Here is a 288,358-nt window from a genome sequence, read left to right as displayed (position 1 = left end):
TAATTAAGCATTTGTTCTTCCTCAGGAAGTGAAAGACATTAATGCTGTATCTTGTTTTTATCTTATCTTTTTTTTAAAAGGTTTCAGGCACAACAAACTGCACATGTGCACTCATTGGGATGCACCCAAATTGGCTGAATTGTACCTCTCAGTTACTGAGTCTCATTTTATCTTAAACTTCGGCCCCTGGCACATGTTACACTTAAGATGTGATTAACTGGCTAATCACATCTTTAGTGACCTGGCCACACATTCAGTCAATGGCATGATTAGACCAGGAATAAGTAAGAAAATGATTACACCAAATATATATAATAACTTTGTTGCTGGTTCCTATCACACCTTTAATTGAAGGTATGGCTAGTACTCCCAAACTCAGACTGGAAGTTAGGGGTGCGCAAAATGGGCCATATTTAATTCAGATTTGGCCTGAATCAGGGACAGTGATTCGATTCATTGATTCAGATCACTGTCCCCAATTTGATTTGGTGGAATCCAAATCTGAAGATTTGATGCCGATTTGGACAATCAGCGATTTGGCCATAGACACAGCTTTAAATGTTTTGTCTACATACCTCAAGGCACCAGGCACAACTTGTGAACGCTGCAATGCTGAAGTGGATGGAGCACCCTCCCCACCATGTGCTTAGCGGCGAACCCGGAAGTGGACTGGAAGTGCTTCCAGTCCACTTCCAGGTCTGCCACTGGGTGCACTTAGGGCCCCCCTCTGCCTTAGCAATTGGCCACAGGTGAACCCCGGGTGCTCCCCCAGACCCAGGAGGCACCAGTCGCCGAGTCAGGGGTGCGTGGGGGCCCCCTGCGCACTCCCCGGCTGACCCAGAAGTGCAAGTGCCTTCTGATCCTTGTCTGCTGCTGAGCACACTGGGGAGCCCCCCATGCTCCCATGGGACACTCCATCTAGCCAACCATCACAGCATTCATGAGCCACCTAGTACCTTGAGGTATGTAGAGAAAACATTTAAAGCTGTTTCTGTGTCCAAATTGTCGAATCTTTCCAAATCAATTTAGAGGGTTCCGATTCGATTTGGAGAAACTAAAGGGTCTTCTCATTCGATTCGGATTTGGAGATTCAACCACCAAATCGGGCCGAATCTCTGCTGAATCCAATCAGGGACCAAAGCTTCACACAGCCCTACTGGAAATACCAATCAACTGATGGAAGCGGAGGGAGGAGAGAGCACCATACGCCCCTGTGACTGGGAGCCTTGTCACGGATCAGAGCTCTCAGCCACAGTGGACACCATGTACCACTGTGGCTGGAAACTCCATCAGCTGGTTGGAGCTTTCAGCTACCAGAAGTGCATCCCTGGGGCTTGGAGCTCTGATCAACTGAGGGGTCTCCCAGCCACAGGAGCAAAGATCACTGGTGCAAGGAGAGCCTGGTATCATGTTCCTAGGCTCTCCCAGAATCAGCAATATGGTGTGATGAGATCTGATGCTCAGTCCAACTGTGCCTCCTGGCACGCATGTGTGGCATAGCAGGAAACACAGTTGTTGGGATGACACATTAGACCCCATCATGCCTTTTTTTTTAATGTCTGTCAGTGGCCTGGGTGTTATAACCCTCCGTGCTTGTCTCCAGTAAGCCTGTGTGTTTGTAACTTGCACAGTGTTTGGAGAAGGTTGAGGTTTTGCCAGCATTTTCCATGCAAAAGCAAATGAAGCTCTGGACTAGCTTTTCAAGAGTCTTTTCAGTCATTAAATGACCACCTCTACCTCTCATAGTCTTGGATGGGATTTTTTTAGAGTGATGACCCAATTCTCAGCCCATTGAAATCAATAGTAAAGGTCACCTTGACCTTAACAGGAGAAGTATGGCATCTACAATGCAAAGTTTTGAAAATACCCACCCTTAAACAGTAAGAACCACCCTTTTAACTTGCAGAAAATGGACCGTAGGCCTGGCACTTAACTGCACATCTGAGTCCTGTGACTATCATTAGCATAGGTCAATAAACTATAGCCTAAATGTATTAATCAGATTGAGGCTACTGTTGTTTGAATCCAAAGTTCTTCATGAGTAGACAGGTGTTGAGGAATGGGACATGGAAGACCCCTGTGGCTCAGTTCAAGGAGTTGAGAAGGGCCATGACATGAGCTGTTGTATCAATTCTATGCCATAGGAGGTTCATTGAAATGATTTTTAGGCCACATAAAATGTGTTAATGGCAAAGTATACCTGACGGCTTGTCCCACCGTATTTGTCTTGAGATGGTTGCAAACTTTTCACTTTGCTAATTCATAGGTTATGGTTACACTGACAACCTATGAGGCCCAGCAGTGGTACCCACAAGCACGTTATGATTCTCATGGACTGCCCCCAGAAATGGAAATTAGTGTAGCTGCACCCATTCAGCACTGAAGGCTGGCTCATTAGAAATGGCCAGGCTAGTTGGTATGGTCACTCAGCAGTAATATTTAGCCTACTCAAAATGCCATATGCTTTTGACGCAGCAGCTCAGTATGCTTGAGTGCACCACTACAGACTAACTAATACATTTTCTGTGTAGGCAGAACCAGAGATGGGTCACTGGTGTTGTTTCTGCTCCTTGAGAGAGTGACTGAAACTATAACAGGAAAGCAATGAATGCCAAATGCTGAATACATTTCCAGTGTGACCTCATGGATATTTCTATAAACACCCAACAGTCATCCAGATAGCCACAGCTCAGAGTTTAACTTCCCAAATTGAATTCAAGCTACTTATTTATAGGCATATTTGAAAACCAGCTTCTCTTCACTTTGTGCTTCACTTGCACACACATCTGGCTGCATCCTGTTCTGTTTAATCACTAATGAAAATGTAAGTGAAAGGCAGCATTCTTTTCCACAAAGCACATCTCTGGTTATGATCTTCATTTTCTGTTATCTATTAACTCTCTGTATTTACTCAACCTCGCTTTCTCACAGTCTCCTATGGCTCTCTGATCCTTCCATTTCTTTTGCCAGGCAAAAGTGTTGGGAGGGAAGGAGGGGTGCAGCAGTAAGTGTGATGGAAATAAATTGTTTCGAGGAGTGAAATATTGTACATGCTGTTATAAATAAGACAAAACATTCTGTAAAAATAGCTATATTGCTATAGACAGGAAAGAACATGAAGACGAAATTGGTGGGGCATCATCTTAACGGTGCGATGAAGAAACCAGGATGCACTTGTGTAATGTTAAATAACAGTCAGAGTTTGCAGTTTTCTCTTTAGGAGCTCAAGGCCTAAATACAATAGAAAAGGTGTTCAAGGGATGGATATAAAGTGAGGAGACACTATGTGCCACAGAACTATGCTCCACAATGACACTTTTTTCCTTTCTGCATAGGATCCAGAGGAAGGAAAAGCTGCATTAATGCTATTTGGTCCACATACAGCATGAAGTAGCTCCCTGATACAGTGACTTCTCCCTTGTAATGTGATAACATATTATCATATCCTTGGTTTTCCATTTCTTTGGAAAGATGGTCCTTCCAGTAACATGTTGCCCTAGAATGTCAAACCACAGCATGAGTCTACTAGAATGTGCACAACATATTGGCATTGTTTAAAAAAGGTTTTCATGGCTCCTAAAGAAGATACCATGCAAATCCTCCTTCAGTCCTAGACTGTTTACAGGACCCTAAGCTGACATGACCTTAGCTAATGAGATGCTGCCAGATCAAAGGCTGCTCACTGCGTCACAGTGCATTGCTTGTTGCCCTTCCTGTGCCTTTCCGTTGGAGTGCATGACTCGTTGCTCAGTGCTCCTCTCTCGCTTATGCTAACAGGTTGTCAGAATGATGAAAAACAACCTAGAGATTATCTAGAAATTCTACTTGATCAGCCATCCCCACTTCAAGAGCAAGTAAGAATGTTTTCAACCTCAGGCTGTTTTGCAGTCATTTTGGCGCAACGGAGAGAGTGGGAGTTTAGCTGTGGTCTAAGAATTAACAGCCAAAGAGCAGTCACTCCTACAGAGTGTCTGGACCGTAGGACCTCTCCCCTTGAGACATGTTATCCCCCAGAGCTGATTAATCACTCTGATCGCTCCTGATCACTTGACAGTTTCCACTGCCCATTGCAAAAGCATCTCATGTGAATGACCCTGGTATAAATGAGGAATAACTCCAGCCAAGATTGTGGAGTTACTCTTGATTTATATTAGTATTATTGAGCAGAATATGCCCCCATATGTCCAGCTTGATTTGAAACTAATCTTCATAAGAAAACCCCCCGTGACAGTGTTACATTTAAGCACTAGCAATCTAGGGAAAATGATGGTGTTCACCACAATGCTGCTCCTAGCAGACAGGCATCTGTATTGCTAAACTATTGCCACAACTTGCATTGACTTGGCACACAGTGGAGCTGCACAGGGAAGCCTGCGCTGCATGCTCTCCCTGCTTTGTGTCTATATAGAGATGTTTAGTTGTTAGACGTGTCAGTCTGGAATCATGCAACAGAAGAAAATTCCCTCAGCCTTTCAAATATGAATAGAGTTGTGTGAATTGTCCAAGCTTCCTTCTATGAACATTTTGTTAATTAATATCAGCTGGGGCTTTGTCAGTTTAAATCTCTTATTTTATAGCCAGAACTTCTGAAGTAGGTTTCCAAGTACTGTATGTCTAGATTCCCACCTTTTGGTTATCCCAACACCAGTTATTCCTGTTCAGCTACACACTGAAAAAAATAATGTGGGTCACCACGTTGTGGTGCTGGGCACTGACAGTGCTGCTTCTGGGAGATCCTGGGTCCTTAAGAGGTTTGAATCCTGAAAGTGTCCCTAGGCACACACCAAAATGTAACACTGTAACACTTTTTGGCAAGACATGAGTAGAGCAGGAATAAGAAGGGTTTGGTTCTCAGTGGTTATCTTGGGATCACTCCAGAGACTGTACAGATGTAGCCAGTGTTGTTTCCACAAAATGCACGTGTTCCTGTTGCAGACACAAAACCTGTTCTTGTGCATGACTGACACCTGTGTGCTATATTGTACAGTGTTACCTCTGACTACTTCTATTACAGTAGTCTTGAAGGGCCAACTGGGATGGTGACCCAGTGCTAGGCACTGTTCAGACTAAAAGCCTCTGCCCTGAAGAGCTTACAACTAGGCAAAGAGAGGGAGAACAGAGGGAAGGTTTGCACCATTTTAAACAATCTTCTTTGGGTGTGCTTAATTAAGGATAGGTTAACTAAATAGACAGACTAGGGAGGGGAGAGGGAATATTGAAAGAGGATGGTGATATGATGAGTGGGAAAAGGGAGGGTGGGGAGGCAAAGAGTTTGAGGGGATGTGGTTTGAGGCTGAGATGAAGAGGCTGTAAAGGAGGGGTTGAAAGGTTTTTGGAGCAAGAGAGCTGGCTGTCTGTAAAAACTGTAGGAAGCAGCCTCACGACATCATCAATGTCCACTGGTCCCTGCTGCAGAGCCTGCCAGAGCTACTTGCATTGGCTCCGACCAGTTGTGATCTTGTCTCACGCCTGGACCGGCTCCCTGGAATTTCTTTCCTTCTCCCGGTTACATGCCCGGAGGATGGGAGAACCCACTGGCCATGTCCACACAAGCATGGACATTTGGTTCCCCAGGGACAACTAGCAACGGGCCACCTTGTACCACCTCTAGTTGTCCCCGGGGCCACGTTTCCTCTGACACAGCTGGTTATCCTGGATGTGGACAGGGAGTCTGGGCACTGGGCTGGCCCCAGAAGCCTTACCTGGGTTTCTGGGGGCCTCCTGGGACATCAGCAGCAGAGATCCTGTCGCTTGGAGCCTGGCTGGCAGGCAGAGTATGGCTCCAACCAGCCAGGCTCCAGTTTTGAGCAGTGTGTGCTGCCCCCATGTGAGCTGCTCTGCCTTTTTTTATGCAGGCTTTTTTGACCCTTGGATATCCAGGGGTCAGCACTCCCACTCCCACCCCTCTTGCGGGGCGGAGAACAGCTGCATGTGCAGTCTGGGGCACCACAGATATGTTTGCAGTGCCACATACCACATGGCCATGCTTGTTTGGACACGGCCATTGACTCAGATTCTGTCCCACCTATTTGGCATCCAAATGGATTTAGGCACTGAAGTATGATTCTGTTCCATCGTGTTCACTTTCTGAAAATCCATTAAAACATCTGCTTGGGTAACAAACCATCCTCTTACACTGAAGACAGGAGCCACAGAAAATCAATGAGGATGACAACAACCCACCCACATTTTGCATGAACTGACTTTCTCAGACTCAGGTGAGGTGGACTAGAACCACACTTAGGCAAATAAATCTGGTTATGTACCTAATAGGTGGAATAGACCCTTGCCCGTGGTGTGGAGAAGAGGTTATGCACTCACAGCATGAGTGAAAAGGAGGTGCCTGTGTTCCCAACTGACTACTCAATTTTAGTACTGCCTTTATATTCTCTGGACTATGTTTAGTTACCTGGGTCTGTTGGTGTATGTCTGAGTGCATGTGTGTGGGTACATATTTCTTTGTCCCCTGCTTTCAGTCTTCCTTGCTTGAAATCTATGGCAATATCTTTCCTTATGTCTTCATCAGTCACTTTCTTTCTAGGCCTCCTCCTATTTTCATTTTTCTTTTATAATATATATCTTTTATTCCCCTCTAACAGATTGGACTATGATCCATGAGTCCCCTGGGGAAATAAACACTTGTGGATTTGGGATTATCATTTATCATAGAGGTCATCTGCCTTTATTTGGGAAAAGACTCAAATTTGCCAGAGCAAATTAGCTAGATAGCAGGGGTGATCCTTTTGTGTCTTTTCCTGGCATGGGAGCATGGGGCAGGTGTGAAGGTGTTTTGGCAGGTCACTCACGACTTGTGAGGATGTGCTGAAGGATAGTGTTGGGATGGGTCCCCCCAAGTGTTGTATATTTGGTGGCTGACAGCATCTGTCCAGCAGAGCAGGATGGTGGTAGCTGCTCTGTGGTCTGTGGGTTTGATTGTCATTTCATTGCAGTAACTAGTTTTCTTCTAATTCCAGTCTTACCTGAGATCCCATCCTGGGCCCATGGCTCTGCCCTGCACACAGACACGTGCATTAGCACCGTCTCTCTATAGCATGGGGCTGGCACCTGCTGCCTCTGCTGCTTACACAGGCAGGTGGGTCCTACAGGGCTGGTTTATGGACAGGCTTTCATGCATTTTCATTCACTGTGTAGGTCTCTGGCACAGTAATACCATGCTATGTCTGCAGGTTGGAGCCCGTTCACGCTCAGGTGCACTTGGTTGCTGGAGGGGTCTCTGCTAATACTGAGGAGGCTTTGGAGATCACTGTTATAGTCAGTGCCTCCACCTCCACCTCTCCACATAGCCCCAACCTACTCCAGCCCTTTCCCTGCTGCCTGGCGAGCCCAGTGCATATCATAGCTAGTGAGAGAGAAGTCAGACACGGTGCAGGTCAGGCTGAGAGTCTCTCCAGGCTTCACTACCTCTGGGCCAGACTCCTTCAGTGTGACCTGGGACAGGACCTAAGAGAGAAATGAACACAGTGTTAGCTAATGGACCCTCTCTCCCTGCCTCTGCATCCCCTTGCCCCACACAGAAGTAGACACTCACCAAGAGGGGGCTGCCAGCAGGGTCAGCAAAGCCAGTGCTGGCATCATGGTTGTTCTGTCTGATGCCAGGTGCTCAGCAGGTTGGAAGGGGCAGGTCTTGGGAGACACTGAAGCACCTGGAGCAGGGCTGGTGCTTAATGAGGAGGAACCTTCTAGGAAATAAGCAGGAAATGGAGCCTCACCATTTGCATGTGCTTATTTTATAAGGGCCCTTTTCAGATCCCAGGGGATGGCCCTGGAGGTCTGGCCAGTTGTGTGGGGGTAAGTGGGAGACAGGAAGGGGAGGAGGAGGTGGTCCCATAGGGGTAGGTGGGGGACCGAACAGGTGGTTGGGGCACTGGGGGTGTCGCATGCAGCATCCCAGCTCCAGGGCAGGCTGGAGGTGCTGGGAGCAGTGGTGTTGGCAGATAAGGGAGTTCCTCCTTCAAAGGGGCTGTTGGGATTTAATTCAGTTCATGATCCATCTCTAACCAGTTGCTTCTTGTATTATCAGGAGCAGATGCCCCTTCCAGGGGATGAAGGGAGGGACCCAGGCCAGCATGCTCCTTGCCATCATGGCCAGCACCCAGGCAGAGGGCCCCCAGGCATGAAGACACCTGCACCCAGACCAGGGCCCCCTGCCTGGCTGCAGTGGGGTGCCAGGGTGCACCCCTACCAAAGTTGGAGGCAAGCACCCAGACCAAGGTTCATCATGGTCTAAAAAGTGTGCCCTGACTCTGCCCCTTCTCCCACAGGTTGCAGCTGGCCTGGATCTTTCCCTGCTGTTTTTCCCCCAAAACTTAAACAGCCGAACTCCAGCCCTTTCCTTCCACCCCTGTCATTCCCTCCCTCCATCCTCCCTTGCCTGATCCTGGATGGACCCGCAGGATGCCAGCAATGGTGCCGGTGCCTCTCTTAGCATGTAAGTGGTTTCTCCTTACTTTAGGTTTCTTCAGCTGCTTTTTATGTCTCCTTGTCTTAGGTCTGCACACTCCAGCTAAGGGGACATCACAACCTGTCCCTTAGTGCTACAAGGAGCCATGCCCTATTAATGTGCCCATAAGCCAGGAAGGCTGAAAACACCCCTGAGCTATAAGGCAAGACAGGATGCACAGGTGTGAACAGCAAAGCAAGGGGCATGGTATGAGCCACTGCTGCATTACTCCAATTTTATATCTGTTCAGCTTTTTGGCTTTTAAGACTTCAGACTGATGGCAAGATTTTCTAAAGGGCTTAAGTGATTATGAGCTTGACATATCCTGCTTTGATCCTTCTGAGTAAAGCATTTCAATACTCAGTTTGGAATGACTCTTCAAGATCTGTAGTTTGAATTATTGTTTTCATTGAAACCTGGGAGGGTTTTTTCCTCCCAATTCCTCCTGAGGCTGTTTAAAGCCATTTGGAATGGGTCAGAAGTGTCCCTGGAAAAGCAGGCACTCTTTTGAACTGGTTTATAGTGGCACCAGTGTTACATGTGGCCTTGCTGTATGATGAACTTCCTCCAGAGTGTCCAGTTGGAAACTCCGCGTTCCCTGAAAATACTGTCTCTCTGCTTGTCCTCAGAGCACAAATGTAAATAGGGGCCTATACATTTTTGTGGATGGCTCCAGCTTTTATGAAGAAGTAAAAGGCACATGTCCATAGCTCATTAGTCAGACAGCCCTGGGCAAGATTAATTAACCAGGCTATATGCAGGCTGGTCCATCCCTTACCATTCCTCTGACGCCCAGCTGCTCTTAGCCCCATTTGACTGTAACATTCAACATTCAACTGTAAGCCCTAGGAATTCGTAATGTTGAGATTGCCCCCCTCACTGTCATGTAACCTTTTAACAGGCCCCTGCCCACCGCACCTTGACACTGTATCTCAGGTGGCCCGGCTGTACTCAAAGCAGACAGTGCCACGCCAAACAGAGGAGCCCCACCAATTGACCCTGGGGCTTGGGTGCAATGGCCTAAGAGTGGGCCTGGAGAAAGAGGCACTGGGAGCTTGCACTGGACACTTTAAACAGGATTGGATACGCTCCCAGCTTCCAGAAGTGATCTGGCAATTTTCCCCAGGGCCAGCACACCTGGGGAAGCACTGTCCTGCTTCTGTAGCATCCAGGAAAAACTCAGATGCTCAACTTGCCACTGGAAAAAGTCCAGCAGGTTTTCCCCAAAAGCCAAAACACCCAGGGAAGCACTGCACGCTATCCCAACTGCCAGAGCATCAGGGACACAAGTGGATTCTCTCCCTCCCAACACAGTCAGTGAGCGCCTGAGCTAAGATGCAGCAGGACCCCAAAACACACAGAGAAGCCTGTACAGAAGCACCCAGGTCAGATGGGGCTGGGAGAGGGCTGCCCAGGGTGAGCTGAAGGGGGAAACAGATGAAGAACTCCAGCAAGGAGGCTTCCCAACACCACATACCCAGCCAGTATGCCTGTGGGCTTGGAGCACCCCAGCAGGAGGCCGGTGGGAAAGCAGGTCTCACTTAGGTGCGGTGGTGGCCCCCATGAGACGGTGCTATACCTGGTCTAATGCTAGGTAGGAAGAACTTGTGTGAATAGGGCAACACGCCAGGAGGCATAGGGGCTGATGGTGGTGCATCAGACACTGGACCAACTCATGCTCAGGAAAGGGATCGCTTGGTGCAGAGGCATTGTGGCCCTGCCTGACTGCCCAGTATGAGCCATTTAACTTACACTACCTGTTTTGTTGTGATTTTGGACATAAAAGGCAGAAGCAGAATCCTTGAGGTCTCAATTCTTGCCAGACAACTAATACAGAAGAAAAGGCAACATTGTCACACCAAGACATCACCACGGCTCAAGTACAAAGGGGTGGGCTGCAGGGGGGGAGGAGCCCCAAAGAAGTCATGCCAATGCTGTTATACCTAGACCCTCAGGGAGCCACTGATCACTACCCCCAGGCAAGTGAAGGTTCACTCAGTGGAAACAACTAAGTCGTGGCATGATGTGACCCAAGGGGGCAGGACGTGCCTGCGGCCCATCAGCAACTGCATTGGGTGTGAGCCTGTCACAAAGCCTTTCTCCCCTGCAGTAGAAATCTCTTCAATCAATTTGTCCTTTCCCCTTACTGACACCAAGTCAAATCCAGGATGATCGCAGTTGGGCCTGGTGTTGGCAATGGTATCCTAGTAGAGAACTACAGAGGGGTGAGGATGCTGCAGCACTACAGACTCCCCGTGCAGTTGGCCTAGGCATAGCAGGATGCCTGATGATCCAGTCCATTGCCTGACTTCCCAGTGGATCCAGAGCTGCCCTGTTTCCCAGGGCCAACAATCAAGCTGTCACAGTAAGTTCTCTGTTACCCCTTTCCATGTTCTTTGAGAATGTCTTGAGGACTGCCTGACATAGTCTTTTTCTGGTGTCCCAATGCGGCAGATAAAGCTTTTCAAAAAATACTCTTCATTTGTGTTTTTACTGGTCTTTTCATTTTGAAAGGCTCACTTACAGAACGAATGACATTCAAGTAAGGCAGTGATGGTACATGTAAAAGGTGCATGTCATAGTTCCTCACATGTCCCACAATATAATACACACCTTGTTCTTGAAAGTCAGAATGAAGAGAAAAAGATCATTACTTGTAGTACCTACCTGGGGAGCAGCAGCAAGGAACATGAGCCTGCTCATTGCTCTGCACCCTGTCGATCACATGAAGATTTGATTTTTGTTTTTGCCCAGTAACTGGGAGAAAGTGCGCTTACCCTATGTCTTGCATGTAATGATCACTGAAATTTCCGGCAGTGTTTTTTTTGCTAAGAAGGGAATATGTTGTATGTTGAGAAATACAGTACTTCCTAGGCTGACATATTAACAAGCCCCTGATCCCAGAGGAGGGGATCTGCTGGGAGAGAGAGAATGTTGCCCAATGTGTCAGCTGATCCTCTTTCAGTTTTGCTCTCTCCTAATATACACTTTGCTGCATCAGGAGTTTGAGGAAATCCAAATCTTAGTGGGGCACTGCAACTCGAGCCCCAAAGCTTTGGCCGGCTCAGTTAGCCCTGCAGCTTCCATTCCCTCTCTGCAGACAGACAGGCCTTCATCCTGCTAGTGGGCTGGGCAGGGATGCTGGGATGACTAGACTGGGAGAGGAGCTTGTGTTTTTCTCTTTTTCTCTTTTGGAGTATCCTGCTCCAGTTCTGGCCTCTTCTATTCTACAAGCCCCAACCTCATGAGATCTTTTCCCAAAGCTCAGAGCAATGGGCAAAATGCCCGTGTCCCTGTCTGCAATACGCTGGCTACTAATGCTGGCTACCAGAGAGAACATGCACAGTACTAGCCCACCCAAGTGTCTTTCAGAAGGGTCTTCATTGTCCTGATGTGGAAATCACAGAGGATTTTACTCATACAGGCTTTCTACTTTATTTTTCTCTCTCACAGGCAAGGGCCTGTCCCCCCCAAACCATCCTTACAAGGATCGCAACTGTGACATGATGGAAAGAGGCTTGTCTGCTGTCACTGACATTGAGAGTGATGCCATCTGGGGTTTTGTACTTCTGCTAGGGTCATCCATGCTGGCAAAGTCAAGAGCAAACTTGTCCAACTAAAGTGATTCAAAAATAAAAATAAAACTCCTTGATGGTGGAGCATACAGGTGAAGAAACAATATTTCTCAAAGGCAGCAGAGGCAGATGTAACTGCAGGGGAATAGAAACCTTTAGTCCTTTCAGTTTTCCTTGCCATAAGATTCAGGTTTCTGTCCTGTCAAGTAGTGCGTGGTTGCTGATGTGTAATATCATCCTCACATGAAAAGAAGACACAAGAGAGCAGGTTGACAGTGACTTCCAAAAGGGCTTTGATCTAGTATCCCATGACGGCCTCGTGAGAAAATTGGAGGATTGCGGACTTAACTCCTAGACAGTCGCGTGGGAGAGCAACTGGCTGCAGCACTGAACCCAGAGAGTCGTAGCGAATGGATCTGTGTCAGCCTGCAGTGTCCCGCCGGGGTCGGTGCTCGGTCCAGAACCCAGCTGGGCCACTTGGGACTTTTGGGGCCCAGCGGTCCTGAAACAGCCTCAGGGATGTCTGTGTCTGTGTTCTTGCTTGGTGCTCTGGGCAGGGGCTGGCCAAGGTTGGGGCCATGGACCTGGTGAGAAAAGGGGCAGGTAGGGTCAGGGCCCTGGCAAACACACCTCTTGCTGCAGGGAAGAAGGGGTGTGTGTGTGTGCTGGGGCTGGGGATCAGGGCTTGCCTCTGGGGAGGTGACACATGGGTGGGGCAGGTGCTGCCCCCTGGTGGAGGAATCTGTCTGGCTCAACCTGAGCATCTCCAGGGCCAGGGGAGGGAGAAAGAGCCTCCCTGCTACTGTCACTTCCCCTGGGGAAGCCAGGCACAGTAGGAAGCTCTGAGCTGGCAGGACACTGAGTCTCTCTGGACCTCCCTGCCTCAGCACAGACCATGCTGAGCTTCTGGATGCTGTGTCCTTGCAGGGCTGCACAAAGTTGGGGTGGAGTCTCCAGCTGTTGGGAGCTCAGCTGTAGGGACCTGGCCCTGGGAATGCCTGAAGATGGGGGATATGACCCTTGAGAGATGACGGGGACAACTTCCATGCTCTGAATGGGACTAGAGACAACTGGAAGGGGAGCAGGTTTTAAAGTGTTAATTGGGACCTAATTAATTATCTCCTAGAGCTGCAATCACTTGTCATCAGCCTCAGCTGCTCCAGTAGTCTCAGCCTGGGGGCAGTTGTTGGCCACTCCCTGCAGTCTGCTGCCCTGTAGTGGGAGAAGCTGTGGGAGAGACAGTATGCAGAGGAAGGTACCCAGGTGAGCGGTGTCTCTACTCCCTGCCTTGAGCTCCAGGTTGGGCCCCAGAGCTGAAGCCCTAAAGTGAAATCTTGCCCTGGGAGCTAGACACCCCTTGGCAAGACTCTGGGGGTTTTCTCTGCATGTCCCTCCATGGCCTGTGGGGGTTTGTTCTCCTGACTGGGGCTGCCATGGTGTATTTAGGCCAGTGCAGCCAGGGGTTTTTGTCTGAGCTCGTCCCTGCACATGTCGCACCAGAACTACACTCATGGTGACAGCACCAGTAGCTGGTGCTGCCACCATCAGTTCAGTTCTGGTCTGACATGTGCGGGGTTGTATAGGGAACATCCCTGGTGTGGGTCATAGCGTCTGGAGAGTTGGTGACTATAGGAGTGCTATAGAGAGACCGTGCTAGAAGGCAGTAGCAGCTGAACCTATGCTGGAAGTCAGCAGGTGGGTGAGGGCAGGGGAGGAGCACAGATGATGCCAGTGCTCTCTCCATCATGTAGTTCCAGTGTGGCCTGGGCAGAGGTGTATAGGGAACAACCTTGCAGGGGTGCTCTGCAAGGTTGGGAGTACAGTTTTCTCCAGCTCCTTCTCCCAGTGGCACATGTAGAGTTGGCACTCTGGAGACAGCTTAGTGCCCAGAGCTGTGTCTGTGGTTTAGAGGCAGTCATGGTTGTGGAAAGCAAAGTTGTTGTGCATTAAGATGATGCAATGTGTCCTGGGGTGGTTAGGGACTCATCTTGCTGCTCAGGTGGAGCTGAAGGAACAAGTGATGGTGCATCAGGATGAAGCTGTTTAGGGGTGTGTAGGGGCTGTCCCAGGTGAGGGTGGTGGGGCCTAGATTGTTGGTGCATGGTGCTGTGGGGCTGGTGTCTCCAAGCTCCTGGGTGCAGGCTTTAGAGGACTCTCCCCTCCCAGCCCTTTCTCAGAGGGTTAAAGTGACAGGGCCTGAACTCAGAAAACTCTCCCAAATGTCAAAGAGGGCTTTGGGGGGGCAGGGCCTGGGGTAGGCTCAGCTCTTGCCCTTGGTTGGGTCAGGGTCTCTCCAGACTTCATAGCTCTTGGGCCAAACTGGACCAGCTGCACCTGAGAGCTGACCCCTAAAGGAAAGAGAAAACAGGTGAGGAGCAGGCTCCCACAGAGGAAGTCCTAGAGTCCTGGACTCCCTGGAGCACCCCACCCACAACACCTACATGGGGGAAAAGAGAGAAACAGTTGGAGTGGGAATATATTAGTAGTCTTCTGCATGCATTATGAACAGTATTATAGTAATACTGGCCTGCCAAAAATCTGGCTCTACTTATTGTATCTTTAATAGTGTTGAGCAAATATTTGGGAATGTTAAGTTCTAAACCTCTGAAGTAGCCTTCCAGACTCCAAACTGAAATCAAGTATTAGCAGCCTTATTGTAATGTATCATAAGCATTACAGCTGATCTAAGTGTACTGCTTGGGGTTTATATGAATTTCAGTTCAACTTATTTGTACTTTTTTTTGTTATGTTTTCCACAAAAACCCAGTATAGTGAAAGCAATATTCAGCATAAATCTAGTGAGTTTCGTTATACTCTTGGCCTATGGGCTTAAGAGAATACATTTGACCCACATCAACAGTTGTTTCATTATAAAAACCAAAGCAAAATCCTGAAACATTTTTCAAAGCTGTCTAGAGACAGCAAAAATGTTTGCTCAGTTTCAATAAAAGGGTAATGGGTCACAGAAAACCTTCACTTATAACTCAGCTAGTTACACTGGTGTGTTTGAACCTGAAAGTCGTTGAGTTTTGCATGGTTTCTGGTTTCCTTGGGACATGTTGTATAATTCCAGTGGTTATATCGTTTTTGTCACGTTGCTTTCAGGGTGATATGTTGAGACAAAGTTTGCATTGCAATATCATATTGAGGCTTCTCCATAGATTTGTGCTGCTCTTAGTATAGGTCAGAGTTCCCACTGGGACAGGCCTCCAAAAGATAAAGTGGTTTATAGAGCTGAAATCAAAACCTCTGATGGATCTAATGTTACAGAACACTAAATTTTTTGGTTTGGTACCAGTTTTCTAGTGTCATTTGATTCAGACTGGCATAAATCACACTGATCCCTCCAAAGTATTAAGTTATACAAAGTTTGTAACTATTGCAGGAACTTCACTGAAAATGGTACGAAATGACGTATACAAAAATATTTTAAATGTCTCTGTCGGGTTTCAGTTTGTGACTTTTTTTTTTATTTAAAAAATGTTAAAGATATCATGGGTTTTGATTTTTTTTCTGGTAAAATGTTGCCTCCTGCTGGATGAAAAGTAACATAACAGACTCCTATTTCACTGGTATTCTTGAAAATAGCCTACCACTATAATCATTGTTATTTAGAATCACAGAAAATTAGGGCTGGAAGGGACCTCAGAAGGTCATATCTAGTCCAACTCCCTGCTCAGAGCAGGACCAGCCCCACCTGTATCATCCCAGCCACAGCTGTCAGCCTGGTTAAAAACCTCCAGGGAAGGAGATTCCATAACATCTCTGGGTAACCTGTTCCAGTGCTTTACTACTCTCCTAGTAAGAGTTTTTCCTAATATCTAACCTAAACTTCCCTTGCTGCAATTTCAGATCCTTGCTCCTGTTTTATCATCTGCCACCACTGAGAACAATCTAGCTTAGTGGTTTTCAACCTTTTTTCACTTGCAGACCCCTAAATAATTTTGAATGGAGGTACAGACTCCTTTGAATTGTAAGTAGGTATTCACATACTTTTGATTATAGTCTTTCATCTTTTCTGGACCACTTAAACCCCAGAGGTTTGTAAGCCACAGGTTGAAAATAACTAATTTGGCTCCATCCTCTTCGTAACCGCCCTTCAGGTAGTTGAAAACTGCTATTAAATGCCCCCTCTCTTCTCTTCTCCAGACAAAATAAGCCCAGTTCCCTCAGTCTCTCCTCAGAAGCATAGGTGGCTGAAGGCCGGGTCTAACAGGGCTTAGCACCTACAAACACAGCACCAGTCGTGCCACTGCCATGCCCTGCCACTGTGGCACTGTACTCGGTGCCTCTGCTGCACGCTCCTCCGCTGCATACAACAGCAGTCCACACTGGCACCACTACAGCCACGCGGGAGGGAGGGGCGGAGGTCAGGCAGCATGCTCTGCACTGTCCCAGCCCCCCCAAATAATATTTTATCCTCATACATATGCTCAGAAGTCATGTGCCCCAGTCCTCCAACCATTTGCATTGCCCTTTGCTGGACTCTCTCCAATTTGTCCACATGCTTTCTGTAGTGGAGGGCCCAAAGCTGTACACAGTACTCCAGATGTGGCCTCACCAGTGCTGAACAGAGGGGAATAATCACTTCCCTCGATCTGTTGACAACACTCCTACTAATGCAGCCCAGTATACTGTTAGGCTTCTTTGCAACAAGGGCACACTGCTGGCTCATATTCAGCAGAGTTGCTGCTTAGCTAGTCAGTCCCCAGCCTGTACTGGTGTCTGGGATTGTTCCATCCTAAGTGTAGGACTTTGAACTTCTTATTGAACCCCATGAGATTGCTTTTGGCCCAGTCCTCCAATTTGTCAAGGTCTCTTGAATCCTAGTTCTATTCTCCAACATGTCTACTACTTCCCCCCCGTTATGTGTCCTCTGCAAACTTGCTGCAGGTACACTCCATCCCATCTTCCAGATTGTTGATGAAGATACTTTTCATAGATTTCATAGACATTAAAGCTGGAAGGGACCTCAAAAGATCAGCAAGTTCATCCGCCTGCCCCAGGGACAGGAAGTCAGCTGGGGTCATAGGATCCCAGCAAGATAAATGTCCAATTGACTCTTAAAGGAGTCCAGAGTAGGTGCTTGCACCACCTCTGGCGGCAGTCTGTTCCAGGCGTTGGGGCTCGGACAGTTCTTCCTCATGTCCAGCCTGAAATGGCCTTGGAGAATTTGTGACCATTTGACCTTGCTGAACAAACTGGTCTCAGAACCGACCTCTGGGGTACTCCATTTGATACCAACTGTCAGCTAATCACTGAGCCATTGATTACTACCCTTTAAGCTTGATGATCCAGCTAGCTTGGTATCCACTTTATAGTCCATTCATCCAATCCATATTGTCTTCGCCTCCTTACAAGAATGTTAAGGGAGGCGGTATCAAAAGCCTTGATAAACTCAAGGTGCATCATGTCCACGGCTCTCCTCAAATCCACAGAGCCAGTCATCTCATCATAAAAGACATTCAGGTTGGTGAGGCATAATTTGCCCTTGATGAATCCATGCTGACTGTTCCTAATCACAGTCTTGTCCTCCAAGTGCTTATATATGGTGTCACGGATGGCCCCGCGAGCGGCCGTGAGCTCGCGAGCGCCCCTTTGCCGTGCCAATTAGGGTGATCTGACACCCTCTACTCGCCTGCCACGTCTTAGATCTTATTGGTTCAGTATGGGAGGCTGCCTACTCGCACCTAACGGCGCCGCAATGGTATCACTACCGCTCCAAAGTGGGGTCCTCTCCCCCAGCCTTATGGGCAAATGCGTGCCTCCAAAACCTCCCCTTTAGCACGCCCCAAGCCTCGCAGCTGTCCCGGGGGACGTTGTCTGGTCCCCTTCCTGTTCTGCGCCCTCTCCGGGCCTCGCCCTCTCTGGGGCCCGTACCGCGCTTTCTTGGCGCTACCCCCCTCTCTGGGGCCTCGCCCTCTCTGGGGCCTGTATCGCGCTCTCCGCGCCGCGCCCTCTGCGGGCCTCGCCCTCTCTGGGGCCTGTGTACCGCGCTCTCCGCGCCGCGCCCTCTGCGGGCCTCGCCCTCTCTGGGGCCTGTGTACCGCGCTCTCCGCGCCGCGCCCTCTGCGGGCCTCGCCCTCTCTGGGGCCTGTGTACCGCGCTCTCCGCGCCGCGCCCTCTGCGGGCCTCACCCTCTCTGGGGCCTGTGTACCGCGCTCTCCGCACCGCGCCCTCTGCGGGCCTCGCCCTCTCTGGGGCCTGTGTACCGCGCTCTCCGCGCTGTGCGCCTCCCGCGCTTGGGGCTCAGGTGGCCGTAGCCGTGCCTGGCCCCCTTGACCTTTTCCTGGGTCTTTTCTCGCCACCCACCTGGGCAAAGTGCCGCCCTTCCGGGCCGGGGTCCAACCCCGTGCTCCGTGCCACGCCGGCACAAACCGTTGTGCCCCCCTGGCACTGTGCCCCTACTGGGCGCCCGGAGCCCCCCCAACTGCTGGGGAGCCCCGCTGAGGCCTCCTCGCTCCCCTACAGCCTCACCCGGTCCTCCGGTGTAAACTGTAACTCAAAGTCAAGCCCTCTGGCTCCAACCTAAACCGAGGCTCCACACGCCTATCCGTAACTCCAAGCCCTACCGGGCTCTCAGTCCTACCTGCAGTCAGGGTGATCTTGTTCCCTGCATCATCGCAGCCTGTTAGTGGGGTAAGGCTGCCCCACTTGCCTCAGGCTGCTCAGCTCAGCCGCAGAGCTCCTGCTCCTGCGGCAGCCAGAAGGGAACTGTTCCCTAGGCTTTGGCCTAGCTGTTTATAAGGGCCTGGCCCTGCCCCTCTCTGGGCCACATGACCTGCCTGGTTGCCCTAGCAACCCCCATCTGTGTTGCTTCAGGCCTCTCCTCTTCCTGGTCTCTCCTTAGGAGCGGGGCGCGGGAGTGCCCCGCGACATATGGATTCCTTGAGGATCTGCTCCATGATTTTTTCAGGGACTGAGGTGAGGTTGACCGATCCCCAGATCCTCCTTTCCTTTCTTAAAGATGGGCACTATATTTGCCCTTTTCCAGTCATCCTGGCCCTCTCCTGACTGCCATGAATTTTCAAAGATATTGGCGAATGACTCTGCAATCACATTGCCCAACTCCCCTTGGGTGTATTGTGTCGAGCCCCATGCACTTGCACACATCAAGCTTTTCTAAATAGTCTGTAACCTTGTCTTTTGCCACTGTCGTCTGCTCCGTTGATCCCCAAACTGTTCTGCCAGGTGCGGTAGTTTGAGAGCTAACCTTGCCTGTGAAAACAGAGGTAAAAAAGACATTGAGTACTTCAGCCTTTACTGTATCATCTGTCACTCCCCCATTCAGTAAGGGACCCGCACTTTCCTTGATCTTCCTCTTGTTGCTGACATACTTGTAAAAATCCTTCTTGTTACCCTTCATGCATTGCACTTTGGCCTTCCTGATTTCATCCCTTCATGCCTGAACAATACTCCTATATTCCTCCCAAGTCCTTTGTCCAAGTTTCCACTTGTAAGCTTCCATTTTGTGTTTTAGCTTACTGATGCTTAACTACATCTGTAACTTCATTCTCCTGAGGAATCTCATTGTCTTCAATAGGATCACTCATGCAACCAGAGTTAAGGAGGTGCTTAAGTATTTGTAGAATTAGAAACTTAGTCCATTCCCTTTGTTTCTTTTTTCGTTAATAGCAAAAACTAATATATATATAGTTTTTTGTTTTTTAATTTAAGGTACCTAAGTATGACAGCCCCAAATCTGGTTGAGCAACTTTGAAACAGCTCTTGAAACAAACTTCCCTTTTGAAATGAGCTAGTACTTAATGATGTCCCTTCCAAAAATGGAAAAGTGAATTTCAATATCTGGTTCATTTTCACAAGTTGTTGTGTAGTTCTCAGAAGCCCACTTTTGCAAAGTGCATTAATGCTTATGAAAGCTGTAGATTGCCAGCTTGTTTTTACTGAAACCTTTTTTTATGAAAAATGTTTTTCGCCCTGAACAAATTTTCACACTAGGGGCCTATTATTTCCATTAGAACTTGTATATGGAACAATAGTGCTCATGGTGGAGATGACATACAAAGCATGTAAAACCATCCAAAATTGCACGTTAGTCACTGGTTCAGTTAACTTACATTTCTTTTTTGCATGTGTCTGTTACAAAAGAGCATTACAGCCTTGTGTAGCATATTTTGGTAAAGTAGCTCCATAAGATTCACACTTGAGAGTGTAAGTTGTTTTCCCCAAGTCAGTTTGCCCACCTATTTTGGCAATTGAGTTGATTAATCACATGTTGAAACAAGCAGACATACATGATGAGGTTTTGAAAGTTGATAAGAATCCTGTTTCTTTAAGGCACATTTAAAAATCCCATGCACAAAAACTCCTGCTATCTAGCTTTATTTTGAGTTTTCCAAATCTAGTCTCAAATCTAGACTAGTCTCAAATCTAGACAGGCAGGTGATCCAGGGTGACCTGGACAGGCTCACCAAATGGGCGGATGAGAACTTGATGGTGTTTAACACTGAAAAATGCAAGGTTCTCCACCTTGGGAAGAAAAACCTGCAGCATCCTTACAGGCTCGGCAGTGCTACACTGGCTAGCACTACGGAAGAAAGAGACTTGGGGGTCATCATTGACCACAAGATGAACATGAGCCTGCAGTGCGATGCTGCAGCTAATAAAGTGACCAAACGCTGGCTTGCATCCATAGATGCTTCTCAAGCAAATCCTGGGATGTCATTCTCCCCTTGTACTCGGCCTTGGTGAGGCCACAGCTGGAGTACCACGTCCAGTTTTGGGCTCCATAATTCAAAAAGGATGTGGAGAAGCTTGAGAGAGTCCAGAGAAGAGCCACGCGCATGATCAGCGGTCAGGAAAACAGACCTTATGACGACAGGCTGAGAGCCATGGGACTCTTTAGCCTGGAAAAGCGCAGGCTCAGAGGTGATCTGATGGCCACCTATAAGTTTATCAGGGGTGACCACCAGGATCTGGGGGAACGTTTGTTCACCAGAGCGCCCCAAGGGATGGCGAGGTCGAATGGTCACAAACTCCTGCAAGACCGTTTCAGGCTGGACATAAGGAAGAATTTCTTTACTGTCCGAGTCCCCAAGGTCGGGAATGGCCTGCCATTGGAGGTGGTTCAAGCACCTACAGTGAACACCTTCAAAAGTAAATTGGATGCTTATCTTGCTGGGATCCTATGACCCCAGCTGACTTCCTGCCCTTTGGGCGGGGGCTGGGCTCGATGATCTTCCGAGGTCTCTTCCAGCCCTAGTGTCTATGAAATCTATGAAATATTTTGCTATCACTCAGCAAGTTGGATGAGAAAAAGTAAACAAGTCAAACAACTTTTTACTTATTTTGAATTTCTGGTAAACCTTTGAGAAAAGGACTGAGAAACATCACTCTGATCAAACAAATTACATGGTTATTGTTTATAGACAATTAAAGAATTACTTTTCTTTGTGGCTCTTGGCTCCATGATTCATTTTCTTCTCAACGTTTTGATTTTTGTATCACATCAATAATAAATCAATGACATTTGTTAGGACGATTGTGCAAAATCAAATAATCCCAGTAGATGGCACATGATCACTTATAGAAAGTTCAGGAGTACAGTTTCCTTAGAAAGAACATACACATAGCTATTTTTCAACAATAAAGTTAATGCTTATCTTCAATTTAGGGATCATAATGGAATAAATCTAAGACTGTAACAATTATGTTGTTACTAAGCAGCGTCCATGTGCTAGCACACAGGGAATGTTCTCATTTTGTGTCTACAGAATATTTCAACAGAGTTTAAAGCATGTTCCCATGTAATTACCTGATGCCCTCATCAAATAGTTAACATCAGTGAAGTGGCATAGTTGAAGTGGCATACAATCCTAGCTACACAGGATGAAATCCTAGCCTTTCTGAAGTGAATGAGAATTTTGCTATTGGTGTAATAGGACCTAGCCTTCACCATAAGCGTTAGTAGGGATATATAGAGGAAAATATCCATGTAATATCTGTAACGGAAAAAAAAAGTGTATTCCTTTGTCCCCTTCAACAAACGAAACTAGAAATTAATAAAACATATCTCTTTTTTCCCCCAGCAGTTCTGAGACAGCTTTTTGTCAGGAAAATTGATCAGCTCATGCCTAAACTCACCACCATTATTGATAATTTTTTAATTGTAGGAATTGTAATGATTAACTTGCTCTTTCAATATATCTAATACTTTAACTTCTAAACAATAGTTCCTCATCTATGCTGTGCCCCTTTTTTTCTTTCACCATTTCTTTTAATACTTAAGAACATAACTGGTACTGTCATTGGTTCTGTTTTCTCCTTAATATAATGTAACACATGGGTACTATCCCTGGGCTAGTAGTAAATTGTGCAAGCTCAGGCCCTTGTCTACCAGAAAAAACAGGAACAAAGGCCAATGCACTCAAGAATGTTCACCCTCAACTGACTTAGTTAAATCACAGCAGTTCCCTTTTGTGAACACTTAAATTGGCCTAAGAATATCTTGTATCAATTCAGTTTAGAGCCATTCCACCCCTATTTCACTGGTGCAACTTGTGTATGTACACAAGGCCTGAGATATAGCCAGTCTTGTTACTGCCGAATTTACCCTCACTTATTTGGTACTGATCAGTGAGTACAATAAACACTACTCTGCAAATAGATTAAATGAAACATTTACTTGCTATCTGCAGCAGATGAAAGACTTCTGTAGTGACTGCTCATGTAGGGGAAACACCTGGTAAAATTATTCGTTGGGCTCTATTTGCACTGTTTTCCAAATCTTGCAGCTGTTGTTAGCAATAGATATATCAGATAATACTCCACATAAGGGCCATCAGGCTTATCCTCAATAGTGGCAAGTGGTTCTGTGTCTTCAGTACACTTGTTGGCTGTAGCAAGGGAGCCTAAGTTCAAATGCAAGATACAAGAGTCCATCACTTTATTCTGGCTATAAAACAGACAGTCAAAAAACCCTAGGCTGAATCAATTCAGTCATTGCAAGTTAGTCTAAACTGTGTAGATTGAACTGATAAGCAAGTGAACAGACATTCACTTTTGATTCTAGAAATGTAGACACGTGCTAGTAGCGGCCCAAACCAGAAGCTGGGGGGATGCTAGTGCACTCAGCTGGCTCTGACAGCTGGGACAGCTTGGGCCAAAGCTAGCCCTCCTGCCCCGGGGGGGGGGGAGGGAGAGGCAGGGTTCTGCGTGAGAAGTGCAAAGCATCCTGAGATACTGGAGGGCTGTGAGTTAACTTGAATCTGGAATAGATCTGGGACAAAAGTTTAATACACTGATCTAACCTAAATCAGTTAAGTCTAATACTACATCCATTCAGGTTTGTCTTAAACCAGTTTTGGCCATTTTGAAAGCAGTTTTTGTGCACTGAACTTTTGTTGTGTTACAGATTTGAACCGGTTTCTGATCACTTATACTGGTTTATGTGTAACTTCTCTTTGTAGCCCAGAAGGGGTGAGGCTGGAACTTCAAACATTTTCTCTTAGGGAGATGTGTTATAAATATCACAGAGAGACTTAGAAAAATACCTTTAAGCTTGCTGGAAAGAAAGATCACTTTAAAATGTTGAAACTTCTTAAAGAAGCTGGATCAGATGTGTTTAATAAAGTAAAGCAAAGTGAAATAGCTATTTACTTACTTTTACAGAAAACAAAGAGAGGCTTTCAGTACTGTAGGCATATATGACATGTTTGTTAGACTTTGTTTTCAGGCATGTCCCAGTTTCCATGGAGCAATATGGTACAGCCTCATTATAACAAACCCTGCTTGTATCAATCCCTCCTATTTAGTAGCAATCCCAACAGTTGGAATGGATTTTTTTAATTATGATTAGAGACCTACCAAATTTCATGGTGGCTGCCTGCCAATTTTACAAGCAGATTGCTAGGCCTGGCAGACAGTTCAAGGGTGGAGCACAGTGCCCCCCTCTCCCCTATGCCTCTGATTGGCTGAGGTGTTCTGGTGATCCTGCCCCTCTCTGCTGATTGGCTGCAAGAGCTGTTCACCATGTGGCCTTCCCCTTCGCTGTGGCTTGGTGGAGGGGTGGGCCACATGACAGGTAGCTCCTACAGCCAATTTGTGGTGAAGAGTGAGCAGCCAGTATTTTATTTTCAGTGAGTTTTATTTTTTCTTCCCTCACAGGTAATGCCAGATGTACCGAAATCACGACTACGTGGATTTTGTGATGTCCCTAACTATGATGCGGCAAATTGACTAGCCTTCTTATAGCAACGCATCCCTCTAATGAACTTTTCTTCTCACCCCCCAGGGATTAGTAATAATGAATCTATATTGTATTTCAAGCTTCAAAAGTTTTTTGCTAGAAAGTGTTCAGTTCTAGGCAAGGGTATCATTTGTACAGATAAGTATATTGACATGAAGAGAGAGACTTCTACGAGCAAGGCCTGCAATAATGACATAGCCAGTAATAATGAAACCAGACATAGTGTACTCAGAGTAGTGTAACAGCACAAGATATCTTTTGTACATTGGCCTGCACTCCTGGACCTTTCAGATACTCTATATATGTCTATCCATACTCCAAAGATGGAAAATTACACTAATATACAGTGGATGTTTGACTGAAGGATCAGACAGATGTTAGGCAAGTTTACAAAATTTTGAATGATTTACTCTTGGAAAATGCAATGCAGGGAGCATGATTCTGTGGTTTAACCAAAGGATTTGGGGCTTTGAGATCTAGGACCTATTGCATGCTATGCTAAGTGGCTGCTCTCAGACTCTTGGGAAGCCTATACACAGGCGCCGAAGCTGCTCCGATGGGCTGGAATTCTAGCATGTCAGAGCAGACTCAATTAATCTGGAATAGATATAACTGTCCTCCCCAGTAGGATAACAAGGGTGGGGCAAGGAAGACACCTATCTCAGATGCTGGCAATGAAGGGGTGCTGGGTTACTCCCCCCTCCCCCCACTTCCACTGGGAGCTACTGCAGAGGAAGCTCTGTGCTTCATCACAGGAGCTGGTTAGAGCAAAACCATGCCTAATAGTGCAGCTTGGGAGCAGAGGGCAGGTAGGTTAAGTAGAATGGTGCTCCTCTTGCCTTAATGAGTACCCTATGCCAGTAGTTCTCAACCAGGGCTCTATGGTCCCCTGGGGGGCCACAAGCAGGTTTCAGGGGAGGAACTAGCTTCCTCCCTCCCCCACTAGGGCTGAGGTGAGTTGGAAGGAAGCGGTGGGGGCAGGCTTGCCCCGCTTGGCCACGCAGCCTCCAGTGCTGTGGGTGGGTGGATGAGGCTCTGTGATGCTGCTGCTCAGCTGAATCAAGGTATGGCAGAAGAATCAGGGCAGACTGCCTTAGACAGGTGGACGAGCCAATACTGTGACTGGCTCTGGGATGGCCCCAGTTAAAAGGTCTAGATATTCTCGTACTAATAGCATCAAAAGCCAGAAAAACTGCAAAACTATTATGATCTTCCTTTCTACTGGGGCAAATAGGGACAGGACTGATTGCACCTGTTCTGCCTAGGCTGAGCTTAGCTATATCAACTCAATAGAATGATAGAGGAATCTGGCCCTGACCGTACATTGGTGTGAGTACAGAGTAGCTCTACTGGAATTCATTGCATGTAATGAAAGTTTTAGGGAATTAAGCAATAAACATGGGTTAGCTAAAAAGACATAGTATCAGTTGACACCAACCAGAGGCCCATTTATGCAAAAGGTTATATCCATAATTATATTTATGGTTTTGTACAAAAGAAGTCAAATAGGGGTGCACTGATAGGATTTAGGGCCAATACTGACAGCTGATTTTTAATGAGGTATATCAGCCAATGCTGATCCAATTTCTGATACTAGCCCAGCAGCTTGGAGAGCTGCGTGCAGCTGGTAAGTCTGGTGTGGTGGAAGAGGGTGGGAAGGGTCATGGGGGGGCAGATCAAGGCGTCCGTGGTGAGGGAGGAGTGGGGCTGGGACAGGGGCTAATGCAAGTGCTGCCCAGGTGAGGCAGGCACAGGACAGAGCTGCGGCTCATCCGGGAGGTGCAGCAATGGGGGCGTAGATCCCACCACTGCATGCTGATCATCTCAAAGTCACTGCTCACCTGGCGGCTCCTGCTGCTGCTCCCACCAGTCATCCGGGAGGGCATGGGAGGGTTTTGTGCCTCTGGATCTGGGTGGGGCGGAGCAGGCTGAGCCAGGGAGAGCCCTGCGCAGCCCCAGCCCCACCATGCCCCACCCTGTGAAGATCCAAGGGCACACGCCCTCCCCCCATTCCCTCCTGGATGAGTGATGGGAGCAGCAGTGGGAGCTGCCAGACGAACGAGCAGTGTGCAGTGGTGGGTGTTGCCCCCCATCCCTGGACTCCCCAGATGAACTGTGGCTCTGTCCCGCCCCGCCCTGCCCCAGCTGGGCAGCACTTGCCCCAGCCCCACTCCTCCCTCACCATGGGGGCCTTGATCTTCCCCACCATGCCCCTTCCCTCCCCCATCCCTTTCCACCACACCAGACTTACGAGCTGCATGCAGCTCTCCAAGCTGCCAGGCTGTGGTCCTTGCTGCCTACATACTGCACTGCGGCTGCATACATACACAGGCATTTATCAGCCAAATTATCGGCCACATCAGGCTGATTTCCAATACAATCAATTTTCTTTATATTTGGTGCAGATCCTATGTTGGACTGATGTATTGGTGCACCTCTACAAAATAAAATATAATAATCGTGACCTCATGGGCTTTAAATGGGACTTTTCTCTTTCCAAATGGGATGTTCTTCTCTCTGAAGTCCTAAAAGTTTTTAGATAAATTATCCTCTAAAAATGTTTCTAGTTTTTCATCTGATCTCAAGCGTATCTAATTTAGAACTCAGAATTAACTGTCACTTCAATTTTAAAAAATATAATTAATCCCTCTTACTAAAACCTAAATTGGCTGGACAGGAAACAGTAGCTGCCACTCTAACAGGGGTAAATTCAATTTTTGTATTTATTTATTTTTTTTAGTCTTTGAAGCCAAGTTCTGCTGTCAGTTTACACCAGTATAACTCCAGTCTGGAAGTGCAGTTTCCTGTCATACTGAATTCAAGGAGGGATTAGGCACATGTTTTATGACTGAGATGACAGTTAATTTTAGATTCTAAATTAACTTCTCTTTGGGGACAAGATGAAAAATTTAAATCAATCTCAGATGATAATTTAATTAAAAGTTCTTCCTCCTTCAAAAGTCTAGGGAAAATAAAATTTATTTTAATATTGTAAGTAATAATTTCCATTCTTTTAGTCAGCTATTTCATACAACAACTGAAAATTATTTATGGATATCACCTCTTGTACCTCTTGCTTTACTATTATTACTTTGCTAGATTTTCCCTATCTCCAGATTTTTGCCATACCACTCTTTAAGTAGCAAATTATATTTGCAGAATGCCTGGCACTATAGTTCAAGCAAGCACTATAGATTAATGTGGCTGTGTTTGGTGAGCTCTAAGATCTGGTGGGCCCCAGTATGCATATGCTTTCACACATTCTTTCCAAGATCCCACGCATTGTGCATTGAGCTTAGCTGACTCATCTCTGTTTGTTTCGCTTATTCATTATGGGTATGTCCGCACATGCAGGCATATGTGCTTGCAGCAGCTCAAATAAGAGTGGCACAAATTTGAGTCAGGGGTTTTTGCCTTGGTGCATGTGCCTGGACATGCACTTTGGTGTGGGGGCACGTTGTGCCACTTGGGGCAAAATAACCTTGCCCAACTCTCCTGGATCTGCAGCCAGGGGGAGCTAGAGCCTGAGGACAGCACCTGTGCTGTGCCCAGCAGTATAAAAAACCTTCCCTGGCAAGCAGCGCAGGGCTATTTGCTCTCAAGAGCTTCTGGGGCCTGGCAAATTGGTATCTGGGGACACTACCACTTGTGCGAACTGGACTGCTGAAGCAGCCCTAACTGAGAGTTCCCTACACCTTCTACCTACTGCAGCAGCCTGGCAGTGGGGGCTGCTGCCTGGCTATGACCTGCTGCCACCTGCAACAGCATGTGGCTCCAAGGCAGTGTGACTGCCAGACCCGGACAGGGACTTCACAGCCGCAGCAAAGGCATTTGCACCTCTGGGCCAGCTGCCAGTGAGCTGTGGCTGCACTGTTGGCCTTTGTGCGGGCCATGTGTGCCACTGCCCCGCCATCTGGGCAGCTATCGTCCAGAAGATGTTTTCAGTGTGGTGGCCTGCTTTGAACTGTCAAAGCATGTCCTCCTGGCCCCTAGTGGCCAGGAAGTAAGCCACCTCCAGCTGGGTCCCAGGTGCCAGCCCTGAGCAGGCTCTTCTCCCTGGGTCCTGCCACCTGCCTCACTAGCAGGAATTCTGGTGTTCCCTGTATAAAAACTGCAAAATCTCTGATCGAAAAATCCCCAAATCACTCTTTAAAATACCCCAAAATCCATGGTCTTCCACAATTAAAACAAAAGACCACTTTATATATATATAGAGAGAGACTGATCAGTTGGGCAATGTTTTATTGCTATATGCACAATGTTAAAGCAGCTTGGAAGCCTACCAGTGTCTCTATCATCATAATAAAATAAATTCTAAATATCTATATGTTTTGATGTTTGCTTTTGGTGTTCTTATCACATGATGGGTGTGTGATGGGGGGATGTGGGGTTTGCAGGAGTGGGTGGGGAGGCGCGTGGAGGGATTCAGGTGGGTTTGTACGGAGGACTGTGGCAGGATGCGGGTTGGATTGTGGGGGGACTGTGTAGAGGTCGCTGCTCAGGAGGGGTGGGTCCCCTTCCCCCCCATAGGGCGCAGCCCTCCCACACAGCATATGGACTGCCACAGCCCCAACTACAGGACCCACAGCTCCCGTCTGCAGGGCCCACAGCTCACTCCCGCTGCAGCAGCAGCTATCAGGCACTCACGACCTGCTGCTGTTGAAGCTCCCTCGCAGTGTGGCCCCAATTGCCTCAGAGCCAGCACTACCTGTGCTGCTCATCACAGGTGTGGCCTGGCTCAGCGTGGTGCCATGTAGGGTTGTGAGCCTTTCTGCGGCCCTGGGCTGCTCACGCTGTCACCCAGAGCCAGCACGGAACCGGCCCAGCCTGGCATCGTGGGGAGCACGTGCATGCAGGACCTCGTCCAGCACGACACGCTGTCCCACAAGCAGCGCCAGCGCCAGCCCCCGGGTGACAGCATGAGTAGCACAGGGCTGCAGAAAGGTGCATGGCCCCACGTTGAGCCGGGCCATACCCATGACAAGCAGCACAGGCGGTGTCGGCTTGGAGGTGATTGGGGCCATGCTGCACCACAGGGAGGCTCCAGAAGTGGCGGGCCCTGAGCACTCTGTAACCGGTGCTGCTGCGGTGGGGGTGACTGTGGGCCTTGTGGGGGACCTTCGCCCCTCAACTAGCCCTCCCACCCACACACAAAATGCTACAGTCCCCCCCAAAGAAGCACAGCCCTCCCCCACACCCACACTTCCACCCTGCCACAGTCCCTGCTTACCTCTGACAGTGCCTGGGTCCCGATCCTTGCCACGCTTCTACTTGCCCCAGCATGCTAAGGGTCCGTGCCCTGTGTGGCGAGGCAGCAGGAGCACACAGAGACACTTTGGCCAGAAACTAGAGCATCAGAGAACCAGCTTCCTGGTTACCTCAGGGGACGGTCCCAGACCACCTTTTAGCCCCGGTATATCCAGGTATCAAACTGTGAGCTGCACTGCAAATATGCAGTGCTGGGAACATTTTTTCATTTGCAACATGCCTCTTGTAGTGTCTCAAACTGGTTTGGGACACTGCAAGAGGCAGGTGTATGCTCATCTGGACATGCCCTACATGTTCAAAATGTGGTTGTGCAGCGTCCCGCTGGACTCCTTCAGCTTAGTTACCCCTTCCTTGTGTTCAGGTTACTCGTGGACAAGGGTCAGTTAAGGCAAAGACCTGTGGTGCCTGTGTTCAAAAGTAATATGATAACATCAGGATCTAAGCTCACACTTTGAAGTTAATGAAAATATACCTGGTAACCAATGCAGAATAGTTATGGCCACTGGGAACTGCACTTCCGTCTGCACCCTGCAGCTGTAACAAGCCTTATAGAACAGGTGAAAACTAACATTTACCGTTAGAAAAGTTGTTATTCTCCTCTAGGGCCTGGGGAGGGAGACTCCTTCAGGCCAGACAGAGGCTGGGTATGCTCTAGAGCAGTGTTTCTCAACCCATAGTACGTGTGGTACCCCTGGGGGTATGCGAGACATGGGCGGGGTATGCAGGTGCTGCATTTTGAGTTTGCCTCACCCGCCTGCCAGCAGGTTGGAGGTGTCTTTTCCTATTCGGGCCGGAAGTTCCGGCCGCCACCAGTCCCACCGTGGCCGGTGTGCCGGGGCTTTCGCTCCTGGCGTCAGTGTACCGGGGGACGGAGAGGGGGACCCCTGCAGACTGCTTTGCCCCAGGCTGTGGTCCACGAGGAAAAAGTAACTACGAGAGACAGGTCTCCCAGCCCTTGTATTTTTATTTTAGCCTCCTGCCCCCACCTGGTACATTCTTCTGTCTCTCTGTCAAGATGTTCATCTGTACTTGTTTCTTCTGCAAAGTTTGCACCCTATACTTTAGTTCTTGATATCTCTACCTCATAAGTGAATTCTTATTTGTTACATTCGCCCTTGAGTTTTGCTGCTGGTTTTTTTCTTCCTGCTTTAAATCGGTCCCTTTTCACTCATTAGTGTTTTTATTTTTTCCTGTCTTATCAGGTTATTCAGTGGTCAGTCATATTGCCTGTTTCTCCCAAGCTGCCTTTTGTCACCTGAGCTTTCTAGAACTTAGCATAACTACAGCTTAACATAACTAAAACTCCTACAGACTTGTGCACATCCTTAGACAGAAGAAGCCAGCTACTATGAATATTTGTGTGGCACCCATTGTTATATCTAAGCATCGTACAATGTTTAATGTATTTATCTTTATAGCACCTCAGTAATATTGAGATGCTTACTTATCCCCGTGTAACAGATGGGAAACTAAAGTACAGAAAGATTTAGGACCAGCTTTTTAAAGGTATTTAGGTGCCTAAAGAGGTATATGGGCACCTAGTGGGATTTGCAAAAGTACACACAGTCTAGATCCCTCCTGTTTCTGAACGTCATGGGGGCTGAAGGGAGTGTCGCAGCATTTGTATCTGCACCCCTTCCCCAGCATGTCCAGAGACAAGATGGACACTTCTGAGCACATCCTACCCATGCCTATTCTCACTTGCATGGGCCAAATCTGGAAACCCAGTGAAAAAGCCATTCCTGAGTTGTCTCCAGCAGCCACACACAAACATGCTAGAGACAGAGACCTCCATTGCAGGGGGATTTCCACAGAGTGGCTTCACAGCACAGGTCTGGTGCCTGTGAGCAGGAACAGGTGGGCAGGGCACACTCAGTAGTGACCTTCTCTGGACATATATGGTGAATGCTAGGTAAAAATACTGTCAGTGTCTCAAATAGATTTCTGGCCCCTGCACTGGAACCTACGGGTCTGAATTCGGCATCTATGCTCCCCATGCAATGCATAGATAATGGCAGGCACTGAATGAGGAAATAATTAAGCTAGACCAGTGATCCTTAGCCAGGGTGTGGTGGCACCTAAGGTGCTTTGAGATCCTTTCAAGGGTGTCAGACAATGTTAGTAGCACTGTTAGGTAAGCAAACAAGATTCACAAGACAAGCCTACATAAGTCAAACAGGAATCCAATGTTAAAACCATTGGGTGCGTATACATGAGTGCGGAGGCTACTCTGACACGCTGGAAGTTCAATGCATCAAAGCAGACTTGAGTAATCGCAATTGCCACACTCCAGCAGCCTCTGGTGTCTCACGTATCAGCGTCCCCGTACTTAAAAATGGCAGTGGGGTGGTTGAACTAAAGCTCGACAAACAAGCTTTAGTTCAAGTGCCCCCACTGCCATTTTCAAATGCAGGGATGCTGATACAGGAGATGCATCTGTGCTTTAATTAGAGCAGAGCTGCTCTAATGAAATGTGCCACCCCCCACCCCCAGAGCATATGTAAAAGTGCCCCTTCTACCCTATTGTGGTTTAAGTTTTTTTTTGCAGCAGAATTGTTCTGCTATCTTTCTGTAGTCAAAAATTGAGTGAAAACTAAGAGCTGGCGTTTTCCAAGGGAGTATGTAAAGATCAAATTGGCATCTTTGCCACACGTGTCATTATGAGCATGGTCAAGCCTGAGACCACCACCCCCCCGCCCCGATCATGTGCTGTGATGTAATCAAACATGCGCTGATCACGCGCTGGTCATGCGAACGATGCGTGATTGCCTGGAAAGTTCCTTGAACGACGGCCTCTAATTGGCTCAGGAGAAATCCTGGCGGAATGGCGTGGTCTTTAAGCCCCACCCAGCAGCTGCTCGGAGACACCACCCTTCCACCGCAACCTGAGCTGGCCTCGTGGTTCTTTAGGGCTGATCACCCCGACTGTCTCCCGCCGCCGTTCCCTCAGGCGTACCCCCACTTGTCGGACCATCTCCTTTCCAATTCACAACGCGTAATGCAAGTGAATTCTGGTGTCCTCACCTCCGTTGTCTGCCAATTACTGTTATAGGGGCATGAGTAAATAAACGTTATTTAAAACCATTATGCATCCGAGCCTTCCTCATCCCGTAAATCCAGATCTGCCACGAACCGGAGGGTGCCACAAGGCCCCTCTCGCGGTGTGGGACAGGGACCTGGAGTGTAGAGGGGTGTCTCAAGTCTAAAAAAGTTTGAGAACCTCTGAGCTAGACAATAGCCAACACTGAGGAGGACAGCAATGTGACTTAAAATGACTTGGTCTTCAGGGTTTTAGCATTGTACTCAGCACTACCAGGCAGTACCTCCCATCTGTGCAAACTCCTCAGCCACGCATCCTTTGCTGAAATGCGAGTGCCTACACCCAAGAGACTGCTGGAAGAGGTGGAGATGCCCCCTCTTTCATCTGGGAGCAGGAAGGCAGTAACCCACTTCTGTCTACAGTGAAATACTTATTCATAGATTATTAGGAGCTGGAAGGGACCTTGTAGATCACCGGGTCCAGTCCCCCTGCACTAGGCAGGAAAAGATAACCGGTGTCAAGTAACCCCAGTGAGGTGATTGTTTAGTCTCCTTTTGAAGATTTCCAGGGTAGGTGACTGCACCACCACTGGAGGGAGTTTATTCCACAGTCTGGACGCTCTGAGTGTGAAGGAGTTTTTCCTGGAACTGAGCCTGAAGCGGCCTTCCAGGAGTTTGTGTCCATTGCTCCTGGTCTTCTCCAGGGGTGCCCTGATGAACAGCTGTTCCCCGAGTTCTTGATGTACTCCCCTGCTTCCTGAACCGAGGGGACAGGGCTGGGGCAGCCCCAGGCCCCTCCCGCCTGTAAAATCCCAGCAGGTACCGGTCAGACTGGGATTCACCGATTCCTCCCGCCCCGGCTTGTAATTGCGAGCATTTCCCTCTCAGCAAATGCTCTCTCTCCTGTCACGGGCTTCCTCAGTGTGTCAGTCTCCTGACTCCCGTATGAGATATGGTGGATTCATCTCGTCTTCCTGTCAATCCAAGATTATCCTGTCATTTGGCCTCGGGGCCGGCACAATCTGGTTTAGGACGCCTGGGGCTTCAGGGAGCTTTGTGATCTGACTCGCCTGTAACTTAGCCCTGGGCCGTGCCTCCCTGCAATCCTGAAACCAAAGTGTGGGGAAACCTCTTCCCCACAACCACCTCCTCCCTGGCAGTGGGGCAGAGCGGCCACCCTGTCCTTTTCAAGGCTGCTGGGAGCAGAGGAGCTCTCCAGGGCATAGAGCAGGCCCCTCCCCGCCCCCTCCTGCAGGCCGGCACCCGGCGTGGGCGCCCCAGCGCAGCACCGGGCCGGGGGGAAGGGCAGCCGGCCTGGAACGTGGTAAACAGCACCTACGACTCCCAGCCGGATAAACACAACGCCAATCAAACTGAAACCAGCCAATCAGATCGCGATATGGCCCCTAGGGGCGGGATTCGCCACTCGTCTCATAATCGGGCTTCCAAGAACGCAAGTGGGAGCTAGTTCCGGCTGGTGGCGGCGAAGGGATACGGGCCGAGGCGGAAGAGCGGCGATTGTGAGAAGTGACGCAGCTGGCGGGACTTTCCCGCTCGCGCTGTCAGGACTGGTTGCGAAAGGCCGGCATGAGTCACCGCGGGCGGGCACTGGGCTCCCGGTTTCCTCCGCGCCGCCTCGCCCGGGCGGCTAGCGCCTGCCTCCAGGGACTAGCTGGGGGGCGCGATGGCGGCGCGGCCGGCAGACCTGGGTTGTATGTGTACGCGTCAGCCCCAGTCCCCTTCCCCTCTCTCTGCCCCCTTAGTGTCGCTGGGACCTGCTGCAGGTTGCTTACCGTAGTCAGTGCACTGGTGAATTGGCCTTCAGCAATCGGCTCCTTGATTAACGACTAGTAAATTTGGGGCGGGGGAACACAGATGCAAAGTAATCACCGCACAACTAGCCATGAAGAAAATCAACCAGCTAGTCAGAGCTTGAAAACGTGCGGGGGCTTCCACCCAGCTGTCATGCGTGTATAGCAGGGCCCCGCAGGAACCTAAGGCAGCCCTTCCTGCCTTGGAGCAGCAAGGGCTGTTCGCAGGCATCCACCACACGTGAAACAAGCTGCTCCAAGGGATCTTCCCGGTTGTGGGCCTGAAGAGATTACGGATGGGTGCTGGAAATGTGTCCTGAAAAGAATGGGGTCTTTTTTTGCTTTTCAATCCAATCTGTATCCCGATGATCTTGTGAGGTCCCTTCCAGCCCTAATGTCTATGAAATCTATTGGGAATAAAGGCCATGTGGATTAATTCAGGGTAGGGGGGAAACAAAAGAGCAAGCTGTCTGCAGGGAGAAGAGGGTAAGTTCGGTCATTGCTCAGCTTTTCCAAAGAAGAGATTCTGGAGTGCCAGCTGTGCCCCAAATACATGGTTGCGCAGCAATCAGGGTGGCCCACAGAGATTTAACTGCTTGCCTTAGTACATGTTTTATTGAGAACGTATTTCTCCGTTCTGGAACAACTGCTTAAAGAGAAGCATGATCCTTTCTGCTCTTTGGGGCAACCCTGGCCATTCCTAAAGAACATTTATATTAGAAAGATGAGGTTCATTACAGCTCCTCCTCAGTTGTCAGAAGTAGGGAAGTCAGCAGTATAAGTGATTGCACTCATTTCCACTGTATAATTCAGTCAGAGAGACTGCTGGAGCCTGGGAGATCAGATTCCTGTTTTTAAAGAAGCATTAACCATAAAGTGATATAACTAGTTAAAAAGAAGATTTACATTCTAGATTAGAGTTGGTGTCCTAATGACTTGTGCACTTGAATTGCTGTGGTTACTTAGGTACCTGGTAGACTTTAAAACACGACTAACCAGTTAATTACATTTTAAGTAGTAACCCAGCCACAGGTTAATGCAATTAAGGCACAATAAAACAAGGAATAAACCACAAAGCTGTTATACAAATATGTTGCTGTTTCCCATGTGCTTTAAATTTAAGACAGTCCAGGTGTGAGATAATCAATAGGCCCCTGAGGCCCGAAGTGGCAGTCAGCTGGATGGCTTGCTACGTGCCAATGTAGGGGGGGACCTGGGGTATGACACTGTCGGGATATGACCCCTGATCCCACAATCATGCCTCCTGCTATGCACATACAGCAAGACAGGAGGCATGGATGTTGGGATTGTGCATCAGATCTCCTCATACCTTTGCTTGAACATTTGCCAGAAGCCTTGACATACCAATAATTAGAATCTGTACCGATCCATCATATTACTGGATTAAGTCTTTATGGGACTTAAACTGACCAAAGGCCAATTAGATCATAAAAATGTAATATTTTTAAACGGTTTGTGAGTAATCTAGCACCTGACTGGCTGCACCAAACAAAATGCGTTCAAACCAGCCAGAATGCTGCAGGTGACTATTGGGGTACTGAACAACATAAAGTACATTACTTGCTTGGTAAAAAAAAAAATCGTAAGATGACAATGGTATGTGATTGATGTTTTCTTGCCTTAAAAATAAATTTAATAGTTGTAGCTCTATGTATATGTAGGAGAAAGTGAACATTTATTATAAGAACATTCCAGTCTTCTCAAACAATTATGCCAAAAATACTTGTTTAATTAGTTGACTAACAGTAATTTAGATGTTTAAATGTGTATTTGGTTTACTGTGTTTCCTAGAACTAAATAAAGATGGCTAGAACAGTCAATTCAGTCTCTGGTATAAAAATATATTTTACAGTTTTCTGTAAAGTTTGGGGTTTTACAAGCTAGTGATATTTGAAAATAAGGAAATAACAACAAACACAAGGTAGAATTATTTAGACTGTGCCAAACCACCATAACCCAAATATACTCCTTCAGTTGTAATACAAGTTCAGGATACAAATTGCCTTATGTTTTGAGTACATGGTGATGACACTGTTAAAGACTGAAGGATTATAAGGAAACCTTTTGATCACACTTTTAGTATCTGACCATATACAAATAAATCATTTTACACACACGGTTTCATGTTCCATCTTTGGCCACAGTAGAGTTCATGATACTGTTGGATGACACTGTTATTTTAAGAAATTATTCTAAGAAAAATTTGTTGGTTAGACGTATTGACATCAACATATACTAGAGTTAGTCCTTACTTTGCTTGTACGTTCCCATGCTTCTGTTAAAAGTTATACTGTGAATTTAGTGTTTTTAATTGCAAGTTTTCTAAGCAATTTTTATGTATTCTAAATTTTTGTATTCTAATTGTTATGTATTTTCTAATGTACAGGCATACCTCGTTTTATTGTGCTTTGCAGACATTGCGTTTTTTACAAATTGAAGGTTTGTGGCAACCCTGCGTCGAGCAAGTCTATCGGTGCCACTTTTCCATCGGCGCCATTTTTCCAACAGCATTTGCTCACTTTGTGTCTTTGTGTCACATTTTGGTAATTCTTGCAATATTTCAAACTTTTTCATTATTATTATATTTGTTATGGTGATCTGTGATCTTTGTTACTATTATAATTGTTTTGGGGCGCCATGAACCGCGCCCATATAAGACGGCAAAGTTAATCAATAAATGTTGTGTGTGTTCCAACTGCTCCACCGACTGGCTGTTCCCCTGTCTCTGTCCCTCTCCTTGGGCCTCCCTATTCCCTGAGACACAACAATATTGAAATTAAGCCAATTAATAACCCTACAGTGGCCTCTAAGTGTTCAAGTGAAAGGAAGAGTCGCACGTCTCTCACTTTAAATCAAAAGCTAGAAATGATTAAGCTTAGTGAGGAAGGCATGTCGAAAGCCGAGATAGGTTGAAAGCTAGGCCTCTTGTGCCAAACAGTTAGCTAAGTTGTGAATGCAAAGGAAAAGTTCTTGAAGGAAATTAAAAGTGCTACTCCAGTGAACACACGAATGATAAGAAAGTGAAACAGCCTTATTGCTGATAGGGAGAAACTTTTAGTGGTCTGGATAGATCAAACCAGCCACAACATTCCCTTAAGCCAAAACCTAATCCAGAGCAAGGCCCTAACTCTCTTCAATTCTATGAAGGCTGAGAGAGGTGAGGAAGCTGCAGAAGAAAAGTTTGAAGCTAGCAAAGGTTGTTTCATGAGGTTTAAGGAAAGAAGCTGTCTCCATAACGTAAAAGTGCAAGGTGAAGCAGCAAGTGCTGATGTAGAAGCTGCAGCAAGTTATCCAGAAGATCTAGCTAAGATAACTGATGAAGGTGGCTACACTAAACAACAGATTTTCAATGTAGACGAAACAGCCTTATATTGGAAGAAGATGCCATCTAGGACTTCCATAGCTAGAGAGGAGAAGTCAATGCCTGGCTTCAAAGCTTCAAAGGATAGGCTGACTCTCTTGTTAGGGGCCAATGCAGCTGGTGACTTTAAGTTGAAGCCAATGCTCATTTACCATTCTGAAAATCCTAGGGCCCTTAGGAATTATGCTAAATCTCCTCTGCCTGTGCTCTTTAAATGGAACAACAAAGCCTGGATGACAGCACATCTGTTTACAACATGGTTTACTGAATATTTTAAGCCCACTGTTGAGACCTACTGCTCAGAAAAAAAGATTCCTTTCGAAATATTACTGCTCATTGACAATGTACCTGGTCACCCAAGAGCGCTGATGGAGATGTACAACAAGATTAATGTTGTTTTCATGCCTGCTAACACAACATCCATTCTGCAGCCCATGGATCAAGGAGTAATTTCGACTTTCAGGTCTTATTATTTAAGAAATACATTTCGTAAGGCTATAGCTGCCATAGATAGTGATTCCTCTGATGGATCTGGGCAAAGTAAATTGAAAACCTTCTGGAAAGGATTCACCATTCTAGATGCCATTAAGAACATTCGTGATTCATGGGAGGAGGTCAAAATATCAACATTAACAGGAGTTTGGAAGAAGTTGATTCCAACTCTCATGGATGACTTTGAGGGGTTTAAGACTTCAGTGGAGGAAGTAACTGCAGATGTGGTGGAAATAGCAAGAGAACTAGAATTAGAAGTGGAGCCTGAAGATGTGACTGAATTGCTGCAATCTCATGATAAAACTTCAACGGATGAGGAGTTGCTTCTTACGGGTGAGCAAAGAAAGTGGTTTCTTGAGATGGAATCTACTCCTGGTGAAGATGCTATGAACATTGTTGAAATGACAACAAAGGATTTAGAATAGTACATAAACTTAGTTGATGAAGCAGCGGCAGGGTTTGAGAGGATTGACTCCAATTTTGAAAGAAGTTCTACTGTAGGTAAAATGCTATCAAACAGCATCGCACGCTACAGAGAAATCTTTCGTGAAAGGAAGAGTCAATCGATGCGGCAAACTTCATTGTTGTCTTATTTTAAGAAATTGCCACAGCCACCCCAACGTTCAGCAACCACCACCCTGATCAGTCAGCAGCCATCAACATCGAGGCAAGACCCTCCACCAGCAAAAAGATTACTACTCGCTGAAGGCTCAGATGATGGTTAGCATTTTTTAGCAATAAAGTATTTTTTAATTAAGGTATGTACATTGTTTTTTTAGACATAATGCTATTGCACACTTAATAGACTACAATATAGTGTAAACATAACTTTTATATGCACTGGGAAACCAAAATATTCGTGTGACTCGCTTTATTGCGGTGGTCTGGAACCGAACCCGCAATATCTCCGAGGTATGCCTGTATTCTAATTTTTATATATTCTAGCAATTATTATATATTCTATTTTGTACTCTCTTAATAAAGTCAAAGAGCAAAGAACTTCACTTGAGGACCCAATATAAAATACCTACTGGTATATCAAACAGTAACTACCTCTCCATTTAAAATAAATTGCAGTGCTATAATCTAAAATGTGAAGTTAGGCCAGTGCAAACTCCTGTGTGGATACTCATTTCACTTTGAGTGTAGTTTTCAGTTTCAAATGGCAACTGGGAACAGCTTTAGTTTAAACTAGATGAAGTGACTCAAACTGAAATGAGTGTCTACACAGTGAGATTTTGCAACAGTTCAAGTAAATCATTTTCAACCAATGCAACCTCTTCAGATGAATATGGTCGACTCTAACTACTTCCTTTCCTTTGTTGTTATACAGAGTACAATGCCCTGGTTAGCTGCCATTTTTCCCCAAAGCTTGGCTACTTCAATAGTGTAGTGGCCTAGGAGAGTTTATAAATAATTTTGCGATGAAAAGCACCATAACGAATTCAAGTTATTGCTCTGAGTTCCCTCCCAACCATGAAAGCCATCAGACAATCTGTGTGCAGCTGTGGATGTAATGATTTCCTTTGCTTCCACAGAAGAGAGAGCAGACACAACTATAGATGGTTGTGGCTATAAACATTTCCTTCCCCTTTCTTGCACAATGACCCAGCAGGTCTTTACATACTTGTATGTTCTCTTCCAGCCGAAGTGGGAACTTGGGGTTCTCGCTCCTCACTTTAAAGTGCCTCCAACCCAATCTGGTTGGGTTGGAAGCAGCTTTGTGTCTGGCTCCCCATGCCCTGAGGTGGGGCCGCCTAATTTTCATGCTAAAGTAACAGGGCTTGTGCTGGAGCCTGGACAACTTGATTGTCTCATGACTGATCATCCTGGGCTTTGACTCATCAAACAATATGAGGCTGAAGTAGATTCCTTATTCCCATGTCCTTTTTCAAAGCTAATCCGTACGCAATTAAAGGTTCATAATGATGAATTACACAAACTGAAGAGTTAGGGTTTCACCAAAAATGTATATTTACTAAGAAAAATGCAAGATAGTATCACCTACGTAGCCCTAAATGGCTTTGCCCCCTAATCCCGGGTCACCCTTAAACACATCCGTACACCACTGGGGGGACATGTCTACATTTCCGAATAAACCTGAGCAGGGTGGTGCCCAACCCCAAGTATGGCGAGTGCCAGTCTGCCCACTGATGGCCCTCCTGGCCTGTGTGCCATGTATGTGGCACCAAATATGGAGCTGGATTTGTATGCGATGGGAAAAAATCCTTTGTGGGTCACCCCAAAGCCCAGGAAGGCTGGGCAGAGTCCAAGGCTTCGTTTCTGCATACCATGCTCCCAACTTGCAGGCCCCCAGGCCTGAATAAAAAGCTAGGTTTCGGCTGGGATTGTGGGCGGAAATCCTTTCTACCTCTTAGCATTCAATCCTTCTCCCCGCCCCCCCGGGAAGCCTGCTCAGAGGCCACAGCTGCTGTCGCACAGCCTCAGCGCAGCGAGCAGAAACACCCGCGGCGGTACTAGGCGGAGGCTGTCAGCGCTGCCTGCGTCACACTGGCTGAGCCGCCAGCGCATGCGCAGAGCCAGGCCGCGAGGCCAGAAGGGCAGGGGGAGGGGGACTCTTTTTTCCCAGCGCGCCCTGCGCGGAAGCGCCGCGGAGTGCTGCGTCACGGGCCCTGCCGGGCCGGGTCATTCCCTGCGTGGCCGCCGCGCGTGAGGGTCGTATCCACGTCCGCTGACCATGGCCGCCACCGTCGCGCCCGCAGCCCCGGCCCCGGCCCCCGCCCCGGCCCCGGCCCCGCCGCCGGCTCCTGCCCCGGGTATCCTCATCGGTGACCGGCTGTACTCGGAGGTGTCGCTCACCATCGACCACTCGCTGATCCCCGAGGAGCGCTTGTCGCCCACGCCCTCCATGCAGGACGGGCTGGACCTGCAGTGCGAGACCGATCTGCGCATCCTGGGCTGCGAGCTCATCCAGGCGGCCGGCATCCTGCTCCGCCTGCCGCAGGTCGGTGGCGCCTGGGCCTGGGCCGGGGCGGCCATTGTGGCGGGCGGGGGGAGGGGAGCGAGCGAGCGGGCCGGTGCCTGACACAAAATGGCGGCGGCGGTTGCGGCCTGGTGGCGGGGGAGGCGTGCGCGCCCGCCCGCCCGCGGCTGACCCGGCCCCGCTCCCCCCCGGGGCTTGTGTTGGCAGGTGGCGATGGCGACGGGACAGGTGCTGTTCCACCGCTTCTTCTACTCCAAGTCCTTCGTCAAGCACAGCTTCGAGGTAAGCAGCTGGGCTGGGCCAGGCCTGGGGGTGGCTGTGGGGCGGGGTTGGTGGCCTTGCCCATGGCCCCACGTCTCTCATGGAAATGGGCTTCTTTGCAGATCGTGGCCATGGCCTGCATCAACCTGGCATCCAAGATCGAGGAGGCACCGCGCCGCATCCGCGACGTGATCAATGTCTTCCACTACCTGCGCCAGCTCAGAGCCAAGAGGTAAGGTCCGCTCTGTCTCCTGCGTGCCCCCCCTGCTGCCCCCCCCCTGCAGCCACGGAGGTTTTCAAGCCTGCCAGGCAAGGCGCAAAAGCGGAGAAGGGGGTGACCATAGGCAGTGACATTCCCAAAGCTGGCTTCCGTTTGTGCCATTGCAGGGCTTGGGCAGGAGCAGCCTAGGCAAACCTTGTAACTACGTGCTGGATACTTGCAGGAGGAGCCCTGACTGTTGGGTGTAGAGTAAAAGTCTGTTTGTGGCTAATTGAGGGGCTGTAAGTCTTAAAAGAAACCCTGGATGTGAGTAGTGGTTACCCGGCTGGGTTGCACGTTCTTCTCTTGCCTGCCAAATCTTTCATGCAGGTCTGGTGTCACTCTCCTTTGAATTAGGGTCTTGCTAAAATGCTTATAATTCCTATGTGGCTGCAGTAGACCATATATCAGGTCTTAAAAGACTGAAGCCTGATAAGCTACAAGCCCATCAAAAAATATCATAGTGTGTAACTAGGTGGTGTAATTTGGCCTGTAGCACACACAGCTTGAAAATTTATATGTTCGCTGTCAAGTATCTAATTGGCTGGAGGCTGAGTGTACCTTTAATTACTGGAAGAGAGACTGGTATTTTTATGGTATAGTGTCATTACATAAATTAGAGAAGTTAAAGTTGAAATGTAGTTTGTGGCGTTCTGGGTGATACTTCTTGTTTTAGGGTTAAGTCTGTTTATAGCTGAGTGCTTATTTTTTGGCTTTTCTTGTAAAGCCATGTGTGTTTCTGTGTATAAGGCCAGTTAACATGACATTAAAAGAGCAAGGAATGTGTTTTGAAGAGAAGATATTCTTTTAATAGATTAAGGCAACACTTTTTCTTAATCTGGCATTTAAGCTATGTTGCAAACTTTCTTGCAGTGCTGTCTTTGAATAGGTAATTAAACATCAATATTTTTGTCTGAGAAGTTCTGTCTAACTGTAAAAGAGAATTTTTCTTTGTCTTGTCTTACTAGGTGAAGGGGGAATTCAAAGAGAGAGAGAGATTCCAAAACTTATGTTTTTGAAAGATTGAAATAATTGAGGGAAAGTTGTTGCATTTATTGGTGCACATATTTAAGTACTTAATCTGGCTATAGTTGTGCCTTGAATTTAAACCTTTCTCTTTGCCACACATTCTCTTCAAGTCAGTTTTACTAAAAGGAAAATTGACTATTGTTCTTCTTTCATATTTGAATGGAACCTGGCTTTTAGAACAGTAAGTTCTTCTACTGGGAGGATTCTGCAAAGTTTATTGAGCTAGTACGTTGTTATACCATGGTATATTCTTACCATAATTACAACAGAATATTCTACTTGACTGCTAAAATTAGTTTTAGTTCTCCTTAATATCTCGGGCTTAATGATAAAAGTTAATTGATCATGTAATAATGTCTTATGGTGAGAATGAAATTTAGTTGCTTCTGTAAGCTGCTAAAGGATCAAAGAAATGGAAACTTAGGTATTAATTTGACACTTTGAAGATAGATTGTTCCAGATAAGAATGTCACTGCATGCCACATGGTGTCAAGCGCGCATCATGTCTAAAGAGGATCTTGTTCTCTTATTGACCCATTTGTTATCCCACTTCTGGAGAAATGGGTATCGTCTCTTAGATTCTGAGAAGTGAATCTACACAAAACTATTCTTAAAAAAAACCTTAAGTCTGAAATTCAGACTTGCTTTTTTTTTTTTTTTAACCCAAGCAGGATAAACATTTTTCTGTACTTTTTACAAGCTTATTACATAAGCTGTACATGTTATTAACTTCAACTCTTTTTTCCCTTGCAACCGACTATACAGCGACCAGCTACATTTACCAAACCCTGGGTGATGTGGAGTGGTACATAGAGATGAAGCTGTCGTCATGGCAACAGTGAGTGAAGTATCGAAAATCCCCAAGGAGAAGCCAGTGCTCTGAGAATAGGTCACTGGAATCGGGGGACTAACAGGTTGGCCGCTGGTGAACCATTTGGAAGAACTCCTGTATCTTGTTCTAAGCCTTTTTCTTTGCTGTCCAGGTTTTTAGAACATTTGACACTAACATTTAGGTTGTAGTCTTTTTACACAGACACAGGAATTATTAAAACAGTTAGTTTGCACTTAATTCTCATATTGCCTTTCATATTTTTTGCAAGTCATAACATCTAGGTTAAGAGCAAGATGAAACAACAGGATTGCTTTTTTTTTGTCTCTGTTTAGATAGTTTTGGTTCCTAGTTCCAACTCCTGCCTCTTAATTGAAGCTTCCCCAAGAGAGCCTGTTCAAGGATAGAAAGTCCTGACACTGTAAACCTGCTTTTGTGCCTAGGTTACATCTCTTGTACACAAGTGCTAGTATGATTGGGGCTCAATCCCAGAATTCCAGAGTTGCTTTCTAGATAATGGATGCAGGTGTGTGAGGTAACATCTCCCCAAGAGCGTGCAGTATAGAACATTACACAATATCTTTCATTAATGAACCATCATGTTCACGATCTTTTTAAGAATGCTGGTATGTTGAACAAGGTGGGGGGCAAGGGGGTATTTGAAAATATGCTTTCATTATTTAGCATGTGGGACATAAGTTAAAAGTAGGTAGGAATTATATCCTTTGGATCTCGTATTTTGGTTGTTTTATATCCTTAAGTGTACTGTGTGCTGACAGTCCCTACTGAATGTCAGCCAAATATGACTTCTCTTTAAAGCAACATATGCTTCATAAACCAGAGCAGTGTTTTTAATAAACTTACTGTAGTTTGACTATGAATGAAGTAATGTCACACAATTTTCAAGAGTGACTTTAAAGTAACTTCTATTCAAATAACTTATATTGACATTCATAAAAAATACTCTTGAAGTTTGTTTTACTCATTTAGACTATTAGGCAGAACTCTTCCTTACATTGCACTGAGTAGGATGACATAATTCAGGCACTTGTAGTTTTAGCAAGATGCAGGTGTTAGGCAGTGTCTGTAGTCTGAAGTATTTTCTTATAATGTAAAATAAGTATAGATTTTTTTTCTTTGTCCTCTTCTATACACTGCATCATTTTAGTGGAAGCAAGATGTTCTAATGTGTTGTGTTCCAGAGAAATGAGGGTTCCAGTTAGGAGTACATAGCTTTTCATTATTCCTTTCAGTTTATTAAATCCATTTACCAAAAATATCTTCCACGTCTTAATGATCTGTTGAGTGTTATGGCTACATCAAACATCAGCCTGACCTGATAATGCCACGAGGTGTATACTTTTTTCATTTTTTTAGTGGAACTTAACCTACACCATTGATACAGTTAAACTGTTACACTGTGAAGAAGGGTGTTCAAGAAGAAAATGTGAAAGCTCATTTGGCTGCATTGGGTTGGAGGTCTGTATGGTTAGAATAGATGTCTCTCATTCTAGCATCACTAATTTATTTTTTCCAGTTTGAAACCCACAAAAAAAAAGTGGTGGCCCCATGTGGTAAGCAGTCTGAAAGCCTTTAGGGCATCACATTTTGGGTATGGGGGGGAACTGAAAAAAATAGCAAGCCATTTCTCTTTCCATTGGCTGCCAAACTAAGCAGTTTATAGCCCTCTATAGCATTTTTAACCCCTAAACTTAAAATCTGCCATTTTGATTTGTCATGGTATAAGCTTCTAAAGGTCCTTTCCATTAGCTTTTTAATACTTTGAAATTTGCATTTCTACAAGCCACATGGAATGATGGTCCCTTTTATATAGAAGCTCAGTTTTACTGCCTTGTAGATAAAATATTCCACATTGCAGCCCATGAGGTTTTTTTTATATCTGTTTATAGCTACAAGGGAAAAGTGCTTTCTGTAGTGGCACTATAAAATTGGTGTCTCAGATGAGCATAACGTCTTATCTCTGCAATTGAGTAAAACAAATGTTCTCTGTTGGTCTGATCTTCCCTCCCCTATCACCTTGGTGCTGATTGTGTACCTCTGGAGTAAGATTTAGGAGCGCATAATGCCTAGATATCAAAGGAGTATTTAAAGATGCGGAAGTAACCACAAACCTCTAATCTTATGCTACTGTCTAAAAATATAATAGAAGGTTTCTGTAATGTTGGTTTTATGTATAACAAATGGATAAGAAAGGTAGGCTTCCTTTGTGTAGGTGGATGTACAAGATATAACTGGGGGACATTAGTAATAAACCTTTAGAGTAGGCCTAACTTCTAGTCCACATGTACTTCTGGGAGAAGTCCCAAGTTCTGTGGACTAAACTGCTTTTAGGGAGATTATTTTTTTCTTCTTCTCACAACATGGTATAGTAACAAGATAATGAGAAGCTGACCCTACACCACGAAAATTATTTTTGCTTTGGAAATATACTGGCTTTGTTAGTATTCCATTAGACCTGTACCGATTCTAAAATAGGATTTTTAACTTGCACTGAAATCTATTTAGAGAATGTTAAGATAACATTCAAGTCAAACTTCAGCACTCTTTAACTGTAAACTGACCAAGTGGCAGTAGGGCTACCCCAAGCCATTATGTTTAAATTTCAGGATATTCCATCCTGAATATCTGCTTAATCAAGGGGCTTTTAGTTATTCTAGTTGTTCTTTAAGAAGAAGGATTCATTCTTTTGCAGACTCCAAAAGGTGAAAGAATACACTTCAACAGGATTGTAACATTTGTACCATCTAGAATAAGTTGTATAGTTTCTAAAATGTGACAAGAAAGCATTATTTGCATAGTGGCAAATAGCTGCATAGTTTCTGGTTCTGTGGGTGAGGAGCAGAAAAGCTAGTTAGCATGTAACCATTCGTGCTACCCTTTGGCAGCCCTTTTGTCTCAAAGATTTATATGAGTTAATTTCTAGATGCCTTGGAGTTTTATTGTATTGCATACATATATATGTATTTTAAACATCATTGTATGGATTGATGTGTCCAGTTCAGCTTTAGTTTAAAAAAAATAATAATTACTGGGTTTTTCCCTCTTCCCCCCTGGCCTAACATAGTCTGTAAACTCAGACTTAGTTATGGGTGGCCAGACACAATCCAATATGTTGAAACAGCTTGTCAGATTTCAAAAGATACAAGCATTTGTAGATAATGATAAAAATCTTAAGTAAGAGTCTTAATGATAACTTTTGAGCTGTAATGGTACTTGTAATTCAGAGCTTCTGAGTACTAAGTTGGTTGTAGTTTGTTTGGTCACTCCACCCAGGGGAGGAAACTGGACTGTGAACAGCTTTGTGTTGTTTGAGTACCTGAAAGAGAAAGGTAGTCGGCTCCTAACTGCAGAACTTCCACAATTTCCTAAGAGTTTAATAAGGAACTGCGCTGCTTGTTTAACTGTAGCATTGGATCTGAAACTGTTCTGTGTTGCCCTTTTCTAGTCAAACTAGTGATATAGAAAACAGGTTTTGTTGTGACTAGTGCAGGTATGTTATTCTATTACTTGGGTAGATGAACAGTTTGCATTTTAATTGATTACTTAGTTATCAGATTTATAAAATATAAATATCTCTATCTTGTAGACTCCAAATTTATAAAATATAAATATCTCTATCTTGTTGACATTCTGTAGATATGGAGAAAGTCCCTGCCGTTACAAGTTTTGTAAAACGAATGACTATATATGCAGCTGTATGAATAACCAAGCAAAAACAAAGGCAAGAGGAAGGTGTTGTTAGTACATCGGTTTTATTGGAGAATTTTAAAAATGGAATTAAGGATGTATGAAATCTTGAAAAGAATTGGAAATTTGACAGTTGTGGGTTTTAATATCTCTATATTAGAAATGATATATCGAGTTCTTAATTTTCAAGCATCTTAATGGAAAAACAAATACCTGATGTTCATAACTTAATACTTCAGGATTCAGGATGTGTTGTATTTTTCTTTATAGTACTTTTGCCCATGGATGCATTAGTATTTATTATTATTATGAAAATAAATCCTTGTTCTATATAAGTCTCTTTTAAAGCGCAAGAAATTTTTGTGTCGAAGTTTTTGTGAGCCTTGTTTTCTTTTGACAGGCAAGATTCTTTGGGTAAATCTGGTATCTTTTAGTAGACCAACTAAAATAGTTGGAAAAATTCTTCTTTGCAAGCTTTCAGGTGCAGACACCCTTTGTCAGATTTCTTTTGATGCACTCTTCATTTTCCTCCCATTTAATGGGAAACGTAGTAAAATAAAACATGAAATTTCTGTGTAAATTAAACTTGGAAGTAAGTGCTGTCAAGTGCTTAAAGTATGGTTTGAGCTAATGGGTGTGCAGTCAGATTTTAGTCACTTGGCATTTGAAAATATTAGTACCTGATCCTAGAGGGGCAGTTTGCACACAGAAGCAAAGGATTATTGTTCAGCTTTAGGTCTTTAATCACAGTTAAGTCACAGGAATTTCAGGCAGAAACAAAACTAGCTCATCTAAACATGGACAGCACAAGATTAATGCTTAAACTTGCTTGCAGGAGTTTAAAACCGGTTTCTGTTGCCATTAGTTGGTTGGAAGGGAAAACAGAGAAGCCACTATTTTGGATATGCAAAACAGTTTTGATTTTATTTCTTACAAACTATAGGACTCCAAGCCCCCTGATACTTGATCAGAACTACATAAACACCAAAAATCAAGTAATCAAAGCAGAAAGAAGGGTACTGAAGGAGTTGGGATTTTGTGTTCATGTCAAGCATCCACATAAGGTGAGTTGTCAAAGATTATTCTACTTGTAAATATTGTGCTGCTGTCATGGCATCATTGTGAGCTGTGGTACAAGAAACACAGGTTTGGAAGTGGCCTCAGGTTTTTCTGCTACATCCTTTTGAATTTAGCTGGAGTTGATCAAGTCCAAGCTACCAAAATGTTTGGGTGACTGGCAGATTAACTTTAATAAGCCACTTCGTTGTGAAATGGCAGAAGCGACTTCTGAAAAATCACGTGTGAAGTTAGCGGAATAGGTTGGTGTTCTGTCCAGACATCTCTGATTCAAATAATTATGTATGGGCGTACAGCCTATACTCTGGTGGGGTGGGAATAGAATACAAATATACTCTAAAGCATACAAAATTTTTTGTATTAGAAATCATTTATCTGTCACTTGTCTCGCGTATTAAAGTTGGGTTTCTTTTTCTCTTCTTCCTTAGATCATTGTTATGTATTTACAAGTCTTAGAATGTGAACGTAATCAAACCCTCGTTCAGACTGCCTGGTAAGTTTATTCTTTTCCATTTTGTCCTAACCAGGAAAATAGTAGCAGAAATGAGCTTGATGTCCTATATGCAAAACAATGAGCTGTAAGTTGTTTTTTAGATCGAATATATATTATACAACATGTTGCAGTGCTTGTTTCTGCTTACTATTTTCATGGTTTGATTAACTTATTTTAATGGAGAACTCAATTTAACTTTGTTCTTTTTTCTACTCTTTAATTAAAGGGTAGTCCATGATGGTAAGTCATAGAACTCTGCCCTCTGAACCACAGCTCATGACCTGGGGATGGCCTGATAGGCTGCCCTTCTCTCCAGCCAATCCAGTGCAAGCTCTCATCCGAGATTCACTGAAGTGGTCCATATCCATCTGGCAGCATCTTCTAGTTCTGTCTGGGTGTCAAAAGGATTTGTATATTTGCTTTTAGAAGTAAATTCAACATGTTTCTAATGTGTATTTATTGCCTACCTACTGTATACTATAGTGTATTTAAAGGACACATGGACACATTTTGGGTATACTATTTCCTGCCAACATGAATCCTATCAACTTTTATTTTTGACTGAATTTGGATTACAAAATTAAAGTGCATGCAGCATGCTCACTTACTGATGCTGGTGTTTTGGATCTGTTTATTGGGCACCGTTTTATTTGTAGGAAGTACTCACTAGTGATTATTGGTTGTGCTGTGAACTTCTGTAGTACTTCAGGTATTAAATACTTAGAGCTGTATCTGCAGTTCAAAAGTAGTTATTAACATGTACTGCTTGGCAATAGCAGCTTTTGTAGAAGGAAAACTGCTTTTAACTTGGTGCTTGAGAAATTGATTGTGCAACTTCCTAGCTTTCCCCCCTCCCAACACAAAAGGTTACATGATAGTAGCTGGGTTACCTATTGCTGGATAAAAATAAACACAGCTAAATATGAAGCATATCTAGTGTGTTAACACTTGAACATTTGCTCAATCTTAGCCATAATGTCCTTCGCTACCTGAAAATGGTGGCTGCAAGTGTATTGGAGTTTCTAATAGATGAAAAACACTCTTGAATGAAGGGGTTTTGGTGCTTAAAACAGAACCAAACACTTGACTGACATAGCTAGACAGAAACTGTTTTTGTTGTTTTTTGCCTAAATTTTTCCCCCCTATTTTAAGCTTAGATTGGACTTTTCATTGCACAGCTGAGCATATTGAATTAATTAATCAGAACTGGTGCTTGCAAAAATTCCTCACGTTTTGAAAGAAGTTTCAGAAACAGTTCTAAAGTGAAAGGTAGCTCTTGCACTGACATGTCAGAGCAAAGTCAGTAGGCCATGTTTTGACATTATACAACTAAAGTAACAATTTGAATTCTTAAAAATGACAACTGTAGAATTACTGCAGTCTGGAACAACAAAATATTGGATATATCTGACTTAAAGAAAAAATAATAAAGTAGATTGAGTCTCCAATTTTGTGCCTTATTTTATAAAGTGCTATGTAAATGTGAGACCCAGCTTATAACTCTAAATTTTGTTCCCCCCTGCCAGGAATTACATGAATGACAGCCTTAGAACCAATGTCTTTGTTCGCTTTCAACCTGAGACAATAGCATGTGCTTGTATTTATCTTGCTGCGAGAGCTCTGCAGGTAAGGGTTATTTCTTGTTAATACTTTAGCATGGCATTAATTAACAAGTAACTAATTGTTACAGGATGAGATAAATGAAGATATTAAATGTCAGAATGTTTTTAACTGTCATGCATTAAGACTTGGTTTCACTTTTTAGATTCCACTACCTACCCGTCCTCACTGGTTTCTGCTCTTTGGTTCCACGGAAGAGGAGATTCAGGAGATATGTCTAACAACTCTTAAGCTGTACACTAGGAAAAAGGTAACCAATATTACAGAACTAAGTAAATGGTGAGAGAACCATCTTCACTAAAGCAGCTTTATATACAGCGCCTTGTGATGATCTGAAGTGTAACTCAGCCAAAACAAAATGGTGTGTAAAGTCTCTTTGGGTTGAAAATCAAAAAGGAAAAAGCGGTCATTTTAGTGGAATTGCTTCATTGGCGGTTGGCATTTTGGTGCTGTTACAGTGATTGTAGTATAAGAACTAAGGCAGAATAGAAATAATCTTGGTCCAAATTCCTGACTGGCTGTTTTGTTTTCATTTGTTTGTTTTACAGCCAAATTATGAATTGTTGGATAAAGAAGTAGAAAAGAGGAAAATGGCACTACAGGAAGCTAAATTAAAAGCAAAAGGGTTAAATCCTGATGGGACTCCAGCACTTTCAACTTTGGGTGGCTTTTCTCCTGCTTCCAAACCATGTAAGTTGTTGTCAGTCATGTGCCAAGCCTACACGGTAGTCATCTCTTCTGTACTGCTATACAAATGTCTTGATTTTAGACTTTAATGCAGTTGGATAGATTATGAGAGAAAATAGAGCAATAAGATTTATTTATAACTTAAGATTTTAGTAGTCGAATACTATACATTTATTGCTTCTGTTATTGGATTTTTATGAAAAATAATTATTGACAACCTTATGGTAGAGCAATATTGAAAGAAAACTCCAGTCTGTACTCCATGTGTCATTTTGGGATATGTTTTTTGTTATTGCCATTAATGGAAGTACATCAATGATATTCATCATTCAGTAATGTGTTTTGACGATAGACATATGTGGGAAATGTAAAGGTTTTTTTTGTTTTGTGTTTAATAATGATGAGTTCAAATAATTGGCAAGAGCTTAAAATAAGCTGTATTTTCATATGCCAGTCTCTCAAGAAGACTGTGTGGTACAGTATTTTTTTTTGTCAGATCAGCACTTGTGAGGAGCCATTGGGCCCCCAGGATGTGTGAGCGTGGGTGGACATTCCCCCCTCCTAGCACATGTGGCCACCTTGCCTTTAATTCCCTGTGAGCTCCCCTGTGGTGCCACACTGCATGAGTGTCCTCAGCTCCTAGTGTCTAGGCAGTGGGGGCTGCATTGCATTGTGCCACAGTAAAGGACAATAAGAAGTCCTTCTTCAAATACATAGGGGGTAAAAAGAGGGTCCTGGGTAATGTGGGGCCCCTGCAGGACACGATGGGCAACTTAGTCATCACGCCAGATGACAAAGCTAACATATTTAACGATTTCTTTGCCTCTGTCTTCCTAAGTAGGGACCAGTTCAGCCACCTCCCTGCTGGGCCCCCCTCGGGCCCCGAGAGAGACACGCCTGGGCCAAGGGTTAGCGAGGAGTTAGTTAGGGTACTTCTGGAGAAGCTGGACGTGTTCAAGTCCGCTGGTCCGGACGATCTTCACCCTAGGGTTCTACAGGAACTGGCTGAGGTCATTGCGGGACCCCTGGCACGGCTCTATGAGCACTCGTGGTGCTCTGGCGAGGTGCCGGAGGACTGGAAGAGGGCCAATGTGGTCCCTATCTTCAAAAAGGGAAAAAAAGAGGACCCGGGAAATTACAGGCCAGTTAGTCTGACCTCAATCCCGGGTAAGCTCTTTGAAAAAATTATCCTGGCACACATCCAGGAGGGCCTTGCGGGGGAATGCATGCTCAGGGGCAACCAACATGGGTTTATCAGTGGCAGGTCTTGTCAGACCAACCTGGTGGCCTTTTACGATCAGGTCACCAAATCATTAGACGCAGGGGTTGCTGTGGATGTAGTCTTTTTGGACTTCCGGAAGGCTTTCGACACTGTCTCTCACCCTGTCCTCATCAAAAAGCTGGGAGACTGTGGTGTCGATGCCCACACGGTCAAATGGGTCGCCAACTGGTTGGAGGGCCGCACCCAGAGGGTGGTAGTGGATGGGTTCTTCTCGACCTGGAAGGATGTGGGCAGTGGGGTTCCGCAGGGCTCGGTCCTCGGGCCTGCACTGTTCAACATCTTCATCAGTGACTTGGATGAGGGGGTAGAAAGCACCCTGTTCAAGTTTGCTGATGACACTAAGATGTGGGGGGATGTGGGTGCACTAGAAGGGTGCAATAGGCTACAAGCTGACCTTGACAGGTTGCAACGGTGGGCGGATGAGAATAGGATGGGGTTTAACACTGATAAGTGCAAGGTGTTGCACATGGGGAGGAAGAACCGGCACCACACTTACAGGTTGGGGAACTCTCCTCTTGCCAGCACGGAGACGGAAAAGGATCTTGGAGTCGTCATTGACTCCACGATGAACATGGGCCGGCAGTGTGGGGAGGCAGTCAAGAAGGCCAATCGTACCCTATCATGCATCCACAGATGCATCTCGAGCAGGTCCAGGGAGGTGATCCTCCCCCTCTATGCGGCACTGGTCAGGCCGCAGCTGGAGTACTGCGTCCAGTTCTGGGCGCCACACTTCAAGAGGGACGTGGACAATATGGAAAGAGTTCAGAGGAGGGCCACTCGTATGATCAGGGGTCAGCAGGGCAGGCCTTATGAGGATAGGCTACGGGACCTGAACCTGTTTAGCCTCCACAAGAGAAGGCTAAGGGGGGACCTTGTGGCCTGCTACAAACTGGTCAGGGGGGATCAGCAGGTATTGGGGGAGTCCCTGTTCCCCCATGCGCTGCCAGGAGTGACCAGGAATAACGGTCACAAACTGGCGGAGGGTAAGTTTAGATTAGATATTAGGAGGCGCTACTTCACAGTCAGGGTGGCTAGGGCCTGGAACCAGCTTCCAGGGGAAGTGGTGCAGGCTCCTAGCCTGGGGATTTTTAAAAGGAAGTTAGATGAGCACCTTGCCGGGGTCATCTGACCCCGGTGCTCTTTCCTGCTAAGGCAGGGGGTCGGACTAGATGATCTACCTAGGTCCCTTCCGACTCTAGCTACTATGAAACTATGAAGTACCCCACTCCCTGGGGCAGGGATATGCAGCAGAAGCTGGGAGAAGGAGGGGAGCCCTGAGAGCTCAGCTGCTATCATAGCTGGGTTAATAAGAGCTGCAGCAGCTTCATGTGTAACCCCTTATGGACCACATGCAGCCTACAGGCTGCCAGTAGACTATTTTAAGTGACATATCTAATTCAAGTAATTTACTTACCTACCTGTTACATCTTGCTAAACAGCTGTTCCTAAAATCTCACTCCATAATAGTTTCAAAATTTTGTTTCAGTGCATTTACGTAGCACTCCTGTGAGTGTGAACAGCCAGCAAATGCAGAAATTTGTTTAGGCTTTCTGCATTAATGTTCTGTTGTGCAATATGGCTATGTTTAAACATAAGTCAGTAACTAACTCTATCCATGCTGCAAGGAACATTTCGAAGCAACGCTGTTGGCAAAGTAGCCTGATTGCCCATGTTATTGCAAAGAATGTTGAAAATCCAAAGGTCTGAATCTTAAAAAACAAAAACAAGCCATAGAATCTTTTGGCATTCAGAATAAGTCAATGGCAATTCTACCCCATTTGGTAAAGTGGAAGGTGTTAGCTTATTAGTTAAGTTATAGGGTCCTCTGGAGCCCTTTTGACTCTTTAAAAAAGATGTAGATCAGGGAAACTGTAAGCAGCATTTCTTGTCATCTTAAACACCAGTCTTCCAGGTCAGCAAGGCTAACATGAACCAACTCTCCTATGGAATTCCCTTTGCTGAGAGGAAAAAATCCACTTTGTAACTACACCAATCCTTTTTCTCATGCCTGGATGCTTAGGTGTCTTGGACTGATTGTAGGTGGAGCATTTCACAGAGTATAGCTGTAGGTTAGTTTGGATTTTGAATTGTGTTCAGCACATGGGGCCAGAATGAACAAAGGCTTGCTTCAGTTTTCACCCAATCTTTTGTCTAGCATGGCTCAGTTGTTATCTTTGGCATGAGCTACAAAGTCCACCTCTTCCCATTATTTTAAAGAAATGGAGTGGGGTTAGGAAGGCTCCAAAGCTTGTAGGTAGGTTTGAGAGAGGTAGTATTTCTGATGTGATGAGTGTTTAGGCTTTTGCCTTATTTCATGAGGTGTTTTATATATGCTTGAGCCAAAGGAATACAGTTCTTTGTTTTTGTTTAGGAAATATGTTAGAAAATGTCACATATTTCTAAAAAGGACTTTGCTTGCATCTCTTAAATGTAGCTGTTTTCAGACTGTTGAAAAAAATCTTTTGTAGCTATACGCTCTTTACACAAACTTTATTTTTAGGAAAGAATTAAAAATAGGAAGGAATGAAGGAATAGTCGGTTTCCAAGTATCACATCCAGTGAGCATTCATATAAAAGGGTTAGGACTTGCATAAACTATATTAAGGAAAATTACTTCTTGATAGCCAATTCCTACCACTAGACTACATCTTAACCTTGAATCTCCTTTAGGTTCCCCAAGAGAGATGAAAACGGAAGAGAAGACTCCAGTATCTCTGAATGCCAAAGCTGTCAAAAAAGAGCCAGAAGAAAGGCAACTAGCTTCAAAGAGCCCTTACAATGGGTAGGTAAAAATCCAAGCAAAAGCAAGACTTTGCTTTTTAAGTGAATTGAATAACACTAAACTGATTTCAAGTTTAGTCTTTTTTTTTTTTATTTTATTTTATTTCATGATAATAGTGCAGACTGTTCAAGACTTTCCTTAACTTTTTTTTTCATTTTTATTCTAAGCATGAGGAAAGAAAGCAAGCGAAGCAGAAGCAGTAGAAGTGCTAGTAGATCAAGGTCAAGAACAAAGTCCCGATCTCGATCACATACTCCTAGGAGACAGTAAGTATAAAATTCTTGCATGCCTCATTTTCTTCCAGAAGATTATTCAAAATGTAGTTTCTTCTAGTGGATAATTTTGCAGTAGTTTGAGGTATGTTTTGACACATACTTATAAACTTTGCTGTTCAACAGATATACTACTGTTAATGCAGTTCGGTGGCTTAAGAATATTCTTATTGTAAGTGAAATAAATTGTTTTATGCTAAGATTTTAACTGTGGTAGAATAACTTGGTCTTATGATTTTCAAACAAGCCAGTACTTACATAAAATGTAGTGGTTCAAGATCTGTAAGAATTTTCTTTGCTTTTCATTTAAAACCATAATAATGGTTCACGAAAGCTTGCGCTCATAATATATCTTCGTCTATAAAAGTATATATTTATCATGCTCTCTCTGACTAAAAACCATTAAACGGTTAAGAAATTGAAATGTCTTGCATAGCAGCAAACTTCTGGCATTTCAGATGCCTGTTGCAACTTGCTTCCCAACTTGTGGTGTGAAGCCATATAACAATAGTAGCAGTATTAATAAAAGCACTCATGTACTATTGGAAATCCAAATCCTGACTTCATTTGCACCATTTAGGAATTGAGGCATGTTTTAGATGTGATTACCGAGGAAGCATTTATGTATATCTGATTGATGCAGTCATTCCTGCTTATCTTAAAAACAAATACCAAAAAAAAGGGCATCTAAAATGTAGATGAGAACTGCCCTGCAAGTTGAGTCTAATCCCTATGATAATAGCTGAAATGCAAATGTGAGCATTGTTTCTAAAATGTGAAAAGCAGTAGCTGCTTAAGTTCCGCATTTCAGTGTGGAGGCTTATGGTGAGGTTGAGAGGGAAAGGATTCCTAAAGAGCAGCTCTGTTTTGAAAAACTTAGGAAAACATTATTGAAGTACTCATTTGATAGGGGAAGCCTCTTGCCTTGGGCTCAGTGAATGTTTGTTTTTTTTTCTGGGGTTTCTTCCTAAATTCTCTAGTTGTAACAACTGACTTGAAATTTCATATTTTATTTACACAACATATTGAAAGTTAGGATGTTTACCTTTTTACTTTTTCTCTAAGTTACAACAATAGGAGGAGTCTCTCTGGAACATACAGCTCAAGGTCAAGAAGTAGGTCCCGCAGTCACAGTGGCAGTCCTCGCAGACATCATAATCATGCTTCTCCACACCTAAAAGCCAAGCACAGCAGGGATGAGTTGAAGAGTGCAAATAGACATGGTCACAAACGGAAAAAGTCTCGCTCACGTTCTCAGAGCAAATCCAGGGATCATTCTGATGCTGCTAAGAAGCATAGACATGAACGTGGACATCATAGGGACAGACGTGAAAGATCCCGCTCCTTTGAGAGATCTCATAAAGGCAAGCACCATAGTAGCAGTCGTTCAGGACATGGCAGACACAGGCGCTGAGGCTGGGTCTGCCCCCAAACTAGTTGAACATGTATATAATACAGTACATGGACTCTTATTTCAGGAAAAAAAAAAGATTAGGATTTGATTTATTTAAAGCCCAATGTCTAATTTTCTAAAACATGTAGAACTTTTTTCGTTTTAAAGAACTATGTTGTTTTTCTTTTTCTTTTGTTTTTATTTGCACATAATACCTTAGCAGTATCACATTGATGGAAAACAATGATCAGGATAAATTGTATGTATTAGAGTTGTGTATTGTATGTCTATAAAAACTGGAAAACAGATTTCTGTAAAAAGAAAAAAAACAACTTATTTTTATACAAGCCAATTGCAGACACTTATATTTAAGTATAGTTATTTGTTTAAACAATGGTGAATACTTTCTTACACTGGTTTTAGTCTGCATGTGTAAAGATTTTTACAGAAAATAAAGTATAAAGCTGTTTTGTTTTGTTTTTATTACTTTTCTGTTGAATGTGTTTATTGAGTTATTGCCAGAGCTAATGCTAAGAAAGCAGTTTTCTCTTATTTGAAGTATCTCCACTGTTGCTGCTTTATATGAGACTTGGAATATTGAACCATTGGAATATTCTTCTCTGCAGTATCAAATTTGTTTACTGGGTGTCTATTGGTGCCATGGGGGAGGACTGGCAGGTGTTTTTCTGGATTTCTGTTTCTAGGCTTCAGAAGTGCGGCACTAGAATTGGGTTTAAGTTATGAGGCAACTAGGAACCACCAATGCGCCAGTTATGTTGTGGATAACTTGGACACTTACTTCCTTAAATATTGGTTTGGCAAATGGCTGGTACAATGGAAGAATGTATTGTAGGAGGGAATACATTTTACAACACAAATAGTAGGGCTGGATGGGGATGGATAGTGCTGTGGCTTATTTCCTTCATATCATTTTGTGTCCAAATCAAGCTGTTAGATGGAGTCCGGGTACAGGAAAGAATCATTCCCCTTCCTCACTTTCAGCAAGAGTTGCATGGCTGCTGTAAGTCTTATTCTGCTTGTCTGTCTTCTGCTTTTAAAAAGCTCAAACACTGTTATACCCAGACGTGTCCATTTTACTAAATGTCAGGAGCAGATTTGCTCTTAGCACAGTTGGTCTATGCTGGCACTGTCTCTAGCAGTTGGAGATGGAGGAAGAGGGCACTCATCTTAGGGTGTGTGGTTTGGGTTTTTTTGTTTGTGGTGGTTCTTTTTTTTGAGCTGTTTGATCTCTTGGGAAGGGTCTGGATGTGAATAAGCTTCACTGAGGAGCAGTCTGCAATAGAAGCCTCAAGATTTAAAAAAAATAACATGGCTCATACAAGTTCTCTAGAACTCAAAAGTAACTTAGTTGCATGGGGGGGTTGGGTAAAAGGACAAACTAATTTTGTTTCAGGAAAAGGTATTAGAACCCACTACAGGTTAATTTTCCAATATCTTTAGTTCAGAATTTATGAGAGTTGTGCTTCTAATGAAGGAAGCAAGACTGATGCAATTATATACATGATGTGCAGTGTCATAATAACATTAACTCTCAAGCTTACATATGTAGTATCTGACAAGAGCTATAGTAGTAGTGCGAAAGTATTGAGGAATTATGGGGCTTGAGTCTAGATTTGTACTGGTATGTGAGCATGTGGCTATAAGTTAAAAACCTTTTTTGAAAAGTTCACATCTGGTGATGCTATTTATTAGTCTAGATGCTATCTCCTATGCTGCTGCAGATAGTGACTCCAATCAACTGGCTTCATGTATGCACCTTCTACTCTTACGTGGAAGGAAATGGATATCTTACAGGGAGCGTTGTGGGTTTTACTTATCAATAAAATCTGATTTGGATTACAGGATAAAGTAAACTTAACCAAAGTACTGTAAAGGAGAGCGGGATAGGTCTTTTCTCAGCTTCATGTAACGTAAGTGTTAAAATACCTGTATATAAATCAGGTGAAATGCACCTGTTTTTTTTTTAAAGAAGAAACAACCCAGGACTGGATTAGCAACATTTGTCCAGGTTCAAAGAGTAAGACTGAGTATTGATTTACTTATAGCAGATCCTATTGATGTAAATAGAAAAATTCACTTAAGGATTCTTGTCTTCAGTGTCTGCAAACTGTTTTGTATTAAGACAAACCATCTTCTGAAACATGAACCTCTCGACTACAGCTTGTAATATAGAGCAGGGGTGTTAAGCAAGGCCACCCACAGCATGGTTCTAGCCTGCAAAACTTCCATCTATCCTAGAAGTAGTCTGGTGGGCTGTAGGCGACCAAAGTGCAGCAGAGATGATTGGTGGCAGCTTCTCCCCACCCTCAGCTCTTTGCCACGGCCTGACTGGCTCTGTGTACCTGCACACCCCCAGCTCTGCTGCCCTTTGGCAGGGCAGTGTCAGATCCAGCAGTATGTGTGTGTAGAGCTGAGTTTGGGCAATAGCATTGAACTCAGGACTGTTACAGTGCCAGGGTGTGCAGACTGGAGGATGCACAGTGGCATGGAGCTGTGTTTGGGCAGTGCAGAGCAGGGGCCATGCATCAATGTGAACCATGGATTTGCAGCTGGGTGGAGTTCTGCCTGGGCAGCAGCACAGCTGGGGAGCATGTGACTACTAAGCCATATTTGTGTGGGAGCATGGAGCCAGGGTACTGCTGCTCCTAGTCATGTCTGTGTGCTGCTGCATGTGCCTAGCTGCAGCTCCATGCCTGGCTAGGGGTCTCTCCTGCCCCATGCCTCAGCTCTGCACTGCCTGAATGCAGCTCTGTGCAGCTGTCCAAATGGAGCCCTGCAAGATCTAGCACTGGAGGGGAGCCTCTAACCTGGTTCTGATCCAGGGCTCCAAGTGAGTTTGACACCCCTGATACAGAGCTTTAAAATACCTGGTAGATGACTGTTCTAGCTGATGTGGCATGTATAGCCACCTTTGCTTGTACAAGTGGCACAGGAAGCCTGTGTGTGGCATGTGATAGGTTGGGGATGGAGCAGAGAAACAGCCTGGAGGGGAAGGGTCAGAGTTGCTCTTAGGGCTGGATTTGTGGTGCACACAACAAAAAGGTTAGAACCCACAGGTCCAAAGCAATGTTTTTTTTTTTTTAATGCAACTCAGTGATGATGCATGTGAAATAAGTTATGCTGATCCCCTAAAAATAACATGTTTCTAGGGTGTATAAGATTGGGTATATTTAGTAGCCACACCCAAGGTCTAGTTGTGTACTGTAGCGTGTTGGCAAGACCCTGTTCGGAATACTATGTGCAGTTTTGGTTATTGACGTCTAAAACGCATTAACTTAAATTCGAGACAGTTCAAAGAAGGGCCGCTATGATGGTAAAGGAAATCAAAACCTTTTCTTATGAAAGAAGATTAAAGTAGGTCTGTTTGTTTAGCTTGGTGATCCTCAACCAGGGTGACATACTATGATTAGTGCATAAGTATCTACACAAGATTCACAAGATAAATCTAGAGATTTCAAATAGAAATCCACAGCATGAAAAACACGCCGACTTGTTACGGTCTGAGTTCTTTGCAGTAAATGAATTACTGTGCTTTTTTGCCACCATTAAAAGCAAGTGAAAGTGAAGATTTTCTGAAGGGTACCCTGAGTCTAAAAAGTTTCAGAACTGCTGTTCTAGCTTAAAACAGATTGGTAGGGGATACGAGTAGTTTTTACAGAGGCATTTGTGAGATGAATATTAGGGATGGAGAAGAGTTTTGTTTGGAAAGCACAGAATGAAATGGCTTGTTATGAACAAATTGGGATGGGAAATAGAGTTCCAACTATAGGAGTAAAAATTTCAGTCACTTCTGGGCAGTGTTGTGGGGGAAAACAATCTCTGTTTCTTTAAGATATAATTCAGTGCATTTATGGAAGGGGTGGTGTGGTAAGATGTATAGTTTCTGATAATCAGTGTCTCAACATGGATTCAGATATTTACAATCCTACTGCGGGAGCAGAGGTAACTCTTACAGTATGGTAGGTATCTGATAATCCCAGGTTTTGGTGCTTTTGCTGGTTGTGGGGTGGGGGATAATGTGTGGCAACCAGGAGTGTGTGGTCATTGGGGGTTGTCTCTGTATTGTAGTGTTGTGTACAAGATATACAGGTAGTTCATTCAAAGAATCACTCTGTTTATCTGGTAAAGTGTCCCATGTTTGGTAAAGGCAGTTTTTTGATTGAGAAGGGTGTCATAACCATAGTTGCTCCAAAGAGAATTCTTATCTTGGGGGCTGGACATAATTTACAGCCGTTTTGGTATGCTTAGGATAGTTCTTGATTTTGTGGAGATGTGTGTGGTATATTAAATGAAGTGTTGTGGTAAGTATGTGACCATGGGTTTCTTTGATGTGGTTGACTGTAGGGTGCCATTCTTGCTGTGGAGTGTGGCATGTAGAAATGTGATGTTAGGGCAAGAATATTCCACAGAGAAGTTGATGGAACAGTGGTGGATGTTGAACATGTTGGAAATCAGTAAGAAACTCCAGTACTGAAGATGATAATGTAATTTATGTATCATAGGTATTGTAGTTGGTGGTACATACTCTAAAAACTCTTCTTCAAGGTAGGACCTAAAGGAAGCCCCCTAATATGCCAACATCCTTGTGTTCATGGCTTAGAACAGTAGCTTTCAAATAATTTTGGCAGCATCCCTCCTTTTTGCACAAAATATTGCTGCTTAGACCCACGACGCTCAGCTCATCTTATATGTTCATTCCTTAGGAAGAGTGCTGATGCTGACAACAATGCATAGCAGTGCCACTACTCGCTGCACATTGACCAGTGAGTAGCTCCACCACTGTTATTACAGTTTAGGCACTTGCTGCTTGGCAAAGCACTGTGTATGCCCAGGGGTATGCCTACCCCAGTTTGAAAACCACTGGTTTAATGACACATCAGTTGTTGAAGGAAAAATTGCAAGTAAGGATAAAATGGATGAGTTGTGCAAAATCTGAGATTCTGAGTGTTTCTTGTGTTCTTGTAGACATTTCGGGCAGGCTGTGATATGTTCATGGTGTGGATGTTAGTGCAGAGGTAGATGACTTTTCTAGGACAGCGTTCTCATAGAGTGGTTTATGCTACGGATTCTGCTGAGGAAATCTATTGTCCTGTAGAAAGCTTGCTCTTTGAGTGACAAGTGGTATGAGGGTAGTTTCTATGAACTCTGATAATTCTTCAGTAAGGGAACTGGAGTTAGGTATGGTGTGTCTAATTGAGTTCAATTATCCATGCATCTTGGGGAGCTTATAAAATGTGTAATTTTTCTTGGAGCAGACAAGGAAAGGACTTGATGTCTTTGAGTTCAAGGGTGAATATTAGGGTGGGTTCTCAAGTTTCTGATACTAGCTGATATAACAGACAGCCTAGTTCATGTAGTTCTCACAATCTAGGATAGCTGGCTCCTTTTTAGACTGTATCTGATTCTTCCCCAGACTTGAGGAAAGGCATTTTGCATCTGAAAACTTATTTAACATCTGTCACAACTCTAAAGTTGGCTCAGTAAAAGAGATTACCTAAACACAAAAATTGCTTCTTGTATGTTCCCTGGACCATCGTGGCTAGAACCCCACTGCTATGAGCATCTTCTGAGCATTACTTTGCCAGTCCCTCTGCACAGCAGAAGCAGCTATGTCATCACCTGCTTTTACCTATAGCATGTTGTAGGGTGTTTTGGTATCTCTTGTTTGGCAATTCATAGCTGTGTGTGAAGTGGTAATCTGGAGCTGTCCTTGGGCAAATGCTTGCCTGTGAATGATTGCTCCTTCCAGTCCTGTGCTCCCATTATATCTAGGTATTTTAATTCCTTACAAAAAGAAAAATTCATTTGTAAAAGGTCTTTGTTTATGAAAGACATTGCTGCCAAAGCTGCTAGAATAGATTGCTGTCCAGACTTGAGCAAGAAAAATTGTGTGGAATGTATAGGAATAACTCACTGCAACCTCTGCAGTAGACTTTGCAAGAGCTAGGTTATTTATCAGAAGTGCACCAATATATTGATCCATATTGGACTGGCACCAACAAAAGGAATATTGACATTATTGGCAATCGGCTTTTTTTGGCTGGCATAGCTATTTAATGTCACCTGATAAATGCTGCGTGCATGAATGCAGCCAGGCAGCTTGGAGAGCAGTGTTCAGCCTTTAAGTCTGTGCGGGAAAAGTGAACATGGTGGGGAGGGCAGCTGAGGTGCCCACAGTGAGGGAGGGAATGAGGCTGGGGCAGGGGCTCATCCAGGGGGCATGGCGGGGTGGGAAGGGGGGGCAGCTTGTCTCCAATAACTGCCCCTCAGCTGCTTCAAAATAGTTTCAGGCTCCTTCCAGTAGGTGACTAGCGATTAGAAACAGATATACGAGTAAATCCTCCAGCAGCATGGTCTTATGCTGACACTAATGGCTATGTTTGTGGAGTGGGTGGCTTTCTCAAACTTAACATTTGCCAAATCCTTGTTTACAGTATGCAGGGGCTGTCAGGATTTTTTTTTGGCAGTTTCTGCAGCATTACTACTTGTCATCTTTACACTTTCTATTTGATTGTACTTATTCATTCATCAGCAATGATCTACCTACATGTCTGATTTATGAATGTTAATGTAAATGTAATGATCTGCCATGGACCTAAGGAAATCTGTGGAGAGCTGGGCACACTCAGTTATCAGAGTGCAGTGTAGGATGTAATGTGTCTCCCCTTTTGTATGGCAGGTATTTTTAGTAATCATTAACTTTATCACATGGACTTCTGCCACTGCTGAAGTCACAGCAGGAAGGTTATCCAATCTGCTCTATTAAAACCAGATGGTCAGCAGTATAATATTTATTTTCCACTGAAGAAGCAAAAATGCAATAACTGCAGAGCAGCAGATGGCAGCCAAAATGAAACTGAAATGTCAACTGCATGGCATATTGGATGGAGCCTAAATTTTTCAGCCTGTAAACTTGTTTCAAGAAATCGTTTTAGCACCAAACTCAGCTACAGAAGCATACCAGCTACTTGGATTCAGTTACCACACAACTCATGAGCCTTGATTAGAAAAAATTGCCATGACACTAGACAAAGTGTTTGGAAACCAGCTCGTATGGCAGAAATAGATTTAAAAAACATTTGTTCATTCCTTTTATGAAACTAAAGTAAAGGTGATTGTGACTTAAGTAAATTTTGTGCGATTTAATCTGTTTTCTAAATAGATGGCATATCTTAGTACAGTGATAGTAATGCACAGGATAAATGGGTAGCAGAGAAGGGCCTGAGTTTGCAATGTGAAAGCATGCGCTTCTAATTCATTTTCTCCAGCTTTTTGAAGTGCTCCAAATCTTAACCTAAAGAAACAGAAGAACTTTTTGTTAGGTGTATAAGTGGGGGGATTTCTTTCCCCAGTTCCAAAGCGTGGAATCTCCTTCAGAGGCTGAGCTCAAACGTTGCTTAAATGTTGGTCAGTTGGGTATTGGGAAATCTCTAGACCTTTCTTCTTCCCACTTTGCTCTTCCACCAGTTTCTGTTCAAAAGAATGGGTTCCTTTAGACCATGAATGGCATGGGGGCATGGCAGTAGTGGGAGCACGGAGGCAAGCAGGAGCTCCCGCAGAAGCTGCCAGCACGGTCGGTGGTGGTGGGGAGGGTGGTGAGTGGTGACCAGGGGTTGGTGACCACCTGCAGATGTCACCGGCAGTAGCGGCCAGCGGGAATCACTGACCTCCTACAGATGCTGACAGCAGTTTCAGCGACAGTGAGAGCAGCAGCTTTTTGCAGGGGGTGCACCGCCATGCTCAGGGGGTGCATGTGCACCCCTTGTGTGTTGCCCCTGCCTTAGACTTTGCAGAGAGCAAGCTCTATCCTTTCTTCCCTACTCCCTCTTCCCAAATGTTGCGATCCATATTCCCTGCTACTCTGCTGCTTCTCAGAGCACCTTTCCTTTGTCAAGTACCTTTTCTCAGAGCACAGTAAGGGAAATTGAGCAGCAATGTTCTCACTCTCTATAGCAGCTGCCAAGTAAAGAAGGACCTTGCAGGATGCAGACAGGACTTTCTCCATGTATGGGCCAAAAGTCCCTCACTTTTCATCACTTCCTTAGTTTGCTATATAAGATAGCAGATGGGCCCAGTTCACTTCCTACATATGCGAGCAAGGCAGAGAAGTTTTTAAACAGATTGTCATTAGAGCTGGCAAACCACTAGGGTTTCTATTCTGTAGGAAAGGTCAGGTTTTAGAAATTTTGGTTTGGCCTGAAACTACATACGAACTGCTGTTTACTGAGTCAAAAACCTTCCTATCTTATCCTGTGCAACACTGGCAGAGAGCAGATGGTGAAAGGGAGAGTGAACAGGGTATGGCCAGAGCTTTTTCCACTGTTCCTCTTTCACTTCCTCCAGCATTTAAGGTCTGGGAAGTTCTGATTTAGAGACTATACCCACTAACTTGAACTTATACTTATACTCCATGAACTTGTTCAATGCCTTTTTGAATCTGGCTAAACTGTCAGCTTCCATAATATCTTGTGGCAATGAATCCCACACTTGGATTACATGCTCTGTGAAGAGTAACTTCTTTGTTAGTTTTAAATTTACTACCAATTGCATTTTGTGAAAGTGAGAGAGAGTAAATAATAAATCTCCATTTACTTTCTCTTCACCATTTAGTATTTTGTCAACCCGTATCATGCCCACCCACCAGCTAATACAGTACAACTTTCTAGTGACCCAGTAGCTGTCCAAACCCTGAGGCTGCTCAGTGAAACCTCACAGTATCACTTTTACTGATGGCTGCAAGGGTCTCCTGGGCTAGGGGCAGACATTCAAAAAGCCTGAGCCTAAACTGATTCAATATTTGTAGGCTAAACCAGTTTGTAACTGTACAGACATCTGCTCTGGACTAAAAAAAATGCAGGCACATGCTTGCAGTGGTTCAGGCTAAAAGCTGAGGGGTGTTAGAGCAGCCCTCCCTTCCCTTCCACACTGCTGAGCTGAGGTGGGTGTGGCCAGGCCCTGGAAGGATGCTCTGATTAGGGAGCCCACTCCCCCTTACAGCCCAGCAGAGAATTGAAAACAATGTTTATCATGCCATTAAGAAAACAACATAGGGGCATTACGAGCTATCTGTTGCTTCTGTCTTTGTGCTGTCTGCCACAGCACAGACTGTAGCCAGTGTGTGGACTGCCAGCTAATGCTGTGTAAGGCAGAGGGGACAGCAGAATCCCTGCTTGGGGAGTGGGGAGCAGAAGCCAGGCAAATGGCTGCAGTCTCTGCTAAAGCTGCAGCCAGGGAGCAAAGGGGCGGGGCCAGCTCTGCTGTGGAACAAGAGACTCACCCAGTCCAGAGAGCATGCTGGGATGCTGGAGGAGTCTGATTTAACTTAAACCTGCAAGGAGTCTGGGACAGACATTGCATACACCAGTTTGACCCAAATCAGTTAAGCCTGATACTACATTCAACCAGGTTTATCTTAGTTTCGGCCATTTTCAATCTGGTTTATGTGTACTGACCATCTGTTCTCTGACAGATTTAAACCAGTTTCTGATCACTTAAACCGGTTTATGTGTAATGTCTGTCCCTAGCCCTAAGGTCCCCAGCTCTGGGACAGACTTCTACCAATGGACCATGCTGGACCTCAGCAGTCTCCAATGTCCCCAGCTTGAAGGAAGGCCTCCCAGGAACCCTGTTCTGGGATGGATGAAACTCAGTCATACCCAAACAAGAGCCACTGGCCTGATAACATTTTGTTTCACTGGAAAATATCTTAGTTAAGATTTTCAGCCTGTCTGACACGATTTCATTTAGCACAGTGGTAGTTCTCTTGATTAAAAGGTGTAACCAGCTGGCAAGCCTTGTGTGAAATACCCTGCCCTATCGTCTAGGTTCAGCCCTATACAGAAGAATTCCCCTGGTTCACAGGAATACACGTCTCTATCCCACCTGGATATAAGGGAGGTGGACATGGATTGTGGACTGAGGCAGAACCCGATGAGTGGCCAGGCCCAGAAGGGATGGCTTGAGCTGAACTTCCCATTCTTAGGAGCTTCTGATTTAAGAAAGCCAGAGCCCAGGGGAAGGCAAGATCTTAACTCTTCTGATGTGAGTTTTGTTTTAGAAAACAGTGGGAAGGGTGCCTAATCTGGGAAAGATTGTTTATAATCACTACCCTCTGCAACTATAGCTTTAAATTGACAAATGTCAACTTCCATTCAGAACATGAACTATCCCTTACAAAGCAGAATTGGGAATTTACTATCGAGCATCTGCCAACTTCCACAAAACCAATGCAGAACAGACATGACTTCCCTCAGTTAGTATGGTGAGTGCTTACACCCTGGAAACAACACACTGCAGTGGGGCCATTTTTCCAGAGGCTGTCACAATGAGGCTATATACCTGGGATTAACATAATCAGATGCTCTAAGCAGTGCTATAAATAATGTAATTGAGATTCAGAGTCGTACATAACCAGAATCTGTGAATGTGAAGTAGATTCAAACTAGAGCTAATATAGCTGTTCTGTTGGGGAAAAAATTGCATTAGAAAATGCTGATTTGGCACAATTGGAGTGTTTAGCAGGAATATGCCAACTTCATTAACATTATCAACAGGAAATTAGCAAAACCTTTCACTCTAAAACGTTAAAAATACTCTGTTTCAATTGTTACTGTCATTAATATTGTAAATGCTAACATTATATATGGGACAAAATGATTTTTGACCATGCCTAAAAGTTGTGGTAAGGTTGAAAAAAAGCAACATTTTGGGATATTTAGTTTTGCAAAAAAATTCTGAGATTTCATTTTTCTTCCTGACTTGGAGCCAAAATAAATTTTAGAATTTCCCAAGGGATGGAAATATGCTGCACACTATGTGCCTCCAGACAGAGATTGTGGAGGAAAATGGCTTGAAAATACTGGAAATAAAAGCCAGTCAATTCTAGTGGGCCATTGCTGTACCTTCTACTTACCATTTGTCATTAGCATGGTTTCCCTGGAGGAGAGTCTATGGCCTGTGTCATGGGGTGGATCAGACTACTTGATTGTAGGGTGTTCTCTTCTGGTTTTAATATCCAGAGGCTCCAAGCATAGCTGTGGCTCAGGACCATGAAGCACCCTGAAACCTGTCTTGAACCGTTGCCTAGGTTCACTTACTCCCAATGAATCCCCAAGAAGCGCAGAGATGGAAGAGGCTAAAGTTTAGTTACTGAAATCTGGGTAGGCTTTGGAGCAGCCTACAGATGCCCTTAGTTAAGTCAGGAGCCCTGTTGTCACCTGACAATTTAGGATCAAAGAAGGAGGAAAGGGAAGCAGAGCTCACGTCCTCTCCTGAGCTGTAGTTGAGATCAATTCAATACACCTGAGGTCTGAGCCCAGGAATCTTAAGTGGTCTGGGCAGTAAAAAGGTCAATGACTTCTTAGCCATTAACCACTAAGCTGCCTTTTTTCCCTCTGTTTCACAGGAACTATTTCTAATAGGCTAGTGACACCAATTAGAACAGCATACACCTCGTGCAGCCATGTCAATTATGCTTGTACAAACCACGCTGAGCAGTAAAAGCTGAGCAGTAAATGTGACTGACAAGAACACAGCAAGCAATTCTGTTTCTATGCGTTCTGCCAGTTAACAGTATGTATCCTGTAAGGGAATGACATGCCAATGCCAAGCAACACAGGCTGTTCCAGGACTTTAATTCGATGAATTTGTTTTAGGCTTCTGAAATTCTTGGCTAATACAAGACAGGTCTGAAACTGATGGACAAAATTGTATCTGAATATTTAGTTCAAAACATTTTGGTACATCTTTGCTGCCACTAGATGACAGTATTTAGCAAATTAATCTATACGAGAAATTTCTGGCCTGGATAACACTGAAACTAAATGTTTGGCTGATGTGAAGCCAAAAAGCACTTGTAGCAGCACTCTGGTTTAGCAAAGAGAGAGTCCTAAGACTCTATACTCTAATGCTTTTAATTTTATTGGCATTTATGCTTTGATGGATGGATGAGTGAGAAGGTGAGAAGTCTCAAGAAATGAAAACCATCTATTTAAGTCATGAGTTACCAGTCACCGTAAGTTCAGCCATAGGGTAGGTTGCAGTTTATGAACACTGCGCTCCTGAAAAGGTATTTTTAGCACTGTCAAATAACTGCTGAACCTTTCCAAGATCACACTGTATTTCATCCTGATATTAGACTCATTTCAAGCACACAGATGCTCTGAAAGTGCTTAGTTCTGATTCCCCTTGCCTGTTTTTTCAGAGAAAAAAATAGCAATGAATATTTTAAAGGATTAAAGAAGTAATTTGACCATGCTAGTCCCAATAACACGGGAGGAGCAGGGGTGGGGAGGAGCAGGGAACTGAAATTGTTTGGCCTTATTATACATGAGTTAAAACCAAATTACAGCTGTGCAACCCTATCAGTTTGCTGTCTAATTTTATTTTTTTAAATTGACATTTAGCATAGGGTTGTTCATCTCTAGACATGAAAATGTTTTCTAAAAGGGCTGTCCCCTGCAGCTAGGGAAAGAGGCATGTGTTAGCATAGAGTTACTCCCAACTGGCATAAAATTGTTACTTACGCACATGCAGTCATACACTAACTTTCTCCCCAACTCTTACCATTGTGTGGCAGGGCAGGGCAGACCTCCATTTATCACTCATTAGTGTAACTTAAAGCAGTTCCTTACTGTTCTTAGGATATCACCCACTTGGGATGGATACAGACCAACCTTACAGGTCAGGGAGCCATGATAAGTACGATGATTTTTGTCTCCTCCCACTCCTGCATTAAGCAGAACTTGGTAATAAAAAAGAATCCAGCTATGAGTGTAATATCTGTGCATAACACTCAACTTTTGCTGAAGGGAAGATATGTTGTTCAATGCAGATGAAGAAATCTCACATGAAGAAATACTCCTGGGCAAAGAGAAATTGCTGTTTGCTTTTCAGTGACTGCCAGACACATATTTTTAATGGTATTTAAACACCCAATCTCATTAATTGCAATAAGAGTTGGGCACTCAATATGTTTAAAATGTGACTGTATATGACCTGCATGCTATTAATGTGATGACAAGGTTCCTATGCAGCAGATGCGTTTGTTTTGTAGGCAAAACCAGTATTGTACTAAACAAATGATGCACAAATGGCATGCTTCAACAGTTGGCGCGTGGAAGGATGAGATCTGCTAACACTTTGATGCCTGCGAGGGTTTCCTAGGCCAAAATATGGAGAAGAATTGAGCCTAGGGGTGAAAACACATGGTCTTTGTTGTCAGCTACTGTCCAGAACACAAAGAAAAAGTCATCAATAAAGGGACTGAAGGGGTGAAAATTCTACTAACAATTCTAGTATCATTAGTAATAACAATACTAGAATTATTGTCTTCCAGTATTGAAGACCCTAGATACAGATTAAAACAATCATATAAAAGATGTGGGGAATGGGATGAAATGAGTGTGAAAATACAGATAATGATAACACGAAGCAGAGAAGACAGATGTGAAGGGTAGTCTTTCAAGTCAGTGATGTTTAATTTTGAAGATGTTTTTCTGTCCTGTTTCTAGACTACCACTGTTTCTTTTCTGAGTGGGAGACACCACAGGAAAGAGACAGTACATTAATTCCTTACACTACTTCTCCCTTTCCACTGCACCAGGTTCCTGTTCTTAATCCTTGTCTTCAAGGCCCTGTGGGTGCCCTGCCCCTTCCCTACTTACCTGCTGTTACGTTTTCTTTGCGCCGCCACTCTACAACTCATGGTCATTGTTCTCTGCCTTCAGAGCTCATGTCACACCTTCACTGCACAAGGATTACCTTCTTAAAATGATCTATGAGGCTACTTACACTCCCCTCAAAACCCACTCCTGCTGGGAAAGGAATTAACCATCTAATCACAATTTAGTAGAGGAAGTATCAGTGATAGACTACAGCCAAAAATACAGTATATTATTCACTGCTAAGGCAGATTGTAAACTCTTTGAGACAGGACTTGTAGCTTCAAGTATCAGTGAAACATACCTAGCATTTAGTGACTGCAACCAGAATACAAATAACAGGTATCCATAGAGCTTGAAATTTCAGGCAGAATTAGTCAGATTTCTAACTCAGTCACTGCAAACCAAGGCTCAGAGTTTGTAAAGGTGGAGTTCATTTAACTGAGCTGTATTTTGGGAGAGAAAAGCAAAAGGCAATAGCACTGTCTGTTGACTGAGGGGCTATGTCTGGTGAAGTTCCCTAGAGACCATTGTGCTGTAGCTTCCCCCTGCTTTTTTGTGAGCCTGGCAAGGTTTCCATTTTTGCAGACAATGCCTGATTTGAAAGAACTACAAAAAGAAGAGTAATAACCCAGCCATGTACAGAAAGGCCCAGATCATTCACTAAAGGCTAAACAAACAGCAAATGCAGATAATTGTAAACTAATGAACCTTAGAGAAGAGAATACATAGAAAGGAAAAGTCTGTCACATGGAAATACAGCACAACATACAGACCAGGAAGAAATCAGGGAGCTCTTGTGGGTAAAAAAAATCCCCAAATCCTACCCCCTCCTTGTTGTATAGCTGCAGCTAAGGAAGCAAATCATTCTAGATGTATCAGCAGAAACACGCTATTAACTAGTGTGATCATTGCTATGTAAGGCCCTTACTAGCAATATGTGGTGCCTCTATAACCGGGTACATAGTGTAATTTTAAAAAGGTACAGAGGAGTCCTGAGCTGAAACATCAAAACATCACTACCTTTGCAAGATTTGAAGAGACACTGCCTACACTTGGTGGAACCAGAACACAGTCTCCTTTTTGATAGTAACTTCCAACGTCCATGTAATTCTGAGTGTTGTGGGGAAATAGAGGGGTTGTTTGCAAAAGCAAGATCTCCTCCCTCAGTTATCCGAAGTTCAGCTCTGCCTTCTCCCTTTGCCCAGAGAGCATTTTCCAACTGACAGACACCCTTTTTCTCCTCCGAGCTGTACTTGGACCTCCTGGCTGTTTGAAAAGCTGAAACAGCCTGCTGCCACTGCTGTGCTCCAGCTGGCAGCAAGGCAATTCTAGTCACTCAAATGTCCTGCTGATTCTTTTATTACCCTCTTGGATTCAGCAGGGTTGCCAGTGTTTTGGTTTCCACACCTCTCATCAAGCAAGATGCTGGCAGTTGTCAGAAGCTCAAGAAAACACTAAAAGGTTCCTGAGGAAACTGGAGCATTTTCCTGCTGGATGGGGGACAGCCCAGTGCCTTTGCTCTCAATTGAACAATGATGCTGTTTTTAAAAGGCAACACTTGGAGTTGATGTGGTATATGTGACTCCAGTGAGGTGACTGTGGGGCTTATACAGCCCCAGCCCCTGAAAGATGTCATTTATGGGGGTGTGAAGCACACTGCTAGGAAAGCAAGCAGCCTTACCCTCCTTATCACGAAAATGGGGGTTAGCAGCTTAACCAAAGTCTCACAGAGAGCTGGGAACTAGTACACTGGTTTCTTCACTGGTCCAGTGCCTTAACCACAACTTCCCATGACTAACTGTCTCCTGGTATACAGCTAAACAACAAGCGCATCGTGGTCTTTTAAGAAACACATGGGCCCTACCAAAGCAAGCACATTTTCCCACTGTTTATTTCTCACTCATCCTGCCTGACCTCCCCCGCCAGTTCACCACCTTCTATGTTCAGTGAGTAACTGCCAAGCACGGTGGGCCCTGGCCTTGAACAGGGTCTTGCGAAATTGCTGTTGTAAACACCACCTCTGATGTTAGACGTGAAGGTTGGTGTCAATGATATCAATGGAAGCTACTGAGAGAAAGCACTTTCCCTATTTAAAACATTGCACAAACCATGGCAAACTGTCTCCCAGCACACACGGGGAGGAGAGGCGATGTGTTCCTGTCCGTATGTCACAGAGAAGGCAGCCAGGATGGCTGAAGTGATGTGTTTGAAGGTCAGTGGAAGAGCTGTAGCTGGACCACAGAAGGCCCAGCTGCAAGTCAGGTGTCTGATGATGGGCCTCAAGCTTACTGTGAGGGTTCCTGCGTCATGCTTGTCACACCTGCTTCCACCGGCTGCAAAGGAGCATATAATAACAACTGAAAGCCTTACAAGAACTGCTACTTAGTTTGTAAAGAAAAAGGTCTTTACAATGGATAAACTATTTACACATCCTTTTAATTTCCAGAGCTATTAGAAAACAGAGCAATGGACTGCATGAGACAGACCCCTGAGAGGAGGGGGTGTCTGGGGTGCGGGCATGAAGCAGTGTTCCTCCAGGAGGGTAGAGCCGAGGCAGGTGCTGCGATATGAGGATTTTGGCTGCAAAACATTATTGGTTATTTCCATGAATGCTGTGGTACAGTGTATCAGTGGATCCATGCCAGCATCCCAGCACTTCCTGCCAAGCTCACAGAGGAGACAGCTTGTCACTGGGGTTAAGGTACAAGACTGGAAATCTAGCACGTTTGGCTCTCTCCTTTGCGCTGCCAGAGCCTTCTCGTTTGTCCTGGACACACCGCTCTGCCTTGGTTTCCCTCTTTCTAAAATGGAAAAGGAGCTTTTCCTACTGCACAGTGGTGCTGAGGGGAACTAAATGCTTTGACCTGCAAAGTGTAACATATTAATATGATTGCAGCAGCAAACTGACATTCACATGCAGTAGAGGGAAAACACGTGTGTCCTACAAACAGCTTTTCTGGCACATAGCCAACTGTCGGTTTAAAAAAAATCCAACCTTTAACAAATTAAGAAACCTGTCCTGAAAAATGTCTTTCTGCCTTCCTTCCCATTTTCTTTTAAAAGTGAGTGACTGATGCGATATTTCTGTGCCAAGAAACCCCCTTTGTGATTTTATTGCAAGCGCTGGAGAGTTCACGAACACTCATAAAGAGATGCTTTGGTTTGTTTTAAAAGTGACTGACAATAAAAAAAAGAATATGAGTTTTTATGACTGGCATAGGTTGTCATTCTGGGTTTCATTCTGTAGGTGGAAGTATTGCAAAGCAGACACACACGTGCATGCAAGCACGCACACACAGTTGTTTTTTACCGTGTTGGAAGAATAACGTTCTGTATTGCTTCACTTTTCTGGGTGCGACGTGCAATACAATAAAGGCTTTTCAGTGCAGGACAGAGGACTTGCTCAGACTGAGCTGTTCTTGCTGGCTCTCTCCATTTGTTTTGCTGATATAGAAACCCTCCATTTGGGAAAGGAGCTGAGGGAAGGGAGGGTGGTGGAAAGGCAAACAAAGCAACTAATGAACCTTCCCACTCTTAGTGAAAAGGCCAATTAGAATGTACAGCCCCGTGGCTTAATGCTTATAGCCATGGAGCTTAGAAAAACTGGAAAGCATTACATCCAGCTTTTATGGTCTTCCTAGCACCAGCTCTGCTGCTGCAGGGGTTTTTTGCCGAGTAAAAAATGTAAGCCTCAGTCCTCATCTGTGACCAGGCCATTGAAGCATCCATAGGCTTGTTGTACTGATGTAGAGCCTTCAGGTGATTGCAGAGCCTGCTGGGTTGTCTGTAAGTCCACCAGCTGTCATGAGAAATCATAGGGAACGTTCTTTGGCTTTCTGGTACAATGGGGCTAGGGCGAGGGAGTGCACAGGCAGGGCTCCACAATGCTGACAAGTGAGCAAAAGCTCTGTTACCGAAGTGGCCAGCCCCTGGCTGCCTGGGGTTTTGTGCAATCGCACAGCACAGGAGTTGTCAACCGGGGTACGCACACTCCTGGGGTACTTGAGAAGGCCCTAAGGGATATACACAGGTGGGCGGGGAATCTAGCACTGCCATGCACCGGCTGGACGTGGGGGCCAGGGGAGCTTGTATGCAGAGGCTACTGCCGCTCCGCATCTAGCTGCACCCCCCCACCCCCACAAGCATCCAGCCGTGTGGCATCTCCCCACCCCCACATACACTGCCCCACGTCCAGCTGCCGGAGATACTGTAATCCAAAAGGGTTGAAAACCCCTGACATAGCAGATGGGGAGCCCTTGAATACACTAAATCTTGGACTAGTGCGGCCACTTCCCCAGGAATGAGATCATAGCCATGACTATAAAATAAATATCCTGCCTCAGCGCTGGTTCAGTGGGTTGGCTGATTCTAAAATAGATCAGGCTTCTCACAGACTTAAAAAATCAGACATGAGTTTTGGAACCAGATTGGAGTTAGCACTTTAATGCTGGATATACGCTCTGGGGTTCTGACCTCAGTGGGTGTTCCCGACATCCTGTAGGGAGGAGAACAGGACTCAGAGGTCTTGGTGTAAAAGCTGATGTCACTGCTCAGAAAGGGGCATAACTAATGGTGACTGCAGCTCAGATTCCCACTTCTGCTCTGGGCTATTTAGACCTCAGTCTGAGAACTTAGCTGCTGTCACCAGACTGAGCATTTGTACTGAGTTACTTAGGGACATGGGCAGCTTCCCAGCATGCAGGACCCTTCCCGGATGTAGCGGCCTTTCATAATATTTGTTCTAAATAAATGTCACCATTTGCTGCTTTCTGCATCAAGGCCAGAGACGGATCGGCTTCATTGCTAGGACTAAATGTACCTCCACGCAATCACGACAGAACCTGTTCCATGTTGGAGACTCCCGGGGAAGTACAGACTGCTATCCACTGCGGAGGGAGCATGACAAAGAACGCTTGAGCTGTGCCAGGCAGTCAAGCTGGCGGCCTGGCAGTTAGTGTAATGTTACTCACCATTCTTGGCAACAGGATCCCAGCTGAGCATGCTCTTTAGGTGCACCACGGCCTGATTGCAACTACACTGGTGCTTCCCCCAGCAAGGCAGAACTTTTGATTTGTTGCTACTAAACAAATAAAACCTAATCCAAACACAATCAAGCTAGCTAACAGAGCATGAGGGGAGGAAACGGTCTTCCTCCATGCAGTTCGGCTGCACGCACACCCACAGGCACCGGGGAAGTTGGGAATTAAGGCTGAGTGTGAATGCCAGGATGTAGGAATCACTGCTGCAGTAAGCATGAGATCAGCTTCATCTCTGGCAATAATCTAACAGTTGACTGGAAGGAGGGAAACTTCTCAGCAGATTCCAGAGCTGACATTTTCAGGACTCCAGGTGTCTCTGTGGGCCTGATCAGACATGTGTGACTAGAAAGGGATAGGTTTTGATACCCCGCTACTCCCATTGGGTTTGATTCTCAACTCCAGCCACATCCCACATAGAGTGGGAGAAATGGGGCGTAAGAGGCTAGTTGCAGCTCTGTGATTGTCAGCAGCGGTGCAAGGTAGAAGCAGGGCTTCTATGGAGTCCTGTGGGTATGCGTCAGCAGAAAGTTATCACAACGGAGCTGCAGAGCTCTTAGCTGGGTGAAGAAAGGGGTTTTTTCAAGGGATTTGTGAGGACAAAATCTGATCCTTACTCACTGACTTCATCATGGGGGGCTCCCTGGCTCCCATGAACTTTGGTTATTTGATTTGGAAATGTTAAGGCCTAATTTCTTTTACCCACTAAACCTGCAGTGTGCAGAGGCAGAAAAAAGTCCTGCTATTCATGACGAGAGACCGGAAGGTATCCTGCTTCACCTGTGGAGTTGTGTAGTTCTCCTATACTTTAAATAGGGAGCTAGTCCATAGACCATGTATGACGTGAGGTGTCTCAGGAGAAATGTGAGTTCAGGAAACACTTGACAGGGGTGAGCCAGCTGGTGTCCCACAGTGCAGTGGGGAAGGGGCCAGCGAGCAAGGTCTACAGACTACTCAGTGTTGTATACACGTGAGCCATGAGGCCGTGTGCCCTGGAGGCTGGGGGGGCATGGCGAGTTCCTGTAGGCAGTGGCAGTGCTGTCGGTGGCAGGAGTGTGGCAGCTGCGAGCGGCGAGCTCCCGCAGGCAGCCGCAGCGCTGTTGGCAGTGTTGGGGGGGTGGCAAGCGGCGACAACCCACAGGTGCCAGCAACAGTGTCGGCAGCACTTTTTGCAGGGGGTGCACTGCCAATCTGAGGGGGTGCACGTGTCAATGATGTGAGCTGCCTTTTTCTGAAAGGCACATAACAGACTACGAGGTCTGCTACTACCAACCTCTCAGGCTTTCTTCTCCTCTCTCCGAAGGCAGGCAGACACTCCTTCATATTAAGGATTCTGTGTAATGTCTTCAAGAGGCTTTCCCTGTATGAAGTACTGTGATGAAGCTTATCACAAAGGCTTTTTCAATAGTGCTTTCTGGGTATGTATTCAAGCCCCATGGGAAGGGAGTTTCAAGCAGGTGGAACACAATGTAAGAAGGCCTGTTCTCCTGCCCCAGTGCTGTTGATACAGCTGCTCCAATGACTCTGTAATGCAGAATGCACAAACAACATTGGAAGCAACGACTCACCGATCCCCCACCAAGACAGCATTCACCTCCCAGAGGCATGGAGGCATGGTCTTTTTTGCTTGTTCATTTTCTGTCCTCCTCATGCCTTTTCTCTTGGTTGCCTGGTGGCCCAGATTCAATCAGAAAGCACTCCCAGTCTTGCCTAGCCAGCAGTTTAGAGAGTAGGATGCTCCTAATAGAGATCAGGCTTCCTCTTAGGAAAAAGGTGGCCACAGAACTTGGGCCACCCAGGTGTTCTTTGTGTTTAGCAGGTCCCTAGGCTACTGTGCAGAAGGTGGTAGCATCCCTGCTATACTGGCCTCAGTTCAGTGTCAGACAGTTTGTAGTTGTGATTTTTGGTCATTTGCAATTTCCATGGTTTAGTACTCTGTGGGCACGTCTAGACTTGCACTTTAATGAGCATTAGCCTATTTTAATGTGCATTAAAACATCATAAAAAACCCATGCTCTTTAGCTAATGCTCATTAAGACAAACTAATGCACATTTTCCTAGTACTTCATAATGGAGGTATCAGATTTATTGCACATTACCTAAAGTGCATTAATGAACATGTAGACACCCTGTGTGTCAGTGGTGAAGATGAATCCCAACAGAGCTTAACTGTAGCCAAATGTCTCCTGGCGAGCACTGCATCACTTTTGAGTGGGCACAGTTGGGATAACCTTAGGCATAGAATCACAGAGATGGAGGGCTGGAAGGGACCTCCATGGGTTATCTAGTCCAACTGCCTGCCTGGGGCAGGATCATCCCAATCCAAACCATCCTGTACAAATCCACTGTCTACTCTCTTTGTAAAACCACTCAGTCAGAACATAAGACATAACACCCTAACCTAACCTAAAGCAGGGGGACCAGGGCAACCACCATCTTGCTTCTGTAAAAGTAAATATACACTCAAGACTTTTTAGTAAGAGGGCTACATCCCCTCACTACAGAGGAAGGCAAAAACCTCCACAGTCCATACCAATCTGACCATGGGGTAAAGTTCCTTCCTGATATAGCAATCAGCGGCCATATCTACACGAAATGCTGATTGTGCAGTCATTACTCTGCCATCATTTAGTACTAGTGTAAACAAGTATTAAATGACTGTGCAGTAACTAGAGTTACCGTGCAGTAGCCCGGATGAACAGCTTTTTTGCGATGCTACTGTGTAGTAGCCCCAGCACTACTGTGCAGTAGTCTTGGGCTACTGTGCAGTCAGCATCTCATGTAGACGTGGCCAATCTGACCCTGAGCAGAGGGGCAAGGCCCCCCTAGCCAGGAACGTCCAGTTTTAAGTTTCAGCATGAGCATTGCCACCTACAGCATTGGATGCAGCTAACACCCAGTGCCTCTGAGGAAGGTTTAAACAAAGCCCTGACACATGTAGCAGAAGGACCGGGGGGACATGGAGGGGCAGGTGGAGGAATTCCTTCACTGCCCCATGTGGCAACCACCAAAGCCCAGAAGCAACCCCATAGTAGAACACAGGCATAGCTATGCCTAGAATAAATCATCCCCAACCAGTGGCTGTTCAACTTCTTGAATACCTCCAGTGTCACGTAGAGTGAAAATGCTGTTGCATAAGGCAGTGGTTTTTAAACTTCCTGAAGTAATGGGACCCTTGCATATCACTTCTTGTGCTAGGAAAACCTACTCCTGGCTTCACAGGCCATGTGAGCTGACATGGAGAAAAGCATCCGAGCCCAGCAATGACAGTGCACTGCCTCCCAGCCTGCTCCACCATTATTCCCAATCTCTTTGTGGAACCCCTGATGCCCGACTGCAGAACGCCAGGGTTCCATGGAAAATGGTGTGAAAACCATTGCCTAAGGCATTTAAACTTAAGCATGGTTCAGTTGTTACACAAGGCAATGCAGAACATTGTGGGTGATGCTAAATGTTGCATAAATGTCATTTGTGTGTCTTAGCAGAGAAATAGAATCCACCAGCTGGGAACATGCAGCAAAAGCTCTGGGTCTATAGTGCCCCGGATCCAATCAGGAAAAGAGGAAACCCTCTGAAGAAACCAGGAATGGAGAGGACAAACTGGCTAGCTCCCTGTCTGCAGGAATTACTCCGTATTGCTGACTTTTTCTACCCTTTATTCTTCTTGCACCCGTTGGAGCTTGTTTTAGATTATTGAATGTGGCATGCTCAGGTGTGCACCTAAATTCATAGCTGAGGCTCAGCTGATACAAACAAAAAGTACGATTACCAGAGAGAGACATTTGGGAAAGCTACCCCGGTAAACCAGGATGAAAAAGGTGTGTGCGCAAATTATTAAAGGGTAAACCATGGCTTCTAGATGAACTGAATGGGATTCACACACACCACTAGAGAACAGACAAACTCTGATCAGATTAACAAATTCAACAATAAGGATCATGCTGGCTACCAACAGAATATGCTGGCATTAACCCACATAACATGCTAAAAAATATCCTAAAGATTTGGACACATGGCCCACAGAATAGATCAGCTACTGACCCGATGAACCAATGAAAGAGAACAAAGAGAAGAGCAGATTCTGCTTGTAGGTCTTCATTCAGCAAGTTAAAGTCTGTGCTGCATTCCAGCTGTCATGGCTGGGATCAATCTTTTGTTCCTTATCTGAACTGAAGTGTTGAGAGGGAGAGAGAGAGTTTGTGGTTTGCGTGTTTTGTTTATACAAAATTCAGTTCAAGGTTTTTCATTCCTCTCCCAAGTCAGTTTGAACTCTATTGCATTTCCAAACACATCCTGGCCAACCGCCCTGTCTGCTATTAAAACAAAATACTGCTGTAATAGCGTTCATTTGTTGGCATTAGAACAGGTGACTACAGGATTTAGCTGACGGCATGTTGGTTGGGATCAAGTGAATAATCCCAGAAAGAGGATGCCAATTACAGGATGTAAACCTGTGAATTACAGGTGCAAACTGTACCCAATATCAGACACATTCAGTCACACACTTATAGTGCTTTGAGTAAACAGTTTATAATCACATTTGTAATGAAACCTGGGCAATTTCATAGGCAGAGGTAGACTCCCTTAGGCCTAGTGTATATTTAGAAAACTTGCACTGGGATCATTAACACAGTTAATATCATTATAGCAGGGGACCTTTCTAATGTAAACATACTTAAATTGGTTTAGATCTGTTTATATTGTAATAAGTTAAACCAGTTTACCCATAATCATAGGAGTGACTGAAATGAGAAACTGAAAGGGCTTTTCAAGGTGATTTCCATCATCCATGACAGATTGTTCAGGATGGAGTGTTTTCTATTGTATTCAGCTTTCTACATCCCAAACAATGGGATTTCTACTATGTCCTGGAGGAAGCTTTTATTAGTAAGACACTTCTCTTTCAGTCTATTTTGTTTCTTTATTACTTCTAATTTTACACCTCCTTGTTCCACTTGCAGGGGTTCTGCTCCGTGTTTGGTGTTTATATCCTTGTTGTATTTGGAGCTGGCTATCTCAGCCAGCACTTAGCCTATCTTAACAACTAGTTCTCACTCTTTTCTCATTAGTGCCCTTACTGTCACTTATTTCAAATATCTTACACTTTGTCTGTGTCTTTCTGGTGCTCAGGGCTGCACCCCATACTCCAGATGAGGACACAAGAGGAGAAATGTCAATTTCCTTCCACCTCCATTTCCCCAAAACAAATGTGTTATCAGTTAGAGTTCTGAGGATCACCAAATATTCTCATTTTCTCTCTGACCCTGGACCAGCAAGTCAAACACCAGGGATTCTTGGGATTCTGTAAAACAGTGCACCACAAGTGGCATGGGCAGCTTCTGGGTATGGCATGCATCAGATGGGGAGTGCAGGCAGCACAGTGGCAGATAGGGCAGGGTGCAGAAAGCAGAGCACCACATCAGGCAGGGAGCACAGGGCAGGGAGCAGAAAGCTGAGCAGGAGCTCTGGTACGGGAAAGGGTTCAGAGTGGCACTTAGGGCATGTGCAAGGCTAATTCAAGGAATGCCTGCCACTGCTATAGAGGAGTCTAGAGGAACTTCAAGGCTGGTGAATGCTAAAGCGTGTATTATTGCTGAGGACAGTCAGCCTATACTCCAGATGATGATATAGGAAGTCCATGGATTCAAGTCATGTAAGATCACACCACAATAGTGGATTTACTGAAAACCTCTTTATGGAGTATTGACCACAGCACTGAGTTGATTTGACCAGGAGAAGAACATGAACTAATGAGGAATGCACTACCTCAATTGGTACGAACAGACAAAAGTGATAGTGTTTTCAAAAGTAGTTTGAGCTCTGTGATAATTACAGAGTGTAGCAGGAAGTGGATGCTAGCCAGACCCCATCATTCAAAGGCATTTGCTTCTCAGCTCAGATATGAAGAGAGCTGTTTCTTACCCCTCCCCTCCCCGGCAAAATCCTAAGAAGATTCGTGTCTCCCATTCAGTCACCTTTGCCTGGGAATGTGTTACTACTGGTAAGGCCGGATTAACACATAGGCAAATTAGGCACATGCCTACAGTCCTAAGTGAAGAAGGGGCCAAGTTGTGCTTATTTTACGTTATAATTATTGAATGAAAAAAGTAGGGATCCATGAGTTTGTTTGCCTAGGGCCCACTAAAGGGTTAATCTGGCCCTGACTATTGGGAAACTTTTTAACCATTCTCAAGTGTCCTGAGGGGAAGAAGCCACCCTGGGCTACCAAATACATCCCTGAAACATGGAAGATGCCAAATTTTTGCCGATTTTGGATTTAAACTTCATTGCTGATACCTCCCTGCCTGTCTGCCATCTGACACCACCAGGGAAGGGAATCCTGCCTTATCAAAGAGCAACTCACAATGACACTGTCATGGACCCAGAGGAAGAGACATCCACCTTCAGCTTCCTCTGTGCAAACATGATGTTTACTTTCTACTTATGGTGACTTGCTACCATCTTTAATCTTCTCTGAGCCTGAGGAAGGGTATGTATGCCTGAAAGCTTGCAGAAAATAAATATATTTTTTTGCAATTTATTAATTGGTCTAATAAAAAGTATAATCTCTGAACCAAGAGTTCTAGAGTTTTGCATTTCTGAGAGGAAGAAGACATGGCAGGAACCTGTTGTACATTGTCCCCATACTCTGGAAGTGAAACCAGTGGCATATGCTCAGCGCCCCACACCCTGGTAAGTGAAGGGGGCAGGGCCAGCTCTGATTTATCTATGATAAAAGAATGAAAAGTGAATGCCAAAGTATATAGATATTTAGAATTTGTTTTGTTATTGATAGAGGCACTGGTAGTCTTCCAAATTGCTTTAAAATTGTAAATATAGCAATAAAATATTGCCCAAACCGATCTCTCTCTATATAGCAGCATTTCATTTTAATCACAGAAAAACACGGATTTGGGGTATTTGAATGAGAGAATTTAGGGGGTTTTAATCAGAGAATTTGCAGTTTTTAAACAGGGGACACCAGGATCTCTGCTGGTGAGGCAAGTGGTAAGACCGGGGCAGAGGAGCCTGCCCAGGGCCAGCACTGGGGACCCACCTAGAGGGCAGACAAGGTGGTGGACCTGACCATTTGGGGCCAAGAGGACACACTCTGACAATCAAAGTGAGTCACCTCAATGAGCACATCTGGATGATACCTGGTCAGATGGTGAGCGGGGGTACCCGAAGACATGACAGCAGTGCCGCATGAAGGCCAACAGTGCAGATATGGCCCACTAGCAGCTGGCCCAGAAGTGCAGGAGGCTCTGCTGCAGTGCCTAAACCACAGCCCAGGCAGCTGTGCGGTCCCCTTCTAGGTCTGGTAGGCGTGCAGCCATGGGGCCGTAGGTCAAAGGGGGTGGATGCTGTCGCAGGTGGCAGTGGGTCACAGCCAGGCAGGAGCCCCCACTGCCAGACTACTGCAGTTGGTAGAGGGTGTAGGGGCCACTCTAGGTTAGGGCTGCTTCAGTAATCCAGTTGGCACAAGGGGCTAGTGTCCCCAGATACCAACTGGCTGGGACTCAGAAGCTCCTAAATGCAAACAGTCCTGAGCTGCTTGCCAGAGCAGTTTTTTACGTGCTGGCCACAGCTTCCAGCTCTTCCTTGTGGAAGATCTGGGAGGAGCTGGGCAGAGTCAGTTTGCCCCAAGTGGCACAACTTGCCCCATACTAAACTGTATGTTCAGCCATGAATGCTAAGGCACAAATCCGCACAAATTTGTGCTGCTGCTATTGAATGCTGCAATCACATGTGCCTTTATGTATGAATGCACCCATAGACTCCATGGAGTTTGGAGCTGAGCCAGTTTTCACCATACCTCTGGCAGCAATGTAAACTAGCAAATACCAGAAAATTTACAGCTGGAGCTGACCTTATCATCAACTATTGGACAGACTTTACAAAAGGACACTGGCATGATGATTATGGACTGCACCAGTACTGACTGCACATTCCCTGAATTTTTGTACTCTTTGTCATAGTCATTCTGCTGTCATAGGGTGCATCCCCACATGCAGGGGTGTATGCTTGCAGCAGCAAAAATAGTAACAGCACAAATTTGCAGTGCTATGTTTTGCCGCAATTCATGCCGTTGCAAGAGGGTGTAGGGCAAATTGCTGTGCTTCAGGAAAACTGCCCTTTCTATACTCCTCCTAGATCCCAGCACGCTGGAGGAGCTGGAGAACAACTAAAGGAGTGGAGATGCTGTGGGCGGCAGCCAGAGTGTCTCCCAGGAGGACCAAGCCTCTGTGTTTGCTGGTGCATGCTCCTCTCACATGTGCTGTGTTGCTTTTCTTCATGCTGTTTTTTTTTGCCTCTGGGATTTCCTGGTAGCCAAATCTGCCCCTTCACTGCAGTGCAGAGCATGTTTTAACATCCAGGCATGTGGACTGTGGTTCTGCAAAAGAGGTTTACGGCACCAAGAACCACAAGTGCCTGCATGTCTGGATGCGGCCATAGAGGCACAGAAAAATAGAACTGGAAGAGACCTCAAGGGGTCATGTAGTCCAGCCCTCTACTCAAGGGCTTTCTTTTTTTGCCAGGAAAAAAAGACAGGCTCAATGGCTGATTACAGGTGTGAAAAAACCCTACTTTAAGCTCAGCACCAACTGCAGTGCATACCCAGAAGAGGCATCACAGTAGTTGGACCTGGCTCACCCAAAATCTGCATAGATTGGGTACTTCAGCAGGGCTTTTTGGTGCTTTTATCTAATAGTTGATTTAATCAGCTTTAGATAAAAGTGCCAAAAAGCCCCGCTGAATTGCCCAGTCTATACAGACACTGCGGACCTGGGTTGAACTAACGTGCTGCCTCTTCTGGTAAAGCGCTGTATTGTTTTGTTTTGCTTTGTTTTGTTTTGTGTCCATGACCAACTTGTTCAATTTGTGAACAGGAACATCACAGACTCAAATGATACTAGCTTGAGGCTCAATCCAGAAAGTTTGGAAAACTGAGTTACATATCAGGCACTCATGACAAGCAGTATTTCCCTCTTCAGAAGCAGGGAGCAGGGGTGGTAATCAAACAGCACTGTTAAAAGGCAGGGGAAAACACAGCGACGCAAGAAACCTAAGACGACCACCCCAAGATCTCTCACGTGACCTGGGGTGAGAACCAGCTACAACCCTCCACCTTTCATTAGGCACCACTCAGAGTCTGTTGTCGTACCGAACAAAAGTCCAAGTTTTGGGCAGATCAGTCTCTTGTCCCTGCATGATATGAAGCTCAAAGGGATTAGTACCCGTCTCAGCTGAAGCAACTACTGCTCTGCTCCGGCGTAGGGAAGCCCTCACCACTAGTTGCAGCTCTGTGACTCTCAGCAGCACTGCAAGGTAGAAGCAGGGCTTCAGTGGAGTCCTGGCACGTGCCCGCAGAATGATATTACAACCAAGTTGCAGAGCTCTTAGCTGGGGGAAGAAAGGACTTTTCCAAGGGGACTCACCACAATGAAAGCTTTGTTCTCAGGGGTTCTAGCTGATGTAGTCCTGGTCATCACCACTCTTCAACACGTCTTAGTTTTCCAGGTTGCCTCAAATTAGACACTGCAATATAAATAGCATCATGCAGTTCTCCATGGCCTTCTCACAGAGGGCTTAGATATCTTTCTCAGAGCTCCACTGTCTGACCATTACAGGCTATAATAAGGCTTGGGTGACCTTTGCCCTCAGGCACACTTGATATAGTTCATGCGCTAAACCAAACCCGACACACAGTGTTTTGTCCATATCCCAACTCCAAAACTCAATGGCTTTTTAACAAAATTCTCCCAAACTGTCACATTACATGTGCAAAGAAGGCATGCAAACAAGACATACATCCTCTAACCGATTCCGCTGGCTCATACACAGATACCAGCAGAGGCCTCCCTCCTTGGTAAGATCTCTGTACATCTAGGCTAGGTACAGATATTACACTTATCATGCGTTAAGCATGCAAAAAGCGCTCTACAGCCATAACCAAGCAGACATTAATAGAACATAGAGCATTTTAAAAATGGTGGATCCTGCTCTAAGTTAACCCTGGATAGATGTGGCATCACACTAAAGCACTTTACTTTAGAGCAACGTCTGTACCAAAGACCATCATGACTCAAGTCAGCTTGCAGTCCCCTGGCATCCCAGGGGCTCCTCACGGGGCAGCATGTTAGCTTTGGCCAGCACTCTTGCCTGCTCTGGGTGAGCACTGATCCAGCCCCTCCACTCAAGGCTTTCTTAGAAAGCAGACAGAAAAGGCTCTATCTCCTCCCTGTGCAGCCGGGTGGTGGGGGAAGGGCAGTGTAGGAAAGGAGCCCCATTGCTGCGCGGGTCGTCCCCCCACCAGCTTGCTGACTTGAGTTTGGGGGTGGCCAGACCAGGTCCACATGGCAGAGAGGCTCCATTCCCTCAGCTATAGCCAGGAGCTGCAGTTTGGCACTGTACCACTTTCACCATACTGGGAACTGGGGGTTAGGGGCAGGGAACAGAGCCTGCTCTGCTACGTGGACCCAGACTGGCCCCTTCCAAGACCCAAGCCAGCGGAAGCCCACATAGCCAGCTGGTGGGGGAGGGGGGTGAGGTTGGGGAGAAGGGCTGCTCTGGCAGCCTCCTTGGAGGTGTGCAGGAGCACCCCAGCCTGATGGCCTTGGCCAGTGCAGGCCACTTCCATTCTCCTTCCCTCTCCTCAAGGTGAACAGCAGTTCTGTTCACTCCCACAGTAATCTAGGGCACTTTGAATAAAGCATGGTAATTAGAGTGCTTCCACCTTGGGCTTCTTGAACATCTGTACTTAGTCCTAGAGTTCTGATAGGTGTCTGCAGCAAGCTCCCCATTCTCTTAAGACTTCAGGCCACAGAGTTATGCAAAATATTGGGAAGGATTTGGGTACAGCCAATTCCAATGCCTTGGTGAGTGAAGAAGAACAGCAAAGCCTTGCAAAGGAATAAAGTCAAGTACTATATTTTAGCTGGGTTTTACTGTAGGCTGAGTGATGGTGAGGCATGTCTGGCTGGTCTGTAGAAAGCAAGACAATGAAACTGGATGCAGTCTGAATACTGGCATGGGGAAAATGATCTGGTACTGGGAATGCAATCTGATGCTACGGGCATGGGCAATGAACATTGTCCATATTTGTCATTGATATCTATCCCAAATGTTCCTATGCTCCTCAGTCTGGCTCTAACAATGGAGTCAGAAACTTCCAGTGGAATCCACTGCTAGGTGCCAATTGCTTCTGAATAATCCAACAGGTATATTTAAATTGATGTCACCTCTTACTAGTAACTGAAACAACGTGGCCTGTGGGCAGAGCAGAATAAGCCCATCTTCTTGTTGGTTCTGTGGCTTGTCTGTGTGAAGATATTTACCTGTGGGAATGGCTGAGCCTTGATTTTCTGAAGCAGCACTGACCAAATCTTGAGTCCATCTGCATTTGTAGTAAAACTGTTCTTAGTACTGGTTTTGCTACAAATAGGTCCTCAATACCACTGTCAACCACGGGTAAAATACCTAATCTGGTCAAATTGTAGAGACTTTGGCCAGTGAAGAATTTCTACACTTAAGCATTGAGATAAAAATTTAGGTTTCAAGCCCACGCCCCTTGAAGTCAATGGGATTTTTATCAAAGTCTTTCTACAGGCTCTAGCTCAGATCCTTAACTTTAGCAGAATACAATGTGACGTATCTGTCCCGCACAGCCTTACTCCAATGCGTATATTTTAATTGACATACCATTCTAGGGAGGAAGTAAGCATTATTTTCTCCATTTCCCAATGGGGAAAGCAAAGCAAAGAGGTGTCATGACGGGAGACTGTGGAGTCAAAATTAGAATTCAGGTGTTTCTTTCTGCTCTGCCACTCTCTCAGTTCAGTAGCGTGACATGTGGGTGAAGGGAGGGATCCAACACAGTGGGCCTGAAGTGTGGTAAGCTGAATTCAGCTGACTGATGCTGCTTGCTGTTTGTATAAGCCCTGTTTAAGCCAATACAAAGAGAGATCACAAAATGCCTTTGGTAGGACAGGAATGCAGGAACTTTTTGTTCTACTCACCACCTGCTTACCTCCAAAACTATTTATCCCCGTGTTGATCTATATTATTAACTGAACATTGACAGAGAGGTGAAGGGCACTCATGGACTTGGCTGTTTTATTTGATAAAGTCACAAAACTGTCAGAGCAGAACCTTCCTTGCTCTGTGCATGAACTGTCCTCTTTTGAAGGAGCACAGTGGGTACTCTACACATTGTTTTACTTAACATTTTGCACTAAGTGGATGGTGTTGACAAGCAAGAGACAATGGGCATCCTTTGACTCAATCTCTATTGCTTTAGCAATCAGAAAGTTGTCCAGAAAGGGGTTCTGTGGGTGTAATGGAATTCTCTCACTTGGTATAAAGCTAGCGTAGAAAGCATGGGCAACTAGTGACCCCTTAGTCGGTGGGGCATGCCCCCGTGCGACCAGTCCTGCCGATGGGGGTCCCCGGCAGTCGATCTCTGCCTGGGGGTATTCCTGCGCCCAATCCCGCAACAGCTGATCACTGTGGCCGATTGCTGCAGCCACTTCTGGGGGTGGTCGCAGCAATCAGCTGGCGCTTGCAGGCGGGGCACCGGCACTCCTGCCTGCCCCACCCCGCCCATGGCCTAAGTGGTGAGCGCAGCCAGTCAGAGGGTGCACCAGCGCTCTCAGGGGGTGCATGTGCATGCTCGTGCACCCCCTATACATCACCACTGGTAGAAAGCTCCCTACTACCCACCCCCTCATCTCCAGATCAAACATATCCAGGCCAGGAAAACAAACAGATTCTTTCAAAATAATCTGGGTGATAGAGTAGTCATTTTTTGAACTTGTCTCCACCTGTTTTAATACTAGGGATGTTCATATGAAAACAGCATCTTTTCCCCATGGAAGTTTAGCCGTTTTTGTATTTTCTGTCTCATTTCATGTTCCCTGTTTGTGACATTGCTGCTTCATGGTGATTATAATGCCATAAAGAAGGAGGATGCCTCCACTGAGGAATAAGGAGCAGGAACAGATGGAAAGCTTAAGGAAAACAATAAAATCTTGTTTTTCTTTTAAGTCTTACACAAAGGAAGGAAGAAAGCAAGCTGAGTCAGCAGAATTGTTTTAAATAGCAGATTTTCCAAGAGTGTCAGCATCTCTTTAGGCTGAATTTAAAGAATGGAAAATAGTTTACATCTAATAAGAAATTGTCTTTAATTTTCTAGCTATTGTAGCTAGAATTGACATATTTGAGTTTTAAGTTTGCAAACTCCCTGACGTTGGCCATTCAGTGCAACACAGCAGGGATTCCTGAGTTGGGATGACTTCAAGTCCTACTAGAATCAGTCAGGTGATATCATGAACGACTTGTGTCTCCTGTGGGGGGCACAGCAACCACCCATAGGCAGTGGCACCAGTGGCGGTGGGGGGGGGTGTGGCAGTGGGCCAAACGGGGACCACCTGTAGGTGGCCATAGTGATGTCAGCGGCAAGGGCGGGCTGTGTGGGGACCGCCCACAGGCAGCCATGGTAATGTCAGCAGCAAAGTCAGGCTGACCAGGGACTGCCTGCAGGAGGCTGCAGCAGTGTCGTTAGTGAGGAGGGGGGTGGTTAGCAGCAACTGTCTACATATGTAGGTAGCAGCACTGGCAACGGCTAATCTTGCGGGGGGGACACATGCCCCCTTCTACTCCACCCCCACACATCGCTTATGGGTGATATAATAACAATTATATGATTCATTTTTATTTAAAAAAGAAAGACCTTCATAAAGTTATAATATGTGTTTAGCTTTTGATGTTAGTTCTTAAATATATTATCTGTACAAAGTGGCAAATATCATAGCATGCATCATTATAGTGCCTAACTGTCTCCTTCTATCCCACACAAGTGCATGCTGTGCTGCTTTTATTTATTACCTGTCTTTTAGCATGGACATCTACATAGCCTATCCATTTTTTTTATATCAGCTGTAGGCTGAAATTTTGACTTGTTTTATGCCAGTAAAATCCCCCTGAAACCTGGTTTGACTCTAAGACTTCTTGTAGTGAATTCCACAAGGAAAATCTTCCATGCTTATCTGCCATTTCTTTTGCTAGACAGAGGCATGATCTAAAGACTACTGTACTGATGTCAATAGGGAGACTCCCATTCACTTCAATAAAATCTGAATCCTGCCATGAGTGCTTTACTAACCATCTAATGCACAAAAAATGGTGTCATAAACCCGTTTGTGGGGATACCTCCAGGCCATATCTACACAAGACTTTGACTGCACAGTAGGAGACTGGAGGACAGGGGCTCCCGGACACGTGAGCTGGGCCAATTGCAGAAGGGGCAGGGCAGGCAAGAGTTCCAGGAGGTGTTTGAGGATGCGACTGTGTACTTCATCAGGAAGGAGTGGGAGCTGCTGGAAGATGAAGACAAGGTGCTTTACCAGAACCAGATGTTGAAGAATTACAACACCGTCATTTCCCTGGGTAAATTGCTGGTTCTTGCTTCTCCCTGGAATAGTTTAAAGAAGTCTTACTGAGAATACAGGAACAAACCATCCTGATGTGCAGGAAGACTAGTGAGTATGGCAGAAGAGCAGTTGTCTTAGTGGGGGGGGGGGGGTGACTGGCAGGACAGCAGCTCTGCAGAAAAGCACCTAGGTGTGACAGTGGAAAATAAGGTGGATATAAGCCGGCAGTGTGCCCTTGTTGCCAATAAGGCTAACAGCATCCTGGGCTGCATTGGTAGGTGTGTTGCCAGTAGGTCCAGGGAAGTGATTAGTCCCCTCTATTCAGCACTGGTGAGGCCACATCTGGAGTCTTCTGTTCAATTTTAGACCCTTCAATGTGGACAAGCTGGAGAGAGTCCACTGGAGGGCAACAAAAATGTTGAGGGGGCCTAGGGGACATGACTTGTGAGGAGAAGCTGAGGGAACTGGACTTATTTAGTCTAGAGATGAGGAGACTGTCTGGCAACCATTGATCTTTCCAGATCATGGTGTATGCATGAGAGGTCACCCAGACCTTCAGTGCACATGCCAAGGCAGGAGGTTTTTTGAAGGAGTGGAGGCTTCCCAGACCTCGCATTTCCCCTTTAGGCCATTGAGACAGATTCCAAGGCCAGACTGGGTCCAGACACTTGATGCTTCCATGGCTGCATTCCTATAAGTGTCTGGGAATTCAACCCAGGTCTTTTGTGTGGGAAACAAGCAAGAGGAACTTACCATCCTGCTAGCCGACATCAACCCAAACATAGTGGGGCTCACTGAAACGTGGTGGGACCCAACGCATAACTGAGCGGTGAATATCAAGGGCTATAGACTGTACAAGAGGGACAGGACAGGGAGAAAAGGTGGAGGTGTGGCGCTCTATGTCAAGGAGGAATACACATCCTCAACGAGTAGCACGGCGTCAAAGGAAGGGCGCACTGAAGTACTCTGGATTAGAATACAAGGAAGTTGAGGGGAAAGGGACTTAATGGTGGGGTCTACTACAGACCTCCCAACCAAGGGGAATAGCCAGACTGGGAATTCTTAAGTCAGCTCACGGAGGTAGTTAGGTCAAAGGACGCGGTTATCATGGGTGACCTGAACTTTCCAGACATCTGCTGGGAAGAGCAGTCAGATAGGTCTGACTGCTCATGTAGGTTCCTAGCCAAAATGCAGGACCTCCATCTAACCCAGGAGGTACACAGCTCCACCAGGGGAGACGTCTTGTTGGACCTCGTGCTGGCCACGGGTGATGACCTGGTGAGGGGGCTGTGGGTGCTCGACCACCTGGGCGACAGCAATCATCGCCTGCTGGAATTCACCACCCAGCACAAGGTGGCAAAGGCCTGCAGCAAGGCAGCAGCCCTAGATTTCAGGAGGGCAAACTTCAGCGAGCTAAGGAGGATAGTTGGAGAAGCACTGAGGTCCCGGAGGGGAGGGGAGCCAGGTGTCCAAGAAGAGTGGTTGCTCCTTAAGAAGACGATCCTCCAAGCCCAAAGGGAGGTAATCCCAGCATGGATCAAAGGGAGCAGGAGGGCACAAAAGCCCCCATGGCTCACCAAAAGCATCTGGGAACATCTCCTAGCTAAAAGGGAGGTGTACACCCAATGGAAGGGAGAGGCCATCACCAGGGAGGACTATACTGTGGTTGCTTGGGGCTGCAGGGGGGAAGTCAGGGAAGTCAAGGTGGAGATGGAGCTGGGACTAGCGACCCAGATCAAGGGCAACAAGAAGTCCTTTTTTAAATGCATAGGGGGCAAAAAGAAGGTACCAGGTAACGTGGGGCCCCTGCAAGACACGCTAGAGAATTTGGTCGTCATACCAGATGACAAAGCTAACCTATTTAACGACTTCTTTGCCTCCATTTTCCTAAGCAGGGACCGGATCAGCCCCCTTACTGGGCCCCCTTCAGGCCCCAGAGGAGGTGCACCTAGGCCAAGGGTTCAGTGAGGATCTAGTCAGGGAATTTCTGGAGGGACTGAGCGTATTTAAATCAGCTTGTCCTGACAATCTCCACCCCAGGGTGCTGAGGGAATTAGCTGAGGTCATTAGCTGAGGTCATTGCAGGACCCCTGGCACGGCTTTATGAGCACTCATGGCTCTCTGGTGTGGTGCCAGAGGACTGGAAGAGGGCCAACGTGGTTCCCATCTTCAAAAAAGGAAGGAAGGAGGACCCAGGAAACTATAGGCCAGTTAGTCTTACCTCGATCCTGGGTAAGCTTTTTGAGAGAGTTATCCTGGCACATGTCGACGAGGGGCCAGAGGGGGAGGTTATGCTTAGAGGCAACCAACATGGGTTCATTAGAGGCAGGTCCTGTCAGACCAACCTGGCCTTCTACGACCAGGTCACTAAATCCTTAGATGTACGGGTAGCAGTTGGCATAGTCTTTCTGGACCTTAGGAAGGTCTTTGACACTGTCTCTCACCCTGTTCTCATTAAAAAACTGGGGGACTGTGGTGTCGAGACCTACACAGTCAGATAGGTCACCAACTGGCTGGAGGGCCGCACCCAGAGAGTGGTGGTGGACAGGTCATTTTGAACCTGGAGGGATGTGGGCAGTGGGGTCTCCCAGGGCTCAGTCCTCAGGTCCGCACTGTTCAACATCTTCATCAGTGACTTGAACAAGGGGGTAAAAAGCACCCTGTTCAAATTTGCAGATGACACTAAGATGTGGGGAGAAGTGGGCACAGTAGAAGGGAGGAATAGACAGCAATCAGACCTAGACAGGTTACAAGGGTGGGCGGATGAGAACAGGATGGGTTTCAACACTGTCAAGTGCAAGGTGATGCACCTGGGGGGGGAAGAACCAACACCATACGTACAGGCTGGGGAACTTCCTTTTCATCAGTGCAGAGGCAGAAAAGGATCTTGATGCATCTCAAGCAGGTCCAAGGAGGTGATCCTCCCCCTCTATGCAGCACTGGTCAGGCCACAGCTGGAGTACTGCATCCAGTTCTGGGAGCCGTACTTCAAGAGGGATGTGGACAACATGGAGAGGGTCCAGAGGAGGGCCACCCGCATGATGAGGGGGCAGCAGGGCAGGCCCTATGAGGAGAGGCTAAGGGACCTGAACCTGTTCAGCCTCCACAAGAGAAGATTGAGGGGGGATCTAGCGGTCTGTTACAAACTAGTCAGGGGGGACCAGCAGGCAATGGGGGATTCCCTGTTCCCCCAAGCACTACCAGGAGTGACAAGCAATAACGGTCACAAACTGGCAGAGGGTAAATTCAGATTAGACATCAGGAGGCGCTACTTCACTGTCAGGGCAGCTAGGATCTGGAACCAACTTCCAAGAGAAGTGGTGCTGGCTCCTACCAGGAGGAGGCTAGAAAATTACCTTGCTGGGGTCGTTTGACCCCAGTACTCTTTCCTGCCATGGCAGGGGGTTGGACTTGATGATCTGCTCAGGTCCCTTCCGACCCTGCTAACTATGAAACTATGAAACTATTACTATTGCACAGTAGCATTGCGTGGCACGAAGCATGGTATGACACTAGTACACAGTAGTAATGAGCTGATGTGCAGTCAGTGTTACCAAAGAGCCATATGAGGACGCTACTGTGCAGTAATACTGGTTACTGTGCAATCATTTAGCATTTGTGCATGCAAGTACTAAATGACTGTGCAGTAACAACTTCACAGCCAGTGTCTCGTGTAGATGCAGACCCAGAGTCTTAAATTTCTCCCTGCTGTTCTGCTGCTGTAGTGCCAAGGAACAGACCAAGGTTTGCCCCGGGATAATTCCTTACCCCTCCAAGTCATGGCTGTGCTCTTATACCCTACAGCAGGGTTTTCAACCTTTTTTAATAACCGTACCCCTGGCAGCTGGACATGAAGCAGGGTGGGGGTGGCACGCAGCCAGACATGGAGCAGGGGGGGAGGGTTGTGGCAAGTGGCTGGACATGAGGGAGAGGTGTTGGGGGGTGTTGCACAGCCAAGCATGGAGCAGTGGCTGCACATCCCACCCAGGCGGCCCCAGGGGGTGTTGCCACCATGGAGGGAAGGACCAGGCCCTCTGCAGCTCAGGGGCTGCACAGCACACTGGCAGCTCGGGCAGGTAGGCTCCACTGGGGAAAAAATGTTGCCAGGGGCCTGATCCTTTTTTTTTCTCAGAGCCTGAATGCCTCTCCTGCAGCTGGGGGGCGAGCTGCCGGGAGGCCCTGAGCTGCAGGGTGCTCTGGTCCTTCCCTCCACGGTGGTGGCACCCCCAGGGGCTGCCTGGGTGGGTGGGTAGTGGGAGGGTGCTGCTCCAGGTAGGAATCAACACGCAGCCTGATTCAACTCTTCTCTGAGCCCGAGCTGGGGCAGCACCCACACAGCTAGTAGCCTGCCCAGGCAGCCCTGGGGGGGGGTGCTGCTGCTGTGGAGGGAAGGACCGGGGCCTCCTGCAGCTCAGGGGATGCTTGGCCCACTGGCAGCTCAGCTCCCAGCCGCGGGGGATGGCAGTCTTTGCGGAAAAAAACCAGGATTGGGCCCCTCATGTTAACAGTGATGGAAGCCCCTAAATTGAAATGGTGGGTTTTTAATCATCACAACTAAAAAACTACCATTTCAGTTTAGGGAACTAAACTCCCATCATGTGTACAAGCATCCTTAGATAGCCACCTAAATACTTTCAAACAATCCCCGCCCCCCATCACCATTTTCCAGTTTGTTCCTGAATCTCAGAAGCCACTCACATTTTTTTCTTTGGCTCTCTGGAATTCCTCTAGCTAATAGCTCAGTACACTGAGATATCCTGACTATTAAGAGTTTGATTTTCCCATTACAAGCAGACTACTTTGGGTGCACATCCCAATAATAGCTTCTCTGCCTGTTTTTGTGGGGTGGCAATTGTTCTTCCCATGTAACACAATGGCAAGAGATACTTAGAAGTTTGGCCTACTCCCTTTGCCTTAAGTATGCATCCCTCAGTTGCATTGCCTAACCATGTCCAAAACCATAAAAGTATAAACAGGCACCATAACGTAATCCATATAGAGATAAAAGTGACATAAATGAATATAGCATACCATTGGCTTTTCAACAATACCACATATGCCATATCAGTAAAACAAACAAAAGCCAATCTGCAGGACATCCCCAGAGTCACCTCAAAATATGATGAGGCTTATGAAAAATAGACCTGATTTCATGCAGACCTTCCATATTCTACTTGCCCATTCCATGTCTAGGTGGATGTCTGTTCTCTTGCAAATCAGTTCAATCTCTGCAGGTTAGACTAACCTGCAAAGATTGAATCAATTTAGACTTAGACATTTTAGAATGTCTGTCCCTAGTTTTAGGCTCCTACATTACTGAGACACTTCTGAAAATTTTTCCCAAATCTTTGCCTAGTGCCCACAGCCTGGAAGTGTATGGTTTCACTAAGCGTGACACGTAAAAGGTGCAGGCACACCCCCTGACAATGCCGGTGCACCCCCTGTCAGGATGCGCTCCCTGTATAGCCAGCGGGCAGGGGGGCAGGCAGGAGCACCAATGCCCCTCCTGCGAGTGCTGGCCAGGGAGTGGGGCCACCAGCAAAAGCGGTCACATTGCTTCCGGAAATGGCAGTGGAGCTCCAGAAGTGGTGTGGCCGCTTTTACGGTGAGTGAGATTGGAGGCCTGTGGCCAGCAGGATTGGTCTCCAGGCCCTCCCCACGCACTGGCCAGCAGGATCGGTTGCTGTGAGACCCCCCCGGTCACTGACTAGTGTCAGGGGGGACACATGCCCCACCCTGACTCAAGAGGCACCAGACACCCATGGCTCTCACAGGTGTCTCTTGTAGTATTGGAAGTGAAACATGTACAGAGGGCAGTGTGGGCCACACATGGACAGTATCCCTTTCCCTTGATTCCTTCTGCTTCTCACCCAAGCACACAAGACAATCTGTCAGGAGGTCTTTGCTCAGGATGAGCCTGAACCCACAAGAGCATTCCTTAGTATTTTATCTTTTTATTTATTACTATTTCATAAACTGCTTGGATAATAAAGGATTATAGCACAGTAGTTTGCCATCAAGGAAACCACAAGCAACAAACAAAAGATGTTATCTGTAACATATGGTTCTTATTTGAGGAAATGTCTCTGGTTACATTAATTGACACAGTAAGACTCTAGGCTGTTTTGTTTTATAATCCCTTGTAGTTGCCTCAGCAACAGAAAAACTAATGACACTGATATCAGAGTTCAAAACAAATATGAACATCCCCCTCACATACACACGCATTCAAGGCGGGAAGAGATGTTTGCCTCATGAAATAAAAAGGCATCAATTTTACAACTGCACTTCAACACAGAAAAGAGAACTGTGGCAGGGAAGCCAACGCTCTGGCTCTGCAAAATTTGCCCATCTCTTGTAGGTTTTATAACCTTTGTTAGAAAAGAAAAGCGTGAGACTAATCTAGGGTTACCATATTCCCAGTATCATGATTTCCAATGGTTTCCAATCACTGATACTGGTATTTATGTAATTTCTATCCCTAGCCTAAAAGATCTACAGAATTACGGTCCAAACTCATGGATTAAACATAGTCATTGGACTTATGACACATTACAACCTGCTTGACATCTGATAACCCCAGGTAACCTGTCTGCATTTTACCACCTACTATCACCAGACCAACATTCCCCCTTTCCCCTCCCTGCTCCACCAACTGTCTCATGCCTATTGTCTCCTATTCCCTCTGATCCTTATTGCCATGCATTTGCATTTTCACAGACCTGCATTTTGCATATTGGCTTCCATGCCCCACAGGACAGCACACAAAACACCATCAGACTCTCCCTATGCCTGGAGAAGGATGTTTGTGCTGAAAGCTTGCAAAGAACACCTTTTCCAACTGCTTAGTTGATCTAATAAAAGATACCACACATTTACCCAAATAACATTGTCTGAACTTTTGTTGCGTTACAGATTTGAATCTGTTTCCATTCACTGATACCGATTTATATGTAATTTCTGTCAGAATAATGATTCACATGGCTACCTTCAGTTCTGTTTCTAAAGGTACCCAGAGATTTTAGTATTTAAAGAGAAGGTATCACTTTAAATAAGCTGGGCAAATTGTCAAACTTAGGCACTTAACTTGAGGTTCATAACCAGTATTTCGATAAGTGAAGTGATAGTCAGTAGTATCTACTGACTTCACTGGGAAGTGTAGCAGCTCTCTACTTCTACAAATCAGTTTACTGTGATTTAGGTCCCTAAGTAAGTGTTACGGAGGTAAATGTTAGAGGTTTGATAATATGGGTCTGTGTGCTGTAAATAATGAAATGGATACAAATGTCTGGTCAGCTTGCCTTATAACAAAAGGAAGGCCAGTGTACAATCGCTCCCTAGGGGTCTTCTTCTTGGTTGCATTTCTCTAAGCTTGGAAAATGAAAATTAGTCAAGTCACTTTCACTTCTCTTTATCATTTTCAGTTATTCAGTACTGCAATATTTGAAATGTGGACACTGTAAGGGAATGCTTTTTCCTTCCTTTACTGGTAGTCTCAGTGGGGAAATCAGGAAGCAGAACGGCCTGAGCTCCCCCCGGTACAGCACTTTCAGTTCAGGGTTGGAACAGCATGGCAAAGTTCATACTGTTGCTGCCTGTCCCGGATCTGTCCTGTGGGTAAAGAACTTTGGCCTCTAGTTTCCTTCGCGCTTTACAGGAACAGTGTATTTTCTTCTATATTGTTATCTGGTGCTTTAAATAGTACTACTTCAGCAAAGGGGAAGGCTGCCCCTGTGGTTAATCCGAGAGTCGATGTACTCATGTTCTTAGCTCAGTCCTGCCCTAAGCTTTTTGTGTGACCCTGAGGAAGTCTTGTGTGACCCCTAGGAAGTCAAGTGCTTTACTCCATTTTAGGCACATACCTGAAGGCATATCAACAATCATCAACGTACCAGCTGACCTTAGCAGTCTTTTTTGCCTAGTGTAGGGGGGCAGGAGGTCCCTTCCAGCCCCTAACATCTATGAATCTATGACTATGAAAAACAGGGTACAGTGCAGGGTCACGGAGAGATGCTCAACCTTGGTGAGGTACCAAAGCATTATGGTGGTGCTCATCCCACACTAATGTGGCTACTTGGCTTCTGGTATCAGAGCTAACTCATTCAGAATTAGCCTGCATATCTCTTTGCAGCATTGTATTGTGCTGTTTAAATGAACCTCAAGCGGTCTCATTTTTCACACATGATGACTATCCAGGAGTTCTCACAGACAAAGACCTCATAGATTCAGAGATGCTAGGGTCGGAAGGGACCTCAATAGATCATCGAGTCCGACCCCCTGCCTAGGCAGGAAAGAGAGCTGGGGTCAGATGACCTGAGTCAGACGCCTATCCAGTCTTCTCCTAAAGACCCCCAAGGTAGGGGTACGCCTCAGCACCTCTGAACCCTTTCCTCAGAGGAAGCTGACTCAAGAGCATCTGATCCTTTGATAACTGACGATGAAATCCAGCCTGGCTTGCAGTGGTAACATTTAAGCCTCATAAAGCACTGAGCCTAGAGGCTGCTACAGTTACACAGGATTTGTAGGTCACTCCTGCTTGCAGAAGTGATGACTTTGTGCTTGCCTGCTTGGGTGCAGTGTGTAAAGTAAGTTTGAGGGAGAGGCCTAGGATATGTATAGGCCCCAATATCCTATGAGAGCTGAAGTACTGTTTTGCTGTACAGTGGGCTGCACTGTAGATACACATCATTGTCTTGGGGTGCAGGATTTCACTCCTTGAACTCCAGTTGATTACCCAGACTTTAATGGGAGGAATGATTCTCCACCTGAGTGAAGGGCAAAGCAGTTTGGGACCCAGTCCCCAAAGTAAGGAAGTAAAAAAGCTGGCTGGGAGGAGAGCTGAGCAAATTTAGGGTAAACCAGACATATTTATGGGATGTGTGAGACATGGGGTAGAAATGCCATCCTCAGAGTAGAAAAAAGTATGGTATACATGGCTGCTAACTGGAAGTGAAATGCCCACTTCCATGACTATAAAATGTAAGCAGCAGTAAATAGTGAGAAACAGTTTGTCAGCTTCCTTTCCTGAACAGGAGTCAAGTTCAGAGAGCCTTGACACATGATGACTCACCAGATCTGCAGATGGAAGTTGCATGCAAAAGTTGCTTTTTCTGGAGCAGTGTCAAAAATCCCAAGCTCATCACTTGGGATTTTCATTGTGCACACAGTGTCCTGTCAACAAAGGACAACATTCACCACGCTCTCACCTAATCTGTGAAATAGAAATAAAAATCAGTGTCAAATGTACTTACTCCTCTTTGGGAAAAGGTTCAGAAAGAGAAGACAGCACCCAATTCCTGAGGATATCACTGAACTACATAGGACATACACACTGTGCCAGACAGGGTGTATACGACCTATTGCATGCAGAACTGCAAATATTTGAGGGACAATTAATTTTTCTTGCAAGGTACAGGCCTGATCAAAAGCTCAGAGATGTTCATTGATTTTGACAGGCCTTGGAACAAGACCTATATGAACAAATTACAGTATCCAGCTTAACATTTATGCAATTCCAGAGGCTTTCAGCTCTACCAATGCCTTGTTGTGTGCACTTGTCAGGTGACTTTCCAAGGAATTTGCATTCTTCACAAGGCTTGGATAGCCAGTTTGGGGTCTTCAGAAAACCAGAGGATTCTTCAAAGCAGAACACCCATGCTTTGAAAATTTGCTTTTGGCTGTATGTTAGCCCGTGCAGATTAACACTTTACATTTGTCAATCAGGTATGGGTATGGTATGTTGAGAATGGCCACACAAACCAGATTTGGGCTACAGTCAGGTGGGAGGACAGGCGTTATGGATTTTCTTTTCAAACTGTTCCTCCTAAAATCACTCTACTGAACCCTTGAAGAAGAGCAACTGATACTGCTCTCAGCTAGGCAAATGTCAATTAGGAGCAATGGGTTTACACCCAGTGTAAAACCAGTGTACCTACAAGGAAAACCAGACCTTCCCCTTCATATCCCAGAGCTGAATGGTGTGTGCCCCTTTTTGAGTCTTAAGAGTTTGCACTGAAAAGGCTAAGTGCCTTACTCTATGCCCTGACTACTCAGGCTGCAATGTATTATCTCATCTTGTGTGGCACACCAAGTACCTCACCTGACAGCAATCTCCACTTTTCCACAATGACAGCTGCAATGACTGAGTTTGTTAAACCCATGGAGGGAAGAAAAAATCTCAAGTTAATCTTTGTCTCTTGAAACGTCCCCAAATCCATGATATCAGCAAAGCTCAGGAGCCCAGCATAGCAGTGTGACCGAGCTTGGTGGGGTGCTTTGCTGCCTTAGAGCTGCATTTGAGTTCCTGCCAAAGGGCTGCACTCCAGCTGCCAACACCTACTTGGCTTTATGTCAGCCCTGAAGTCAACAATTACAGTGAAGGCCTCAGTTGCTAGGGTGGATGAGTTGATTGTAAAGGAGCTGAAAGGGGTGGGGGGTGGCATCTCACTATATACAGAAACCACCCAGGTCTCTGAAAACTGCTTTTTACACCAGGTGTTCTGCTCCTTACCTATGTGTCCCAGATACTAACATACCAGTGCTATGAAAGATTGTGGTCTAAGCATGTTTCAAAAGTGTCCCAATGGAAAACAAATCTTCAGAACAGCCCCATTCCTTCTAGATGGTTCCAGCCCCTCTGGAAAATGCTTGGAAAACATAATCTTACTCATATAATTCATTTTCAAGTCTTTTGTTCTCACCCTCAGTGATGATACTAGGGTTATTCCTAGAAAATAAATTACTCAGAGTCCAATCCTGCAAGGTACTGGGTGGGTTCAACCTCCTATGGAAGAGAAAAGGAGGTTGGGGGCTCCCAGGACCTTCGCAAATCAGAATTAGTCATGGGTATGCGAGAATACTCAAACCCTCATTCAGTATAAGGACGTCTGACCTATCCAAACAATATATACATGCCAGCTCTTCAATCCAGAACAATCTCTTCTCTTTCAAGCCCGAAGTCAGAACACATTCCTTCTGTGCGGCTCTTCACAAATGACATTGTGAGATTCCCGTCATGTCAGTCCTATCTGTACAGTACTAGATATCTGCATTTTAGTGGGGTTTGATGCAGGCCAGATCTCTCTGATGTGTTTGCACATCACTTGCTCTAAGCTGTGAGTGAGGCAAGTATTAAGAGCACTAAACATTTATGTGGGAAGGAAACTTTGCCTCTAGCACATCTGTAATTTGATGCATCATGTATGATGCAGGACTATTTCTATCAAGAAGTGGTCAAGGTATCACAAACTTGCAAGGCAAGTGAAGTCATACTGTCCCTTGAGGGATGAACAGCAGGAAGGGAAAGGCAGAAGAAAAACACAGAAGGAAATTCTTGATAGGTAGCAAGCAAAAGTTGTTACTCCCTGAAAGCTGAATGTGCTCCAGCTCAAATAAGCTGCCCTTGTTCCAGTTCTTATGGGCAAGTATCCTGATCCTATATAGCATGAGCTTTGAATCAACAGTTAATTATATCAGACCACATATATTGCAAACTTTGTGCTGATGAAGAACAGCACTAAATCCATTCATTCCTCAAGTGGAGACTATTCAGCCTCAGTGTGACATGTCTGGCCCACACATCAAAGGGGTTTTAAAGAGTTCCTCTTTGTAAATGCAGGGCAACTGGATGCGGGTTGAGCCTATGGGAATAGGTGGGTGCATACAATATGATTTCTGAAGATCTAATGTTAGAAACTTTCATCTCTTCCTCCCTCTTGTCCCAGTCATGATTCTTCAGTGACAAATAATTCACTTCTTTCACTAACTAATCATCTGTAGCATAGCCCACTATCTGCAGCATCTTCTAGCACCAGCGCCAGCTCAATAGTAACTCTGGGGTAATGACTGGATTTTTAGTTATGTATTAACCTTGTTCTTGAACTGGCCCCTGACTAATGAGCAGGAGCGCTGGGCCTTAACTTGTAATTGCACTGGAGAGATTCTGAAAGGAAGGCTCGCCCTGAGGAACTGCTCTATCTACAACAAAAGTAGTAATTGTATACTTGGTGCTGGGGCTAGTTACATAGTAAATGAAATCTGCTATATGAATAGTTTTGTGTGTGATGCAGATTGTTATGAGTCATAGGGTGGGCGATACTCTCTGTGAATGACTGCTGGGTATTCACGTAAATGCTGGTGAATCCCAGCAGCTTTCTGAATTCTAGAACTTATCATTACCTGACTGAATCATTACCTGCCCGTGCCCCAGGACACAGACACGAGAAGCACATCCAAATGAGTGCACGTGTGGTATGCAGTACTGCAGATGGGTCCGCAGTGCCAAACACTGCACATGCCACGCATGCTAATTTGTAGACACCAGGAGATTCTGATGTAAAAAAACCCCACTCTAGAAACAAGTGGGGTGGTGCCTATGGCAGCAGTGTGCGCTGCCCAAATTTGGAGCTTGGCAGATCTCTGATGCCAGATCACTGCTGCTGGGACCCCGGAAGGCCTCCTGGACCCCAGATAAGGCTCCTGGGACCAGTCCAGGTATTGGCACCAGCTTCCCCTACCCCACCTGGAGCAACTTGCCACATGCCAGAGCATGAATGCATGGGCATTCCCCAGGGCTAAGTAGCAGTGGCACAACTATGTGCCGCTGCTATTTGTCCCTGGGGAAATATACATGCATGCTAGTCTGGCCGCGCCCGAGCTGTGTAAAAAAAATCTATGCCAAAGAACTTCCATGATAAACTACATGGCAGAAATAACACATAGCAAAGGATTTCAGCTAAAGGCCTGCAAACAACATGCATCTTGAAAAGAGTCAGTTAAGCGTTTGGCAACTGCTCGTGGAAAAAGGATATGTCCATGGAAAACTAGGATCAGTTCATAAACAATTCCCTTGTTGAAAAGTGGAGTTTACTCACACTAACTAGTACTGGCAACAAACAACTGCGTTTGTTGTGCTGCCTCGGTGTCACAAGCACAGCTCTGACACCAAGGCAGATCACACATAGATATGTGCTTCTTGTGTTTCCGCAGCTAGCGCACAAACGGTCACAAGAAGATCCCACACGTGCAAAGCCACATGCACATGGGCAGAGGCCCCTGAAAGAGCCCTGGGGCTCTACAACGCAGCATAACTTACTGGGCAGTCAAACCGTGAGCGGCGGCTGTCTCTGTCTGCTGGGACCTGGGTGTGAAACTGTCACCCAAACAAGTAATAATATTGGCTCACGGATCTCCAGAAACAGCCTTTCCTTTTTTCTTGCCGGCAGAAGACACCAAGATGCCCTTTGTTTCCAGTTTTAGCACATTAATTACAGTCATCTTCTAGCTGCGGTAACTGATTCTAGGGTTCCCTGAGGAGAAGACGTGGTGGTTATTTTTAGAGGCAAGTACAAAAAACAACAGACACCAACAAACAAGATTAAGTTGGCAACTGGCAGCATGTGAAAGCAGTAAGGCAGTTTTGCTACCTAGTTACACCCAGGGCTTCCATAAATCACGTTTGACATCTAACCTCTCTGGAAATTATTTAGCTGTTGCTGATTATCTTGTTTGGGCGACTTTCTCAAAACACACATGTGGTTCTTTGTTCGAATCTTTATGGTGATGAGAATGACCATTCAGACCTAGTAACTTACAACAAATATTACAGGGAACACAATGCTTTACACACACAGGAAACAGCTGGATAATAAACCAGGTTTAAACGGGTTCCTATAAAAGCCAATGATTCATGCAAACTAGCATTTGTATAAGCAGGATCAGCCTTAAAGTTCCTTTAGGGCTTCCAGTGCCCCAAGCCAGACTTAATTATAACAACACCCCATGTGTGGTCATTCGTAGGAGACGTGCACCTGAGAATTCCCCTTCTGGCTCAGGGCTCTCTGCAAATACCCAAAGGTCAGCCCTGTTTATTACATTCAGCCTCAGCAAGGGCATGCAGAGTTTACAAAACACAGGGTGGGGGGCATATTTCATCTCAGTTTTCTGCTGCCAATTAAACGCTTCTTAGCTGACCCGGACATGGAACAACAGTGATCTCATATGTCAGGAGAGGGTAATCCGCATGTTATTAATGGTTTTCCTTGCTTTATCTCCCTGGAGAGTTTGAAAGCTGATGCAGAAAATATCACTAACAAGAACATTTGAGCAGGACAGAAAACACGACCTCCCCCTTCCACCTCCCTCTCCAAGCCAAACACAATGACAAAGGAAAATCTGCCGCTTGATTCCAGTCCCAGCCCCTCGGAGTTAATAAACATTCTTAAAGGAATCTGCACCCAAGCTTCAGAGCATGCAGGTTGCCAACTGGTTATTTTTCAATACAATAAAATAATGGGGAATACATATAAATTAATTTCCGTGTGGCAGAAACTGGGAGGTGGAAAAATGTCCTGCTTGGATTCACCAGTGCAGGAGTGTTCCTGAGAGTCCAGTTTCCATAGCTTTTTCATGTCCACTTTGAAATGACTCAAACAACAGGGCTTCCCCACTCCACCCTTCTCCTGGGAAACTATTCCACCATTAATCAAGCTTATAATCAGGACATTTTCCTTTCTAAATTGGCAAAACTTTTCTTTGTTAAATGTCATCCCATTGCTCCTAGCTCTGCCTTGGACCAGCTTAGATGATTCCACTTTCCTTTCTTCTGTTTACCTCTAGGTTTTTCTACTGTGCCCATCACCATGGTATTGGAGTTGTTGCGACCTTCAAACATTTTGGACAATAGGCGAAGGGAGGCTGCATGTCTAGTGGTTAGAGAACTGGCCAGGGCCTTATTCCATGGGCTGCCCTTGAGAAATGTTGAGTAAACCATGTCACCTTTCTGTGTTTAAAGCCATCCAAAGGCATAAGGGGATGTATCTGAGCTTGCTTTACAGGAGAAAGATACAAATAGCATACTAAGTAGTGGCACCAGGGTCTTCCACTGCACACCATGTACCTGGGGTCACAGGCTTGTGTAGCCCATGCTGAAGCCTGTGCTGCTACAGCTAGCTTGCTACTGGGAGATTAGTTTAAAGTAGGCTGGGCTGTGTCTACACTTGTTGCAATCACACTTGTGCACTGCACAGTACATGCCCCCTCAGCTTCCTGGGTTGTAAAAGGGAGGTAATGCTTGCCCACCCTTGTAGAGTGCCCTGAGATCCTGGGATATAAGGCACCTGAAGTGCAAAGCAGGAGCCGTGTTGCATGCTGTGCTGTGGGCTGTGGTTTCACTTGCTCCATGGTGGACACACCTAGAAGCTTCACTTGCTCTTGAGCTGGTGCTTGCAGCTCCCGCACAGTAGCTGAAAATGAACAACTGAAGAATCTTTCTTTTTCCTTGGTGAACCTGGAATAAGCTATTTGAGGCTAGCTACACACATTAAAAAAGCCAGAAGTGAAATCAATCCAAGTGCGGTTTAGATCGACAGTGAACACACATTTGCCCTGGGGGATCGGGGGGGAGAGGGAGAACAAACCTTAGACAGTCGACCATTTTTAAAATAGTCTACATGTGCTGAACTGCTGGCCTGTTACAGATATAGACTGATTTCCAATCACTTATGCTAATAAAAGAGTAATGTCTGTACTTGGCCTGCCTGAAGTATGCAGGGCTAGCCCCTATCCTCTGTCTCAGCTTTCATTCATTCTGAGTCAGGGGGTCACTCACCAAACAGACTGGCCAAGGACTGCAGGATCCCGCTCCTCCCCCTTAGGTCTTCCTAAACCCACTTCTGTTTTGTGTTCAAATGCAAACAAGTCCCTTGCCCCTCTCACTGACCCCTGCTGCTAGAGAGGGGCAGATCTTTATATTGTTGTTTGTATTATTCCTTCAATGAGCAAACCCCAGCCACCCACAGAGCTGTTGAAAAAGCAGCTTAACTTCAGTTCCCAAACACTTGCCTCTGCACAGCTCTTCTTTGTACTCATGTCCCCTCCTACTCAGTCTCCCAGCACAGGCCTCTGTTAATGCCGTATCCCATCTCCTCCTGGAGGAGTGGGAAGAAGGGGCTCTATGCACTGTGGAGGCAGATGGAAGGGGAGCGGAGGAGGGAAGACCTGGGCCTGCAAAGCCCTGATTGTTTGCTCCCAAATGCTGAAGTAGCTTAATCTATAGATAGGACAGTGCACTGACAGAGGAGTTTTAAAACACCAGCCTCCCCACCCTGACATGATGGCATTTCTCCCTGAACCAATTAACTGCCTTCATGGCCCCCTCTCCTAATTAGCAAATCCCTGCTTCTGAGGAGGCACAAACCATCAAACTGCCCCTGTAAGTAGCATGCTAGAAGCTCAATTGCTGTCAGAAACCACACTTTATCTCCAGGTCTCATTCAGGAGACATGATCATGCCACATCTGGGCCAAAACCCGCTAGATAAGAACACAGTCAGGCTTTTAGAAAGTGGCAACCCAAGGCCTAACCATATAGCTCAAGTCCCTCTCGGGGTCCTTCTCAACAAATGACACTCTCAGGTACACATTTGCAAGTTTCTTTACTATAATGTCAGTCTTTGCACTTGGGGAAAAGGTGGCTGTTGGTGGATGCCAGCAGGGTAAGGTGTATTAGCAGTTGCCAGCAGACAATGCTTGCCTTCAGCAAGACTCAGGGCTTCCTGAATTTGCTAAGCAGCGAAGGCAAGGGACTGCCTGCCTTAAACTGTTGTACACAAGCGTAGCCTCAATTTAACACATGCTGGACAACGTAACTGCAGTAACAGCAGAGCAGGAAGCACATAGTAGCCACCACAGCCTCTTTGTCCCTGCCTAGCATAGATGGACTGTGCCAGGTGTCATGCTGGGAGTGAACTCCAGGGCTTGGCACTAGATATTTATTTTCCCATTTGTGACTTTTCCTCTTCCCTCATGATTCAGCTCTTTGTATTCCACTGCACAAATGGCTGCTTGCCAAGGAGCTACAATCCAAGCTCTGAAACTGGGCTGGCCAATTCTTTACGCCTATGACTGGTACCAGAACCTCGTTGCTTTGTGCATTTGCTTGTTTAGCTGCACGAACTGAGCTGTCAGTCACTGGACTACTGCATGCACTTGCCAAAGCACACTGAAGGGCACATGAATCCAAGCTTTTGCATGTTTAAAAGACTGTCTGACTATAAGCAGATTCAGAAACTTGGACACAGGCCATTTCAGATGAGATTTTATGAGCTTCTTTAGAAAATCTGGCCTCAGTAATGTAAGGATGTGGGCTGAGGTGCCAGCAAATTGTCCTAACCAAATCATTGGCTCTGAAGGTGGTAATTCTGTGACTCCTGTGATTCCTGCAGGGAAGGTGCTTTTAAAACATTCATGAATTTAGCCTCACAATACTGCTATCTATGGGCAGATCTGGGATTCTGAAAAAAGGGGGTGCAGATGGTGTGGCACATCATCATATATACCATAATACATATTGTTCTTAAGTTAAAGAGAAACTAGATGTTTTACTAATATGCCAGGGGCTAGCACTATACTGTTGGATATAACTGTTGGAATGTGTACCAATTTGCCAGATTACATATATATAGCTTAAAGAAACACAACAAACTAGGCAAAAAAAGGTAAAAAAAAATCAAAAGATATTGTTTCATTAGTCCTGTAGTAATTAGAGTTACATGCACATCTCTTACTCAAACATGTAAAACAAAATCTAGCCCTCTTGAACATCCTGCCTGTGCCTCCAATATACTACACTGTTAGTCATTTCTACACCTGAGTTAGTATTACCACACCTGAGTTAAGGTTTTTAGCTACAGCTAAATCATCCTGCAGGGCCATGGAATAGAAGGGAGACATTACCAGAAATGGCTTACAGACAGCAAAATTGCAAAAAAAAAAAAAAAAAGGGTCGTTTGAATAGTGCAACATCAAGACCATTAAATAGGAAAGAGGTGGTTAACATCCATGGAGTGGGGACAGATTAACAGGAAATCAGGGAGGTGACAATGACCCATGAAGTCAGTAGTCTCTCAGCACTGCCTGACAAGAAATGTGGCTGCCCTTCCTAGAGTGCTGGTTGTATATTGGGTGCAGATAGAAGTGACAATTTTCACCCAGTCTGGCCACAGAAAGCAGTTTGTAGCCATGACCAAACACCGTACATGGCTGCAGGCTGCTTAAAAATGACCAAGTGGATGAAAATCTGAACCCTCGTTGCATGAGAGGTCAGATGAAGACATTTTAAAACAGAGTATCTTCTGTAACTTCTGTCTGTGCTGCCTGCCAGCCTGTCACTGTTTTCAGAATAGGAGGGGGGAAAGCTAGAGGAGGGAGTTCAGTCTGGGGTTTTTTCAGCCCTTGCTGGAAGGTGGGGCGGGTGTATTGAGGTCCCCCATGGGGGAGGACTCCAATTCACCCACCCCACCCTCCAGTGCTGGCTGGGGGAAGCCCTAGAACGGGCTCCCTCTTGGTCCCTTTCCCTACTCCCATTCTGAAAACAAGAACAGGTTGGGAGAAAGGGGAAACCAGCTGTAGGCTGGCACCCAGCAGCTAGAAATCCCCTCTCCACTGGAACCAACAGTGAATTTCCATTTGGTCTGGGGATCATTGTAACTCAGAACACTTCCTGCAAAGCCCTCTCACTTACAGCAGGGAGCTGCACTTACCTTTGTGCCCAAAGTTTGGGTGGAGCAAGAATCAAAGTGGTGTGCAACTGTAGTACTGCATCCACCCTGGATCCACCCCTGTTGCCATCTCATAGAAGTCATTCCCATTTCATAGATAAGACAACTAAGGCACTCTTCAGCCTGATCCAAAGCCTACTAAAGTCAGTGGTATCTGTCTACTGATTTCAGTCAATGTGGAACAGTGAGCCTGAAGCAGTACTGAAAACAAATCCTAGACCACCAGAACACAAACCTGTTTTAAGACACAAAATCATCCTCATACCTATGCTTGAAGAAGTGGAAAGACAATTAGATCCATACTATCATAGATAATCCAGAGACTGACTTTGCTGCAGACAAGGAGAAACAAAAACAGAAGCACATGGTACAAACCCCTGCTGCCCTGCATCAGCACCTGTTATCTTCTCATACAAACTGTTGCTGATATCAAGAATAACCTTAGGAAGTGGTCTGACTAAGGCGTTCCCCCTGCCTGGGAACGAAGCAACAACATATTAAAAATTTACCATGCTTTCTGAGATAAAGCAAACTTCAGATGTATGTGGTTCCCTGCTCGCCACTAGAAAAACAAAGATGCAGTGGATTGTGCAGGAGGGAGGAGCTGCAGTTGTTAAGAGACAAAGCTATCAGAGTCCACCAGCACAAACTCCATTTTCCAAGAGCTCTTTTTAACCACTCCCAATACATTGTGGGGCTTCGATATTAAAAATATGCCCTTGAAGTCAGAGGAGACAGAGGGTGCTAGAAGAGGAAAAAACTTGCTCAGAAAATCCAGAAAGAACAATCTGATGTGTGACAGGCTGAAGTCTTGACTCTGTTTTTATTAGGGCCAAATACTCATTCACCTATTTTATCTAGGGTAAAATTTGGTGGGGATTTTAACCCAGGAAGAATTAAGTCTGAGTCAGCAATTGAGGATAAGCTGGGGTCATACTAAGGATAAGCTTCTGGTCATGCTACTGAACCTTTGCCTAGGGAGCCCCATGTCTCACTGCCAGACAGCTAACATAGTACTCACAGAATCATAGTATCATAGCAAATTAGGGTTGGAAGGGACGTAAGGAGGTCATCTAGTTCAACTCCCTGCTCAAAGCAAGACCATCCCCAACTAGATCATTATCAAGCTAGACCTTAAAAACCTCCAAAGATATCTCTGTAGGTCACCCATTCCAGTACTTCACCACCCTTCTAGTGAGAAAGTTTTTCCTAATATCTAACCTAACCCTCCCTTGCTACAACTTGACACTATTGCTCCTTGTTCTGTCATCCGCCACCACTGAGAACAGTCCAGCTCCAGCCTCTTTGGAGCCCCTTCAGGTAGCTGAAGGCTGCTGTTAAATCCCCTCTGTCTTTTCTTCTCCAGACTAAATAAGCCCAGTTCCTTCAGCCTCGCCTTAGAAATCATGTGTCCCAGCACCCTAACCCTTTTTGTTGCCCCCCACTGGACTCTCTTCAATTTGTCTACATCCTTTCTATAGTATGGGACCCAAAACTCAACACAATACAACAGACGGGGCTTCACCAGTGCCAAACAGAAGGGAATAATCACTTCTCTTCATCTGCTGGTAACACTCATACTAATGCAGCCCAGTATGCTGTCAGCTTTCTTCACAACAAAAGCACACTGTTGGCTCATATTCAGTTCATTGTCCACTGTAACCCCCCGGTCCTTTTCTGCTGCTTAGCCAGTCAGTAGGGCTGTGCAAAATTTTGCCCAGAGTTTCATTTTGAAGTTGTTTCAATGTGTTTCAAGCTTGAAACAGCAAACTTGAAATGAAACAAAACTCTTCAAAACAGCTTCGAAATAAAACAAGGGGACTCGAAACATTTTGAAAGTTTCAAAATGTTTTGAGTTTTGAAGCCAGGCTTATTGGCTTCAGTGCTGGTCCCAGCCAGCAGCACCTGCCTCCTGTCATCCGGCAGGCAGATCAGGGGCCTGCCTGCAACCCTGGGAGGGCTGCAGGGGCTGTGCCGGAGTCCTATCGGGGGTGCAGGCCCCCAATCTGCCTGCCAGGTGACAGATCAGTGCTGGGTGTACCAGGAAGACTGCTGCTGCCACTGGCCCCAGGCAGCAGCACGTGGCTCCTGTCATCCCATGTGCAGGTTGAGGGCACACAGCCCCAGGAGGACTCCAGCATAGCCCCTGCAGCCCTACTGAGGGTGCCGGCAGGTCCCTGATCTGCACGCGGGATGACAGGAGCCAGGTGCTGTTACCTGGGACCGGTGGCAGCAGCAATCTTCCCAGTGCTGGTCTCAGCCAGCAGCACCCAGCTCCTGTCATCCGGCAGGCAGATTGGGGGCTCACCCGCACCTCGGGGAGGGCTGTGGGGGCTGTGCTGGAGCCCTCCTGGGGCTATGGGCCCCTGATCCGCCTACCAGATGACAGACCAACGCTGGGTGCAGCCCGCGTCCAGCGCCGGGAAGATTGCTGCTGCTGCTGGCCCCAGGCAGCAGCACCCAGCTCCTGTCACCTGGTAGGCAGGTCTGGGGCCTGCACTGCCAGGAGGACTCTGGTACAGCCCTTGCAGCCCTCCCAGGGGTGCCCGCGGGCCCCCGATCTGCCTGCCAGCTGACAGGAGCCAGGTGCTGCCACCTGGGGCCAGCGGCAGCCAGGGCTGTCCCTGAGGGAGCGAATCAGGGTGACTGCCCCAGGCCCCAGGCCCCATGCTTTGGGAGGCCCTGCGGAGCCAGGCAAAGTGACTATGGAGACTCTGCACTGCCACCGGCTTCGTGTCGGGCCACTCACTACCCCCGCCCCCCGCTGCTGCTGGCGGCAGCTTCTTTGCATCCAGGGTCCACAGGATTGGGGGCAGGTCCCCACATGAACTGATTTGCTCTGGTCCCCACACTTCCAACTCGGTGCGGGGGGGGGGAGCAAGCAGCCAGACACAAAAAAGCAGAGCCAAACCAGAGTCAGGCGCCGGGAAACAGAACCACAGTGAAATCCAAAGTCAAAGTCCAGAAACACCAAAAATCAGGGTCAGGAACCAGGTGAACCAGAGCAGGAACCAGGAGCCCTGCCACAGCAGAACTGTTGACTGGCCTGCAGACCGAGGGCCCTAATGGGTGCTACATGGACAGTGGTGCTTCCAGCAGCCCAACGTTGGTAGAGTTAATTAGCTGGGGCTTGCTACAGGTATAGCTGCTGCGGTACTTGGCCCAGGCTGGTCTACCTGATCAGCACCCCTGACAGACTGGAAGAGAGAAGAAGAAATAAATAATAATGATCTAGCAGCTCCTTCTGTCTGAGGGTCTCAGGGCAGCTGGCAAAAGCAAGCAGGTATAATTTTTACCAGGCATAGAGGTTATGTGACTGCCTTAATCTCTATTATTTATAATTATCTTTAGTGTGCTGGGTAAAAATAACAACATTAAAAGAATCATGCTTCATGATATAAAACTTTCAATCCTAGTACCCAGCTACACAGAATCTGTAATTGTAACCTTTCTCTCAAGCACCTTCTCATTCTACTCTGGTTGTATATGTGTACACATACACATGCACAGTGAGGCCTGCTGTGACAATTTAAGCACTTTTTTTGTCCAGTGCCACAGATGCCCTTGTGCAAAATATTTATCAGTAGCTATAGCTACAGTACGCTACATAACAAGGAGCTCTTTGGTGTCAGCAGAGCTTGTCATTCTTCAGCTCTGAAAGCCTCCACCCTCTCTTATGCACCATGTCCTGACCGTTTGCCTGGGACAAGCTTAGTTTCCTACCTGCCAGTGAAACAGCTATCAAACAGGGTGGGCAGGACAGAGAAAAGGTAGTGACATCTGCCAAGTTCCAGTCACAAAAAAGCTCCTCCCACACGAAAATTCAAAATGAGATGTCATTCCTAATGATTCATGCAAATGTTAAGAATACAGCTGGGCCTGCCATGTGAGCTTGATTTCTTCTTCAGTGGGGAAAAAATAGATGGTGGTAACTCCTAAGCTCACAGAGTTAACCCCTCACTGAGATTAATGATACTGTTCACATGTTGGCAGGGGTGGGGGCATGGTTTCAGCCATACTGCAAATTCAAGAAGGCATCAATGAATGATGATACTTGGTTCTGATTTTGAGGGATTTCCTCACAACTAACAACCAAAGACTGCAGCGCTGGTGTCATCGGGAAGGCGTTGGCTTCCATGACCACAGCCCACTCTTTGGCGAGAGAGGCAGCGAGCTGCTGGGAAGGAATGGCCTCTACCTCTCCCCTGAGGAGGAGGCTCTTCTCAGCCAGACTGGCTGACCTGCTCCACCGGGCTTTAAATTAAGCCCGCTGGGGGACAGCGGGGACTACCGCCACTCCTGGCCCGCTGAGCAACCCTTGCAAAGCCAGTGGGCCAAGGCACTTAAAAGAGCCCACCCCTGCCCCAGCCCTGATACAATCTGTGGGCACAAATGTCAGGAGCTTGGGGAATAAGCAGGAGGAGCTCGTCCTCTTGCTCAATGCAAATAATTATGATGTTATAGGGATAACAGACACCTGGTGGGACTCCACCCATGACTGGACCTCAGGTATAGATGGCTATACCCTGTACAGGAGGGATCATGTAGATTAAAGGGGCGGGGGTGTAGCTCCCTATGTTAAGGAAAGCTACATGTCCCTGCAAGCTGATATTGGTGACCAGGGTGGGTGAGTGGAGACCCTCTGGGTTCAAATCCATGGGGAACACGGCACAGGGGACACAACGGTGGGAGTCTACTACAGACCTCCCACCCAAAGTCCTGAGCTTGACCAGGAGTTCTCCTGGGAACTGGCTGAGGCCGCTTGCTCCAAGACCTTGGTTGTGGCTTTAACAGAAATAGATATTGGAGGTGGTGTTCTGATTTAAATACCTTGGAATCTATTTTAATAAAAACCTGTGCTGGAATAACACATTGAAAACTTAATAATTAAAGCAAAACAAGCTATGGCTGGAGTTTTATCTTTATATTAAGACTGGTAGAAGGGTGGTACTGGTAGCACTAAAGGTCTATAGATCTAAGGTAGAGTACATTTTATTGCATGGAGAAGAGCTACAGGATGCTGACCCTATGATTTCTTCAAAAATAGAAAAAAAACTTAACTTTTTAAGGTGGCCTTTATTTCTACCCAATTCAGGTGATCTGAAAAAGGGCTGGTTAACGGGAGTGCTTCAGTTAAGAACTTTACATTATTGGATAAAATATTGAGCCTTTATCCCTAGCAGATGCACAAAGAAGTGGACCTGATGATCTCCCAAAGTCCCTTCCAGCCCTAATGTCTATGAAATCTAAGTGTACTTTAGAAGCCTTTCCCCTTCCAAACAAACCCTTACATGACTGGTTAAATAACATTCATATTGTTCTCTAAATGGCATGGGAAATGTGCTGACAGTCATTGACCCAATATTTTCCCCACATTTAAAACAAGACATAAAAAAAGTATTAAAGATACCAGCATACAGACAGATATGCAGGATGTGAGATATTCTCAAATTTCTTCTATTTTAAGATTAACAAAGCACTCCTTTGGCCTAGAAACCTACCTATCTGAATTATAAAACCACAAATGAGAGGCTATTACTAGACTGAGATTCACTCAAATGAGGTGTGCAGTCATTATGGGTAGGTAATGCCAGACCCCACATACTGACATGGTATATTCTTGCAGAAAGAATGAAACAGACCATTTTAAACAATATTTATACTCTTATTTATTCTTTGATGAAATTAGAAGAAAATGGATCTCTCATTAAGCTGAAAATATTAAACTCTGAGTCAATGAGGAAAAACAATCCGTGTCCTTTCTAATAACTCACAGCCCTGGATGTATTTGTCTATATGCCCTGGGTGCATTTGCATTGCTTGCACCAAGAATAAGGGCCAAACTCATATTTTTATTCTATTACTACAGTATATTGTTTAATTAGTCTATTTCTGTACCATTGTATTAGATTCATAGATTCATAGAGTGAGAAGGGACCTCAATGGTCCACCTAGTCTGACCCCCTGCCCCTGGCAGGCAAGAAAAGATTCACCAACCCTGGGGTCATATGATCCCAGCCATGTGCCTGTCTAGTCTCTTTTTGAAGACCCCCAAGGATGGAGCAAGCACGACCTCCCTTGGGAGCCCATTATGGCTCCCAAGATTCTGGCAGCCCTGACCATAAAGAACTTCTCTCTAGTACCTTATAGCCACTGTTTCTTGTCTTTCCAGGGGTTGCTCTGGTGAACAGATTGTCACCTACTTCATGTTGCTTTCCCCTTATGAATTTGTATGCCGCCACTTGGAGAGGCTGAAGAGGTTAAGGTCCCTTAGCCTTCCCTCATAGGGCCTTCCCTGCAGGCCTCTAATCAGGTGAGCGGCTCTTCTTTGGACCCTCTCCAGGTTGTCCACATCCCACTTGAACTGCAGCATCCAGAACTGGACACAGTACTCCAGCTGTGGTCTGACCAGTGCAGCGTAGAGGGGGAGAATCACTTCCCTGGACCTGTTTGTGAAGCACCTATGGATGCATGACAAGGTGTAATTGGCTCTGCCAGCTGCTTCGTCATGTTGGTGACTCATGTTCATCCTGGCGTCAACAGTGACTCCAAGATCTTTTTCTGCCTCAGTGGAGCTGAGAAGGTTGCCACCAGCCTGTAGGTATGATGGTCATTCTTCCTCCCAAGACGCAGCACCTTGCACTTGTCCTTATTGAATTGCATCCTGTTGTTCTCTGCTTACTTCCCCAGCCTGTCTAAATTAGACTGGACCTGGTTCCTCCTCTCCAGGGTGTTAGCTGCACCCCATAATTTTGTGTTGTCTGTGAATTTGGACAGGATGCTTCCCACCCTCTCATCCAGATCACTGATTAAGAAGTTGAAAAGCGCCAGCCGCAGAACTGAGCCCTGAGGGACTCCACTGCACACATTTTTCCACCAACCCATCCACTACCACCCTCTGAGTACAACCCTTGAGCCAATTTGCTACCCAGTCTACCATGTAATCATCCAAGGCAAATCCCCTCAGTTTATTTATAAGGACGGTATGGGATACCTTGTCAAAGGCCTTCTTGAAGTCCAGATAGATAACATCCACTTCAACTCCTGCATCTAAATAATTGGTGGCCTTGTCATAAAAGGAAACTAAGTTAGTCAGGCAGGACCTGCCTGCTAAAAACCCATGTGGGTTACCCCTCCATGTCACATTAGCCAGTGGGCTTCCACAGATATGCTCGATAATTTTTTCTAGGATTTTCCCAGAGATAGAAGTAAGGCTGACTGGTCTATAGTTCCCTGGGTCCTCCTTCCTCCCCTTCCTAAAGATTGGGACAACGTTAGCCCTCTTCCAATCTTCCGGAACCAGACCTGAGCACCATGAGTGCTCATGTATCCTTGCCAGTGGATCAGCTATGACCCCTGCTAATTCCTTCATTACCTGTGGGTGGAGTCCCTCCGGTCCCCGTGATTTGAATATGTCCAGTCCCTCCAAGTGTCTTTTTACTGTGTCGGCACTGACCATTGGTCAGCTGATGTTCCCTTTATTGGTGTCCATGATGTATGTTGAGGGTTCATCCAGATTCCCATTTAAGAAGACAGAGGCAAAAAACCCATTGAAGAGCTCTGCCTTGTCCCTGCTATCCATCACTAAGCCCCTCTGCCCATCCTGTATGGGTCCTATACTACCCCGCACACTCTTTTTGCTCCCAAAGTACCTAAAGAAGGACTTTTTATTGTCCTTAATCCCTGACGCTAGCCTGAGTTCTAGAGTTGCCTTGGCCTTCCTGACTGACTCCATGCAGGTGCGGGCCAAAGAAGTATACTCCTCTTTGCTAGCTACCTCCTGCTTCCACTTCCTGTACGCCTCTTTTTTTGCCCTTAAGGTATCTTGGATGCCCCTGGTTAGCCAAAGGGGCTTCCTGGCCCCCTTGCCTCCTTTCCTCTGCCATGGGATTGACTCACTCTGAGCCCAAAGAATGGTTTCCTTAAGGAATATCCACCCATCCTGGACCCTCAACGCATCTAAGTTCTTAGTTTCTAGCACCCTGCCAACCAATCCCCTGAGTCTATTAAAGTCAGCTTTTTTAAAGTTTAGCACCCGTGCCCTGCTGGGTATAATGCCCGCCCTTCGCTGGATAGTGAATTTAATCATTTAGTGATCTCTGTCCCCTAAATTGCCTTGAATCCACAGGTCCCCACCAGGTCATCCCCTGTGGCCAACACCAAGTCGAGCAAGCCATTGTCCCAGTGGGACACCTTACCTCCTGTGTTAGGTGGAGGTCCTGAATACAGGTTAAGAACCTGCGAGAGCACTTAGATCTAGCTGACTGCTCCTCCTAGGATATGACTGGGTAGTTAAGGTCCCCTATGACTACCATGTCTCTAGACCTCACAGCCTCTTTGAACTGCTTGGAAAATTCCTGGTTTAGCTTGTTGTCCTGGTGCGGTGGCCTGTAGTAGACCCCCCCACCAGATCCCTTTCTCCCCGAACCCCTTGGATCCTAACCCAAAGAGTCTCTGCTTGACCACCCTCTGACCCTAATTTGATTAGGGAAGATGTGTACTGTTCTTTGATATAGAGAGCAACTCCCCCACCTTTTTTCCCTACTCTACCTCTCCTATACAACCTATAGCCCTCTACTCTTACCACCCAGTCATGAGAAGAGTCCCACCAGGTTTCAGTTAGCCCTACGAGGTCAAAGATGTTGCTCACTACCAAGAGCTCTAGATCCTCCTTCTTGTTTCCCATGCTTCTGGCATTTGTGTATATACACCTATACACCTAATTCCCCTGGTGGCTGTCCCTGGTCCCCCCTTAAACTGCTGTCTGATAGGATCTTTGCTTCATACCTGGGCTGATCTTGTGGGTGTCTCTGGGTTCGGTGTTCTGTGGCTAACTCCGTACTCGTCCTCCCTTTCCCCTGATGAACCTAGTTTAAAGCCCGCCGGAGGAGATCAGCCAACCTTAAAGAGAACACATACTTACCTTTGGGGGAGAGGTGAAGCCTATCCCACCCGAGCATTATCTTTGTTCTAATTTAAATTGGTTGAAGGAATAATCTTACTGCATGCTTTTACCAGTACCCATACATTGTGTCATTTCTTGTCAGTTTTACTGTACTGTTTTAGTTAAAGCTGTAAATAAACTGCCTACCTACCATGACTAGCAGAACTTGCCTTTCCTTTTCTTTTAAAAGTTGAGATGGTGGAGAAGTAGCAAGTTGCTTAGGAGATGTAAACTACCACTGAATACTGGCAAGTTTTCAGATGCGATGTAAAATACTGATTAGTCAATTGCACCCATCAGCATTAAGCTTATTAGCCATAACATTTATTCAGGCCTTTCTTCTTTTCTTAGTCGTACAGGTGAGAGTATACTGTAGATAAAAAAAGACCTAACCTATGCTTTTACCTGACATGTGAACCAAAATGTCGTGATTATTCAGAAAAGTTCAGGAAGCCATAATCCCAGTCCCTGCATGTTCTCTTAATTCAACCTGATAGAGTCTAGGGCTTCGCCTCTAGGCAAGGAAGAGGATATGCTACTGCCTCCCTGTCTCCTGGCTGGCCGCATACCTGGGTGCTACAAGGGGGAGTACACATTGCACTCTGTGGGCATTTTACCCGCTTTTCTTATGGTACCTATAGGCAGCTAGTCTTGTCAGCTGGATACCACTGACAGGCATGGTATTCAGTAACCCTAAGCCCCCCAGTATGCTTAAGGGAGTCCACCAGGGTACAAGCACAAGCATAGGTAGCTGACTCTGGTTTTTATTTGAGTTTTGTATGGCTGGGCATTTTTTTAAATTCTATCCTTAGAAATTCTACATTTCAGTGACTTAAGCTGGGTGGTTGTGTTCTGGCTATGTGTTAACAGTCTATTAAGATGCATAGGGAATATTTTTACCTCTCCTGGTGCCAAGATGAGGCTAGTGAATGAAAACACTCACTAGACTTACCCTCCATGCTCCAAGCAAGTCTTATTATATCCTTGAGGCAAGCAGCATTAGTCAATCACAGCAGGTAAGATGCTGCTAGGAAGTACCTAGCCAATATTAAAGGGAAAATGGGCATAGTGAACATCCAAGACAAAGGAGAAAACCAGGAAAGGTATCAGGCAGGAATAACAAAGCAAGACAATGTATAAATTCAGCTCACTACACAACCACTACCGGAGAAACACAAAACTGGGTGAGTGATGGTAATAGCAGAACAAGCAACTGTAATGTATGTGTTGTGTAATGTAATGCATTGTGTGCGCTGGAAATGTGATATGAGTGTGTTATAGAAGTGGAGCAACCTTGTGGAGGCTTGCTGACCAACCATGGACTACAAACCCCAAAGGCACCTGGAAGCAGGAAGAGGAAGTGACGAGAAACCCTGCAGAGTCCTGCTGCTGTTGGACTGCAAATCTCAGAAAACCTTGGGGGCAGCAGGAAGAGGAGGGCGACCTCTGATCCCTGGCTGGCAACCTCTGATTCCCTGGGGGCAATCTGCTGAATGAGCTGCTGTGAGCTGGCCTAAATGAGAGAGGAGCCTCTGCACAGCACAGATGAACCACAGACCGACTGCACATGATCTCCGACCCACAGGCCTGCACAGCGTGACTCTGGACTAGAGGCTGGTTCTTGGGGATGCCTCCAGAGGTGGGCAGGGGATCCTATGTGCTGAATGTTTGTACCCCAGCGGTACTGACCACTACCTGTTTACTTGCCCTCTAAGTGTATGTTGATATACTGTTAATGTCTATTTACCTGTATTTGTCCTTTCCCATTGGCCTGTTGGCCTGTGACCCTAACCCCTAGGACACTCAATATAAAGTAAATCCCTCATTGGCTGTAGTGATTGTTCCTGACACTGCAGGGTTTGTTACACAACTCTGGAGACCAGTGAAGTAACAGTGTCCCAGCTACTAACATAACAAAAGAGCATGATTCTGTTATGAGAGGTGGGTCTGAAACAACTGCCCAGATGTGAACACACTGAACACTGCACCTCTCTAACTGTATAGTAGGCTGGTCTCAAACCCTACTTCTGGATGCAGTCTAATGCAAAATGTTTGAAACATCCTCCACCCCACTGATTCAGCCAGCGTTGTTGTGCATGGCCTCTTCCACTGACATCCTACACCAATATTCTTAACACACACAGGTTTGTGGTTTGGTATAAATGCAAGTGCCTAGCTAGCTTGGCATTTTCCTGTAGTGTGTGCAATGGAGGGAGGGATCAAACCTTCACGCAGATGAAGACAGGGCCTGCAGTACATCTTGAGCAAGGCCACACTGAAGTGACTTTTATGATAGTACAAAGGCCAACTATTTCTTTGATGCCACCTTCTCTATTTACCAATGCATATAAAGTTGTTTCTCTTCACACAGCTAGTATTTGCAAGCCTTTTTATTCCAGCCAGCACTCTCTGCAAAATCTTGTTTCTCTGGCTGTTTTTCAAGGTCAGGCAGCAGATGCTTCCCTGGCCATTTTTGCCAGGGGGAGGGAAGAGAGGGGCTTGCTGTTTGTTCTGTGTATATGCTGTAATTATCCTGCTTCTGTCTGCCTGTCTGTCCGTCTGTCTCTCTCACACACACCCCTTATTTGAACAGTTTCCAGATCCCTGTGTTTATATTCAGCCCCCAGTCAAACCTTATTGCCCAGTTAACTCAGATTTGTAACTGCCCTTGTATGGAACCTTTTTTAAGTGGTGCCTCCTAGGCCAGGGACAGACATTACACATAAACCAGTTTAAGTAATCAGAAACTGGTTTAAACCTGTAACAGATCAGAAGTTCGGTGCGCATAGACCAGTTTGAAAATGACCGAAACCATTTTGAGATAAACCGCATTGAATGTAGTATCAGACTTAACTGATTTGGCTCAAACTGGTTTATGCATTGTCTGTCCCTTTGCCAGTTTGAGTTAAGCCAGAGACCCCCAGCATCCCAGCATGCTCTCTGGGCAGGGCTCTCTGCTCCAGCCCAGCCAGGCTGGCCCCTCCCCTCCCCTCTGCTCCATAGCATGAGCAGGACTGGCAGGGGCAGGAATCTGGCCAGAGAGGAGTTTAATTCCCCCCTCCCTGTGCCACCAGAGGTAGAGGGGGGCAGGGAGCAGAGTTAGTTTCTTCTCTACCCCACTGCCAGCTGGGTGGCTCCCTGCCCAGAATAGGTCCCCGGCTGTCCCCTTTTCTGGAGGGAGGAGAAATAATCCTGTCCCTGCCCACTTGCCAGGGGCCCTTCCTGGGGGCAGCAGCCCCTGTCACACTGTGGGGGAGAGTGAACCCCTTTCCGGTGAGGGGATGAGCTGCAGGTTTGGGCTGCGAGCAGCAGCACCAGGGTGTGGAGCGGGCCAGAGTCCTGCAAGCCCCCACAGTGCCGCCACGCTGCCAACAGCTCTGCCGGCCCCGCAGTGCAGACCTGCCGGGAAGCCACGATGCAATGCCAGTGGCTGAATAAGACCCCTCTTGCCGGGAGAGAGCCCGCTCTGAGCACAGAGCAATGGCTGCCAGGCCAGGCAGACCCTGCTCTGGTGCGAGCAGCTGAATAAACCCCTTCCTGCTGGGCGGGGGCTTGCCCCAAGCACAGAGGTCGCTCGCACCATAGTGGAATCAGCCCAGCCCAGCCACCGCTCTGTGCTTTCTGCCCAGCCCGGCTGCCACTGGCCCGGAGCGCAGAGGCATGGTGGTGGCTGGGCTGGGCCAACCCCACTGTGAGGACAGGGCATGGCCAGGCAGGGCCCCAGGGCACAGTCAGGGACGGGGTTATTCCTCCTCCCTCCAGCCTCCAGCAGAGGGGACGGCTGGGGGCCCGTTCAGGGCAGGGAGCCACCCGGCTGCCAGTGGGAGAGAGGGGAAACTAACTCTGCTCCCTGCCCCCCTCTGCCTCAGGGTGCCCTCGAGGGGGGAGTGCAGGCAGCCCCGGCTTGGGTCCTTGCCGGTGGCACAGGGAAGGGGAATTAAACCCCTCTCTGGGCAGTTCAGCCTGGGTTGCCCCCCCGCCCCAGCTTCCCCGCAGGTGAGGGCTGGCTCTAGCGCCCCCTGCGCCTGGCCTGAACAACTGCAGGCATGTGCCCATGTTGCCTCAGTGCAGAGAGCTTGTTTGTCTGGTTACAAACGGGTTCAGCCTGGCCAGGTTAGACTAACCTGAAAAGGTTGAATCAGTTCAGGCTCCGGCTTTCTGAATGTCTTTCCCTAGCCCTATTGTCTCGGCCATTTATTCTGTGAAGCAATTTAACTAATTTCTACATTTAACCTCATGGGAGGGTGGCTGCTTCCCCGACTGCTTCCACCATATTTATCCAACCCCCAGCATAGCAACTTCTTGCTTTACAAACACAAATATACAATACCATGAGGCAGCCACTTCCAGAGGGCAAACCTTCATGATAACCTCTTTCTTCCCTTCCCAGTTTTGCTGGGCTGGTTCAGACAGCAGGTGTAAAGTGCATTACCTTTGGAGTACGAGGGGGATAAATGCAGGCATTTGTATGTGCAAAATGGGTAAATGAGACTTTGTAGGTGTGTGCAAAAATGGCTGACTGAGCACACAACAAACTCAGCAGGCACAGGACAGGCACCTGGGCATTTACACAAATGATCATGCCTTCCAATCATGCTGTAACTTTTGCGCTTTAGACAAAGTGCCTAAAGTTACAGTGCAATCAGCCTTAACAGATGTTCAGAGTTTGGTGGTGGGGGCTCAGAGGCTCTGTGCACTGGTGGAGGCCAGGAAGCAGGGGGTGCTGTCGCATGCCTCACAGCATGAGTGACTGGTGCCTCCCGAATCTGGGGGGACACCTGCAGAAGCAGCCGACGGAGGAGGCCCTGTCAGTGGGGGCACCAGCCCTACTGAGAGCATCAGTGTCAGCCATTGAGTGGGGCATGTGCACCCCCTACCAGTCGCCTATGCCTCACAGCGTGCTCTGCAGGCTCCCCGGGCTGCAAGAAGGTGCTAAGAAGGGGCCAGCCAGAGCCCTGCCTCCAGGCCAGGAGCAGTGGGGAAGGCAATCAGGGCACCCTCACCCCCTGCAGTGCTATTTTGCCAGCTGCCTACTGGTCCCTCTCCCGGGGATTCCCACAGGTAGGAGGGTACTCTCTGTAGGGAGAGAGCCCATGACCCAGCTGGCAGTGCTAGTTGGGAACCAGCAAAGACAAGCTATGTGTGGGGGAGTTGCTGAGCCCAACACGAGCATGTTGCCAGTAGCCCTGGCTGCCACAACAGGAGCTGGGGCAGGGGGACAGGGCAGGACAGGACATATTGTCTCCTCTCTGTGACAGCCCCCAGGGCTGGGCTGGGGTGGGCCGGGCTGGTGCTCACTCACAGAAGCACCAGCTCAGTCGCCCCACAAAGATGCATGGGATGCAAGCAGAATTGCCTGAAATTAACCCTTGCAGGAAACCTATACCTAAGTTTCCTAAGGCGCTCTGTCTGAGATCAACTTCTTCTAATAGCTGATTTAACAAGGGTTAATTTTTTGCAAGATCTACCGTTTTAAAAGCACTTTGAAGCTATGAACATTTGTTATGTTATGGCTGTAGAGCACCTTCAGAGGCCTCATTGAGAGAAAAATGTAACTTTTGTAAGCACCCTGAATGTTTGAGAATTAACAGCATGCAAACTAAATCCATTTTAGGTAGTCATAATGTTCAGCTGCGTAAATCACTGAGAAGTCATTAAAGTGCCAGTGAAAAGGTAAAGTGTAAGAAAGCTGAAGAGAAACTGTGAAAACAAAAAAAATATGACTGCAAACCAGAGCCTCAGAGTCTTTTGGTAATGGTTCCACTCTCTCAAGTCAAAAAGCACCTTACCAAGAAGCCCTTACAAATACATCTAAGAGGCTGTGAAGAAGCTGTTGCATTATATATTTCTCCCCAACTAAAATTGAAAGGGATTAATCTCAGTGGCAGTGTGTGGGATTTTACCTGTTCACAACTACTTAGAGACCCTCCAGCAAATTGAGCATGGATGTGCTCTTTGAGAGAAATGCCTTCAATATGTATGTTATTGACCTGACAGGCTGTAATGGGTCCTCCAGACTGTAGTATGAAGCTCTAAGCGCTAGACAGGAAGGCTCTTGAATCCTTATTATGGGAAATACTGATGAGATGAGATTATGTGTTTTTTGCACCCTTTCAGTCAGGATCTTTTCTTCTCTGTGAATCAAAAAGAAATTAAATTGCACAAAGTGATGTTACTCATGGAGTGCACTAGACTGTGAGTCAGATGCATATTTACTTATGCACTCCCACTGAGAGCACAATCCACAGCACATGCCACCTCTGGTCTTTGTGCTGTTTGACACTAGGGAAGTTCAGGTTCTAGGTTTGATCTGAAAGTCTGGAGACTCATCAGAATCTGAGTGCAGCTTCCTTTTCTTCTCCCTGCTCCATTGCTGTATCTGACCATGCAGCAGTTCTAGGAAAATGAAAAGAAAGTGGTTAGTTTTGTCTTCCTCTGCACTCACCTTTCTGCTAAGGAAGGTCTGCTTGAGCTGCTGACTGTCCTTCCTATGTGCTGGAAACCACATAGCATGACTTTTTCTCCAGCATACAAGGTCTTATGGCCATAGCCTTGCCAAACACAATAATACTGCAGTGCCATTTCAGCTGACATAGATGTGACAGTTGTAGGAAGGCTGGGATTAGGCTTAAACTACACTTCATTTATCCCTGTTCCAAACCCCTGTTGCAAACCTCACTATGCAAAATATAGAACGGGGTCAGCAACCCCCAGCACATGTGCCAAGCATGGCACTTGAGGCCATTTTGCTTGGCATGCCACGGCTAGCCTCGGCCAGTGATGGAGACTGAGCTGCTCCCAGCAGGGTTTGCAGCATCCCAGCTGTCTGCTGGGAGCAGCCTGGGCTCCCGGCTGGCAGCAGCTACCCAGTGCAAGGGCCAGCTGCAGCCAGGAGGCTCCAAACAGCTGTGCTGGGCTCTGGAGCCCTGGCATCAGCTCTGTACCGGTGCGTGCAGGCGCACCTTGGAGTAGGCAATGGAGGAGGGGCCTGAGGCAGCGCAAACCCAATCTCTCCCCCACTCCCAGCACAGAGCTGGTGACTGGGCTCTGGAGGCTGGCGCAGCTGTTTGTGGCCAGCCTGGACTCTGGGCAGCTGCAGCAAGCAGTGGGCAGGCTGCAAACAGTTGCGCCAGGCTCCAGAGCTCTGGCATCAACTCCATGCTCATGCAGTCACCGTCAGGATGGAGCTGATGCTGGGCTGGGAGGCAGGGGCAGCAGGGCTGGGGGGGCACAGGGAAGTAGGGCTGGGGGACAGGGGCTTTGGGTGGGGGGTAAGAGGTACAAGCAGAGCATCCTGCCATGTACTCCCTGCCCTCATTTTGTTTTTTTGGCATGCTGGCACTCCAGCACCTTCCAAGGTAGGCATTGTGGTGTTTTTTGGCACTCTGGCCAAAACACATACCCCCGATAGAGAATCATAGAACCATAGTAAATTAGGGTTGGAAGGGGCCCATAGGTGATGTGTAGGAGGAATGGGGGGGCACATGCCCCCCCCCAAAAAATTGGCCCTTATCGGCTGGGGAGTGGGGAGCACCAGCTGGTGTCCCACTGAGAAGTGCTGATGGCACTTCTGGTTTGCCACTGGTGCTTCTGGTTTGCCACCAGCACTTCTGCTGGTGGTGGTGATCAGCCACTGGGAGACCCTCCCCACCATCATCAATTGGCAGCTGGTGCCCTGCCAGAGTCAGAAGGCACCAGCTGCTCATGAAGGGATCTCAGGAGGCCATCTAGTCCAACCTGCTGCTCAAAGCAGGACCATCCCCAACTAGATCATCCCAGCCAAGGCTTTGTCTATCTGGGTTTTAAAAACCTCCAAGGATGGATCTTCCACCATCTCTCTAGGTAACCTGTTCCAGTTTACTACCCTCCCAGTGAGAAAGTTTTTCCTAATATCTAACCTAAACTTCCCTTGCTGCAATTTGAAACCATTGCTTCTTGTTCTGTCATCTGCCACCACTAAAAACAGTCTAGCTGAGGGGCAGGCAAAATATGGCCAGCCAGCCCATTCTATCCAGCCTTCAGGGTGCCTATAAACATTTAGAAAATTAATTATCTGCATGTGGCTGCAAAGATGACAAGGCACCAGCAGCATCATGACCCAAGAGAAAGCAGCAGCAGGACCCAGTGGCTGAGCAGCAAGGCCAGTACCCCCCCACCTCCCCACCTCCCCAGCCCCCAACCAGAAGCCTCTGCGGCTTCTGGCCTAGTGACTCTGCAGTTGTTCCCCACCCTCACTTCATCTGAGGGAAAACTCAGGTAAGATCAGACAGAGGGAGGGGAGGAAACCACCACGATCACACACACACTCTCCCACAGCCCCCACCCACCATAACCCCACACCCTCTCAGAGCCCTCACCCCAACAAAATACCCCACACCCCCATACCACACACACATATTACCCACTCCCCAATCACCCCTTCCCACATACACCCCTTACCCCTGACACAACATACAAGAGTAGGACCATATTTTGAGCTATTATGCAATTGCCTCTAGATATACTATGCAAGCACACATAAATCAGAATAAAAATATTTTTAAATAAAATTAAAATAAGTTATAGTAGATGTTTTATTTTTTGTATATGGTTTGGGTTTTTTCAGAGGGGGAAGGGAGGTTGGTTTCAAGACGGCGTCACTCTCCCTCCCAAAAGGAGTACTGCCAGGGCAAGGGGAGGGACTTGTGGTGGCAAAGGTCAGGGCTCAGAGGTGGGACTTCCACTCCCAAGATGGTGACCAGGGGGTGGGGCACTCATCAAAGGGTGGGGCTACTCTTGTGAAGCTTAACAGCTCACCAAAACTCATTAAGTGCCCCTTCAGTGGAAATAATTGCCCACCCTGGTCTAGCTCCATCCTCTTTGGAACCCCACTTCAGGGAGTTGAAGGTTGCTATTAAATCTGCCCCCGCTTTTCTTCTCCAGACTAAATAAGACCAGTTACCTCAGCCTCTTCTCAGAAGTTATGTGCCCCAGCCCCTAACCAAATATGCCAAACTCATCCGTGCTTTCAAAACTCATAATGGTGTGAGATAAAAATTATGCACAGCTTGGGTTTCTCACCAATTCACATGTAAAATAGCTAGGAGCACTAACTTTGGTGCTTGGTGAACTTTCAGCTATAGTAAATAATTGCATTCTGATGACCTGTGAGATTATCACAGTTTCAATGGGATGTAGTATTTTTCATGTCCCATTTGAGATGTAGTGTTGCTATCCACTGTTAAACAGCTGCTGAGTCTCAACTCTGAGGTGGGTCATTAATCCCTAAAGTGATCGTTATACAGTTTGTGTTTAAGATGAAAGGAGCTGGTGTTAGACAAAGTAATATGATGTGAGATATCCTCCCTTTTAAATGATGCAAGATTTTTTTAATGCACTATTTGCATTGAGGAGTATCATAGCTGGCAAAGAAAGACAGAATTAGTAAGCGCGTCGTGTTGCTGACACAAAAATCATGGTCTGATTCTGCTATCAACAACACTAGTTTTGCACTGGTTTTGCTCCAGTAGTTTCTTTGGTTATTCTTGGTTTTCACATGCTTGAACATGAATCAGGCACTTACCTGTCTTCATGGTGGTTTTAGAGCCTGCAGTTAATTGCAGGTGCAAAACTTTTCCTCCAAAAGAGGCAACTGGAGACCTCTTAAAAATCACTTCCTTTATATCTTCTAACCTAGGTACCTAATCCTACTCTCTAGCACCTTGTCCAAGAACTGCTTACATCATTAAAAGACCTTTTACAGGGTGTTTCACTGCAGCTGGCCTTCTTTGTGTGTGAAGTAATCAAGTCCCTATTTATACAAAATTGTTCCTCAAATTTTACATTGATGGAGTCATTCAAATTCTCTGAAATGTTTCCAGCTGCAAACATCAATCCTGTTCCACACCTTATCATTTAAATAATCAATATGATAGTAGCATACCAACTGGTGGCTACAGGAATGGTGCTTCGAGGCAGGCTTTGGCTTCCTCAGCCATGACTGGCACATCACAACGAGAGACATGCTGGAATGGGACGGGCTCCACCTTTCCCCTAAAGGTAAGCGTGTGTTCTCTTCTAGGCTGGCAGACCTACTCCAGCAGGCTTTAAACTAGGCTCGTCGAGGGAAGGGGTAGACAAAGGTGGAGGAAACATCAGACTGCCAGACCAAACAGCACCCACAACTACAGCCCAACCCAGCCCATCGAGCGAAGCAAATAAACAGGTAAGAGATAGGGGCCAGGGTAACACTGGGACTAGGGGGTCAGTACACACATCTACAGGAGGCCTCAAATGCCTCTACACAAACGCTTGTAGTATGGGCAACAAGCAGGAGGAACTCACCCTCCTGCTGGCTGACACCAGCCCGGACATAGTGGGGATTACAGAAACGTGGTGGGATGCAATGCATGATTGGGCGGTGAATGTCAAGGGCTATAGGCTGTACAGGAGGGACAGGATAGGAAAGAGAGGTGGGGGTGTGGCGCTCTATATTAACGAGGAATACACTTCCTCGTCAATTAGTAAGGAGTCAGGGGAGGGGCACTCTGAAGTGCTTTGGGTTAGGGTACAAGGCAGTCGAGGGGAAAGAGACTTAACGGTGGGAGTCTACTACAGACCTCCCAACCAGGGAGAGGAGCTTGACCAGGATTTCTTGGGTCAGCTCACAGAGGTAGTGAAGGTTAAGGATGTGGTAGTCATGGGGGACCTGAACTTCCTGGACATCTGCTGGGAAGAGCAGTCAGCCAGGTCAGATCATTCACGTAGGTTCTTAGACAGAGTGCAGGACCTCCATCTAACCCAGGAGGTGCATAGCCCCACCAGGGGGGATGCCTTGTTGGACCTAGTGCTGGCCATGGGTGATGACCTGGTGAGAGGGCTGCGGGTGCTCGACCACCTGGGCGACAGCGATCATTGCCTGATGGAATTCACCATCCAGAGCAAGGTGGCAAAGGCAAGCAGTAAGGCAGTGGCCCTAGATTTTAGGAGGGCAAACTTCAATGAGCTAAGGAGGATAGTTGGAGAAGCGCTGAGGTCCCAGAGGGGAGGGGAGCCAGGTGTCCAAGGTGAGTGGTCGCTCCTTAAGGAGACGATCCCCAAGGCCAAAGGAAGGTAATCCCAACCAGGATCAAAGGGAGCAGGAGAGCACACAAGCTTCCATGGCTCACCAAAAGTATCCGGGAATGTCTCATTGCTAAAAAGGAGGCTTACACCCAATGGAAAGAAGGGGTCATCACCAGGGAGGACTATTCTGTAGTTGTTCGGGGATGTAGGGGGGTAGTTAGGAAGGCCAAGGCAGAGATGGAACTGGGACTAGCTTCCCAGATTAAGGACAATAAGAAGTCCTTTTTTAAATACATAGGAGGTAAAAAGAAGGTCCCAGGTAATGTGGAGCCCTTGCAGGACGCGTTGGGAAACTTGGTCGTCACACCAGACAACAAAGCTAACATGTTTAACGATTTCTTTGCCTCCATCTTCCTAAGTAGGGACCAGGACAGCCACCTCCCTGCTGGGCCCCCCACGGGCCCCGGGGGAGGCACACCTGGGCCAAGGGTTAGTGAGGATTTAGTTAGGGAGCTTCTCGAGGGGCTGGACGTTTTCAAGTCAGCCGTCCCAGATGATCGCCACCCTAGAGTTCTAAAGGAACTGGCCCAGGTCATTGCAAGTCCCCTGGCACGGCTTTATGAGCACTCGTGGTGCTCTGGTGAGGTACCGGAGGACTGGAAGAGGGCCAATTTCAAAAAAGGAGGAGGGATGACCCGGGAAACTATAGGCCAGTTAGTCTTACCTTGATCCTAGGCAAGCTGTTCGAGAAAATTATTCTGGCACACATCCAGGAGGGGCCAGCAGGGGACTGCATGCTTAGGGGCAACCAGCATGGGTTCATCAGTGGCAGGTCCTGTCAGACCAACCGGGTGGCCTTTTACGATCAGATCACCAGATCATTAGATGCAGGGGTGGCAGTGGACATAGTCTTCCTGGATTTCCGGAAGGCTTTTGACACTGTCTCTCACCCCATTCTCATTAAGAAACTGGGGGGCTGTGGTGTAGACACCCACACAGTCAAATGGGTCGCCAACTGGCTGGAGGGCTGCACCCAGAGGGTGGTAGTGGATGGGTCCTTCTCAACCTGGAAGGACGTGGGCAGTGGGGTTCCGCAGGGCTCGGTCCCGCACTGTTCAACATCTTCATCAGTGATTTGGACGAGGGGGTAAAATGCACCATGTTCAAATTTGCTGATGACACTAAGATGTGGGGGACGTGGGCACACTAGAAGGAAGCATCAGGCTACAATCAGACCTAGACAGGTTACAAGGGTGGGTGGATGAGAATAGGATGGGTTTCAACACAGACAAGTGCAAGGTGATGCACCTGGGGAGGAACAACCGGCACCATACCTACAGGTTAGGGAACTACCCTCTTGTCAGCACGGAGGTGGAAAAGGATCTTGGGGTCATCATTGACTCCAAGATGAACATTGGTCAGCAGTGTGGGGAGGCAGTTAGGAAGGCCAACTGCACCTTGTCATGCATCCACAGATGCATCTCGAGCAGGTCCAAGGAGGTGATCCTCCCCCTCTATGCGGTACTGGTTGGGCCGCAGTTGGAGTACTGCGTCCAGTTCTGGGCGCCGCACTTCAAGAGGGATGTGGACAGCATGGAGAGGGTCCAGAGGAGGGCCACTCGCATGATCAGGGGACAGCAGGGCAGGCCCTATGAGGAGAGGCTATGGGACCTGAACATGTTCAGCCTCCAAAAGAGAAGGCTGAGGTGGGATCTAGCGGCCTGTTATAAACTAGTCAGAGGGGATCAACAGGCATTGGGGGAGTCCCTGTTCCCCCGAGCACCGCCAGGAGTGACGAGGAATAACAGTCACAAGCTGGCAGAGGGTAGGTTTAGGTTAGACATCAGGAGGCGCTACTTCACGGTCAGGGCGGCTAGGGTCTGGAACCAGCTTCCAAGGGATGTGGTGCAGGCTCCTACCCTGGGGGGTTTTAAGAGGAGGTTAGATGAACATCTTGCTGGGGTCGTTTGACCCCAGTACTCTTTCCTGCCATGGCAGGGGGTCAGACTAGATTATCTGCTCAGGTCCTTTCCGACCCTAGAAACTATGAAACTATGTGATTGAAATAAGCAATATGTGGCTGGGTACATCTGCTGGCTGCTTTGCCTAGGTAATATTTAATGAGAGGGGTCCTGGTTTTCTGTGTTGAAAAAAACACAAATTCTCTGATTAAAAACCCTCAAGATCTACATTATTCCAAGATTGAAATTAAATGTCATTTTATATATTTCTGGCCCTCCCCAACATGTGGCAGGGCCAGAACGGAGCCCACTGAGGGTGGTGGATGTGGGATGCCCACTGTGGGCTCAGGGCTCCCTACCCTGCTGCCTTCCTTCTAGGACCTCCACGGCTCAGTGGGCTCCCAGTGGGCAGGACCCGGCACAGCAGGACAGAGTGGGGCAGGGAAGCTCATGCCACTGCTGGGAGCCCTGTACTGCCCTGGCGAGGTGCCCCCTGACTGCCCGGCAGCAGTGAGGAGCACAACTGTGTGCTGCCACCCCCACTGATGCTAGGCAGGCAAGGGACACCTCACCAGGATGGTGTATGGCTCTCAGCAGCAGCAATGAGCTTCCCCACCTGGCCCTACTCTGCTCTGCTGTCCTGGGTCCTGCCTGCTGGACTGTGGAGGCCCCAGGGGGAGGACATCAGGCAGGGAGCCCTGAGTCTACAATGGGAAGCTGCATATGCCCCCTAAGCCCTCCTAGAGTGTGCACAGTGCCAGGGAGCCAGCTTCCCCTACACCCTGGATGAGCTTCCTTCAATCCCATCCCACTCCCTGCCTGGGCCCTGCAGCTGTGCATTCTGGCCTGGGGCCCCAAGCACTGCCTGGGATGGACAGCAGCCCCAGCTCCAGTACTAACTCCTTCCCTCCCTCCCTATGGGGGCCTCAATTCCCTGCCCCCCCCCCCCCCGCCATCGCAGCCATTGCTGCCGCTGCCACTAGGCTTACCTTCAGGGAGCTGCTCTCCAGGCTGCCTGGCAGCCATGTGTGTGTACATGTGCACATGCCCATGGCGCCTCTTGCTGATCGCCCTCCTCCCGCTCCCCCCAGCTGTTTACAGGCTGGAACTCTGCCAGCTTGTGAGGGGGAACCCACCATTTCCTGCGTTTTTCTCTTTTAAAGGAGAAAATCTGGGTTTTACCATGTTTTTCTATGGCAAACAGAAAACCCAGATCCCTGATAATGACATATATCTTTTCATGGCGTTTGGTCAACTTAGACTTGCAAAATAGAATTGGAGAAGTATGGTTTTGTGTCCTATGAGAATTTTTAAGTTTTTAAAATTAGCATTGGAATGATGTGGCCATGATATTCCAGGAAATTGTTAGATGCAAGGATTTTTTATGGGTGATATCTTTTATTCAACCACCTGTATGGTTGGAAGAGATTTAGACAAACTCTTGGGCACACTGTCACACTACTGAGATCTGAAGAAGGATGCCTTCTACTCACAAGCTTCCCTAAATGTCTTCTAATCATGCAGTTGATCCAAGAAAAGATATAACTCACAAAAACTCATGCTTCTCACAAGATTGCTTCTCACAGTTCTATCACAGGAAATGTTAAAAATCTCCAATTTTTGCCAAATGCAAAAAAAATTGAGTTAGTCAATAATTTTAAACATTTCAATTACAACTTTTATCATTTCTGTCTTTTTCGTGACAACTTAATTAACTAATTACATTTCAAAATTAAAAATCAAGTCAAATTGAAAAATGTAACTTCGTTTTAAAATCATAAAATATGGTGCATTCTCTTAATTCTGAAATTTAAAAAAATCAAGGAAAAGTCATCAAAACTACCCCTTCCCTGGAAAGCTTTTGGTTTTGACAAATCAACTTTTTTGTTACAAAAATTCCAACTAGTTCTGTTGCAAAGAATGTTTTTAACAAATTTATGGTTCTGTTTCATTATTGGTATATATTCCCAGTAACTCAACTTTTGGAAAAAAATTCTCCACTGATTCATTGTTTTCTACCACAGAATGGAAAAAGCTGCGTAGCTTCCAAAGCACTCAGTAACGTCATAATACTGAGTGAGCGAGCACAGGTTATGAGGAGAATAGAAAAGAGATGGCAGCTGCAGTGTGACTTGGAAAAATGATGCCCTTTAATTTTGTAACAGGTGCCGGATTATGACTCACACAAAAATTATAGTTGCATCTGCTTTTTGAAGAGGTCTGGTGCCATGTACAGCAACATGGCACTGAAGTATAGAAACAAAATGAGCCAACCTTCACGTAAGTGGCTTCAGAAGTTGTTAACCTTGATTTGTTTTGGGTTTTTTTAATTGTGTGCAAGGGAATCTGGACTACATTTAAAGATCTGTGAAAGAGAATCTGTTATAATTGTGGAATGACAGAAATACAAGTGTTTTAGAATTCTAAATGCAGATGAAAACTTGCACAGGGATAAATGTTAAGTCTGTTGCAGCTGACTCTTAAGAGTTGTACTTCAGACCTAATCTGTGCTGATAATCCAAAATGTCATTACCTATGGATAATATTACAAGGATCAGTCAGTAAATAATGCCTCCTAATTTTTATCTTCTAAGCAAGTCATAGACATAGAGCGTGTTCTTCTTGTTGACTTCCTGCCTATGGGGGCCACAGTAAACTGTGTCAAGACCCTGAAGAAACTGAAACATCACATGCAGTAGCAGAGTCCAGAGGAGACCCACATGCATGATTAGAGGTCAAGAGAACAGGCCTTATGAGGAAAGGCTGAGAGGCGTGGGACTTTTCAGCCTGGAGAAGCAAAGGCTCAGGGTAACTTGGTGGCAGCCTATAAGTACATAAGGGGTGGGCATCAGCAACTGGGAGAAAGTTTGCTCACCAGGGCACCCCAAGGAAGACAAGGTCTAATGGTCACAAACTGCTGGAAGACCATTTTAGACTGGACATAAGGAAAAACTTTTTTACTGACTGAGTCTCCAGAATAGACCACCCCGCCCACCAGAAGTGGTGCAAGCACCTATTCTGGATACCTTTAAGAAATGCTTGGATGCTTATCTTGCTGGGGTGATCTGACCCCAGCTGAGTTCCAGCCCCTTGGGCAGGGGGCTCAACCCGATGATCTCACGAGATCCCTTCCAGTCCTAATGTCTATGAAATCTATGAAACCACGTACAGTGATAATGTGCAAACTGTCCATGCAAGTTTAATATTTTTTCGATAATAGCTGTCTGAGAATAAAAATAGAAGGCACTGCTTTCTGACTAACCCTCATACAATATGCAAAGTGAATAGACAATACAACACTTCAGTGGTGTGATTAATTATGTAAATATATTATAATTTCTGTTGCAGAAATGATAACAATTTATTACATTATAATAGAATTCATCAATATGATTATACATGGCAAACATTAAATTGGTCATGAATATGATAGAATTTCAACACATCAGCCATTTTTATATCACATAGTATTAAACCAATATTAGCTTATAATGGGGGTGTCACGCTCATTTAGCCCCAGCCAGATGAGTGGTGTGAGGCCAGTCAATGATCCAGATCATGTCCATGGACACCCCACCACACCACCATGCATGCTGGTCTCAGAGCCTGTGGTGACCTCTCTGGGACCCAGGTTACAAGACACACAGGTCCCAGAGTGGCCACTGCAGATCCCAAACTGGCTGGAATGGGCAAGGCACGTGGCGATGGCCTCTTGAGTGGCCAGAGTGGATGCCAGGTGTCCTGGGCCGTGCGCATGCCACATGGTCTACTCTGCTATCCAGGGTCAACACTGGGAGCCAGATGACAAGGTTTCACAGGTTGGATCCAGCTCAGTTGCCTGATGTTTGACGCCTCTGGCTTATAGCAATATTAGTACCAAGTGACATTGTTGATAAACAACAATCTGGTAGTTCAGTAAATCCTGGTGTTACATTTACAAGCCTGACCCTGTAATCTGCTCAGAAACATCTCCTGCCTTGGAGAGAAGCCCAGAACACATTTATTAAGTCCTCATCTTGATTTTCTCTATTTTATGTTGTAAGAATGTTCTAATGGAAATGCAATCTTTGTAGGCAAGAACAAATCATTATTGCCCTCTGGAAGCCAGTCCATTTGGTTAACATTGCTTTGCTTTGGACCTTGGTATTGCTGACCTTTTAGGATGTAAACAATCAATCCCAAACTTACTACTAGGAGTTTCAGCCAGCCATGAGTCACTCTTTTCTTCTTGTATGCAACTCTTCAGGTAGCATTGAACAGCTGTCTTTTGTATGTGATGCATCACTAAAATGTTGGGGGTCAAGACTATCAGAGCCTACAGAAAGATGTCATGGCATTGATATTACACATACCCTAATTTTTGGGACATACTTGAGATTTTTGTTTTAAGGAAAGGTTTAAGAGACCCTTGAAAAGGTCTCATTTTTGTATTACATTAAATGTCAAATTATCATTGCCAATTGTCCGTTTAGATTAATGTAATGCTAATACTGCCAAAATGGCATTGTACTAATATTACCCATCTTAACTTTAAACCCAGACTACTTTGCTTGTATAGTAAGGATAACATTTTACCTGCTTCAGTTGCAATATTATTGTAATAAGATCTTTGTTATACGGAAGAAAGTCTTTGATGTTGTGGACTAGTAAGTGATCATCTTTTAGTTAACTGGGAAGAAGTACAGTCACATCCTGGAACTGACCTTAATTCATCAACAATTCAAGGCTCCAGATGGAAAACTGCATCTATGGAACATTTGTCACTCATTTTCAGAGGGTAGGAGGATATCCCTTTAGAGACAGGCAAAAATAATATGCTGGAACAGTCCACCCTTACTTGGAAGATTATTTTTTCATTATCTGGAAACAGTTCACAATGCAATGCCAGCTGTTACGATTTTCCATCACACAAATTATATTTCCAGCACTAAAAACTTTTGCACGGAAGTCTCTTGCAGAATCCTTTTCATTATTGTACCAAAATTAATTTTGTACAGTGCTTTGAGGATGAAAAGTTACCACATAAGTCCTAAGTGTTATGAGACTATATTATTTCAAGCTGTAGTATCTGTTGATTGAGTTTGCCATGGATATAATTGAAGAACAAACTTATCTACCTATGTGTATTAATTAGAGACAACAGAATAAACAAATAGGTCATATGTAGTTAAATCCAATATTAAGTAATGCTAACAAACTGGATTTTTTTAATAAAGAAATAAGTTCTTTATTCTATTTCACCTGCTCTTTTACTTTGCAATAGTACCACATTTTTTGCATGATAATGGGTAACATAAAGGAAAATGCTTACAAAATACATTAAGTGCTATATATTCAAAGCAAACAATATTGTATCATCTACCAAATGTTCACTCAGAAATAGAAACTAACGATTTCCTCTGAATGGAGTGCCTGGGGGAGACAAATGAAGATGCAGTGACTAAAATCAAGACAGTGCACCTTTAAACCCCATGAGATAAAGGGCTCAGGTCTGAACAATCTGGGTGCTATACAAGGTAACAGAACAGAGATACAGACCCAGTGAGGAGGTGTACATGGAACAATGCCGTGCCATGCAGCGGTTACCAAGCTAACCCAGGTCCCAGAAGTGGTAAAGCTGCATTGACACAATGCTTCACTCAGACTAATTAACCTCGTGAGGAGCTAACTCTGATATCTCTGGGTGGTTCAGCATTGTGGTGTGTAGAAGGAAGTCAGGAGGCTCCTGGAAAAGCTTGTGGAAACTGCGACCCTCGTGGCTCTGAGTTAGGTTTGGCTTCAGTCATAGCCAAAGGACCATACACACTATGTTCCAGCTGACTAACACATGCTTGTTTTGAAATAACTGCTCTTTGTTACTACTGAAAGGGCTAAGAAGAATTTTAACTCAATTTGACTTGCTCATGAGGGCTAGGTGGGAAAGAGGTTTTACCCCAAAGGCATAGTCATGGAATTAACTGGTTTAAACCTGTAACAGAACAGATGTTCAGTGCACATAAAGCGTTTTGAAAATGGCTGAAACCAGTTTGAGATAAACTTGGTTGAATGTAGTCTCAGACTTGACTGATTTCAGCCAAACCAGTTTATGCAATGTCTGTCCCAGACCCCTTGCTGGTTTAAGCTAAACCAGACACCCCCAGCATCTCAGTATGGTCTGGGAGCGGCTTTCCGCTCCACAGCAGGGCTGGCCCAGCCCCTCCCCTCTGCTCCCTAGCCAGAGCTCCGGTACAGACTTGCAGGCACAGCAGGGTCTGCTGGCTTCCCTTTGCCTCCCTCGCCTCCCCACCCCCCCACTGCTTAAACAGAGATCCTTTCCTCCCGTCTCCAACAGCATGGACTGTAGCCAGCATGCGGTATGCTAGCTGTGCAAGGCAGATAGGACAGTGTCCACTTAGGGCTTTTGGAGGTAATCAACAGCTCAGATGGTAATGTCCCTTCATTCCTTTGTTTGGAAAAACTGTATAAGAAGAGCCTGTAATGAGCAAAGTTTTGTTTTCTGATGGAGTGTTAAATGTGGATAACAGAGCTGATAAATGCTTTGTTATCCTGGGGGCGGGGGTGGGGGAGGGTTCCCTAATCACAGCGTCCTGCTGGGGCCTGGCCACCCCCCGCTCAACTCAGCCTGGTGGAAGGGGAGGAAGGGCTGCTCTAGTGCTCCCTGCCTTGTAGCCAGAGCCACTGAAGGCATGTGCCTGCATTTCTGGGATGTCTGTCAGGTTACAATACTGATTTAGCCTAGCCAGATTAGACTGACCTGCAAAGATTGAATCAATTCAGGCTTTTTGAATGTTTGTCTGTCCCTAGCCTAAGTGATGCCTTGGGACTAGCTTCGAAGGAGCATTCAGAGACCCTAAAGGCTGTGGCACTGAAACCCTAAGTAAATTTGATACCCTCATATCTTCTCCCCTGCCACGGGTTCTGTCTCTCCATTTCCCAGGTTTTCCCTATTTTCCTCTGCCTTACTGTGGGCTCCACATGTGGCACACTTTTCCCCTTCTTCACCATAGCATGGGCTTTCTGTAACTCTTATTCCCTCTGTCATGTGCCAGGGTGCCTCCACTTTTAAAAGTCATTGAGTTCTAGATAGACAGCAGAAGATGTACAGAAAATGTGTTTGAAAAGTATTCAGCTATATGGTCTGTAAGAACTAAATGAATTATTGGTTAGTTCCTATCAAGATTATTGGCCCTGATTATGAGACGTAGTTAACCTGTGCTTGGTGCAGAATGGAAGTTGGGGGGAAAAATATGTCAACTTTGTACTTCTGATTCATGGGGTTGGTTCATCCTCTGATCTAAGCTGCGTTACATTGGTTGCTCATCAATTTTAGTTTTGTTCCAGATTCTGCAACAGCTGGAGAATGAAATAAATCATGTTTACCATTAATACTATCTGTGACACAATGCAATACAAGTATTGCTTTTTTCTGTGTGGGTCAAGTAACTTGTGTGACTCCTAAAACATATTTCATGTGTAGTGCTTCAATGTTTCGGGGTAGTCTCTTCTTTGCAATTAGTATCAGTGTTAAGTTGATATCTTAAGGTGAACTGAAGTTTAAAACTAGTGGGTAATCCTCATTGATAAAGTTCAGCAGTAAAAAAAATCTGTATGTTATTAGACAGATTAAGATTTCTTTGGAAAGATTTAGGGATATAAAAAATGCCATTCAGGAAAAACAGCCAACACCAGCTGTTTCAGAAGAAGGTATGAGAAATCATATGTTGGGCAGTTATGGAATAACATGCTCTAGGGAAAGCTTTCTTCTATCTTTTGACAGTAAAAGGTTGATTTATGCTCTGAAGCTGAGGACCTGTATGCCTTTCAAAATTGTTTCTTTTCTTTTATAGTGTATGACTGGATCTTAAACGAATCTGCCTTAGAAATACTATAATTTTTTTAAATGAAAGTACTTTCTTCAGTCAGTGTTATTACCTGAACCACAGCCTACTGCTATGATTAAGATTTTTACAATATATTTTCCATGCTATTGCCTGTTGCTGAATTTCATCTAAATATTTTATCTATTTTATTTTTAAATGTTTTATTTTGGTCAAATGAAATTAATTTAAATACTATCATATTTTCATATTCATTTTCACCAATGAGCAGGATTTCCTGACACAAATGCATTTTGTCTTATTGCCTAGTGAATAAAGTTCTAGATTTCTGTGATGTGGGGCAGAAAGAGAAGGACTTGTTCTTGATGAGCTCCTTGACCCATGATTTACCTATTTTGCTGCTAGCTACCAGACTCCAACAGTTGTTCTCAAAATTTTAGGTTGGTATCTTCTTTTGTTTTTTTTTTTTTACAGTTTATAGATATTAAGTCAAGGCCTGTGATCAAAACAGGGATACAGAGGGCCAGCTTCTAGGCTTTGATACTGCTCATTCTGAACTGCAGCAGCAGCACAAAGGAGATGAATAGTTAACCTAACATGGTAACTAGGGAGTCCACTAATATAGAAAAATAAAGTCAATGGAGGTAATTTTATCCCAATGCACCCTTCCTTCTTCCTACACAACACAAGGGTATAACACAGAATTCACTATATTCTGATCCCTGAGTGGTGCAGCAGTCCATAGTGGAATGCAAGTGGAAAGAACATACAGCAGCCCTTATACTGCCTGTTTAGATGCAGCTTTGGGAACTGGAATGGTGGCTTTCTCTTCCTAATGTCAGGACCCAAACTAAGCAGAGCTCAATGACACTTACACCCCTTTGTTGATGTCCAAATCACACTATTCCTTGGCAGGAAAAACTCTTTGTAGCTGACAGGAGTTTTGCCTGAATAAACCTCAATAGAATCAGGTCCATATAGTTTACCATATGGGTCAGTGAAATTAAGTAATTTCAATAAAACAGTAATGATAAGAGTAGACTTTAGCAAATGACAAATCCTTTTTTTTTTGGTTTGTGGGCTAGTGAATATGGGTGGAATTTTCAGAAAGCTCAGTATTGTCAACAGCAGTTTTACAAATGACTTCAGTGAGAGCCAAGATTAGAAAAGATCAGGTACTTCCAAAAAACTCACCCTAGATTGTTAACCTACATTCTTCACTGATTTGGAATTTGTGACACGACTTTTATCTTTTGTAACTTCATTTCACAGGATCTATTCCACTGTGAGATCATAACCAGAGCCTTAGAGGACACAAATTATGGACTGCTGTCATGTCAGACGTTCTGAATGCCTTGTGACTCAGAAATCAAGAGAAGGTCAGGGTACATTTTGTAGATAGAAATTAAAGTGTCCCATAAAGAAGAAATAGCTCGATTACAGGGGGACACTGTGCCCAATGCCAAAGCTTTCAAAAGGACAGTTCAGATTCTGAGTCCTCTGATTTTTGATGTTTCTGAGAATTTCCAAAAACTCCTCATTTAACCTACCTCCTAGTAGGTTAGCAGGAAAGCCATGGCAGCATGAAGCTTAACACAGGATAATTTACCTGCTGCTTCTTGGGTATATTAGCCTATGCCAAGTTGTGTGATGCTGCATCTTGGGTATTTCTACACTACCTTGTAGTCTGAAGTGCAGACATACCTTATTACCTTAAGCTCATTATGTGATGACAGACCACTTGGGTTCCCCCCCCCAAATAAAAGTATCCTTGTGGAAGGCTCAAAAACAAACCAATTTTACACATGTAAAATAGAAATATTATTCCTCCTGCGTCACAACTCTATGCCTGTCCTTACACATAGAAAAAGCATCTCATGCTAAAACCTGCTTGCATGATGGGAAAAAAAAAGGCCACATCTTTCAGACTGCAGCAGAGCTGGACCAGGCATTACTGAATCCTTCACACCACTTGTGGAGCCCACAAAGAAAACTTCATGTCCTGTCACAGGCACAGATGAACACTAGCTTTGGAGTCTGTGATGGTTTTCATTCAGAGATTTTTCTCTCAAGGAAAGAGTTTAAAAGGGTTTACTTCTAGATTTTCATAGGCCGAATTGGCACAGCTCCACAGACTGCAATGACCTTATGCCAATTTACACCAGTTGAAGACCGGTCCAAATCACTACACTGCCCTGCATTAGTGGTGCTACACATTTGTTAGAATGGGTTAAGAACTGATAGACAATTAGGCGGGAGGGTGTTCCCCTGACAATGTTTTGTCTGTTCTTCAGGTTTAGATTCTGCCAATGTCTCTGCCAAAATGTTACTCCATGATTAGTTCATCTCATGGCTTAAATAAGACAATTTGCAAGAACGAAAGAGTGGCAAATTTGGCAATTTTGTAAACTAGTAGCTAGTGATGTAATTACTGGGTAACACTGAAACAGAAAAACACAGACAAAAGGGTGATTTAGGGAAAAATAATTTTGCAAATAACTTAGTTACATGTTTGCTCTCCTTGTGTTGTGAGATATAAGTATCTGAAAGCAAGTTTTAGCTTAGTTTTAAGTTCTTGAAAAATAGAAATCTTCAAGAAAGAACTTCTGAGTCATTTATGCCCCTATGATACACCACTAAGTGACTACATGATGCACTGAAGGGTCTTTCCTGTGCTACACAGAGATATAAAACAATCTGTCCTTGTCATTTCTATATATTAAAGCTGACTCAGTTGTCTCCTTATAATTGCAGTTATTCTGCTCCTGGATTCATTCAGAGGTGCTCTTCCCCTAGGAGGATGTGGTGGAGTTAGAACTGGTAAGCCCACATCACCATTGCTCTTGTGCTTATTGGATGCTGGTGTATTAGCAGCTCTTGAAATGCCACACAGCCCTGAGAGTTTGATTTCCTTCCCAGAGTTTGGACTCATAAGGTTTTTCTGCCCATAACTATTGACCAGCGCAGGACAGGAGGTTACGCTGCCCTGAGTGAGAGAACATTGAGACAATGGGAAGTTTCCACTGAGTGTCTTCAGTTCCACTATTTGTTCTCTGGCTTGAGTCAATGCTTCAGTTAGTCCATAGCGTTCCTCACACTCCCTGCGCACTGTTTCCTGGAGAAAAGAGTTCTGAAAGCAGAAAGAAACACATGCTTTGTGAAATACCAACAATAAAAAAAAGACAGATGCTACATGTGTTGAACTCCTCAAACTGAAGGTACTGAGGATCAGAGGATGATGTATGGTACCACACAGGATAAGGAAGGGGGTCTAAAATGATAATAAAAATGGCCAAAGCAAACCAGATACCCACATTTCTAGTTTTTCACTTGGGCTCTGTTCTTTTTTCACAGTTTTATCTGTCAAAACAATTGCCCTGTAAGTGGTGCACAATGAAGCATAACCTGACCCGATGGCAAGTGAAGACTTGGTTTGAGATGACTACATACATCTAAATACAGGTATTTGGCTCACAGTCTTCTAACAACTTGGTGTAGGTAGCCTGGATGGACAGCACAGTAGATATATTTTTTTTGCCAGAAGACTTCTACTATTTCAGCACTTAGTGGTTAAAAATTTCATATGCCATCTCGCAATCTGCTTCCACAGTTAAAACTCATGCTAAATATTTCCCGTATTCCTGCTTAGTCATACTATTGGGGCATTTTTATTTTATTTTCAGTCTTTGCATAAGAGCTGTTCTAAAAGGTCACAAGTTCACTTCTGCCTCAAATTGTCAAATAGCAATTTACTAAAAGCTACAATGGAACATCTAATCTGCTGAATCCATAATGCATCTCAAGAGTTATCAGGAAATACATTTTTCCTACCTCAACTTTCATTAAAAAGAAAGTAGTGCATTTATTATCCTCTGTTATAATGCTTATATTATTTCCAATGGTCTCTGAATCAAAGAATTTGTTACAAGGCCTGCCAACTTTCCCCATCACTGCTGCTATGCGTTGTGTCATTCCAAAGCCAATGACCTACGGTCTTAGATTTGTATCAAATGAGATGGCAAGCCATGAGTCTCAAAAACTCATTACAACTAGTATCTTTGAAAGCTGCTCAAAGGGCAACATTAGCTGTAATCCCAGACTTTCACTCTTGCCAACCCTCCGTTCACAATTGTTGGCAGAAATGGGAAACAGAAAAGTGAGTTATCACAAAATTACTGTTGTAAATCTGCCCACACACCTTGAAAACAGGGAGAAGGGGATGCCTGTTTGTAGAAAAGAAGGAAAGACAGTGGGGAAAGAAGCTGAGATATGATTAATATACAAGTAATGTCACATACAACAATCCCAAAAGTGAGGTGTTCATAAAATAGCATCAGATGGAATGGGAAGGTGGTGGAGGGGAGGTAGAGGGGAAGGAGGCCAGGAGCAGGGAAAAGAATAAAAGAAAAGATGGGGTCACAAAGAAGCAGCAAAAATAACCAGCTCATTTCCCTTGCTTGCCACATACCACAACTTACTGAGGAACAGCCAAGATGGAGGGAAAAAGAAAAGGGAAAAAATGAAGGGAGACAAGTACTTTAGTACTGGCAACTACTGAGATCAGAAGGCAGACAACCAAAAAGAAGAAAAGGAAGAAGGAAAATAGCCCCCAAGCCCCAATTCTCAGATGGCTGCAGCTGGAGTACTGCGTCCAGTTTTGGGCTCCACAATTTGAAAGGAATGTGGAGAAGCTTGAGAGGGTGCAGAGGAGAGCCACGCGCATGATCAGAGGTTAGGAAAACAGACCTTATGATGAGAGGCTGCGAGCAACGGAGCTATTCAGCCTGGAAAAGCACAGGCTCAGGGGTGATCTGGTGGCCACCTATAAGTTTAGCGGGTGCTCATCAGGATCTGGGGGAACATCTGTTCACCAGAGCCCCCCCAGGCATGACAAGATCAAATGGTCACAAACTCCACTGTGACTGATTCAGGCTGGACATAAGAAAGAACTTCTTCACTGTCCGAGCCCCCAAGGTTTAGAATAGACTGCTGCCACAGGTGGTTCAAGCACCCACTTTGAACACCTTCAAGACACATTTGGATGCTTATCTTGCTGGGATCCTATGATCCCTGCTGACTTCCTGCCCCTGGGCCAGGGGGCTGGAATCAATCCTGCGGGGTCCCTTCCAGCCCAAATGTCTATGAAATCTATGAAATGTTAGGCTACAACTAGCCAGTGATTGGTGAAATCCTGGGCATCTGGAATCCTGGGTGTCTGGGATCCTATGTTGCAAGCAATCAGATATAAGCAGGGATCTGGGTTTTCTGTTTTCCCCAGAAAAACAGAGTAACCCACGGATTGTGGAGTTTTTACTGGAGGCAAACACGGATTTCTTATTTTACCAGAGAAACCCATGGATTGTGCAGTTTTGCGATGAGCCCTTGCAGGCTGGCAGAGTTCCAGCCTGCAGGGAGCTGGTGGGGAGCAGGAGGATGGCGGTCAGGCAAGGGGCACCATGGCCACCAGGCAGCCTGGAGCAACTCCCACAGATAAATTGGGGGTGTGGATTGAGACCCCCATAGGGAGGGAGGAAGGGATGTAGGGAGTTGAGGAGGGTTGGGTCTGGGGCTGCTGCCCAGCTGGGCAGTGCCTGGGCTTGGGGCCTGGCGCCACAACATGCGGCTGCAGGGCCCTGGTGGGGAATGGGACAGTGCTACGGGTGGCTTGTCTGGCGGGGTGGGGCTGGCTCCCTACCACTGTACACATTCCCAGGGAGGCAGGGGGACCCATGCCCCCACAGCTGTGTGCAGGGCGGGGGCTGCATGCTGCCCACTTCAGGTTTGGGCTCCCACCCTGATGTCCTCCCCCAGAGTCTCCACAGCCCAGCGTTTGTGACCCGGTGCTGCAGGGAACAGCAGATTTGCACAGAAAGCTGCCTGCCACTGCAAGCCCCATGCTGTCCGGGTCCCCCATGCACAACCCCGTGCTGCCACCCCCACTGAAGTCACATGCACAGAGGACACCTTGCTAGGGCAGCGCAGAGCTCGCAGTGGCAGGCAGCTTCCTGTGCAGCTCCACTGTTACCGGCAGCACTGGGTCCCATACTCTGGGCTGCGGAGGCACCGGGGAAGGGCAGCAGGGCAGGAGCCTGCAGCGGGCAGCCTGTCCCCACCCCGCACACATATGTGGGGGTCCCTGTGCCCCCCAGGAGTGCATACCATGGGGGGGAGCAGCTGCCCCCTCCCGTCTGAACCTGCAGTTGGCAGCAGGCAGCAGCAGGGCGGGAGGGGAGGGAGCTGGGCTCTGCTCTGCTGCAGCAGCTGCCACCTCCTGCCAGGGGCAGGGGGCTGTGGACCCAGGTCCCTGGCCCCTAGCCCTGGCAGCTGGGAGCCCCCTCCAGCAGGGCTGGGGGAGCAGGAGCCATGAGTGGGGGGGTGAGAGGCACCAGCAGGGCTGGAGCAATGGGGGAGTGAGGGGCACCAGCAGGGCCAGAGAGCTGTGGGAAGGGATTGAAGGGCACTAGCAGGGCTGGGAGGCTGGAGTGGGGAGGGTGAGGTGCACCTGCAGAGGCAGGGGGATGTGGGGAGGAAATGAGGGACACCAGCAGGCGGTGGGGCTGTGGCAGGGAGGGAGGGCTACTAGCAGGGCTGGGGGCTTTCATTTTAATCACAGATTTTGTGGATTTTATCAGAGAATTTGTGATTCTTTTTATCAGGGAAAACCAGGATCATTGGTCATAAGTAATATTAACTGAACTGAGCCATGTCAGATGGCTTTGCCTTTCAAGTTAAAACTGTGGTAAGTGACCCATATTGTAAGCTTGGGCATTCTTGGGACGGGAGTGGCTGGTACTAGAACTAGGAGGGAACTTCATTAGCTAAAACATGAAATCAGAGCAATCTAGCTAATTTTCAAAAAATAAAAGTAAAAAATAAAATAGAGATTTTAAAGGCTGAGAAAGCAAACACAGCATGAAGAACATGAGGCAGCCTCTGATGGCAAAAAATAATAAATAAAAACAGGTTTAAACTGGACAGAAGAAAAGACCACCGGGTTCAAACTACAAGATTTCTACCAGCAATATTCTAACTCCAGTCTTACAGAACCATTTTCGTAGAGGCAAGAATGACTTTTGTTGTAGAATTTTATGAAAAGTGTATGAAAAATCCAGACAGTGAAAAATGCATGCAAGCCAAGGCATTGGCTGTTTTGCTTATTTCTACTGGTCAAGTTGGTCACATCATTGTGAATAAGTCATTTAGCACATTAGTGCTCATCTTCAAGCTAAATGATTGAGAACTGCTCCTGAAGTTTTGCAAATGCATTCTTTAATCATTATTTTTTGCTAAATAGTTTAGGCAAACATTTTCCATCTTGGGATTGTTTGGAAACTATTTACTGTGATGATATACCAAATTTATAATATTGTTCCTGATCCCTAATAAGATAACTGAAACTCTTCACAAATGATGGAATTTCCCAAAATAATGTTACATGGAAGCCGAGTACAGTATTAGTAATACTGTACTTCTACCTTCCTAAGACAAACAGGGCAGATGAGATGGAGAGACTAAAGGAAGAGCAAAAAACAACAGAATTAATTTGATTCAAAGGCTAGGTATAGACATTCAAAAAGCTCAAGGCAGAACTGATCTAAGTTATGTGGTTTTGTGTAAGCAGTGTAGTTTAGATCAGTGATGAACACAAATTTGCCCTTTGGGGGCGCAGGGCGTGGGTTGGCGGTGGGAAGGGGTGCAAATCTTGGAATGGATTCCATCATTCTTAAACCAGTCTAAGTACTGAACTTCTGTTTTGTTATAGGTATAGACCAGTTTCCGATCACTTATACCAGTTAAAGTGTAATGTCTGTACCTGGTCAATAAGGTCAAACCACTCACAGCACTCTAGATAGCTAAAAAGTATATATGTGTACTTTCTTAAAGTTACTTGTCCAGCTAAGTAACTGCTGGAGTTGCCACAGAAACGTTATATATGATCATGGATGGGAAGTGGTCCATAAGACAATTTCTCCAATTTCTGTGAAAAATTCTGAGTGCCCCTGAAACAGGAGAACAACAAAGAAATAACAAGTAGACAGCACTCTAATTCATGCAAAATATACCTTGGTTTGCACTAGCCATTCCCTAACTGTAGGAATAAGCCGAGTTGTAGGCAGGTTCATATTCATGTAGCATCTTGAGAATGAGACTTGTAGTTTCTTTTTCAGGCTGGGTGCAAGACTGAGACAATGAACTGCTACAACAAAGCAGCTAAGGTCTAATAAATAGCACAGAATCTCAGTGACCTTAAGAGAGGGCTACTGAAATCAGTGAGGCCTGAGAACTATAGATCAGAATAGTCAAGATGGAAGATGAGCAGTCAGGAAAGCCAACCGTACCTTGTCATGCATCCACAGGTGCATCTCAAGCAGGTCCAAAGAAGTGATCCTCCCCCTCTATGCGGCACTGGTCAGGCCGCAGCTGGAGTACTGCATCCAGTTCTGGGCACCGCACTTCAGGAGGGATGTGGACAGCATGGAGAGGGTCCAGAGGAGGGCCACTCGCGTGATCAGGGGACAGCAGGGCAGGCCCTACGAGGAGAGGCTACGGGACCTGAACCTGTTCAGCCTCCACAAGAGAAGGCTGAGGGGGGATCTAGTGGCCTGTTACAAACTAGTCAGGCACTGGGGGAGTCCCTGTTCCCCCGAGCGCTACCAGCAGTGACTAGAAATAACGGTCACAAGCTGGCAGATGGTAGATTCAGATTAGACATCAGGAGGCGCTACTTCACTGTCAGGCGGCTAGGATCTGGAACCAACTTCCAAGAGAAGAGGTGCTGGCTCCTACCCTGAGGGTGTTTATGAGGAGCTGAAATGAACTCCTAGCCAGTGTTGTTTGACCCCAGTACTCTTTCCTGCCATGGCAGGGGGTCAGACTTGATGATCTGCTCAGGTCCCTTCCGACCCTACCAACTATGAAACTATGACATGCCCAAACCACTGGGTTCCTTAGAAACCATTTTTTCCACCTGATGAAAATTCAGGCACATTTGAATCAAGGTTAGCAGCACTTCTGCTTAAAAGCTTTGTTGTTAAAAATATTTCCTGTGAAGATCTGAGGCTATTACTTCTGAGGGACATGCAGGTTGTTTTCAAATCCAGAAAAATCACTGGGGAAACAAAGGCTTTTTCACTAAAGAGCTTTATCTAAAAGGTAAGAACCTGACACCTACTTTAAAGCACATGTAGAAGCAGAATTTGATGAGGTGAGATAGCAAAGAAATTTACTGGAAGAAGTTATACAGTCATGAACAATAGAAGAACAGCATAATTAGAGGCTTTATTCAACCTATCTAACCTGTGTGCCATCTGAGTGCAAAGTGCCTTGTCGCTCAAGTCACATGATAATATGTATAAAAAATGGTATATAAAAAGTGGTTCTTTAACTATTTCTTTCCACAGAAAATGTATAGGAAAAAGTTAGGGCTGACTTTTCTTCCCCATTCCCAGTGAAAGATTCAAACCTGTTTTAATTCTGTGAACCACCAAAATTCCCATTCTCTTGCTTACTGGTGTATAAAGCTAACCCCACACTTTTCTGTATGGCTATTCTGAAAGCACGGACCACATTTTAGAGCAGAAAAAGGGGAATTGCCCGAACTGTGGTAATCACTGGCTTATTAGTAGTAGTAGTAGTATTAATAATACTCATTATCATCATCTTGTAATTATTATGTTCCTTAGTCTAATAAATTTCTTGTTCAGTATATAAAAAAACAAGTCTTTTAGACTTGTTTTTCCCCATTGTATGCCAAGTACTTAACAACTGCTGATGATAGGAATATTCAGAAGTTTAACTCCTCTTCACATTTGAGACTACTTTATGCACGCCTAGATTGGTGATATGAAATTTATTCTTATAAATTATCCTTAAATTTAATTACGTTAGTTATAAATTACTGTTCTTATTAATTATCTTTACTCTTAATAAATTATTATTCTTGTAATTTTTTCCTGTATATTTACGACTGCTGTATGGAACATTACTATCATGTGCTTTTTCATTTGCACCCTAATATATCTCTGGCGTGTTGTGAGGCATGAGACTGAAACAATATATTAGTTGAATTGCTTGTCTTACTGTGTCTTCTATACATTTTGAAAAAAATTACCTTCATAAAATGTGCCATTATTTGGCCTTACTGTTTATTCAGTTATAAAAAAAATGTCAAATCAGCATGCTACAGATATGCAATTCTTTTTAGACATTAAATGTACAATTTTAGATTTATAAAAGCTGTGTGTTCATAATAATAATAGAATAGGACATGCGTCTCTTGCTAAATATAGCAGGGTCAGTTTCCTACCTCTTCTTCAGCCTGACTCAAATTCTGAAGCAGCTGGGTTTGTTCCTGGGTTATTTTTTCCAGTTCATCTGACTTCTTTTTCATTTCTTTCAAAAGCGAATCATTGCTGTTCTGTTCCTTCTTAAGCTGAAATCCAAGCTCAGTATTCAGTCTTTTAAGGCTTTGAATTTCTTTTTCCATATCTCTGCTCTTTTCTGTCAGTTTATTTTGTGCTGCTTGTAGTTTCTTTTCAAGAATTTCCACTTCCACACTTAGGCTATCTGTGGCCCTGGATATTAATTCAGGGACCTGCAAGATACCTTGCATTAGTTTTCATCCAATGATTTCTGAAGTTATGAAGACTTACATATCTGACAAAAGGAGGCTTGAAGGAGAATGAGAAAGTGGAAACGTGCGGGTCCTAAGACATATTAAAATCAATACTACTCTGGATTTATACACTATTTACATAGTACCCATAGAGGAATTCATGGTTTTATCAAAACTTGAGCACAGAGACAATAAATGGTTTGCCTAGAGCAGGGATATAAAACTCACCTTCTGCACTGAGGGATATAAAACTCACCTTCTCACATTCAGTACCATGGGGCTCCTTGCAGGCTAAATCCAACATGGGACCTAAGGAAGCAGTGGTGACATTGCAACTCTGGCTTTGACTTACAGCATGTAGCAGCACCTCCAGTTCCTGCCTTGGGCCCTGTGCCAGAATTGAGCTGTCACTGCTGTGTGCCCTGTTCCAGAGCCTGAGTTGCCACTACCACATGCCCAGTGCCACAGCTAGAGCTGCAGCAGTGTGGAGAGGCAAAACAGATGGAGAGTAACCAGGGCTGTGTCAGTCTTCCCCCACTCTCCTGCCACACTGATCTCCCTGTCTACCTACATAATGAAACACAATCTAAGGAATTAATTTTCACCTTGATATATTTTCTTTCAAAGGGTGCCTACAGACATTAGGGCCGTACTCTAACTCATGGTGCTTTACATAAAGTGCCATGAGCTAGAGCTCGCCCCCGCCTTCCCAATGGACATTTGCCTGTTGGGTCAGGACGGGGAGGGGTTGGAGAAAGCCTGTACCAGCCCTGGCCAGCAGGCAGGGGCACTCCAGCAGCCTCCAAGGAAGCTTCTGAACCACCCCTCTCCCTAGCCCCACCATTCAGAGTAGCCAGGAACATCCTCCCCCTTCCTCCCCCCTGACAGCTGAGGGAGGCAGGGCTGAGTTGATAGCATTAGCTACCACCCTCCACAAGAAAATTAACCCTGGAGGGAATACAAGTTCCCAAATCAATACCTGGTTTGACCACGGTTATTTTTTTTTTGCCTGATTGGCTATTTTAAAAGTTGTCCGCAGCTGTTCTCATATGTTAAGTTATGGCTGTGGAGTACTTTCAGGGGCCTGATTGTACAAAAAATGCCACTTGTGAATGCACTCAAAGTTACATATCTGCTCTGATATCATCAACTTTCTTTCAATTTTCTCATACCTTTTTTTGTAACTCTTCCTTATCTTTTTGATACTTGCTGATTAATTCTTGGTGTTTTTGTCTTTCAGTGTCTAGTTCTATCCTAGCTTCTTTCTTGAGTATGAGAATCTCTTCTTTGTGTTGTGCTTGATATTTAGCTAGGTCGGTTTCAATCTAGAAAATACATACATTTATTGACTTTTCTTACCATATTTTCATACTCAAGACATTTAAGTTCCTATAAAATATAGCAGAATCAAATAGTTTAAAATTCAAATTCAAAGCTTCCAGGGTTTAGAGGTTTGCCCAGTATGTGTCTGAGTTATTGGAATCATTAGAGTCTCCAAAATTGGGATGCAATCTGGCAATGTTAAGAGCTCTCAATTCCTATTAATTCCATTCTGAAGCCTTTTAGCTTTCCATAGTGCACAGAACCTTGAAGGACTGGACCTTTGGATTGGCAAAATCATGAGAAATGCTCATGAAATATCAATACTGTTCCTTCTGGCTCTAGGCAGAATCAGAGTGATAATTGCATGTCCTTCCTTAGTAGACAGAGTACTAGTGTTACTGCTGTCTCCACTTGCATTACAGATTTAAAAAATGTTACTACCTATATATCAGGCCCACATAGTATTAAAAACAACTAAAACTGTATAAAGTAGACCAATTACACCACTGATACTTCCTTCCCTAACCAGCTTATCCAGAACATGACTGACCCAAACCCCAAACCCCACGTTCTCCTAAACCATCTCCTTCCATAATGCTTGGCAAAATAGTCCACATCAAGAGGAATGTCAGACCCAAAATTAAAAGAGTAGTCTGCAACCCCTCAGCTGAAGGCAACCTTGCCACCAGGTCTGTGTGCTGAAAAATAAGTTGCTAGCCTGAGAACTTTGGTTAATCTCACCTGCTATGATACCCCATGGGAAAAGGAAAGGATCCAAAAGGGTGGGGCAGTGCAATCATACTCCTTTTGGTGGTGCTGCACCTGAGCCATCAGCTTTCACATGCTTCTGGAACCCATGGGGTGAGCGCTGCTACTGTTGCTTGTCCTCTCCTTTCCCCTGCTTCTGAATTCAGCAAGGAGTGGGGAGAAGGGGAAGGGTAAACAGGAGAAGCATTCACCTCTGCACTCTGAAGTCACATGAAAGCCGGGGTTCCAACCAGCCCCAGCTCCAATCAGCTGGTGAGCTCAGAGCTCACTGTTCACCCAGAGCTCTGGTTACAGCCTGTGCTGACCAGGCCATGAAGTCAGAGCTCACTGAGCATGCATGGCACAGGGTGCACCCCAATTGCCCCATTCCTGAATCTGTTACTACATGGTAAGAAAGTCAGTCTTGTGGATAGCTATGACTTAACCCATTTATAAACATCTTGAATTCCACTGAAGATGAATCATGAAGATCTTGCAATACAGGTAAAATGTGATCTAAGCAAAAGGCACCAGTTCATGGTGAGTATGTTTTGCACTTGTATTTTGATACGTTCTAGTGGTTTGGAGATTAACATGAAATGAAGTGTGAAGTAGATCACAGATAATGGTTGTTAGGCCAAAATATTTTCCCTACCTGAGGAAAAAGAAAAAGACTAGCACACTGTGCTAATATTACATTATAAGACCCTAAGCTAGGTACTTCCAATAAGGTAATATTGTATTGGGAATGTCATGCTGTGGATATTAAAAATATAAAATGCTAACATTACTTTCCTATATATATATATATATATTTTTTTTTTTGCCCCACTCAGCTTTGCTAATGCATAATAATTTATCATGTTAAACATGGTTATCTGAACTTATCCACATGGATGAGATTGAGATGATACATGCCTTGTGTGTGCAAGCTCAAAATCTTCTGAATCGTAGTATCTAGGGGTGCACTGATAAAGATTTTCTTGGCCAATACCAATGACCAATTATTAACCAGCCATTTTGGCTAATACTGATCTGATAGCTGATTTACAGGAATGCAACCTGGCAGCTTAGAGAGCAGCATCCAGCCGGTAAGTCTGGGGGGGAGGAGAATGGGGGAGGGAAGGGGCATGGGGGATACAGATTGAGGCCCCCACAGTGAGGGAGGGAGTGGGGCAGGGACAAGGGCAGGTGCTGCCCAGCCAGGGCAGTGAATGTGACACTGCGAATGGGATGGAACCATGGGCAGCTCATCCAGGGGAACACAGGAAGGAAGGGTGGCTCCCCCACACTGCACACACCTGTGAGGGAGGCATGAGGGGCATGTGCCCCCCCCAGATTTGTAAGCAGAGGGAGGGTGGGCTGCCCACTGTGGGCTCAGGGACAGGGGGCTGCACTGGCCTCTTCCCAGCATGAGGGTTGTGCTGGGGCTGGGCTCTGAGTGGGTGGGGATGGGGTGGGTGGTGGCATCACTGGGAGGAGTAGCTATGGGGAATTTTGGGGTAACTATAGCCCGCCCCATAGTCACCCCTCCCCACACTGCCCCTTCCTGCCCCAAATGCAGCTCTGGCCCAGCCCCAGTGCTGGAAAGAGACCAGCACAGCTCTTGGTCCTGAGTTTGCAGCAGGCTGCCCTCCCTTGCCCCATGGATGAACTGGGGGTCACATGCTCCACATGCCTCCCCTGAGGGTGCAAGCAGTGGCAAAGAGCTACCCTCTCCCCACCCTCCTATGCCCCCCAGATGAGCCACCTGCAGCTCTGTCCCATTCCTGGGGTTGCATTCACTGCCCTGGCTTGGCAGCACCTGCCTCTGCCTCACTGCCTCCTGCGTCATCATAAAGGCCTCAATTTCCCCTCTGCCACACACACACCCTCCTTCCCCCATACCCCTTCCCCCCACAGACTTACCGGCCAGATGCTGCTCTCAATGCTGCCGGTCTGCATTCCTGGCCACTTGCATGCTGCAGCTGTGCACATGCAGTATTTATGGGTGACACTATGGCTATACGAGCCATAAAAAGCTAATTGCCAATAATGTTAATTTTTCTTTTATTGCTGCCAATCTGATCTGCCACTGATGTATCAGTGAACCTCTAGTAATGTCCTTTTGGGCTGTCTGATCACCCCAGCTATTTCCTCAGGTGACTCCCACTTGCACTAAATTAAGCATCTGTTGTAAGCATAGATATACTTACAGGTATAAGGTGGATAAGGAACGTACATCCATGCTGTAATTCTTACAAAGAATAACAGTTACTATTATATGAAGCCTTTCTTCTATTACCATTGCTTCATGCAATTCAGCTATAGATGAGTAACAAGAACTTTAATTCCCTCATGTTTAGATTACCTTTAAACTGTGGTAATTAGGTTTCATAAATAAAATAGATGAACAATGTACTTTGCAACTGTTTCAGAGCTGTTACTTCAGTTTGCCTTCAGGCTCAACAAGACAACACCTCATTGATAGACTGTGTTAAGGAAAATGTCAGAACAAAAAAGAACCCAAATGTAAGTACCCACATTTAAAATTTGCTAAATGATGATAAAATATATTAAAGGTCTATACAATTATGTTCATTTTTAAATCTTATTAAAAATAGAAAAAACCCACCAGCTTTGCAGACTACTCTTTTATATTGATTTAATCTCTTATGCTAAATATGAGCAAAAGCTTGTGAAAAAAGCCTACTAAGAAGCTAACAGAGAAGGTGGGAGATTAGGAGCTTTTTACTAAAGAAAGAATAAGTCAGTCAAAATTTTAATTTTTAAAAAATAAATCACTCAAAATTAGGTTGCAGGTCATGAAATCAGCTTTAGCTTGGAAATAGTGTATATTCTAAAATGTTAAAACCAGTAAAACAAAAGTTGTTTTAGTTTTGACAGTGATAGTGGTTATGTGACATTACAGATATACAGACATTACATATAGCAAAGACTATTTCTGTTAGTTTATTAGATATAAAAATTAAGTGTCTAGGATTAGATTCACAGAAACATATAGGTTTGTTACAGCTAGTTTATTTTAGAAACAACCTTGCTACTGCAAGTTACTTGATTATAGAGATTGAAAATGATATTGACACTATAAGACCGTTGCAACTATTGTTCAAGGTTAAAAATGCATTTTATTATGCATTGTTCACTTCTAAGTAATATTTGAAATTGATGTAACGAATACCCATAATAATGAGTAAACTGGCAGTATTTTTTAAAGAACTTACTCTAGTTGCCTAGTGACTATTAATTCTCTTCTAATAATTTGTGTATGACAAATGCCAAAGCCACAATCTAAAAATGTATGTAGAAAGTTTTTTTTGTTTAGTTTTTTTTCAATTTTGTCCAAGGATTTCAATGTTGTTGTTTTTTTAAAGAAAACATTTTATGCCAATGCAATGGCAAAATGACCCAAACAAACACTGACAATGTCATGTTAGTGATTCCTTTGTCTGATGAGCACATTTTTAGAGTACTTGACATTCACCACATTTTAATGGTTATTTTAGCAAAGACATAATTGCTCTCTCTCATTTGTACTAGTTTTTTATCTAGTTTTAATGGCAAGTTGCATAACAGATTGTGACTGTACAGACAGTGTGACCTCAAACTAAAGTTATATCCTGTACTGGTTAAGTAAAGAGGTGTTATGACAATCTTGACTGATTTTTATTATTATTACCCCTAAAAATTGTTGAGACTTAATAGAAGTTTCAGATATAGCTCTTACAAGGGACAAAATACTATTCTACCTCTGCCCCTTAGCACTTGTTTATTGAATAATTGTGATATTTCTTTGCCAGGAACAAGTTTTGTGCATGAAAAAGTGTTCTGGCATGAAAATGGGCTTGGAAACTTATCCTGATTTCAAGTAGCTAGGTTTTCAAATCCTAATGACAGTTGGCATCCAGTTCTTTTAAGCTCCTTTGAAAATTTCAGTTATGGCCCTCAGACGCCAGAATTTCATGATATGTGGCAGAATTGCAAAAGTTTATTTGCCACATGGCACAGGGCCTCATGTTCAAGACATTACTATTGTAGTATTATGCAGAGGGTGAGCATTTGATGAATATTTTTACCTCTGCATAGCAGTGATCTCTGCACCTGTAGCTTTGTACACTATATGCTAATACCTACAGAGCCTCTGCATGGAGAGAACTATACTTTTATAAATGGTGTTTCATGTATGTATGTGTAGTCCTTAAATAATCAACTGGAAATACTACAATGCACCTATAGTGGGCTAAAAAAAGACTAAAAATCACTGTCAGACTATACAGACTGGAATAAATACTGATGAATAAAGACACTGAAATAATTAATATATGGACAGTTTAAATCTGCAGAATATGTTTGTGCAATATTAATGTTTTCTGTGACATTTCTGGAATATCAAAAATCTTGTCAAAATGCAGCACTTCCCTCATCTGGAACCCAGTGAAAATTCTAGTGCAGCTTTTTGTCTTGCAGGTTTTCAAATTTTGTGCTAGTCTGGTTTCATGGCTGTGCTTTTTTAAAATTTCTCCATGTGATTGCACATATTCCAAAAGTCTGTGTGAGCAGAACAAAAATATACCCTCAAGAGACAGCAAGGAAGTCTTTCTTCGAGCAGCACTAATTAAGAAGGCTTGAATGCTGCACTGGGATGGGTATTTCAAAGGGCCTGCTGGAGAAGAGATCTGTGGGTGTGGAGGTCATACCACAACTTATGGGCTAAGGACCAACATTACACAGAAGCTGGTTTAAGTGATCAGAAACTGGTTTAAAGCTGGAACAGAAGTTCAGTGCACATAAACCAGTTTCAATATGACTGAAACTGGTTTAAAATAAACCTGGTTGAATGTAGTATCAGACTTAATTGACATGGGTCAAACCAGTTTATGTAATGTCTGTTCCAGACCCCTTCCTGGTTTAAGTTAACCCAGAGTCCCCCCACATTCAAGATGCTTTGCAACCTTGGGCTGTGCTGTTCTCTCTGTTCCAGACAGCAGAGCTGGCCCCACTGCTCTGCTCCCTAGCCAGAGCTCTAGCAGAGATGCAGGCACAGCAGGGTCTGCCTGTCTTCCCCCTGCCCAACCCCCATCTCGCCACTCACTGCTCAAGCAAGAATGCCCCCTCCCTCCCATTTCCCACAGCACGGCCCCCAGCCCCATGAGCCCTCGCCATGTGGTATGCTAGTTAATGCTGATAGGTGCCAATGTATATATGTCTCCAATTTAACTGGGACAGGCAGACAGGACAGTGTCCACTTAAGGCTTTTTGGAGCTAATCAACATGTCAGCTGGTAATGTCCTTCCATTCTTTCCTTGGAAAAAGTTGTTTAAGAAAAGATTGAACTAATTAGAGAGGTTTTGTTTGGTCGATGGGCTGATAAATACTGTGTTATCAGCCCCCTGCTGGCTCCCTCACCTGTCAGGTTTGCAGACAGTATGAAGAAACAGGAAGAAGGATATTGAAAATCTCAGTATCATCAACAGATGCATCCACTCCACCCTCCCCCCCCCCCCACTTTGCCTCAGAGTGCTAACTGTGGGTTGGGGTCTGACACCACTCCCGCCCCTTGAACAGGGAGTGGGGAAAAGCCTGGGATGGTGCAGGCATGGTGGGGTTTTACACCCCTCCCTAATCAGAGCATCCTGCTGGGACCTGGCCACGCCCCACCCCCAGCACAATGGAAGGGAAGGAGGGCTGCTCTAGCAGCAGGTCCCAGGGTGAGCCAGCACCAGAAGGCAGGAGCCCAGCCTCATCTGTCCCGAGCCATTTCCCTGCTTCCTGCCCTGCCTACCCCACCACTGCTCCAGCACCACATGGCTCCTAGCTGCATGGCTGGATCAGGTAGCACGGGGTCCTGATGGTATGGGGGTGTGTGCACACATGCAGGCAGGGGCAGAGAGTGAGAGTGAGAGTGTATTTGTAGGGCAAGTCCCACATGTATACCCCACCAAATACATGTACCCACACCCCACCTTGCACTGCCATACATGCAGACCACGACACCCATGCTCCCTCACACATTACAGCCCCCCCTCCTCCCACACACGTCCCCACAAACCCCATGCCCACCCACACGCCATATATCCACACACCCACATGCTCCCTCTCCCCACTACCCACAGTCCCCCACAAAACTGTACCCACCCCCCATAATATACAAGCATAAGACTTCATTTTAAGCTATTGTGCAATCACCTCCATGTACACTACGCAAACACATGTACACCAGGTCAAAAATATTTTTTGGAATCAAATTAAAAAATGTTTTAGATGTTTGCTTTTTACAATATAATTTGGTATTTTTCTGTTTCCAAGATGGCAAAACCCACTGAGGAGTACTTCCGGGAGCAAGGGGAGGGATTTCTGGTGGCAAGGGTCAGGGGGGTAAGGGGCAGAACTTCCAGTCCCAAGATGGCAACCAGGAGGCAGGGACCTGTCAAGGGGCAGAGCTACCCATGAAGCCCTTGACAGCTTGCCAAAACTCGATAAGCAGCCCTCTGCCCAAAATAATTGCCCACCCCTGCATTATTTTATTGTTATATTACAGATAAAGTATGGTCTGTAACTAAGCCTGGCTTTATTTTCTAAAGTACTGACAGTGTCCATTAAATCAGGTGTTGCTCCCACATTATATTATTTTATTAATTTCATTGGTTATCTTAAGTCATGGATCTTCTCTGTGTGGAGTACAAGTCAGGATCAGTAATGTAAGGGGCTCCTGATGTTGTTCCTTTGTGCTATATACTATAAAGAAAAACACAAGGACAAGGGCTTTTTGCATAAGTAGTGCTCTTTTCTCAGTGAAGCACGGGTTTCGGGAGATGCGTGCAGAATACCTTTTTGTGTGTGACCTTCAATTACTTCCACACTGTCATGGAGAGGTGTCCTAGGGTGGCCGTGATCTCTCCTAGTGTCCCCTTACCATGCCAAGTTCGCCTCAAAGCATCCTCGAATCTTGCCCACCACATCTTGGTCTTAAATATATAAAAAGGGAGGCTGCCTTTCATCCTCTTGGCCATGGTTCTCCTGCTATCGCTGTCTTATTCTTATAATGGAGTTTCCGTACAACCCAGCCTTATGGGCTATGCATGGCTCCAAATGCCCCTTTAACATGCCCCAAGCTTCGCTGATGTACCAGACATTTTTCAGTATTAGCCACAGCCCTTGTCTCTCACTGCGTCCTCTCTGGCGCTTGGGCTTTTCTGCACCCATGTCTCTCTCTGTGCCCTCTGCCTGGGGCTTGGGCTTTCTGCAGCCTTGAGGCTCAGGTGGCCGTAGCCGTGCCTGGTCCCAACTCTCCTCCTCAGGGTCTCAAACCCCTGCAGGGCTCAGGCAGTCTCGGCCTTACCTGGCCTCCAACTCTCCATGCCCCCTTGTCTGGGGCTTTTTCTCGCTGCCCCACTTCTCTGGGGCTGGGATTCTCCATGCCACCGTGGGTCCCCTATGAGGCCTCCTCCAACTGCTAATAGCCTCACCCAAACCACTGGTCTAACAGTAAACAAAAATGCAAGCCCCTTGGCTATAACATAAACCTAAGCCATCTGGCTATAACAACATTTGAGCCACTCCAGGGTTTCTCCATCTCTCACCAGTATCATATTGTCCAGTCATTCAGGCCTCTTCCTTTTCCTCACTCAGGCAGAGCTCCCTTCCCCATGACTGCTGGCAGGCAACTGCCTGCCTGGCCTCAGCCTGGGAGTTATATAGGAGCCAGGCCCTGCCCCTTCCAGACAGCTGACTCCCACCGGTTAGCCTGGCAACCTGCAGCTGGGCTCCTTACTGCTCCAGAAGTAGTAGGCACCTCAGTGCCCTGCTACACACACACACTCATGGCTCTAAACATGCCTGGGACCAAAAATGACACCTTATTCTGTGTGTGATTTACATAAAAAGTCAGTTCCTCACTCACAGTAATTCATCCCCAAAATGTGGGAGGTCTGCTGGGACCTTTCTTTCTAACCATCCTCTTCACTCATTTGCAACCTTTGCTTGCTTTTTTTCCATCTTCACTCTACCAGATTCAGAATGCACATATCTGTGTATTCAGAAAGTTTCTGCCTCGCACCTTCTCTAGAGGGCCACTGCTCACTGCTATTCACAACTAAAATAAATATTTTGTATGAAAGTGGCTTCTCTTGCATTTGTATGATTCAATGAATAACATAACCAGTATCTTGACACCTCCAGGAAAGGCCCAAGTGTGAAATCACTTGAAATGGAACAGATAATATGCACAGTAATTTTACTTAAAATGTGTGAAATTAAGGACTTCTTTATGACACAGGAGAGGTTAATATAAAACAACACCAGGAGGGTCAGCAGTAGGTACCTTAAGGATACTGGTAAAGCCAGACATGGTATTAAAACCCCCTAGTTAGTTGTGTGCTCATCTCTTACCTCTGCTAAAGTAAATACTTAAACTGAAAATAGCTGCTTGCTATTGCTAGCACTGATTATGGAGATCATATAACTAATCTGGAAGTTTATTCCTCTCCATGCATGTGCATAATTTGTACTGACATTTAATGGGAGCCAGGGGCTCAGACTAAACTTACAGGGCACATCTACATGTGCAATTAATATGACCAAAGATACCACTTGTGTCTGATGGGACTATCTGGCAGTGTAGTAAAATAGTCTACTGTGCCTTAATTGCTGTGCATTTGTAGATGGCAATGATTTACTATGCAGCAAATTAGTCTACTGTGCAGTAAAACCTCTCATGTAGAAGCGCCTACTGTTTAGCAAAAATAATTCAGGAAGGGAATATAAACTTTCCACTGTAATAGCCACTTAACTCCCCTGTTGCCTTATGCAACAAGCATGATATTAATATTTACCTAATATTTTTTTCAATTGTATGGTAAGAACTTAACTTGTTTGTTTGTATAGCCTTAACCTGTGCATAGGCATTTTCTATTAAATATTTTTGTATAAGCAATACTATTGACATATGTAGATAGGAGAAGTTAGAATCTGGTTTATTGCTCTGCTTCCTGACAACTAACTATAATGAAAGAAAACAAATCTAAACCATGCCAATTAAAAATATAATATCACCTTTTTCTTCCAGTTGTCTTCATTCTGCATCTTCTGTCTTAATGCTTCCTGCAGGTGCTCTTTTTTTTTCTGATGAGAAATCAACATTACCTCCCTAAGAACCACAGAAACTCGTAAGTAAAAGATACATTATGTCTGATTGATTGCATGCAGGATTCTTGCAATTTATCTCTGTGCATTATTTGGTAAAGCAACAGTGCCCCTCAATCTGGGAGGGACTTCAAAAAAATTACAGGAATTTATTATTCGTAAATTGCATATTATTTGCATTACTATATATGTGCGTGTGTGTGTTTGCAGTTTGATAGTTGCTTACTCAGCCACCTATATTAAAACACAGTGCATATATCTTAGGGTTCTAACAAACATGGAGAAAGAAAAAAAACTTATTTTACTAGAAGCAGCAGCTCATTAGTTCAACCTGGCTCCGCAGCATCTGTATAGATCAGGTGCTTCAGTGGGGCTATTTGTTGCTTTGACCTAAATCTGATTCAATCATCTGTTAGATAAAAGTGCCCAAAAAGCTCCAGTAAAGCACACTATCTATACAGATGATGGGAAAGACAGGTGCACCTCATGCAATTTTTTTCTTTATTGTGCTCCCTGTTGCAGGTCACAGACCCAAGAGGGAAGGCTGTGTGGAAGAGATGCCTCTGACAGTGGTGCTACCATGAGGGCTTCAGTTTCTTCGACCACAGCACACACTTCAGGGAGAGAAGACTCCTGGGATGAGATGGCATCCACCTCATGTGGAGAGGTAAGTCCCTGTTCTCAGCCAGGATGGCTGATCTACTGAACAGGTCTTTAAGCTTCTTTGCTGGGGGAGAGGGAAACTCCAAGTGCAGCATGCTTGGGGACTGGCACAGGAAATCTCCCACATGGAGAACACTAAGATAACTGCTTTTGAAAATACTAATGGAATGGTTCTCTCACAGCATCTCAGGAAATCGAGGGTGTCACTTGGGTACCTCAGTTGCCTGTACACCAATGCCAAGAGCATGGGGAACAAGCAGGAGGAGTAACCATCCTGCTTTCTAGCAGGCAGTATGACCTGGTAGAGATCACGGAGACCTGGTGGGACTCCTTGCATGATTGGAGCATAGCCATAGAGGGCTACACCCTGCACAGAAGGGACCAAGTAGGGAGAAAAGGCGGAGGGGTAGCTCTCTATATGAGGGAGCAGTACACCTCTCTGGAGGCTGACATTGGCTCCAAAGATAAGCAGCCTGAAACCCTCTGGGTCAAGCTTTGGGGGGGGGGGCACGGGTAAGAGGCAAGGTAAGAGAGAGCTAACTGTAGGCATTTGCTACACTCCATGGAACCAAGGGGAGGAGCTTGATCTGGAGTTCTCTCAAGAACTGACAGGGCCGCACATGCAAGGGACTTTGTTGTCATAGGTGACTTCAGTTACCCAGACATAGATTGGGAGGAACCCTCGGTTAGGTCGGATCAGTCATGCAGCTTCTTAACTGTAATCAAGGAGCACATTCTGACCCAGGAAGTGCAAGGGCCAACCAGAGGTACCAAGACCAAGTCTTGGCCAAAAGAAATGATCTGGTGTGTGGCTTGATCATTGAGGGTAGCCTGGGCAACAGGGACCATGAGCTTATCAGGTTCACTGTCTGCCACAAAGTTGACAAACCAACTAGCAGGATTGAAGTCCTGGACTTCAAAAATGCTGACTTCAGTAGGCTCAGGGCATTAGTAGGGGAGGCGATGTGGGACCAGGGATGGAAGGTGAATGGGGTGCATGAAGAGTGGTTGTTCCTCAAGGACACGATCCTTGAAGGACAAAAGAAAACCTTTCCCATGAAGAGGAAAGGTAGCAGAAGGGCTGGCAAGCCCTCCTGGCTCAATAGGGACATGGCAGTCGTCTTGAAAGAAAAAAAGAGGCATACACACAGTGGAAGCTAGGAACAGTCCTCAAAGAGGACTATACAACAGTGGCCTGCACTTGTAGAGAAATGATTAGCAAAGCTAAGGCGGTAACTGAGTTTAAGTTAGTCAAGGGAGTCAAGGACAATAAGAAGCCCTTCTTTAGCTATGTAGGGAACAGAAGGAAAACAAATAGAAGCATGGGGCCCCTGCTTAACACCTCGGGACAGCTGGTAACGGATACTCAGGAAAAAACTGAAGTCCTGAATGCCCACTTTGCTTTGGTATTTCAGCGGACCAAGGGGAAAGACGAGCAAGATAAGGATCACAGGGGGCATGATGGGAATGGTAGCCTTCCCACTGTGGATGCTGAGCTGTTACAAAACCAACTAGAAAAGCTAAGCATTTATAAGTCAGCAGGACAGATGGACTTCACCCGAATGCGGAGGGAACTGACTGAGGTCATTGCGGAACCCCTGGCAAAACTCTTTCAGAAATCATGGCAGACAGGGGAGATCCCTGAGGGTTGGAAGAGGGCCAACATTGTGCCCATCTTCAAGAAGGGGAAAAGGGAGGACCTGGGCAACTATAGGCCAATCAGCCTAACCTCCATCCCAGGGAAAATCCTGGAAAAACTCATTAAAGAATCTATGTGTGATACACTCATTGAGGGTAAGATTCTAAATGACAGCCAGCATGGCTGTGTTGCGGGTAGGTCTTGTCTTACCAATCTCATCTCCTTCTATGAACAGGTCTCTCACCACCTGGACATGGGAAAGAAGGTTGACATTATATACCTAGACTTCCAAAAGGCTTTTGATCTAGTATCCCATGATATCCTTGTGGGAAGATTGTGGGCATAATTACTCAACTGTTCAGTGAGTGGAAAACTGGCTGCATGGTAGAACCCAGAGAGTTCTCATGAGCAGATCTGTGTTGTCTGTGCTTGGATCAGTGCTTTTCAACATCTTTATCAATGATTTGGATGTGGAGGTGAAAAACTCGCTGGCTAAGTTTGTGGATGACTGTGAGGGAGTGAAGGAGCGAGCAGGCTCCGAGGCTTCCCGCCCCGGCGCAACTGCGCTAGCTCCCCGCACTCAATCCCAGAATGTGGGGCGCAAACTAACTTTCTCCAGGTGCACAGGAGAAGGCAGGGCCCGGACGGCGAGAGCCAACATAAAGGAGATGCCAGCGCCAGGACGAGAGGCGGCGGAACCGGAAGAGTCCGGCGGGGAAGCGGACACCAGCAGGAGCACGCTCGGGTGGAGGTGCTCCATCCTGAAGCGCGGCCAGACTTTCTGGCACAAGGGTAAGCCCCTGCGGGGTTTTGAGAACCCGGGCAACCAGCCCAGCGAGGCCGCGGATGGTAGGAAACCGCCAGGAGCGGCTGGACCCTGGTAGGCCCAGCTACCGTATAGACTATAATAGAGGGGCAGGCACGGACTGTGAGATTGCCGCTCCATTAGTAAAGGACCAAGGGGTTGCGAGGAGCCCTGGGCGGGGTACCGAAGAACCCCTTAGGAGTTGGAAAAGGGGTTTCAACCCTACGGTGTACAGGGAAAGAGCGGAGGACGTCCGAGGAGGATCGAAGTGGGCCCCAAGCTCTGAAGAATCCCTGGCCATACCTGTTTGTGTTGACTCTTTGGTGGTTTTCCTTTTTTGGACTAATTCGAGAGATACCGTATTAGGTGGCCGACATAGACAGGCGGCCACCACCCAGAGGACCAGGCGAGGGTGTAGGGATGGTGGAGCCCTCATCGACGCGGGACCTCGAGAGTCAAGGAGTCCCACTTTTGGACTGGCACATGCCGGACAGATAACACTGAACCGGATTACAATCAAAGTCATGGCAGGCGAACCAGACGCATGCAGCCCACAGGTGAGCGACCCTTAGCTACTGGGAGGAGTCCCGACGCGGGAGGCGGAGGGTACAGCGAAGTCGTACCCCCCCCACAATGACACCAAGCTATGGAGGAGCATGGTCATGCCAGAAGATAGGCTGCAGATATTGGTGGACCTGGACAAGCTGGAGAGCTAGGAAGACCAGAACCAGATGAAGTTCAACACTCAGAAATGTAAAGTGCTCCATCTGGGGGCAAACAATCCCCAACATACCTACAGGCTAGGTGGTGCCAATTTGACCTGCACTATGGCCAAAAGGGACCTAGGGGTAGTGATTGACCACTGCATGAACATGAGCCAGCAGTGTAACTACTGCATCCAGTTCTGGGCACCGCACTTCAACAAGGACATGGAAAAACTTGAGAGGGTCCAGAGAAGAGCCACCTGTATGATCAGGACTTTGCAAGACAAACCATACAAGGAGAGGCTGAGGGATTTGAGCCTCTTCAGCCTACAGAAGAGAAGGTTGAGAGGGGACTTGGTAGTGGCTTACTGCTACATCAGGGGAGTACATCAAGAACTCGGGGAACAGCTGTTCATCAGGGCACCCCTGGGGAAGACCAGAAGCAATGGAAACAAACTCCTGGAAGGCTGCTTCAGGCTCAATTCCAGGAAAAACTGCTTCACAGTCAGGATGTCCAGATTGTGGAATAAACTCCCTTCAGTGGTGGTGCAGTCACCTACCCTGGAAATCTTCAAAGGAGACTAGACAGTCACCTCAGTGGGGTCACTTGACCCCAGTTGTCTTTTCCTGCCTAGTGCAGGGGGACTGGATCCCATGATCTTCTACAAGGTCCCTTCCAGACACTAAATCTGTGAATCTATGAATGCAGACAATGCCACTTCTGGACATGTGCTGGGCTTGGTGTGGGAGCACACCATGTTTAAAGTGCCGATATTTTTTTCCATGTCTGCAAGCAGCCTTAGTGTTTTCTCAGGTTGATTTTCAGGTAACCATGAACAACTATAAATGCTATAATATTTAAAACAGAAAATGCTATAGTGAACTCAGAACATTATTACGATCATTTTAATATTGCAACAAGTCTAAACCAGAACCACTCAGTGAATTCATAACTAATTTGTCTGTTATTTGGCTAAAAGGAAAATATTCTTAAATGATGCTAGAAATAAACCTGTAATACAACTGATAATTGTTAGGTTTGTACACAGACATTTCTGATATAGCAAAAACCTTTCAATTTAAGCCCTGTGAATCTTGAAAGATGGTAATGCCTCCCCGTGCACAACAGCACAAAAACTCCGTATCTTACTCAAAAGCCATTTGTCTGAATAAGTTCCTTCCATACCATTCCAGGCAGACAAAAAAAATCCTGCTGCATTGCTATGACTTTGGTTTAGAGTAAGGGATGGCACTTCTCTCTCCATTTTACCAATAATGGAAAATCTGCTTTATCAGTAAGTAGAAACTTACTATCACCACACTTTTAAATATTAATATTTATTTTAGTGGACTGAGATAGTCTTGTGATTAAAGCATAGGAAAAAACATCAAAAAGTGCAGATTCTATTCCTAGCTTTCCAAATCTGGGGCAAGCCACTTAGACCAAATTTTAAAATGTGTACATCATTTTTTACACAGCCGATTTTAGATGCATACAGCATGCTGAACACTCGGGCTGATTCAAATTTCCAGTGTGCTGAACATCTAGGGCTGATTAAAAAAGGATTTCTGAGGACTAGTCACACTGTAATCAGAATTTATATGCCTTTTTTTCTCATGTGTTGCCCAAGTGTTTAAGGGCATGTGAAAATCTATGCACTTTGGCCAGTAACTGTGTGCTCCTATGCTGAGGCATGATTGTTCTTTTGCGGTTAATTAAATAACTATTACACATGCTCACAGCATCAGCCATTTTAAGATGCATGTGCATAACACACCCATTTGCCCCAATTTCCTAGATGAACCTAGACTACAAACAGCCAGACTAAATAACCCAGACTACAAATGTCAGATGGTGACCCTCATGAATTCTGTTTTCAGCAATCTCACTAGATTCTTAGCAAATTAACCCTAACATAAGCATGCAAGTAAGTGTTCTCAGGATTTTGGTGAATTTATGTTCTTTTTGGCATGTTTTCTGATGGCCAGATTGGGTGGTAATTCCAAGGATAGCATGGGCTGTTTGTAAGTTTGGCCTGGCCACCTAAAGAAGATTGTTTTTTTTGCAGCTAGACATGACTGTAAGATAGTGCATGTGTCCTTGTGTTTCCAAGGGCACCTCTTTGGAGCAGTTGCTGACTGTAGCAATTGTTTCTAAAAATTAGTAGTGTGTGGGAGGCATCTGAGTTCATGTTTTCAAGGTTACAACTAAAATGATACTGAACGTTTCAGAAGCATTTGAAACTGCAGTTGAACAGAAAAGACACAAAGTTTAGGACTCATGAAATAAACACATCTCACACCAGGAAAGTTTATAACCGTTGGCCAATATAAAAATATGTATTTGTGTAGACAGACAGACAGACATAGATAAGGATATTGTTCAAGTGCTATAAACCAACTCTTGGTGTGAGATTATATATACTAATATTTATATATTAGTGTATATATATATATATATATTAGTAAAGCTGACTTTTCTGAGACGTAAGTGCCATGTGGCCACTTCCTTTTCCCCAAGGAAGGGAGGGAATCCATGAAAGAAAGAACTGTAAACAAGTAAAAATTGGAAAGGATATAAGAACCATACAGGAAAAGTAATGAGACAATGTAGAAGTGAAAACGGCTGTTTACAACCTTCCTCAATAGCTAATTACAGAGAGCTTTGCTATCATTTATAGAGGCATTCATACTATACACAACATGAATCAGTGCTTACATGTATGTCTAATTCCGATTTCATAGATTTTATAAATTTCATAGACATTAGGGCTGGAAGGGACCTCGGAAGATCATTGAGTCCAGCCCCTGCCCGAAGGGCAGGAAGTCAGCTGGGGTCATAGGATCCCAGCAAGATAAGCAACCAATTTGCTTCTGAAGGTGTTCAATGTTAGTGCTTGAACCACCTCCGATGGCAGGCTGTTCCAGACCTTGGGAACAGTAAAGAAATTTTTCCTTATGTCCAGCCTGAAATGGTCTTGTAGTAGTTTATGACCATTCGACCTCATCATCCCTTGGGGTGCTCTGGTGAACAAATGTTCCCCCGGATCCTGGTGGTTACCCCTGATAAACTTGTAGGGGGCCATCAGATCGCCCCTGAGCCTGTGCTTTTCCAGGCTAAAGAGCCCCATGGCTCTCAGCCTGTCGTTGTAAGGTATGCTTACCTGACCTCTGATCATGCGTGTGGCTCTTCTCTGGACTCTCTCAAGCTTCTCCACATCATTTTTTAATTGTGGAGCCCAAAACTGGATGCAATACACCAGCTGTGGCCTCACCAAGGCCGAGTACAGGGGGAGAAGGACATCCCGGGATTGGCTTGAGAAGCATCTATGGATGCAAGCCAGCATTTTGGTCGCTTTACTAGCTGCAGCATCGCATTGCAGGCTTATGTTTATCTTGTGGTCAATGATGACCCCCAAGTCTCTTTCTTCTGTAGTGCTAGCCAGCGTAGCACTGCCGAGCCTATAAGGATGCTGCAGGTTTTTTTCCCCAAGGAGAACCTTGCATTTTTTGGTGTTAAACACCATCAGGTTCTCGTCTGCTCATTTGCTGAGCATGTCCAGGTCAGCCTGGATCACCCGCCTGTCTTCTGGTGTGGATGCTTTTCCCCAAAGTTTGGTGTCATCGGCGAACTTGGCCAGTCCACTCCTGACTCCAATGTCCACATCATTAATGAAGATGTTGAACAATATAGGTCCATGGGCAGAGCTCTGGGGACCCCACTGGTCACAGGACACCATGATGAGTGACTTCCATCCGACCACGGAGACAATTTTCAAGCCAGTGGATCGTGGTGGACCCAAGGCCACAATTGGCCAGTTTTGCCAAGAGGTGATCATGGGATACCAGATCGAGGGCTTTTCTGAAGTTAAGATATATGACATCAATCTCTTCTCCCTTGTCCAGTTGATAGGTCACTTGGTCATAGAAGAAAATGAGATTGGTCAAGCAAGACCTACCCACAACAAACCCCTGCTGGCTATCCCTTAGGATGTTGGCATCAGCCAGTCCATTAAGGATGGCCTCTTTAATAGACTTTTCTAAGATCTTCCCCAGGATAGAAGTCAGGCTAATGGGCCTGTAGTTAGCCGGATCCATTTTCCTCCCTTTCTTGAAGATTGGCACCACATTGGCCTTCTTCCAGTCTTCGGGCACTATACCAGAGCACCAGGAGTTTTCAAAGCTCTGTGCCAGGGGCTGGGCTATGATGCTCACCAAGTACTTGAGTACCCTGGGGTGAAGATCGTCAGGGCCAACTGACTTGAAGGTATCCAGCTTCTCAAGGTGTTCTTTCACAAGGTCAGCATTAATGGAGGGCAGGAGATCTCCCTCACCCGGACCTCCCTGTCCCGTAGCGGGCATGGGCGTCCCATGGGACTGATGAAAGACCGACGCAAAGTACCCATTTAATAGGTTGGCTTTTTTCCTGGGCGTCAGTTGTCAGTTGCCCCATCTGGTTCAGCAGCGGTCCAATGCTGCCCTTGCTTTTCCTCCAGCTCCCCACATATCTGAAAAAGGACTTTTTATTGTCCTTGATGCTCAAAGCTAGTTGGAGTTGCAGCCTTGGCTTTCCTGGTTTACTCCCTGCAGGACCAGACCAGTGCAGAATAATCCTCCTTGAAGGTGACTCCCATCCTCCATCCTTTGTAGGCCTTTCTTTTTAGCCTCAGGAGAGCCGGGGGAGGGGGCTGCTGTGCCCTCTTGCTGCTTTTCCTCTAAGATGGAATAGACTTAGCTTGGCATTGAGGATCGCTCCCTTGAAGAGCAACCACTCTTCTTGAACTCCTTGGGGTCATGGTCCCTTAGGGCCTCACTGACAACCCTCCTGAGCTTGTCAAAGTCGGCTTTCCTGAAGTCAAGGGCTTCTGTGTTGCTGACTGACTTGCCAGCTTTACGGCGGATGGTGAAGGTGATCAGCTCGTGGTCGCTGTCACCCAGCTTTCCATCGATCACTAGGTCACCAATTAGGTCATCCCCAGTAGCCAGTACCAGGTCGAGCAGCGCTTTGCCTCTTGTTGGCCCATAGACTTCTTGAGTCAGGTAGAGGTCATCCGCGCATGAGAGGAAGCTTTGCGACCGCTCGGATTTTGCTGAGTGATCTTCCCACGAGATGTCCGGGTAACTGAAGTCACCCATGACAACCATGTTCCTGGAGCAAGCGGCCTCAGCCAGTTTCCGGGCGAACTCCTGGTCAAGCTCAGGACTTTGAGTGGGAGGTCTGTAGTAGACTCCCACCATTATGTCCCCTGTGCCGTGTTCCCCATGGATTTGAACCCAGAGGGTCTCCAGTCGTCCACCCTGGTCACCAATATCAGCTTGCAGGGACACGTAGCTTTCCTTAACATAGGGAGCTACACCCCCGCCCCTTTAATCTACATGATCCCTCCTGTACAGGGTATAGCCATCTATACCCACGGTCCAGTCATGGGTGGAGTCCCACCAGGTCTCCATTATCCCCATGACATCATAATTATTTGTGTGTCCATATCAATGCAGGGGTTTACCCCACTGAATCCCCACTATCAGGAATGTACAATTCAAGACTTCAAAGGAGAGGGGGGATCTCAGATGCACTTCCTCTTCTGCACTTCCCCTCATAGCATGGTAGTTGCTGTGAACCTTGAGGTCTCCATTCCAAGTATGGTGCCCCAGGGCACATAACTCTTCCTTTTGAAATCTGCTTATGGAAGCATACAACTAAATGATAGATGAGGCAATGAACAGCACCGCTGAAGCTTAAATGCCAGACCCTACCACTCAAAGACCCTATTTCAGGAAAAAAAACCAAAAAACACACACACAAATTTAAATCCCTCCTAGCTCAGAACAGCACTTCATTGTATATATCAATTTAACCATGGGCAAGGTTCAGAAAGGCATCTAGATATAGTGATCCTGTGTTTTCTTGCCTAAAATTTAGAGTGTGAACCCTTTAAGCAACCAAATGGACCTCCTTAGCTCTCAACTCTGATCAGGCTACTCAGCCCACTCATCCCTACTGATTTTGGTTAAAAATGGAGACACAAGATCTCACGAATATCAGGCTTCCCCACCCTTTTTTTTAACTGTCAGTCGCCAACAGACCATATACCAAAGTGGAGTAAGATGATATGCAAAGAAGGGCCTTGGCTACAATGGTCCAGCTTGACTAACAGAAGCAACCTAGTGTGATTTTCTAAGTTCTCTACACACATAAAATAGTGTTATATTGTATTATGGATTTTTATTTGAAATCTTTGCTTTTATCAATCGTGGTCAATCGATCGTGTAGGTGTTAGCAATAGTGTGCCATGCCTTGTATCAACCTTAATAGGATCTTACAGCACTCCACAGTGATGATTTCTTTTCTTTTTTGGCAGAGGTCTGAAGATTGGACTTTTACTTCAAAGATATTCTCAGAAAGAAATTCTAGGCAAAACATCCCATCATACATCATATACAACAATTCATTTATGATTACCTTTCTTTTTTTAGCATTTCTACTTCTTCTTCTCTCTGTCTAAGATGATTTTTCATTGTTTGCAGTTCACTCTCTAAACAATTAGTTCTTCTTTTTAGATCTTTTCCTTGCCTCTCTTTCTCTGCTAGTTCTTCCTGTAAATGACTACATACTTGTTGGCAAACTAGCAAAGACTCTTCTTTTTCTTTTAAATCATTAGTAAGCCTGAAAACAAATTTAAAGAAATTACCAGGACATAGTAGATACTGTGTTTATTTATAGGTGGTAACTACATTTCCTGAAAGAATGTTTGCTTGGAAAAAAAAAAATTACAAAATAACAAAAAAGCAAAAGCACAGTAAGAAGAAAACTGGAAACATCTTTGTGAAGCCAGAGCTAGTCACCCATCCACACCCACACACACAGAGCAGCACTTTCCCCCCTGCTCCACTCCAGTTGAAGGTAGGAGGAGTGGTGCCCAGCCCAGGCTGCCCCTCCCACTTCCAACCCCTGCTAGAGCTGAGCTGGGCAGTGTGGGTGGCTCTGCCTCCCCACTGGACTGCACCCCGCAGCCCTGCCCACCTGACTTTGCCTGCAGCAGCACTGCTGACTTGAAGGAGGGTTGGAGCTACTGGGGGTGGGGGAGCCAAAATACAATTTCACCCAGGACTCCGTTATTCCTAAGGCTGGCTCTGTGTGAAGTTAACCGAGTGATCATTCAAATACAGAAATAAAAAATACATAAATTAAAAGTAATAAACATGCTAATCATATATGAGAAATATTAAAGCAATAAAATAAAAATAATTTGCTCCGTATATAATGTATAAATGATTTTGAAAATTACCTTGATTGTAAAATATCATTTGCATGCTCCAGTTTTTTTAGTTCACTTTCGTAGCTGTCAACTTCTTTTGTTTTCATTCTAAAACATAAAATTGTTGATAAAGCCTATATATAATAAGAAATGAAGACTTTATTCAGAAAAAACCCTGTGAAATTAATTTATTCATTTGTTATTCGATTCCTATTTTTTATGTATTTTAATATCAGGAAAAAATCTCTTCTAGGCAGCCTGTCTCTCACCCACTGACTCCTCAATTTACATCTTCACTGACCAGCTTTCTTGCATGGAGACCAGCCTCTGGCTTCTTTACTATTCAATCCATCCAGGAAGAGCACACACCAACTGCAGATGCTTCCTCAACCCGATGAAGGGTATTCAAACCTGAAAGCTTGCTAAGAATTTTTCCATCTGCTTGAGTTGGTTTGATAAAAGGTATCAGATTTACCCAAAGATCCTTGTCTGCCTATTGCTGTGGGATAGTACTTGTCCCTGGAAGTACTAACCTACAGCGGAGTTAATTAATTGACTTTGCCCTAATATGCGCACATGTGTAGACAGTGACGCTTTCCTGAGGCGCTAAGTAGTCAACTCTGCAGTACCGCACATGTGCAGATGTACCCCCAGATTCTTCTGGAGATTAATATTAACACCACAGAAGTTATAACCTTCACTGACACCCGTATGACCTTATCACAGGATCATAGGAAAGTAAGGCTGGAAGAGACCTCATAAGATCTTGTCCAGGCCCCTGCTCATGACAGGATAGTCCCTGACTAAATCATTCCTGCCAAGTGTCCGTATAACCTGCTTTTGAAAGTCCAAGGATGGAGAATCTACAACTTCTCTAGGAAGTTTATTTTGATGCCTGACTACCCTCACAGTTACAAAGTTCCTTCTAATCTCCAACCTAAATTTCCGCTGCTGCAGCTAGAGGCCATGGCTCCTAGTCCTGTCTCCTACAGCCACAAAGAAAAGCCTACCTTCATCCTCTCTATAAGGTATTTGAAGACTGTTATCAAATTTCCCTTCAGTCTTCTCTTTTCTAGGCTAAATAACACTAGTTCTTTTACGTTTCCTCATAAACCTCATCTCCCAGGCCCATGATCATTTTTGTTACCCTCTTTCCAAACTGTCCATTCTTCTTGATGTGTAGGGCCCAAAACTGGACAACAGTACTCCAAGTGAAGCCTCACCAGTACTGAATAGAGCAGAAGAATCACTTCTCTTGATTTGCAAGTGACTCTTTTGTTAATACAACACAAGATGCTGTGGGCATTCTTTTTTCCTCAGCAAGAGCACACAGTAGCCTCATATTTTGCTTACAGTGCAGCATAACCCCCTGGTCCCTTTCTGCAGTACTGCAGCCTAGCCAGGTGTTCCCCAGTCTGTATTTATGCATGTAATTGTTCTGTCGCAAATGCACTTTGCACTTGTCCTTATTCAATCATATCTGATTGACTGTGGGCCATTTCTCCACTCTATCGAGGTCATTCTGGATCTAAGACCTGCCCTCCTGATTGTCCACAATTCCACCCAAGTTTGCTAAATGTACGCTCAATCTCATCAGCCAAATCATTAATGAAGGTGTTGAACAATACCAGGCCTGGGACTGACTCCTGGGGAACTGCACTTGGTATCTTCCCTCTAACTAGACACTGAGCCACTGAGGACTACTGGCTGAGGACAATGATCCAACTTCAGTGCCAATCGTGCTTACCCAGAAGTGCCAGCAGCTGGGATTGGCCGTGGTGGGGACTCCCCCTTCACCCCCAACACCCGGTTGGCAAAATCAGCCATGAGGGACCTCCCGCACCAGTCTGTGGGATTGGCCATGGGGGGACCTCCCTGGTTGCTGACTGTCTGCCGGGGCAGGGGCAAGTGCCCCCCCGACTCAGGAGGCACCAGTCGCCCATGCAGTTTTGTATCTACCTTACAATACTTTTGTCTAGTCTGTGTTTTCTTAGCTTGCTAATGTCATGGATATGATTTCTGGAAACTTCATTTTTAAAAGTGTACTCTTCAAAACAGTATTTAGGGCAGGAAAGCGTTTGAGGGAACTAGTGAATGCCTGTTGTATAACTTTAAAGTGTATAGAAAGGATTTCTGTTTTCAGTACTCCCTGGCATTTTTAGGACCATTAAATGAGCTTGATAAAGCTTTCTAATTGTTACCTTTTAATCTTATTTCCCCTGGCAGCACATCTATATAAATGTTCTGATGACAAATTGACTCACTCTCCAATACTATGCTTCTGATAAAAGGACTTAGAAAATTAACAAACAAATCATTCTACACACTGAGGCAAACAGACTGACCCCTTGAATAGGACAGAAAGAAAAACTCTGAAGTAAAGAAGGTAATACACTGCCAGCTTAAAGGAATAAAACAAATTTGCCCTAAATTATAACCTGACTGGCCTCAGAGAGAATCTGCTTGTTGTTGTGAGCTCTGCACTGCCCTAGTGATGTGTCCCCTGCACATGCAGCTGTAGTGAGGGCAGCAGCATGGGGTTGTGCCAATCAAAGCTGCTGCACACAGGGGGCACATCACCAAGGCAGCATGGAGCTTGCAACAACAAGCAGCTTCTCCGCATGGCCCTGCTGTTCCCTGCTGCACAGGGCCATACCAACCAGACTGCAGAGACCTTGTGGTACGGCAGCAGGGCAGGAGCCCTAGCCTGCAGCCTGTGCCCAACCCGCGCACAGATCTGGGTGCGGGGGTCCCCCTGCCCCTGGGAGTGCATGCACCAGCAGGGAACTGGCTGCATCCTGTCCCCAGGAGGAGCTGCCCGCAGCCCTGTCCCACTCCCCATTGGGGCCCTATAGCTGTGCATTGTGGCCCTGAGGCCCAAGCCCCATGCACCGCCTGGCTGGGCAGCAGCCCCAGCCCCACCCAACTCACCCCCTCCCTCCCTATGGTGACTCAATTCCCTGCTCCACCTACTTACCTGCGGGAGCTGCTTTCCAGGCTGCCTGGGGCCATATACATACACATGCTCATGGCGTCCCCAGCCTGACTGCCCTCCTCCCACTCCCTCCCAGCCCTCTGCAGACTGGGACTCAGCCAGTCTGCAGAGGGCTTGTTGCAAAACTGCAAAAGCCATGGGTTTCTCTAGTACAATGAGAAATCTGTGTTTGCCTCTGGTAAAAGATAAAATCTGTGGTTTACTCCATTTTTCCATGGGAAATAGAGAACCCAGATCCCTGATAATCACATAACTACATATTTGGATGAAAGATTTAAGAGTGACAAATTACAATCAGAGATAAACACAGTTAAACCAGTTATTTAATTATCTTCCTAACAGGAATAAATTAACTATATGTTTTCTAGTCCTTCAAATAAAAGAGTTTTGCTGAATAACTCCTGCTGGTTTTCAAGTGCTTGTACCACCAAACCAGGTACTTGTCCAAGCCTTACAATATTTTCACAATCTCTACTCTAAATTACCTCCTGCACAACATGCATGACACCTCCCTCCCCTTCTACAGAAATTACATAACTTTGTGTCCATGTGGAGTGATGTTTGGTGTTAAAAGTAGACTGTAGTTTGCAGATTTTAGCTGATAGTTGTATTTAAGTATGTTGTACTGAGTGGTAGTTAACAGAGGGAATATTTTGTCTTTAAAGCTGAAGTACCTTGGAATAATGTTTATATTTTTGAGATGTTACTGTGTCTGAAGTTTGCTATAATGGTGTTATGTGAGTGGTATGGATGAGGAAGCAAGATGAAGTGATGTATTTTTCATATGTGATGTTTGTGGTAGGGTTTAAGGCTGCATGTTTTGTATTACAGCTAAAGGAAGAATGCATGTATGCTGTGGATGAAATAATGTGAAGGTCAAAGTAGGTCAAACCATTTTAGGTTACAATGGAAGGGTAAAGTTTTCATTAATAATTTCCTATCATTTTTGTGTGCCATGAGACAAGCAGGTAACTTGTTTCTATATCAATTATTTTATCTGGGGAAATTTTTGAGTATTTAGTTTTTGAAGGAGTCTATAGCCATCTGTGTAAATAACTATATGTGTTGATTATTAGGGGTGTGCAAAATGGGCCAATTTTTCCTATCCACTTCCGGGTCCATTGGGGAGTGCTCTGGGGGCCCCCCCAAACCTGAGCTGGGCCATTGATTTGGAGAGTTCCAATTCAATTTGGAGAGATTATAGGGTCTTTTGATTTGATTTGGATTCAGAGATTCAGCCACCGAATCAGGCTGAATCTCCGCCAAATTGAATCAGGGACCAAAGCTTCGCGCAGCCCTATTAATTATACATGTTTCTGTCCTCTTTGCCACATTATCAAACACTGAAGACCTCCATGTGTACTTGCCCTATGTACTGTGGCACTCTTTTGTCATGGCTACGTTCTCCCAGTGCTCCTCTTTATGCACACCCTAGCTCCTTTTCCGTGTCAATCTATCTCTGCATGATTCTTTACATCCATCCTTGCTCACCAGCCAAACCCCCTCACTCCCTCTACATCTTCATTAACTCATGGTGCTGCTGCTTGGTAAAGACTGCAGTGACAGAGGGAAATAAGCATGTGTGTAAATGCATCTGGAGACTAACTTTATACACCCATTTTTAAAATCTTGGCTCATCTTTTTAATTATAGAGGTACAATAAAAATGACCATCAATTTGCAATTCAAAGGAAGAAAGGGGTCTTGGTAGTATATGAGTCTGGTACACTCTGGGGAGTGTCTGGAAGAAATCCATCATCTTCTCTGCTTTGAGTTGACTCCGTTGGGACATGAAAAAAGCAGTGTCTAGCAACCCCAGCTGCGTATTAATGCCTCAAAGTACAGACATACTAGACTCCCCACTAGCCCACACCCCAATCAGATTCTGAAGTGGATAACAAAAACGTGAAAGGGCTTGGAAGGCAAGCCATGTGAGAGAGGTTAGAAAAAATAGGTGTGTTGTAAAGACGATTAAGAGGGGACATGATACCATCTTCAAACATCTGAAGGGCTGTCATAAAGAAAAGGGAAAACACCTTTCTTCCCTTGCTTCAAAGAACAGGATGCATACCAATGGCTTGAGTTGCAACAAATTAGGTTTAGATGGATAGCAGGAAGAACTTTTTCACTGTTGTAACAGTGAGACAGGGAAATAGACTGCTTTGGCAAGCTGTGAAATCTCCATCATTGGAGGTTAAGAAGAGCTTGGATAACCATTGGTCAGAGATGATCTAGCATTAGCTATGCCAGGATTGTTGGGAGATAAATGAGATGAGTCTGCAGCCAAGAGCAGGTGTGTATTGGAGAACACCATGCTCAGCACCCAGAGAATGAAGCTGAACTCCACAACTGGCTTAGTTACAAAAAAAAAAAAAAAAAAAAAAAAGATTAAAAGAGCTGGGATGAGTTTATGGAGGGGACACAGAAAGGGGAGCTCTGACTTTCCAGTGAAAGGTGACATGTCAAGTTATCCTTGCTGTCGACAGGTTGAAGAGCAGAGTGGAGGATATTTGGTTTTCCCGTGCTTCCCAGCTTTGCTGATTGCTGCATAGGGCTCGGAAGGAATTTCTTCTCTCCTGTTACTACAGGTGTCAGGGGGGTTTTCTGCATTTCATAGAAACATTGGGTGTTGTTTATAGCCAAGGCTGGAGATTTATGACTGGGGTATGCCAGTGCTCCTGCTGGGACTAAAACCTGGAGGGTCCTGGCTACAGGGTATTGCCCCATCAACTCATGGTCAGAATGATCATCACATTTGGGAACAGAAAGGAATTTTACTCCAGGGTCAGGCTAATATGGACTGGATTTATATGGATTTTTGCCTTCTTGTATAGCAGGAGATGTTCCTTGGATCTCCTCAGTACTCTTTAATAACTCTTACAGCAGCAGGGCACTGACCACCATTATCCCTCTTCTTTACCTATGACAGGTTAGGGTGATTTTGGTGTTTTGGGGCAATATACTTTTAGTTGTGCAACAAGATTGATTGGATAGACAGAAGGATTTGGCTAAGAATGATCCTCCTTCAAGCAGGGGATTGGATTAGATGACTTCCAGAAGTCTTTTCAAGCCTTACTTTTCTATGATTCTGTAATATACCCTGTCATCCCCTAACTGAATCCTATATCTTCAGTCATTCCTGCTGAGGAAGGATGGGAAGGGCTAGAGCCTCCTGAGCACAGTTGCTTCAGTTAATTGATATATAAATGTCACAGCCCAGGGGGAGTCCAGGGTAAGACAATGTCCTTGTGCTGTTGCCTTTCTAAGTTATTATGTTTCTTCTTTTTTTTGTTCTCATGTTAGCTTGTTTTGTAAGGTATTTAGCTGTTTTCTGTAAGCCACCCTGAGCTTTGTTGGGAAGGACAGCATATAAATTAAATAAATAAATACAGAAAGAAATAAAATAACAAAATCTTCCTACAATTGGGAGCTCTAGCATAGTCAACATTCTTATGGCTGCGTATACTTATAACTACCTTGCTAGTTATATTATATCCTATCTAGGATAAGTCAGGATGGAAGAGACTAGTTGGGGGGTGGGGGGGTGGGTGGAGGAATGGTGTGGGGGGGTAAGCAGGCTCAGGGCTCCGCAGGGATGTTGCTGGTGCAGGCAACAATTGCAGGACAAATCAGGGAGATGGGGAGGCAGGCGGGAGGGATCTGCGAGAGGGATTGTGGGGACTGTGACAGGCAGCATTTGCAAGAGCGATAAGAGGGATGGAGGGGCAGGTGGGATCTGTGGGAGGGATCGGGGGGGCATGGAAGATCTGCAGGAGGGTTTGGGAGGATCAGGAGGACAGGTGAGAGCCGCAGAAGCAGTCAGGGATGATGGTGGAGGTTGGTGGGCTCCATGGGAAATTGCTGAGGTTCAGGAGGTTTTGGCAGGATCAAGGGGGGGAGGGGGTTGTGGGGGGACTTGGGGAAGACCAAGGGTTTGGGAAGGACCACCCTCTAATTTTAGCCCCTCAATCTCCTCATAAAACCTACACCCCCATCCCTCCTGCCCCATCTGCCCACTGATACTTACTTCCTTGGCTCCTGGCACAAGCAAACACAGACAAAAATGACACCCAGAGTGGCTTGCAGGCTGGGGGTTTGGAGGTGGAGGGAGCTGGCTGGTCCATGGCAGGGGGGGGTGAGGGGCTGGGGGGCTAAAAATAGCCCCATGCCAGGGGGGTGGATAAGAAAAGCGCAGCTCAAAGGGTTGGGGCAAGGAGCTGGGCTTCCCAGACATGCAGATGTGCAAGTAACTGTACAGAAATTGCATTTTATGGTCTAGTCTAGATTGTTTAAGTTTGGGTGTACATCAATCCAGGTCTATCTTAGACGAAGTTCTGCCATTTTTAGATTGGTTTGTGTGTGCAGAACTTGTGTGCTCTTTTGGGTTTAGATTGATTTCTTTTCACTGAGATCAGGTCTAAGTGTAAGGTCCACACCTGGATGAACTAAGTTAAATAGGGTATTGATTGTATTTCTGTATGAATGATTATTACATTAAACCTTAACATTGTAATTATATAACAAAATATACTTGGTTTTATACATATTACCTCTTTATAGGTCAGTATATACAACTTCTTTAAAAAAACACTATATCAGGAATAAGAAGAGGTATGCAATTTACATCTCATAAGTCTGCAAGTCAAAACTACAAAGAAAGGAAATTTTAATTCTATGTATATATAACACATCATGGGACAAATGATTTTTATTAGTTTGTTTTATGTTTTACTGTAATCTAAGCATAACCTAATATAAAGTAAAATATAAGACATTTACTGTAGTAAACAAGAAAAGTATTAGCTTGCAGATAGAGGTTTTAATTAAGAAAAATCACAATTATCACCTACATTAACAATGGAGGAAGGTATTAGGCTGGAAACTTTGGAGGCTTCTTTTTCCTATGGCATTACTTCTCCAAGTAATAACCATGCTTAAACCTCATATTTATATTTAAACAGAAATAGAATATGTTATTTTATTAAATTATAGCCATATTACATTGATATTTTAAAATTACATTTGGAAGGGGGTTTTTTACTGTATAGTTAACTACATTAAATGTGTTTTTCATACTGAGAGCTTGCCTTACTATTAAAGCACTTTGTTGCTAAGCATTCTAAATATTTGTAACTTGTTATTATCAGGCTCTCCAAATATAGGAACTGAAAACAGCACTTCAGACTATAAAGGAAATCTTATTTAAATTTGAGAAATGTCTGTAAAAGAGACTGTGGACAGGCATTTTCTTAGGGTTGATAATACTAACTCATTACTCTTGTCTTTAAAATGTGAGGTAGTAACATTTATCTTCATTAGATCATTATAAAAATGGATTCCAGTTCTGAATTATTTACAATAAAATATTTTTTCTGTAGATTGTGAAAAGTCCAAATGTACATGCCATATGACTTTTAAACTCGGCAAAAAGCTCATTCAAGGATATATGTGCTCTTGTTCTGATCCTTTTAAATGCACACTGGTTTCACTATGGATCTGTTAAAGCTTCTAATGTATGTTATCTTATCAAAGATGAAAAAAACAATTCAGAACAGAAAACAAAATCAGGTCTGATTTCAAAGCTGATCTGTGCACTGATCACTCCTCTTGAGGTCAATGAAGTACAGCTTTTAATGCCAAGGGGGCTTTGTCAGGACTAGCAAGGCATCTGGGTGTGGTTGAAAAGTACCTGACTTGGTAATGCTCAGGTAAACCACTGATGTGTTTTACATGTGTGAAGACAAGAGAAACCCTGATTTTCCATGCTGAACTACATTTTTTAACTCCTCCATGCTCCTGGCATTAGAAAAGGACTGGAGTTTTTATTTGCTTTTAGTAAAGTCCTTAGGTTCAAAATCAGTTTAGCAGATGGCAGGTACTAGGAACATAGCTTGGGCTCCTAATGTTAGATGCAACAAAGTGACAAATGCCTTCACCCGACCCTTTAATATGTGATAGGTGGTTGGAGATCAACTTTGGAGTGGTGGTGACCTCAGTGAACTGACATCAGTCTTCCTCAAGGTGGAAATATTAAAGGTCAGTTTAATTGTGACCAGCATTATAGCAGTTATTGCTGCTAGTTTCCAGAATAACATTTTGTGGCCTAATTAAATCAGATTACTTGCATTTTTTCTTTCTTTCCATGTGTATGGGATAAAGATACATTGGCTTCAATAAACGTTGAGTAAAGCGCTGAGAGGAAGATGAGTTGATCTGTGAATTATTAAGGAGGACCTTTAACATTAAACCAGAATGATGATTTTCTGATGCCTCTTTATGAACGACCAAGGGGTCAATTTTTAAAATAGTTTTTGTTTATTTTTATAAAACACAAATATAGTAGAATAGTTTGGAAGTATAGAAGAGGTTGTAAGGAGCAGTATCTCTTTCCTCACCATTCTGGGAGTTTGGGGAAAGGGAATCTGCCCTCAGCTTCCTTTTATGTTGAAATAGAAGGTGCATAGGCTTCTTCCTTTCCTCCTTCTTTTTTCCCCTCTCTAATAATCCCACTAAGGTGAGGTTTAACCCAAAGCAGCACATACCATTGTGAGTTCAACTGGCATGTTCCTCTCATATGTGTGAGTAGGAAATAGTGTATATGTGCACCAGTCACAACACGAATCTCAGTTATGCTTCCACTTGATTGGGATTAGTTATTACCATCTCTGAGCATTTATACATGTGCTCCAGGAGTGGGGGGAGCGGGGGCACTATAATTAATGTGCACATTGAATGAGCTTTAGATAAAGCATCCCCGCCACCATTTTTAAGCATAGGGATACTGATACATGGCATGCTGGAGGCTGCTGGAGTGCAGTATTTACCACGCTCCAGCAGACTTGATTTAATTGCTCCAGCAGACTTGATCAAGTTATGGCTAGTGCTTTCTGTTTGAGCAGCTGATTTTGGCTGCCCCGGAAGAGCATATTTATTACACAGTCTCCCTGGTCTCTGTCGCAGCACAGACATCCATTGACATAGAATTAATGTACAGTTCTCAGAAACACTAGGTGCAAGCTCTAGTAACCTTAGTAAACAAACCTTAATAAAATTTAAAATAAGTCATATACCATATGCCACACATCTTATACTAAACCTCTTTGACAATCAGTATGTAATTCTCTATTTTTTTAAAGATACTCAGTCACAGTTTTGAACACAAATTGACAGCAGAATCACAACACAAAATAAATAGTATGTCTTACATGAGTAGATGTTTGTAGTGGTCCATTTCAGCTGTTACTTTCTGAAATTTAAGTCCAACTGTCTCTACTTGATTTGTTAAATCTGAAAAAAAACACAAATAGATTGTTTTACTTCTATATTTTTATGTGTGTCATTTGTTCTTCGATAAAAACATGTATGTGTGTTAGTTTATGAAAAACATAGTATATTTTTTGGATTAGTCAGATTTGTGGTGCATTGTGTTTTGATTTAGAAAGAGACTTATTTTCATTCCTGTGTTAGCATTGATTGGATGCATTAACAAATTGATTTTGTATTATTAGAGTTTTGATTCCCCAGGGAAATATTCAGTTCACTGGTGGGAATGAAAAAAAATTCAACTGTAGATATACTGGGAATCCTTAAAGCACAACTGAAAAAGAATTTGGCTCAGCAATCAGAGTTCAAATATGAAATGAACTTCAAAACTTAGACGTATCAGAAATAAACCAAACTTTAATGTGTATTTTCTGTCATGTTCTCTCAGCTAAAAGTTATCCCCGAAACCACAACATCTATCAGCAATTGGATAATCAGCTTTTCTTTTTTTCCCAAAAGAGTTCAGTTTGTCAAATAAATCAAAAATATTTCATGTCAGTTTAGCATTCCACTGATGCATGCCCTATTCTGTCTTATAGGGTAGACTTCAAAAAAGCCTTCAATCTGGCATCCCATGATCACCTCTTGGCGAAACTGGCCAATTGTGACCTTGGGTCCACCATGATCCACTGGCTTGAAAATTGGTTCTGTGGTCAGACCCAGAGGGTAGGAATTGATGGCAGTCACTCATCATGGTGTCCTGTGACCAGTGGGGTCCCCCAAGGCTCTGTCCTTGGACCCATATTGTTCAACATCTTCATTAATGATGTGGACATTGGAGTCAGGAGTGGACTGGCCAAGTTTGCCGATGACACCAAACTTTGGGGAAAAGCATCCACACCAGAAGACAGGCGGGTGATCCAGGCTGACCTGGGCAGGCTCAGCAAATGGGCGGATGAGAACCCGATGGTGCTTAACATCGAAAAATGCAAGGTTCTCCACCTTGGGAAGAAAAACCTGCAGCATCCTCATAGGCTCGGCAGTGCTACGTTGGATAGCACTATGGAAGAAAGAGACTTGGGGGTCATTACTGACCACAAGATGAACATGAGCCTGCAGTGTGATGCTGTGGCTAGTAAAGCGATCAAAATGCTGGCTTGCATCCATAGATGCTTCTCAAGCCAATCCCGGGATGTCATTCTCCCCTTGTACTCAGCCTTGGTGAGGCTGCAGCTGGAGTACTGCATCCAGTTTTGGACTCCACAATTCAAAACTGATGTGGAGCAGTTTGAGAGAATCCAGAGAAGAGCCACGCGCATGATCAGAGGTCAGGAAAACAGACCTTACAATGACAGGCTGAGAGCCATGGGGCTCTTTAGCCTGGAAAAGCAAAGGCTCAGGGGTGATCTGATGGCCACCTATAAGTTTATCAAGGGTGACCACCAGGATCTGGGGGAACATTTGTTCACCAGAGCGCCCCAAGGGACGACCAGGTCGAATGGTCATAAACTACTACAAGACTATTTCAGGCTGGACATAAGGAAGAATTTCTTTACTGTCTGAGCCCCCCAAGGTCTGGAACAGCCTGCCATCAGAGGTGGTTCAAGCACCTACATTGAACACCTTCAAGAGCAAATTGGATGCTTATATTGCTGGGATCGTATGACCCCAGCTGACTTCCTGCCCTTTGGGCAGGGGGCCGGACTCGTTGATCTTCCAAGGCCTAATGTCTATGAAATCTATGAAATCCCAGCAAAGACAACCTCTCAGCACACCTTCCCCTTCCCCCTGTCTCTGTTTGCATGTTTCAGATTTCTGGGGATGTCCGCTTGCAAACAATATTGAGATCTTGGTCTTTAGTGCGATCCAGAGATGCCTCTGGAGTGGCTTCACTGGAGCATTTTTGTGTTTAGGATAAGTGAGCATACTCAGGAATTTTTCCTCCATAGATGTTTATAATCAGAACTGTCCTTCCTAAGACTACATTTATGATGAACTTTGTCAGTTTAGATATAACTTAATGAATGCTTGCAAGAGATAAACTTTCCTCATTATAGAACAAACTATTCTAAAATAAAGTATTACACAGGTCACAACTCTACAATAATAAAATGTTATTCAGTCTAAATTAAAGAAGGCTTAATATCCCTTTAGTTTTATATATGAAAAGTTTAAAGGGCCATAGATTAATGTTTCTGCAATAAATGAATTATAAAATTTTCTATATAAATAACAAGGGAGCCTCTTTCTCCTGGGAAATAATGTGATCACATTTTAAATTGTTCTACACAAAGCATCATTTTATGAAGTTAATCTAAAATATAAATAAATTTCCAAATATAAAACTTGTTACAGTTATGGTTGAATTTTCTGAAGTAAATGAATTCAATCAGAGCATTTTCATTTATAAAATCTAAGCATTAACACATCTGGAAACAAGTTGAAATAATTTCTATCAATATTTGATTTTTCTTGCAAATCATCCTTATAGCAACAAGCTGTCACGGCTGCAGGCTATCACTGCTGCAAGGAGCCTAGATAGAGCCACAATCCCCTGCCTGCGTGTCCTTCCCTGGAGCTTGCAGGCTGCAGATTGTGGCTCTGCCCTGGCACCAGAGCAAGCTGGCCCCATTCCAAGTTCCCAGTGGCTCCAGAGCAACCTCCTCCACTGCTCTGCCGTGTGCACTGCCAGCGCAGCTCTGGCTGGTCTCCATGGCCGTTCCAGCCTGGCACAGGTGTGGCTGGGGTCTCCATGGAGACTGGGGCCCAAGCCGTGAGGGCAGGGGCTGCTGGGAAATGGAGTCCAGCTGCTGGCTGGATCGGTTCCCTGGGGCTATGCCCACTTCTGGGGGGATGGAGGTTCAGGGGGGGAAGAGGACTGGGTGCAGTCCCAGGGAGCACGACCAGGCTGCAGGGGATGAATGCCCCCACTGCCTGACTATAGCTGACATGCAAGTAGCTGATGAAGATGGCATGGCCCAGCTGTTTGACTGCTTGGCTGTGCTCTGCAGTCTTTGACAGTGCAAGGAGCCGACTGGGAGGTGTGCAGGAGGGCCCCCAACCTCAGCCAGAGCAGGCAGCCTGTGTGCCCCACCCCCACCAAAGGGCAAATGTGTGTTCTGTTCACCCCCAAACTAACCTATGCTGCTTATAGAAACCCACATAAGTTTGATCGATTCTGCCTCAGGCTTTTTGAATGTCCATACTTAGCCATAATGTGCAATGGGACTAGATTGTTTGGGAGGGAAAGTGCTGAGAGGAAACTCCTAACTCCTCCCCCACTAAATTCCTATTGACTTCCTGTTACATAAAGGACCCTCTGGTTTAAAACAGGACAAGTGAAGAGTTTAGCAATGGTCATCTTCATCGAGGCAACCACAGATATGTCACCAGCTATAATAATTCAGAATGAATTTGTTACGACTACAGTGTGGCCCATCACTTTTATGTTTTAAAAAATATCTATGACTTAATATTTTTGAGATCTTGCCATTTTAGTTATAAAAGTAGGACAAAGGTCTGTGTGTACAAAGGTCCTCAAATACATGAAAATCTGGAATTATGTGCAGATAGGAAATGTTATACAAGACCTATTTTTAAATGCAATTAATTGTATCTAATGCATAAATGCAGATAGGTACAGACCAGTGCAGCGTTTCCACATGGATCTTGAGTTTGCCTCAAAACACACTTGTCCGTAGGAAGTATCTGCAGTGTAAGTACATGGATTCAACAGAAGGCAAGCATCCAGAAAGACCTTTGTTGTGAGTTTTGAAAACTGCAAATTTGATCTGCTTGGAAAGCAATTAGAGAGCAGAACATGTAAGGGGTTGACTTCATTGCCTAGGCTCTTATTTGGTGTAGACTCTAACCATACGCCACTCTGCACATAAAAACCTCTGATCTGAAGAAAGCGGTGCTTTCAATACAAACTAGTTGGCACCAGTGGGACTATGGATTAAAGCCTAAATTTTGCTTACACTCAGGTGAGCAGCCTATTGATGTAAACTGAGGGTTTGGGCACACAACACATTTATACTGATGTAACTTGCCTTTTCAGTACTATAAATGTGGTGCAAACACAAAACATACAGCCCTATACCAGGGTAAGTCACTCCACACCAGAAAAAAGTTACACCCTAGAAAGTCAAGAGAAAATGTGTATGCATGTAAATTATACCAGGTTATGGATCATGTGTCAGCAGCTCTAATCAATGTGATCCAAGGTAACTTTTGCTCAATGCAAGCATGCTCTTACTGGATCCCCTACTACTTAGGATGTGGTGCTGCAATACTGCTTAATACAGGCAGCTATCTCTGGACACTTGATTGTCCAGTCTGGATACCAGTATAACCTACAGTGGTATACAAACTAAGTTACTTGTAAATGTCCTATGTATCCACATCATAATTCACTGAAGTATTCCTAGTCTTTCAGTGCCTTTGCAAATTTTTCCTTGTGTGTCACGAAAGCTTCTCCCACAATTAACTGGGAAAAAAGCATAGAGCATTTCATTTTACCGGAGACAAAAACTGAGAACAAAAACCATGGGATATATTCCCAGAAGTATCAGAAACACATATGGGGAAATACAGCACCAGTGAGGACACAGTACAGTGATTCTCAAACAGGGTGATGAGGTATCCAGGGGTTCTGCAAAATCCTTTGAAGGGTACCACAAGGTGTAAGGAGATAAGCATATAAGAGCAGACTCAGCTCACTCTCTACCTTGCTATTCCCTGGACCCTCTAGAAAGTGGTATAACATATAAGGAGGTATAAATAAGTTATTTTTTTTAAGATAGGGTGCTGCTCAAATCACAAGGTGCTTTAAGTTTGTTAAACATTCCTTGAATCTAAAATGGTTGAGAACCACTGACATAGTAATAGTATTGCAGTGTGCCTGGTCACACATTGGATAAACTAATCTGGAGGCACAGATCCAGATGCCAATCATCCAGCTAACAACAATGAAAATATATCCTTAAGGACAATACTGTGGCAATATACAAGCTAAGATTTATTTAAAGAGTTATAGGCCTCCTAAAGAGCCCATTTTATTTTTAAATATGAAGTTCAATTGGATCGACTTACCTAAGATATGTACCAGCACAGTAAAAGTCGTTATTACAGCATATGTGACATTTTAAATTGTACTATAACAGGAAAAATCCCAATGATGATTCAATGTACAATGAATAACTGTGACATATGATGCCACAACAGAACTGCCACTTTTGCCACAACATCCTCATGGTTATTTTTAAGTTTATCCTGACAAAAATCTCTCTAACAATCAGTCACATAACTGCTGGGTTATCCAAGTTATGGTACCTATATAATAAAAATGCACAATAGATACTGAGCAAAGCCCTGACCTTTGTTTTCCAAAGCTGAATATCCCTGGCTTTTCTAAGAACAGGAGGTTGTGGCCAAATATATTTAGGATGGATTATACCACCTGCAGTTGCTTTAGTTTCTCCAATGAGGCATTCTTCATTGTTCTGTACAGTTCTCCAAAGCTAAATAATTCAACTTTAATTTCCTGTCATTCATAATAACATTGGCTTATGAAATAAACGACTACAAAAAAAGGAAACATTGGCCTTAAACACCAAACAGATGTAAGGCAGAACACATGGAAACAATCCAAAATTGACAACAGCAAATTCTACTGTGATGTGACTGCTTTCTTAACAGAGATTAAGTAAGGATCAAATTATTTTAGATCAGTAAGGCACAGAAAGAGCCCTTAGGTTCTCTTCACATGGGGACAGCTGCTCACAAAACAGTGTTTCACAGTGATCTGATTTTTGACAATTAGTCATTTAAAAGTTTCCTGTGATTCTGGAAGGTTTTTAGGAATTGTGAATCTGAATAGTTAGCATAATCTTTTTCATGCTAGGATGTGGGATTGTAAGAAGTGCTTTGGAGGAAAAAGAAAGAAAGTTTATTTTGGTATTTGGGTGTAATTTGGGTGGTCTTTTGTTGCTTAATGCAATCTGTTTTGCAATGTTTTTACAATACTAGCCCTGTACTAAGAGCACTGCACAGGGATTCAATTAGAGAGTCAGCTCCTTTAAGTTCCCTCTGAAGTTAATAAGGGTCCTGCAGCTGGGTCTGCAGGATCAGATATACAGAGGGTAAACAATATGATTTCATATGAAGCTTGAAGGACAGGTCAAATTGCCATAAATCTGAGGAGATTAATAAAGGTAAGGGGAAAATAAAAGGTAATTTGTGCTGAAAATTTGCTGAATAAAGGAAAATGCTATATAAATAGCTGCTGTAATTAAATAGTAAAGTAAAAATTTCCATTACTAAAGAAAATAAAATTTACTGTAAGCTACTGGAAACTAAAAAAGATTAATAATAGACTTTTCTGGGTTTGCAATGTGAATACCAACTGATCATTATATTTAGGCTTGAGGGATTTTTTTTCATAGTTTGGTCTCATAACTATCTTCTATCCTGGTTGATTTCATATCAAATTCATCCCAGTATTTTTATGTTCCATTTGTCTATCTTCCTAACTCAGAATTGTGTCTTACCTTTGTCACAAACCCCTAGCCCTGCAAAGAATTACTATTTTTTAAAAAATCCCCAAAAGCTTTAACTATGAAGATCTCTAACACTTCTTTGAAAGGGCCCAACCAAACAAAATTTATTCTTCAAGGGTGTGCTCTAAGAGGGGAAATAGCAGCTTATATTTGGTAATTCTGGATTACTGTTACATATTTTCAACAGCAGGCTAGATGTTAGTTTTGAAGTTTAAGTTTTTATTTTAGTTTGGTAATTTTGAGGGCAGAACCAAAAAGCATCATATAACAAACTCTATAACATACATACTTTGTTTAGCATGTCAGGGTAAACTCCAAAACATTTTTTTCCTTTTCAGATGTAATAAAAGACAGCTAATAGAGGGAAGTTTAGGTACTTTAAAAATTGGTTCCTTACCAGCACAATAACTACAGTTCTTTAAGGGATAATGTATATATTCCACTGTTGATAACTGTTCACCTAGGAACCTCAAGCTAGAGAATTTTGGTCAGTGCATATTTTCAGCATAGCCTTGTACATCCAGCTGAGGTCACAAGGGAACAATGATTCCCCAAGAAGCTTTAAAAGCAAAGTAATTTGTTGCTTCTAGAATAAAAATTTGAGTTAAACTAATAATTTAGGTTAAGAAAGTGTCAGGCTAGGCCTGAAATTGTAAACAAAGGATTAATGCAAGAGTACCAGGAATGAGACTGTTATATGAAGCAAAATGAAGCAGGAAGTAACAAGAAACTCAGAGTACAAAACTGATACAAGGACAAACAAGAAACACAGAGCTGAAGGGGAATCTTGGACATTATGGCTAGGTACAAAAGTTACACTGAATGTGCTATAAGCATGCAGAAAGAGCTTTAAGCCATAACAGAACAGATGCTCATGGTGCATAAAGTACTTTAAAAATGGTGGATCCCACTCTAAGTTAACCCTGGTTGGATGCGTATTAACCTAAAGCACTTTCTTGTAGAGTGCTTCACCAGTGCCAGATCCCATCAAGGGTTAACTTAGAGCATGAGTGCCAACATCCCAGACATCATTGTGCAGGGCTGCTCTAGCGTCGGGAAGTCAGTGACAGCTTCTAATCCCAGCCTCCATGCAGTCTGGCTGGGTGGGGTGGAGGGGGAGTTCTGTCCTCATGGCATGCCACAGCCCAACTGGCAGGGTGTTGCAGGAGAAGAAGTTCAGGGTCTCCCAGAAGCTGCTGCTGGAACAGCCCCTCCTCCCCCCAGCCCAACCCTGTTCACCAGATGGCAACTGTCAGTAGTGGCTAGGGGGTGGGAAAGGAGCTTCTTGGCCATGAGGGCCCCCTCACGGCTTGCTGGCTCAGGGGCTAGGGGAGGCCAGGATGGGCCCACATGGCATAGAGGCTCCCTCATCCCTCCCCCTGCCCCAAAGGTGCAGTTCCTGATATAGCAAAAAGCCAAAGTATCCCCATCACTTTGATAGTTGCATTTGTACCCAGGACCACAGCAGTTTGAGCAAGGGCAGAGCAGCTCAGGCTGTCAGGGAGCCCAGTGGGTTAGCCCTGGGCTCTGGGTGGCAGAGTTGGGCAGAGGAGGGGCTGGCTGGGGTACAAGAGTGCTAAAGTATGGGGTTAGGAGGCAGGCAGTTTCCATACTTTAGCATCTTTGTGCCCCAGCCAGCCCCGTCACCGTCTACATGTGCATGTAATTACTCTACCATAGGATAGTACTGTCCCTGACAGTACTATGCTACGATAGACTTAATTAATTCACTGAGCCCTAATACCTGCACACATTTAGAAAGTGATGCTTCGTGGTGGAGCTAATTAGTCAAGTCTACAGTAAAGCACATGTGTAACTGCACCCCCTGTGATTTATATTAGGACATGATGACTTTAAAGGCACTGAAGTACTCCTGGGAAAAATCAGAAGAAAAATTTTCCTAATTGGGAAAATGGAAATGACAAAAAAATGTAATTTTACAGCGAATACTACCATTAAATGCTTCTACCTCTACCTGAAAATAATCATGAGGCAACAGAGACCACATTAAATGCTAAAGGGCAGTGAGCTAAGTTCTAATTCAGTGACTTGTTACCACAGGCAATGAGAAGACACTGAAGTTAGTTGTGATAGCTCTGCCATTTAGATCCTTTGGAGGCATGTGGAAATGCAAGTCACATGTCCTGTCTCAAAAGTTACTACTGACCAAAAATTCCTAGCATGAGTGCAGTGGATGCATATACACTGCATTATGTAATATATATGAAAATAACAAAGAGGGGGAGAGAGAACTTGGAAGAGAATCACAGATTAAATAACTTTTACTAGAGGTGCACCAATACATCAGTTCATATCATATTGGCAACAATAAAAACAAAATTAACATTATCAGCAATTGGGGTTTTTCTGGCTGATGTGCACGATAATGTCTCCGGTAAATACTGTGTCTATGTGCACAGCCCAGCAGCTTGGAGAGCAGCATCTGGTGGTTAAGTCTGTGGAGGTAAAGAGACGTGGGTAGGGGGCAGATCAAGGCCCTTATGCTGAGGGAGGGAGTGGGGCTGGGATTGGGTCAAGGCAGCACAGGGCACAGGCTGGCGTCACGGGCAGCTCATCTGGGGTGTGGGGGGGGAGGAGGATGGCAGATCCTGCCACTGGTGTACCCCAGGGGAGGCATGAATGGTCACATGCCCCCTGGATTTGTGCACGGGGCAAGGGCAGGCTGCTGCTGTGGGTTGGGGCCAAGAGCAGTAATGGGCTTTTCCTGGGGGGAGGTGGGGCTGGGCTGGGCTGGTGCTGCACTTGGTGCAAGTGGTGATAGCACTGTGATGGGGGCTATGGTGTGGGCTGCAAGCACCCCAAAATTTTCTGTAGACCCCCCTGAACCCTCCCTCCCAGTGCCACTGTTGCCACTGCTGCCTGCCCCGCACACAGCCCTGGCCCAGCCCCCACTAGGAAGAGCCCAGGGCCACCCACAGCCCCAGCTCATCCTCACCCTGCACAGATCCAAGGGGCACGTGCCCCTCTGTGTATCCCCTGGGAATGCGCACTGACAGGGGTAGGAGCTGTCCCCATCTCCCCAGACAAGCTGCTCATGGCTCTATCCCATGCCCTGCCCCAGCTAGGCACCATCTGCCTCTGCCCCAGCACCAGCCCCACCCCAACTCCCTCCCTCACCACAGGGGCCTTGATTTGCTCCCCTCCATGCCTCTTCCCTCCCCCTACCCATTTTCCCCCACAGACTTACCAGCCAGACACTGATGGGGCAACTGACAACTGACGCCCAGGAAAAAGCCAACCTATTAAATAGGTACTTTGCGTCAGTCTTTCTTCAGTCACACGGGATGCCCATGCCTGCTATGGGACAGGGAAATCTGGGTGAGGGGGATCCCCTACCCTCCATCAATGCTGACCTCGTAAAGGAACACCTTGAGAAGCTGGATACCTTCAAGTCAGCTGGCCCTGACAACCTGCACCCCAGGGTACTCAAGGAGCTGGCGAGCGTCATAGCCCAGCCCCTGGCACGGATCTTTGAAAACTCCTGGCGCTCTGGCGTAGTGCCCAAAGACTGGAAGAAGGCCAATGTGGTGCCGATCTTCAAGAAAGGGAGGAGAGTGGATCCGGCTAACTACAGGCCCATTACCCTGACTTCTATCCTGGGGAAGATCTTAGAAAAGTTTATTAAGGAGGCCATCCTTGAGGGACTGGCCCAGGCTAACATTCTAAGGGACAGCCAGCATGGGTTTGTTGAGGGTAGGTCTTGTTTCACCAATCTCATTTCCTTCTATGACCAGGTGACCTATCACCTGGACAAGGGAGAAGAGATTGATGTCATATATCTTGACTTCAAAAAAGCTTTTGATCTGGTATCCCATGATCACCTCTTGGCCAAACTGGCCGGTTGTGGCTTTGGCTCCACCACGATCCGCTGGCTGGGAAATTGGCTTCGTGGTCAGACCCAGAGGGTTGTGATTGATGGCAGTCACTCATCGTGGTGCCCTGTGACCAGTGGGGTCCCTCAAGGCTCTGTCCTGGGACCCATACTGTTCAACATCTTCATTAACGATGTGGACATTGGAGTCAGGAGTGGACTGGCCAAGTTCGCCGATGACACCAAACTTTGGGGCAAAGCATCCATGTCAGAAGATAGGCGGGTGATCCAGGCTGACCTGGACAAGCTTAGCAAATGGGAGGACGAGAACCTCATGGTGTTTAACACCGAAAAATGCAAGGGACCTTGGGAGGAAAAACCTGCAGCACCCTTATAGGCTCAGCAGTGCTACGTTGGTTAGCACTACAGAAGAAAAAGACTTGGGGGTCATCATTGACCACAAGATGAACATGAGCCTCCAATGCGATGCTGCGGCTAGTAAAGCGACCGAAATGCTGGCGTGCATCCATAGATGCTTCTCGAGCAAATCCCGGAACGTCGTTCTCCCCTTGTACTCGGCCTTGGTGAGGCCGCAGCTGGAGTACTGCGTCCAGTTTTGGGCTCCACAATTCAAAAAGGATGTGGAGAAGCTTGAGAGAGTCCAGAGGAGAGCCACGCGCATGATCAGAGGTCAGGAAAACAGATCTTACGATGACAGGCTGAGAGCCATGGGACTCTTTAGCCTGGAAAAGCGCAGGCTCAGGGGTGATCTGATGGCCACCTACAAGTTTATCAGGGGTGACCACCAGGATCTGGGGGGACATCTGTTCACCAGAGCGCCCCATGGGATGACGAGGTCGAATGGTCACAAACTCCTGCAAGACCGTTTCAGGCTGGACATAAGGAAGAATTTCTTTACTGTCCGAGCCACCAAGGTCTGGAACAGTCTGCCAGCGGAGGTGGTTCAAGCGCCTACATTGAACACCTTCAAGAGTAAATTGGATGCTTATCTTGCTGGGATCCTATGACCCCAGCTGACTTCCTGCCCTTTGGGCAGGGGGCTGGACTCGATGATCTCCCGAGGTCCCTTCCAGCCCTAATGTCTATGAAATCTATGAAATCTCCAAGCTGCCAGGCTGCATATAGGCAACTAGATAAGTATTGGCCAATATGACTCATTAATAATTGGTCATCGGTATCGGCCTGAAAAATCTTTATCAGTGCACCCCTAACTTTTACTTTAGCAAATGTTTTTCATGAAAGTCTAATAGTAATGCAGCCACTTACATAATTCAATTCCTTTTAAGGAACGATATTTCAGAGGCTTGACTCATATCTACTTGAATATACATATTTTATAAGATTAATTTAACATCTGTATTATCTCAGATAAAATAATGTCATGGTGGGGGTTGGATGAACCCTTTCTGATGCTGATGGGTTTAATAGTGCTCTTCATTCACGAGAAGTGCAGGAATCAAAGTAAAGTAATCAGAACTCTTTGGGAGGTGATATCTTTTATTAGACCAGGGGTGGGCAAAATACAGCCTGTGGGCTGGATCCAGCCCATGAGACCCCTAAAATATTTAGAAAATATTTATCTGCACCTGGCTGCCTGTCAAAGATGAAAGGAGCCAAGGGCTGAATTGAAATATATAACCCAAAAGAGTTGGCATGCTAGAACCAGTACCAATTTGAAATATGTAACAGTTAAATCCTTCTGAAGTTTAATTTTGAAAATGTTAATAGGTGAGAAAAGAGGACGGTAAGAAAATGATACAAATACAAATAAGAAAAAGTAACTGTTAGACTGAGAACAATTCATATAACTGGGTTCTTTTCCAGAGATCAGAGAAGCACATGGGACACTAAAAGGATGGTGCGTACAATGTAAAGATATTTTTGTTGTTAGGAAAACGTTTCCTGGACCACTTACTTTAAGGTGACTGTTAAGGGGCAATGCAGGGCGTGTGAATCAAACACAAGGGAGAAGGCTCTAAACTCTTCCTTTGGTACAAATCCAGAATAACTTTAGTGACTTCAAAAGAATCATACAGGATTTCTCCTCTATACAGAGGATCAGTTTCTCTTCTAAAAACATAAGAAATACATGTTAATATAAACTTGGCTTAGCCTACCAAAATCCTACCCTTCACCTTTCTCACTAAGGAGTCAGCCCACTGGTGACATTTACACAAGAAGTTCTGCTGAAGTCAATAAGTCTACTAGCATGGCCACTTGTTCACCTATATAAGGATTTTGCTCTTAAGCTTGAATCATTCAAAATGTATGCCTCTCCAGATCCCTACCTGAACTTACTTGGGGTTGAGTAGGAGTGGTTTCCATAGGGCAGCTAATTGCCTTCATTCTTCATAGAGCACCAGGCATAGGCAGCATGGATAATCATTATAACTGGCAGGGAATGAAAACAGAACCTCTGCCCACACACAGGGCAAGGCAACAAAATGAAAGAAGCACACACTTTTTTTACTAACTCCTGCTTTCCCAGGGTTCCAGTGAATGGATTCTCTTTCTAATATACTAAATCTCTCTAACCTACTGCTTCCCAAATACCAAGCCCAGGGTGACTAGAAAGGTTCTTTTTCTATTTTTCTTGTCTTTTTTATGGAATCATAATATAGCTTGTTGCATCAAGATAGTTTCAAAAGATCACTGAAGAAACTTTAAAGCAGATGAAAATACTGCTCCTTCCTCGGTTCACATATATATGTAAACATGAAGAAAAGTCTCATTTTCCTACATACCAATTTCTCAGCCACACCTATAGCAGCTTCCCTTCTCAAGTCATCTCTCATTAATAATTATTATCATGTTCTGCAGACCAGTGTTAATGTTTAATACTATAAATGGGATGTAAAGCAAGAGCATCTGAAGTCTGATCAGATGCTGTATCTCTGGCCAGCAGTTAGAATCATACACAGCTAAATCTGCCCCTAATTTCTGTGGTCCAGACTGACTTGAAAAAAATGTAGTGGCTGTTAAAAGTGCAGTGACATGGGTGTCTACTGCCACACATGTTGACTGGCTAGAGCAATGAAAGTAAGGGCACCTCCCCATCTCACAGAAAGTTGCAGTAATATGAGTCCTTTGCTGCCCCAGGCCATAGGGAAGACAGATGAGGTCTCTATCAAATGCCACTGTATATTTTTACAGTACCCCTCCTTTTCTAATCCCTCTGGTTAGAAAATTAGCCAGTAGATTTTGGCCACTTTGAAATTTCTGCATATTTTATTGACCCTCTTTAACCACCAAATGGCTGAACAAGAGATGGCTGAAATTTAAAACAAACTAACAAATAAGCTCACTTCTTTGGCTAACAGAACAATAATAAATTGCAGGTCAAGATGATAATTTTTCATTATCATGACAGATCCTTTAGGGAGGCCAGTGTGGTGATGGTAGGGCAAAATGTTCAAACAAACAGTCCTTCTACATTTGAAACTCTTACTAGAAAACAACACAAAACACTTTGTCTGACTTCAGGGAATGCTAATATTCCTGATAAATTTGCTAAATTTTTTTAGTGATTTTTAAAACCCTGCTTCACTTCAAATCAACTACCTGCTCAGATTCAATGTTAGTTGTTTATTTTTACTTTTGCAGAAAGTGAATCCTAGTGTTTAGTTTGAATCCAATATGCTGAGTTTCATTTATGTTTTCCCCAGAGAATGCCTGCTATTTCACTTTCCAATTATAAGCACTTTTAAAAAATAAACCTGACAAGGGCAAAATAACCAAATGATATGTCAAGCAGAATAACAGACAACTAAATCAGAGCTGGTCATAGTGACCTTTCTGTTGCAAATATGGTATTGCTGAGATGTTAGCGATTCCACACAATCATACTAACTGCTGAGATAACTTCAAGTGAGCCCATTACATAAACTTGGTAAGAAACTCCTCTTTTCTGTAAACACATTTAAGGAAAATAAGAGGATGAAGAAGAGGGAACGTAACAATACACAAGACCTCTAAATGAAGGAGAAATTTGGCCTAACACTGAAAATGTTCAGCTCCTTAACAACCTTAATTAGTTAATTCCCTAAACAGCCCAGTGGGTACATAAAAAATAGTTTGTTTATTTTTGTGAGGAAAGCAGAGTATGGCAGAAGTCAAGGATCCCCCATGATTTATAAATCCTTATATTGGAAAGTCACTACAAAGTTATTAGCATGGGTATAACTTCTTATTTTATTAAAAACATTTTAAAGCTTTTGTTCCAAACACCTTTCAATTGCATTGTATTGTGAAAAATGGGAACCAAGGTCAACAGATCCCGGTTTGTTTCCTAAGAAAGAAAGCAAGCTATAGTTAATTCTATTTCCACTGAGCACCAAGACCAGAGTGACCTGGCAAAAGAAACACTTAGAGGTAGCTTTCTGAAAGACTGGACAGAGAGAGAGTTGGGAAAGAAGGCTAATAGAAAGCATTCTCTCTAGCACCAAGTAATATTTGGTGTTAGAACAGACCTTATGATGAGAGGCTGAGAGCCATGGGACTCTTCAGCCTGGAAAAGTGCAGGCTCAGGGGTGATCTGGTGGCCACCTATAAGATTATCAGGGATGCTCACCAGGATCTGGGGGAACGTTTCTTCACCAGAGCGCCCCAAGGGATGACAAGGTCAAACGGTCACAAACTCCTCCATGACAGTTTCAGGCTGGACATAAGGAAGAACTTCTTTACTGTCCGAGCCCCCAAGGTTTGGAACGGACTGCTGCCACAGGTGGTTCAAGCACCTACTCTGAATGCCTTCAAGAGACATTTGGATTTTATCTTGCTGGGATCCTATGTTCCCTGCTGACTTCCTGACCCTGGGGCAGGGGGCAGGACTCGATGATCTTCCAGCCCTGGTGTCTATGACATCTATGAAACATGTTCATACTCTGTGGCTTTCTGCAGTGGTTAACGTACCTAGTAGGTAACATGGAAATCTGGTCACTCAGCCCTGGAAGATATTAGCATTCAATAATCATTCTTCAAGGTTCAATACTTTCTAGCTAAGTCAATCTATCATTTAATAACATTGTTCAGAGCAGATGGAAAGGATTCAGAGAACAGCTAAAAGAATAATTCAGGATTTGGAAACCAGTTCCAGTCTTACAGTTAAAGACACAAGAATCTCAATCTTCTTAGTTTAACAGAGAGTTGAATTGTAGTTTATAAATATCTGTATGTGGAACAGAAAATTGATATTAGAAGGCAGACAGTTGTGTAGCAAGATCCAGTGCCTGAAAATTCTTCTTCACCATATTCGCATTAGGATTAAGTGCAAATTTTGCAGGAGGTGTATATAATCACTAGAGCAATTTATCAAGAGTTTTAGAATCTCCATCACCAGAAATTTTTATATCAAAATTGGATTTTTTTTAAAAGATATGCTCTACTCCAAAGAGGAATTAATTTGGGGAAGCCCTATGGCCTCTGTGATTCACGAGGTCAACTCTGATCATTGCAATGGTCACTTTTAGCTCTATAATATATGAATGTTTCTTTGATCTGGCCTGCCTGGAGTTAAGCTTGATTTCTATCTAGGAGAACAGGAAGATGACTTCTTGATGCAGGATAGACTGCAGAATTGTTTATCCTCCTGTTCAGTAAAGTGAGCCTCTCTGATGGTGTTGTCTGTCTTTACAAACAGATGGACACCTTAGAGATGGTCCTGAAGATAAAGAACTAATTGTACCACTCACACTTACAAAAAATAAAGACTTTGACTTTCTTCTTGTATAGACCCTGTACAAACCCCTGTGCTTTGCAGCCCTGCAGGCTTACAACAATAGGAACATAGTGCTCTCCCTTTAGTCACTGGCAAAATGAAGACCAGGACTCCTATGTCAATGCTACCTGACTTCACATGAAAACCAGGGAAGAATTCCATACTTGTAAAAGTAAAACTTCTGAAGTTTGGTAACATTTTAATTGAAAGAAACATTTTTGTAGAGACTGTTCTCTTATTCTATTCTCAAATGATGCTGTGCACTTCTGAAAATACCATTCACAGAAAAAAGCAACTAAAAATATGCCATATAACAAAACTGGCAATTTAACTTGTACTAGCTTGTCATTTTTAACTTGGTTAAGAAGAGAACAATACAAATTTCAACTCAAAGTGAAATGTGCAAATGCATTTGAGAAAGTGGTAGTGGTATTTTCATTTTTTCTCTTTTTTCTTTAGATGGATTATTCTCTTGAAAAAATGCACTGAAAAATATAACTTGTGAAAGTAATCTTTAAAAAACTTTTGAAAGTTATAGAAATGCTGTAAGAAGTTTTCCATGTTTGATTTCTAGGGAATTTGTTTAATATAAAATAATCTAACTGCCTCATGACTCACAATTTGTGTTTGTTTATTGCAAGTTAGAGGGCATACAATCCTTCTGGGGGGAAAAATGAAAGTCAGATAACTAGTTTGCTGGTCATACTGACCTCTAAAAAGAGAGTCAGAGATTAGGGAAAATAATAAGCATTTTATGCACACTACTTATAAATTGCAACAGTATGAAAAAACCCTCCAATTATATCCTAGGTACCTTGATTCCAAATGGAACAAACGTAATTTCTCCCACTTATCCATTCCCCAAATCAGCAAAAAATATAATACTTAGACTGACATTTAGATCAGTTCAACTTGTATACACTTCTAGCAGAACAACAATCTACCGTAACAGCCATCTTTCTAGTTTATATTTAGGAGATTTTAATGTTACCAGCCAAACAAAAATATTAAAAACCAAAAACAAAACTTTTTTTCCCATTCCCTGCCTTTAAGTAGGGAATGGAGAATTTACTCTAAATTAGGTAACCATTTTCCTATGGGAAAATATACACTGATATTCCTGGGTCCATGACTGACTGCTGTGTGATCTTGAGCAATCACTTAACTCTCTCTGTGACTGTTTCAACTTCCATCTTCTGTCTGCCTTACCTACTCAGACTATAATGTCTCTGTATCAAGAACTGACTGCTCCTCTATAGTTGACAAAGTCTATTAAACTAGAAATTGAATCTTAACTAGGACCTCTTGGTATTCTGTAGTACAAACCAAAAATGATAAAAACAATTCAAGCCATCCAGCAATGAGAAATCAGACAGAATGCAGGATTAAAATGAATCATAAGAATAATGGTTTGTTGCCGGCTAACCTAAAAGTACACAACGGAGTTCTAAGAGGCCTAGCACAAGGTCTGTACATCATTCGAAACAGGGTTTAACTGAGCCCCAAATAATGCATAGTCCTTCTACTGGCCCTTTTCACTTGGTTGAATTTAACCCTTAATCCCCCAGAATACACAATTGAGAATTGTTTTTAAAAGAAGTCAATCTTATTCCACTATAAGAATATGGATCCTGTGTCAGAGGACTTTTAGTCCCCATTTAATTATGTTATGCTTTTTGACTCTCATCTGTATTGTTTGATTCTGGTCATCTAATTCCTTACAATTTCTGATACCACCCTGCTTATCAGGTCTTTTTCTTAGTGTTAGTTCATTTCCCATTTTGTTCAATATCCCGCCTCTGCCTTTTGTCCTAGCCATATTACCAATGAAGCCCAACAAACTGTTTGTTTGTTTTTTTAAATTTTCCATTAATATTCAAATTCTTGCTTGTAAAATACTTTTCTAGCACTAGACTCTCTGGAAGACTTACATGGTACATGGACTTAGTAACTTCAGAATTTTGGCCTTTACCTCTTATTTTTAATAAGACAAGCAATGCCATTATATAAGATAAGATAAAAATTGAAGGAAATCAATCAAAACATACTTAAAAACATTTTTTAGTGCGGATCACCAAATGCCAAAAACTGTCCTGTGGCACTGGCCATTTTAAAGAGTCCAGAGTTGTTCCTAAGGAACATACTGTACCCATGTGGAACACATTATAAAGGAGACAAGGTAAGAAACACTTAAGTTTCAGAGGGCTTTTATGCATTGTATACAGCAAAAGTTTGATCAAGATGAAAAAAGAAGCATGTTTACTTGAACGCAAAGAAACAGCTATATAGATTTCAATGAAACATAAAAGAAAAAACATGAATTCAAAATAGGAATTTTGAAGAAAGCATATTTGATGCATCTTAGATTGAGGATACTGTTTACAATATTATTTATATTATTCATTGGGGTAATTGTTCATGTTTGTAAAAATAATAATCCAACATTGCTTTTAGATTACTTCGTAAATGTTATAATTCTTATGAATGCTTTCTGAATGCTGTACTATCTGCAGTTTTTCAACTATCTGAAGCTCTACATTTCTAACCTGTTCTATGTAGATGCCTCATTTTCCTTTTTCTTATTCTTCTATCTCTTTTTGGTCTGTGCACCTCCTACTCCAATATATACTGTACATATGTACAATTGTGAAGTAAGAAGAAACAAGCAGCAGCTTGAGAGATCAGTATCTTGAATAAGCAATACCTCAATATAATTGTCTATTAATAATAGTTTACTAATAGTGATAGATATTAACCTCTCATAATTTCTTTGCTAGAGGTATGCTGTACTGCATCTTAAATTCAGCATTTTAAGGTAATCCTAAAACAGTCCACTGAGTACAAGGTCATGTAAAAACTATACCCACTCCAATTTTAATCATAATTAACAGGTCAAAAACCTTTCTTTTGAGGAATTTATATCTCTTTCATCCTCTTGGACTCCAAGCATTTTACAAAAATATGGAAAGATAACCATTTATTTAAGATAAAAGATACCTTTTACCTTATAAAAGATACCTTTTATTTCTCTTCTTTCAAGCATGATATGCTAACTTGAAAAAGACCACAACATGTCATCATCATCATTGGAAGTTTATGAAGAAGAAAAATAGCTCTACATTGTGGATTTGATACCCAGGAGCCAAATGGGCTGATACAGTTCTGTCACGCTCTACCAAGAATATCTCTTAGAACTCAAGAAAGTAATTACTATTGTAAAACATCTTCTCAAAGAAGGAGAAAGTCTCTGAGGTGGTGTACTTTGAGAAATCTGAATCTAGAACCAACTTAATTTTAAAACCATTAAGTTGTTTCTATTCAATGGAAAACTGATGGAAGTTTCAAAGCTCAAGGGTTATATTCTTGCATTTGCATTGTGGAGTAAGGAGATTGCTTTATTTTGATGAAATAAAGCTTTTACAGGATTCCCCCATTCATGATTATGTAATGGTGCACAGTAATAGTACCTGGAAATTATCAGCACATGGATCACTATAGGCAAATTACAATCTGTTAGGAGTGTTGAAAACCTTGAATGCAGTAATGTAAATAAGGGCGATGCCTGGGGCAGAAGCTCTGGGTACCATGTTTGTTGGGGGTGGTACAAAAACTGTCCCATGATTGCAACATTGCAGTCATCACTGCCTTGTACATTGTGGCTGCCCCAGGTGTGGAGCTGTCCTGCTACACCTCTGTTTGAATGGAAGGACACATTTGCAATATGTCTTCTATCTAGGTTTCCAGTAGCCATGATCTTAATGAACATGAAACAAATAATGTTAATATTCCTATTACGAGGAATAGGAAATAAGTGATGTTTAAACATTTAAATTTCCTTTTTTTCCAGTAATATGGCCTTTTTCTCCATTTTATTTGGATTTCATGTCTTTCCCCAGAAAGCTACAAAATGATAATATCTGCTTTCCTTACAGAGGTACACACAGTAAGTATCATCCACTTACTTTTATTAGTTCAGGCCTTCACAGAAACTCTGCCAAAAGTTTTACACAAATGTTAAATAAAAAAGGAGGACAAAGTGCCTTATGAGGTTTCTGTATGTGTCCATTACAGTCCTTGGAGTGGGTTGAGAAGAAAGACTTGAAACACATGACAGCATTTCTTTGAATTGACTTGTAACTTCTAAGATGAATTAGTGGTATCCAATGATTGACACATTAAAATACTTTTGAGGTAAAAAATTTGGCTGGTAGCGTTAACATGAATGCCCCTAAGCTGTTATCTGATAATAAGCCTGCTGGAAAATGCTAAATGCATTTTGTTGACTTACTGTTATACTTTGCTACCTAGATATAAGAAAGTGACTCTCTAAGCAAGAGGGTGCATAGTATGTGCTAAACTGTCTACAGAGAGGAATCCTGGCAACAGTTAAGCATGAAGAGAAACTTGCAATGGTTTTGATGTTCATTTTAAGTTCTTTTTATGAATAAACACTAAGAAAAGGGATATATTAACTCCATATCTAAGGTGGCTGTGTTTGAAGGAGGGCAGAAAAATGACTAGCTGACACCCACAATCTTCTGTATTTGTGGGTATTTTGTTTGCTCACATTGAGATCTCTGAAGCATTCTTGCAGTCATGGATTTTTAATTATAGTGCAAATCTGTGAATCATGAATAGGTAACAAAATACAGCCCTAACTACTATGAGATGACAAGGAAATAAAAGATCTCTGTGCCCAACTGCTTTCCAATCATACCTTAAATACTACCAATGGTATGGGTTTTGGGATGAAATTCATTCAAGATTGTTAGCAATAAGAACTGCTGGTTTAGATCTTAAATCACATACTGTTCAGTTTGCTCTACAATTTAGATGAGTCAAAACGGCATCCAGAATAGCACAACCTATACAAGTTCTGAACATACCAGTCTTAAACCAGATTTGTGACTGTCTGTACTTAGCCTAATACACAGACCCATGCTGGCCCAGTCTAGTTTTCCTTGCAACTCTTGCAGATGGTCACAGCCAATCCAGTCTGACCTTAGATCGTGACTCAGAACAAGGGCAGCTCTTTTCATTCTAATCTTGTAGTCCTCTCTGACAGGGCAGTGATCTGTAGGTATGCCATGCTTGACAGGTGTGCAGACAGCCTTGGCATCTTGGAAACCATGTGCCAGATGGACGTACAACTGAAAAAAAGTTGTGCTGTAGTACAGTCAAGCCCAAATGGTTTCCTTTATCTGACCTACCTAAAAAGTGGACATTAGCCACTGCCACTGCCAGCTCTTCCTCTGTTTGCACCTGTGAGATGTCTGTCCAAAAAAAACTACTCATAGTCAAGGCTTCCTCAACTGCCAGGTGGAGGAGTGTCTGCCAGTGACAGCCAGGTGGGGGAGTGCCTGCAATATGAAGGCAGAGGACAGGGTCTCCCAGGAAGGTGGAAGCTAGAAACTTGAAGCAAGCAACATCCCCACCTACAGTGGTCTGGCTGAAGAACAAATATGGAGCTCTAGCATCAAAGAAGAAGGAGTACATTCAGGCTAGGTCTCTCCAAGGTTATAAGTTCTGAGACCACTGCTACTAAGAAGAAGTGATAAATGGTGGTAGTTGGAGACTTTTTTCTGCAGGGGATAGATACATCCATCTGCCAACCTGACATGTTGCCTCAGAAAGTCTGCTGCTTGCCCAGACCTGAGATGCCACAGAAGGATTATTAAGACTTATCCAGCCCTCTAACTATCATCCCATGCTGCTCATCCACATGGGCACCAATGATACTGACAGGGGGCACCAGAGCAGATCAAAAGTGACTACAGAGCTCTGGGTGCAAGGGTGAAGTGGACCAGAGCTCAGATGGTGTTCTCCTCAATTCTTCCAGTGAAGAGGGAAGGCCCACATAGGAGTGGACACACCATGAAGATCTATGAATGGCTGTGCAGATAGTGTTGCCAGCAGGGCTTTGGCTTCTTTGACCATGGGATGTTGTTCCAAGAAGAAGGACTGCTAGGAAGAGATGAGATCCACCTGATGAAGAGAGGGAAGAGCATCTTTGCAGACAGGCTAGCTAACCTAGTGAGGAGGGCTTTAAACCAGGTTTGCCAGGGGAGGGAGACCAAAGCCCTGAAGTAAGTGGGTAAGCGGGTGACCTGAAGGAACCACAAACAGGAGGGGGTGACAGGAGAGGCCTTCTCATTTTTCTTGAGATAGTAGGGCAATCATCTAGTTACCTCAGATGTCTATATATGAATGCACAGAGCCTAGGAAACAAGCAGGAAAAACTGAAAGTCCTGGCACAGTCATGGAACTGTGATGCAATAGGAGTAACAGAGATTTGGTTTGATAGCTCACTTGACTGGAGCACTGTCATGGATGGGTACAAACTGTTCAAGAAGGACAGGCAGAGGAGGTGAGGAGGACTTGCTCTTTATGTAAAAGATGATTGCTCAGAGGTACAGTATGAAACTGGAGGCAGGCCTGTTGAAAGTCTCTGGGTTGGGGTCAAAGAGTCACAACAAGGGTGATGTCATGGTGGGTATCTACTATAGACCACCAGGTCAGGAGGATGAGGTAGATAACACTTTATTTAAACAGCTAGCAGAAGTTCCCAGATCACAGGCCCTGGTTCTCATGGGAGACTTCAATTACCTTGACATCAGCTGGGGAAGGGGGCAATCCAGCAGTGCACAGACAATCCAGGAAGTTTTTGGAGAGCACTGGGGAAAGCTTCCTGTTGCAAGTGTTGGAGAGGTCTTCTTGATCTGCTGCTCACAAAGGAAAAGATTGGTGAAGAATATAGAAGGATGGCAACCTGGGCAGCAGCAGCTATGAGCAACCATTGAATTCAGTGCCCTAAGGAAAGGAAGGAAAGCAGCAGAGTCTGCTTTTGGACCCTGGACTTCAGAAAAGCAGACTTTGACTCACGCAAGGAACTGCTGGACAGGATCCCCTAGGAGGCCAATCTGAGGGGGAAAAGGAGTCCAGAGAGTTAGTTGTTACTACAGGCACTGGAATGAACCATCTCAATGCACAGAAAGACTAGCAAGTATGATACAGATGATACAGAAAATGCTGAAGTACTCAATACCTTCATTACCTCAGTCTTCACAGGACTTCACAAGATTACAGTGGCGAAAGAAAAGTTTAGGGACTATTTAGAAAAGCTGAAAGTGTACAAGCCATGGGGCTAGATGTGAAGCACCTGAAGGTACTGAGGGAGTTGGCTGATGTGACTACAGAGCTGCTAGCCCTTATCTTTGAAAACTCGTGGTGATCGGGGAGGTCCCGGACAACTGGAAATGGGAAAATATAGTGCCCATCTTTAAGAAAGGGAAGAAGGAGGTCCAGGGAACTACAGACCAGTCACTTAATTCCTTGGAAATATCATGGAGCAGGTCCTCAAGGAATCCATTTATAAGCATTTGGAGGGGAAGATGGTGATTAGAAACAGTCAGTACAGATTCACCAAGGGCAAGACATGCCTGACTAACCTAACTGCCTTCTATGATGGGATGTGCTGGCTCTATGGATGCAGGGGGAGCAGTGGATGCAATATACCTTGACTTTTGATATAGTCTCCCACAACATTCTTGCAGGCAAGCTCAGGAAGTGAGTTGGATGAATGGACTATAAGGTGGATAGAAAATTGGCTGGATGATCCGGCTCAAAGGGTAGCAATCAATGGCTCTATGTCTACTTGGCAGCTGATATCAAGTGGAGTACTCCAGGGGTTGGTCCTGGGGCCGGTTTTGTTCAATATCTTTACCAGCAGGGATCCAGGTTTTTCATGTGCTGTGAAAGTACAGATTTTCTTCTTACAAGGAGAAAAATGTGGGAAACTAACAGAGTTCCAGCCTGCAAAGAGCTGCCTGGGGATCAGGGGAGCGAACGCAGGATGTGCCATGTACTTGTGCACACACACATGCACATGGCCAGCAATACAGCCAGGCAGAGAGTATCTCCCCCAACTTCCTGCAGGTAAATCTATGTGGGGAGGGGGTGCAGACTGATGCAGTCATGGTGAGGAAGGGAGTGGAGCAGGGTTGGTGGTTGGGGCTAGGGCTGGAGGCTGTGCATGGGGCCTGGATGGGAATGAGTGGCCACAGGCCCTGATCAGGGAGTGGGATGGAGTCATGGGTGGCTCATCTGGGAGGCAGTGTTGGGGGCAACTGTGCACACTCCCAAGGAGAGGGGCATGGAGGGGGCACGTCCCCCCCAGATTTGTGCATGGGGCAGGGGATGGTGCTGGCTTATATACAAATAAATGAGAGAGAGAGAGAGAGAGAGGCATTTCATTTTAATTGCAGAAAAACATGGATATTGGGGGTTTTAATCAGAGGATTTTGGATTTTTATCAGAGAATGTGTAATTTTTAAACATAGAAAACCAGGACCCCCGTCATTAACATCCCTGTGAATGAATGGCTTGCTCTTTCTTTTTGGTGAAATTTAGCTGTAACTGCTCTGGTTGATGCCTATTCATGTACCACATAATATCTAGTTGTTTAGTCTAGCTTTATTTTACATTTCAATTTAATTAGTAATTTCTATTTTACTGACTATTTTTAGCGTTTCGTTTCTTGACAAATAGAGAACTAGATGAATAATCCTCATATATTAGCTGAAGACTCATATCAAGCCAGCTTCTATCTTGTGGCAGTTAAAAACACACAGCAAGGTGAAAGGCATACAGACTCTGTGTGTTGATCTCTCTCAGCTACTGTGAAATGCAGCATTTGAGGACTGAATATATAAATATTTAAGAGGTTGAGGGAAGGAGGAGAGAAGGCTCCTTTGCAAAACATTGAGGATTCCCCTCATTTTCCTCAGTGTAATTTTTCATCCTGTATGTCCCATGAGTTTAGATCCTTTGAGATATGCAAAAAAAAAAAAAAAAAATTAATACAGGGTGCTTGACCAGATTCCGAGGCCAAAATGGCAGAGACTGAGACTGTGAAAATCATTCTGATTTTACATAAACAAATATATAATACTTTTACTGTAATTCTCTACAGATAAGACTGTAGGTCGAAGACATACAAATACTCCAGCTTCAGCAGAATTGGAAATCACTGTGAACACATCCAACCACTGGCTCCAAATCTGCTTCTGTTGTCAACTGAAGGGTTTGGTCCTTATATTCAAAGTCACTCATGGACCAAGACCTGGCTTCATCAGTGACTGCATGACAGGAAAAACCACAAGAGACAGAGGTAAAGGGTTCTTTAGGATCTCAGCTGCAGAGGCAGCTTGCAGAAATTGGGCTTGCCTAAAACCATACCATTTTTCAAGCATCTTGCAAAGACAATTTTTTTAATTGAAACTTTCCCAAAAAAACTGAAGAAAGGTAGAAAGAGTAGCTTAGGTCCCCAAGGAAAATTTCTATGACTCAGGAGAGAGAAAGCAGAATCATGCTTGAAATCTGGACCTCCCAATGCAGATTTGATTTATCTATCTGGTATTTAGGTACTAAAGTTACAAATCCTGTAGAGAGAGGTGGTTAGCCACATTAGTTGAAGTCAAGCAGAAAACAGGGGGAGATGGCACCTTAGATATTAATTTGTTCAGAAAGGCATAAGCTTTTGTAGGTGACATCCTACTTCATTAGATGCCATGCCCTTAGCTGAGTGGGTTCCCAACTGCGGGAGCTTGCTTGTTGCTGGTGTAGGGAGAGCCTGAGATCAGGCTCCCCCTGCACCAGCAATAAGGCATGATGAGATCTGATTCACAATCCCACAAACATGCTACCTGCCGTGCATGTGTGGCACGGCAGGAAACACGATTGTGTGGGTGAGGCATTAGATCCTATTGTGCCTTTACCTGCGAGTGTAGAGGGGGCTGAGGGCCTTTTAGTGCTACTTCAGTAGAAATACTAATGTTATAGACTGAAAGTAAAATGATTGATTTTGCTTTTACTGCACTTAGTTTTTTGCTTAAGATGCAAAACATCCTCTCTCTTACCTAATGTTTCCTTTTGTAATTTGTTCTCTCGCTGGAGTGAGTGCTGAAGCTGCTGAGTTTTCAGTTCAACTTCATCAAACACCAACTTCAGCTGTTTTACCTCTTCTTGGAGGGACACATTATTCTTTTGTGATTCTGCCAACCTTTTATTCAATATGGATATCTCTGAGGAGAAAATCATACAAAACATTGGTACATTTATAATCTTAAAACATAAGGATACTGTCAATACCCTAATGCCGGTGTTCTATTAAGGCCTCAAGACTTCTAGGAATCTAAATTCTCTGTTATAATAATAGAAACATAAGGCTGGAAGGGTCATTTGAAGGTCACCTAGTTTAGTCCCTTGCTTGAGACAGGATAACAAAAGCACTGCTTCTTTCCACTAGGATCAGAGAAAAAGTTAAAGATATGGCCAGTGCAATTCATTTTCACTTGGATAACTTGCACTAGCCAAGGCAGATAGTGATGAATATCAGCCAATGAACAGTACAAGTCTTTCAAAATTTATTTTAGATCTGATACTAATCCTATAACAGGATCTGAAGTACGCACAGCCAATGGGACTCCATCTAGCATAACGGTCTGCTCATAAGCCCCTTGAGGCACTAGGAGAGCCGTGAGTATAAAAAAAATAACCATATTAAATGTAACTCACTTATGTTCATGAATTCAATAAGGTTTGCAATTAAAAAATAAACATTACATTAACTTAATTTTTGATATATTAAAAAGTGATCATCATCATAATAAACTTTCAAAGATACATGCAAATATTGTTACCAAATAGAGAATAATCCCTATTGCAAGAGAGGATAGCAGGCAGAGAAGCTGCAGGAAAAGAGAAATACACTGATATACACAGATACCCAGAATAGATTGCTGATGACATAAGAGAAACACCTTACATTAATAAGTTGAGTTCTTCAGCTCATTTTAGAACTCAGCAGTGCATTAAGCACATAAATAATTTAATGCAAAATTGTCATAGGTGACCATGAATTACTGGTTTCTCATTTGCAGATGTCCTAACCTGAAAAATTCTGATTGTCCAAACTGTTGGCAACTTGAGTAATGGATTCTTAATTCTAGCATTTGTGAGTGCTTTATCTTGTAACCCATGTGGTGGGCTAGTAGGGGGTGCTCCTGCGCTGAGCCACCCACCTCACTGCACCTGACCACCTTCCAGGCTCTGAGTGCCTCCCTGGGGGTGCCTCATGTCTGGCCGACCCCCTTCCTGGAGCACACCCGCTAGCCTGGGGGTAGTGCTGCCACCACCCAGGGTCTGGCTTGATCCTGGCATTGTGCCCCCTGGGAAACACAGGCCTAGTAGCCGTTGAGGGTACTCGACTCACTTCAAAAACTTGGGGTGCTTCCCTCACTCTGAAGCACAAATAGTGGTCTCCCTTAGTCAGTCGAACCAAAGAGACTTCAAGGCATAATCTAGACCAACTCCCAATAAGTCTCCCATGCTAGGTACAAAGGAGAACTTTATTGGTTACAAGGAGTAGGTTTGGAACAGGGTACAGAGTAGACCAATCCCATAGAGCAAACAGAGTGGCTGGGTAACCTTTGGTCACACATCTGAGTTATTGCAAGCTATATATCTAGTTAGATCTCACGTAGCTTACTCACGAGTATCATCAAGAGGCAGGTGGAGATTCCCTACGGAGGCAGGCAGTTCATTGATCATGAGTTTCAAGAGAAAAGGCAAGTTTCAGATGGTCCAGTTCTTCTCTCTCTGAGTTTTTATCATGGCTACTGCCCCTCCTCCTGGGCAGTCCTTAACTTCTATAGACCTTATGACCTCATTTACCTGGTCCAATGGAGGCCAGCACCTGCTGGCTGCCAGCCAACCAATTTGAAATGCATCACTGGTTGCTGGGCGGGGTCTCTAGCCCCCTCCCAGTCAGGTTGGCATTGCTAAGAACAATAAGGAGCATGTGTGATGCCAGTCATGTAGGCAGAGGGAGTAGGTTTCCCCATCTCCCTCAGGAATGTATCCAACTCAGGCTACCTAAAGAGATGGGATGTCTGCCCTCTGCAGGGCCCATGTTAACCAAATTGTCACAGAGCAGAGTTTTTTGGGGAGAGATAGAGGTGGCATTCTGCAACAACCCATACCTTTGTTTTAAGATGTTTTTTCTTAAGGATACTATTGCACAATTACTTCTTGCCTCCCAGTACATGGTGCTATATGATTCATGCTACTTAGTGTGTATGATAGAATGACAAGAGAATGAAACATGGCAAATTAAAATATCTCCAACTGTTAGAGTCCCAGCTGAAGTATTCATATTGCTTATACTTCAACATGGTTGAACTGTCCAAATACCATATTTACTCAAATATTAGATTCCTCCCCCGGCTCCTGGTCAGCATGGAAAAAAGCTCCATGCCTTATATTTGCATACCCCCGCCCTCTTAAATACACTGGCTATTGTTAAACTGCTGCTAGAATCAGCATGTGCTTAGTCATGGAAGCTAACTATGAAGCTGACTGAATGCAGCCCATGAGAAACATGGCCATAAAACACATGGCCCATACTGGGAAAACAGGCTGATGGAATCTTTATTTTGTGTCCCTTAAAAAATTGGGCAGTTGTTTCCTCAGGAGGGAACAAACACTGGGCCTGGAGGTACTACAATACCAGGTCAGTGCTCAGAGAGGCTGAAACTCAAAAATGTTGAGGGGAACCTACCACAAACCTAATTTAGTACAGCCCATCTGACCAAGACATAATGCCCGCTTTGCTCAGCCTCCCTCAATGCCAACTCTCTTTCAAGTCATGATGAACCACTACATAAAATAAATTTCAACTTCCTCTTCACTCCCACAGCTGAGCAGAGCCTTTTTTTCCCATTTCCAATGATTCCTATTTCTTCACCAGCCTTAAATGTCTGGCAAACATCACCAAACTTCTATGTAGCTGAGGAGGCTCTGCTGCCCCCTCTCTCAGCCTGTTGTATGTGATTAGCGTGGCCCCACCCTTTCTGGGGTGGCGACAGATCACACAGCCCTGTTCCTCACCTGCGCAGGAAGTTTGGAGGGTCTCAGGACTTGTGAAAAGAGCACCCAGTTTTAGTTGCAAGTGAAGGCCTAGTTAGCACATGGATCTTTTGTGGGGGTATCTGGAATGCATACACATACTGAGCAGCGCTGAGCTGTGGGGTCACTATGGCTTGAAATGTTGTTGACTCTGATAAGGCCCAGCCCAATGAACTATGTAAGTTATGAACCCTTTGACTCTGTACTATCACACACAGATATGTATAAATAGGTATAGAAGTGGTGTTCAGAAGTGCATTTACGGAATACCTGTGCTGAAGTTTGCAGCAGTCAGTGCTGGGGCCAGAGTCAGACCGCCAGCAGTCTCCTGTTCCCCTCTGCAGTCTCTGCCCTCCCCATTTGCTGTCACATGTAGCTCACTTCCACATTGTGCTTGTGGACGGAACAGAGCCTAGGCAGGGTGTGACAGTAAGGATTGGCAGGAAAGCTGTAGGGGGGAGAAGTCGGGGTTGGGAGTAGCGGGCAAGAGGGCTAGCTGATGCCCCCCTCCTCCCCTCCCACCAGCCATTTTCCCAGCTCTACTGTGGGAAGGGGATGAATTCAAGACAACATTCCAATAATTAGATTCTACATGTGGAAAATTATAACAAATTATACATTTTCCATATAGAAAAATCTAATTATTGGGGAGTTGTCTTATATTTGTTATCTTGGATTCCAGTAAATATGGTAGGTGATCCTGCACAATTTTCAGCAAACATAACAGCTGCCAGTTTCACACTTAAACATGCTATTAGAGTTTCTTTTAGCAATACTAGGTGCAGTCTATAAAAGTCTTTTCTTAAATGCTAAGCATTTTATAAGTTGTGATAAAGTGGTGTTATAATGGGTTTAATTAATTAAAAAAATATGGATATTGCATTCATCTTACTTCTGTGCAAGATATTTGTTAGAAGAATTCCTTATAAATACACTGTATGGTGTTTAAAAGTAAAGAATTTAATTAAAATGGGCATTTTAAAGCTTTTATTTGTAGCCATTATGTTGCTGCAAAGTGCAATATTTTGTGACAAGGAAAGAATGGACTTAATTATCATCAAAAGAGCCTAACTAGTTAATACTAAAACAAAACATTTAAATATTAAACAGTTATATTCTTCATCTAATTGCTAAAAATATTCAGGATATTTTAAATGGTTCTATTTTTAGAGAACTTTTTTTAAAAACTCCACTTTTAGAAGGCAAAAATTATGTTGGGGTTTCTCAGAGTACTGGCAAACTCAGAAATGTCAATTCTCTGTCAAGACAAACAAAACTCTTGGGTTAGAGGCGATAACTTTTATTAGACCAACTAAATAGTAGCAAAAAAAAAATCTTTATTTACAAGCTTTCGGGTCCAAACACCCTTCCTTCAGGCTGAGGAGAATTCAAGGATTGTAAAAGTTCTCCCAGGATAAAAAGAAACTGCACTTTGCACAGGGGATGTAGAGAGTAGAAGTTTTCCCCCTGGGTTACTCCGAGTCCTTTTGTGAGAGAGCTGCTCTTTGATATGTTGATTAGGCAGGCTTCATCCCGGGAGGTGTCTGGTGTCAGACAGGGAGGTGAAAAATTCCTCTTTCTTGGTTAGCAATGAAGTTTACATTTCCAAGCGGCTAATGTATTTTAGCCGTTTGGAAATGTAAAGTTCATTGCTAACCATGAAAGAGGAATTTTTCATCCTCCTGGCTGACATCCAGGGATGAAGCCTGCCTAATCAACATATCCAAGAGCAACTCTCTCCTAAAAGGACTTGAGTAAGTCAGGGGAAAAAACTTCCACCCTCTACATCCCTTGTGCAAAATGAAGGGTTTTTTTCTACCAGGGAGAACTTTTACAATCCTTGAATTCTCCTCAGCCTGAAGAAAGGTGTTTGGACCTGAAAGCTTGCAAAGAAAGACATTCTTTTACTACTATTTAGTTGGTCTAATAAAAGATGTCACCTCTAACCTAAAAGTTTTGTTTGTCTATACTTCTTAGAACAATGTGGCTACAACATATATCCCTGAAGATTCATTCAAAACAATCACAATTTTCACTACAGATATGCAAAATGCCAGATTGCTGGACAGACTGAAAGTTTTCTTTTTGGCAGTACTATAAAATAGCTTTAAAGGTTTTTTAAAGTTTTGTAATGATTAAATACTCTGTTGATTACTCTATCAACAGAACAAGTATAGAAGACAGCAGTAATACAAACTGTCCCACTCTATCATCCTGCCAATAGGTCTCTACTCTGTCTATAGAAACCAAGCCACATTTGGCTTGTAGCACTCAAGCAACTCCTAGTTTATTATGTTTTGGCATCTGGGGATAATTCAGCTTCCATGACAACTTAACCCTTCTTCTCTGAGTGACAGACAAGCATTGGCTACAATTGCAGGGAAAGGGGATTAGAGACCGTGATACGAACATCTGTCTCAACTCATTTCACATAGGCCCCCCAAAATGCTATCAGATAGCAGTACCTTTCACCTACTTTTGACCGGGGCCAAATAACGACCAGCAATGTAAAACATCTTCTTCAATTTTAATTATTTGTGTTTACTCAACATTCAAAAATGAGTCTCTTGTCTAATAATATTGTAAGTTGATGAGTTACCTGTCCAAACTCCTTTGCTTAAAGTTTTTATTTGTCGAAAAATCTCTTCTTTCAGTGTAGTCCAGCTATCTAGATTATTAGCCACTACTTGTTTAATATTGTCTAGCTCAGTTCTAACAAAGAGAAGTAATGAAAGTGCCTTGTGCAGAGTTAACCGGTGGTTCTCCAATATGCTCCTGAAAAAAAGGAAAATAGGTTGACAATATAGCTCATTATAAAAGAGAGATCAAATACCAATACTTGTCAAAGCATAGGTGTTGTATTAACCAGGAAGCCTACTAAATACTTTTCCCTAGGTCACATTTTAAAATGTAGCTTGCCACTATTATTCAGTATAACAAATAGAGCTAAACATTTAGCATATATGTCAGGCAATATCAAGCAAAGGAGTATTTCTTCCTCCTTTGTTTTTACTTCAAACCTCATTTATGTACAAATGAAGACAAATGTAAATAAAATAGACAAAGTAAATGTCCTATGACTCTTTTTCAAAAGTTCTAACATGGATTTGTGTATGTACTCAAAGTCCTCTTAGGCAATCATCAGGAAGAAACACAGAACTGCAGTTATGTTCCAAATGTTACAATATCCCAAAAACAACTGCCTTTAACTCTGTTGTTAACTTATTCTGTTGAGATTAATGTCAAAAGTTCCAACAATATGCATTAGTCACTTTCCAGTTTCATTTGCTAACAAAACATCTTAACGTGCTGAGAAACAACAATCATTGAAATGTTTCCAAAATTTTCTCTCAAGTATTATTTCTTGCCAGGATGCTTACAATTCTATTGGGTCTAGTAACTGACTGTACCCCACTTTTTCACAGAAAATAGATAATTTTGCATTACCTTTTGGGAAGTCTTACCTGAACAGCTGCAACTGCTCATATGCAATTTCTTTCTCTTCTTGGAAACATCTCAAATCCCCATTTAGATTTTGTAATTCATCTTGTTTGTTTTTCAACTGCAGGGTTAGATTTTGTATTCTGTAGAAGTAAATAAAAGAATTAGAGTAATAGTATTTGCTCAACTAAAATCTAAAAATTCTATTTTTTGAATTAATATAACCACTTTTCATTTTAGAAACTGTATTCTTTAAGATAAGAGGTATGGTGTCTTCAAGTAGAGAGAAATGGGAAATCTCTAGTCATTTGAAATGTTCCCTTACACTATTCAATAAAACTTGAATCTCTGAATTTTTGTGTCAGGTTCTTGCTTGCCTATGGATAATTGCTGTATTATTGTTATGACCATAAAAAGAGGTGAACACATTGTGCAGCTTATTGGGGAAATTTAATTAACAGCAATGTAGTCAACTTAGATTTGGCCCCAAATTTAGAACAAACTTTTGTAAAACATAAACATTTCCATAATTTTAAGATAAAAATGCTGCAAAAGTAAGATATATATATCATTGTATGTATATTTACAGGCACAACTATTCCCCTGCTGTGTTTGCAAAGTAACTACTACAACACAAAGAAACTTAATCATAATGCATTAACTTTACTTTAGATACTGGTAAACTGTTTTAGTCACAAGTAAACTGAAATATTAAAATTCTTAAAATTTTAATAACAAAGGTGATGGTAGTATCTTTTGTAAGAACGTGTTTCTTTGAATTAATAACTTTAAGCTTCTGTTACTAATATTATATTCCACCTATGTCATACAACAAGTTTCCAACACAGTAACTGCATAAGCACATACAAAAAAAAAAATTAATATGGATTTAAAACCTACATGGAAGCTACAATACTTAAAAAATATTTCTGTTTCATAAATCTGAGTCCTGAGAGAAAAAAGGGCTTGAAAATGGAAACAACTTTTAACATGCCTCTTCTGTGACAGCCTTCTTCAGTAATATATATATATATATACACCAAAAAATTCTCCTTAAGTTAGCACTAAGGTTTTTTCCAATGCATTTCCTATCAATACACTCACTAAAAGGAAGAGAAAATAATTAGTTAACCCAACATTAACATCTGTAACAACCTCAGCTCATACCCCTTAACACCTGAACCATGGGGGTGACAGGGACTACTTTCTCATGGTGCCTCCTGTGAGTAGCTGTAAAGAGAAACTAAGGGTGCTGACAGATGTACAGTTTCACATAAAGTGCCATGAGTTACAGCAACTCCCTCCCTCCCTACAACTGACCAGCAGATGTTCACTGCAGAATTGACAGACTGCATAATTCACTCACACACAGATGTGCCCCATGAATTCCTGGGCATTAGACCAAGTGATAAAGGAAGATGGACCCTAACATGATTACTGGCAATAGAGGCATGAGATGACAAAAATACTTGCTCCATCAACTGTTAACTGAAGACCCAAACAGCTGGAGGCTTAAGAGGCTTAAAAGTAGTAAACCATTTATACATGAAGCCCACAAGCTCCTGGAAGAGATTCGGGACTCTGAACCAAACCAAACCTGTCATACCAGGATGGTTCCTGTGTGCATAGGGCCCCAGGTGACAACTGTGCATCTTTGGACAGCTGTGGGCCACTCAGGTTGTCACCCAGGACCCCCACCGCTGCAACAGGGCTTTGGCCCCTGCAGGGTAAGGGCTGTCACCTCTGTGAAGGGGCTTTGGCCCCTGTGGAGAAGTTATGGGCCCTGCAGGGGGGGGCTGTAGCACATGCAGGGGGGGCTCTGGGCCCTGTTAGGGGGCTGTGGGGGAACTATGGCCCCTGTGGGGGGGCAGTCCATGGGCTGTGTGGGGGGATCTGCACCCTGCAGGCAGCAGGGGACCCACCCCTCCTGAGCAGCCCCCCCATGCTCCCCACACCCACAGGCCCCCCACAATCCACCCACAAACCCCACACCTCCAAGCCACTCCCACAAACCCCTCACCCACATACCTGGTCCTGTGGGTCTAGAGTGAGGGGATTAGGGCGGAGGGCAGGCTGTGGGTTGAGAGTGAGGGGCAAGGGCAGAGGCAGGGCACTGGCATATCAGTGCTGCTCAGAGCTGCACATCCTGTTGAGTGAAGTGGGTAGGGGCAGCTCTGGTTTTTCTATGACAAAGAAGCCACAAGTAAAGCCAAAGTGTATAGATATTTAGAATTTATTTTATTATGACAATAGAGGCACTGATAGGCTTCCAAACTGTTTTAAACTTGTAACTATATCAATAAAACACTGCCCATTTGATCCCTTTCTATATAGTGGCATTTCATTTTAATAGCGAAAGAACACTATTTTGGGTATTTTAATGAAAAAAATTGGGTTTATCACAGAATTTGCAATTTTTAAACAGGGAACACCAGGATCTCTGATGGTGAGATAAGTGGCAAGACCCAGGAAGAGGAGCCTGTCCAGGGGGCCAGCACTGGGGACCCAGCTGGAGGGCAGATGAGGTGGCTGACCTGTTGGCCATTTGGGGCCAAGAGGACACACTTGGACAGTTCAAAGTGGGCCATCACAAGGAGCACATCTTCTGAGCAATAACTGCCCAGATGCAGAGTGGGGGCACCCCATCCGGGTCTGGTAGGCATGCAGCCAAGAGGCTGCAGGTATAAGGGGGTGGATGTTGTCACAGATGGCAGCAGGTCATAGCCATGCAACAGCCCCCCCCTGCCAGATTGCTGTAGTGAATAGAGGAGGCAGGGGCCACTCCAGGTCACGACTGCTTCAGTAGTCCAGCTGGCACAAGGGGCAGTGTCCCTAGATACCAACTGGCTGAGCCTCAGAAGCTCCTGAGGGCAAGCAGCCCTGAGCTGTTCACCAGGGCAGGTTTTTATACTGCTGAGACCAGCACAGGTGTTGACCCCAGGCTCTAGCTCCCCCCTTGCTGCAGATCCAAGAGGAGCAGGCTAGGGTTATTTTGCCCCAAGTGGTATAACTTGTCCCACATCAAAGTGCACGTCCAGGCATGTGCGCTGCGGCAAAAATCCCTGGCTCAAATTTGTGCTGCTCCTATGTGAGCTGCCACAAGCACACATGCCTGCATGTGTGGACACACCCTCTGGATTTATCTTGTGAATCATGTTTGCACACTTAACAGTATGTATGGCACCATGGGGCACCTTTGAAAGGATCTCAAGGCACCCTGGCTGAGAGTCACTGATTTAAGGATGAATTTATAATCAATAATCAGAGTGTGAAAGAGGACAACGATCTGGTAATCAGGAATGTTAGCATAGTTAAACTGCACACTTCAAGGACTTGTAATGTTTTCATTATGAAGTTTTGACATAAGAATAAATTCTGAAATGGAGTCTGTCAGAATCTGGACTGGCATGGGAATAAGAGAAACTTATCTTTAGCAAGTACAAACATATTGAAAGCATCATTTTCCTAGCTTTAAAATAAGGCATTTCCATCATAATCATCATCCTGGGTGGAGAAAAGATCCAAATGCAGCACAGATCAATGTTTTCGTTATGTTGGGAGCTGAGTGAGTGTTGTTGAATTTAGTTAGTGTGATAATTGTTCTAAACTCAAGATAAATGTGGGAAGTAATTAAGCTCTTTTATGGAACAGACAGCTGAATCCAAAGAAGCCACCTTTAAAAATACAAGCCACATATTGGAATCTGAGCCACCTGGGTAGAGAGATTTGACTAAATATAAACACAAGGGTCTGCCAATTGTTTATGGTAATTGAGTGTGTGAGCAGGAAGCACAAGACAGACATGTATGCACACAGAAGGCAGCAAGGAAGCCCCAGCCACTGCCACAGAAGCATTTGCAGAATGACCCAAAGAAAGTCAGAAGATCCAGCTGTTTGCAGAATGTGCTGGCTGGAAAGAAGTGTTGAAATAAAAGCAAAGAAACTATCATGTTTAATTCCTCCTGTGTTCAGAGAAACAGGACTTGTATACATTTTTAAAAAAGTAATATCGTTGCATTCAAGAAATATGTCACTTCATCATCAACTTGAAACCAACTTGCAAGACCATAAAGATTGGCTTGCTACTCTAGTGAAAAGGGGTAATTTTCTTAATCTGAAGAAATATAGTATCCACAGGATTAAACCAGGAAAATGGAAAGATCATTGGAGGGCCAGTAAGGGTAGTTCTCCTCCATCAAATTAAAGAACTACTTGGTCAGATGGAGAGAACTTGTCAAAACTCCTTTCAACCTTATTCTTAGTAAATTCATTTTTGGTTTTTCAATTCCATTTTCAGCCATTTAGATTTGTGCATGTCCTGCTCCTTTTCTTTTGTAAGTCTTCCTCTCTATGGTTTACAGAAGTGGTGTTCAACCAGTGATCCACAGACCCATAGGGGTCCACAGACTATGTCTAAATGTCTTTGAAAAATGACAATGATCAATCAAAGTATGTGAATACCCACACTTACAATTCAATGGGGTCTGCACCTCCATGCTAATTTTTTAGGAATCTGCAAATGAAAAAAGGTTGAAAACCTCTGCCTTACAACAATCCAACATTTCAAAGGAAAGAAGATGCTCCTTCCTTGCAGGAGCCACATTCTGTTTTGACGGCAGACCTAGCGATACACCTAGGTAGAGTGTCATATGTGACAGTACAAAGTCCTAGTGCCAGTTCACTGAGCTGATGCTGGGAGACTTTCCCAAGCACTTACAGCCATGCAGAGAATTATTTTGCTTGTTTTACAATCACTATTTTATGTGATTCATTTTTATGTGTTCTTCAGCCACTCTCCAGAAAAGGACTCTCAAGAGAAACAGATTGCAATCCCTTATTCACACTATTGAGCTGTTACAAAAGGAGCCTTATCAGCTTCATTCATATTACCTCCCATTGGAGCCACCGGCATGTGAGTAACTGTTTGCTCTTGAAAAGGACTCAAAATCTGGCCCGCTGGTAACATTTCAAAGATAAAAGGGGCTCTAATTATTTTTTTTAAATTGCTTGTGGATTCCAATAATATAAAACATTTTAATAACAAGCAGAAAGAATACAGTAATTAAACCAACTTTCTTGATAAATTCCAGCATAAAGAAAAAATTAAGTTATCATCTTTGTGAGATGAGTCCTGTGGCATATGTTTCCCTGCAAATAGAGCTTATATCAGCTAGGTCAGATCAGCAGCAAGCCACCCTGACCATGACGGATTCTTTTCTAGCTATCTTTTTATTTCTCTCTTTTTAACAGATAGCTAGGAAGAAATAAGAGCATGTTAGAAGCTAAATTACTCTAAGAGGAAACATGAAACATATTTCATTTTGTCACTCACCTCAGCTTGTGCTCCATTTATTTTATTTAGTCTAGATTGAAAAGGAGATTACATTTTTGGATTCTCAGTTGCTCAATATGCAGGTGACAGAGGACTACGGTTTGTTTGTTTTAATGACTCTTTAAATTAATATTATTGATTTAGAGAAGTGCTAGATTGACTGTACTGAAGGCAGACCTATTTATTCAGATAACAGGTATAACAGTCTGGAGCTGGGCAAGCATCTGCTGAAGTGAGCCAAAGTTCACAAAAGTTCATGCTCTGTATCTTATTTGGTTAGTCTGCAAAGTGTGTATCTACCCTGCCTGACTTCAAGCATCTGTAACCCAGAAATGTGCACACATATGCCTACTAAGTATGCTTGGGAGGCATTCAGGCTGTTCTTGTGCAGTCTGGCAAAAGTCTGTCCCTTAAAAGTTCTCTTTCTGCTTAGCTGTAAATGTTCGTTCTGCAGCACATGCAGCTTGATTTATAGTCTGTTCAGTGGGGTTACTAATTCTATACTGACGTTTTGTCCAGACCAAATTTTGAATGTATGCTGGCAACACAAGAGTTAAGTTTGATCATGCGCAGACAAGCAGGCAAGGCCTATGGAAAATTCCACAGCGTGCCCAGCATGTGCCCCCTGGGTGACCTGTTGGCTTGTCAATCAAGCGTGACCTACTTTTCCACCATGCGCATGCTCAGTCATATACAGAATCTAATCAGAGGCCTGCTCAGTTTGGCTAAGAGCATGACTTCATAGAACTAGAAAATTCTTCAGAGCAAGTAACCTGATTGGCCACTTGGTTGCTATAAAGGGCTTGTGAGCCCCCACCTGTGGTGGTTCTCTCTGTCTGTGTGGTGGTGGGGAGAGTGTGCCCGACCTGTAAGCAGAGGCTGCCTTGGCAGGGACTGTGAGACAGGGAGAGATCGATCCGGAGAGCAGAGGCTGCGGCTGCAGGGATTGCTCCTCAGGAGGGCTTCAGGCCCACTGGTCTCCTCCTCATCACGATCTCGACTATTCAATTCTTCTTTGTTTTCCGTACTGATCTTTTGGCTATTGGACTGATTTTGGCATCGACTCTGACCACGATTTCGATCAACCCGACTTACTTCGACTACGGCTTAAACTCATCGTATCCGGCACTGATCTCAGCACCGTTCTTCACCGTCTTCGACCATTTCTTCTTGTTGTCCATTTGGACTGGCGTCACGACATTTTATGTGTTACAGTTCTGTTATTTGTTCTCCCATTTCATAAGCGGTTGACCAGCCCTGGGACTATCAAGTGGGCAGCCGCACCTATCCTTCGGGGTAGAAAGCAAGGGCTCACTCGGGAACCCGGTGGGCCAACAGTCTCCTTTGTTGTTTGTTCAATACACTCTTAACTGTAACTGAAGCAAGCGTCTCAGCCTACGCTCCAGAAGTGTAAGTAAATAAAACCCACTTTATTCGAACCCGCACGAATCCGTGTACCGTTCAGACTCCTCGCCACAAATCCTGCCTGTTCCGATCTGATACCACCCTTGGCCCACCGTGACCTTGGGGCCGCTATTCCCCAACAGTTTCAGTAACATTTATCAGTTGCAGTTGAATGGTCACCTGAACAACCTTCATGGGTCTTGCTCATTTTAGATTCAGTTCATTATTTTTACTTTACAAAACTATGAAAAAGCCACTCCACCATAACCAACCATCAACTCACACCGAGGAAACATACTCTTACTTTGTATCATTAGCACTAGAACACAGAGAGTGTCCACTCTTGGCTAACTCTTTTTACCTTTGAGCTGGGCTCTATCCTAAAAGTTTTTCCTTATACTGACGTTTCAGTGAAACAAAATAAATAGAGGCTATTTAAAGACTATTCTAATTTTTCACATAATGCCAGGCTGCTGTTAAATTTCTGTATCCTCAGGACATTATAGATATGAAAACTGCAAGCAGTACTATTCTCTCTCTCTCTCATCACTCACCTACAGTGTGTAAGGTTAACTCTAAAAAAAATCATAAACATCAACTAGTCTGTTTCCTGAGAAGGGTTAAACTACCAAAGAAACTCAAATCAGTTGTTCTGCTTTAGTCATAGTCACGTGACATGCACACCACAGCAGCTGCAACAGGCAGTGCACTAAGCAACAGCCTGTGCTCACAAGAGTGTACTAAGCAGAGTGTACTAGGCAGTTCAGTTAGATCTAGGCTTTGCTTGTGCTGTGAACTAAAGCTGTTTATAATTAAGAACATTTCCTTACCAGAAATTCTGATAAACGTACCTGTAAGAAATCACATTCTCACAGAAAAATTTTAAAGGGCAGAAAGGTTCTAAAGGACATGAGAACTGCAGTCACTCATGACACTACTTGCCCTGAGAGTGGAAGAATTTGCAATAAATAATTTTCCTTTTTAAGCAGGACAAATAGTGATGAAGTGAGAGAGGCAGCACTCTCATTTTGAGGAGAGAATGGATGGAAAAAATTGGTACCCCAGATGATTTTAATACTTCTTTTAAAAATATATAACAACAGTCCTGATACCTGAACTGACCCTGTCTTCCCAAATGCAAAATTCCAATAGATTCCAATGGCTAAATAATGGCTACAGGACAAGGCTTAACTCACATTAAACATCATATATGTAATACATTAGTTTATATTTTAATATCCTCCAAGTCTTTGAATTAGTCTATTTTGTTACATTATACAAAAATTAGCTGAGACACTCAACAGTTTTCTACTTGTACAGTACTACAACAAATTTAAAAACAAAATAGTCACAAACTCAGGCATACAGCAAGTGAATTCACATGCAATTGACTAATTTAATCTTTGTCCAGCCACCTACCGCTGCTGGCATGCTTTCCCACGGCCTTGCAAAGGAAGATCAAATGTTGCTACACTGCGGGCTTCAGTTGTGCTAGGAGATAATGCTGTTATCTTTATCAGCAATGACTATCTCATTACCTCACTTAAAAGTTCAGTTCATTGTTTTTTTCTTCCCATTTCCAGTGAATAATTTTGCTCAGCATATGAAGCGTGTTATTTTTTTAAATGCTACAAATGAAAACAGCAAACCAGTCCAAAAAAAAGCAAAACATTTTATCAAACTATAAACGTTTTAATTTAACCATGTATACCATATGCATACAGTATAGATCCATTCATTGCAAAAGGGCTAACAGAAAAGGTATTCAGTCCGAATAAGCTGCTAGGATTCTGAAGTCCTCAGAATCAGTGATGCACTAAGTTAGACAGTTAAAACTAAACAAAATCAGAGCACAAATGAAATGAGTTGATGGTTTCAATGCAACAGCTTCACACATATCAAGAAACTTCCACATAACTAAAGCTTGCTATGTGTATTCAGGGAGAGCTTAGCAGAGAAATGAAAAGTTAGGGTTAGGGTAACAATTGAAAATGAAGGAAATGAGTGTCTTTTCTGCCCAGAATCTGTGAATCTGTATTCGGTATTGCTATGTGTGTTACTTTGTACAGTGCCTAGCACAAATGTGTCCGGATCCAGGAATGGGCCCCATGAGCACCATAATATATAATGATCATCATCATCATCTACACTGTCCTGACAGATAACTGACCTAAATTATCAGTTCTAGATTGGTATAGAATCTGTATAGGTCTGTATATTGGCCTAGATTCTGTAAAGCAGTTACTATTACTGCTGGGCTGGCACAAAGCAGGCCTAAAAGAATCTGTAACAGGTAGAATGAATAAGTGGCTCATCTACCAGCCTGCTCTTTGTACTGGATTAGAGAGCATTGGGGTGTGCCTGGGTCTCCTTTAAAACCAGCTGATTCCCAGCTGCTGTACCGAGTCCCCGGGCTCCTAGCAAAGCTTCATGCTATAGACTTAGTTACACTGATGGACCAAACCAGCATGCAGGTAGCCTAGGTTGGGGGGAACTCACAAGTAACTTTAATGCCATTTTTGAAGCCCTCACTCCAGCTGTGTTGTGAAGTTACTGGCCAAATCAAAAGATCTAATCCACTTATTTTTCAAGTATGCTCACAATACAGGTATACATTTTTAAAAATTCCATTCTTAGACACACTCCTGAAAAAATTAATAGAGCTGCTTGGGCATAACTGAGGATAGAATCTAACCAACTGCCTTATGCCTATGTGATATATGTAAAAATAATACTACACAGTACAATATCATCAGTTGAAAATTCAAATATAAGCTTCTTGCTATTAACTAAGCACTTCAGTTTAGATGGCAAGAAATGTTAAAATGACTAATACTTTAAGGAAAATTAGAATGACCAGTAACTTCTGAAAACTACAATAATGGCTAGAGACAAAAATTACACATAAACCAGTAAAAGTGATTGGAAACTAGTTCAAATTTGTAACACAACAGAGGTTCAGTGCACATAAATTGCTGTCAAAATGGCCAAAACTGGTCTAAGATAAACCTAAATGGATGTAGTATCGGACTTAATTGATACAGGTGTAATCAGTTTTTTGAAATTCTGTTTCAGATCTGCTTCAGATTCAAGTTAACTCACAGTCCCCCAGCATCCCAAGATGTTTGCAGCTCCCCCATTAAATCCCCCCTCACAGGGTTGGTGGGCTAGCCTTGCACCAAGCTGTCTGCTCCAGCCAAGCATGCTCTAGTGCCCTCCAGTTTCTGGCCTGGGCCACTGAAGCGTGTGGCTGCATTTCTGGAATCAAAAGTGAATGTCTGTTTAATCTATGCAACGTGGACTAACCTGAAAAGATTGAATCAATTCAGCCTTGGGCTTTTTGACTGTCTGTACTTAGCCCTTGACGTAACAATTTCTCCTGTTAATCTAACATAGCCTAACTCTCACCGATCTAGGTACAGGCTCTTTTTTCATATTCAGTTAATTACTGCATTCACAAATATTTTGCCAAAGATACTGGCATCAGAAGCACTGCTTCAAGTTCAAAAAGCCAAAGAGAAATGACATAATCACTTCTACATGAAAAACAATGTTAATTTGGCAATCTTCAGTGCTACCAAATGCATCACCAAAATTTCATTTCACCTCTTCCTATGGTCATCTGGACTAGTATTGTGAAAGAAATTTGAATCTGTGGAATTTTAACTAAAGCTATGGCCCACTCACTATGATTAAAGCTACTACATTAACATAATAAAAAAAGCCATTTTGCAATATGACATTTATTGATGAGTACTGGAAAAACTGATACAGTGCATTATTTCTTTTCTTAAGACCTGCATCCTCCCAAATGTGGTCCAAGAGCTCATGGTCTATAGTAGTATATAAGCTCACCGCCCTTCAATGCAAATGTGACAGGTGGGCAGGACCAGAAGTCCCGACTCCTTAGATTGTATGGTGTGTGATGTCACCAACCCTGCTCCCTGACCCCAGTAACGTGATGTGTGACATCACCAGCCCCACCCTGACCCCAGTCACGTGATGCGTGACATCACCAGCCCCGCCCCCTGACCCCAGTCACATGGTGTGACATTATCAACCCCACCCCCACCCCAGTCACGTGGTATGTGACATCAGCAGCTCCGCCCCCACCCCAGTCACATTTCAGAGGCCTCAGACCTCCCAAGAATGATGCTGAACCAACTGAAATGAGTAGAGGGGGTGGGATTTGGGCGGCAAACCCACCAGGTCTACCTGCTTTCCCAAATGACCCCTCTCTTTATATGAGACCGTGCTAAGGCAAGCAGGGGCGGATACGGATTCTTTCACATGCCTGTAGGCCCACTCACTACAACCCCAAGACGACCTTATAGAAAACATTACCGTAGAAATAGTTTTGAGGAGGAGACATGGCCCCTTGCCCAAAGACTCTTTGAGACGCCTGACCGTGTTTGGGAAGATCCAATGAACAGGCAAATGGAGGAGGCCCAGACCCTCGAAGCAGACATTGAGAATTTGGAAGATGGTATCTTTGTGCCAGAGCCTGCATGTGAAGTAGAGGTCATCGCAGAGGAGAGACCGGCAAGAGATTTGGAGCATGTTTGTGGGGGTACTATGGTTTTCAGAGTATTGGTGTGAGTTCACTCCATGGCATGTGTGTGTTTGGAGGTAGCTAAGGACTGATTAAACAGCAGCTAACTAAGTCCTTTATATGAACTCCTTTGCAGTTAGATGAAGCCTTTTTAGTGACTTCAGAAAACCTACTCACCAGTACACAAGAAGGAGGTGTATGCTTCTGCAGAGAACAAAGACTGGATGAGGCTGAAGAGTTCAGAAGACATCTGGACATTGAATCAACACAAGGTATTACATCATGCGAATGTAAAGTCTTCATGAAGTCTCTTGTTTGCGTTTCCTATTATGGCATAATGAAATACTGCTTGAGGAAGAGACTTTTTGACCTATGCTGGGGGTGCACATTTGACCTAGGGGGTCAAGAAGCCCACAAATGTATTACTTGGTTAGATGGAAGCATAAACCAAATAATTCAGGAACTTTGCCAGGAAATATGTCTTGATAGCATTCTCAATGCTGTTATAACCATTGGGTTTGCCAGGAACATTCTCAGAATTACTGAGATACATTTAATTCAGGTTAGAGAACTTCTAAACACTGTGTATTCTGCAGAAGATCCTAATGCTGCTCTTCATGATTTGATCACTGAGGAAGATAAAGCACTCATACCCCATATTGAACGCTTAATTGGTACTAGAGATTATAAAACCCTGCTTAAGAGAAGGGTTTAGCAAAACCTGTTTAAAATGGGATGGGGGGGTTATATCTTTTGCTGATCTTGGTGGGAGGGTGGGGGATGTGAGGTTGTAAAGTACATCAACAGTTTTCTACAGCTAATGTACATTAGCATTTGCGTTAGTGTCTTGGATCTCTAATCACATACATATAGGGTTTTTTGTAAAAATAAAACCAATGAGACTTAATGACCACTAGAAATGATAAAAAACCTTCTTAGGAGAAGGGGTAACAAAATATATTAGTAAAAGTTTTGATGGAAATAAAGACTGAATTTAAAAATATATATTCTCACAGCTTTTGTATGGTAAGGGGTGGTGGAGGTGTGTGTTATAGAGATAAACTAGACCACACACACAAAAAAAATGACCATTGCGTTCAGAGCTCTTCTTGTTTTAAGACTGAAGGAGTTATCTTTTACCAAAAGGCCAGCTGTAAAGATAAGGCCAACAAGGCTTAATGATCACAGGAAATGATAAAAAAAACACTTCTTAGAAGAAGGTTTAACAAAAGAAATCAGTAAATATTATAAAAGTTTTTGATGGAAATAAAGACTGAATTTAAAAATATATTCTCACAGATTGTGTATGGTATGGAGTGGCGGGTATGTATCATAAAGATAAACCAGATCAAAATAAGTAAATAAATAAATAAAAGCTGATTGGTGTGTCCAGATCTCCACATATTTTAAGACTAAAGGGGTGGAGTTGTCTTTTAGTGGTGACTATTTTAATACAGTTATATTTTACTTTATACATACACTATTTTCCTTAATCTATTATTTAATTTTTTAATACAGAGGACTTACTTATTGTATCATTTCATTTATATTACAGAGTGCTTATCAGGTGAGGAAGTCCCGTGCAATTTTACCACAGCAGGGTAAAAATTATTTTAAAATGGTAAGTTATTTGTGGCTGTGTTACTATAATCACACTAAGTTATAACAGCTGTTTGTTTTCAAACAGAACCTCTTCTTCTAACACAGAAAAGCAGAACAAGCACATACAGTCATGTTTTTATCCAGTAGTAAAAGGTAATTTTTCTGAAATCAGCTTCTGAAACTTTGTTTCTTGTGGGAGGAGAAGTGGTGTGTAGGGGGTTAAGCACATTTTAAACTTGTAGTGTGTGAAAAAAGTGAATTCTCAATGTTGAGATGTAAATTTTATATTTCCTAAGTGATCACACGCACCACTCCCGAAGAAGAGCAGGGGTCTGGGCAGAGACCTCTAAAAGCACAAGCAAAAACCCCCAGAAATGCTCAGCCTGCAGATCATAGTACCCAAGGATCAGAAGACCACCGGGACAGAACAGAAGGTATGATTCCTCAGAGGAAAACAAGCCATATATCTCTGAGAAAACCATATGTAAAAAGACAAGGATTCATACCCCCAAAACAGGTGATCCAGACCCCTTGAATAAGAAACCCAGGACTGATTACTCACACAATTTAGAGAAAGAAGAGAATCTTTCTCCTTTTTTGAAAGATCATAATTATTGTGAAAAAAGAGGGTGGATTTTCAGGGTGGGTATAACCACCTTGTCTTGAAAGTTCATGATTATTGTCAAAAAAAGAGGGGGATTTGGGGTGGTACTGGTAGGCATATACATCACAGAGCGTGCAGAAAACTTTGAAAGATCATGATTATTGTGAAAAAAGAGGGGGGGTTGGGGTGGTACTGGTAGGCGTATACATCTCAGAAAGAGTGTGCAGAGCACTTTGAAAGATCGTGATTATTGTGAAAAAAAAGGAGGGGTTTGGAGTGATACTGGCAGATGTATATATCTCAGAAAGAGTGTGCAGAGCGCCTTGAAAGATCATGATTACTACCAGAGCAAAAGGGTAAATTTTACCCAGAGAGAAGGTAGTCTGTGTAACTTTGACAGCAGGCATGGTCTGTATCATAAGAGGGGGAGACATGAGAAACACGGGGGTAAGAATGGGTGTCAAACCAGCAAGTGGCTTGCAGGGCGAAAAGTAAGGGCTTGGTTAAAGCGGAGCATGGGGAAGGCTAAACACTGGTTGAGGGGAAAAAAAAAAAAAAAAGAGATCCCCTAGGGATCCCTCAAACACTCCTCCTCCTTCCAGTCCTGACCCTTCACCAGAACCCCCGGAGCCAGAGAGAGGGGGTGGAGAATATGGTTTAAGAAGCCCGTTAGAGGGTCCCTCAAATGTACCCCAACCTCCCAGACCTGACCTTTTACCAGGACCCACAGAGCCAGAGACAGGAGATGGTGACTATGATTTAGGAAGCCCATTAGAATGTCCCTCAAATGTTCCCAGACCACCCAGGCCTCCCCCACCACCAAGACCTGGAGGGTCTGAATCTGGTGTAGAAGACAGTTTAGAGGATCCCTCAAGTTCCCCCTGGTCTCCTGAGTCATCAGAGGATGTTTTACTGGACTTACATACGGTGCGGGTGAGAAGGCAAGAGTGGTCTGTAGCCAGGTTTGGTAGCATGAGGTACACTGAGGAGTTCTGTTTTGTGAATTTGGAGCGTGTGCCATTACACGTGGCATACAAAGCCATAACCCGAGGGGTGGAAGAAATTGTACCAGAACTCTGATAGAGATTCACAGGCAATGACTATGCACAGTTATGTATTCAGGCAGATAGCATCGCAAACTGTTTATACTCACGAGCTATTAATTTAAACAATTTGACCCCAGAGCTGTTTTTAGAGTGGTTCAGTAACCTGTTACAAAGCCAGAGAGAAATATTGCTCATTCAACATTTTGGCTGGTTGTGGTTGTTGTGAAAAGCCAGGGAAGTGGAAGCCATAGAGTTATAAGCTCTACCCCGTATTCCCAGTTCATTACTAAAAAGATGAAGTATTTAATTGACTTGAATACCTATGATACTAACCTGTGTTTTGCAGGCAGTCTATTGGCTGTTACAAAACATAGAGGGGCCAGAGATGTCGAGCTGCTAGATGGTGCCAAAGAACTTCACAGGAAATTAGGCATGTCTATATATCAAAAGGTTATGCTCCATCAAGTACCTTTGTTTCAAGACTTTGAACAGGTTAACATTAACATAGTGATGCATAAGGAAAAAAACTGGGTGGAGTTTATTTAAAACACAGGACGCACCCAGATACCCCGACACCTGTTTTCTTCTGCTACATGGTGAACATTATTATGGTATTTTGGATGCCAAAAAGGTGTTTGGCATGAGAAATTATTGTGATCTTTGTCAGACGTTGTACAGCCATAGCCACACATGCAGGTTCCAATGTCGTCTTTGCCTGAACCCAAACTGCTCTGAAAATGTGGGCAGGACACAGAGGTGCCCTAATTGTAAGCTGTTCTGTTGTTCCAAAAAGTGTTTAGAAAGGCACGTGGCCCCAGCCTCTGAAAAATGGATTGAATGTCTGACTAAAACTCTGTGCAATGAGTGTAAATCTTACATGGACAAAAAGCACAAGTGCAAGGGGTGGCAGTGCAAATAGTGTTATGGGAAAATCACAGATGTAAACAAACACTGGTGTTTTATGTGTCAGATTAAAAAGGCTGAAGAAGGCGAGGGGTACATTTTTTATGATTCTGAATGTGTGCAGGAGATGGGGATGCATGTGCCCAACTACATTTTTGCAATGGAGCTAAAGACAGGGGGAAAAAAACCACAGAAGGCCGCGGGAAAAACCCCCAAAAAGGCTTGTAAAGCTAAGCCCAAAAAGCCAGAAAGCACTTGAGAGCTTAAGGGCGAAGAGTGCCTGTCTGATTTTTTAAGTTCTTTATGGATAAAAAGTTCAAGGACTACATGTTCATAGCTCACAACGCCAAAGGCTACGATGGTTACTTCATTGTCAGCCAGTTATTGAAGGAAAAAGTGGGCATGAAACTAATCACGCAGGGTGGTAAACTCACGTGTATTGAAGTGACCAGGCTAGGCATCCGTTTCATGGATTCTTTAAACTTTTTGCCAATGAAGCTTAGCAGGCTTCCACAGGCAATGGGGTTTGAAGGATGCAAAGGTTATTTCCCATTTTTTTTAACACAGCAGAAAACCAAAATTATGTGGGGCCTCTCCCAAAGATGGAGTATTACGACGTTGAAAATATGATGTCCGGTGAGAAAGGACAGTTTTTAGAATGGTATCAGAATAACCGCAATAAGAACTTTGACATGCAAAAGGAGCTGGCCTATTATTGCCAGCAGGACATAAAAATTTTGAAAGAGGCCTGCCGCCTCTACAGGGATGAGATTATGAAAATGAGACGGCAGGTAGACCAAGTGAAAGTAGATGGTGAAATCCAAAATGTAGTACACTGCATAGATCCTTTCTAATACATCATGCTGGCCTCCGTCTGCATGGCCATCTACAGGTTTATGTTTTTGGAACTGCAGACCACAGTGCTTCTCCTCCTGGACAACTATCACAGACAGAAAAAGAAGTTTTCAACCCCATCTATTCAGAGGCTAACGTACATTTCGGAGAAAGAAAATATTCAGATTCGACATGTGTTACAGGGTGGGGAATTTCAGGTAGGCCCCTATTTTTTAGATGGCTATGCCAACATTGATGGGGAATCTATGGCGTTTGAATTTAATGAATGCTTTTTCCACGGTTGTGTCACTTGCTACAATGAGAAAGACCAGAACCCATTGACGGGGACCACCTTTGGGTCTCTGAATTATCAGGCATTGCACAAGACCGATTATCTCAAGAGAGGGGGGGTTACTGTTAGGACCATTTGGGAGCACGAGTGGAGGGCTCTGTTAGAAACGGATGGGGAGCTGGCAGATTTTTTAAACAGAACCCCATTGCCTTCTCCACTGGTGCCTAGGGATGCTCTTTCTGGGGGAAGAACTAACGCCATCTGTCTATATTACCAAACTAAACCCGGCGAACAAATACACTATTACGATTCTACTAGGCTTTACCCCTTTATAAACAAAATGAAGGAATACCCAGCCGGACACCCTGAAATCATTCATGACAATTTCCAACCCCTGTCGCACTATTTTGGAATAGCCAGGGTGAAATTGTACCCACTGCAAAACCTTTTTTTTCCTGTGCTTCCCACCAGGGTGAACGGGAAACTTATGTTCATGCTGTGCCACCTCTGTGCGGAAAGAAGACAGCAAGAGCGCAACCACACTGATGAAGAAAGGGCCCTCTTGGGTACGTGGTACACACCAGAATTGAATAAAGCTATCGCCAAGGGGTACAGAGTACCAGAGTACCAGAGCATATCAAACCCAACCCTGCAAAGCGCCAAATAGCAAAATTGTTTCTAAATTCTTTGCGGGGTAAATTTGGTCAGAGAACCAACTCGCCCAACACCAGCATCGTTAGAGACCCTGAAGAACTCTTTGGCTACCTCTTTTCTCCCACCTATGAAATTTCATTTTGCGACTTTATTGATGATGAGGCAGCCTGTGCATCTTAGAAACAGGCCAAAGAGTGTTATACTGTCTCTGGTAACACAAACATCTTTATAGCCTGTTTCACCACCGCTTATGCACGCTTAGAGTTGTACGAGCTGTTAGACAGCTTGCAAGGCGGGTGTCTATACCACAACACAGATTCTGTGATATTTGTGAGCTGCGAGGGAGATTGGAACCCCCTGCTAGGCGAATATTTAGGCGAGCTCACCAGTGAAATCCCACCAGATGAACACATCACAGAGTTTGTGTCGGCCACTCCGAAAACCTACGGGTACAAGTTGTCCAGGAGAAAGGTTTGTTTGAAGGTCAAAGGGATTACCCTGAATGTGGCCAACAGTGAAAAAGTCAACTTTGAAACCTTGAGAGATCTTGTTCTAAATTATGGGGCAAACCCTGCTGTGGACATCCCTAAAACAATTGTGATACAACAGTGCTCTATCCTCAGGAACAAAAGCAAGTGGATGATAGAAAACAAAACCTTGAGAAAAATACAGAAAGTCGTTTATGACAAAAGGGTCCTCACAGAAAACTTTAACAGCCTCCCCTATGGTTTTTAAAGATGGATATGCATTGGAAGCACCCCTTTTCTGTGATTTTGGCAGGCCCTAGCAACTGTGGTAGAAGTTACTTCATAAAAAACCTTTTGGCTCATGCTGATAAAATGTCTGCTGTGCCTGAGAATATCGCGTGGTTCTATAGCTGTTGGCAGCCTTTGTATAAAGAACTTTTATCAAGTTTGTGGAAGGTCTACCGGACAGTCTCAATGACGACTGTTTGTTTTCTCCTAATAAAATAAATATGGTTGTAATAGATGATATAATGGACTCTGCCTGTGACAGCGGCAAAATCGAGAAAGCCTTTACCCAGTATGTGCACCATCGGAATCTTAGCATTATGTATATAGTTAAAAATGTTTTCTGTCAAGGGAAAAGGACCTGCACCATTGCCCTTAACACAAAATACATGGTTTTGTTTAAAAACCCCAGGGATAAGCTACAGATAGTGTCCCTGGCACGGCAGATGTACCCAGGTAAGGACCAGTTCTTTCTAGAAGCTTTTGAGGATGCCACTAAAACACCTTACGGGTACCTGGTGATTGATTTAAACGCTTCTACCCCGGATGCTTTTAGATTAAAAACAGGGCTTCTTCCTCCCAACCAACTGGCTGCTTACACTTTTAAAAAAACAGCAGGTGGGAATAAAAAGAGATGATGTAGCAGCGGCCTCTTCTTAGCTCTTGAGACGGTGGAAGGGGAACATGTCTAGCTGTGTAAAAAGAAATTTGTCTCTCTTAAAACTGTTTCTTCAAACCACCCCACAGCAGAGAAAAGCTATACTCTGCTCGGCCTCTGATGATTTATTAGCGGCCGTTTCAGAAATTGCTCTGAACACTTTAAAAGGAAACATCCCTTTGACACCGCATCAGATTCACGTGCTGAAAAAGAGATGCAGGATCATAAAAAACCTAAATAACAAAAGATTCCCTTTTAAAAAAAAGAAACAGCTGGTGAAACAGTCTGGGGGATTTATCAGATCTCTGCTAAGTTTTGCTCTTCCTCTGATTACGGGGCTTTTGGCTAGCCAGTGATGGAGCACGCAGAAAAAATGTACCTGGTGCCCAAACATGAGCTGGAAAAATTAAGGCTCCCCTACTTCCTCAGGAAAATATCAGAACCAAGACAACCCGCTTATTGGATGTTGAAATGAGGGATATTCTCCAAAGACCGGGTGTAGCAGAATATGATAAGGCTAAACTGTATGCATCCGTGCTTCAGAAATACCTGACCTATGTAAAGCAGGGTGATCTGGACAGAGGGAATTTAACCCTATTTCTGCTGGAACAGACCCCCCCCCCCCCCCCAGAAGCCGGATACCCACTAGAAACCCCCATAAAACCTGACAGTCATTCAGGAAGTATTGGATAACGTACATGCCCTATACAGGAAAAATGCTAAAGTACTGCGCACTAAGCTGAGCCACAACAAGGATATTTCTTCTTGGGATGATCAAGGGGGTTTCGTCTACAAAGAGATGCTCGTCAAGGGGTCTAACATGCTCAACATGGTCCAGAAAACCCTTCAGACTCATGCCAGGACTACTAAACATCCGCCTAAAGGCTAGGACATCTTTATGAAAGCCATGGCTGAGCTGAATGTACCATCTTCTGTTATGGGCAACGTCATAAATCGTGATCATCTGGAACACCTGAAAGTATCTGCCTCAGACCAAGAAACACCAACAACACTGCCTAAGAAGCGAAAAACTGTCTTTAAAAGACATTGGCTCTCCATGTAAAGTTTTACGCTTTGAAATAAACTATTCTATACTGCTATAAAGTTTTTGTCTACAGATGATTTTTTAAATGAAAACACGTACACACATATTTAAATAACAACAGCTTTATTTACTGTATGTTGAGATCCCTGAGTGTTTTATTCAGACAAAGCATTGTTGAAAGTCATAGGAATAAATACATGTCTGGGCATGTTGAAATATGTTTTGAGCAGGTCTGGCCACATGGAAATTTTTATATTTACTTTTTACAAAATGCATCGCCACCCTATCATTTTGTGCTAAATCATCAGAATAGTACAATTTTAAAATCTGTTCAAATGATAGCCCTTTGCTACAGTGGTGTAGGAAAAACACACAATGGTATCCGCAGGTGACAGACTGGGGGTCTTGTAACTGTTTCATCTGAAAAACAGTGTCAGTAGCGTTCTTGTTTGAAAACAACATAATGCTTTGAGGAAAGAGAGCGCTGTTTGGGGGGTGACTGTACAAGTCAAAAATTCTCTGCAGTTCTGATCCTCCAGGTAAATGGCCAACCAGTGTTCTCCGGGTTGATTATGTGGGTGCGTGTTGACCACCAAGTTCAGGGGCCTTTTAGATAGCTGAGTCTTAGGAAGCCAGTCACAGGGGAAAACGTCTAAGAAAGTTTCTTTGGCTTAAGGGTCTGAAGATAAAACCCTGACGAGCTGTTTGGTGTCTATCTTCACATATAGTCAAACAGAACATTTCTCCTCTGATTTATTTCTATGCTGTTGTCAAAGCCCCCATACATGATCATGTTAACCGTGGTGGGCAAAGCCGCAGCAAAGCGTATTTCTGCTCTCAGGTTCCCGGTTTTAATCAGTGAATAATGATCAGCACACTCCTGGTCAGAGGACAGGTCAAAGGAAAACCAGGTGTACCCCAGAGAAAACTCCTCGTGGTTGATTATCAGGGCCATGTCTTTTGTATGTTTACCAGCTGTCTGTACCAGCTGCATGTATTCTCTCACACAGTTACTGTTCTCAAAATCTGGTTGTAGGGGCTTTGTTGGAGTTTGCTCTCCATCGATGGAGAGGGTCACAAAATTAATATTGTAATGTTTAAAGTTAAAGGGGTTCTTAGAATAATTCCTGCTAAAGGCATCGTTATCCACAAACCCAATGACGATGAGTTTGGGCAACCGCCCCAGAAACAGATTCTCCTGGTTGCTGACGCAGCTGCCAGCAGGAATGCTAAACACTTTCATAACCACACAGTCTACAGGGTATTTAGCATTGGCCGTAACCAAGGCCTCCGCATGGCCCAGCCAGACGCCCAGTGCTACCTTCACTTTTTTCACAAAAAATGAAGCAGATGTGAGTTTTAGTTTACGGGGGCCAGCCTCTGCGGTACCCATCAAGCAGAAGGCATCTTTGCTGCATGTCAGCTTAATTTTCACACCCATCCATTCACCAAGTTTTTCTTGAAAAAACAAATCGCTATGGAGATGACCAAGCAGCTCTATCTTTTTGCTCCGGTCTGTCAGGTTTGCCCGTCTCCAAAACCCCTGATTATCGCCATCCCGCACAACTGTTTCATGATGGCCGGGGGTATCTTTGTAAAACAGGCTGGCAGAAAATTGTGTGGAGACGGTGTCATTGCTGTAGTTGAGAACTGATTCGATGAAAGCTCGGTAGGGGTAACAGTTGTTGCTCTGACTTATCAGACGGTCTCCCAGAGTGACATCCAGCTGACTGAAGACAGAGGCTAGCGGGTAATTCACCAAACCCACTGCTGCCCTGGCATCAAGATCAGTGCCATCACCTTTTACAATCTTGTAGCAAAGGTACAGCAGCGTTTGTTCAAATCCATGTAATCTTCGCCATTCCCAGCTATGAAAAAGTCAAGGGGGCTAGACTCAGTAATAGCCAAGAGCAGAGGGATCTCAACATACAGCCTTTTCTCAATGCAGGTCTGCATAGGGGCTATTTGAAACACATCCAGTTCAGATTTGTCATATTCTTCAGACCCGCAGTGAACAAAGGCTATGGTGGTTAAAATATATTTGTTTCCTCCAGGAGAGCACCCCTTCTTTCTCCCAGGCTGCTTCTTGGTTTGTCATGTCTAGCTACCCCATCGACTTACCCTCTTCTTTTTAAGGGGTTGAGGAGGTCCTGCACATCTGGAGTCTGTTGCATCTCTCTTTCTTTTAAGGCTCTTTCTTTGAATACACATGAGACTGGACCCCTCCTGCTTTGCCGGCTTGACCATCTTATCTAGGACAGCTCGGGAGACATGACCAATCACATCTTTGGCAGAGCAGGATTCGTGGTAATTGTATTGTTTATAAGATCCAGTAATTCTGTGATGGTTGTATAATACCTCCGAGGCAGGCTGTACCCCCATTTTTTAGTCCCAGAAATGATTTTGAAAGGCATGTCTTCGTTAATGTTATTCCAGCTGTGCTGGTATTTGTCACGGAGTGGGGCCTGCGAGTGGCCGTGATCTCGTTAGCGCCCCTGCCGTGTCAATTACAGTGATCCAGCACCCTCATCTCACCCGCCACATCTTTGTTCTTATAAGTTCAGTAAGGGAGGCTGCCTACTCTCACCTTGACACCGCGCTGGTATTACCTCCGTTCCAAGTGGGGCACACCAACACCCCCAGCCTTATGGGCAATGCGTGCCTCCTACCTCCCCTTTAGCACGCCCCAAGCCTCGCAGCTGTTCCTGGCTGTTGTTCTGCCCTTGCCCTCCGGCGCCCCTTGGGCTCGTCCTGCCCTGGTGCCCCTCTCTGGCACCCCGGGCCTGTCTTGCAACCAGCACCCCTTGTCTGGTGCCACTGGGCTTGTCTCACACCCAACTGGGCCGGCTTCCTAAAGCCTTTACTGGCCCCTCTGAAGTCAGCTAATGGTGGATACGAGATTAGGCTCAGGCGGCCAGAGCCTTACCTGGTCTTTCTAACCCTACTGGGTTCTTGCCAACATTATGGGTCCGCTTAGGCTCAGGCAACCTGAGCTTTACCTGGCCTACCTGACCCCTCGGGGTCCTGTCAATCGTTGGTGTCCGCTTAGGCTCAGGCGACTGAAGCCTTACCTGGCCCTTTAGGCCCCTAGGGGTCCCCAATACTGAGGAACCCCTCTAGGATCCTTTTTAGTCTCCCCGTTACGGGGTTTCTAACAATCAGAAAAATGCCCCACCTATTCCTGGGGCCTCTCTTGGTACCCGTGCCCGCTCCTGGAGCACCTCTCAACACATGCTCCTGCCCCTGGGGCTTCCCTCGGTGCACTCACCCTCTCCTAGGGTTCTTCCTAGTGCGCTTGCCCACCCCTGGAGCTTCTCACCCCCTCTAGGGCCTTTGCCGCACCTCCCACGCTTCTTGCTCCCTCTGGGGCCTATGCCGCACCTCTCACACCCGCTGCCCCCCTCTGGGGCCAAATACCGCCCTCACGGGCTGTGGGGTCCAAAACCCCGCACACTGCGCCTCTCTGACGCAAACAGCTGTGCCCCACTGGCACCACCCGCTGTGCCCCACTGGGCACCAGGAACCCCCAAGCTACTGGGGAGTCCCCGTGAGACCTCCTCACACCCCTACAGGCTCACCCGCTCCTCCGGTGTAACCATAAGTAAACCAAAGAGTCAGCCAGCCAGCTACAACATAACCTAAGCGCCAGGCTTATAATACAAACCCCACACAATGCTGACTCTCACCCATACGTCTGTCCAGGCTCTCTCTCTCCCCTTGCATCATCGCAGCCAGTCAAACCGCCACCATTGACTCTGCTGCTCAGCTCTCCCGCAGAGCTGCAGCTCCTGCGGCTGCTAGAGGGGAACTGCTCTTGGGCTCTGGCCTGGGCTGTTTATAAAGGGCCTGGCTCTGCCCCCTTCCGGTCACCTGACCTGCTGGTTGCCACAGCAACCAGCAGCTGCACTGCCCTGCGGATTGACAACTCTCCTTCTAACCTCTAAGGCACAGGACACCTCAGTGCCCCGTGACAGTATTGTATTTCTCCCAGTTCCCCAGCAGATCCAGAGGTTTAACCAGTTGTATGGTAAAGCTCAAACTGGTGTTCTGCAGAAAAATGCTGGCGCATATGTTGCTGAGCAAAGTAATGTAAAAGTCACCATCACACATCTCGGTCTTCTGACTGAGGTACCCCTGTATGTTACAAACTTGGTTGGCTTCCACCCAGCTGTTAAATTTAGACAGCCACCCCAACCATTTCACCAACAACCGCTTCTTTCTTCCCTTTCCTTTTGTTGCTAGAACTTTTTCAACCCTGTAAACTCTGTCCTGTTTGGGGTTCACTTTTTGTAGTTCTTCAGGGTAGAAAGAACCCTCGATAGGTTTGTCTTTGTAATCTTTTAGACGGTATACAGGCATCTGCACGCGTCTAAGGACTTCATCCACTGTGAAAACCTCATCGGTGAATATTTGTTCATAACCTTTTTCAAACCTCCCTTTGGTCCTAGACACTGTCATGTGGTCTCCTTTTCTAAACATGGGTGCTACTGATTTTATTTTGAAATAGTCCCCATACACAGTTTTCCATACCCTTTAAGAAGTTCACGTCAACAGGCCTGGTGCGGATAGTTCTGTGAAAACTGTGGTTGTAGCTCTTTATAAACACTGGTAACACATCAGTTACCAGTAACAAAGGTGATGCAGGCTGTAAAATACTTCCACATCTTTGATTTTAACGTTTTGTTAAACCTCCCTACCACCGCCGCTTTCACTTCACTATTCGTCATGAAATGATGAATATTATACTGTTTTAACAGCTTGCTTAAAGACTTACTTAAAAATTCTTTTCCCCGATCAGTCTGTAATTTTCGAGGTACATGGCCCTCCGTAAAAATGGTTTTAAAGGCCCAAGCTATTTCACCACCTGACTTGTCTTTTAGACACACGGCCCAGGCATACTTTGATAATATGTCTATCGCTGTTAAGATGAACTTAACCCCACCATTGTGCTTGGAAAACTGCTGCATATCCACCAAATCTGCCTGCCATTGAGCATCAGTATTTGAAACAACAGTCTTGTTTCTTTTAAAACATCTTGCCAGTTTGTGTAGGGCGAAAGCATTCTGATCTGAAAGCCAAGCGGCCACTCCACTTCTGTTCAGAACCTTATTCTGCCTTTTGGTGACTTCAGAAAGCATGTTCACCCCACCAAAACTGCCAGCTTCACCAGGAGAGTAATAAATTTCCTTTAACATAGCCTCCTGTGTAGACATGTCTGGTAACCGCTTCCCCCAACACCCACCACCACGCTAACACCTGTGTGGTACATTCAAACACTTGAGGACAAATTTAAACCATAGCACAAAGATGCCCTTTTCTAAATTCTTAACGTCTGCTTCAGGGCCTGGGCAATAGGTCATAACTACACCACGTGATCTAGGGCAGTTCTTGCAGCCTGAGGAGTTGGGCTTTTGGGGTCTGCATGGGCTGTCCTTCTGATGTCATGGACCATGTGGTGCTGGTGTCACACACCACACGACTGGGGGTTGGGGCGGAGTTGCTGATGTCACATACATGACTGAGGTGGGGGTGGAGTTGCTCATGTCACATACCACGTGACTGGGGTCAGGGGCAGGGCTGGTGATGTCATACATCATGTGACTGGGGTTGGGGATGGGTGGTGATGTCATACATCACATGACTGGGGTCAGGGGCGGGACTGGTGATGTCACACACCATACAAGGGGAAAGTGTGTGGAGCTAAGGGCTTGGGACTTCTGGTCCCGCCCACCTGTCATATTTGCATTGAAGGGTGGTGAGCCTATATAATACTTCTATGAATGGATTGACAGTCTATCAAGAGCTGGCTAGTCACATGCTCAGTTTCCCTTTTCAGTGGCTAAGTCACATTAAAGGGAAGTTAAAAAACATTAGATACTTTCCTATTAGTTTAAGAAAGTAAGCTTTGCTACTACTATAGCATATTTACTCATTCAGACCTGAAAATTTCCTCTTTTGAGTAAAGGGTCCACGGATCTGCTTTATACTTGCTTCAACCAGCATCCAGCTTAGGGCAGAGTCAGACCTGTCAGTCTGGCAGCAGAGGTATGCCCTGTCTCCTTAAGCTTTTGCCACTTGAGATCATTTCCAGAGCCAGGACAATTCAAGTCTATTTTCCTTACAGATTGTGAAAACTGTACTCTGAGGAAAAGCACAATGATATCTTATAAACAAAGCATGTTAAATTCCACCTAACAAAGAAAAATCCATATCCTCCTTGATGCCAATTTTCCATTCTACCCTGGCTGATGCACCAGGGTAGACTTGATCTGTGCATCCCATTACTTCAACAAAGGAAACTGTCAAACAAGAACACATAAAAGTTGCATTTTATGCCAATGTGCATAGATCTAGTATAATGGGATTTTCATAGCAGTGCACCTTGAAGGTAAAAAGGAAAATCATCTCTTAAATATGGAGATACAAAACTAGATCAACTTTGTTTAAATAACAACCTTCCATCACTCCCAGGCACTGAGACGTAGAAAGGACATCTGCTAAAAGAAAGGAAACATCGTTGGCAAAAATTGGATGACCCATCCAGAATCTGGTGAATTCATATATTGATGGCTGTTTAGAATATCATGATACAGAAGATATGATGGGATCCCTATGACTGCTAGTGCTCATGAAACGGGACTATTTTTTAGTTTTCTTAGGAAATATATGCTATGGTTGTCATAAGAACCAGCTGTCTGAATAACAAACCCAATACTGTATTCAATAGAGAATACTGCCCTCCTCAAACAATCTGATTAGAGACAGTCATCAGGAGGTCTAATTTAATGGATAAAAAATATGATGACCCTTCCTCCAGGTTTCACGCTGGATAGATGAATTCCACTAATATCATCAGATTAGAAACATTTTAAACTAAATTTGGCAATACTAAGGATGATGGACCATGAAATTTCAACTGAACACAAGAGATTGTTAACTCCTGGCATTAGAGAGAGTCCTGAGAACGTGGTGCTCTCTTCTCCATTCTTACATTTTAGATAAACTGAAACTGAACATCTTATCTTTGGAGACAGCTGAATGCAATAAGAAGTCTACACAGAGTGGAAGCTGCTTTGTGACATGTTGGCAACTAGTAGACAATGAAAGCATGGAAAAGGAGTATTTGCAAGGGACTCTTGCCAACAAACTGATATATCTCATGTCTTGAAGTAGAACTAATGATCAAAAGCTGTTACCAAATGTTACTGGAAGATCTGATTGTGCCTTCTCCATACCAGTTTGTTTTCAACATGCTTTATTTCTTTTTGTACACAAGCTGTTATACATCTCTGTGAAGAAGCTAATATTTCATTTATAAATCAGGTGTGCAATAATACGTAAACCTTGTGACTAGGTACAGACATTCAAAAAGCCAAGGTGGGATTGATCAAAGTTATATGGTTTTCTATAAGCAGTATAGTTTAGATTGGTAATGAACGGAACACACATTCACTCTTTGGAGGGAAGAGGGCAAATCTTAGACTGGGTTCTGCCATTTTTAAACCAGTCTGTGTGTGCTGAACTTCTGTTCTGTTACAGGTTTAGACTGGTTTCTGATCACTTATACCAGTAAAAGTATAATGTCTGTACCTGGCCTGTGAAGCACAGTACTTTTTAAAGACCTCTTCACAAACTACTTCCTAATTATGTTTTCCAGCACTCTGTTTAAACTTAACGCCTCACAACTGAACTAGATGATTTTGGAGCTGGATGCTATAATGGCATACAGGCCCTTTTACCTCTTGACAACTTGTTCACATGTTGCCTAGTTTAATAATGAATTAAAATTGTTCTGACAACTGTTCAATAAAAGTATTTGATGGTCTCCATTCATTCCCATGCAATTTACATTTGGCATTAATTATCTCTCCTCTTTTCAGTCTCAACAGAGGTAAAGAGTTTAGCGGGCAGAAAAACTGAACAACCTTCTTTCCACCAAAGTTAAGCCCCTGGAACAGGTGTAAGGTATAATGGTAGGAAAGTGGTTGCATTACTACTATCAGTTCTCAATCTGTTCTGTGCAAAAACAAAAGACTAAACTAAACTTTCCAAGGTTATCAAACCATCGTTAACCATGTGCAGAAAATTCAAGTTAAAAAATATGGGCCTAATTTTCTTCCCACAACAACTATTTCTTCAGCTTTTACTGTCAGTATATGAGGGTTACCATACATACAGTACACGAGGGTTTTTTCGGGCGTGTCCTCTTTTTGAGTCTTCCCATCTCTGTCCAGGCGTTTTTTTAAAATATCAACATGAGTCTGGGATTTTGTTCTGCTCAGCATCAAAGTTTTTCCTGGCACTTCCCAGCCTACCCTAGCAAGGAACTGCTTAGGGCAGGGGGAGAGTGACAGGGGGCATTACGTGTGTCTGTGTGCACACACGTGCGTGGCCAGCATGCAGCCAGGCAGGGTGGTAGGAGCAGCACTGGCAGCTGGATGCAGGTAAGTCTATGGAGGGTGGGGGTTGGAGGACCAGGGCTTGGGGACTATCTGGGGTGTGTGCGCATGTGTGTGCACGTGTGTGTGTGTCAAGGGTGTGTGGAGGGGACGGGTGTGTGAGGGTGGCAGGTGCCTGCCAGTGCTGGGGAAGTTGTTAGGGCACCGGGGCTGCAGCAGGGTGGGGGAGGTACCTGCCCCTCCAGAGGGGGAAGAGGGCTGGGGGGCCCTTTGGGGGCGGCCAGAAGCTGCGTGGCCAGTGCCTGTGCTTACTGGGGCAGGACAGCCGGGAGATGCTGCAGGACTGAGTGGAGCAAGGGGCTGTGGGTTGGGAGTGAAGGGCAGCAGAGGGACTGTGGGTCAGAAGCATGGGACACAAGCAGTGGCAGGGGGCTGTGGATCAGGAGTGAGAGGTGTCAGCAGGGACAGAGGGGTGGGGGCTGAGGGTTGGGAGTGAGGGGCACCACCATGGTCTGTGGAGCAGGGTACTATGGGTCAGGAGTGAGGGGCGGCAGCAGGGCTGGGGGGGCTGTGGCTTGGGAGTGAGGGGCAGGAGTAGGGGAAAGGGACAGGCATATCATGGCCTCCCCCTCCTTCCCCAACAGGCATCCTCTTTTTTGAAACTGGAAATACAGTAACCCTAACATAGTTATGTAAAACTGATATGGGAGACTTAAAAGAAACACGAAACATTAACAGCATAGTGACCAACCTGTTAGATCTGTGAAATTATGAAAATTTCATCAATATAGATAAGAAAGTCTTTTTTTAAGAATATAAAGCATTTATAGACATGCTCCAGGAGTGGGGGGAGGAAGGCATTTTAATCAGTGCCCAGAGTGTCACATATATCAGCATCCCTATGCTGAAAAACAGCAGTGGGGATGCTTTAACTAAAGCTCATTGAACGAGCTTCAGTTAAAGTACCCCCACTGCTATTTTTCAGTGCAGGGATGCTGATACACATGATGCTGGAGTCTGCTGGACTGCAGTCATTACCATACCGTAGCAGGCTTAATTGAGTCTGCTCTGACGCACTGTAATTACAGTGTGTTGAAGCAGCCTCCCTGGACGTGTATAATTTCTAAATACATAATATCTCTTAACTCTGCCTGCTGCAGGTATGCATTACTGTAAGTTCTTGTATTATGTGCAGTAATACAAAACACTACGTATTTCCTTAAAATTACAAAAAAATGCATTAATTCTTTTTTCTATACCGTATTTTTGGCACTATAGATATATTGGGCCAAACCTGCCCCCCCACAGAGCTAACATTTTTACTGAATTCCAAAGAAATGCGTACTTTTCCTTAGAGATGGGGGGAAAAAAATCAGGTAATTCTATTCCACCTGTTTTTTCCCTGCCTGAAGCTGTATAACCCCCTCTATCTCTTTCCCTTGGTTGACTTTCTTCTCCTTCATCTTTTTATCCCATAAGCAGCCCTGGTTCCCGAAGTGGACTATGAGACTATGAAGACTGTGCCTCCTGCCAGGGTGGATCCAGGATTTCATAAAGCAGGGGGCAGAACCGCCTACTAGTGCTGCAAAGATGGCTGCTCCCCAGCTCCCAAACTTCTGCTACCACCTATCAGTGTGGGCAGACCACACTGCAGGAGCCTCTTGGGACATTTTTAAAGTCCCCAAAGCTTATAAGAACCCTCCTTGCCCCTGCCATGCTCAAAAACATGTTTCTGCCTCTTCTTTCCCTCCCTCCCCAGTAGCAGTGGGCAAAGGGTGAGAAGGAGGTGGGATTCCCACACATTGGCTAGTCCCCCAGGAGCAGAAGGATGAGAGGGAACCTCCCAGTCCATCACCACCACAACTCTGGCTGTTCCCAGATGAGCCTAGGCCCCATGCAAACTGGCACGGGTGGGTTAGAAGCAGCTCTGAAGTATCCCCCACCCAGGGGACACCAAGGAAAGCAGCAGTGGCAGCTGGGAAGGCATGGAAGGGTCTTTGAGCATGGAGGGTTGGGGAGTCTTCTATGCTTTAGGGTTTAAAAAGGTCCCCAAAGGTTCCCACAGTGCAGTCCAGTCCAAAAGGGGGAGATGGGTTGCAGCTGTACCACTGCACCCCTTCTGGATATTGTCCACCTTACTAACTATACTAACAGGCAATTCAGCCTTAAGTCATTTGTGAGCTCTTGTAGTGAGAGCTTTCACGTTCAGGTGTTTCTCTGAGACCCTATCATCTTTTTCCATGCAATAATAGGGGTAGGGCCAACTTGAGGATAAGACGAGGAAAAAAGTAGAAAAAGGTTGTCTCCAAATGGGAGAGGTAGATGCTCTAGAGTCCCAATTCAGTTCCATCTGCTACACAGCCAGTGACTCTTGCATCTCCTCTGCATGATTCCCAACACACTTGTCTTTCACTAAAATAGCATAAAATTATCATCTTGATTTAATACACAATAAGGAGAATTGCCATAGATTATCAATGAGATTTTTGCCTGAATAAGGATTGAGTAAAAACTGATTAAGACTTCATAATTTTGCTTCACGTCATTGTGTAACTATTGTTCAAACCCGTGGCTCTGGTATTAAATTATACAGTAGGAATAAATGTAGGCACCAAAAATAAGTTGACTGAAAACAGCTTGATATGTGCAATTCTTGCTCTCGTTTTGTTAAACAAGAGTCAGAAAATCAATGGTAACTCATTGTAACATACTATCTGAAAGTTACATTGTTGGAGAAATATAATTACATTTTTGAGGAAATGTAGTCTTGATTTGATCGCATGAATGAATGACTCCATTTATACCATGCAGCTGGCAATATGCAACTGTAGTATAATATTTTAAAAAAAGCCTGAATGTGAATTATGCCGAGTTTTGTAAAATGTACTATGAAACAAAAGTTATTAAACACAAATTTTCTTTTGTGTCAATTTCTGAATTTTACAATTAAACAACTATAAAAACATTTATAAGCAGTATCTTGGTGGCTTGCATATGCTACTGTGGTGGTGCTGACTGTGCTTCATATTAAGTAAAATTAGACACAACACTTAAACATGGTGATTTCCCCTCACAGCACATTAGCAAAGCGTTTTTTCTCTTCCCCTGGAGTGCTGAGCAGGGCTCATCTATGAGGACTGCATGGGCATATAAAAGATAAGTAAGTTCCAGTGATCAGAGAGGGGAGGTGGGACTACCAATGAAAAGGTTCAGAAGTTAAAGTATTTGAATCATTCCAAATAAAGTTCTGGAAAAAGATATTTAAATATAATATGGGGGATAAAACCTGCTTTGAGGGAAGTGAACTATATCAGGGGTGTCAAATATACAGCCCATGGGCAGGATCTGGCCTGCAAACCATATCATCCATCCTGCAGTGCTGCCTGTAGGTCTTGGACCATGTGCCACATGCAGGTCCCGGCCCTGGACCCAGTCCAGATCAGGCCCATAGACCTGCTCTGCATGTGAGATCCTGCACACAAGGTCAATCATTTGACCCCAGCACTCTTTCCCGCCATGGTTTTATCCCCCATATTATATTTAAATATCTTTTTCCAGAACTTTATTTGGAATGATTCAAATACTTTAACTTCTGAACCTTTTCATTGGTAGTCTCACCTCCCCTCCTTACTGGAACTTACTCTTGTTTTATATACCCATGCAGTCCTCATAGATGAGCCCTGCTCAGCACTACAGGAGAAGAGAAAAAACTCTTTGCTAATGTGCAGTTAGGTTCATAGATTCATGGATTGTAAGGGGCTGGAAGTGACCTTGCAGGATCATCGGGTCTAGCTCCCCTGTACCAGACAAGGAAGACAAATGGGATCAGGTGACCCCAACAAGGTGACTGTCCAGTTTCTTCTTGAGGATTTCCAGGGTAGGTGATTGCATCATCTCTGGAGGGATGCACCACCTCTGGAGGGAAAATATTACTAAAACAGAAGGGATTTAAAATATAGAAGAAAAAAAATCACTAAATCTTTCACCTTCACAACCTCCTGAGAGGTTTTGAAATACTTTATTTCAAATATTCTGGAATCTCAATACTGAGTTCACAATATTAGATTTTAATGTAAAGTAAATGTACTCAGATTCCAATTCTTTGTCAAAGTAATACAAATAGAAAATAAATAAACCAATACATTACTTTGTGGGTAAAGGTTTCCTGATATTAAACATTCCCTGTCCAAAGGTCTTCAGACCTTCTTCCCCAGGACCACTTCTTCAAATTCTAGGCTTGAGTAGACCATGCAGGAACAGACAGGAAGAGAAAAGCAAGAGTTCCTTTCAGTCCAATTGCTTTCCTCAACGCCTATACACCTGGGACAGGCAATTATTTTGGGAGAACAGTCGCTTGAGGAGCTCTGGTGAGCTGCTGATTGCTGTATGGGTAGCCCCACCCCTTCACAAGTGCCCCACCCCCTGGTTGCCATCTTGTGACTGGAAGACCCACCCCTAACCCCTGACCTTTGCCACCAGAAGTCCCTTCGATTTCCCCTGGAAATACTCCTTTTGGGAGGGGGGTTTCCCATCTTACAACCAGAAAAAAAACCAAATCATACACTAAAAGTCAAACACCTACTATGACACTTTAATTTTATTACAAAAAATATTTTTTGTAATGATTTGTGTTTGCATACCTTATATAGAGGGGACTGCATAATAACTCAAAAATAAATTCTTAGTCTTGTATATTGTGGTGGGGGGTGGTTGGAAATGTGTGGGAGGAGTTGTGAGGGGGTGTGGCTGTGTGGGGGGGGGCATAGGATATGCTAGGGGCTGTGTATACGTGGGGGGTTGGGAAGGCAGGGTGTGGATGTGTGGTGTTTTTTGGGTGTGGATACGTGGTGTTTGGACTAGCTGCAGCCCCTCCTCTGCCCCCGCCATTTCACTATCTGGTGCCCTGAGTGAGCAGGACCCAGAGGAGCTGAGCAGGTCCCCAGGGGTTGCAGTGGCAGCAGCAGCCCCACCTGGAAGCTGCCTGCTGGCCAGGCCAGGCCAGGCCCTTCCGCTCATGAAGGTGGGAGTGAGGTGCAATAGGGTATGCTGGGGATACGTGTGTACATGGGCGCCTCACCCTCACCCCAATGGGCAGAAGGTAAGAGCAGGGGGAGCAAAATTCATTCACGGGCGCCGCAGGCCGAATGAAAATGCCTGGCGGGCCAGATGCAGCTGTGGGCCATATTTTGCCCGCCCCTGCTACACACTATTGAGTACTGCTGTGGAGCTGGTATGAGTAGTGGTTGAAGGGGGAAAAGGGAAGGGGGAGGGGAAAAAGACAACATGGGTTGGGACTTGATGATCTGCTCAGGTCCCTTCCGACCCTACCAACTATGAAACTATAATTGTTTGCTTATTGTATTCAACTTCTTCTGAAATCTCTGATAGACATTTATTTAGCAAAAATCGTATAAAAACTAGAGATGTCCCAGGAACTGCTTCCTTTTCTCTAGAAGAATTTGGTGACAAGTTATATTTTCCTTAGAGAATCTCAAAAGCAACTGCATATTTAGGCAACATCCATCCAGCTAAGCCAGGGGTGGGCAAAATACAGCCTGTGGGGCCTTTCAGGCCATTTCATCTGGTCCTCAGGCTCCCATCAATTAATTGTACCCTGTCCAGCCCACACACCTCACTCCCACCCTCATGCATGGAAGGGGCCAGCCCAGCCAGCGCACACAGTTTCTAGTAGAGGCTGCTACTGCCACTGCTGCAGCCACTCAGGAACCTGCTCAACTTTCCTGGCCTCCAATAGCTCCTCCTTTTGTCTCTGCTGCAGTGCTTGCTCTAGGCAGCAGGTAGGGAAATGGTGGGGGTGAGGGGGGGGGGAAGGGGCTGAAGTTGGGTGGGAGTAGAGAGCATGGGGCTAGGGGAAGCGCAGAGCCCAGGCCCAGGGAGGTGGTGGAACATGGACCTGGGGTGGGCACAGTGTGGGTGTATGAGGTTTTTAGGGTAGGCAGGTGTGGGGACCCTCACACACTTTCCCCATGGTACACAGTTCTCCCTGCCAACTGCAACAACAGCAGGAGGCACTGAGCCCTTTAGGTGCTCTTGGCCTGTGCAGGTACTGCTGCCCAGTGGTGCTTGGCTCTGGGCAGTTCCAGGAGCTGTGCTTGGCAGCAAGTACTGGAGCCAGGCTGTCCTGCCTATACTGAGTGGGGCTCCTTGCAGTGCACATGCAGTTCCTAACACTCATGCACCACTGATGGGAAGCCCTACGTGATTGAGTCAGCGGCCTGGCCCCACTCCCTGCTGCCACTTGCAGCTCATGGGACTCTGCTGGGAAGCATGGGGCAGGGGTGCCGTCCACTTCCAGTGGAGGCCCAGGAGCTGAATGGGGCTTCCCCCTGGTGGCAAGGTGAGTGCCAGGAGCTGCAAGCTTACCACAAGGCGCCTCATGTGATAGAGATGGACTGGCCTGGCTCTGCTCCTTGTCGCCATGTGCAGATCCTGGAACTGGTTAGAGCTGCACACTGCTGGGTGGCAGCACATGTGCAAGCCATGAGCACTCCAAGGGCCTGCCACCTGCTGCTACTGCTACTGCCAGTGGCAGGGGCTGTTCACCACAGGGAAGAGTTCATGGGGGAGGTCCCCACACACTACAAACCCAACACCCTTCCCCCACAACCACCCACATATATACACACCCTGCAACATACCCTACACCTCTCACCCCACCATATATACTAAGCTAACCACACCCCACACACTCCCTCATATATAAAATATACAAGTCAGACTTTATTTTGCACTATTATGCAATTGTCTCTATACACACACACAAATCATGACAAAAATATTTTTTGAATTAAAATTAAAATACATTATAGTAGATGTTTGACTTTTAGTAGAGGATTTGTTTTTTCTGGTTGCAACATGGCAACTCTCCCCCTCAAAAGTAATGCTACTGGGGGCAAGGGGAGGGACTTCTGGTGGCAAAGGTCTGGGGTTATGGGGTAGGACTTCTGGTCCTAAGATGGCAACCTGGGTGTGGGGTACCTGTCAAGGAGTGTGGCTATCCTGGTGGCCCTTGACAGCCTACCCAAACTCATTAAGTGGCCTTCCACCCAAAATAATTGCCCCTGAGCTAATCAGTAAAGCAAGACTGACAGAATGAGGTACAAAAAAACCACTAGTCCATGAACATGAATGCAAGACTTTGCATTTCTAATGCTCCTTGCTTCCTAGGATCTCAAAGTACTTTACATATATTAATTAAGCAAGAATCATAACACCACTGTGTGACAAGTATCATTATGCCAGTTTTATAGATGAGCAAACTGAAGAAAACAAGTTGCATGATTTTGCTAAGTCATATGGCAAATAAATGGCTAAGTCAGAAATCATCTCAGGAGCTTCTTCTAACCATTAAAACCCCCCATAAACTTTAGATTATTGAACAATTCTGAAAGCAATGTAAAAAGAACATTTTTCATAGTTGAATAGAGTCACTATACCTAGGGAGTAATTAATCACTTTTTATTCCATTCATCATTTGCAGTATGTAATACCATTCCAAAATGCCAAACAATTTTAAAAGCTTGGAACATCATTTTTAAAATATTGTTTATTTATTTCATAGTTTTACTAAGCAAAAAAGCACAAGTGTTCTACTGAAATTTCTACATGATCCTTACCACAGTCTATTTGACTGCTGTTTGCATCTCTTCCAAACAGTGCTTTTTTCCTGATCTAGACAAAGTTACTTTTACAGCTGAATATTGCTTTTGCTGCTAAACAAACTGTTGGAAACAGTGGGAAGGCAAGTATATCAGATGTGCCAGAGCCTTTTTTGAATGAAGGAATAACAGCTTACGGACTACAGGATGATCAGTTTTGGTGGGCAGGACCCATGAATGAGTTCCAATAACACTGAATGTTTTATTTTATTAAACAAAAGAATAAGCTTCAAGAATTAGTTAACTAAATATACTAAGGCTTACATTGAATTAAGCTTCTGGTTGTAGTGATGGTATATAGCATGTTTGCATACAGCATCCTATATGTAAGATTCTAACAGCTAGAAAGAGGAGCCACGATCTTCCTTCTTACTATTGCCCAGTATACTGTGTTAACTTACACACTTTGTGAGAACTTGACTAAGTCTTCCTTGTAATTTTCATATGTATGGAAGTTGGACTCCGTAGACTGGAATTCACCTCTGTGCAGAGGGCAGACACAAAGCATATGCATCACAAAAAGTACTTAAATCCTGTTAGGCCTTGGGATGCGTCTCTATACAACTGAATAGCTCTCAGAACCTAGGGAAAGCCTCAGCCTGAATTGATTCAATCTTTGCAGGTCAATCTAATCTAAGTAGGCTGAATCAGTTTGTAACTGTACAGACATCCCCTCTGGACTGAAGAAATGCAGGCATATGCCTATAGTGGCTCAGGCTAGAAGCCAGGGGGTGCTTGAGCAACCTTCCCTTTCCTTCCACAGGGCTGAGCTGTGTGGTGAGGCCCAAGCAGGATGCTCTGATTAGGGGAGGGTTCCCCACCTCATTGGTTATCAAGGAAGGCAGGGATTTACACAGCATTTATCACCCCCATCAGTAAAACAAAAAGATCTCTCATTAGTTCAAGCTCTTCTTAAACAACTTGTTCCAAGGAAGGAATGGAGGGACATTACCAGCTACCCGTTAAAGGAGCCCTAAGCCACTGTGCCTTTGTCCTGTTTGCCACAGCACGGACTGTAGCCAGTATGTGGTATGCTAGCTAATGCTGAGAGGTGTGTCTGTGTAAGGCAGAGGGGAGGGAGAATCCCTGCTTGAGCAGGGAGTGGTGAAGGGGGAAGGAGGAAACCAGGCAGACCCTGCTGTATGTGCAATCTTTGCCAAAGCTGCAGCCAAGGAGCAGAGGGAAGGGGCCAGCCCAGCTCTGGAGCAGAGACCCACCCAGCCCAGAGGGCATGTCAATATACTGGGGGACTCTGCTTTAAAACTTAAACCAGGAAGGAGTTTGGGACATACATTGCATACACTGGTTTGACCCAAATCAGTTAAGTTTGACACTACAGTCAACCAGGTTTATCTCAAACCAGTTTCCACCATTGTCAAACTGATTTATGTGCACTGAACAGCTGTTCTGTTACAAGTTTAAACTAGTTTCTGATCACTTAAACCATTTTGTATGTAATGTCTGTACCTAGCCAAGAAGGCCAGCAGTTAAGTCAACCTGAGATCGTCTGAATCATCACTTAGAATAAGGCTGTTGCCTACTGTAACAGGGCCCTGCCTGCTACTAGGGGTTTGGGGGAGTCTGAACAGCCCCACACCCCAGAAGCACCTCTGCACACCCACCTCAGACTTCAGAGAACTCACCAGAGGCTGAGCAACCAGGTCCTGGGATGTAGCGAGTCCCACAGCAAGGGAGCTGACACAGGTGTGGGGAAGTGAGACTGTAGCCACATGAGCTCAGAATGGGAAGGATAAAAGACACTGAAAGCAGCTTTAAGGGGCTGCACCTAGCCCAGGAAGCAGGCTGTCTGGAATTGCCACGGGTTTAAGCAGCCACCAGAAAAGCCCGGGGCAGGGCTTTTCTCCGTTGGTTTGTTTGCTTGCTTGATCATTTGCTTTGTTGTACAAGCCTGCAGGCTGTGCAAAGCCTCTGAAAGGTAAGAGGTAGCCAGGGGGTGAAGCTTGGAAGAACAACTGGAAGACAGCCGAGTGCTAACTTATTTGTTTAACTTCTTTTGTTTGTTTTGCATTGCTAGCAAACCTGGGTGGCCTCCAGGTATTATCCACTAGCCTGACTGCAGCAGAGGCTAGCTAGTCCTGGACAGTGCCCTTACTGGCCAAAGCCAGCAGCAAAAGTAAAACTGGTGAGCTCAACTAGCTTGACCAAACATACCCTCCTGTGATCTGCCCAGACTCTGCCCATAGCAGCTTACACTATGAAAACGTATGTCTTTCTGAATTAGTCTCTAAGGTGCCATCCTCCCCACATTCTAATAGAATTTATGAATTATGATATTGTTAAAATTAAGAAGAACACATACAAATGTTTTATGAAAAAACATTCTGGTTTCCTACTAACTGGTACAAGAATACCAATACTATAGAGCTGTGTTTTTGCAACTGGGTTGTGTGTACATCTCCAGATATACAGTGAACTTTTAGGTTAAGTACAGACAGTCAAAAAACCCAAGGCTGAATCAATTCAATCTTTGCAGCTTAATCTAAGATGTGTGGATTGAATAGATAAGCAAATGAACAGACATTCACTTTTGATTCTGAAAATGCAGCCACATGCCTGCAATGGCTCAAGGCAGAAGTCAGAGGGTGCTAAAAGCATGCCTCCCTGCTCAGCTGCAGCAGACAGCTTGAGTTAAGGCTAACCCACTCACCTTGTAAGGGGGTCTTCCAGGGAGGTGCACATCATCTGTAAGTTAATTTGAATCGAGAGGGGATTTGGGACAGAATTTCAATAACACAATTTAACCTAAAATCAGCTAGGGTGCAGACAGAAGTGCAGTTCTCAGCTAGAACTCAGAATAATTTCTGCAAAGCACTCCGAGTTACAACATTAACCCAGACCAAACAGAAGCTCACTGTTGGTTCCAGGGAGGAGGGGAAACTAGCTGTGGGCTGGGAGCTTGCAGCCAGGTTCCTATAGGAACAGCCAGGGCCCTCTGCCACTGCTTGCTGTTTTCAGAATGCGAGGGGAGAAAGGCAGAGGAGGGAGCTTGTCCTTGGGGCACCCCAGCTAGTACCTCCCCCCAGCTCCTACTTGGCCCAGCCCCCCAGGGAGCTGCGCAACTGGAGCCACCAGGACGTGAGACAGGGTAGGGGGGACACTTACTTGCCCCCTCCTTTGGTGGTGGGGAGGGAACCCCCTAGCACCCTGAGAGTGGCACAGCACTGACAGGCCCTTCTGCGCATGTGCACAGTTTAAAAGAGGGCCCACCAATGGCAGAAGCCACATTCAGGCCCCAGCTGTGCTGCAAGATGCATGGGCATAAGCCCATTGAGCTCCCGAGTCCAGGGACCCCTCAAGTGACCCCAGGACCCCTGATGAGTCCCAGCCTGCCTGCAGGTAAGCAGGAGCCCAAGGTGGGTGGGACATAGCCTAGCTCAGCTACAGGGAGGCAGCTGAGTGGAGTCAAATAGAGTCATGCCCCCTGGCTCCTACTTGGCCCAGCCCCCCAGGGAGCCACGTGACCGGAGCCTCTTGAACAGGATGTGCAAACGGGTGCACTTCTGGGCCTGTTGTGTGAGTTTAGCGTGGGAGTTTGTACAGAAGGGTGAGCGGGAGGGCCCATGGCCCTGCCAGTGAGCCCTAGGAGAAACTAGTCTCATCAGTATTCATCAGTAGCTGGACTACCAGTGGCACAATGTGGATAGGAACATGCCACACCCCTTGGGTCCCCTCGGAGTCTGCGGTCTCCCCCTCTGGCACCTCAGAGGCCTCCACTCAGACGGAACCCATGGTTCCAGGCTCCACGCAAATGGAGCCTCTGGCTCTTGGCTGCAGGGGCTGCCTGGCATGTTTCTAGGCTCATGGGACTGGGAGCATGGCCACCTCCCCCTCTACTTTGGAGTCTCTGGGGTGCCAAATAGAGGAGCTCCAGGCTGCAGTCTAGAGACTGCATGCCATCAGGGATGGAGAGTGGGAGATAAACTCTTACTGCCAGGCCTGTCACCCCCTGGAGGCAGAGGGTAGACCAAGATCATCTTCCAGGACAAGAGAGGACTTGGGGATCTCCCATGCTGTCCAGGCAGGGGGGTGGACCAAGGTGGTCAAGGGCCCCAAGGCCTGCCACACCAAGGTCCCCTCCCCTCTGGGGCTTTGCAACAGGTACGAACTCTTGCAGCCCCAGTAAAACCTGCAGAGATGCCAGCTCCTGCAGGCAAGGGAGGATCACCCATCCCTAAAATGAAATAGAGTGGTCGTCATGGGAGACTCCCGACTGAGGGAGACTGAGGGAGCAATCTGCTGCCCCAACCCCTTAGCCTGGGAGGTCTGCTACTTCCTGGGGACCCGCATCCAGGATATAGCAGAGAGGATCCCAAAGATTATCTGGCCCTCCAACCACTACCCTATGCTCCTTATCCATGTGGGCATATACAACATGGCTTAGAGCAATCCTAGCTGGGTCATGAGAGACTACAGGGCTCTGGGAGTGGGGATTAGGGGGTTGCAGGTGCAGGTGATCTTTTCCTTACTCCTCCTGCTTGTGGGTCATGGTCTGAGGGAGAGAGGGGTCGAGGTAGTAAACCAAAGACTGCAGCACTGGTGTCATTGTGAAGGCTTCAGCTTCCATGATCACAGTTTGCTCTTTGGTGAGAGAGGCAGTGGGAAGAGATGGTCTCCACCTCACTGGGCTGGGGAGGAGGCTCTTCTCAGCCAGACTGGCTGATCTGCTCACCTGGGCTTTAAATTGAGCCTGCTGGAGGGTGGGGGGGGACTACCACCACTGCAAGCCCACTAGGCAGCTTTTGTAAACTCAACACGCTAAGGCATTCAAGGGAACCCACCCCTACCCCAGCCCCGGAGTGATCAATAGGGAAGACAAGGGCCTGCAATGGGACACTTACATGCCTGTACACCAATGCCAGGAGCTTTGGGAACAAACAGGAGGAACTGGTCCTCCTGCTAAACATTATGATCTCATAAGGATAACAGAAACCTATGACTAGGCCACAGGTATAGACAGCCATACCTTGTACAGGAGAGATCATGTGGGGAAAAAAAAGGGGGGCAGAAGGGTAGCTTTCCACATCAAGGAAAGCTATGCATTTCTGGAAGCTGAAATTGGCACCCAGGGGGGACAATTGGAAACTCTCTGGGTCAAAATCCATGGTGAAGAAGGCATAGGGGACACAATGGTGGTAATCTACTACAGACCTCCTAGCCAGGGTCAAAAGCTTGACCCAGAATTTGCTGGAGAACTAGCTGAGGCTGCACTCTCCCTGTGCATGGTTGTCATGGGAGATTTCAACTACCCCGACAGTCCCAGGGGTATGAGAACACGGGCCATGCACCCCCAGAGGGGAAATCCTAAGAGTAAAGAAAACGTACCTACCTTAGGGCTCCAGATGCCAGACAAGTGCTGCCAGTGAGAAAAAACCCATGCGGTTTGTCAGCCACGCCTATATAGCTGTATATACAGCTGGGGGTATATAGCGGGTGACATCACGAAAGATCACCAACCAGCCAAGATAAAAGCAGGCACCAGCTGGGAGTGAGGGAAAGCAGGAGAGGCAGCAGATGCTCTCCATACCAGTGGCAGTCAGCACCGGCTAGACAAGGGAAGCTCCGATTGGGCAGGGACACCCAGGAAGCAACAACCACAGAAAAAAAAAAGTCTCATGCCAGTCACGGACAGCACCACCATGTGGAAAGAGACCCTACTCCAAGAAGAGAAGGGGGCGGCATGGAGGACAGTCGGCACTCCTCACACTGGACGCCTACAGACCAGGTCTGGGGAAGAGAATTAACCTGGGGAAAAGAGGTACAGGAAGCTCACATCCGGAAAATATCAGAGCAGCATCAGGGGATGCAGCACGGCACAGGCTCTAGGGTACAGAGTCAGTATAACAAGGCAGTTCAGCCTGATCTTTCTTTTCTGTGTACCTGCCTTTTTTCTTTCCTTAACATTATTCCCTGTTGTTTCCTTCTGAACTGTGCCCATTCTTTAGTTGTCTCCTGTGTTATTTTATTATTTTATTTTATTCTAGTCACTTGTAACTCTTCATTAAGGGGTCTGGGCAACAGCTGTACAACAAAGGACCGCCTGCAAGAAGCAACAGACAACTGGCAGAAAGCAAGAGAGATCCTCAGGAGAGGAGAACATCTATCAGAGTCAATTAGGAAAAGAAAAAGCAGGCCTGACACTGGAGACTGTGCAACAGGTAGGAGTCATCTAGACCAGAGGGCCAACCGCATCAAGATCAGGTCACCCATCAGAGGCTGGCACATGGAAGGGGTGTAGGTGAGGTGGAGCCCCACAAAGGAAGAACAACAAACGGGAGACCCTACCACTGAGAAAACACTTAAAGTTGTGGCAGGTGAGTTCTGGGGTCTTCCCCGGGATGATTGGGGCCTCTGTCAGAGGTTGCACGAAGCCTCCCCCCCATCCTTCACCAGGCACCCACGACAGGATATTCAAAGCAAGGCGGACACACTGACATCTTGTGGGAAGAGCACTTGGCCACATCCAAATGGTTGCAAAGCTTCCGCACGTGCATGGATGAGCTCTGACTCAAGAAGAGTATGGACTGATGAGAGGCAAAGCACTGCTTGTCCTGGTACTGGCAATAGGGGATGATTTAATCAAAGGGAAGCTGGGAGACAGCAACCATGAGCTGATCACCTTCACCATCAACTGTAAAAGCTGGCAAGTCAGTCAGCAAAGCAGAAGTCCTCAACTTCAGGAAAGCTGACTTTGACAAGCTCAGGAAGCTTGTTGGTGAGGCCCTAAGGGACCACAACCCAAAGGGGAGGAGAGTTCAGAAAGAGTGGTTGCTTCTCAAGGAAGCAATCCTGGAAGCTCAAGCAATGTCTATCCCATCTCAAAGGAAAGGCAGCAAAAGGGCACAGCAGCCCCTTTGTGGAACTAGTGGACCTCCTGTGCCTATAAAGCAAGACATATAACGGATGGAAGGCTGGATCCACCCCAAAGGAAGAGTACTCCGCACTGGTCTGGGACCTGTAGGGAGTGAACTAGGAAAGCCAAGGCTGCAACTGAACTCCAAATGGCTACACAGATCAAGGACAATAAACAGTCCTTTTTTAGATATGTGGGGAGCTGGAGAAAGAGCAAGGGTAACATTGGACCCCTGCTAAACCATATGGGTCAACTGACAACCGATGCCCAGGAAAAAGCCAACCTGCTTAACGGGTATTTTGCATCAGTTTTTCACCAGGGGACGGCCTTGCTCAATATGGTATGGGACAGCCAGGGAGAGGGAGAATTGTTACCCTTCAATGTTGACCATGTGAAGGAACACCTTGAGAGGCTGGACACCTTCAAGTCAGCTGGCCTGAACAGCTTACACCCCAGGGTACTTAAGGAGCTGGCAAGCATCATAGCATGAATCTTCGAGAACTCGTGGTGCTCAGGCAAAGTGCCCGAAGTTTGGAAGAAGGCCAATGTGGTGCCTATCTTCAAGAAAGGCAGGAAAGTAGATCTGGGGAACTACAGGCTCAGCCTGACCTCTATACCAGGGAAGATTTTGGAAAAATCATTAAAAAAAAGAGACCATTCTTGACAAACTGGCTGAAGGCAACTTCCTGAGGGATAGCCAACATAAGTTTGTTGTGGGTAGGTCTTGCCTGACCAATCTCATATCCTTCTACAACCAGGTGACATATCACTTGGACAAGGGAGAAGAGACTGATGTCATATATCTTGATTTTAAAAAAAGCTTTCAATCTGGTATCCCGCAATCATCTCATAGAAAAACTGGCCAACTGGAGCCTCAGCTACATCACAGTCCACTGGCTGGGGAACTGACTCCAAGGTCAGACCCAGAGAGTGGCAGTTGATAGAAGTCCATCATTGTGGTGCGCCATGGCCAGCAGGGTCCCCCAAGGCTCCGTCCTTAGGCCCAAGGCCTCACCAACAAGCTTCTTTTCAACATCTTCGTTAATGATGTGGACATTGGTGTCAGAAGCAGACTGGCCAAGTTTGCTAATGACACCAAAAACTTTAGGGTAAAGCGTTCACACCTGAGAACAGGATGGTGATCCAGGCCAACCTTGACAGGCTCGGAAAATGGACAGATGGAAACCTGATGGCCTTCAACACTGAAAAATGCAAGGTACTCCACCTTGGGAAGAAAAACCCTCAGCATGCTTATAGGCTCGGCAGTGCTACGCTTGCTAGCACCACAGCTGAAAAGGACTTGGGGGTCATAATTGACCACAAGATGAATGAGCCACCAATGTGATGCTGCAGCTGGCAAAGCAAGCAAAAACTCTGCCTTGCAACCATAGGTGCTTCTCTATCAAAAGCAGGATGTCATCCTCCCGCTGTACTCGGCCTTGATGAGGCCGCAGCTGGAGTACCGTACCCAATTCTGGGCTCCACAATTTAAAAAGGATGTGGAGAAGCTTGAGAGAGCCCAGAGGAGAGCCATGCTCATGATCAGAGGGCAGGAAAACAGGCCCTATGATGCGAGGCTGCGAGCTATGGGACTTTTCAGCCTGGAAAGTGCAGGGTCGGGGGGACCTGGTGGCTGCCTATAAAAGGGGTGTACATCAGGATCTGGGGGAATACCTGTTCACCAGAGCGCCTCATGGGATGACAAGGTCAAATGGTCACAAACTCCTTCAAAGCCATTTCAGGCTGGACGTAAGGAAGAACTTTACCATCTGAGCCCCTAAGCCCTGGAACAGACTGCTGCCAGAGGTGGTGCAAGCACCTACTCTGGACTCCTTTAAGAGTCAATTGGATGTTTATCTTGCTGGAATCCTGTGACCCCAGCTGACATCCTGCCCCTAGGGCAGGAGGCTGAACTCGATGATCTTCCGAGATCCCTTTGAGCCCTAATGTCTATGAATCTAATCTACTAAAAGGCAGGTAATTGGAGCCCCCCCACCTCCCCTGAGGGGGCTCCACTACACTCACTCCATCCTCAGGGTGGGGGCTGAAAAAACCCCAGACTGAACTCCCTCTGCTCTTTCCTTCCTCCCATTCTGAAAACAGCAACAGGCTGGGAGCTCCTCAGACACAAGTTATAAAAGAAGCTACATTTTAAAACATCTTTATCTGATACCTCATGCAACAAGGGTTCAGATTTTTACCTGATCAGCAATTTTTTAACCTGTCTGCAGCTGTGCACTTGTGTTTGGTCACAGCTATAAACTGCTTTCTGTGGCTAGATCAGGCAAAAATTGTCACTTCTATCTGCACCCTTAAGTTTGACACTACATCCATCCAAGTTTATCTTAAACCAGTTTCAGCCATTTTGAAAGCAGGTTATGCACACTGAATTTTTGCTGTGTTACAGATTTGAAGTGGTTTCCGATCACTTATACTGGTTTGTGTGCAATTTCTGTCCCTAGTCTCATAAGGTATATGAGAAGAAGGAATGAAAAAGCATGTGTGAAAGGGGCAATATAAAATGGAGGAAAAGGAAGAAAAAGAAAAAATGAAAAATAATTCAACCCTCTTAGATTGGAGAGGTTACAGTATAGCTGCCAAAAACATTAAGTAATTCTTGCCTTTTTATCCATCATAGACTCAGGAGAAGATAGTTGTACTATAAACTTAAGTAGTATATCGCCCAGAAGAAAAATGAGGACTCCTGCACAGAGCAATACTTCATAAAGCTGCATTTTTTTGAATTAAAAGAATACACACTATTAAGTACTATGTAGACTTATTCACAAAAAAATACCGCACTACTGCTTTGTTAATTTAAATTCCTTTTCTGCTAAACACACAGACATACCACCTTTTTCTCCAAGTACAAAATAACTATCATGCACTTATCCTTTCAAATTCATGTTTTGGAATACAATAAAGTTATACGAATAAAGGCCCAGAGGAAAAAAAAAAAAAAAAAAAAATCTATGCGTGTGTGTTCATTCCATCTACAAAAAAAGGTGGCACCACAGCACTTCCTCATGTTGGCAACTGATCTGTGTAACACATGGATCATTTGAGTTCTAGAGCCATATGCCACCTCCCAGCAGAAGAATGTGTCTTTTTGCCTCTTACAATCAAGCTTTTAAGGTGCACCCACATCCTACATCCTGACACCCGCATGAAACATCTGCATCGTATTGTATAAAGTTCATTTACTACTTTATGAATCGATCTCTTTTTATGTATCAAGTGATATGCATCAATGTCATAATGTCATTCTAGCAAATACACTGCAGTATTGTGGTGATTATAATGCCCTATCAATTTCTACTGTAATAAAAAGATATGCAAGTCTTCCCATGTTCCCCATATATAACCCTAAGGCTTGAAAGGAACAGCTGAGCATAGTTCCTAAGCCATATTTCAAACTTTAGTAAAATGATTCTTTGTTTCTTATAGAGCCACCAATGTTTTGTTTTCAATAAGACATTCTATTTTGAAACAAATCTGCTATCTTTCTCTTATAAATTTCTTGTGTCTTTCATTTTTAATTGTAGTGGCATGAAAATCAGAGAAATCTGTCATGATTCTCTTATTCCCTACTAAATGGCAGAATACTCTAATTCAAAATTATCTTGCTTAGAATCCTCCTTACTTTCTCATCACTTAACTGTGACAGTGCAAATGGGGAATTACTGAGCAGTAAAAAGCAGAAGCAGACACTCTACAGCTAAATTGCCTTAATAATAAAGAACAAACAGAAATTTCTGTGCTACCAAAGCAATAAATAGGATGTATTTCAAGCCATCAGTAGCTCATGAAGGCTACTGATGTAGCTGGCATACATTCTGACTGGAAAGTCGCAGGATCTTTAGAGAAAGAAGAATAAGTGCTGTTTATCAGGACTATTCAGAGTCCCTTCTACACATGTATCTTTTAAAGGCAAGCTTCAAACACTAAACTGATAAGTTTCAAGAGATGAACTCCAATTGCCCCAGGGAACCAGCTAGCAAAAAGTTTCTTATCTAATGAAAATACAAACTCTCACAAGATGCTGAGCTAGTAATTTGTCACGTCTTTCCTGCAGCTATCAATGCTGAAAATGTCCAAACAGTCAAATTCCTCTAGCATGTATCAGTAATTAGCAGCCACTGGCTCTGGGTCTCATGCTCACTCACCCACAATAGTTTATACTTCTAAAATTGAAGGTGTAAAAAGAGTGACTCTGTTCTGGCCATGATAAAGGTTAACTCCACTGTTTCCATTAAGATGTAAAACTAAGCATCTGCCTTTCTTGAGCCATATAGTTTATACAAATCAGGATACAATGATGCCTATACCAGTTGCCTAATTACAAGAATACCTACACTGGTAAGAAAAAGTGCCTGCCCTTCCCCAGCATAATTTGGGTTTAAACATGCATCTTCACAAAGATTCAAAGCCAAAACATGCCTAGGCCATATTCTCCAACTGTCCCTAAGAATAGCAACAAAGTCCCCCGAGAGAGTGTTCTCAAATAAAGACCACAAGTAGAGTGAACCAGGTGTTAACAAGAGCACATATTTTATATGAGATATTTTGAATGAAAGTATTTACAGTTCAGATGTCAGAATAATGATCAGTCAGGCTGACCCCCTCCCCCCCACACCCCAATTCCATCATTTCCACTGCCTGTAGAGAGCCACTGTCAAGCTGGGCTCTGTGGTATTCCTTGCTCTTCAGTTTGACTCAGTACATAATGGTTTCCCTCAATTTATGCTATACATGCATTTCTGGAGAACGGCACAAATTGAATTTGCATAAAGCAAACCCACTTTACAATGTATTAAATAGGGACAGGTTCCCATGGTGGTGAGGGAGGGAGTGAGGCTGGGACTGGGGAAGGGATGTGGGGGAAGGGTGCCACTCCCAGGGCTGCACAAGGCAGCAAAGCAGAGGGAACAGACTGGCACTCACCCCAGCCCCAGCGGTCCCAGGAGCAGCTGGCACCAGCTGCCTGCAGCCACTAAGTTACACTATGTTCCGCCCGCCCCCACTCACCTCTGTTGGGCTGCGCCATGCTGTGGTGCTGGCAGCTGGTGTTGGCTGCTCCCAGGGCTGCTGCAGCCAGGGCTGGGGTGAGTTCTGTGTCCTGTGCCATCCAGGGCTCCACTTGTCTGCACTCACCCCAGCCTGTGCTGGATGAGCTCAGGCACAGAGGGACAGGCAGAGCACAGTGCAGCCCAGTGATGCAGGCAGCTGGCACCAGCCACTCCCGAGGCCACTGCAGCTGGGGCTAGGGTGAGTGGAGCTATGGCCCTTTCCCCTCCCCCCACAGACTTAACTGCTTGGGCAGGGGGCATCTATGCTGATTGCATAAGAGCAAATTTATTTCACTTATAATGAATTATGGGTCTAAATATGCTTGTTGCATAAGAGCGAATTCACATATAAAGAACCCATGTAAATCAAAAAAAAAACCCTGTAATTTCTGAAGAAGAAACAAGTTGTTCCCTCTCTTTTATGAAAAGCATTAGTGAGAGTTCAAAAAACAGTGGTCAAGCAGAAGTACTAAGAGCACACACATAGAAATATACGAATTCCCATGGACAGGTGGGATGAGTCTGTTGCAGAATACATCTCATACCTTCTGTGAAAAGCACTGATCCCCACGTCTGCTGCTCGGAGTAAGCACTTTTTTTCTTTTTTTTAAAACCTTTTGATTGTTCAAAATATATTAACATAAAAAGGGATACAGATTAGCCAGTATACGAAACCATGAGAGAGACTTAACATTTTCATTATTAAGGAAACAAAATCCTGTGCCACCTTGAAATATAACAAATACCTAATGATTATATGCAACACACAATTTATATAAAAACAGAAAACTGCCAACGTTATTAAGTGAAGTTACTTATATGATAAATTGATTACATCTCATGGGGATATTTAATTCAAACTAAAAGACTTTCCAAATAGTACTAGCATATGACTTAGTCTAAGGTCCCAAATTCCATCTTTTAGGAGAACAGTATGCAAGTCATAGGTGACATGTAGGAGGGGCATGGGGGGGCATATGCCCCCCGCCGATCTTGGGTGCCATAGCCACTGCCACCAGCATCTGTGGGTGGTTGCTGCTCACCACCCTCCCTCCCTACCATCGTCACTGCAACTGCCTGTTGGTGGTTCCTTCCCCCCCCCCCAATAGATCCAAATAAAGTATAGAAAAAAAAAAAAAAAATCACAAATTTTCCATTACGAAATGTGACATTTAAAAAAAAAAAAAAAAAAAAAAAAATCATATTTCTAATCAAAAAATTACCCAAAAATTGTAGTTTGTAATTGTAGTTTTAAAGTGTCATTGTAGTTGTAAAATTGCTATAAACTTTAACTGGTCAAAAAATATACAGTCAATTGACTGGTCAAGTGGCCAGCATGGTAACCCTAATCTAAATATTATTCTATGAGCAGATATATGCTATCTGATGCATATAAGAAAAATATCACATATAGCAGAGTAGAAAAGACTAGCGTACATATCCTGGATTGTTCCAATAAGTTCTCTCAAACTATAATTATCATCACCAAACAGATGGATTCAAGAAAAACAGCAGAAAGATTTCCAGGGGAGGAAACAGCATTCTGCTTTACGAATCAAGTAAATAAAAGGTAAATTGTGAAATATTCTTGAGGGCTGAATCTTTCATCTGTACTTCTGAATTATGTGGAAGATACATGAAATCACATGTACCTGAAGGCAAAGAACTTCTTTTATGCAATACATAATGTATGTGTATGGAATAAGTTACTGTCACAAACTCTGTTCCTACCCATTTCACCCTGTTCAGATGATATGGTACAAATAACTTGTGCATAATACCTTTCAGTTTATGGTCACTCCAAACAAGTGGCATCTGAATGCTACTAAGAATTAAAACTACTATACTCAGTTTCACTTGGGCCACTGTAAAGAGACTTTCAGGTTCACATATTGTAAGAGGTTTTTATAAAAGAAGAAACTAGGTGCATCAAGGGATGGGTGAGCAGACAGGAATGCAAACTAAGGGACAGCCAAGCAGGAAAGAAATAGAGAGGGCAGTCAGGGAGATGTTGAGAGGCTGGAATGACATTGGGGCAGCAGGGAGCTGGGGGTTACCAATGGGAGACCAAAAAAAAAAAGTGTCTATACACAAATGCTAGAAGTATGGGGAATAAGCAGGAGGACCTGGTACCCCATTAGCCAATAGGGAATATGATCTCATCGGCACAACAGAGACCTATTGACTGGGCTGTATGCATAGAGGGCTACAAGCTGTACAGAAGGAATTGAGTATGGAAGAAGGGAGGAAGTGTAGCTCCTTTCTGTGTAAAGGAGCGGTATGCTGCCTCAGAGACCCATGTTGGTTCAAGAGAAGGGCGAGTTGAGACCCTGTGGGTCAAGATATGGGGGTGATGAGGAGAAGGGGTCTTGATGGTAGGCATCTATTAGAGACCACAACACCAGGAGGAGGACCTGGATCTGGAATTTTCCAGAGAACTAATGGAGGTTGCACGTTCAAAGGACATGACTGTCATGAGTGACCTCAGTTACCCTGACATCTGCTGGGAGGAGCACTCAGCCAGATCTGACCAGTCATGTAGATTTTTGACTTGTGTGGAAGTACTTTATTAAGCCAACCAGGGGGAAGGCTTTGTTGGATTTGGTTCTAGCCAAAGGGGATGGCCTGGTGGGAGATCTGAGGATTGAGATAATCTGGGAGATAGTGATTATGAGATGACAGAATTCACTATCTGTCGTAGGGCAAGTAAGTCAGCCATTAGGGCAGAGGTGCTTGACTTCAGGAAGGCTGACTTCAAAGACCTTAGGAAAACAATGGGAGAGGCCCTATGGGAAGAGGGACTGGAGGGGAACAGAGTTCAGGAAGGGTGGTTCTCAAAAAAGTGATCCTCAGAGCAAAAAAGAGTCCATTCCTGTATGCAGGAAAGGTGGTAAAGGGGCCGGAAAGCCCCCTTGGCTTACCAGAGGAGTCAGGGAGTGCTTAAAAGAGAAAAAGGAGGCTTACAGACAGTGGAAACAAAGGGTAGTCACCAAGGCGGAATATACAAGTATAAGCCTGCATTTGTATGGAGAGGATAAAGAAAGCAAGGGTGGTGACCAAGATCAGGTTGGCAACTAAAATAAGGAACAATAAGAATTCTCTCTTTACGTATGGAGGGAGCAGGAGGAAGACCAAGGAAAATGTGGGGCCCTTAAAGAATGGGACAGGACAGCTGATAACAGACAGACAGTCAGGAGAAAGCTGAACTCTTTAAATGAATACTTTGCATTGGTGTTCCTGCATACAAAGGGTTGCCCACCTGATCAGATACTGGACGGATGCGAGGGAAGGGTCATTGATCAGTACTGAACTGGTGAGGGAGCAATTGGGGCAGCTGAATGTCTTCAAGTCAGCAGGACCAGATGGACTACATCTGCAGGTGCTGCTGGAATTGGCGGGAGTCATTGCAGGACCATTGGTGAAGGTATTTGAAGACTTGTGGTGCTTGGGAGAGGTCCTGAAAGACTGGAAAAGGGCTAATGTGGTGCCAATCTTTAGGAAGGGGAGGAGGGAGGATCCGGGAAACTATACGCTGGCTAATTTGACCTCAATACCTGGTAAAATTTTGGAAAAAATTATGAAGAAGTCCATTTGTGAGAGATTGGCAGAAGGCATGATGCTGAAGGATAATGAACATGGTTTCATTGTGGGCAGGTCATGTCTGACCAACCTCATCTCCTTCTATGATCAAATAATGAACCACTTACATGTGGGAGACACAGCTGATGTCATATACTTCTATTTTAAGAAGGCCTTTGATATGGTCTCCCATAATGCCCTTATAAAAAACTGGAGGATTGTGGGTTGGCAGAGTCCATGGTCAGGGAATGAATTCAGAGTGGGTTGGGGGGGGGGAATCAAACTCAGAGAGTGTTAGTGGATGGGTCTGTATTATCTTAAAGGGAGGTGGCCAGTGGTGTCCTGCAGGATTTGGTTCTTGGCCCCATGCTGTTCAAAATCTTTATCAACGATTTAGAAGAGCATGTGGAAAGCACATTGGCCAAGTTTGTGGATGATACTAAGTTATTGGGAAAAGCCATCACGCTAGGGTGGATCCAAGTAGTCCTGGACAAGCTGAAAAGGGTGGAGCGGAACCAGATGCAGTTCAATAAGGATAAATGCAGAGTGCTTCATCTGGGGAGAAGTAACCAGTGATGTGAATATAGGTTAGGAGGAGATGTCCTGGCCAGCACAATGGCTGAAATGGACCTCAGGGTTATTATTGATCAGTGGATGAGCACGAGCCACCAGTGTGAAGCTGTAGTCAACAGAGCGATTAGCATGCTGGGATGCATTAGCCAATAAATTGTGAGCAGGGCTAAGGAAATTATACTTCCTCTCTACTCAGCATTGGTGAGACCCCAGCTGGAATATCATGTCCAGTTCTGGGTGCCACTTCAAAAAAAGATGTGGAGAATCTTGAAAGGGTCCAGAGAAAGGCCACAAGAATGATTAAGGGCCTGGAGGACAAACCTTATGAGGAAAGACTAAGGGATCTGGGACTGTTCAGCTTGAGGAAGAGAAGACAGGGGTGACTTGGTGGCTGTGTATAAGTATGTAAGGGGTGAATAGCTGGAGCTGGGAGAAAAAAAAAAACAAAACAAAAAACAAAAAAACAAAAAAACTGTTCACTAGGGTATCCCAGGGGAGGAAAAGGAGCGATGGCCATAAACTGTTAGAGGATCGTTTCAGGTTGGATGCAAAGAAGAACTTCTTAATGGTAAGGATGATTAGAATCTGGAATAGACTTTCCAAGGAGGTGTTACAGTCCCCAATCTTGGAAGTCTTCAAGAGGAGATTGCACAGACATGTTGCTGGGATCATTTGATCTCAGCAGTATTCCTACCCAGAACAGGGGGGTTGGACTCAATCTTTCAAGGTGTCTTCCAGCCCTTAATTTCTATGATATGATTAAGAGAAAATATGTAGTCTTTGTATCAAAAATAAAAATAGTTAAGCACACAGAAAAGAGAGGAGTAAATAATAAGAACACCACAAAATTTTAAACATTTTTTGAAAATTGAGTCCTATCTGCAATTAGCAAGCAATTGTTGACAGCAATAACTACATGAAGATGCTCAGACAATTGCTACTAAAGTTATTCACCAATTTCCTGAATCATTATTTGCAGTTTCTTATAGGTACACAACATGCTGTTACATCAACTTGATGTACAGAAGGGTGCTTTAATTATTGCACATGTATTATATATTTGCTATGGACAAACTAAGTACACATACTACCCTCAGATAAAAGAAAAATTGCTTGGCAAAACAACAGTATCTGATATATCAGGTCAGGTTATATCAGTAAATAATAGACTGATGCAATAAGGAAGCCACCTTGCACCTAATTACCAAAAAAGCAATTTAAAAATTATACAAACTGCAGATTTCGCTATACATACAGGCTGCATATGTTATAATGAATAGACTACTGTATGTCTCTCTTTGAGCACTGATAGGTCTAAACCTAATTACACTTAATTAATGGCAATAACTACTACTTAAGATAAGCCACAGGCACACCTTGCACTAGACATAAGTCCATACATGAGCTGTCTTTAAGCAAACAGCTGCACCAGCACAGAGCTCAGCACAGACTACCTCACCCAGCTTCTCACACAGGTTTCACAGCCTGTGCTGAGTTTTACTCTATCTTGGATACTGACAATAGTAGATCTTCAGTAACTATACATTAAAAACAGCTCAGGTATGTCTACCCATATATATTTCATGGATTTTTCCCACAGGCCATTTCACCATGGTATTTACTAAAAATCACGTAGTGATTTTAGAGAAACACTATCATTTCTACAGATTTACTCTTCACAGAATGAGAAAGAAGTGTGTAAGCTAACAAGCTTTCTGTTGAGAACAGGCATGTAAACACCATGGACCAGTGCCAATATGGTATTACTGTTTTCAAGTGAACCATCCACTGACCCGGCAAGGCTAAGACAATGTGTGTATGCCTTCTTGTTAGTGCCATCTACTTATACAGCTGCACTTCTATAAATACTGAAATGTCAATGAAGATTTCAAATCACATCACTGTATATATTATTTCTAGAATTGAACTGGCTTAAATCATTCATTTTCCATACCACTGCCTTGAGAATTTCTGAAAAAATAATCAGGCTATAAGAACATTCCTAGAAAACCATGTAATAATGTGAGCAGGGAGGTTGCCTGTTTTGTTGTTCATTTCACTCAGCCTAGGTCCTCAGCAATTGTAACTCAATTCCACATGATCACAGAATATTTTTTTAAACAGAATGATAAACAAAGTCCTAATTAAGAATAACCCAAAAATCAAAATGCTGATTTGGTAGAATTGCTTACATGTTTTTAACAAAGATTTCCTCCCTACACATCTGATGAACTTTGTTTTGATTCATATTACCAAACTGCATGCTGACATTGCCAATAATATTCCAGTGATATGAAAAGGTGTCTTACCACACAACTTGCAGACTGAAGCTCTGTGTTATCAATGCCCAGTTGGCTTGGTATGAAGATTTTTAAACTCCAAGCATGCAGAGTAACTTACCTAATTCACCTTAATGTTATAGCTTTCATAAATAATCATCCTGCCAGCAACAAGTTTACCTTATGCAAACTAGACTTCAAAATATTGAACGGGAAATCCTATGGTGTTAAAGACATGCTATAACACCTAAAAAATAAAGTCTACAACTCAAGAAAATGCAAGTTAAAAGATACAGGGAAGAAGAAGCACCAGGCAGTCACTACACAATTAAAATACAAAAAACGGGTATGTTACCTTTTAGATTTTATTATTCTTGAGTAAAGTTTCAATAGCCCCCAGGTGATAGCCCTCCCAGATGCAGTGCTGCACAATGTGCGTGGGGCAGTTCCACTCAGTGCCAGTGGTGGCAGCAGCAGCACCTGGCTGAGAACTCTTGAGGTAAGCTAAGGCAGCACAAATGTGGTTCTCAACCAGGGTGCTGCCTAATACAGAAATGTTACGAAGGGTGCCTGAACCACTGGTGTAAAACAAATTAAGCATGGATCATAGAAAAAAAGATTGACAAGAAAAAAAAAAAAAAATCAAGGTACTGGGACAATATAGTCTTATAAATCTACTTCGTTTGGGCCCTTTGTCATGGGGAAAATTGATCATGTGAATGTTCTACCCCAGAATAAAAGTGACTTTTATTCTAGAATAAGTACTTAGCTCACAGAAAGCAGAGCATTTACTCCAAGCTAATTTTGGAATGGCATCTATATTAGAGAGTTGCTCTTAAATAGCTAAATAATACTGGGATGGCTACTCCAGAATAACTGTCAGATAACTGTGCTGATCAATTGCTCCCATGTAGACAAGACTTCAGAGAGTAGGTAGTTGATCTTTGAAGGCAGAGCAAACAGGAGTCTAAAAGTAAAATAAAGAAAAAAGGCATGGGGTCCTACACCTGAGAGTGAGAGATCCAGTTTTTTCATCACCCACAAAAGAAAAGGCAGTTTCAACCAGTGATGGAATCCTGGAGACTGAAAAAAGTAATTACCAGCCTCATGTCTGCCATGCCAGAACCAGGATCATGGCAGTGCATGGAATTATGCATGCATGTTATAATTTGCTAGGCAAATAACACTAATAACAGTAACTAGTGACACAAGTAATTTCTCTCCCAGAGACCTGACAGGATACTAGGGTACCCAAAAGCTTGTCCAAATCTACCCCAGCCATGCAGTTGGTCCAGTAAAAGATATTACCCACATAACACCATTCCTCTTGCATAATAACAGAAAAACAAGGAAACAAAAAAAAAGCAGAGAAACTCAGAAAGGGTACTTCACAGGGCCCAAGAGCTTATTTATTTTGTATTACTAAAATAAGGCCTGGTTGGTAGCCTATTGAAAACAATGGTTACACACTCCCTACGATTTGGTGGGCTTTGCATCAAACCTATACTTCAGGCCTCCAGGAAAAAAATTGCCATGGTCTAACTTCTATTAACTGTTCAACCCTGGCTATAAAAGTTCTGTTAAATGAAAAAAATTAGTCCACCTCTAGAAAATATTCTAAGCCAGAAGCAAGGGCTGTTTCTACAATTGCATCATCTACCAGTATACTGAATCCTGCCTTTATGCAGCAAGTACTTGATGCCCAGAGCTGTAAAAGCAATTAGAAGCAAATGCACTCCTCAGAAAGAGGTCTTCTAAACCAAAAAAACCCACAAGAAATATTTATTTTTTACTTCACTCCAAACCCAGAGCCCAGAGCAAATTTTATATCTGTCTATCTATAGATAGATAAATATAGATATATATAAAATTCTGTAACTTCAAAATGGACTACACAGACAGGTTATGCTACTGATGTCTAAACCCAAGTATTTTAGCGTTAATGGACTATTAACAACAACTGCTAATTGATGTTCCCTCCAATGTCATAGTCAATATTTAATTGTTACTCTGCTTGAGTGGCTCACAAAATTGTTAATGGATTAGAGTGCTTCACGTGTTGGCAGGCCATTAATCTAATGCAGAATGATTCTCTTCTGGCATTTCCAATGCATTCTAAACCAGTCTCAACTAAAAATTAGTAGTAGTAGAGGGCTCCTTACTGCCTAGTGTGTTAAGAGTTACCAATTTAAGTTCAGTTTCTACTGAACGCGAGTCCCTGACATAAAAACAGCCACAAAAAGTATTTAGCGTTAGAATGATGACTGGTTAGACAAAGGCTTTGAATTACTGTATCATCACTAAGGACAGTCTCTCCATAATAATGGCAGTATAAGTTGGTGAAACACTGCAAGGAAGCCTTCAATATAGCCACTTATTTCACACCAATTACTGGCCAGTTAGACAAGTAACAGAACAGTAGGCTTGAATTCCAGAGAAATCCAAAATACTTTAGCTTTTTACAAACAATATATTGTAACCAACTAAATAATAATAACAACAATAATAAATAATTATCTTATTGATCTAACTTGAACAGTACCACTTACAGTCATGTTATAATATAAACCTACTAAAGGAAAATAAAAACTAAATTCAAAGTAAGGGCAGAGAAAATGAGGATGCAGGGAACAGTCCAGAAGATACAGGAGAAATCTGGATAAGAGAGCAGAAGAGAGAGAGGGAAAAATAATGGAAACTAGTTCCTCAAAACTTAGAGCTTAAAGAGCTCACAACCCTGAATTTCTTTTATAGATCAGAGTAAAGGCAGCAGACAAGTAGTTTGGATGGACAGTTAGTTTGGATGAAGTTTGCTAAAGCACTATGATATAAGGTAAAGACACATAAGCAAAAGATGAAATACAGAAAATAAATGTTGGTGTGTAAAAAAACGAAAGAAAGAAAGAAATCCACAATGTGTTACTGAGCGTAACAAGAAACAATCTTTTCTTTGGTTATTAAATAATCACAAATGAGAACTATAAGGTGTATACTTAGGGACTTATGGCTGAAATAATACTTCTGTAGGTGAAAGGTAGAAAATGGACAGGCAAACCCACCCTAGTCAAAGTTGTGATTGTGGCTCATATAGTCATACCCAAAATAGCTTTACTGCTATCAGCTCCAAGCTATCTGGCTAAGGACAGACATTCAAAAAGCCTGAATTGATTCAATCTTTGCAAGTTAGTCTAACATGCAAAGCTTGAACCGATTTGGAGGTGGATAGACATTCCCTTTTCATTCCAGAAATGCAGACACATGCCTGCAGTGGCTCAGGCTAGAAGCCAGGGTGGGGGATGGCTAGAACCCAGCAGCAGACTGTGATTCGGGAGGGTTCCCCCCCTCATGAGCAGCCCAGCAGGGAATGTTTATCATTCCTAACTTGTGTTTATCAACCCATTAAGAAAACAAGAGAGGGACAGTACTAGCTATTTGTTGATTCTACCTTGTGTGCCACTGCTGAGATGTAGCCAGCATGTGGTCTGCCAGCTAATGCTGAGAAGGAGCAGGGAATGCCTGCTTAGCGGGGATGGGAGGGAAGGAGAGGGGAGAGGGTGGAGCAGAAGCCAGGCAGATGCCTGCAGAGACTGCTGGAGCAGCAGCCAGGGAGCAGGGGGTACAGGCCAGCTCTGCCGTGGATCAGAGAGCCCCATCCAGCCCAGAGAGCATGCTGGGATGCTGGGGAGGTCTGATTTAACTTAAACCAGCAAGGGGTCTGGGACAGACATTGCATAAACTGGTTTGAGCCAAATCAGTTAAGTCTGATTGTCACGGAGTGGGTGCAGGGGTGGCCATGATCTCGCTAGCGCCCCCTGCCGTGTCAATTAAAGGTGGCCCAGCACCCTCTTCTCGCCCGCCATGTCTTTGATCTTATAAAGTTCAGTAAGGGAGGCTGCCAACTTCCACCTTGACACTGCTGGTATTACCTCCGTTCCAAGTGGGGTGCTTCAACACCCCCAGCCTTATGGGCAATGCATGCCTTCAAACGTCCCCCTCAGCACGCCCCAAGCCTCGCAGCTATTCCCGGGCGTTATCAAGCCCTTACACTTCAGCGCCCTACCTGGCGCCCCCCCGAGCTGGTTTCACCACCAGCGCCCCCTGTCTGGGGCCTATGTCACGCTTCCCACGGTTGGGGTTCACGTGGCTGTAGCCGTGCCTGGCCCCCTGACCCTCCTTTGGGGTCTTACGCCCTACTCAGGCTTTACTCCCGATACTGCCCTGCTGGGCTGGGGTCGGGATACCCCACTAGCTCCAGGGCTCTTCGCTGCCTCCTTTTAGCTCCAGGGCTGGGCCAACGCGCCCCCAAACAAAGCTGAGCCCTCACCCTTGCCCCCTCTGGGGCCTGTGCCGCACCTCTCGCGCTCGTTGCCCCCCCCGGGGCCTACATCACGCCTCTCGCACTTGTTGCCCCCCCCTCTGGGGTCTCGCGCGCGCATTTCCCGCGCTTGGGGCTCAGGTGGCTGCAGCCGTGCCTGGCCCCTTGACCCTTTCCTGGGTCACTTGTCCCCCTGGGCAAAATACCACCCTTACGGGCTGGGGTCCAAAACCCCACACACACCGCGCCTCTTTGGCGCAAAGAGCTGTACCCCACTGGCACCGCTTGCTGTGCCACTACTGGGCACCTGGGACCCCCAAATTATTGGGGAGCTCCCATGAGGCCTCCTCACATCCTTACGGCCTCACCCGGTCCTCCGGTGTAACGATAACGAAACCATGAGCCAAGCGGCTGCAACATAAACAAGAAGCCTACCGGCTCATAACGCAATCATAAGCTCCCGAGCTCATAAACCCAGCTCCGCTCTATGCTGGCTCTGTCTTACCCTCATCAGAGTTCTCTTTACCCCTGCAACATTGCAGCCAGTCAGAGTGGTCAGACTGCAACCATTGACCCGGGCTGCTCAGCTCGCCCGCAGAGCTCCTGCTCCTGCTCCTGCTCCTGCTCCTGCTCCTGCTCCTGCTCCTGCTCCTGCTCCTGCTCCTGCTCCTGCTCCTGCTCCTGCTCCTGCTCCTGCTCCTGCTCCTGCTCCTGCTCCTGCTCCTGCTCCTGCCAGAGGGGAACTGCTAGCTAGGCTACGGCCTGGGCTGTTTATAAAGGCCCGGCCCTGCCCTCTTCTAGCCAGCTGACCAACATTAGTTGCCCTAGCATCCCTCACCTGTGCTGCCCTATTAATTGGCAGCTGTCCTTATTACTGGTGCTAGTAGCGAGCACCCTAGTGCTCTGCTACACACCTTCCCCCTTAAGTTCTTCACCATCATCAGGAGCGGGGCGGGCAAGTACCCTGCGACACCGATACTACATTCAACCAGATTTATCTCAAACCAGTTTCAGCCATTTTCAAACTGGTTAATATGCACTGAACATCTGTTCTGTTACAAGTTTAAACCAGTTTTTGATCACTTAAACTGGTTTATGTGTAATGTCTGTCCCTAGCCTCTAAACTTAAACTGAGATTGCCACGTGGGATTGCAGGCCATGCTGATGTCCATATTGCTGCAACTGTTAGTGGTTCAAGAGCTAGCTTGTTTAAAGCTATCCTTTATATCATATTGACTTGTACAAGTACCCAAAGAATGAAAGTAATGAGGAAAAGTTTAAAAGAATAGGAAAAAGGCTTTGAAATAGCTTCTATATTTGGGTTTCTCCTGTCTTCCTAAGATCAACTGTGAGATACAAGAACAAACCTATCCTCTTAAACTAGGAAAAGGACTGTTCATTGTATAACTAGGGCTTCTAGTTCTATGCTTAAAGTAATTTTTGCTGATAAATAGCAAGAAACATAAAGCAGATTTATCTGATAAAGGAAGCATTTGCATTTCTTGGTCACTGCCCTAGAGCTTCAGTTTAAAGCTATTCCAAATCATTCTCCCACTGGTAAGTTGTGCAGTATTGACTGACAACAGGCATATATACAACAAGGAACAAACATATTGCATATGACAGAAATATTTGTATAGCCATGTTTCCTAGTTTCCTTTGTTGCTCATTTGGGGTTTTTTATTTTTCATTTTTAACCTAGCAACAGGACAAAAAAACCACACAAACCCATCCTCATAAAAGGTAGGAAAATGTTATTGTAAAACCAGGTTTTAGCTCTGAGAGTTCAAACTGTCAGTAACCTTTATTTTATTTTATTCTTTCCAGTTTTGGATAATAATTGCCTGATGGAATGAACTTTTATTATTAGCAAGAGTTTCAAATATTTCCATCTATGAATCCAATTCTCCATTTTTATTTCTATTGTGATTATGCATATGTCTCTAAGCAAAATCAACCAGATAAAATATGGAAAATAAAAGAGTTGTATGTTTACAGTACTGCCATAGGTACTGCAGTTCCTGTGAAGGCAACATTTTAACAGATCCTACTGGAACTACATGGAAATAACTTACTTTATACATGACTATGCATTTGTAAGGTAAGTTCCTACATAATAAAGACTTCAAAGCCATCTCAAAATGAGTTCTACTTTCTTACTGGTTTGAGTACTCTAAATAATTCTTTTTGGGCACTGGATTTTAAACTCTGAATGTCAGAGATTATGTTATTCCTTTAGCACTGTAAGGTGTTGTGTGCACATGTTCTGATTATAGTACATTAATGATCTAAATTTTGATTTGAACCATTATAGAGAATTTGATTACAGGACAGGTAGTCCAAAGTATCTGATTTAGACTACTTCCAATATTTGTCTTTAGCCATCTCTGAAATAACTTCTAACCTTTCTTTCATTTTAAATGTAATAATTGGTTCTAAACTATTCAGATACTAAATATTTAAATAATAAACACCACAATGCTATATAAACTATACCTGATATTGGCTGATTCTGGCAGGGGAGGCAAAATGTATTGGCTGAAACTTCCTTGGTACTAAATTAATTTGTATTGTTACATAAAAAAAATAAGGATAATGAACATGTTCCAACCTTTCTGTTTTTGATTCACTGTCAGTTCTGCAAAGTTCAAAGTCCTGGCTAAGAGACTGCAATTCTGCTTGAAGCCTTTTCTCCCGTTCTACACTTTCCTCATAAAACTTCATCTTGTTTTCCATTGCTTTTACTTTTTCTTCCATCAGCTTAAATTCATGAAGGATCAGATAGCTGACTCCACAATATTTACATACTGTTTCATCCCGGGACATCTAAAAAAAGATATAATCAGACTGTATTTAGGAAACTCACTGAAAGAAATTGGAATACTGAATCATTCTGAAATATGACCCATTTAAACTATTCATTGCAAAGGAACATTTCTGATCACAAAATTATTTATTGTTTTGCCATGAAGTAATAGTGAAAACAGTTGCCACATTAGCAAGAACACAAACTATAATAATATATCTATTTTTGGGAACCTTACAAGGTGTAGGGACTTTTCAGTGTATCTTACATAACTCCCATTATATCATCTAAAAAGGGAAGACAAACCTCTGATGCAGTTTTTATGGATAGGTGGTATAAAGAAAATAAACCTTTACAATCTCTGAAGTTATTTTCTTGTTGTGACTTTCTGACTGTGTGAGGCAGAAAGATGTTGAAGTTTGTTGTTTCCTGATAAATAGTTTTCTCTTAGACATAACATCTGGAAACGAAAGGAGTGATATACCCCAACAGAATTCACATTTCATAATGACTAGAGTAGTGGTTATCGTGAGATATAATATACATGGCATTTGTGTGACACAGAAATTCCATCTGATTTGGCAGGTGTGAAGTAATTCATCAACATAAATATTCAGCACATAATGGGCAACTAATTGAGCCACCATTTCTTAAAATGAGAGAAAAATTATACATTTATGACACTGCAACACTTTCAGCAAAGCTTAGTGAAAATCTAACAGGCCCAGAAAAATGCACCAAGACTCTCAGACATACATACTAATCAGTAGAGGTGTGTGAAACAGGCCATATTTGTTTTGGATTTGGCCCGAATCCGAATCTGCAGATTCGATGCTGACTCGGAAAAATCAGTGATTGGGCCATAGACACAGCTTTAAAAGTTTTTCTACATATCTCAAGGTACCAGGCACACCTCGTGAATGCTGCAAGGCTGGGGCAGATGGAGTGTGCCACAGGAGTGTGTGATGGGGGGCCCCCATGCTTGGTGGTGAACCCAGAAGTGGATCAGAAGTGCTTTTGGTCCACTTCCAGGTCTGCTGCCAACCACACTGGGGAGCCCCCCACACTCCCATGGGACACTTATTGCCTGGTACCTTGAGGTACATAGAAAGACCATTTAAAGCTATGTCTATGTCCGAATCATCAAATCTTTCCAAAACTCTCCAAATTGATTCGGAGAGATTAAATGATCTCCTGATTTGATTCAAATTTGGAGATTCAGCCACCAAATCAGGCTGAATCTCTGCCAGATGGACTAAGGACCCAAAGCTTCACACAGCCCTACTAGTCAGTAGATTGTCATCCTTGTGCTTTCCATTCTGATCTCTCTCTCCAAGACTTCAAGACCAAATTTGCTTGGTTTAAAAGTAAAATATTTTTTCTCTCACAGTCCTGCAAACTCACCCCCATCTATTTTAACTAACAATAAACATTCCGCAACTATTTAACAATCTTATTGATACTACACAAGCCGGAAGAGGTGAGTAGTGGTGACAAGTAGAAAGATGATCTTTGCAGTGCATTCTGAATCTATGGGAGGGAAATAACGTAAGTGTCAGGGAGGTCACATAGGAGGTGATTAAAGTAATCAGATTAGGAAATGGTAGGGGCCTGAAGGACAGTCTCAGTTGTATATAGGCAGACAGGAAGGTCAAGTCAAAGAAATACTGTGTAACAAGTAGCTCAAAGATCTCAAATATCTGGGGGTCAGAGATAAGTGTCCAAAAAAAGCACCCAAGCTGCAGGCCTAAGCAACAAAAAGAACAGTGTAATATTTTGAATAAGGAAAGAAAGAGTATTATGGATGGCCTGAAAAAAGTTCAGTTTTGCCCAGGTTATATTAAGTCAAAAGGAAGATAGCTAAGAGATTACGTCAGGGAAAAAAACTGAGATGCAGGACTGAAGAGAGACATCTGTTTGGAAACCATCGGCACAGATGGTATCTGAAGCCATTACAATGGATAAGACCACACAAAGAATGTGGAGAGACAAGAAAAATGGGTCTCAAACAGAGGCATATAGACACTAACAGAAAGTGAGAAGAGCAAAGAATGACCAACCAACCAAATAGGATGATAAACAAGAGAGGACAAGACTTCAAAAAGGATGCGACCTAATGTGTCTAGAGCAGCAGAAAGGTCAAGGAGGCTGAGAAAGGAGTAGAGGCTTTGATATTTAGTCAAAGAGAGTTCACTAAGGATAAGTTCATACCAAAGTGACAGTGTACCTTAGCTAGGAAGTTCCCAAGCACACTCATTCCACTCATTCCCACTTGCATGTTCCAAACCCAGAATTATACCATGGCATCCCACTACTGCTGCCCTCAAAACCTTAATCTCAGGTGTACTTGAGACTGGCTGATGAGGATGGCCCTGAAACAAACTCATCAGTGCATTTCTGGGGTTGAAAGTTATGAACAGCATGGGTAGGTAGGGCATGCTCAGGAACAGCCCAGTTGGAGCATGTTGCCACAACAATGCAGACATACCCTAACAGGGCTTGATGAGAGCAGTTTCAATTGAGCAGAGATGGCAAGCCAGACAAGCATATCTACAGCATACTGGAGAATATCTGCATTTTGGGGTTGGACTCGATCTGCTGAGGTCCCTTCTGACCCTAGCATCTATGAATCTATGAATCTGTGACAGAAGAGAAATGCGAAGCAACACATGAAGACTTTGTGTTCAGTGAACTTAGAGACAGGGCAGAAGAAAGATGGAAGAGTAGCAGGAAAGACAGGTAGGGCATTCAATATATCAGAACATGAATCACAGAATCATAGAAAGAAAGACTGGAAGGGATTTGTTAAGGATAGAACTGGCCAAAGCAGCAAGTACTTAAGATTTGATTTTCATGGGTGACTTCAACTACCTCGACATCTGCTGGGAAGATCATTCAGCTAGCTACAGCAGATCAACCAACTTCTTGGTGACTACAGATGGCCTGTTCTTGACACAGGCTGTGAAGGAGCCAATTAGGAGTAAAGCCACTCTGGACTTGGTGCTGGCCAAAGGGGAAGACGTGCTAAGTGACCTGAAGATTGAAGATGCTCTGAGTGACAGAGATCACATTCTGATCAGATTCACCATCCACTGAAAGGCCCCAGCTCCACTGGCAGAACAAAAGTCCTAGATTTCAGATGGGCACACTTAGGTAAACTCAGGAGTCTAGTTGAAAAGGCCCTTTGCAACCAGCAACTGAACGACTTGGGAACTCGTGAAGGATGGCACTTCCTCAAGGAGGCTATTCTTACTGCTTAAAAAGAGGCCATCCCCATGCGATCAAAAGGAGGAAGAGGGACTAAGAGAGCCACTTGCCTCAACAGAGACATTACGGAACTTCTCAAAAAGAAAAAAGAAGCATACATGAAATGGAAAAATGGATCAGGATCCAGAGAAGAGTATGTTCATGCAGCCAGGGCCTGCAGACATGAGACAAGGAAAGCCAAGGCATACATGTAATACAGAGATACTGAAAATGAAGAAAGCAACCAAGCAATCCCTTGGACTGACTAGAGGAAAAACAGAAAGAATTAACATTTAGTTAAAAGGAAAGTTCTCAAAAATTATCAGAGTCCCTATGTCATGGTTCAGAAACATGTATTATTTTTAAATATACCTTCATAAAAATGGTAGTTAAGGAGGTTTGCTCTGGAATTACCAAGCAAGGTTTATTTTCCTGTCTCTCAATTTTGCCTCAGTATAAAATGACCATAGCTACAGTGGCTCTGAATGAACTGAAAAATCAAGTTTATTTTTCCTGGCAGTTACAATCTGTGCTTGGAAATATGAAACTGTTATTCAGAATAAATACCATAAGGTTCCAAGCACTGAAATTACTATATTGAAAAAGGTCTAAATGAGCTGTTATGGGGAAGGGAGGAGAGGATTGTTATCCCAAAAAGAACATTGTGCTCCCTTGCAGCCCCACCACTTCTGTCTGTCTTTCAAATAAACAATTATGGACACTTTGCTCTGTCCCTACATAATATCTATGTCACAGGTCAAAACTGGAATTTAAAAATGTAAATCTAATAACATCAGAATCTTCAAAAGGAGCAAGTCTGTTACAGGTTTTCTAACTGAACTGACTAGTTTGGAACTATTAAGTTTAAATTTAAAATGGTAATATACAAAAATAATTCCCATCTGGATTTAAGGGGAAAAGGTTGTATTTTGTTTGTTTGTTATCTCCCCCCACCCTAGGCAAAGTAAACTAAAAATGTAGAGGACTGTCAATAGCACTTTCAGTTTCTGATCTTGAATTGTCTATCTACCCAAGAGTCATACTAAAATGAGGTGGTTTTATGAAAGGGCAGAAGGAAAGAAAGCTCTGTCTCCCCATCAGAGCCTTACTTTTCTCAGTAAAGTGCTACAGTCACTGGAACGCAAGGTAGATATTCATAAGCCACGTTTAAACTAGCTGACTCTGTGACTGGTAACAGCCTAGCTATGGCAGCATGAAGCTCAGCACAGGCTGTACACTAAAGCAGTATAAAGAAAAGGCATGATTCACAGGTGAAAATGCAGCTAAGTCAAGGCCTGATCCTGCTAAGTGTTAGGCCCCTCAACTGTCTTTAAAGTCAGCCTGACAGGATTAAACATTTTTAAAAAAACGTTTTGTTTTTCTTCATCAAAGTGCTTCTGCATCAGTTAAATAATGAAGGAAAGGAACTGTGACTGCCTCTCTCTAACAAGTGTGTAGCACTGTACTGTTCTTGATATTGCTATCTGTTATGGTTACACTGCTGATAAAGTTACTTTGAGTTTCAAATAGGAATGCAAGATGAAACATGTATACCTAAGACTTAGAAAAAAAACATTATAAACATCCAACAATAGCTACAAACCTAAACAAATATAATCATTATTTTTTTCTGTGATAGGACACAGAAAAGAGAAACAATTAATTGTAAGAAAACCAGTACATTGAGGGTATGGCATAGTATTAAATAAAGTATGCAGTAACCAACCATCTGAAATAAGATTCATTTTCAAACTTGAAAAATTTACTCCTACAAGAGGGCCACATATTTTATTGCTTAGGTAGACTTGGCTGAGCTCTCACCTCTCTGTGGCTGCTTCCCTTGTCAGAACATTATTGATTTTGGCAAAAATTAGATAGACAAACTTGATTCCAGTAAAATACTTTCCAGAGGGGCGAGGAATGCTGCAATGACTTGCCATTTATAAAGCCTAAGATATCTATTAGCTAACTTGTTATGGTCATAGTGATCTCATCACTACAGGAGCTGTCAACCTACAACCTGCAGGCTGAGTCCAGTCCTTGAAGTCCATTTGGCTGTAGAGGAAGTGTTAGCAGTGGCCAGATGATAAGCAAGGCAGTGGCAAGAGGGTAAGAAGCATGGAAATAGCAGGGGATCTGTTCACAAGGGAAGCAGCAGCATCAGTGTTACCATGTTCAGACCAAGCTCTGTTAATTCAGCCTGCCACTGCTAAAAGGTTGCTGACACTTGATCTATAGCTTGGCCAACAGATTGCTACCATCTGGTTGCTACCTGATTGCTTCTCTAGTACACTTGTAGAAGAGGTCTACATAATACAGAGTGCACAAAAGGAATGAAACAAGAAAAGATCAGAGATGTATGTGAAGGGCTCTGTAGGCCTCAACCTGGATGAGTACACTGAATCTGGCTATGGAAAGACAAAACAATTACACCCATTTAGAAGTACAACTTACAATGAATTAGCTTGATGTGCGGTAACTGTGTTATGCATCTGATCTGTCTCAGAGTTAGTGGAAGCTAAACTAGTGATTTATCAGCTATTTCACTTTAGGATAAGCTACTCCAATTTAGTTTCCAGTTACTGTAAATAGATTGGACACACAAATCAGGTCAGCTAATGTGTGCTCTTGACTGGCAAATCCTCACACTCCTTTTAAATAAGTGTAATTGTTTCATCTCTCTGCAGTCTCTGACATGGTAAAAGACAGAGGGCCACCCAAGTGATTCAAGAAAAGAGAAGTTGTGATTGAAGCAACAGAAAGAAAAGATTTCCTTCCTTAGTACTGCAGTTTTGGATAGCAGCATGCATGTGGGGCAAGGGGAGTATAAAATCAATGGCAAGTGAGAAAGGGGGTTATATTAAGGCAGAGCTGACCAACATTTGGATATCAAAATACTTGCTTTTTGTTTTTGTATGAATGTACTGTGTGTATACACTGATATTCACATGTGGGAGAGAGTCCTTGGACATCAAAAGAGACAGGGTAAAGCAAATCACAAACAGAAAACAAAGCTAAATTCACAGATGAAAATGAGCTAAAACTGGGGAATAGACTAGACTCCTAAGATTTTGTACCAAGGCCCCAATATATGCAACAGCAGACAACAAGAAAGCATGACAAAAGGAGCACGCAGAACAAATCATTTTAAAGGGAAGTCTTTTCAGTTCTGATGTTGTACCAGCTGTTAAACTACAGCATCTGTGGTAGTAGATTCAGCTCAGAGCTGTATTAAATTTTGAAAGAAATAATGTTATTGCATGACTATGCTGGACTTGTGTAGCCTACCAAAGACAAACAGAAAATTGAGCCAAGATAGCGTGTCATTCAAATTACATCTAAATCCACACTGTAGGCACCTGTAGGCACGTCTACACAAGCATATTAATGCGCTGTAATAAACTCCAGTAGGATTGGATATCTATAAAATATAAATCTGTACTGAATGTTAAAACTTAGTGTTGGAAAATCATATTATCCAAATCATACTAGAGGCTGAATGATAGTTAAAAACACAACTTTTATGAAGCTGCAGACATGTTAATTCTTTTTCTCCTTTTAGATAGTTTTAATCCTCTGGTGTATTAGTTTCTGTCTCCATAATCTGAATCTGTATCTCCTTCCCCTCTTTGGCCCCCTTCTGCCAGATTACCCTTAGTTCCCCATAGCTCTATTTCTCTCCCTCCTAGCACCAAAAATCCCCCAGCCCCATGACACAAAAAGAAACATTCAGGTAAATTATACAACGAGTAATACAGGGAGAAAGTGAAATCTCCTTACTATTCAGGTTTGAGCATGTTGAAACTCCTGTTATTCAGTTATCCAAGAGACAAATTTCAATAAATTTCTATTTACAAGAAAGTTTCAATTTTATGTACCTTTAAATTACATAGTCAACTTTTTCAGCCAGGATTTAGTAAGAAAAGAACACAGCTTGCCACGCCATTTTAAATTATATGTATAAATACTTTATTGAACTTTCCTCATAAAAACAAGAAAATTGCAGTATGTAAAACTTCTGAACATACATGAACAGTAAAAATAGGGTAATAGAACAGAATGTTCCAGTGTGGAAGAAGGACCTTTCAAACATGCATTGAAACAATGAATATAAGACACATTTTGAAAAAAAGTCATACGAATTCATTTTTTTTTCATACATTAGCTGCTGCATTAATAATAAACCACAAAACATGACTTTGGTCACATCTATAATGGTAGGTATTGATGCACACCTGCAATCTCCATCCACACTGCCTTTTATTGCATATGATAAGCCCCAATTACTGTCTACCCTACATCACACAAATACAGATTACTGTCCATGCTACAATTATCAGTATTTGTGCATGATGCAAAAAATTATCCAGGGTGTATGAACCACAGATTCCCTTATACCATACAGAACAGAGCCCTTCTAGGAATTTGTCTATTGTACATCATAGGAAAAGCAGCCTTTTCTTTATGTCTCCCCATATTAAAATTTATTTAGCCCAACATTAAATACAGTTTTGTCAGCCCAGAAGACCACCTGGTTTTAAGTGTTAGCAGCAGTAATCAAAACCATGAATACATTGAAGGAGGGCCTCTTGCCTACAGGTTAGTTGCTTATGATCTGGGGTGCTAGTTCAAAGGGATGGTAATGGAGCATCAGTCATTACAAAAATGTGTAAAGATGCAAGATGGACTGGAAATACCATTTAAAACAAATTTGGATGACATAATGAATGCTAAAATTGCTAACCCACATAGTTTTGGAGGAGAAATAGCATAGGGCAGTGGAGTCGTATTATTTTGCACACATGAAGTGACCAACAGTGGCTTCAAAATCTGCAACTAATAAAGTGGATTTTCATGGACACATGTAAGAAACTTGCCCCAATTCTGCTGTGCCACAATAAATGAAAACCCCTATTGGAATAGAAGGGTATTACTTGTCAGTCTTAGAACTGGCTATCCCATATTGCTGCAAGTGCGTAACTTACTCAGCTAGCATTAGCAGATCAATTGTCAAGCTGGTAATGGCAGACGTTTACCTGTGAAATTTCAGTATCCAAAGTACATCTGGAACAGCAGTATGCTTTCAGAAAGTAAGCGTCCAAAACTAAGACAAGTCATTGTTGTACTAGACCAATTGTATAGCTGGGAGAGTTGTTGGACAAGCTTTAGGGCACAAAGTTCCCTAAAGGGAGTAAAGGTATTTTCATATAGAATCAACCTCTTAGCCAATTTGCATGACTGGAAAGTGCCCCCATAAGCAATATACAGGACCAAGGAGTCAAATTAAGAATACTGCATATGTTCGCATCCATGCTACTCATGGAGATCTTAGTGAGCAATTAATTGTTAATGCCTTGCTGTCTTGTAGACAGAAAAATCCCATAGAACATGATGTACTGATATGTGTCTGTTCTGATATTTTTTCAGTCTTCTGGGGTGAGAGGATTGCTAATCTGTATGCAGTATTTTGTCCACGATTAATGTTATAGTCTGCATTGGATAGGGTTGATTTATTTGCCAAACAAAATGTTTTTAAAAGATTTGGATTTAATTTAAATGTAACTCTCTGTGCTTGCTAGTTTAGGGACACAGGCTGCCAGTTTATTGGTTTGAGTAGTTTGCCTGCTTGTACTTCAATAAAATCTTATGGCAGAGCTGCAGTTTACCATCAGAATCAAGTAGCCAAGTCCTGAAACAAGCACAGAACTTTGCTAAACTCATGGATAGATGCAAGGAAAAACTTTAGAATAGTGCAGTCAGACTTACTGACTGAACAAAAAACAAATGTGTTCTAATTCACTAGGTGGAACATGAAAAAATGAAATGCAAATTAAAACTGAAATGCAAAAAAAGCAGGCAGCTTTAGTGGGAGTGTCACTGGCTGCTTGCTTTGCCTTCTTGTTTTCTTTTTCCTTCTGACCTCTTATTGTTCATGCAGTATGGAACCAAGCAGGAGTCAAGAGAGAAAGGGTTTCCTCCCAGCAGTTACTAGAGCTGTCCAAGTCCCAAAGAAACACTGACATTTCCACCTCCAATCTGCACAGTCTGCAGTTCTGGAGAGCATACTGGAGAGGGCAGGTAACTGTAGAGCTTCTTGTGCCTGACAAAGCATTTAGAGAAAGGACTTGTGTTAAAAGAGAGCGCACGTAGCCTGACCCTGCACAAAGAACTATCACCAATGCCTGGCCCTACACAGCTGGCCTACTTAGAAGCCTGCAAAGAATCTTGGGTCTGCATGAAGACTTGTGGGCACTCAGGCCAGTTCAGTGCCATTCTGAAGAGTTGCTCCATGAGTTCCTGTTCCTGCCTCCTTTCTACAGTCTCTCATTATATAAACCTCTCCCAGTTACTCTGTGCTCCTGTTCCTCCTTGGTCTTTAGTATCTCCCTTAATCTACACCTCTTTTTTGCATCTCTTTGACAATGTCATCCACATGGTGCTTTCCTTTTGCCCTTTGCGGTACAAGTCTGTATACTCAAATGTATGTGAAGAAAAGCTAGTCCTTCAGAACTCCAAATGCCTGAAATGGAAAGAGAGAGAGAGAGTATCCATTCATTTTTATTCCTTAACTGTAACAAATTCATCCTTCTCACATGACTTCTTGTCATAAGGCTACAACTTTGATCTTTTTGGTATGCCATCCTCTTTCAATTTCAAACTTGACTCTCCAGAGATATAAAGTGACAAAATGGCAAACATGATGACTTCATGCTTTTTCTTTACATTATAAAATGTTTTAATGGACATCATGCTGTCTGCCTGTGGCCCAGGTTCTCTCTTTTTTTTTTTTCAGGCTGAGAAGCCCATCAAGGATAAAAGGAAACAGAAATGGCATCCAGAGATGACATTCCTTTAATCTATGTGATGGGATTTTTAAGGTTTTTGTCACTGAGCAACATATAAGCAAATTGAGGAGTCTACTGAGTTTCACTAAAAATCCTCCCACACACCAAATATGCAGGCATCACTTTCTGCAGTGGAGAAAGATCCAGAAGAACATAGATAAGCTGCTGAATTAAGAACTAGGAGGCTCACAGGTACGGACCATTCTCTCTAAGAACCAACATAAGAGAAATCCTCAAAAAATTTGGACTTTGAAACTGAGAGGTTTAGTTATTTATTTCTGGAGCAACTGTAAGCCCTCACAAGTTGTTTGTCAAAAAACAGCAGCTTTTCCCATTCCTCCTTGCTCCCTGGTATAGCTCCCCTGGAAAGAGATTTGGAAGGACAGAAGTGACTTTTAATATTGACAAATCTTCTCCAGTGAAGCAGCCATTACAGTTTGCAGGTCAAGTCACAACGCTATTTTTAAATGCATTTCCTTGTACTGTAATCCATGAACAGAATGTTTACACAAATAATGACAAAGCTTTAGCAACAAAATATATATATATCTCTTATGTATCTGCTCCTACAAAGCATTTGACCATATAACTGTACTTTAAATTGATAAGGCAATACTACAAAATGCTTAGCACTGGACATGGACACTTGTTCTTTTTACTGCTCAGTGGCGATTTTGGAATCTACATGGCATTGGTAAGGAGCATGGAATAGAAGGGAGTGGGGTGGAGAGAAAGCTGCTGCATATAAACTTTTATGTGACTTCTAACATTGATCAAGGCTGATCGTATCCTGGGAACCCCCAAATCCCTCTGAGTTGGTTGCCCCTCTACAATGAAACCCTTTATACCAAGACTTCCTTCATAGCAGTAACAAATACTGTTGACAGTACTTACCAAGCACAAGATCAAGTTGATTATTCCACTTTTACCTCTACAGGAGCATTAGTGGCTTCATTACTAACCAAATTCCTCAGAGACCTCTTCCAGGATGCCCGGTGCAAGAGCTTGCTGAATTGGCTCTGCTTCTGGGAGAAGGGTCTTCTGCGGAAGGCTGTGGGTTCGGTGCTCAGAGCACTGGCAAGCTCAGAGATACAAAGCAGGTGGCATTACCAGACCACTGGTGTGCATCCTTTGCCTTCCAGTACAGTTTCTTGAGGTGCTTGATATGTGTTTGGAACTGTGACTGAGTCCTGAGATTCCTAACAGGTGCTGAAATGGTGAATAGTCCTGTTTCTGCAGGATGCTTGGAACACTGCCTCCAGACAGTCATCAAGATGCTTGTGTTTCTCTACAGCCAACTAGCTGCACACTGGGAACACCCCATTAGCTAAGCAGAGCAAAGGCTGGTAAGGAAGCTGGTCAGGGCAGTACTGGTAGCTAAGAGCAATCCATGAGAAAAAGGGAGCATGAATTTAAATATCAAACAGAGAATTTAAAAGTGCCATCTGGCTTCTTGGAGTGGAGGGTGAAGGAGGAGGTCCACATAAAGGACAGATGACATAGGAACAGGAATTGCAGAAGTACCATAGGACAGCTGTTATAGTCAAGCAAAACTGCCATGGGACAGCTGCTATATAGCTCATGGCTGCACTCAGAGATGTGGGTTTTCTGGAAAATTTGGAATTGGAAAATTTTCTGGAAATTTTTCCAATGCCCTAAATTGTGTGTGATCTGATTTAGCATGTTTATTTCACTCATATTTAGTAAAAAAAAACTAAAAAAAAGACCCCCATGTAAATTTTATGTCCTAATAGCCACACATATTTGAACTGAAATATTTGATTAGGAAAAAATTAAAATACAGCACACTTAATATAGTTTAAATGTTATATTCAAACAAATTCAAAACTTTATGTGGAAAGAAGTTATTTTTATTTAAATACTTGTAAAATGTAAAGACAATACACAATAGCATGTACTTCCCTTACACTGTTTGTTTCAATTTAAGAAGAAAAATCCCCAAAGGCACTGATGCTCCCCCATGCATGGCTGCTGCCCACAGTACTTGAGCACCCAGTTACAATACAACTCACTGTGGTTGGACAGAGACTCAAGAGGTTAGTGAATTTATCCCTTTACTCTAAGGTAGGATCACATACAAAGGTTAAGCAAGCATGTTATAACTTCCTTAGGTAACCTGTTCCAGTGCTCAGCTATTCTTATATCTTGAAGCTTTTTCTTAATATCTAACCTAAATCTCCTTTGGCACATGGTAAGACTGTTATTTCTTGTTCTACTCTCAAAGGATGCAGAGAACAGATAATCACTGTTTTCAATTTAAAACAATTAAGCACTGTCTTTTCATGTGTTTGAAGATTATTATCTTGTATGCCCTTCCATCTTTTCTGGTCTAGCAGGTCTTTCAACCTCATTTACATGCCATGTTTTTACACTGCTTTTCATTCTTTATTATCTCTTGAACTCTCTCCATGTTGGCTACATCTTGCATAAACTGTGGTGCCCAAAACTTCACTTGTTATTGCTGAGGCCTCACCAGAGCTCAGCTAAGCAGAATAATTACCTCCTATGTCTTCCATAAAATACTCCTGTTAATACAACACAGAATATTTCTTTTCTGCAACAGTATCGCATTGACAACTTTATACTCCCTTTATAATCCACTCTGCTTTCAGCTGGCTTTCTGCCATATCACTGTGTAGTCAGTTATTGCTATTCTGTGTTTGTGCACGTGGTTTTTCTTTCCCAAAATAATGTTTTTCTCTTGTCTTTATTGTATTTCATCTTTTGTATTCTGACTATTTCAGCCATTTACCAAGATGATTTTGAATTGTAATTTTGTCCTTCAAAACTCCTTCAAAACTTATAACTCCTTCAAAACTTTTGTTTTGAAACTTATAACTCCTCCCACATGCAAATTTTCTACAATCAAGGGTCAGCAACATAAGGTGCACATGCCGGATCTGGCTTGCAGATCCAGGGGGCTTCAGCAGTGGTTTGGCAGCAGG

General features: G+C 44.4%; 2 protein-coding genes and 1 long non-coding RNA gene across 3 annotated transcripts; 2 read left to right on the top strand and 1 right to left on the bottom strand.

Moving 5' to 3' along the window:
• The first annotated feature begins 40,786 nt into the window (after positions 1-40,786).
• Positions 40,787-57,355, top strand: CCNL1 (cyclin L1). Its single transcript, XM_090052112.1, has 11 exons — positions 40,787-41,201; positions 41,388-41,462; positions 41,564-41,673; positions 48,210-48,330; positions 48,772-48,836; positions 50,363-50,462; positions 50,602-50,706; positions 51,005-51,146; positions 55,096-55,207; positions 55,375-55,473; positions 56,545-57,355. The coding sequence occupies exons 1-11, from the start codon at positions 40,935-40,937 to the stop codon at positions 56,891-56,893; spliced, it is 1,545 nt and encodes a 514-aa protein (XP_089908238.1). The 5' UTR covers positions 40,787-40,934; the 3' UTR covers positions 56,894-57,355.
• An 83,167-nt stretch (positions 57,356-140,522) lies between these two features.
• Positions 140,523-277,579, bottom strand: LEKR1 (leucine, glutamate and lysine rich 1). Its single transcript, XM_090054129.1, has 12 exons — positions 277,529-277,579; positions 275,107-275,321; positions 214,077-214,196; positions 213,212-213,387; positions 207,564-207,728; positions 181,460-181,541; positions 171,291-171,368; positions 170,465-170,668; positions 160,104-160,197; positions 150,155-150,307; positions 148,674-148,961; positions 140,523-141,497 (listed from the first exon to the last, which is right to left on the bottom strand). The coding sequence occupies exons 1-12, from the start codon at positions 277,577-277,579 to the stop codon at positions 141,087-141,089; spliced, it is 2,037 nt and encodes a 678-aa protein (XP_089910255.1). The 3' UTR covers positions 140,523-141,086.
• LOC149863014 (uncharacterized) lies at positions 227,026-233,716 on the top strand. The gene is made up of 3 exons (XR_016443240.1): positions 227,026-227,096; positions 227,240-227,377; positions 231,094-233,716. It is a non-coding gene; the product is annotated as an uncharacterized LOC149863014 (long non-coding RNA).
• Positions 277,580-288,358: the final 10,779 nt, after the last annotated feature.

The sequence above is a fragment of the Crocodylus siamensis genome, chromosome 6 (assembly GCF_052110815.1).
Source record: "Crocodylus siamensis isolate JL-2025a chromosome 6, ASM5211081v1, whole genome shotgun sequence".
NCBI classification, from domain to species: domain Eukaryota; kingdom Metazoa; phylum Chordata; order Crocodylia; family Crocodylidae; genus Crocodylus; species Crocodylus siamensis.
The sequence above is the reverse complement of the archived record's forward strand: the minus strand, read 5'-3'. Positions and strand labels throughout refer to the sequence as shown.

Bases quoted from the DNA above. Each gene is read 5' to 3' on its own strand.
- CCNL1 (XM_090052112.1), top strand. From the start codon at position 40,935: ATGGCCGCCACCGTCGCGCCCGCAGCCCCGGCCCCGGCCCCCGCCCCG. The intron at 48,331-48,771 runs GTGAGTTGTCAA...CTTCTTCCTTAG, and splicing joins ATGTCAAGCATCCACATAAG to ATCATTGTTATGTATTTACA. The intron at 48,837-50,362 runs GTAAGTTTATTC...CCCCCCTGCCAG, and splicing joins ACCCTCGTTCAGACTGCCTG to GAATTACATGAATGACAGCC.
- LEKR1 (XM_090054129.1), bottom strand. From the start codon at position 277,579: ATGCAAGTGGGAATGAGTGGAATGAGTGTGCTTGGGAACTTCCTAGCT. The intron at 170,669-171,290 runs GTAATTTTCAAA...ATTTGTTTTCAG, and splicing joins AATGATATTTTACAATCAAG to GCTTACTAATGATTTAAAAG. The intron at 141,498-148,673 runs GTAGGAAACTGA...TTCTGCTTTCAG, and splicing joins TGAGTCAGGCTGAAGAAGAG to AACTCTTTTCTCCAGGAAAC.